Below are 271,318 nucleotides of genomic sequence, written 5' to 3'. Positions count from 1 at the left end.
TATTATTATTAAAGGGAAAATCAGATGCCCATTTTCCACAAGTTAGTATGATCCTTTATGGTCCTCATGAAATGTCTATAACATGCTAAAAAAATTCCTTAAAATTCCTCAATGGTCATGTAAAACAACATTTTTACCCTGTCAAAAACAGCTCTGATCAAAAAAGCTTTTTTGGTGCATGTCTCTTTAAATGATAATGAGCTACTGCTTACTCCACCCTCTCTGCTGTTTTTTGTGTATTCGGTGGCACATTACCGAAGCCACTAGAAGGCAAGCCTGCAGCCATTAGCTGAAAAAGAATAACAGCTAAAGCTAACACTTCTGTCTGGTAGTACTTGGGAAAGGAAACCAGAGGCTTTTTTTTCTTAATGGATGTCAGTGGAAGAGGGGCTTTACTACGCTGAATAAACAGCTTTTTAGAGGAAACGGCTTATCATTTAATGAATCCACAGCTTATCTGGTAATCTTTAACGTGTTTTACACTAAACAATACTTTTGGATTGAACTATTTTTAGAGTTTACCACAAAAAATGCTGTTTTAAAAGAGAAGTCACTGACTTTTTGCGACAGGTGGGATTCAGCTTATGACATTTCTCATTCATTCCTATGGTATCCGTAAATGGTGACTGAGTGTTGCACAACTCTGACTGAAATTCAGTGACATCAAGGCTTTAATGTGACTGGTTATTAAGGGACAAGTTAGCTGTTACGCTAAGTAATACAGATGCTCTCATCTCCCTATAGTAAGACAATCTCTGGCATTACCATCAAAAACAAAACTAATCCACTGCGTCCATAGTGACTTTGATGTCAGGCGGAAATTAAATCTTATGTTCATTTTTACATCTGACTACAAAACACCTGCATTGTTTACAAGACGTTGTTGTCACTATAGCTGCTTGAGAAAATGACGAACAGTGAACTGGCTGAGGGCATACGGAACAGTGCCGTCAGCCGTCGTGGGCGGGGCTTGAGCAATATGACATCACACTTCTCAGAAAATCAAAACAGCTTGATAATTATGACTGTTTAGGTTTTTTGTGGATTTAAAAAAAAAGGAGTGAATAGATTTTTATAATTGTAGAGTTGTTGTGTTCACATACTGCTAAGACACATTTATATGCAAACGCCTTGTAAAACTAAATTATGTATCCGATGTCTCCTTTAATTATTAGAAGAATATCAATGAATACATAACTTTTTTAATTAAAAAAAACAAAAACAAAAAAAAAAACAAAAACAAATCTTATCCTACCTCCAGCAGAAAACACATTTGTTGGCACAGGCCAGGCTTGGCGTAGTCTCCATACAGCGGTGTGATTCAATCCCGTAGAAGGTGTGTTTATAGCAGCCTCCTCTCCCTCTCAGCATTGACTAACAAAAGAAAGGCAACATAAGTTCCGTTTAAACAAAGACAAACTGTTCCTGTCTGAAAACATTGTGCTGTTGTAAAAACAGAAGCTTGCTAAAGACCCTTGACAGCAAGATCAATTAATGGAAACAACCTACCTTGGTCCAACGACACAGTTTTACCCCAGAGTGACTTCCTATTAGTTTGTACCCTGCAGACCACAAAGAAAAAAGAAAGTTTTCAGAATACTGATCGAGCTACACTACCAGTCCAAAGTTTTTGAACAGTAAGATTTTTAATTTTTATTTGATCCAAAGTACAGCAAAAAAAAATTCTATCTGAATATACAGTATTTTGTGATTTCAAAGTTGAATTTTTAGCATCATTACTCCAGTCACATGATCCTTCAGAAATCATTGTAATATTCTCATTTGGTGCTCAAAAAACATTTATTATTATTAGCATTAATATGTTGAAAACAGCTGAGTAGTTTTCTTTATTAAACGCCTTTATCATCATTTAAAGCATCCTTGCTAAATAAAAGTATTCATTTCAACAATTTATTTCCTAAATAAATAAATAAATAAAATAATAATAATAATAATAATAATAATAATAATAATAATAATAATAATAATAATATTATATATATATATATAGAGAGAGAGAGAGAGAGAGAGAGAGAGTATGTATAGTGTATAATGTTACAAAAGCTTTGTATGTCAAATTAATGATCTTTGGATCTTTCTATTCAAAGAATAGAGAAAGGAAAAAAAAAGTGTACTCAACCATTTTAAATATTGATAATAATAATAAAAATAAAAATGCAAATCAGCACATTAGAATGATTTCTGAAGGATCCTGTGACACTGTAGACTGAAGAAATGATGCTGAAAATTTAGCTTTGATAACAGGAATAAATTACATTTTAAAATATATTCAAATAGAAAGCAATTACTTTAAATGGTAAAATATGATTTCACAATTTTACTGCTTTTGCTGTGTTTTGGATCAAATAAATGCAGGCTTGGTGAGCGGAAGAGACTTAAAAAAAAAAAAAAAAATCTTACTGTTAAAAATTTTTTACTGACAGTGTACATAACCTCAAAAGACAATCATACCCTGCCTCTAGTTATGGAAATCAAATCTAAACACACTTGTTGAATGCCAATATCTAAAATGCTAAAACTGATACAGTACAAAAGCTTAAAAAAGGACACATTTAACACGTTCAGTGTCAGAGAGAGTGTAAAAGGTGATGCACTGTACTTCAATGAAATAAACAGGCTAAAAAATAGTGCATTTATGATGTACACCATGTACTAGCACAGAGACAGGCCTCTATTTTCCATTTCACAGTCTGCTCAGGATCTTTAACACCTAGCAGGAGAAATGATGCAGATTTTCCTACAAAGCTCCTCAATACATCTAAACAGGCTGGAAGGCCAAATATGCTTGAGTCTGAGCATTTCCTGTTAAGCACTTGAAGTCTACCCATTTCTAAGGTCCATAGCTTTGTTCTCCCACAACTGTGCTGCGTTCCCTTGGGGAATCCGACTCAATTTAGACTTTAATCCACACATAAGGGCCATCACTGGGGCAGCCATCACTCCTACAGCAGTCTTAATAAAACTGCAGAATATAAAGGCACAGCTCTGTGCTGAAAAGGCTGGTAGAGTTCAAAACACAGCTTGTATGTTGGTTAGAAGCAATCTCAATTTTCATTTTTGGTGAATTATTCCTCACTTTTTCTCTTCCACAGTTTATCTCCTCATGCATGAAAGAGTGTCGCTTAAGTCTAACGGGAAAAAAAAACAAAAAAACAAAAGCAGTAGGAGTGAAGCTCCATACTAATGATCCCAATTCTAGAGCCGCTCTCCCATGTTCATTAGCTAAACTCCACATCAAACATTTTCTTGTCTTTTATGTCCGCAAATAGCTCACTGGGGCTGAGAAGGTAGGGGAGGTGTTCGCTCATCTCTGTTTGAGGAACAGCATTTATTTGGATTGAGTCTGGGTCAGAGAGCAGGTCTGGTTTCAACTGAGTGAAGGCTCAATATTTGGGAAGCAGAAAGTCGAGACAGAGGATTCCCTGCGGTGGTTCATACTGACTGTTCACATCATGGGGATTCAAGAGCATGAAAATAAAAAATGAACTTGTCAGTGAGCTTTAACAAAAAAAAAAAAACTCACTTCATAGTTCAGTTATGTAAGTGAGAATAGCAAAATAGTGTCCTGCACTAGTTAAAAAAATAAAAATAAAAATAAAAATAATAATAATATATATTATATAATTATAACCAATTAGTATGGAGTATGAAAGACCGTTTCCACCACTGAATAAAAAATAAAGGTAATGAGTTGTGAGTTATCATCTCACAATTCTGACACAAATGTATAATACAAACTCGCAAATCTGACTTTTTCTCTTAATTGTGAGATGTAAATTCGCAACTGCAAGTATAAAGTCCAGTTGTGAGGGGGAAAAAAAGACTGATGTTCTCAGAATTGCAAGTTTATATCTCACAATTCTGACTTAACTCGCAGCATTCTGAGAAAAAGTCACAACTGACCATATGCACAGAGCGCATAATGATAAGCCAGCTCGTAAACTTCCAGTGAAGCTCATTTTATATGTGCCATATATAAGTGGAGACTCTTGAGACTCCTCTCCTGCCTCGTTCTTATCAGAAAAATAATAACTACAACATCGTAAATAATGATAGTGGCATGAACGTTCAGTTTTATCTTATTTAACAACATATAAAGAGCCTGGAAATCCCAGAAGGATACCTAGACACATAGTTGTACATTTAAATGCTGACAGCTAAACACTATCACAACTGTTCAGGCTAATGTTACATAAATAACAATGCTTGTCTTCAACGACATCTTGATAGCGTTGTTGATAATCAACTTGCCTTCATAGTCATGAACACATTTTTAAAATCTTGTAATATTTTAAAGCCTTTATTATTTTTCAACTCTACAGCTGTGCAGTGAAACTCACTTCAAAGATTCACTTTTCATTCATGCAGAGGAGATGAAAAATGTCTTATGGAAAACAACGACTTTTTAAGACGAAAATGATATGAAATTACCCTTATAACCAGAAGATGGTAGTAGAAGATCACTCATTGGCTGCAACTGCCATTTTTAACCCTCTAGCTCTGCTTTTCGATTTATTATTAAAATTACTAGTATAACAAATTTTAGTACCTTTACCGCACTTAAGTATATTGTATAGCAAGTGCAGAAAGTCAATAAAATAAATAAATAAATAAGCTCAGACACAAACGGCCTATAAGGGTGAATTAATTAAATACTTATATACAGTTCACTACAAATGAAACAAGTTAAATATTAATGGTTTAAGAATTAAATAACGCATTCAATAATCAATATAAATTTGAAATATTTTATATTTAATTTAATAACTAGATCTTTTAAGTTTTATCTTGAACTGTAAAAGCTATTAAATAGCCTATATTCAACCAGCACAAACGTGTTACTGCTGTAGTTTTCTTACTCTGAATTTAGACATCGGCTTGTAAGATGTTTCATTCGGTTATTACTGTCAATCATATTAATGACTTGCGCATATTTAGTGGATTTACTCGCATAATTTTTTACACTTGCGTTTGTCATTCTTGAAACGGTATACATGGACATTTGGTCCTCTTAGACAAACAAAACTTTTCTTTGAATTGTGAATAGATTATGTAGTGAAAACGAGCAAAGGACACGCCTGTTACGACACAGTACAGTTGACCGGAAATTACTGAGCTGGCTTGTCCAAAACACGGAAGTAATCCGTGCATCTGGTCAATTGCGAGAAATAAACTCAGGGAAAAAAAAACTCTGAATTGCGAGGAACATCCAACTGCAAGAAAAAGTCAGAACTGTGGCATAAAAACTTGCAATTACCTCTATTTTTTATTCAGTGGAGGAAACAGGCTTCCATAAATTAGATGTAAAAATTTGAATGCAAAAAAGTAAAATGCTGAATGAAATATTGGTAAAATAGTCACACAGCATGTTTCCCAAATAATTTTTCCCTACTAAAACAATAAAGAACAATATTTGATTTTCACTTAAATGCACTAACATAAAACACATTAACAACCAGTGATATTTAGTTATATGTATTTTTACCAGATCATTTGAATGGGCTTGTACGAATGCTGTTTCTGGGTCCAAACCCCAACTCATTTCACTTGATAATACCATCTCAGTAGCCGTTTATGAGGACTGTTTATTCATATTAAACATTTAAAGGGGTCATCGGATGCCCATTTTCCACAAGTTGATATGATTCTTTAGGGTCTTAATGAAAAGTCTCTAATATACTTTGATTAAAAATTCTCAATGGTTGTGTAAAACAACACCCTTTTGCCTTCCCAAAATCAGCTCTGCAAAAATCATCTCATTCTGGTCAAGGCTGCTTTAAATGCAAATGAGCTTGTTTACTTTAGCCGCATTTAGCCGCATTTAGCTGCGTTTAGCTGCTAAACTTGCTAACTAGCACATTATTAAGAAAAGGCGATCGCAAAGATTCATAAAAAAACCCTTATACTCACTTCTGCTGTAAGTGAAGCTGAATCACGAATGATTCATGCAAGCGTTTGACCTGGAAGTCACGGAAGAGGTGACGCTTGACGTTAGACTTAAGCGAATAGAGTCACAGAAATTAAACTCAACAAATCTAAAAATTTCTCTAAAGCTTACTCAAGTTTAGTCATTTTTTTCACGTTTTGTTATTTTGCTGCCTTATGTTGAACTGCTTTAAATTACTTTTTCCCCCCACATCAATCTACACTCCATACACCATAATGACAAAGCACATAATGACAAAGTTTTTAACATCTTTGCAAATTTAAAAAAAAAAAAATACCTTAAATGATTCCACTGCATAAGTATTCATACCCTTATCTGCGACAGTTGAAATTGATCTCAGGAGCATTCATATCACTTGTAGATGTTACTACATTTTGAGTGGAGTTAAACTGTGGCAAATTCAATTGAATTAGTATGACTTGGAAAGGCACATGTCTAATAAAAGGTCTAACCGCTGAAAATGCATATCAGAGCAAAAACCAAGCCCTGAGATCAAAATAACAGCCTGTAGAGCTCAGAGACAGGATTGCATCAAGCCATATATCTAGGGAAGAGTTCAGAAAAAAAAAAGTCTGCTGCATTGAAGGATCACAGAAGCATGTAGTCTCTATTACCCTTAATGGAAGAAGTCTGAAAGAACCAGGACTCCTGGCCAAACTGAGCAACTGATGAAGAAGGGCTTTGATTAGAGTTGTGACCAAGAACCTGATAGTCTCTCTAGTTGAGCTCCATGATCATATATGGAGATAAGAGAAACCTACAGAAGGACAAACATCACCGCAACACACCGACATTCTGGTCTTTATGTATGGCGATGTGGCCAGACTCAATCCTCCTTAGTGAAGATACATGAAAACACACTTGGAATTTGCAACAGCACCTTAAGAACCCTCAGACTGCGAAAAACAAGATTCTCTGGTCTGATAAACCTCAATTCCAAGCATCATGTATGAAAGAAACCAGGCACTGCTCATCACCTGCAAAGTAGCATCCCAAAAGTAAAGTGTGCTGGTAGCAGCCTCATGCTGTGGGGGTGTTTTTCAGTGGCAGGGACTGAGAAAAGATCAACATTCAAATTCAAAATACTGAGACAGACTTTATGAAAACCTAGTCCAGAGCATTCAAAACCTCAGACTGGACAGAAGTTCACCTTCCAACAGGACAATGAGCCTATAAACACAGTGAGAGTAGCTTAAAGACAACTCAGTGAATGTCCTTTAGTGGCCCAGCCAGAGCCTTGGCTTGAACGCCATCAAATATTTCTGGAAAAACCTAAAAATGTGTACCAGCCCCCCATCCAAGTTGACAGAGCTTGAGAGGTGAAATGGTGAGGCGAAGAATGGCAGATTATTGCCAAATACAGATGTGTAAAGCTTGTTGCATCATACCCAAACAGACTTAAGGCTGTAAAGGTGCTTCAGCTAAGAGTTAAGGGAATGAATACTTATGTAATGTACTTATTTCATTTATTTTTTATTATTTTTTAATAAATTTACAAAGGTTGTGACGATTCTGTTTTTGCTTTGTCATTATGGTGAGTGCAGACTGATGTGGGGAAAAAGTAATGTAAAGCAGTTTAACACACGGCAGCAACATAAAACGTGAAAAAAAAATGAAGGGGTATGAATACTTTCGCAAGGCACTGTATATCACAATCTTAATGCTCTTATGCTTGCAAGTCACGAAAATCAACATGAAGCGTTCTTGAGAAGTCATTTTTAATTAGAAATTTAATTATACCTAAACGTGAACTAAGAGTGTGGAGAAAAAGATAATTTTACCCCAGCAATACATGGTTGAAACAGAAGTGCTGATGTAAAGATGAGTTTGAAGTTCCTAATAAAGTTACTCAAATTATCCCAATTTTTTTTTTTTTTTTTCCGAAACACATTGGCATAACCATTACATAAATTTTAGGCTGCATTAAATTGCTAATTAAACTACTGGCCCAGTTTTAAAAAGACTACATTAACTGCAACAAGTAGCCTAAAACAATGACTTGACAGCTTCTCGGCTAAATGAATAACGTTATTTACTGCATTATTGCATTAGCACAGTTGAAAACTTAAGTTGTTTTAGAGATAAGTAGCCTACATTTTGATAGAATAAAATGCATAGTGAGACCAAGAGTGTGTTATACAGTAAATGGGATAACAGGTTACTATGCTGAACAACATCTTGCTGAATAGTTGTGAAAATATCCATTAAGATGAGTTCTGTCCATTCTAAATGCGTTTCATCAATCAAGGTTAACCAGACATAAACAAGGGCACAGTGCATGGAGAGTCTGCTAGTCACTGGCTATGCAGCATTTCCTCACAGTTCAGTTCTCTCAGGACCGTAGGAAGTTGACGGGAACAAAAATTGGCATCACGTTGATGACGAACAGCACCAAAACAGAACTTCACAAGATCAACGACGCACTGCTATGGGATGATTTTAGTTTCATTACTCCAGGTTTCTATTTCAAGCTATTATTTATGGCATGAGGTAGGTGCCTGAAAAGAAATTTCAGGGCTTTAAAAAAAAAAAAAACTTCTCCAGACTCAATCCACTCTGACCAAACACATTTGCCCTTTTTTTTAGCTCTAGCTGCTGCACATCCTCTGAAAGGAAGTGACTTGTTTCAGAGTTCTTCAGCTCTCCCTCATTCATCTTTAAATCATTGCTAATAATGCCGGAGGGAATCATTTCAGTTTATCATTAAAAGAGCAAAAATAACAGCGAGTGAGAGGAGGTTACCAGTCGGTCCCTCAGGAAATGGAGTGTTATATAATGTCACATCAGAACCTTCTCTAGACTGCAGGCGAGATCAGCTAAATTACACACATTTGTGCGTTCACAGTTCACAACTCAACCTGCAAAACAAACCACAGAGAGAATACTCCAGTGAGGGCGAATCTTACGAAGAAATTTCTAGGCTGTATTTCACTCAAAAATAAAATGAAAATTGTTTGGTTGTTCATTTATAGCTTCTACTCCATGCTAACTAACACTGCTATATTCATGGCAGGAATAGGCCAAGGCTGTACAGTGCCTTGCAAAAGTATTCACGTTTTGTCATGTTGCAGCCTGTTAAATTGCTTTAAATACGTTTTTTTTTTTTTTTTTTTTTTTTTTTTTCACACATTTACACTCCATACACCATAATGACAAAGCAAAAACAGATTTGTGACAACTTTGCAAACTTATTAAAAACAAAATACTGAAATAAGTACACTGCATAAGTATTCATACCCTTAACTCAGTACTGAAGCACCTTTACAGCCTCAAGTCTTTTTGAGCATGATGTGACAAGCTTTGCACATCTGCATTTGGCAATAATCTGCCATTCTTCCAAATCATACTCAATCAAATGAAATTGCCACAGGTTAACTTAATTCGAAGTGTAGCAACATTTACTAGCGATATGAGTGCTCCAGAGCTCAATTTAAAGTGTCTCAGAAAAGGGTATGAATACTTATGCAATGGAATCATCGTTATAAATTAATAAGTTGTTACAAACCTGTTTTGTGCTTTGTCATTATGGTGCATGGAGTGAAGACTGATGTGGGAAAAAAGTAATTTAAAGCAGTTTAACATAAGGCTGAAACATAAAACGTGAAAAAAATGAAGAGGTTTGAATAATTTCACAAGGCACTGTAATATGTAAATAAACACTTATACTAAAAAGAACAACTTTAAAACAATTTTCACCCAAAAATAACTAATAAACAGAAATATCAAGCAAAACACTGAGGTAAATGTGAAATTTTGTATATTCTTGTAAAATGTACTCTAACAATCTTTGCTTTATTTACAACTTTGAAAAACATTTTTATGTAATATAATGTGATTCATAATCATCCTGACAGGGTTAATTTTGTGAGAAGGACAAGCAAACTCTGGATTTATCATCTTCTGTAAGAAACAATAATAAGTATTGAACATGCCACCATTTTTCTCTGTAAATATGGTGCTGTTGACAATTTTCACCAGATGTCGATAACAACCCAAACAAACATACACACACACACACACAAAAAAAAAACTAAACAAATAATTTCAGAAATTGTGTGTAATAAAATGGAATGACACAGGGAAAAAGTATTGAAGTACTGAAATTTATTTAATACTTTGTACAAAAGCCTTTGTTGGTAATGACAGCTTTAAGACATCTCCTATATGGAGAAACTAGTCACATGCATTGCTTAGGTGTGATTTTGACCCATTCTTCCACAGAGTCTTCAAATCTTGAAGGTTCTGCGTGCCTCTTCTATGAACTCTTATCTTTAGTCAGGTGATTGGCTGAGCTATTCTAGCAACTTTATTTTCTTTTTCTGAAACCAATCGAGCTTCCTTGGCTGTGTTTGGGATGACTGTCTTACTGAAATGTCCACCCTTGTTTCATCTTCATCATCCTGACCTTGTAGGTGTTGGGACTGAACCAGCTAATATTAATTTCCACTGACAAGGGGCAGGATTGCTTTCTAATTACTGATAGATTTCAGCTGGTGTCTTGGCTTTCCATGCCTTTTTGCACATCCCTTTCTAAATGTGTTCAATACTTTTTCCATTCACTTTGTCATTCCATTTTATTACACATAACTTAATTTCGTATGTTGTTTTGTTTTCTTTTTATGTATGGATTTCTTGGCTTGTTACTGACATCTGGTGATCAACTGCACCTTTATTTACTGAGGAAAAATGGTGACATGTTCAATACTTATTTTACCTGCTGTATATGTTTTAGCGGATAACTTTTAAATGGACTATATCAAATTTATGCAACCGTTTCAAAATGAATTAAAAATAAATTGCAAGTTGCTGGTTTTTTTTTTCTCCGCAATTGTGACTATTTCTCACATTTGAGAGTTTATATTTCACAATTCTGATATATATCTCTATATATAAAATATTATATTATACTATACTACATTATATTATATTATATTATATTATATTATATTATATTATATTATATTATATTATATTATATTATATTATATTATATATATATATATATATATATATATATATATAGATAGATAGATAGATAGATAGATATGAAATTCTGCTCGTTCTGCTCATGTTTCATGAATGAGGCCCATTTCAACAGTGTTATTAAATTATTGATGTTTTTAAAGATGAATTTAAACTAGGTGAGCATTACATTTCATAGCATTACTGTCATCTAAATGTGAAAGTACGGGAAATTAAATTCTAATACTGATTGATACCGATCATTAAAAATAATGATACTGACATCCCTCGTTGAAGTGATGAAGTGTTGAGAGAGAATTAAACTAGCAAAAAAAAATTGTCTGCAGAATGCTGAGACTGACCAAATTGAACGAAATAAGCTATAATGAAATTTGTTCTTTGTTTCTTATAAATTTGGGGTAAAATACAACATTCCAGACTGGTTTGTTTATGATCCCATGACAAACAGCACATTACTGGCTCAATGCATGCCTCACACTGCGGATCTCTTAGTCTCTATTGACTGCAAGTTTGCTGTATCAAGCATGTTAAACTAACAACATGCTCAGAGGTGTTGCCGGTTGCCACAAGCACAGAGGACACTGATTGGTAGTATACACAACCTCTGTGGAAATGTGAGAACGGGCCAGCCTCTGTCGTGCACTGTGTGTATGCGGCTAGAGGCTGGCTGGGCTAATGAAAGGTGTGGAGTGAGAAACTCAAGGGAACTCCAGCAGCAGGAGAGGAGTAATTGGGCTTTGCTGCATCATTAAGCTCCGTTAGGCACAGTCACATCATCAGAGGCTCCATCAGAAACCAGACAACGAGGGTGAAATTTGTAGCAAACAAAAGGAGAAGAGTTGCAGCTCCGCAGCCGGTTTATTAATAACGAAGGTGAGACACTGCTTATGGAAAGAAAAAACTGTCAAAAGCGTGAGAAGTAATCATAATTGAAAACTAGGTTTACTATAACGCGGCTGACGCTGCCAGCGCCGAAGACATAATTACCATCAGGGCCTTGGCATCCGGTTTTTGAGAGATGAAAAAACACTGAGGCATATTCAATTAAAGCAGCTGAGAGAGCAGGAAATGACTGTCCATCATCAGGGAAATGGGACATAAAAGTAATCAGTGAGGGGTTTGTGTAACTAGTGTGCTTCAACTAATACAGAAGCTTACTTAAAGATAGCTGTCGAACTTTGCAAAGCTAATTTCGGGTTTTCTAACTGGTGCATCACTATGACAATTACTTAAGGTTAAGGTTTAAAAGTTTGGGGTTGGTAAGATTTCTTTGAAACGTCTCTTTCGCTCAAGGCAGCATTTATTTGATCAAAAATAAAGACATTTAAAATGTTCTACTGAAAAATATACACTGCTATAAGCATTTAATGGGTTATCACTTTTGACCAATTGGTCAAATCAGTTATCAAAACAAAGTGGTGTGTTCAGTGTGAAGTGACAATGACACACACAAAGTTTGGTGTCAATATGTCAAAGCTTTGCAGAGATAAAACTTTAGAATCATTTTGGCATCATTGCTTAAATTTGTTGTGTTGCTATACAAAAACGATCTCGTCTATCGACACAATTGTTAACCAATTGTTGTGGCGTGGTCAGTGTGAGGTGCCAATGGCACATACAAAATTTTGTGTAAATATGTCAAAGCTTTGCAGAGATACAGCCTCAGACGCACTTTTGCATCTTTCCAGCAAATTCGTTAAGTTAAAATGAAAACCGCTTCGTATATCAATTCGAAATCCATAACTTTTCACCAGCATGGTCTAAAGTTGATCCGAATTTTGGAAAAATCGGACCAATGGTCTAGGAGGAGTTCAAAAAAGTAGGTTTTCAATATTAATTGAAATGGTGGACAGGAAGTTCGGTCAATTTTGGTATAATTGGATCTATGTTCTCAGCATGACCCAAAGAATACATTGAGACCAGCTTTATTACAATAGCCCAATTAATTCAAACGTTATTAGCATTTTTGAAAATTCATTATAACCTTTGGCCACAAGGTGGCGCTGACCCAAAACTTTGAGTACTGTCAAAAACATAGCATTTTACGACAAAATTCAAAACGTCCGATACCCAAAATGACTGAAATGGGAAAATCAACCTGAATTCCATAACTTTTTGCCAGCACAGTCTAAAGATGATCTGAGCTAATTTTGGTAGAAATCAGACAAACCGTCTAGGACGAGTTTGAAAAAGTACCTTTACGTTTTTTACATTTTGGTGTCCATTTGACTCGGCATGAGCCAAAGAATCAGAGGAACAAAAAATTTCCTTATAGACCTTATGGTTCGAAAGTTATTAGCATAAAATGATTGAAACTTTGGACAAGTGGTGGCGCTAGAGAGTTCCTTAACCTCACACTTGTTATGGTTAATGTTGAGACTGTTCTCTATCTGTGTGCCAAATTACACAACTTTCCTGCAAGCGGTTCTACGGGCTGCCATAGACTCAAGAGCGGAAGAAGAATAAGAACGCCAAAGGATACAATAGGTGCTTTCGCACATTCGGTGCTTGGCCCCTAATAACTATTTTCTATATTAATATATTGTAAAATGTAATTTATTCCTGCGATGCAAAGCTGAATTTTCAGCATCATTACTCTAGTTTTCAGTGTCACATGATCCTTCATTCTAATATGCTGATTTGCTGCTCAAACATTTCTTATTATTATTATCAAATGTTGAAAACAGTTGTGCTGCTTAATATTTTTTTTATTCAGGATTTGATAAATGGAAAGCATTTATTTGAAAAATAAACCTTTTGTATCATTCAAGCGCCTTTATTGACTTAGATATCAACTCAATTTAATGAATCTCTGCTGAATAAAAACAAAATTGTAAAAAAAAAAAAAAAAAAATTATAATAACGATAGTGTAATACATGATAAAATGTTCATAATCTTTATATTGTAAATATGTGGTTTAAATCAGCAGTAGGAGCAATTAAATTTTATGAAAGGAGTTTTGCAAGCTAAAAGCTACAAACACAAATTTAGGCTAGGTGCCAAATGACAAACAAGAAGAGGAAATGACAGCACAGCAGTGTTAATTTTGACAGCGAATTCTGATTTAGTCTTAATCATAGTCTTTTGGCTAAAACGCCTTTTAGTTTTAGTCATATTTTAGTCATCTTAATTGTTTTAGTTTTAGCTGACTAAATAACATAAAATTTTAGTCGACTAAAGCTTCAGTAGATTTAGTCGGCTGAAATCTAATTGGTTTAGTTACAGTGTACAGTGCCAAACTTACTGTATAGGTTTGATTTTAAGGTTTTATCGTGATCGACACATTTATCTGCTGTGACAAGTCACATGCCTAAATACTAAAATTAAATGAAACCACTTCCCATAAAGAAACAAGAACTTGGTCTTCTCTTCAACGAAATACCAATGGTTATATAGGCTAATTATGCATTCTTTATAGCAACTCGTTTACGACACTCTTCATTCTTTTAAGCAGACATGTTTATTTCTATGAATAAATTTAGATTAAACTTTATTACTAAAGTGATTCAATCAAGAGCAGTGAGTGATTTTCTGTCTTTGTTTTGTTGCTTGATTAACATCAATGCCACAAACAATAGCAACTAAATTAGGCTGCTGTCCCTTTAAAACTGAAAACGCGGATGCAATGTACTTATGGCCGATATTCTCCCAACCGTTTACGTTCACCTAATATGTAACCGAATGTTTACATGAATACTCATCAAAATGGACAATTCGACATCATTTTGTGTGTATTTTTCCATTCATGAGATGCAAAAGAGTATTCATGCACTGTGCGAGAGGCCAAACTGAGTTTTTTTTTGCGTCGTTAAATTTATCCATATGTCTGCTCTTCTCTTATTCACAGATATTGACATTTTTTTAACATTTTAAGAGACGTGCAGCAAATGTACACTAGCTTATGTCCTGCCAGATAGATCAAAAGGCTATGATACAGTTCAAATGTACGTCTCAAACCTCCCAACCACGCAGCAGATTTGTTCTGAATGAATCTCTTCCCATATCGTCCCTCTCTAACATTTTTATTCGTCAACAAAATTGTCAATAGATTTTCGTCATAGCTTTTTTCATTCAAAACATTTTTGTTTAGTTATCGCATCATTCTCGGTGTAAAAAAATATTGTTGACAAAAATTATTCAGCAATAAAATTAAAACTGTGGCACAGCAGCCACCCACAACAGCCTAAACATTATAGGAGCGAGTATTGCATAGAAATATTACATGAAAAGCACTCACACTTTCTTCACAAAAATTAGTCATAAATATAACAGGAACTGGGAATGTACAAGGACATTCTAATTTAATAAAAGTGAATCAAAAATTAAAAAGAAAATGAAAAACTGTATTCATTTGCACAGATACCCTTGTACAGAAACTTTCATTTCTGTCACAGACATCTCTTTTTTTTTTGCGTGAGTGAATAACACGGGCGGGTTGAGGCCGTGCTGTACCTTGTTTAGTCAGAGCGTCTCTCAAGGCTGGAGTGATCATCTCTCTCCGCTCCTCCTCTGACTCGCTCTTCCTCACTCCATTCTGCTTTGACAGCTTCACCCTCTGGGAGTCCTCTTCATCTCCCTCCATCTTCTGCAGCACATACAGCCACAAAAAAAAAAGAGAGAGACATGAAAAAACTCATTCATTCATACAACCTAGCCACAGTTACACAACCAGTGGCAGTGCGTCAGAGGAACCAATAGATGCTAAACCTTCAACGCATTATTCAAAAAGTATAGAACTAAAGTGATTAAATTTGAGGGAAAAAAAATGTATTAAAGATGCAATATTTAGGGGGGGATGAAGGATACCATTTATCATACATCACATCACAAATTTAAAAACTCCACAGAGTTTAATTTCATTTTGAACGGTAATTGATTTCAGAAATCGAAGGCTAGGAAACAGATGTGGCTTTGAAAATGATGGCACCAATGGGAGGGTTTAAACAGAAATGACACTCACAGCCATATGGATCTGATGAAACACTGATGATGGTCTTGGACTACCATCACTGACCTTCAAAGCTCAAGCGCTCTTATGTGAACAGACTGCATTAAACTTTATTGGGATTCCATGCTGCACAGGTTCCAGAATATACAATCAGCTGGAAATCAAGTCTGACTTATAGTTCCTGCTCTTTTTCCTTAAATGTCCTTTAGGGAAAATGTCCTTTCCCTAAATTCCATATTTCTTCCCAAGTACATATGGCAGTATTAGCAATTTTTTCCACACTAAAAGGTCAGAGACAGTCTGGCTTCAGATTCAGACACAGTGCTGTATATGGCAGATGAAAGGAATCATCAGGCAAGCTGGACACCATAGGTCACATTAGATGCTCTACATAGGATACTCAAAGGATGTGTAAGAAATGCGCAGTATCTAAAACCAAAGCGTGTCACAAAAAAAAAAAAAAAAAAAATTATAAAAAAGAAATAAATAACATATGACAAATGTCATGTTCTTACTATACATGAACAGATTTCACTTAAAATAATTTTTTAGGCATAAAAAAAGACCCCATCCCCATCAAAAAAACACATAAAAAAGCAAAACAAAAACAAATCCAGACAACAAAACAAAATCAAGTAAAACACACAACTCCAAACATAAACACAAAAAAACCAACAAAAAACACACACAAAAAAAAATCCAAAGACCAAAAAAGAAAAACCAGCAACACAAAACAAAAACGAATCCAAACAAAGAAATCAAGTAAACCTCAAACATCACAACCCCCTAAAAAAAAAAATGAATTAATAAAAACAAAAAAAAAACAAAAAAAACGTAATCAAAACAACGAAAAAACAAACAAAAAAAAAACAACACAAAAACATCCAAACAAAACAAGTAAAACACACACACAAAAACACACACACAAAAAAACCCCCAAAAAAACTAAAACAAACTTACAACTTAAAAAACCCTAAAACTCAAAAATAAATAAAAATCCCAAACAAAGACAAAGAAAACAAAATAAAAAAAAAACAAACCAACAATACAAAAAACTAATTCCAAGTAAAACACAAAACCTAACCTAACAAAACTTAACAAACAAAAAAAACAAACAAACAAAAAAAAAGAACCAAACCAACAACAAAAAAGCAAATCCAAATCCAAAAAATTAAAAATAAATAAATAAAAGTTAAAAACCCAAAGACAAAAAAAGAACCAAACCAACAACACAAAAAAACAAATCCAAACAAAACAAAATCAAGTAAAATACAAACAATAAAAACAGACAACCCCAATAAAAATCAAGAAAAAAAACCCCCAAACAAACAAAGACAAAAAGTAACAAAACCAAATGCAAACAACAAAAATAAAAATAAACACCAGTCCCCCACCCCCTCACCCCCAACAAAAAAAAAAAAAAAAAACTAACACAAACCAACAACACCCAACACCAAAAAAGCAAACTTTTCAGGCTGGTCTAATTAATCTGCATGCAAACTGGAATTTATTCCAAAAACGAACATCTCTGTAGGGCTTCTATTCCTACAGCTATTTTCTATATTTTATTTTATGAGTGTAACATCTCTGCCCCATCAAACTGTCTCTGCTTTGTTTTGCTTTCCAGGACAAAACTTTGGGGTCCCTTAACATCCGGGCTGAGAGACAGGTGCTAAACCAGTCGCCGTTTCAGTGTTTGTTTTTCTGTGACTTTGTTCATTTGTTCCAGAGTACACAATGTCTCTTGAGCAAAATCCAACAACAAGAGCGGGTGGAAGGCACCAGGTGGGGTTTGGATTGGCAAGCGGACATTATGCCCTTTCACAGCGAGATCTGTCGTGGAACTGCCACGCACAACGTAGAGTTGACTAGGCTGCAATCTGTCACCCAAGATTCATCTCGTCGTCGCTGCGCTTTCGTCCCTGCTGCAGCGCGGCGGCTCTCCGCACCCCTCCTCCTTCAGACTGACAGAACCAGAGCAGCTCTCTTCAGCTGGAAACGCTCCATTTCCCACAAACCACCCATGCAAGTGACAGCGGTGATGCAGGCAGTGGCCCTGCAGAGTTCAGCCTGAACAGATGACACACTGAGACTGACAGCCAGCCAAAATGACGACAAGCCGCTCCGGCTGCTGCCCGTCCCACACGGGCCGATGTGGCCGAGGGACAATGCCTGTCCATGAGCTGTTATCTCAATTTCCACCTTGCTAATACTAAGCAGTGAAAACATGGCCTCAATCCACACCTGCACTAAATCTATGAATGAGATTAAAACATGTCTACACACTCCATTCCAAAACACTTTGAAAGCACGTTTCTGCCACTGAATATAAGTCAGAAATGAGAGATATAAACCAGCAATTGTCAGGAAAAACACCAGAACTGGGACTTTATATCTCGCAATTCTGACTTTATTTCTCAGAAGTGCAAGTTTATATCACGGAAATGCAAAAAAAAAAAAATTTCGTATAAATAAATTTGTAACTTTATATGTTACAGCTCTGACTTTTTCTTGCACTTGCTAGATATAAACTCGTAATTGTGAGAAACAGTCAGAACTGCAAGATATAAAGTCCTAATTCTGACTTTTTTTTTCATAAAATAAAAATCAGGATTGCAATATATAAACTCGCAATTGCAAGAAAAAAAAAGTTAGAACTGCGACTTTATATCTTGCAATTCTAACTTTATTTTTGTTCCACAGAACAAATTAATTTGTACAGATTTGAAACAACATGAGGGTGAAGGGTGACTTCATTTTTGGGTGAACTATTCCTTATTTGGAGAAGGTAAGAGGTTCTTAGGAAGTGGCTCTTGGTTTTGGGATGGGGACTGATCGGTTCTCAGATTATTACCAAACTGGGTTTTCGTAAGAAGTCAACAGTCACTTATTTGGTTTTAAGAGGTAAGGATAGATTATCATCTGTAGAGGATATTCACTTGTAAAGAAATCTCTATAGTGCAGGATATAATCACCTACAATTTGAAAATTCAGCTTTGCATCACAAGAATAAATTAACACATTAAAATAGAAAGTAGTTATTTTAAATTGTAAAAATATTTCACAACATTACTATATTTACTGAATATTTGATAAAATAAATGCAGCCTTGGTGAGCATAAGAAAATTCTTTCAAAAACATCAAAGGAAAAAAAAAAAAAAAAAAAAAAAAAAACCCCCATACTTTTGAATAGTTGTTAATAATAGTCAAAAATAAATCTGTGCCAATAAGGGGCTTTTTACAAGAACAATGTGCAAATTTTACACCGCCAGCAGCACCATACAAAACTGCAAAAATAAAAATTAAAACGTTTTCAAAAACATCTGCTATTGCAAAAACCTTCTTTAAACTCACACCAGTGGTCAAGACAATGTAACAAAAGTAGAGCCACTCCAAAAATGCAGAAACTGCCACAGAGCCATACATACATCAAATGAACCTATTACGCACCGTATCTGCACATCAAGCTGGGATAGAACCAATTATTTTAAATTACACTCATTATGTTTAAGGTCAGAAACACATAGGGGTAGGAATCATTATTGAGTTCAAAAATAAGAAATGCACATCTATTTATAAATCACAACTAAAGCAGTGCAGATCACACAGTAATGCAAGGTCAGGTGTCTGCATCAGTAAAGCCAAGATACAATATGTCTCTGATGCCATCTGGAGCCAAAGCGGAGTATTTCTACATACGCAAGACCCAGATCTACACTAACTTGACACTTTCCATTTTACAACAGTTGATATTCCAGTGTGATTAATAAATTATTATACTCCACTAAGAATATGAATAATGCATGCATCTAATAATGTCTGTATTACATATATAAATAAATAATACGCTGAGCAACTCAAACAAGAAACTCTTTTAAAATGCATTGACTGTTCTTACGTGATAAAAATGAGAAACTACAGCAAAAATCGCAGAGCAACTAAATATGTGAGTGACTGACAGACAGAATCTAAGTGATGTAATGTTTCCCCTCCAGGACCTTTGCTCCTGACCTTGTTGAACATGAAACAAATTCTGAGCCAAATGAACCAGTTTAGCTGGATCAACAAAAGCAACAACAGTTTGCTGACACCGTGTTCTTACATGTTTGTCATTTTGGCTGGGCGTCGAAAAAAGTGACTTGAACTTAAAAGTAGAAGTCAGACAAACGACACTTTAGTCAATAAATCAAAAAAAAGTTTAAGTGTCTAAGTTGAAGTACCATCTTATCACAGCTAATTGTGCAGAAACAAATATAAGTGGCAAACTGTGGCATTTAAAAAAAAATGATTGGTTGGCTTAACCAACAGTGTGAGTGTGGGGGTGGGACTATCTGATTGGCTAACCAATGGCAGATGGGGTGAGCGTTCAAGAAACCTGTCTGGATATTCTTCTAATCTGTTTGGTGATGTTGACAGGACAGTTCCCCAAAAATTTAAATTCTGTCATTAATTACTTTGTTTCGTGCCAAACCCAAAAGACCTTTGTTCATCTTTGGAATATAAATTACGATATTTTTGATGAAATCTGAGAGCTTTCGGACCCTGCATAAACGGCACCACAACTGACACATTCAACACCCAAAAAGGTAGTAAGAACATCAATAAAATAACTACTGTATGCATTGTGGTACTGTCATTAACGTGTCGAAGACTGACATGGAAAATAAATTGTTGAATACAGTCATTCGTTTAGTTTTCTTTGCGTTATTTTAGTAGCTTCATAACATTACGGTTAGACCAGTGATGTCTCATGGATTATTTTAACAATGTCCTTACTACCTTTCTGGGCCTTGAATGTGATATAGCTGCATTTCTGTCGATGCAGGGTCAGAAAGCTCTCGGATTTCATCAAAAATATCTTAATTTATGTTCTGAAGATGAACGAAGGTCTTACTGATTTGGAACGACATGAGGAGTAATAATGATAGAATTTCTCTCCTTAACAATACTAATGACACACTTCATCTATAAATTATGGTTGCACATTCATAAAAGGCATGAAATGGATAACATTTAATCTGTGAAACATGATGGTTAGAGTAAAACAATATATTCAGCAAAAGTTCGGGATTCAAACTCGGGATGCTCGTTGCGCAACACAGCTGTATGTCAGTGCAATGCCCACAAGGCTATCGGCGCCAAACAATTTATTCACTTTTTAAATGTCAAACGCTTGTCTTTTCTTACTCTGCTTCACTTGTTTACTCTAACTCTACTTTGTTTTTTTTCCCAGTTCATGACAGTTAGGGTATGTCTAAAAACTCCCATTTCATGTTCTCCCTCAACTTCAAAATTGCCCTATATCGCCATTTTACCTTTTTTGTTAAGGGTGTTTGATCTTCTTTGCATGTTCACTTCTGCAGCAATGTAGGAAGATTTTGAAATGATTTTTGAAGTTGAGGGAGAAAATATGATCAGTTTTTTTTCGACATACCCTAACTGTCTTGAACCACAATACACAGAGTTCAGGCAGAGCAAGAAAAGACGAGCGTTTGAGAATAAGAAGTATATTTATGAAAATAACCGATCATTTTGCTATCCTCGGCTGTGATCGTTTACAACCGCATTTTGGATCGTTTGAAGCCGCATTTAAACTGCATTTTGGAAGTTCAAAATCAGGGCACCATATCAGTCCATTATATGGAGAAAAGCGCAGAAATGTTTTCCTCAAAAAAAAAAAAAAAAAAAAAAATTTCTTTACAACTGAAGACAGACATGAACATCTTGGATGACAAGGCAGTGAGTACATTATCTGTGAATCTTTTTTTTTGGAAGTGGACTTCTTTAATTACACTGCCCTTAATAATCAAGGTAACAGCACGTTCAGCAGATGGGCCAAATGTTTGGCCACTGCATCCCATCTTATGTTTTCTTCATCTTGCTGGTTTATTCTCAGTGTTTTTGGGGGGTTTTTTTTAGATTTTATTTTTGCTGTTTTTGCCTTTACTATTAAAGGACAGTATAGAGATGACAGGAAGCTAAGTGAGACAGGATCGGATAAAGTCCTTGAGCTGGGATTTGAACTTGGGACACCCATAGCGCAACGGCGCTATATGACACCACGCTGGCCACAAGGTTATTGGCACCGACTTGCTTAGTGTTTTTAAAGGGGTTTTACATATAACACTTTAAATGAACCAAACGTAAACCAGCTACAAGTGACTTTTTTATGGCTCAATCGAACCTCAAAAGGACTCAAAATGAACCGTACTTTCTGTGATAAAAAAGTACAGTTTGTTTGATCATTTGGGGTGTTCACATATGGGTGCTCAGATGAACAAGGTGTGAAAACATCCTAAAACAATGCATCAAAGGATCGAAGTAGTTAAGCTTCGTAAAATGTATCTTAAGATCGCTGCATTCCCGGTAGCCTTGCCGTTTCTGAACACTAATGCTTTTATTTTTGATAACTAATTATACTACATTAACACATTAAACTGCCAGCCCTAGAAAATAGATCAATAATGCTATTAAATCCATCGTGCTTTTACAAAACCCCATTTGCTCTCTCTCTTCTAATTATCTGCCAGCTGATACACACTCACAGCTTCAGAGATATCGTTTGATCTGCGTATCGGGAACATCACAATCAACTGATTGCTTGAGCTGCAAGCCACATTTCTAAAAACATCTTCTGAAGCCATTTAAACATGCATCCAATCCTGATGGCATCCACAAAGGGCTCTTACTGGATTAAAGGGGGCTGGGATCCTCTCGGCTCTAGCGCTAGCAGCCTCTCTGTTTCGAATAGGATGCGAGAGAGCATGTATGCGTGTATATGGGGAGATTTGTCTGCGCTTCTGTCTCATGAATCACTCCTGCGCACAGGCCTGTAGAGTGGGCGTCAGTGATCACAGTTCACGGTTACGTAAGTCCTCCCAGCGCCTGCTGGAGCTGCTGTCTGCTGTGGCAAACCATCTGCCACTCAGTGTCCTTCAATGGAGCCATTGCTGGTGTCTCTCCAGCGCTCTGTCCTTTTAAAGGAATAGTTTGCCCAACTCTGTCATTATTTACTCACCCTCATGTCAGTACAAAACCGTTTGGTGTCATTTCTTATGTTTTCATGCCACACAACGACAACTCTGAGATCACAACATGCTCTAAAATAGCAAAATGGTCCATACTAGGCAAACGCTACATTCGACCCTGAAGTCAAACGATAGCTTTGTGTGAGGAAAATATCAAATTTAAAGGAACAATTTAACCAAAAATGAAATTCTCATTCAAGACTTTGGTTAATCTTCACTTGTGTTTCGAAGATCGAAGAAAGCCTTAACTTTTAGAAACATGAGGGTGCAAGTACACGATGACTAGGGCTGGGTAAAGAATATTAATTTCTTGATTTTAATAATTTCTCATTTTTACAAAATGATATAAATTCTTAAATTCCAAGAATCGATTAGTCTAGCCCATTGTAAGTTAATAAACGTAATGTGTTAGCGCACATCCCATCCAATAAATGCACAATAAGCTTTATGCTTTGTTACTTCTGATATGAAACAATGTCTCATATTTCAAATTCTGTCCATTTTATTACAAGAGTCAAACAATAAATGCTGATTTGGTGCTGTTTAATGTGGATTGACAGATTGCTGTAGCCCCTCAATTCAACAGAAGCAGCACGTGAACTGATAATTTCCTCCACTTTAATACCGGTTCTAGCATGAAATAAACACGAATAAACATCCGAAGGTATGTTAAAAGAAAGAGTACAACTTACCAAAATCCAAAACATAACATCAATATAACAGCTTGTAAACAATGTCACGTAACAACATATTTACTTTATTTAAAAAAAAAAAAAAAAACATATTCGGCGTCCAGAAACTCATTAGTCAGCTAGAAAAAAACTCTAGAGAGGAGCATTTCACGTTTTAATCACGGTTTAATTTGTTTAAATAATTCTGTTTTAAATATTTATACCCAGCCCTAACGATGATCATTTTTATTTCTGAGTGAACTATCCTTCAAGCTGATTTCCCTAATGATCTTGTCCGTTGTCAAAGCTTATGCCTAGATTTGAAAATACTATGTGGACACTGACTATTAAAAATGAAAATTCTGTCATCATTTGCTCATTCATGTTCCGAACATACACAAACTTCTTTTGCCAAGCACAAAAGATGAAATTTTGAAGAAAGTGGGAAACCAAACAGTTGACAGTTCCTACAGTATTTTTTCCATACTATGGACTTCAGCGGAAGAAAGAAATTTGTATGGGTGTGGAACAACATGACGGTAAGTAAATTAAATTACCGAGTGAGTGTAAACAGTGGAGATGGTTTTGTTTTTACCTTAGCTTTCTTCATACGATTCATCACATTCCCAAGGTCTTCCATGTCGATGACGGAGCCATGAGACTTCTCTTCCTCAGCGGAGGACTCTGCATCACTGCTGGACTCCATCAGCTCCTCCTAAAAAAAAAAATAAATAAATAAATTAAAAAATAAATAAATAAATCAAACAGATCTGTAAGCTTTGTGGGGGGAACGACTATATTATATCCAATCCATGAAAAGATCCATACGCATGGGATAAAAGAGCATGGGATAAAGTAGATAATCATCTTCAACTGAAACAAAAGTGTACTTTTTGAGAGGTAACTTTGAAAAAATTCACACAAGTAGTTTAGTGTTCTCCCACTCCATTTTTCAGTTTTTCATCATTTTCCTATGTGAAAATGCACTACAAACCCTCACCTATCATTCATCAACCTCAAATATGGCTTTTCATTTGAAAGATGTATGTAGTAGCAACTTTAACATGGCAACTCAATCTGATGTTAACCTAGAAAAATCTGCGCTATTCATGTGTCTGTGCGGAGTGTGGGAGCTGAATAATAGCAGGCTCCCTGCATGACAGATGGAGGCACCGGTGCGATCACTTGCATTTAAAATCCTTCTTCATTTTTGATCATACAGATAAAAGTAATTCATCCTTCAAATCTGTAAAGACATTTATTTGCGTGCACTCATAATAACAATGAAACGTGCTTTTGTAAAATAATGAAAGCAAACAGGATGCGCTTTCTGTTGTCTCAGTCTCTGTGAACTTGAGCGCAAAACTTTGAAACTCTGTGTATACTTGTCTTACAACAATTAAAAATATAGAATATCTATAGAGAGAGAAATGTCTATTTTTAAATTAACCAATTCAAAAAAAAATATTCTTAGATATATAATCCGTATGAAACATGCATACAGGCACATACACTACGGCGGAAATGAGTCAGTGCAGCCGACTTGATCTCTTATGTCAAAAATAAAGAAAGCGCTAGTTTATCCATAAATTCTTAAAACGTTAACAGCAAGGAGACTGCATTTTTACCTGAAACATTCAGAATTATTATCTCCCGGTGTGCCGTGGCAAGCTTTTTGCATGCACTTGAGCGCTTATTAGGGTAATTAAAAGCTCATTATTATCATTTATATGGTTCATTAAATGTGCAATAGTTGACTAATGCTTAAAATTAACGACTACTAGTCGAACAGAAAAATCGTTAATTGAAGGCAGCCCTATTAAATATAAACCTAAAATCATTGCATGAGTCATTCATTGAACAGATTCATTCAAAATGCTGATTGATTCAGTAACAAAACACTCTTGTGTGCTGCTAAGCGATGCAAAACAGTTCTGCGACTTTGTTTGAAACTATTTTCACTGACGAAATACAGCAAAAACAGGAATTTGTCCTTAAAATTGAAGTCAATTAATATTAACTTCTTGTTTTTTTAAAAATTCAAAATTTCATTTTCAATCATGCTGATATTTGGAGGAAAACATCACTCTGCATTTGATATTAACTATGTCAGATGATATACAAAGTATTATGGGGGCATATTTGCCACGTATCGTGAATTTGGGGGAAATTCTAAATGCACTTTAATAGACTAAATCATGCAATGAAAGCCTTAACTCTAAACGTGTTTGTGCACTCTCTAGGAATGCATTTGTTTGTTTTTTGTGATATACTGGACACATCGTACATCATTTAAACAACAATTATGATATTATTGTAGACGATTTATATCGCACACCCCTACACTATGCTATGTTTATTTGTGTGCAAGTTAGGCATCAGCAACCATTAGTTTCATTTCGTTTGGCTCTCCAGCAAGTTCTAGAAGCATTCGAGTTATCCCTTTTTGGAATAAAACTTGGAGCCAGTTCAGTGGGAAAGGGGGAAAATGGGGTCAGTATTAATTTAATGTGCCTTTAGGATTATTAAATGTTATTATTTAAAGACTCAAATGAGCTAAACTGCATGAGAACAAGGTTTCCTAAAAGAGTTCGTGTAAAGAACATAAGAGGGACATCTAAGAGAATAAAATTTCCTCCGAAGTCAGTAATGTCACCCCTGCTGTTCAGATCCCATTTACATGAGTGCAGCACAGACTGCAGGGGAACAATCTGCTCTCGGGATGTGCAGCGCGAGAACCGTTACCATGACTACATGTGTTCAAAGACATCAGAGAGGAGGGCTGGCTTGCCTCAGAGTTGTTCTTCTCAGCGAGCGAGTGGCTGTCCTCTGCCTCCTCCTTATGTTTCTTCTTATTCTTGCAGCTGCCATTCTTGCACTTGCCAGAACAGGCTTTCTTCTCACCCTTGGCTAGAGCCTGCAGTCGGTTCAAGAATTTCGTTTTCCAGGCCTGGAAATCAGCCTGCACGCTGCCGTGTCGGCTCTTCACCACATTGCAGTCGCCTTCTCCTCTGGTCATGATTCGTGCAGCGCTCAGCATCCACAACCACTTATCTATGTTCTTACTGACCTGGATACATAAAATACAGTTAGTGAAAGATTCAACACAATCCCATCAAAAAAGGAGTGAAAAATGCAGGTGTGTCTCACAGTGTTGTAATGGCCAACATAAACAGAGTTCCCCAGCCCAAAGACGGCGTATCTCATTCCCTTCAGGTAAGTTTTCCCATATCGAAAGTCTGTGGAGGCTTCCTCAAGCCATTTACAGAACCATTCGGCACTCTCAGTGGGCTGCCCGTCTGTGTATGTGGCCACCAGGAAAACACAGATCATCTTGCTTGTGCACTAGAGAAAAATTATACAAAAATATTAAGAAATATTTAACATGGTGCTCATGGAAGCAGGTCTCTACTAAAAGCACTGAACACTAAAAATGTCTGGATCTTATTTCCATAAAATCAAAAGAAAAAACTTGTGATCCAGACTTTTCTAAAAACCATTATAAATAAATAAAACTATTACTTAAACTAAAATAAATAAAATAAAATAAATAAAACTAATAAATAATAATTCAACTTTACTGAAATATTAAATATTAAAATATATTAAATAAAGTGAGATTTTTTTTTTTAATTCTAATTCTAAAGTATTTTTAAAAAAACAATAGTATTTTAATACGATACTGAAATAATACTGATTTTAACACTGTATAACTGCTGAAAGGACTAAAACTCTGGTATTTAAGACTGTGCACTGTCCTGTGACAATAGATTTGTCTCAGCTTTGCTTTGGTTCAGAAAGTAAAAACAGACAAATAAAAAAAATGTCTATTCAAAAACTCATTTATTCAATGCATTTTTCTCAGTTTTAGAGTTCTCCCTTCATCTGGTACAGAAGTCATTTAAGGAAAACATTATGTCACCTTGCTCTTAATACTCTGCTCTGGTGAAATAAAAGGCTGGTAAATCATTTTACATTCTGCTCAGGGAGAAGTGTTGCGATTAACTGCCAGCCAGAAGATCTATATTTCCTGTAAAGTTATCGTGGTAAGTGGTAATTGAAAGATAGGAAGCTTATAGTAATTCCTGAGATATTCCTAATGCTAAAAGTGAAATACTTATTCAAGCATGACAAATCCTAAAGTTTAAATCATCCATTTCTACTTCCTCGACTACATGCGACTACAAGATGGAAAAAAAAAAATTCTAAAGAAGTTGAAATTGATCAGCCTGTATGGGGTGACTGAAAGGAGAAGTCCACTTCCAGAACAACAATTCACAAATAATTTACTCACCCCCTTGTCATCCAAGATGTTCATGTATTTCAGTCATAAAGCAGTTATGGTTTTTGAGGAAAACATTTCAAGATTTTTCTTCATATAATGGACTTGATTGGTGCCCCGATTTTGAACTTCCAAAATGTAGTTTAAATGCAGCTTCAAAGGGCTCTAAACGATCCCAGCTGAGGAAGAAGGGTCTTATCTAGCAAAACGATCTGTCATTTTTTTCGGAAAATAAAAATTTGTATACTTCAAGCAAAAAGCTCATGAAGCACAGGTTCTGGGATGCACGTTCACGTACTAATCATGAATCATGTCAAAAGGTCACGCCAAACGTAGGCGGAACTACAGACCCAGTGTTTACAAAGCAAACGCGCAAAGACTAAGAAAGTGCAAGTAAGTCAAACGCTGTTTGCAAACAAAAAGGTACAACGATGTCAGACAATTCTGAAGTTATAGGAGAACATAAGATGGAGTATTTCTCCATACTCTACCTTTTTTAGCCGGAGTACACAGACAGTGAACTTAGACGTGATTCGTAGTAGTGATGGGAAGTTCGGATCATTTTACAGACTCTGACCTTTGAGTCTCATTCAGCAAAATGAACGAATCTTTTTGAGTCATTTCGTTCATTGTAGCAAAATATAATTAAAATGTTACGTGTTACTTCCCTAACACATCTACTGCTTACACAAACGTTAATCACACTACAAACAAGACAAAACTGTAATGCTATAAGAAACAGAAAAGATTAATTCATTGTTTACCTGGGTCTTTAGTCTATAATTAGCTCACCTCACCTCTTATTTCATAAGTTTTCAGGTTTGAGTCGTTTTTTCATCACGTGACAGCCCCATAAGATGAACGAACGACTCAAAAAACCTGAAGACTCAAAACAGGTGAACTAATTACAGCACAGAACCTGACAGGATGTTGCGCATGTGCGACTGAACGAATCACTCCCAGAAACGACTCGTTCTTCCCGAGTATAATTAAAGATAGGGCTGCACGATTAATCACATGATATTGTGAGGCGCGCTTAGTCAATGAAGCCGGTACTTTGATTAGTAGTAAAGCTCCATCACGTGCGTTCAGCGAATGCAAATTTTGAGCGCGATTTGGCGTAGCTTGTCAGTGATTTACGGCTCTGTGTATTAATTGCCGCTCCAGCTGAACGCACGTGATGGAGCTTTACTACTAATCAAAGTACCGACTTCATTGACTAAGCGCACCTCACAATATTGTGCGATTAATCGTGCAGCCCTAATTAAAGATTCGTTCAAAATGAATGAATTGTTCAAGAACGACTCATCACTAACTCATAGCAGCGTGAACGCGCATCCCAGAGCCTGTGCTACACAAGCTTTTGTGCTTAAAAAGTATACAAATTTTTATTTTCAAAAAACGACCTGTCATTTTCGCTAGATAAGACCCTTCTGAAGTCCATTATATGAAGAAAATCCTGAAACGCTTTCCTCAAAAACCATAATTTCTTTACGACTGAACACAGAAAGACATGAACATCTTGGATGACAAGGGGGTGAGTAAATTATTTGTAAATTGTTGTTCTGGAAGTGAACTTCTCCTTGAAGCACATGATATGCTCACCTCCTCAGCCAGTCTGTCCTCCGGGTCGTACTCTTTCATATCTATAACCTCACACTGGATCCCCTGAGCGGTGATGTCTCCAGCAAGCTCTTTTGCAAAACCCTAAGCAGAATTTAAAAATAGCAGTTTACAACCACATCACAAAGTTGCACGCAATTCCTACAAATAAATAAATAAATAATAATTACATTTAGAACTAAAAACGTAGAAAAAAAACTAATTTAACATTTTTAAACGTTATACATTTTTCAGGACTCTTTGATGAAACAGAAATCTTTCTGTTCACATTATAACATTTAACATTATTAATGCTTTCCTGTCACTTTTTATTAATTTAATGCATCCTGACTATTATATATAAACTCATATATAATAAAAAAAAATCCTACTCCAAAGTCTTGAATGGTAGCATATTATGGTTTCCACTAAAATATTAAGCAGCAAAGTTGTTTTCAGCATTAATAATGATAATAATGTTGCATGAGGAATAAATGACTTTTTAAAGTATAAAAAAACTGTTTTTTTCAAATATTCCACAATATCACTGTTTTACTGTATTTTTAATCAAATAAATGCAGAATTTGTGAGCACAAGGTATTTCTTTCAAAAACGTCCTAATTATTCCAATCTTTTGACCACCAGTGTCTACAAACCTTTGCTGTTCCTGTCTGTGATCCATAGAACACTTTGACCCCAGAAACATGAATGACTTTTTCTGTTTCAGGTGAAACTTCCTGCTTTTTCACAGATTTGTGAAGCAACGGACTTACAGGGTCAACCACTTTTTTCTATGAAGGAAAAACACAATCTATTAAGTTGTGTATTTATTAGCAACCAAGAAACTAGCTAACAAATACTTAAACAGCAGAGAGGCTTTATGAGCAAACACACTTCATTACCTTCTTGAAAAGCATGTTCACAGTAAACCAGACTCCTATGAGAACAGCAGCAGTAGTGTACACATATAACCTGTTCTGCCACACAGTCAGCAGGTAGCTCTCAGTGAAACTTAAAGCACCTGTGAATGCAAGGGAATATAGTTTGCACACTTGACGTGTCGGGAATTATGTAAACAAACAAGTGACATTGGTTACTGAAGAGAAAGACAATCGATTTAATGTCTTTTAACTTAGTGAGCTGCCTATCTAGTCAGCATTTTTACTACTGCATCAGCGTTTAAAAACACTGGAACTGCGAAGGTTCTCTAGGTAGGAAGCTCACAAGGTTTTGAAACACAACCTAACCGCGAAACTCCAATCCAGAACACTGATAGTACCGTGCAAAAATGACTGCATGTGCATTTAAAGCATTGCCGTACTATCAACCTATGATCTATAATTAGCATTCGCATTTAATTTAACTCGTTGTCTATTAGTTCTGCTTGTTATCAGCCATGCGTTGCAATATAAACCCACCTGACATCTCAGCGCCGACTGCAGAATACAGCAAACACGATAACAACACCGCTAAAAACATCTTCCGTGCTTTATCAAACAGACGGCACTGTTTACAAATTTATAACAGTAGTCAGTAAAGGATCTAACTTCATATGTCGCACATAAATAACTGGCTAACTTTAAGGCTGCATGTTGAAGGACGCCGCCATATTGTTATGACAGGAATGCTGGGAAAATGAGGTCATCTTCGGTTATTTAACCCTATCTCTTTTTAAAGAGATGTGTTTATTTTTTCGGGAAAATTTTATATTCATAAATGTACATTTTCTTCAACATTACCCACATTACATAATTTTCTTTGTGACTTACGACACTTTTGTTTTGTTGATCTTTTGTTGTCTTCCTGTATTATTTATTTTATTTATACTGTAATCCAATGTTGTATTTAATTGCTGTAGTTATTTTTGTTTACACTTGCACTAAAAAAGCGAGTCTTTAAAATACGTACATAATTTATTTAAATAATGTAATAAACAATATTAATACGACATAAGTAAACATTATTATTATTAGTGAAATAAGTTAATTCATGTGTTAATGTTCAATCTTACTGTTACTAAATTAATTTCGCATAAAACAAATAAAAAAGGTCATTCTTATAGTTTATTCAAGTTTAGAAATTCCACTTAAATAGAAACAACTTTATTTCAGATTGTTCAACATCCCACTTTGTACTTCTTTATAAAAAAAAAATGCATTCTGCATTGAAAAATAATAAACAAATTAAAGATGGATTGCCACATGTTAACCTGAATCTGCATATTTGTGACCGTGGACCACAAAACCAGTTATAAGGGTTAATTTTTTGAAACTGTCATATCTGAAAGCTGAATAAATAAGCTTTCCATTGATGCATGGTTTGTTGACTAGAATAATATTTGGCCGAGATACAACTATTTAAAAATCTGGAATCTGAGGGTGAAAAAATCTAAATATTGAGAAAATCGCCAAATTAAGTTCTTAACAATGCATATTACTAATCAAAAGTTATGTTTTGATATATTTACGGTACAAAATTTACAAAATATCTTCATGGAACATGATCTTTACTTAATATCCTAATGATCTTTGGCATAAAAGAAAGATTGATCATTTTGACGAATACAATGTATTTTTGGCTACAAATAGCTACAAAAATACCTTTGTTACTTAAGACTGGTTTTGTGGTCCAGGGTCACATTTTGTAAAAATATCCCTGTTGACTTCATTGACATTTTTACACAAAAGTTCTTGAAAATCACAGACTCTTGTTTTTTTGCTGGCTTTTGCGCTTGTGACGGACGACCGCAAGTGTAGTGAAAAAGTTTCCCGCAAACAGAACCAGAAAGCAGAAGCCACACATGGACACCTGCAGCAAAAAGAGGACAAGAGGTAATCGCAGCTTCAAGATCACTGTCTTAATTTATTCAGAATCTTACGTAAGTGAGTGGACTCAACTTAAAGATTTTTATTCTGATGTTGTGGAAAGGTCTACAAAACAACACTGACCTGCCATTCTTTACTTTCAGGCATCTGAGTCATTCTGAAGAGAGAAATACTGTTCCAGAGCTGCCAGAACTGTGTCACATTGACCAAAGCATACAGCAAATCATTAAAATATGACAAATTGGGATTTGATTGATTTTATTTGAAAGACATATACTTACATGACCCAGGAAGAGAAAGGGAAGAAGAAATGTCAGTCCCCGCCACATCCACGACTGAAATCCCTCTGTGCAAACAAAAAGCCATTTGATATAAAGCATTACACTGTCAGAATTTCTTCATATGGTAAACTTAGAAATCCTTACCAACAGTCAGATCTAAGTTGTGTCTTTCCCCCAGTGCTTTTAGTCTGTAGAGACACCCGCTCTGATAGTAGTACTGAAGATACTGCACAAAGCCTGCATGAGAAAGTCATACGTTTGCCTTCAGAATCTCTCAGTATTGCAGTGTTGGTATTTTTCCCACAACAGATGTTTTACAAGGTGGTGTATCCATGAAGAGTTTGTAACTTACTTTGATACAAACAATAGGCCAGAAATTGGTTCCTGAAAGACTGGTATGTTTCACCATCTGGCCTACATAAATAGCAGAAGTGCTGTTTGAGGGCAAACCAATTGCAGCAATTCACTGATTCATAACTTTCTTTTTTCTTTAATTATTTATTTTAGCTATTTTAGTATCACTGAGATACTAGACTTTTTTATATGAAGAGTTCATTTGCAAAAACTGATTCTCCGTTTTTAATTTTCAGAAATCATGTTTTTTCATTGTGCATTCCAATTCATCTTAATCAAACTGCAGTTGGAATATTTTGATTAAGTAAAATAACTAAAAGAAAATACAGCTAACACAATAAAAAAAAAAAAAAAACATGATAACATAATAAAAAACAAGATTGTAAAACAATTTTAAAAAAATGAGTTAATCGTTTTTGCAAATAAACTCTTCATATAGGTTTTAAAAAACATTATTTTAATATAAAATAATATAAAAAATTATATTTCCTGTTTTCATTTTAATTAAATTTTATTTATTTATTTATTTATTAAACTAAATGAAAATGGGAAATGTTGCCTTGGCAACATTTAAGTTTTTTTCTTTAAATGGTATTTTATTTCTGTTTTATTTTATTTCAAGTAAAAAAACATGTTTTATGTTTTTTTTAATGTTAATAACACATTCTAATAACTCTTGTCCTGATGGATTTAAAATCTACATAAATTTGTGCCTATTTAAATTGTATTTCCTAAATGATTTACATGTTAACGTTATTCTAATTATACAAACAACTGCAGTGTTATTTTAGCATTATTTTTATACTATTATTGTATTTATTATTTTATTAAATTTGATGATTTTAATTTAAGTTTGTTATGTACTTTTGTCAATTTTATTAGTTTTTGTTTTTTAATATTTCTATTTAGCTTTATTTTATAACTAATTGTTTGTTGCTATGTTTATCTAATATTTATATTTTATTTTATTTTTCAACTTAATATTACAAATCTTGCAAATCTTTTGGTAACACTTTACAATGTGTCATTTGTTAACATTAGTTAATGTATTAACTAACATGAACAAACAATGAACAAATGTATTTATTAATCTTTGTTAATGTTGTAAAAGTATTGTTCATTCTCAGTTCATGTTAACTAATTGTAACCTTTTATGTAAAGTGCTACCCAAAATTTAAGTAGTTCTATTTTTTGTTGTAGTTAACAGCAACAAAACTGATGTTTTTCCTTTGTAATATTTAATTAAGATGTAATAACTTGCTCTTGCACTTAATATCTGTCCTTTTCCATTGGTGTCACTTAGGCTATTGGATAGTATGGGAACGTCACTTTACACCAATATACACATTTTAAAATTTACAACCCAGTTTCACTGAAAAGTACATCACACTACAAAAACAACACAATATTTGTTGACTTAACTTGAGTAGGTACAGTAGGTCTGAAATGAATAGTGTGAAATGACTCACCAGGTTAGCATGACTCCAGACAGAAAGGTGGAAATGTAATGGTGGACAACCCACCAGCCTTTAATCCTAAAAAATCCAAGGTTGTAGAAATGGCACAAGCCAGAAAGAGAAGGGCCTTCAGACAGCGTATTAAACCCATTACTGCTCAAACATTTCTAGCACACATATCATATCTTCAAGCCTGAAAGTCTCTTATATGTTTTTATCTCTGACAGTTTCTGACCTGGATCCATTGCTGATGAGGATGCTTTCACGAATCGTCAGCGTGCAATAGTACCAAACCAACATGAAGTTAAGAAGGGCATCCACAACTCTACAGACACACAACAAAGGCAGGCATGAAATGTGATGTGAGGGAAAACTTGTCAGTCTTTGAACTCAGTGAACTCAGTCTTACCTGTAGCTGATGAAGAAGCGACAAGCGAAAGTCAGCAGGAACATAGTGACAGTCACGTACAGCTTGAACCTTTCATACTCATCTTTGTATTCAGCCCTACAATAAAACGATTATATGTATAAGATGAGCTGAAAGAAATAAACTGTGAAGCAAAATTAATTTAAAAGTTTAAATGAATGTAAATGAGCTATTATTCTATTTAGTTGTAAATCTTTGTTTAAATAAATATAATGTTATTATTGTTTTAAAAAATTATAAATGTACAGTGCCTTGCAAAAGTATTCATACCCCTTAATTTTTTTTCATGTTTTGTTATGTTTCTGCCTTAGTTTTTTCCCCACATCAAACTGTTTGATCATTAATTTTGAGATGTCCTTAATGAAAACCTAGTCAAGAGCATTCAGAACCTCAGACTGGGCAGAAGGTTCACCTTCCAGCAGGACAATGACCCTAAGCACACTGCAAGAGTGGCTTACAGACAACTCTGTGATTGTCCCAATCAAGCTTTTCTGGAGAAACCTGAAAATGTGTCTGCCCCCATCCAACCTGACATAGCTTGATGAACAAATGGCAAATAATTGCCAAATGCAGATGTGCAAAGCTTGTCACATCATACCCAAAAAAGAAAGGGTATGAATACTTATGCAATGTACTTATTTCAGGTTTTTTTTTGTTTTGAATACATTTACGAAGTTGAGACAGTTGTGTTTTTGTTTTCTCAATACGGAAAAAGTCATTTAAAACTGTTTAATATAAGGCAGCAACATAACAAACTGTGAAAAAATTAAGGGGTATGAATACTTTTGCAAGGAACTGAGAACCAGAGAACCTATTTGCCAATGGGTCAATAGTGTGCATAAAGTTAACATAAAGTTACAAATCTATTGATATACACAGCATTTAAATATATTTTAAGTATATTTCAATGTATCTTTTTGGTGCTTACTTAGCCTCTTTGCTTGGAAGGTTGACATTCATACTCCCGAGGACAAGACTGAGATAAATCCTTGAAAAGATAAGCAAAAATAACGCTCAACATGTATCCACAACTTCTGATAACTAAGCTTAGTTGAAACAACCTTCCATTTGAATAATCTTTCAGTACCCGTTTTTCTTTGGAAGAAATGCTTCCATTTGAAAGATTTGGCTTGGCATATTTTGGATGTGATCTTTAGCCTCCTTAACCCCATTCTTCTCTTCTTCTGTCAGTCCTTTATTAAACCTTTGATTGGGAACAGAAAATGCACATTAATGAGCATCTATCAGTCAGTAGGGATTTAGCATACCAAAAACACTTTGTATTTACTTATTCAAAGTCTTTAAATTCTCCTTTAAATTCTTTTTTTGCCGAGCTATGGAGGCAGCAAAGCTCTTCTGAAGTTTGGAGACCTCCTCTAACTTCTGCAGGTAAAGCCGATGGGTCTCCTGAACACAGAAATGCTTTATTTAGTGAAGGTCTATTGTGTGGACATTCAGAACAAATTGAGAAAGATCATTTACTACCTGAAGGTGCTGAAGGTCTTTCTCCTGAATCTTCCATTCTTGAAGGGCCGATGCAAGTGCTGTCGACATGTAGAACTTTATCAGTCACTACTACTACTCAGTTTAATTATCCAGGTTCCTTGTTCTTAGATTACTATTACTGTGATGGAAACACAGCAATGTTTCTAAATGCCAATTTCTATGCCGTGTTTAAAGAGAGCGCCAGTTTACAAGCAATTCAACTGACAATCTTTGTCGTATATCTGATTTCTTAGTGATTGCAATGCAAGCTTGAACTTTGTAGTGAACTTTGACAGACCAACTTGACTGACCTTTGACACACTTGGTTGCTTGCACTTTAGGAAGGGCTACATATTTAGAGCAACACCGTGAATTCTGACTTGTGGGGTTGGAAATGTGTTTATTACTGGCATTACTTCAGAGAACATAAAGTCTAGTCATTCATTCTGAAGTCTTATGCTTTAGTTGCATAATCTATTAATCCCTCATAAATGCCACTGATGTAGAAGAACGCTTGCGGCGTAAAAAAACAGCTGAAAGAATGAGATCTTGAACTTTAGTCGAGAGATAACAACACCTTTCATACATTACATCACGCCAGCATTCAGTTGAAATATAGAGAATTAGGTTTTAACCTCTTTAACTGCCTGCTCATTTCAATTAATACAGTAAGGTCCTGTTTATTTAGTTCCCATACTTCCATAAATGGCTACAAACTTCTTTTGTGTTCAGCAGAAGAAAGAAACTCGTACGGCTTGAGGGTGACTAAATGATGACAGAATTCAAAACAGTTTTTCACTGACCACTTGTAAAAGAAAGCAGGTTTGTATTTGTTTGTTTAAAGCGGAATTAAGACACGAAGGACTTTATTTGTCCATGAGCATCCTCTTGCGTTCACTCGCGTCATTCGACGCTTGTACTGAGCATGCGCGTTTCTGCGACTGTAGTATTATTATTGAGCCGAGCAATATGTAAACTGCGCAGGGGGATGGCCTGTCATGAAATATTGGACTGCAAGCCCATGGGTGGGTTTACAGAGAAATGCATGACGGTGCAAATTAAGAAGGAACTTATCTGACTGACACTATATGCTCTGCCTTAAAAGCTTCACTCGGCTTTCTTCTGATCGCTGTTGAAGCGCGACAGCAGCAGCGGCGGCGGCTGGCCAGCGGTGCTGGAAGATACCGGCCGGTGTGTTGACTTCTGCAGAGACTGTCGCGTTTCACGTCACCTTCTAAATGAATTGTATTGTAGTTATGTAAGTGGCTTTACAAGACTGACTGATAAAAGTGAAAATGAGCGCCGCGGTTTATGTTTTATCCACGGTTACCGGATACGTGCTTACCTCGGCGTTACTGCTCAAGTGTCCGTCACTGCTGCATCGGCGAAAGAAAGAAACCTTCCGGAGCAGACACATCTCACACCGCGGTGGTGAGTGACAACGCTGCTTTCATAAGTTACATCAGCTGTGTAGCAGTGTGAGGCTGTTCATTTTCGTTTATACATGCACTCTTTTTCTTTGTAGTCTAATAAAACCTAGTGAGCTGTGATGCTGACTAGGTAGGACGCTCACTAGGTGTTAAGACACAGTCAATGAATGCATCTGGGTTACATTCATAAGATATGTAATATATGTACAGTCTTCATAAGACTGTAGCCTGAAGCCTGTTTTTTTTACATAATGAAAATCTTGTTTTTAGTCATATTTCATAATACCTTAATGTTGGGCCAGTGTTGGTTCAGAGAGGCCATCATTGACTTTATTGACTACACACAGGAGTGTGGACTGTGAACTCAGGAATACTGTAGAAACTACATACAGTCAACATAAACATTAGCTATTTATTTGACTACCAAAAGCAAATACCAAGCACTGCTATAAAATGCATTTTTGGTTTGGTTAGGGCCCAAGCACAGATTGTGCGAAGACCCTATTGAAATTGCTCAGATACTTATTCTTCTTCTTCTCCAAAATAAATCATTTTTGAGGGCATAAACATTCTTGAAAACTCATGAAACTCTGCGCACACACCAAAAATTTACATCTGATATGGGTTTCAGAAGTGGGTGTGGCAAAATGGCTCATCAGCGCCACCTATAAAATTTCAACGAAGTGCTACTCGAGCTATGTTTCACGTACATGTACGAAATTCAGTAGACACATGTAACACACCAATACCTACAAAAAAGTCCCCCGGTATGAAGTCCAAAACCCAACAGGAAGTCTGTTATTTTGATTTTTCTTAGGAAGTTTTGTGCCGTTTCTGCCATTTTCGGGTGTTGATTTAAACAAACTCCTAGAGATTTAAACAGATCATTGTAATCTAAAGCCCTTTGTGACGTAAAATTTTGAAGATCTTGAGTTTTCGTTGAACAGCGTGTCCGTGGCGGCCTGACAAACTTCGATGTTTCGCCATCTGTACTAAAATTAACATTTGATAAGAGTCCTGTCCTGAACACATGCCTATGACCATATTCAGTTATAGTCATAGCGCCACCTGCTGGCAACAGGATGTGGCATGTTTTATGCTTTAACGAACTCCTCATAGAGATTTAATGACATCAACATTATATTTAATCAGTCTAATCTAAAGGCCTTTGCCAATGTTAAATTGTAAAGATCTTGAGTTTTCGTTAAAGGGCGTGTCCGGGGCGGCCTGACAAAGCTTGATGTTTCACCATGTAAAAGGAAGTTGTTGTAACTCAGCCATACAGTGTCCGATCTGCCTCAAACTTCACCCTTTCGATAAGAGTCCTCACATGAACACATCTAACTTCCACCTGCTGGAAACAGGAAATGGCTTGTTTTACACTAACTTAAACATGCAGTGTCCAATGTGCACTAGACTTCACATGTTTGGTAAGAGTCCTGGCCATCTACATGACAATATTCAGTTATAGTCATAGTGCCACTAGCTGGCAGTAGGAAGTTTGCCATATATAAATGACTTTGAAATATTCCTCCAATATTTACCACTTTAAATGCATATTGCTCACCGTTTGCTGTTTACCAAAAGCCACTGGGTGGTGGTGAGCCCAGGTGTGAGGGCCATTTCAAGGCTGCTTGCAGCTTTAATTCTTACTGTTTTTTTATTCATCTCCAGGAGCTGGCGAGAACTTGGAGAACACAATGGCAGCCTTCAAGCAGTGAGTTTCTCAATAGGTCGCTGTTTATTCCTTGGATTTGCATTGATGAGTGTGACTGTACTAAAACCTAATATGCTTAGTTAATTTTGTATACTTGACCTTGAAGAATTCAGAAGCATCTGAAGTGTTTCTTCAACATTCATTCAAAGTGGCATTGACAGTTGATGATAAAATTGTGTATTTTGTAAGGATCTGGATGAAAATCTTCACAGACAGATGCTTCCTTAACCCATCTGTTGTGCATTTTCTTCTTCCACAGTGCTGTTCAACTGGGCACTGATATGTTGGAGCTGGACTGTCACTTGACCAGTGATGAGCAGGTGGTGGTGCTGCACGATTCCAACCTAAAGCGGTCGACTGGCATTAACACATACGTTTCGGATGTGGCTTATGCTGTGAGTGGAGAAACTTCAAACATTCTGTTTTCGAACTTGCAGTCCAAATGCTGTATTGTAAAAGTGTTTGTCTTCTTAGGATCTTCCACCATATCTTTGTAAGCTTGGGGTGACTTTCAAACGAGGTGAGTGTTCAGTCCAGGTAATGTTCAAAAAGTTTGATTTAAAGGGATATTTTACCCAAAAATGACAATTACCCTTTTATTTACTCATCCTCAAGCCATCCTAGGTGTATATGACATTCTTCTTTCAGATGAATACACACTGAGTTATTTAAAAAAAACCCTCCTGGCTCTTCCAAGCTTTATAATGGCAGTGAATAGATATTTTGAAGTCCAGTAAAGTGCATCCATCCATCACAAAAAGTACTCCACACAGCTTCAGGGGGTTAATAAAGGCCTTCTGAAGTGAATCGCTGCTTGTGTGAGAAAATTAGCCATATTTAACAACGTTATAAATCTAAATCTCCAGCTTCTGCGAAATGTCGTTCATGTATTCACGAAAGAGTGGCGTTATAGCATGTACTTCCATTATGAAAACTGAATTTCAGTTCATCTTTTCACACAATTGAAATCCAAAACCAATGCACACGTGGTCTTGGATTTTAAGCCACTGATCTGATATTTCAAATGTTTTGTATACATTGAATGGTTACTTATACATGGATGTTCAACTATTACATTATTCCTGTTTGTATCAGAGTGCTACTGTGAAGGAGGAGATGACAAACGCATCCCTCTGCTGAGAGACGTGTTTGAAGCCTTCCCAAACACCCCGGTAAACATCGATATCAAGGTCAACAATGACATTCTAATCAAGAAGGTTTGTGGCGCCCTGCTGTCCTGCTCATATTTCAGTTCCTCGAATCCTCTGTCTGTGCAGCTGCTTGTCACCACTAAAATTAATCAGGTTGGTGAGACGAGTTCAACAGGAGCCAACTAGAGTTTTACCTTTTTTTCTATCAGGTGTCCGAGCTGGTTGTGCAATACAACAGGGAGCATCTGACCGTCTGGGGAAACTCCAGCAACGAAATTGTTAAGAAATGTAACAAAGAGGTGATACACTGGTTGTAATCAACATAAGTAAACTATTAACTGTCTGAAGTATGCAAAATGTCAATATCTGGTGTTTTTCTGTTTGTTTTGTAGAACCCACAAATCCCAATCCTGTTCAGTTTGCACAGAGTCCTGCTGTTACTCGGTCTTTTCTATACAGGCCTTCTGCCCTTCGTCCCGCTTAAGGAACAATTCCTAGAGATTCCCATGCCTTCAATAATTTCCAAGTGATTAACATAAGCATTTCAATCATACCTACATGCTCCTATAGTTCTTTAAAAAATCTTTAGATTTGGCTTTTTGTAGATTCAGGCTCAGCACATGAACTTTGTATGCTCACATAATTAGTGCTGTGCTAGACATTTTCTATAATAGATTTTAATGGAAACCTGAAAAGTGATAAAGATTTTGTCTCTTGTAGACTCCGAGATCCTGAGCATCAGACACGGAGTCAGCGTTTCATAACATGGCTGGCAGACACGTAAGTTTATGTGGCCTTAATAAACATTTTATGTAAATATTTAGTTAACACAGTTTATGTGTTTCTTATGGGAAAGTAGTTAACTGATTGCTTCAGAGTTTTGGCACGCTCTGGTCTTAGTGATAAAGTAATTACAAGCATAAAGAAATGCTTAAGCTTGGCCCATGTTATTCTAATACTTAAAGGGACAGTTCACCCAAAAATGAAAATTACCACATGATTTACTCACCATCAAACCATCCCAGGTATATATGACTTTTTTCTTTCAGACAAGTACAATCTTAATTATGTTAATAATGTCCTGACTCTTCCAAGCTTTACAATGGCAGTGAATGGTCTAATATAGTGCATCCATCCATCATAAAAAGTACTCCAGAGGGTTAATAAAGACCTTCTGAAGTGAATTGACACATTTTTGTAAGAAAAATATCCATATTTGAAACTTTAAAAACTTTAAACTCTAGCTTCTGCTACAAGCAGATGACATGGGATGTAGACACAGCATAAGCTCCGGTGAGAATATGCTAGCCTCGTGAGAACTAAGTTTTGTTTGCAGCAAAAGAAAACCTCCTTATGGCTTATATTGAAATCCACATTTTGTACTTCTATTTTGTGACCAGTGTTTCGTTTTGCTCTCTCCACTGCGCTTCCATGTTCGTCACTTTTGATTTTTTTTACACAAACTAGGGCTGCCTGCTAACAGTCAACTTACCATTAGTTGATGAGAAGAGGCTTGGTTGACCAAAATTTTATTAGTCGCAGAGAAAAAACCCACAGGAAGTGGCGAAGTCAAGCAGTCCATGACGGACACATCGTAAACAGCTGGTCTATGTGGTTATATAGTACAGTATCAGGCAGGACATCCAAATGCTCACCTATCATTCATGGACCTCAAATATGGCTTTTCATCTGAAATATGTAAGTTTTACATGGCCACTCAATCTAATGTTAATGTAGAAAAATGTGCGCTATTGAAGTGTCTGTCCGGAGTGTGGAAGCTGAATTGTACCTCGCTCACTGCATGACAGGTGGAGGCGCCAGTGCAAACACTTGCACTTAAAATACTCCGTCATTTTTGGTCATACAGATAAAAGTAACGCATCTTTCGAATCTGTAAAGACTTGTTTATTTGTGTTAGGGCTGCACGATTAATCGCACGATATTGTGAGGTGCGCTTAGTCAATGATCCGGTACTTTGATTAGTAGTAAAGCTCCATCACGTGCGTTCAGCTGGAGCGGCAATTAATACACAGAGCCGTAAATCACTGACAAGCTACGCCAAATCACGCTCAAAATCGCATTCGACTCTGTGTATTAATTGCCGCTCCAGCTGAACGTGCCTCACAATATCGTGCGATTAATCGTGCAGCCCTAATTTGTGTGCACTCACAATAACAACGAAATGTTACACTTTTGTAAGACAATAAAAGCAAACAGGATGCACTGTCTGCCATTTCGGTCTCTGCAAACTTAAAGGAGAAGTCCACTTCCAGAACAAAAATTGACAGATAATGTACTCATTCCTTGTCATCCAAGATGTTCATCTCTTTCTTTCTTCAGGCATAAAGAAATTGTTTTTTGAGGGAAACATTTCAGGATTTTTCTCCATATAATAGACTGATATGGTGCCCCGATTTTGAACTTTCAAAATGCATTTTAAATGCGGCTAAAAATGCGGTTGTAAACAATCCCAGCTGAGGAAGAGGGGTCTAATCTAGCGAAACGATCGGTTGGGATTGTTTACAACTGCATCTGGGATCGTTTGAAGCCACATTTAAACTGCATTTTGGAAGTTCAAAATCGGGGCACCATACCAGTCCATTATATGGAGAAAAATGTTTATGAAACTGAAATGTTTAACGCAAAAAAACAATGGATGACAAGGGGGTGAGTACATTATCTGTAAATATTTGTTCTGGAAGGGGACTTATCCTTTAAGCATGAATACTTGTCTTACAGACATGAAAAATATATCTGTAGAGAGTGGAAACTCTACTTTCAAATGAACCAATTCAAATAGAAAACATTCTCAGATTGTGTAATCCGTGTGAAACATGCATACACGCACATTACTAATAAATCTTTTTATGGTGGATGGATGCACTTTATTGGACTTCAAAATCTCAACAGCCATTATAAAGTCTGGAAGAGCCAGGACATTTTTCAATATGACTCCGATTCTGAAAGCAGGAAGTCATATAAACCTAGGATGGTTTGAGGGTGAGTAAATCATGGTGTAATTTTTCATTTTGGGGTGAACTATCCCTTTAAGTTCGGAAATATGCTGGACTAATAATATGATTGTATTTTTCAGGCTTCTCATGAGAAAAGCATTATTCGATCATCTGACGAGCAGAGGAATACAGGTGAGTGCTAATCTCCAAATGAGATTTAGATCATACACCACATGTACTTTATGCGTAAGCATGGCTTTGAGTGCTATGATGTGCATGAGCAGATGGCAGGAGCTTTGAATGGAATTTCACTCTTGACTGGAACGTCATCATGGGACGTTGTTTTTTCCTTTCCAACCGCAGGTGTATATCTGGGTGTTGAACGACGAGGAAGACTTTAAACGTGCCTTTGACCTTGGGGCTACAGGGATTATGACAGACTATCCCACCAAGCTAAAGGAGTTCATGGAGAAAAACAACTACACTACCACTCTTAAATAAGACTTATCGGCCAAAGTAAACGATCAATATGCTTTTTCACTGATCTTTGGCTTTTGAACGGGCCTTTTAATTACTCAACATTTTTTGATGTTAATACCTGTGAGTGTAGAAGTGGCAGCTATCAGTTCTGCATTCACATACAATCAGCATCAGAGCCATTTTAAACCAAACAAGAAGTCATGAAATCGTTCTGTAGCTTTAAGTTCATAGCAATACACATTATCCATAAAAAGCTGGAGGATTCATAATGAATTATCAGTCATGTGGGGGTGATGTCATGAACATTTGACCATGACATTTCTGTGACGTTTACTCTACAGGCACTTTCATTATATTGTTATTACAGTGTGAGGATGTAAATCCCACAAGTACTTGCTGTGCATCAGTTTCTGCAATAACATTGAACTCACTAGAGTTAATCGTCTAAATGATGAGACCGAAGCTTCTGAAGTTTTTTCAAGGCACTAAAAATAAATACTAGTTCCAGGGGTGATCTATGGGATTTTTGAGAGACCAATAATCAGAAGGCATTAGATATTTTCATGTTTACTGTCTGGTTTGATTTGTCATGTGTATATTTTGTTTTTGTAAATTTGTTTCTTTTGACAATAAGAGATTATGTCAGTTTTGAGATGAGCTGTGGCTTGCTTGAACTGTTAAGTGTAGTTTAATATATGGCCAGTCAGAAGATTTGACACACCAAGTCAAAGTTCATTATTACTATGTCAACCTGACGACGCCATAATATTAAAGTAATCAAGAATTATTGAGGTATGGAAATTATGTACCATTAAAACATGCAAAACAAGTCAAAACTCATATTTGAGCTTTCTCAAAACCTACTTCTGCTTTTCCTTTAATATCTATTCCAACTCATCCATATATAATAATGAAATAAATATAAAATTTACCAAACAATTTCATGTATAAGGTAAGCTTATATTTGTCTTTTCAGGTTTTCAAGTTGTAGCCTTTAGTTCAAAAGGTTTTGTAATCATGAGAAACAATGTCAGTCAAGTGTGTCCAAGCTTTTGACTGGTTGTGTATATTATACGCTCATGACAGACGTTGTATTGGTGTAACTGGGTCACACAGTATAGTGGTCATGTGACATTTGAATGTACTTTTGGTAGGACAGGAAAAGATTTTAACTTAAACATGATGGCGGTTTTATGTTTTACTTTACTGTAAGGAACTGGTAAAGAAACCCCCCCCCCCTTTTGTGAAGTGTATATGGATACAGTAACTCTTATCTTTGTGCTGTGTTTGTTTTTCAGGTTAATATTTTCTCCAAGCCACTATCATTAGTTGTGTATAAATTCACTGTTTTAATTGTAAATGATAGTACTGTAATTCAAAGATTAGTTGTTACAGAGGGTATTTGTTATCAGCAGCACAGTTCTGTGTGGAGTTGTGAATATACTGCCATTAAATATATTTTATACATGAATTTAAACTTTGTCTTGCCTTTGTGTCTTTATGCACTCAAAGCAAATAAATACCTCCATAACACTATTTTGGGCCTGTGGGTTTTTACAGTATATCTGGTCCCACTTTTTTTTATTAAGTGGCCTTACTTACATCAAAAAATAAGTACAAAGTACTTAATGTGGTCATATTGTATTGCAAAACACTTTTGCTGCTATTGAGGTGGGATACAGGTAAGGTTAGGGAGAAGTTTGGTGGTATGGGTAGGTTTAAGGCTGGGTAAAGGTGTAAGGGATGGGTCAACAGTGTAATTATAAGTGTAATTACAGAAATTAATTACTGATGTAATTACATGCGGGTATTTTTAAAATCTAAGTACAATGTAAATGCATGTATGAACACAATAAGTGCACTGTATCAAATGATTAATTTCAGTGCAAGTACATAGTAGTTAGGGCCACTTAATATAAAGTGGGACTGTATATCTTAAAGCACACTTTCCAAATTGTTACTAGTTAAATTTTTTCTACAAAGTTCAACATTGGAGTGAGTAGTAACTGATTACATGTCATCTAGGTTCCAAAAATTAAGTACTTGCAATTAGATTAAATAACATTTTAAAATACTCGTTAGACTACAGTTACTTTTATATTTATTACATATTATTCACACAATAGCAATAAATGTTTCTTTCTAAAATAGCCTAATGCTTATATACACTCAGAAAGTCAGTTTTCTGGACATTTACACTCGTCATTATTAGCCAGATGGTGAGACAGCATTTGACCCCTGGATTTACAACAGTCATTTCAGGTTTTAAAAGTGTTTCAACATTGCATCAACTACTGATGAACATCTAACTAACCAATGAATTATCACTCAGTAGGTTATTTAACCATATATTATGGTCCTTTGAAGGCTTTGTCTTTCAAACTCATTAAAATTCACGTTATTTCTTATTTACATAAAATACAGACATTCCCAAACCTCTTGTCATATGGACCTCATTCTCCTAATATATTTATTATAAGTACCCCTTAAAAGTAGATTTTAAAATAAATATTAATAATTAATTTGAATAAAATAAAAGTATCACATTTGCATGTTCATGGTTCTCTGTAAACATTTATATTTACAAACAAAATATTTATCTTTTTGGTAAGTGTTTTGGTAAGTGTTTTTGATTGCTATTTTAAAATGATTTATTTTAATTTTACATTTTTATGATTTAATTATTAGCTTTTCGTTAAACTCATAAACCCCCTGCAGTTCCTTTACAAACCCCAGTTTGGGAAACCTCGATTTAATATATTTAATGCACTTCATGTGCAATGAATGGAACATACTTTCTTACTCTTTGTATTTTTATATCATTATGGTACAAGATTATCCTATTTAAATCAATGTGATAAAGTAATCTAAAAGTAATCAAAAAGTAGTCTGGTTATTACCTAAAATGTGTTAGTAATGGATTACGTTACTGACTACAATTTGGAATTTGGAATCAGTAATGAATTACAAATTGTAAGTAATTTACCCAACTCTGTGTTTCTTTACAAAAAAAAAAAATAATAATAATAATAATAAAAAAAAATAAATAAATAAAAACTTGTACATGTACAAGTGACTGTACCTGGAAAGAAACGCATTTTAGCCAGAAGGGGTCGCTCTATGATAACTGAAACTTGCTAACCAATCAAACATGTATGAAATATAAGCACTTGTTGTGAACGTATCACATCACTTTACAAATATACTTCAACGTAACATTCTATAAATAATATATGGAGCATGAAAACGTCTTCAACCATACATTTAACTGCTCCACTCACGAAAATTAACTATGGTTTTACTGTAGTAAAAGTGTAGTAACCTTATTTTTTGGCGTATTGATTACCATTGTTTATCCACAGTTTGGTCATACTATGGTTAGTGTAGCAAAACCATGCTTAATTTGTGGTTATTACCAAGGTTTTAACTGTAGTAACCGTTTTTTTTAAATAGTTAATTGTCGTAAGTGTCGTCATCGATTATATACGCCTTCCTGCACTTTCCTAATAAGTTTGGTGTTGTTACGTCAAGATGTTGTTTAAAAAGTTTGAAATGAAGAATATACTTACATAGTTGTATTTGATATGATCTTTAAATAGTTTCAGTAGCTTAAACCTCCAAGCAACGGATAAACCTAACGAACAAATTAGGTTTTGACCATAAATTCTGCCTAAACTCAGTTAGCTCTGCAGGTAGATACCAGCCTAAATTATGATTGGTTGTTTTTTCACGTTCTGACCAATCAGCGTAGTGTTGCTATGCCTCTGCGCATCAGCGATTGGTGGAAACAGTCGTCATTCGCGTTGTAGGTGATGTACAGTGTGATCGTGCTCAGACAAAACTTGGTTTACATGCACCACGTCCACACTGACCGCGAGAGAAGCGGGAGAGGGGATTTGTCGTGATAGGAATGCACGCGCAAAGTTTACTGTGAATCCTGATTTACTTTAACGGAAGAGGAGGACGTGCCACTATCTCACAACCTCGATTTCTTCTTTTCAAAGGTAAGCGAGTCATTTTAACAAGTAGTCATATATTAAAGTTTGCTGTAGTCAGTAAATAATGTCAACAGATATTGACAGTGGGATGTGTAGGAGCATCAGGTCGTGATGACAGTGTTGCATTATAGTTGTGTTGGAGATGCTGGATGGTGTGAGGTGCTGCAGGTCCGCAGTGGTACTGCTGATGCTTGTTTATCTAACACCTCCACTATCACATCCACCAGCAGCATCAGCATCACTGCAGCAACAGCAGTGCACATGTATCATCTCTGACAGTCATCTCCTTAATCGTTGTGGCTGCATGACATGTAAGTGCTATCAGTCATAAATTAAGACATTTCTGCATTTAGAACAGCAGTAGTGTGCACTTTATACAGCCTGCGTCACGTCTGAGTTGTCCAGGAGATAAACACTGCAGTATATATACATATATATATATATAAAGACTTAAGAAATTAAACATTAAAAAAAATAGAATATTCAGCATAAAAAATATTTCATAGAATATTTTACAGAATATGTAATTATGAATTATCAGCATTTACTAACATTCTAAACTTAGAAGATTTCGTGAAGTATTTAATATTTACATAGATATTTAATCATATGAGAATATTAGAATATGTAATAAAATATTAGAATATTTAGAATAAATACAATTTGTAGACACACATTTTATATATTTAGAACAACAATTTAGAGCAGAATTGATTATTTAATAGAATAGAATATTAGAATTTTAGATTGAAAGTTATCTAATATTTGATATTAAGAAAAATAAAAGAACATTTAATAGAATATTTAATATAACTGACCCACACATTTGCACTTTTCATAGTTTTTTTGACTTATAAAGGACTTATATTGGCTGTGTTTTCAAAACCTAGTAAGCTCCCTAACTGGATAGCATCGATGGGTTTGAATTAATAAAGCTTGATGATAGTTATACTGCAACATGTTTAGGTGTGACATTGTGATGAAATGATATCATTTCAACAGGTCTCACATTTTACTGCCATTTTTAGTGTGAATTTGCTCTGGTATGTTTTATTAGGCTCAAAAATTCATTTTAAATGTTGTTTATGACTGTGTTGTCAGAGGTCAAATTTGAAAGCATGCTTGGGCTGCCATGAGGAAACAGTGCCAGTAGTGCAGTGTGGCTGATATCCAGTCCCACATACCGTCTGCTGTCAGTACGTTTAGTACAGCACAGCACATAGAGCATAGAGTTATTACATAAAACAATAAAAAAGAATTGATTAATTTTTTATTTTCAACAAGCTCTCACGCGCTTACACATCAAATTTCGGAGCTTAAATGCTGACAAGTAATTTCTGAAACGCTGTCAAATTCAATCCGGTCTGCAGAGATTACGTTTTTCAATAGTATTTCCTGCACGTCTTAAGCTATGGTATTATACCGTGACACTCCGTGCATAATAAACTGCATTTATGAATGCAAATACAAGCCATCAGAAAATGGATAATCACAAAAAGCAGAACATTTTAATTTTCATGACCCTCTCAGGAAATTACAGGGACTGTATAATCATTTTGCTATGACGTAACGTCGTATTACACCATTTTCCAAAATGATAAAAGTACGGTTGTGGGGGACGATTGCGAAAATCATGTCAGAGATGCAGATTAGAAATCCTGACTCAAAGTAATTACAGTTAATGCATCACCAAAAAGACTGCTGTTAAATAAGACGCTAGAGGCTGGACAGTCAGTGAAGGATGGGGCGCAGCACAAGGACACACATTTTCCCCTCTTTTGTGTTGTTGCTGTTATCCCCATCAGCGCTGCTTCGGTTACATAAGGAAGGTCCTTGTGTTGCACAGGCCTTGAAGTGGAGAGTGCTATAGCCCCTGTTTCACAACAAATGCATCAGAGCACTTAGCAGGAGACATTAAGCTGGAAATGAACAAAATTAAAGTTTCTGTTCACCAGAAAAGGTCTTTCCAGGCCTGTATTCTGACTTTTGTTCCATGGAACACAAAAGTAAACATCTTCATGAAGCTCTTTCCATAGAACAAAGAGTATTACTTCAGAAGACTTGGAATATAGAGTACATGTCATTGGGACAACTTTGTGGTACTTTTTGTCATTTTTGAAGCAGATGCATAAACATAGATATTATGTTAAGACTGTTGTTGCATTTAATGGGATAGTTCGGCCAAAATCAAAATTCTGTCATTTATTACTCACCATCATGTTGTTCCAAACCCATAAGACCTTTGTTATTTTTTGAAACACAAATTAAGATATTTTTGATGAAATTCAAAAGCTTTCTGACCCTGCATAGACAGCAATGCAAGTGACACATTCAAGGCCCAGAAAGGTAGTAAGGACATTGTTAAAATAGTCCATGTGGCAACCATAATTTTATGAAGCTATGAGAATACTTTTTATGAGCAAAGGAAACAAAAATAACAACTAACTTTTTCACTGTGCATTCATGAGACTACCACAATGCAAGGTCATACAGGTTTGGAATGACATGTGGGTGAGTGATTAATGACACTTTTTATTTTTGGGTGAACTATCAATTTAAATATGCCTACTTCCATACTTTAGTATGCTAAAATAATGAAAAGAGTTTTTCCAAATACATTCAAAGTCTAGGTGAAAAGTACTTGTATGACTTGCTACTTCTGCTGAGATTCTGGAATATGCATTCAACACTTTGCTATCCCATGAGGCCATAGGAGAGGAGTTGTGAATGATAGCTTTTAGGTCATGTGACAGTGATAACATGGCGGAAAATGTATTTCTGGATTTTAATAATACTACTCATATTCATACTATATGGGACGTGTTTTTTTAATGGATGTGAAGTACGTTTTAAACCAAATGTAGTACCTGTTAGACAACATGTGACTTTGGACTCAGCTTGTGTCTTAAATAGAACCCCAGGTATTAAGACCTATAAATTATGTCTCTTATTAAAATATGTAGTAGAAAACCGATGATAGTTTTACATTATTTAAAAAAATCCACATTATGTGACACATTATGTTTTATAAATATGGGGGGCACCGTTATTTCGATGATGTGAAATGGCTGCACTCGCTTTTCAGTCAAAGGGCAATAAGAGAAGCGATTAAGTCTTCACTGCTCTCCTAGCAGTAAAAAGAGGAGAAAAGAATGGGAAGATACCTGTAAAAGAATAAAACTTCCAAAAGACCTGCGTCTTTGTTCTCTCCACTTCAGCCCTGATGCCTTTGGGGCTTTTAGTAGACCACAGCTACTGAAAGAGCTTACAAATGGCAGAGACAAGAAACGCTAGATGCCATCCTGGCACGATGTACTCATGCAACGCTTGTCATGACGCCACAGGTGCTGAAGGAATTTCTTAGTATGGATTTCACTCAATATATTCAACCCTATGGTTATATCTATCGCAACCTGTAAGCTCTTTCAGTAGCTGTGGTCATCATATCAGTATTTTATTTTCTGAATTGTGTTGTGGTAAAAACAGCAACAGGTAACACCTGTAGCTCATCGAGTGCAACCATTTCATGTCATTGAAATAATGTTGCCCCACATAGTCCAAAATCTGTATTAAACACTGTGGATTTTTTTTAAATAATGTAAATCTTTCATGGGTTTTCTACTACATGTTTTCGTAAGAGACATTATTTAAATTATATTAAGCCATACAAGTCTTAATACCCGGGGTTCCCTTTAAGAGCTAGTTTGACCCAGGGTTGCTAAGTTTGTGAAACAAAACCAGCTCAAGTGCTATGCAATACTAGCCCAATTGTGTTGTTTTCCACAGGGGGTTTTCTTCGTCAAAATCACATTCTGGGGTGCATTTCCCCTACAACAACGTAACTCGCTGATTAACCTCCATAGTACAATGCATTGTTGTGGAAACTAACTAACTAGTCATGACAGTTTCCTGAACACGGTCACATCTCTGTCGTTTGAACCACATTAGTTCAACAATGTAGGGCCGTTGTTAATGACGTCACAAGCTGTGGTGAAGTAATAATTTCTGCTATATAACTGATTAGAGATCTGTAAAATCCAGCTATATTGAACATGGCACTTGATGACTGATTTACTTTTTTTGTTCCCTGTCATTTCACTTTATTTGATGTTTCATTAATCGCGGTTTACCTCTACTAACTACTGTATTCACTTATGGTACCAGGAGTGTTTTTTAAAGTGCATAAACTCGCGCTAGGCTAGGCTAGTCAGTGATGATGTTCTTTGACAACCCAAATGTTCTTTGCTCGTTTTCTGTAGCTGCTTTTAGAATAACTAAGAAAATCTAAGCATTAGTAACTTGTTATCATGTTAAACACAAATTAAGGCATATTGAAAACAGGCTGCTTTTAGCCTTATGCTGGTGTTGGTTCATTTGCCAGCAATGAAACTAAGTAAGTAAATAATTAAATAAATTAGCACGATAATATTGTGTATCTGCGATCTCACAGGCTGATGATAGGACGATATGAAAATTGAGCATATCGCCCAACACTAATGCCCATATGTGACGCTGTTTCCGAATCGTTGAACTATGCTGGTAACGACGAAACTTGCGACCATAGTTGTTTTTGCGATGTGATGCTTTTGGGAAATGCATCCCCTTCTCCCTCTTTCAACATAGCGTTCCGAAGGGGTGGGGGAATAATTAAAAAAAAAATCTAAAAAACTTGTGGCAAAAAAGTAATAGTAGCCCAATTCCATGGTAAAACTGCAGACATGGCAATCCTGGTTTGACCATCTAGCCGTTCATCAAGGAGTAATCAGTCTTACTTTTAGGATTCGAAATAGACCAAACTATGTTTTTATGTAACTGACATTTCTTAAAGAAAAATGGTGGATGACTAACTTGTCTAAGCAGTTCATGCAACAGCCACTGGTCAATGCGAACTGTCTTAAGGAAACAGCTGTGTAAAATTTCTTTACAAATTTTGTTCCATGGAAAAATAACAGCATGGGTTTGAAATGACATGAGGGTTATAAATGACGACAAATTTCTTTTCATTTATGGATGAATTATTCCTTAAATGCTAGTGTTTATGTTCTTTAGTAGTGTTTATACTATGTTAAGCATTGCATATCTGATGAATTTTTTGTTTAAATGATAGTTTATGGAAAAATGATGTCATAATTTACTGCTCTTATGTTTTTCATTCTAAACCTGTATTGACTTTCTTTATTCTGTGGAACTGAAATAACTTCAGAATATCTTATTTCATGTTCCACAGAAGAAATAAAGTCATACAGGTTTGGAATGACATGAGGGTGGGCAAATTCTAACAGAACTTTCATTTCACTATCCTTCTAAACATTTGATAAAATGATTAGAAAGCATCTTATAAGATGGCTTTTCATCCAGCTTGTGTCCAGCTTTGTGGTCCGTAGCATAGTTTACATGTTGGTTCACTGATTAGTATTTGAACTGGTTGTGCCTGAAGGTTCATCAGCGCTCACGGATCAGAACTCATCTGATGTGTTTTTGTATGCATGATGAAACCATACCGAGACTCTCTCCCTTTGCTTTTATCGATCTGCCTGATATGGCAATACAAAACCTGGATTCAATTCATAGCTGCATGAGTAAGGAGAAATACAAACACAAAACCCCAAGCAAAGACATAAACAGGTTGGAAAAATCATTCCGAGCACTAACAATTGGATTTGATCATCAGTTCAGAGAGGAGGGTTTACATCTTCCTGAAATGCTGATAACCTGATCCACTTTTACTATAATTTATTGATGTTTTCATACAAAACAGCTTACATTTCAGATTAAATATAATAATGAGAAGGAACCAGTATTAACCTTGAACAAATAATAGCCACTTAGTCTTTCCCAAACCTTGTATGAGAGAAAGAGAAATCCATTATCTCATCTATTATGCAGTTATCATAACAGTGTCACAAAATGTATCGTTTAGTTCACAGTAAACTGTAAGAACACACCACGGGGTCTTTGAGCATCGTGTCCTGAGCAAACTCGCGGAGTCCTAAAATACCCGCACTGGTCAGGGTGTGGAACTGGGGCGAGAGCGGGTCACCAGAATGCTAGAGGGTTTATTTGTGGACATGATGCAGTACAAGTGTGAGTTTGCCCCAGCCAACGGTTGTGTGTTTGTGTGGGAAAGCGCTTCGATCTGTCAGTAGACTCTTTATTCTCCGACCCCACGCTTTGGCGGGGAAACAATGGACAGAACATAAGAGATGCTTTTTGCACCAGACTCTTAAGATGGGCTCACCCCTGCTTCAACAAAACCTTCTGACTGAAGGAGTAACATGACAATAAAGCATCAGACTGTTGCACACAAACACACTTGCTAAGCACTGGACATTCTTAAAGGTGAAGTGTGCAGTATCTGCACCACTGGTAAACAAAATGGAAAAAGGGATTGATCATGCAGGACTAGCCACCATGATGTTAGGGAGTAGGGGATCGTTGCCAGAGCATTGGCCATATCTGACTCAAGCTTCAAAGAGCGTATCTAGATAACTATAGTAAATATTTTTCTGTATCTATGTTTTTTTCTTTTTTTATTATTAAAAGTAATAGCACTCTTTTCTTCAACAAGCCACATGATTAAGCAGTATTATTTAAATACTGGTATAGTATTTGGTTACACTTTACAGTAAGGTGTCATTTGTTTACTTCAGGTTGTGTATTAACTAACATGAACAGACAATGAACAATACATTTATTACACTTTTTATTAATCTTTTAATGTTTTAGTATTTTTGTTGAGTGCTGTTGTCGTTTTTATTAGCTTTTGTTTTTTAATATTTCTATTAAGGTTAATGTTTCAGTTTTAGTCATTTTAGTACTTCAACTTTATTTAACATAGTTGCCAATGCAACTTATCTAATTTTCTGTTTTCTGCTCTCTTAGTTCCCTATGAAATCTGTTTTATTTTTTCCCAAATTCAGTTTTAATTTTTCTGGATTTTTTTAATGGTTAAATTGCATTTTATTAATCACAAAGCAAGTCTAATTAATTAAAATGATTAAACTTATACAATTTAACATCAACTTATTAAAGTTTAACATTTGACCAAATTCTATTTAAGCATGCCAATTTTTTAAATTAATTAAAGTTTATTTTTACAATATTAAAATATCAATATTAAAATATTAATTATATTTATCTTTTAATCAAATTAAAACATGAAAGAAATATTGTGTGATTATTTTTTAATAAAATTAAGTTTTAACAATTTTAGTAATAATAGTAGTTGTAGTATTACGTACATTCTACTATACAATAGTAATATATGTCTTCAAGTTAAACCAAATTTTGATGGGTTGCCATGAATACCTTTTTACATTTCTGTGTATATGATATGGCGATAGTATCTCTCAAAAGAAACAGTAAACTGCTTATGAAGAAACTTCAGAGCAGTCCTGGAAATGTTGTTCATGTATTTATGTCCTCATTTGGCGAGACAGCAGACATAGAAATCACCATGAACTCCATGCGCACTTCGGCCTGTGTGTAGTAAACGAATCAGTGCGTCTGCACCATTCACACACACAGAGACACGCAGAACATTAACGATTCATATTGAAATACTCTTTTTGCATAATATTTAGAGATACTAGTCCATATCGTGATTTGATTTAAGTGTAATGATTTTGACTGATTCATCCAAACTTTGACAAATTCCATGACATTCTGCATTTTAGAATAAATTCCGTTTTTATGACTGGATTCTGAGAATCCATCCACGTTTTCTGCACCATGCAAATCATAGGGCCCTGCTCTCTGACAGTGCTCGCTGCTGATTGCATTTTAACAGCTTAAAATCACTTGTTTTTTAACTGCAATGCTTAAAACGCATGCAAACGATACGTTATTGTGAGTGTGTAACTGCGATAGAGACGATAGCCCTAGTGGTTAATCGTATCTACCAGTATATCGCCCACCTCTACAGTATGTTGTCATATGAGCAATCACTCAGTAACTACACTGATTTAAGCCTTGTGAGCCAAAAAGTGGTTGTAAGCTGTATGTGTTTGAGAAGTCATTTGTTCTGTAATCATTTGTCTGCACTGTATGTTTACATTTTAACTAAAAAGCTCTTTCTTATAAGATTAATTCTTTCAGGACTCGTAGTTTCAGTAGCATTATAGTTTCTGATTATGAACTGTTCCTTGATTCCAAAGTATTACGTTTGAGCAATAATAATCCAACCTTGCTCAACAAATAGTCCCGTCCCAAACTCGCACCACTAGTAGACTCAAAGGTCGCTCAAACAAACAGTGCAACGCAGCAGCTGTGATACTTACCCCAGGACATCCCTGTGTGTGTGTGCAGGTGTATACCTCCCACCCCGCCCCACCACGGCCCTCACCTGTGTGTTGCGGTGCTTCCCTTGTGAGCCGACCTGGGCCGGCAGCCCCTTCTTGCACCGCCCGCCGACCCGGCCCATGGTCACCATGACGCGCTCCAAAACTTTCCAGGCGTACCTGCCCAGCTGCCACCGTACCTACAGCTGCATCCACTGCAGAGCACACCTCGCCAACCATGACGAGCTCATCTCCAAGGTGATTAATGAGCCGAGAATTAACGACCTAACAACAGGTGCAGGAACAGGACACGAACAAACATGTTTGTTAAGCATACAAAGCTCACAGATTAGAAGATCAACACATGCTGTTTAATGTCACATCAGTTCTGCTCGGGTAAAAAAGCAGATACTGTAGTTCCAGATTAACATCTGAATGTGATATTATATGCAGTTCTCTAAGGAATGTGTCTCTTTTTTCTTTTAGTCCTTTCAAGGAAGTCAGGGCAGAGCATATCTGTTCAATTCGGTGTAAGTTTTTCTGTGTTTTTACACAGGCATTTGATTGTACATTTATGGTATTTGAAGGAGTCTGACATAAAAATGATGTGTGCATATACTACCTTTCAAATGTTTGGGGTTGGTAGGATTTTTCATTTTTTTTGAAAGTCTCATATCTTCATTTATTTGCTCAAAAATACAGCGGAAACAGTAATACAGTGGAATATTATTACAATAATATGGCAAAGCTGAATTACTCTAGTCTTCCGTGTCACATGATCCTTCAGAAACCATTCTAAGATGCTGATTTTCTGCTTTAAAGGGGTCATCGGATGCACAGTTCACTTTTACATGATGTTTGAACATAAATGTGTGTTGGCAGTGTGTGTACACAACCACCCTATAATGATAAAAATCCACCCAGTGGTATTTATGTAATCTGTTGATTTATCAAATCGAGCCATTCTCAGCATCTTGTCTGTGTGACGACACACCGACAGAGGCCGCTCCCACGATAGTTGATTGACACTGCCGTCTTACTTAGATCCGCCTTAAATGAGCTGTAACAGTCCGATCACCATTGTTTCGATGCCGGAGCAGGGATGTAGACAAGAATGGCTCCTAAGCGACTGAGGTATTGTGTTGTTGGATGTAATAATGAACATAGCAGTCGTCATTTACTCCCGACATCTGAGCCGCTGAAGATGCAGTGGATTACGTTTGTTTGTGAAGGGAATGCGCCTCCCGATCTAAACAAATGCGTCTATGTTCGCACAAATCATTCGTGATCCAGCTTCACTTACAGCAGAAGTGAATATAATAACAAGTTTATGAATCTTTGCAATCGCCTTTCCTAATAACGTGCTAGTTAGCAAGTTTTGTGGCTAAACGCGGCTAAATGCAGCTAAAGTAAACAGGCTCGTCACTCCACAGAGAGAAGAGAGGGGCGGGGCGAGCTGAGCTAATTAACATTTAAAGCAACATCGACCAGAACAGGATGATTTTTGCAGAGCTGATTTTGGCAAGGTAAAAAAGGTGTTTTTTACACTACCATTGAGAAATTTTAACCAAAGCATGTTATAGACTTTTTATTAAGACCCTAAAGAATCATATCCACTTGTGGAAAATGGGCATCCGATGACCCCTTTAAGAAACATTTCCTATTATTTTTCATGTTGGAAACTGTTGTGCTGGTTAAAATTTTTGTGGAAACTTTTTGATAAATAGAAACCTTTGATGAATAGAAATTTCAAAAGAACAGCATTTATTTAAAATAAAACTTTTTTTGACAATAGCTATGTTTCCATTCGCCTATTTGTATGTCAGTTTTAGGATATCACATAAAAAAACGAATGGAATGCTAATTCCATTGCTCTTAATTGAGTCGGATCATTTTTTAAATCCGAGACATATGCATAAACTATGACGGAAACACATTTACCAAAGAAATTCCTTGATGCACATCAAGAAAGCCATATGACTTTGCTTCAACATGTCATGTGATTGGATATCTGGACTAACCAGTGCACCGATCTCATCGCACCACATCTGAAAAGTTATTGTAAAGATTTGAAGAAGCAAAAGTTTGTCATCTAAATGATTTGGTATAGTCACCTTCCATAACTGGCTCACATTACGTTCCCAAAACGTAAGCATCTGAACACAAGATAACATGACAGTGTTATTGCATTTTGTTATTATGTAGGAAAAAAAGAGCCACAGGCTTCCTCGGTTGCAGCAAATTATTTTTTGAATGGAAACATTCCTATTGTAAAAGTCTTAATCAATTTAAAGGGATAGTTCACCCAAAAATGAAAATTACCCCATGATTTACTCACCCTCAAGCCATCCTAGGTGTATATGACTTTCTTCTTTTAGACGAATACAATCAGAGTTATATTAAAAAATATCCTGGCATTTCCAAGCTTTATAATGGCAGTGAATGGCTGTTAAGATTTTTAAGTCCAATAAATTGCATCTATCCATCATAAAAAGTGCTCCACATGGCTCCGGGAGTTAATAAAGGCCTCCTGAATCAATGCGTTTGCGTAAGAAAAATATCCATATTTAAAAACGTATACTTAAAAACTTTATAAACCGTTATAGCTTCCGTCGTACGTGTGTTCACAAAACAGACGTTCCAGCGGATGACGTAGGATGTACGCATAGCATAAGAAGCCCCAGTGAAAATATGCTAGTCTTGTTTGGTTTATAGCAAAGGAAAACCAGTGTCCACTTGGCTGATATCAAAATCCTCAACTGTGACTGAGGTTTTCTTTGATCTCTCCACTGCGCTCTTTAATGTATAACATTTATTGTCTTTCATTAATTATTTTTAGTGTGCCAGCCACCCAGTAATCACAATCATTTTATGCTTTGTTGCTTTTAATATAACACAGCTCAGCTTTCAAATTCTGTCAGTTTTATCACAAAATACAAATTATAAATGTGTATATTTCAAGTTTATAGCAAGATAAAAAAGTGAAGGAACATCAGAAGGCATGAAAAAAAAACAGTATAAATGAAACAAATGTCTCATTATTGAACTGATGCGAATACAGCGATCTGTCTAGTAACATTAAAGAGCGTGAAAAACACATTATTGTAATAGACATATTGTTTGCATTTTGCTATAAAACAGACAGATTTTGAAAGATGAGACTCAATCTGGGCCATTTGCAAGCGCAATAGGCTAGAATATACTCTCAAAATATTATAACTTTAATCTCATAATTGCTACAAATTAATTATTGTAATTTTGACTTCTCACAATATTTCAACTTAATTCTCAAAACATTTAGACTTACTCTTGTAATTTTTAATTTTATTCTTGAAATATTCCGACTTTATTCTTGAAACATTTCAGACTTTATTCTCGTAATTTCGACTTTATTCTCAAAATATTACGACTTTAATGTTGTAATCTTTTTTTTTTTTGTACATTTTTTAACATAGCACTAAAATGCCGTCGTATATTATGAAGCTTGGAAGACCCAGAACATTTTTTATAATAACTCTGATTGTATGATTGTAGTTTAAGGGTAATTAAATCACAGAGTAAATGTCATTTTTGGGTGAACTACAGTATCCCTTTAATGCATCCTTAGTGAATAAAAGTATTATTTTATTTTAAAGAAAAGAAAAACTTACCAGCCACAAGCTTTTGAATGTTAGTGTATAAGCTCTGGTCATGTCTACTGCACTTTCATGAACCTAACTGGAGCTTCCTGTGCATGACTGTGTCTCACTGGTTTTGTCAGGGTGAACGTGGGATGTGGCCCTGCAGAGGAGAGGGTTCTGCTCACGGGCCTTCACGCAGTGGCAGACATCTACTGCGAAAACTGCAAAACCACACTGGGGTGGAAATATGTAAGAAAACACTCACAACACATGAGAAATTAAAGTACATAAAAGAGAGATAACATTATAACAGGTCATTTACATATAGTAGCAAAAACAGCGTTAATTAGAGTGGTGGTGGAAGATGGGTCAAAAGTTTGGATCCCCCTTTCAGAATCATTAAAAATGTTAATTATTTGACCAAAATAAGAGGGATCATACAAAATACATGTTACTGTTTATTTAGTACTGACCAGAATAAGATATTTCACATAAAAGACATTTACATATAGTCCACAACAGTTGAATTTATAAAAATGACCCCATTCTCAAAAGTTTATGTACACTTTATTCTTAATACTATGTTGTTACCTGAATGATCCACAGCCATGTTTTTTTTGTTTAGTGATACTTGTTCATGAGTCCCTTGTTTGTCCTGAACAGTTAAATTGTCTGCTGTTCTTCAGAAAAATCCTTCAGGTCCCACAAATTCTTTGGTTTTTCAGCATTTTTGTGTATTTGAACCCTTTCCAACAATGATTATATTATTTTGAGATCCATCTTTTCACACTGAGGACAACTGAGGGACTCGTATGCAACTATTACAGAAGGTTCAAACGCTCACTGATGCTCAAGAAGAAAAAACAATGCATTAAGAGCCGGGGGGTGAAAACTTTTTGAATTTGAAGAACAGGGTAAATTTAACTTATTTTGTCTGCTGGGAAACATGTAACCATCTTCTTTCGCCTCTGAAGGGCAGTACTAAATGGAAGAAATGTGATATTTAGGAAAAATTAGAAAAATGTACACATCTCCATTGTGTTCAAAAGTTTTCACCCCCAGCTCTTAATGCATTGTGTTTCCTTCTGGAGCACCAGTGAGCGTTTGAACCTTCTGTAATAGTTGCATATGAGTCCTTCAGTTGTCCTCAGTTTGAAAAGATGGATCTCAAAATCATACAGTCATTGTTGGAAAGGGTTCAAACACATAAAAATGCTGGAAAACCAAAGAATTTATGGAAGATATGTGGAGGACAAAACCAAGGATATTTCTGAAGAACAGCAGGCAGTTTAACTGTTCAGGACAAACCAGGTGACTTATGAACAACTATCACTAAACAAAAAAACACAGCTGTGGATCATTTAGGTAACAACACAGTATTAAGACTCAATGGTGTGTACACTTTTTGAACCAGGTCACCTAAAAATGAAAATATTGACTTAGAACAAAAAATAGATGTTTTGAAGAATGATTTAACTGTTTTTGTCCATATAAATGAAGAAAGTAAGTCGTGTACACACGAGGACAAATAAATGAAGACAGAATTTTCATTTTTGGGTGAACTATCCTTTCAGGTTTTCCATAGACACTCATGAGACCTGTGCTAACAAATAACCTACTTGGAGCCTCATTTACCTGAAGAAGCTGAACGTGCTTGCATTGATCGAACAAGTCATGGACACTTTGAGATAATAGCACGTTGTTAATATGCACGGCTTTGCGAGTTTGAGCTTGCACATAAAGGCTTGTCTAAGCAGGACACATTCCTCACATGGCGTCCATTTTTAATCAGCAGCTGCGCCGCATGCCGATTGTTTTTTTTCAGCACTAGTGGATTTCCGGTTGCCCTTGACATGGAGCCTTGACCGATGCAAACACCAGTAAGCACACAAACAAATATACGTTCCCATAGTGGCCTGGTTATTTATAAGCATGTCAGATATTTATGTCAATATAAATGCAGACGTTTCAGAGTCGCAGAGAAGTTTGACCCAGTGCCCTTCTCCAGAAATATGATGAGTGCTCCCTGCTGCCTGCATCCATCAGCTATAAAAAGAAAAGACAAACAGGATATGAAATGCATTAGTGAAACTTTATTTTGTCCTACCTATTAATTTATTCAAAAATACATTTAATTCAATTTAAAATACAGTGACTTGAACACACCACTTCTGTGATAAGCATCTTTTTTATTTTTGAATTAAAACTTTGATAGTCAATTTTTTTTTAAATAATGATTAACATACTCAAATATAAGGTGGAATGAAAATATGTTATTACGCTTACTTAATGGTTATACCACATGACATTTTTTGAGTTATTAAAGGGGTTCACCCAAAAATGAAAACAGGGTTCGTACAAAGTGCTTGAAGTACTTGAATTTGACTCTTTGAAATTTAAGGCCTGAAAAATATTAATATTCCTGAAGAGGTACTTGAAAAGTGCTTGAATGATTGAAAGACAATGTATCTAAGAAATAAGTGTTTGATTTTGTCAATAAGTACATATCTTTTCACACAATAAAAAAATGTCAGAAAAAAATTGAGCCAAAGTAGTAGTAGTACGAAAAGAGGAACTGACAAACCAAATCAATTGAATCATTTCAAGCGATGTACTAGCAAAGGCCATGTCAAATTAAAAGAGCCATTCATATTCGTATTTCGACATTGCTTGTAATGATTTTAAAAAGCATGTAGTGATGGGTGAAATGGAGCTTTTCGAAACTCTGAATCAGTTAAACCATTGCGTCGGAATATGATTCACCGTTTAGAAGCGTTCTATTCAGATCCTGTATCACGAATCATTTGATTCAAATTTGGACTTTAAATTGCGTATCACAAATCATTTGATTTAGATTGGAACGGGTTTGTGAATCATTTTGTGAATTGAATGATTCAAATCAAATGATTCATTCAAGTGATTTGAAGTCCCGATCTAAATCAAATGATTCACATGTTGCGCTCCGGGTCCTGATTTGAAAATATATGGTTCTTCAGAGCATGGATCGCGATTTGTTAAATTTAGATCGGAACTTTGGAGTGGGTTTGCAAATCTTTTGCTTCGGATCAGAACTATGGACTGCGGATCGTGAATCATTTGATTCAGATCAGGACTTCAGTGCGGGTTCACAAACCATATGTTTCAGATCAGGATTTTAAAGCGAATTTGCAAATCTTTTTTTTTTTTCTGATTTTTTTTTTTAACAATAGAAACAATAGAATAGAAAAACCATTAAGGCAGTACAATTATAAAAAGAAAAAGAAAGTATAAACAAATACAAAAATAAATGCCTTTTTTATTAGTATATTTTTATTTATTTCTCTTTTTTAGAATTTGAAATAGAAAACATTGTTCGATAATTGAGATCTCTGATTGAAGTCCTTGAAGGACCTGGAATTTCATTTTACAGTATTTGTACGAACCCTGTGAAAATTACCCCATTATTTACTCACCCTCAAGCCATCCTAGGTGTGTATGACTTTCTTCTTTCAGACAAATACAATCGGAGTTATATTAATAAATGTCCTGGCTCTTCCAAGCTTTATAATGGCAGTGAATGGCTGTTGAGATTATGAAGTCCAATAAAGTGCATCCATCCATCATAAAAAGTGCTCCACATTGCTCCGGGGGTTAATAAAGGTTTGCATTTGAATCAATGCATTTGTGTATGAAAAAATCTATATTTAAAACTTTATAAACCGTAATCTCTAGCTTCAGCTAACTTTCGTGCGCATTCATGACAGTGGCGTTCCAACATTTAGGACGTAGGCGTAGTGTAATCTCCAGTGAGAATATGCTAGTCTCGAGAGAACCAAGTTTTGTTTACAGCAAAGGAAAACCAGTCTACTCTTGGCTTATATTGAAATCCTCGTTTTGTACTTCTATTTCGTGACCGTTGTTTTGTCTTGCTCTCTTCAATGAGCTTGTCACCACGTTCGCCTATGTTTCACGTCACTCTCTAGTGAACACAAGTATGACATTTAGCGAAAGCTAGAGATTACGGTTTATAACGTTTTAAATTAACGTTTTATTTCTTAAACAAACATCAAATCGATTTAGAAGGCTTTTTTAACCCCCTGGAGCCGTGTGGAGCACTTTTTATGATGGATGGATGCACTTTATTGGACTTCAAAAAGTCAACAGCCATTCACTGCCATTATAAAGCTTGAAGATCCAGGACATTTTTTATACAACTCTGACTGCATTCGTCTTAAAGAAAAAAGCCATATACATCTACTATGACTTGAGGGTAAGTAAATCATGGGGTAATTTTCATTTTTGGACGAACTATCCCTTTAAATTGTAACTTTTCTTGAAAATCTTGCAAAAGTCTATTACTGAGCTATAAATGATGACAAGTTTCACATCCAAGTTAGTCCGGCGGTCAATATCGTTTCTCGCTTTCCTCCTGCCCCCAGGAACATGCCTTTGAGAGCAGTCAGAAGTACAAGGAAGGCAAGTTCATTATCGAGCTCGCCCACATGATCAAGGACAACGGCTGGGACTGAGCGAGCGTCCTGGAGAGAGCAACGGGTGGATGGTGAATGTGTGGGTGAATGACTGACTTTGGTTTGCCATTACCCTCTTAAACCCTCTTCTACCCTCCATCTCCTGCTGACACACACGCCCCTCGCCGGACCGGAATCAGGGGAACGGGCCGCCCCGGGGGGCTTTGTGTGTCTGGAGGAGAGCGCGCGCATGTGTGTGTGTGTGTCCGCCCCGGCACATGGGAGCACACTGAGATACATGAATGCATACACAAGGTGTACAGACATACGTGTGTAAAAACAACAGCATACCGCATGTCACGCTCATCTCAGCCCGATGGTTTATACTACAAGCGGCTCTATTCATAAGCGTATGTGACATAAGGCAGGGCTCAGAGGGCACGTTGTGCTTGGCAGAATCAGGGTCACGAGTTCGCCGAGCTGATGGGGCTTTCTCCGATTCGTGTCAGTGAGAAACTACCAGGCTGACCTTTCCGAATTCAGCTGAGGTTTGCACCATCTGCGACAGTGAGGAGGACTGGCATGGAGAAATCTCTGAATGGAGCTCTGACGGACCATAAGCAGGGCTTAAAGAAATAGTCCACCCAAAAATCAAGATTGCAGATGAGTTTGTTTCTTCATCGTAAAAGATTTGGAGAAGTTTAGCATTACATGCTCACTAATGGATCCTCTGCAGCGAATGGGTGCCGTCAGAATGAGAGTCTAAACAGCTGATAAAAACATTACAACAATCCACAAGTAATCCACACCACTTAAAAGCTGTGTGTTTGTATGCAACTAATTCATCATTACATAAAATATAAGTCATCTTGTCTGAATCAGGAGAGAAATATGCACAGATCAAGCAGTATTTACAAGCAAAAACAGTGCAAAATGTTTCTAAACTAATTTTGATTTTGATGTAAGAGGACAACGGGTTGGATTTTTTTATTTTGTTGTTATGAATTATGGATTTGTATTTTGTATTAAGCAACAGTTTAATGCTGAATGCCATTATTTATGGATGTTTTTATCAGTTGTTTGGATTCTCATTCTGGTGCAGAGCTATGGTGAGCAAGTAATTTAATGCAAAATTTCTCCAAATCTGTTCAGATGACGAAACAAGCTCAAATACATCTTGAATGGCCTGAGGTTGAGTGTATTTTCAGGAAGCTTTCATTTTGAGTGGACTGTTGCTTTAAAGAAGTAATTCACCCCCAAAATTGAGAACTGTTCCTTTAAATCATCTACGAAAGGAAAAGTGAAGTTTACCGTCATGCTTAACGCATTAAACTACCATCTTACTGATTTTGGATGAAACATGCGCATTACTAAGTGAATGTAAACCTTTGTGTATAGCAGTTTACAAGGTGTTGTATCTGAACATCTTTGTGTCTGTATTCCATGTTCCAACAGTTCGTGCTGTTCCCGGTCTCACGGTGTTCATTTGTACTGACTGCTCTTGCTTTTTAGTGGAGTCTTTGGGGAAAAAGGACGTAAGACGAGACTGTACACTGCCTATCTGTTAGGTTCTTTAAATTAAAAACATAATTCATCATAGCTCCTCTGTACCCAAGACAACAAAAAGACACTTCAGTGTCTCCAAAAAAAAAAATAAATCACCAAAGACCCAACTGTAAATTAACAAAAAAAGGCTTTTGTGCTTGGGTGCAGAGAATGGTAGCATGTGGGATTGTGTTGTATAGTGGAAAAATAAGCTGTTTGACATGTTTAACTGACACATCATTTAAATGACATGTGGTAATATATATGTGCATAAACATATTTATTCACCATTACTGATTTTCATCTGTGTCAGGGATTAAATGGTCGCATTTGTTATCTGAGCATTATCGCGCTTTATGTCTGGACACCAAACTTTACTACTTTTGTATTCCAGTAAGAACTGTAGTGTATTTTATAAATGGATGAGGAGAGGATAATGCTATTGGAACTCCCATCAACATTGATATAAAATGTCAATAAAACTGAAATACTGATTCGCCTGATGGTTTTATTTTTGTAAACACTTCTCATCATAACTACATGCTGTTTTTAAAGAGATAGTTTGCTTATAAAAATTGAATTCTGTCATCGTTTACTTCAAATATGACACTTTGGAGATATTTAGCCTGTCCAAGACGCTCTTTTAAATGCAACGAAAGTGGAGGAGGGCTAAAATGTACAGTACACCAAAATATTTTCTGTTAAATTCCACAGAAGAAAGTTGTACAGGTTTGGAAAGACATGAAGGTGAGTAAATGATAACGGAATTTTTGCTTTTGCGTAAAATGTCCCGTTAATTGCACAATATGTAGGATTTTTTTATTAAATTATCTACAAAACACTAGAAACGTGTTATATATTTTGCTGGCTTGTGTACGTACATTATCCCGAATGTTTTAAAGAACGTCTAATAAAAAACATACACTTATGATTTCATGATTTCACGATTTAGTGTAAAACATATCAGGCTTTAATGTTATCCATTTCATTAGACAGATGACAAACGCACCGAGCAGCATTATAAAAAACTTTAAACACACTCACATGTACCTAGTATGATAAAACAGGGGTGCTTTACCCCATGTACGCATGTCCGAAAAGAGCAGAAGCTTTCGACTGTGGTATAATAAAAGCTCCGCTGCCTTGTGTCGCACTTGTCTCTCACTAGCAATCGCTTCAGCGGCCTCGTTTTGCCTCCACGGCTTTCAGCCGCACCCTGGTTCATATTACAGTTACATTAATAAATCTTGAATACATTAGCTCATCCATGAAAACGATTTCTGACGAAATCCTATCAGATTGCATCGGCTGTGGGGATGAAGACTACAACTCCCATGATTCCACATTCAATCACAGCGTCATCAAATGTCATCCCCTTTGTTTCTTTGTTTGTTTTGAATATGCGCCTTCAAGCGGTGAAAATTATATACTGTGCTTTTAGAAAGACTTATAAAACATAGTATAAGTCTTATACGTGACCATGGACCACAAAAGGGGCCTATGGGGTCATGAGGGCCTATTTTGTAAAATTTTAACTGAATAAATAAGCTTTCTATTGATGTGTGGCTTGTTAGGATAGGACAATATTTGGCCGAGATACAACTATTTGAATATCTGGAATCTGAGGGTGCAAAATACTGAGACTGAACGCCTTTAAGGTTGTCCAAATAAAGTTCTTAGCCATGCATATTACTAATCAAATATTACGTCTTAATATATTTACAGTAGGTAATTTACTAAATATCTTCATCTTTACTAAATGTCCTAATGATTTTTGGCATAAAAGAAAAATCCATAATTTTGACCCATAGAATGTATTTTTGGCTACTGCTACGAATATACCCATGCTACTTCAGGCTGGTTTTGCGGTCCTGGTTTTGCATTCACATACAGTTTGGAGCAGCGTGGACATTCTACTAAACTTCTTCTTTCATGTTCTACAGAAGACAGAACATCTAAGTTTGGGACAAGACTGGTGTAAATAATGTAGGTAAATAACTTTCATTTTGTGTGAAATATCACTTGAAGGCCTTGTCTTTAAACTTACGGTAAAGTTTAACATTTTAAATCCTGACGCAACAGGATACAGATACACTCCAGTCCTACCTTCAACACTGCAAGTGAGGTAAAAATCCAGATGTGGGCTCACACTAACAAACAGAGCATTATTTCAATATGGACGAGCTTAAAACACAAGATGGTGGCTGCTCTCCACTCCTCTGTTGTTCCAGGGAGTGTGCCAGCCTTTCAGTTGCCCTACGTCTCCTCTTTACACAGACAGATGGCTCTGTGTTTGCACTGGGGGCCGCGTCTCCTAGCAACTGGCTCTCTCTCTCTCCTCAAGTTGCGGAGGAGGCAGTGCAAGTGTGTGTCTGTGAAGAACTGGTGTCATTCAGTGTCTGGGCCCTGCGTTTATCTCACACAGCTCGATGCCTGAGGTTGTTTAAGGTCTGTCAGGGGTTGGGTGGTGCTCTGGTGAGTGTGTGGGCGAATAATATCCTCTACGGTTGATTACCCAGCTCTCAGAGTGGTTGATGGATGAGTATGTAGACGGTAAATACCAAGAAGAGCACACAGAGTGTGTATATACACTGGTTTATAACTGCATCCTCTGTTCCGAGTCCTCTGATGACCTTTAGCGAGAGTAGTCTTAATGCTGTACGTCTTGTCTTGCTGTTCCCTCAGAACAGTGATTAAACATAGTAAGGAGTTTAAACCTTCGCAAATGATGTCAGTGTTAGTCAGAGAGCTGAAAGGGTTAGTTTACGCAAAAATGAAAATTCTGTCATTAATTACTCACCCTCATGTTGTTCCAAACCCGTAAGACCTTCGTTTATCTTCAGAGCACAAATTAAGATATTTTAGATGAAATTCGACAGGTCTCTGGCTCTCCCATAGACAGCAAGGGTACTACCACGTTCAAGGCTCAGAAAAGTACCAAGATGATCGACAAGGTAGTCCATGCGACATCAGTGGTTCAATTGAGTAATTAATGACAGAATTCAGGGTGAGTAATTAATGACAGAATTTTGATTTCTAGGTGAACTATCCCTTTAAATGGTGAATGTTTTGTTTGTTTTTACTCACTTTCACTCTATGGAAAAGAGCAACTGAGACATTCTGTTTAATATCTTCTTCTGTGTTCCACAGACAAGAGAAAGTCACAGGTATGAACAATATGGAATAAATGATGACAGATATTCATTTTTAAGTGAATAAATGCAGGAATATGAGCAGCACACAGAAGCAGAGGTGCTGTTTCCAGCTTTAGGATGAAGTGTCTGGGGAAGTAATGACTCAGCAGAAAATCAAACAAAGAACATCAAGTGCTCATGTTCCTGAAACACCAGACTGCAGTAAGAAATGATGGCGCTCCGAGCGGATCAGGTTCTGTTTATTGGCTGGTGAAAGTGCAGTCCTGAGGGAGAACCGCCTTTTTTTGGCCAATGACCTCACATCTGCATCTGCCTCCTCGTCTAGCAGCAGCATTTTTATGTGACGTTTACTCTGAACATATGACTGTGAGCAAAAGCAAAGCAAACCCTTAAAGGTATAGTTCACCCAAAAATATAAATGCTATTCTACAGTGGAAAACAAAAGGAGAAGTTCCAAGCTTTCAATGTGTTTCATATAGCTTAGAAAGACTTGAAAGGCATATGGGTCAAATGGACCATTGTTATTATAATGCCCACAGTGTATTTTTGTCTATTTTAAAGTTGCCAGCCCCAGTTCCTATCCACTTTTATGATATGGAACTGAGCAGCATGAACATTTCTTAAAACTTTTTGTTCTGTCTCTTTTGTTTTTCAATATGAGGGTGCATGAATAATTACAGAATATCCTTCTGGGGTAAACTATCCCTTTAAAATGCCAGAACTTGGCATAGTCTGATATTTCTACGGTATGTTTAGTGTTTTGAGTGTCCACCCATCCCCACCCTTCCTATTTAACAGAGACGACATTCACAAGCATCTTTCCATAAGCAATCCTTTCTTCTCGGTTTGGTGTTCAGCCCTCGTGGTTAAAGCAAGGCTTGCTGTAACCTGATGGAGTGTGAGCTGCAGAAGCTAAAAATAGCAGAGCTGTTCAGTGAGTCAAAACTCTGCAGCAGAGACTGACTCAGACAGACTCACACAGACTGGTGCATTGACACAGTGAACAGAAAAAGCACAAGAGATTCAAAGAGTGACATGAAATGAGGATGTGGCATATTGCAGCTATATACTAATGCACTGTGATCTGATTGTGGGCATTCAGCAGAATTTAATCTTGAACCTAACAGATAAGATAATGTTACATTTCATTTCAATAACATAGATTAGTGAATCTCAAATTTCACTTAAAGTAAAATCTAGGTCCTGAAGCAAAACTAGTGTTAACTGTTAACAACACCATATACTTTAAGTCTGTTGTAAACAAGCTCACTGGGAGGCATAGAATAAAACAGGGCCGTACTATATTTTCCCTGTGGATTAGGGATTGTGGTAATCTCTGCATTTGTTTAAGATTATACAGATTGATTTATTCCTGTGGTCTACATTGAGGGCTGTGGAGAGTGTATGTGAACTGTGCTGTGATAATGTGGAGTCAGAAGATAGATAGATAGATAGATAGATAGATGGGTGGACACAGATGGACAGACAGATAGATAGATAGATAGATAGATAGATAGATAGATAGAAACAGAGATAGATGGGCAGAGATAGACAGATGGACAGACAGACAGATACACAGATAGAGACAGACAGGCAGACAGACAGACAGACAGATAGAGAGACAGATAGATGGACAGAGACAGATACATAGATAGATAGATAGATAGATATAGAGAGACAGACAGATAGATAGACGGACGATAGATGGACAGAGACAGAGAGATGGATAGATAGATAGATAGATAGATAGATAGATAGATAGATAGATAGATAGATAGATAGATAGATAGATAGCGGACAGAGAGAGACAGAGATAGATGGGCAGAGATAGACAGATGGACAGACAGACAGATACATAGATAGAGACAGACGGGCAGACAGAGACAGACGGACAGACAGATAGAGAGACAGATAGATAGACGGATGATAGATGGACAGAGACAGATAGATAGATAGATAGATAGATAGAAATAGAGAGACAGACAGACAGATAGACAGACGGACGATAGATGGACAGAGAGAGACAGATAGATAGATAGATAGATAGATAGATAGATAGAAATAGAGAGACAGAGACAGACAGATAGATAGACGGACGATAGATGGACAGAGAGATAGATAAACAGACAGACAGATAGATAGATAGATAGATAGATAGATAGATAGATAGATAGATAGATAGATAGGCGGACAGAGAGAGACAAACAGAGATAGATGGGCAGAGATAGATGGACGGACAGATAGATAGAGACAGACAGGCAGACAGAGACAGGCGGACAGACAGATAGAGAGACAGATAGATAGACGGACAATAGATGGACAGAGACAAACAGAGAGATAGACAGACAGACAGATAGATAGATAGATAGATAGATAGATAGATAGATAGATAGACAGAGAGAGACACAGATAGATGGGCAGAGATAGACAGATGGACAGACAGACAGATACATAGATAGAGACAGACGGGCAGACAGAGACAGACGGACAGACAGATAGAGAGACAGATAGATAGACGTATGATAGTTGGACAGAGACAGATAGATAGATAGAAATAGAGAGACAGAGACAGAGACAGATAGATAGACGGACGATAGATGGACAGAGAGAGACAGAGAGATAGAGAGATAGAGATAGATAGATAGATAGATAGATAGATAGATAGATAGATAGATAGAAATAGAGAGACAGAGACAGACAGATAGACAGACGGACGATAGATGGACAGAGACAGACAGAGAGACAGAGAGATAGATAAACAGACAGACAGATAGATAGATAGATAGATAGATAGATAGATAGATAGATAGATAGATGGACGGACAGATAGAGACAGACAGGCAGACAGAGACAGATAGATAGACGGACGATAGATGGACAGAGACAGACAGAGAGATAGATAGACAGACAGACAGATAGATAGATAGATAGATGGACGGACAGATAGAGACAGACAGGCAGACAGAGACAGATAGATAGACGGACGATAGATGGACAGAGACAGACAGAGAGATAGATAGACAGACAGACAGATAGATAGATAGATAGATAGATAGATAGATAGGCGGACAGAGAGAGACAAACAGAGATAGATGGGCAGAGATAGACAGGTGGACGGACAGACAGATAGATAGAGACAGACAGGCAGACAGAGACAGATGGACAGACAGAGAGACAGATAAATAGACGGACGATTAACTGTGCACTGTGAGTTTACCAACCTATCATCCTTCTTTGATGAACTGATCACAACCTTCCAGAAGATGAGTTTTAGTAATAGGACTCAAAAAGTTGGAGAAGCATCACCTTCATACTCTGAATGCCAGGGTCAAACGCTAGCTTTTGGGCAGAACCTTATTTACAGTCAGACACAATCCTTCCAGCAGACCCCTGGTCGAGGTCAAACCTGCACTTATGGTCGAACCCAAACCTTCTGGAAGACCCCTGCTTCCAGTCAGGCCCTGGCTTCTGGACAGGCCCCTGTTTACAGTCAGACCCCATAGAGAGACAGAGACAGAGATAGACAGATAGATAGATAGATAGATAGAGATAGATAGATAAATAGATAGATAAATAGATCTAGTAAAAGTGCTCAGAACAGTTTACAATAATATTTGTGACCCTGGACCACAAAACCAGTCATAAGTAGCACAAGTATATTTGTAGCAATAGCCAAAAATACACTGTATGGGTCAAAAAGATCAATTTTTCTTCTATGGCAAAAATCATTAGGATAAGTAACGATCATGTTCCATGAAGATATTTTGTAAATTTCCTACCATAAATATATAAAAACGTATTTTTTGATTAATAATATGCATTGCTAGGACCTTCATTTGGACAACTTTAAAGGTGATTTTCTCAATATTTTGTTTTTTTTGCACCCTCAGATTCCAAATTCTCGGCAATATATTGTCCTATCCTAACAAACCATACATCAGTGGAAAGCTTATTTATTCAGCTTTCAGATGTATGAATCTCTATTTCAAAAAATTGACCCTTATGACTGGTTTTGTGGTCCAGGGTCACATTTAAAGACATAAGCATAGCAGGATCTTGTTTTTGTAACCCTTCAGTTCTTGGGTCTCAGCGTTCTCACAGATGCTGGATTCTTCACTATTGGCATAAATGGTAAGTGTGCCAAACTGAGACTGTAAGGAGCCAGCACACCATTATTACTAAACCATCTCTTGTTCTTATCAGCAATAATGGCATTCTAGAGAAGAAACACTTGAACACTTAGTAAAAAGATAAAAAATGTTAAACACTTTCCATATTTTATTAAAATGTTTCAAACAATGCACTACCAACACTGTCCAATAGATGGCATAATTTCCTCACAATGTGTCATTATGTCTCAGTATATGTACAACAAATGCATATACCTGAGAGGAAACGCATCATCTTGAAAGAGGTCAATTATTTTTCTGATTTTCATTCAAAAAAACTTATCAAAAGGCAGTGATTATTTAGGTGAGACAGCATGTTTCAGTAATTTTGTAGACAGCAACGTAAATAAACCACTTCAAGACAAAATCAGACGTCTCTTTTGTTTTGCTGTCTACAGTGTATTGCTGTTTCACAGCCCATTAGGACAGCAATTACAGCAGTCATTATACTTTGTGGAGATGCAAGAACATAAAATCCCTTTTACTTTTAAGAGCATCTGCCAAATGTCTTGAATGCAAAGACCATTATGCTTGAATGCTTTATATTGTAAACATGTACAGGAAATAATTAATCAAAAAAAAAAAAAAAGACAGGTGACTACAACACTGACATTATTATTATAGAAGAGACCAGGCCTAGTTGTTACAAATTGTGTGTGTGTATATCTCTCTCTCTCTCTCTTTCTCTCTCTATATATATATATATTTCCTTATACTTTAGCACAGAAGGTACATGCTTAGAAACTGTGGTAATTAAATGAACATGAATCCATGAAATGGATGTCACATATGAATATTGTGCTCATTCTTTTATTAAACATTAACACAGAAGTGGTAATGAACTAGAAGCATCTGGGTCTTTTGCAAGGTCTTGACATCTTCACAGTGTCATCTGTATCCATTCCCTTTAAAAGAACACAAATAGTGATTCAGTGGGTTAGATTGAACACTATATTTTAAAAAGTAGTTAATCCTCAGGACTGTAACGTAACTGTACCTACCAGTCTGCATAAGGCAGTAGCAGGGCGCTTGCGAGAACTGGTCTTGACACTCAAACATACTCTCTGGAAAGCTGCTGTCAGTTCATCTATGGAGGATGATGGTTGCCCAATCTTGGCATCTTTAAAGGCGAGAGACTGCCAGAAAGCTGGGGTCTGACTGTAAACAGGGGCCTGTCCAGAAGCCAGGGCCTGACTGGAAGCAGGGGTCTTCCAGAAGGTTTGGGTTCGACCATAAGTGCAGGTCTGACCTCGACCAGGGGTCTGCTGGAAGGATCGTGTCCGACTGTAAATAAGGGTCTGCCCAAAAGCTAGCGTTTGACCCTGGCATTCAGAGTATGAAGGTGATGCTTCTCCAACTTTTCGAGTCCCATTACTAAAACTCATCTTCTGGAAGGTTGCGATCAGTTCATCAATGAAGGATGATAGGTTGGTAAACTCACAGTGCACAGTTAACCCACCACCCTGACCAAAAGCAGCAGTTAGGCCAAAGAAAACCTGCCCTGAGTGCTGGCTGAAGGCAAGCTGACTGAAATCAGGCAGTCCTCTGAAGTTTACAAACTGCATTAGCACTTTGATGGAAAATTAACTGCAGTTCTAAAAAAAAAAATGCACTGGGCGATTTTTAAATACTCAGTAGTTACATAAACACTCAATTTACTCAATAGTTGCTGGTACTCAGTATTCAACTCTCTCCTCCTTTTCCTTTTTCCTATTCCACACGTTAAAGCACAAACATTCCTTTTTACTATAATCTGCATAAGCGAACATTCTATTTTAGAACAGTATGTATTGCTTGTAGCTTAATGTTAAGACGTCAAAAGTAAAGGAAGTTTGATTGACAGGTGATCTGACCAGTCATAACGAAGAATTTGACATTTTTTGTCCGACAAACAAACCTGACAGGAAAGTAGATTAACGTTGGTGGACAAGGACTTAAACTTAAAAAATGGTGTTTTGGGTCTTTCCGCGATAGACACAAGATATTCTGGTGTTCATTCATCTTTATTTTATGCTATAACTAGTAAAAAGCTAGAGATAATAGGTTAAAAGCTGCTTGAGCTGAGGCGCTATCTGTCACGACACATTAAAAAGCCACAGAACGGTATTTATTGTTTGAAATTCTTAAAAAATCACATTTTAAAGCTAAGACTTTGTTTCATACCTTAAGTTACCGTGTTGTCGGTTTTCTCTTTGCTCCGCGATGTTTTTTTCACTGTGTGAGAACATGATGAGCGCCATGTCCGACGTGTGTCTTGTCCGACGTAGCAACAATAACAAAGGGGGCGGATCTTTGGAATTCTCCACCCTTCTGTCACGATTTGGTCAGTTAGGATGCGCGGCCATATCGCCATTCTCCGATGTAAACTTTTACATGGATTGCACGGTAAATGCACTACTGAATATGTTGTTCTGCTAATTTATGCTGTCTAAATCACGGGAAAACCGGGTGGAAGCTGCTAAATCATATAGAGAAGGACTTAGTAAGCAGGAAAGGGTGCAATATTTTGACAAACGAAGGTTAATAGGTGGTAATACGTACAAGCAGTATTAATTAACGCTGCGTTCCAGACAACTCGAAATTCGGATTTTTCGTCTGGAACACCACTTGAAAATGGATATCTGTCCATTTAACCTGTGAACTCGGTGCAGATCAATCGATTTGACGTCACTTATTCTAACGAGCATAGTATGAAGCTGCATGTCAAACTTAAAAACATTAGACATTAAGTTTATAAAATTACATCTTCACTGTAAAAAATTACCGTTAATTTAACGGTAAAAATACTGTAAAAATGCTCCAGTAAAAACCTGTTAAATGGTTAACGGTAAAAGGTCGTAAAATTTACAGTGAACCGTGAAATTTACCGTAAACTGACATTCCCAGAATTCCCTGTGTTACATTTTTTTTTTTAAATTTGATGGGTTTTTTTGTTGAAATAACCCTTTCTTCTTAGTTTTTTCTTAGCTGTTTTGTACATTAGGGTTCTATGTTACATCTAATGTTTTAAAATTAATATTTATGCATTATTTCAGTTTCATGTGTGTTACCATGATGGTGTTTAGTGTTTGTGTGAATGACACCGTGCACCTTCTATATGTTAATATTTAAAAGATGTTTGTAATGAGCTTTGGTTCATCATTTGACTTTCTTATCACCACCTGCTTTTGGTGGTTATCAGTGTATTACTAAGGTACAAAACAGATTTCAGTACTTCAGTAGGTTGGTACATTAACATTATATCAGTTAATGAAATTACGGTATTTACCTGTAAAGCTAAGTGAAAACTGTAAAACATAAAATGTTGCTACCGTATTTTTTACAGTAAAATTCCGGCAACCACAGCTCCCGTTTTTTTTACCGTAAATTTTACGGGATATTTTTTACAGTGTTAGTTTTATCGTTTTGACAACTGTTTTCAAAACGAAATTAAGCATTTGGTTTTTTTTTGTCATAATTAACCCAGCAGGCACACAACGTCATAAGACGCTGATATTTGGTTAAATTTCGGTTGCGACATCGGCTGACCAAAATTCAATGTAAATTCAACATTTAATGTCAACGTTAAATTGATGTCCAATACCAATGTCAGCTGACGTTGATATTTTGTTGTTTTTAGGTTGTGTAACCAAAATCCAACATTATGTCATCGTCAAATTGACGTCAAATACTGACGTCAACGCGATTTTCATTCTCAACCAAAATGCAACGTCTGTCCGACATCATGTCCAACGTCAACCTGACGTTATATAGACGTCCAGTGCCTGCTGGGAACAGATATGTTAACGTGAAGTGTGGTCTGGAACACACTGAAGTTGGAAGTGGGATATTTTAACTTGGATGTTCCCACTTCCGACCTTTTCTGGAAGGCGGCAAAAGTGTTTAACCTACCTGGCCGGAAATGATAAGAACAAACACAAATGTAGATTCCTGCCCTGGAAATCTTGGTTCAGTTTGGCCAACCTCAAACGTATTTTGTTCCTCAGACATGTTATTTATTTGCACTCTTCTCCTTGGTTTGTTATAACTTTTGGCAGTCTAGTACTCTGAATGTTGGACCGGGAAAAACATTTAGAGTACAAGACTGCCAAAAGTTATAAACAAAGAAGAGTGCAAATAAATAAAATGTACAGACCAAAACATGACAATAATTGACCATTTTCAGCAGCAATAATCAGCAAAACATGCGAGTTTCGTTCGGTTCAGTGGCGTTGTTTACATTCAGTGCCGCCAATATGACCGATTGATGACGCGTCCTGAAAACACTATTGATTAGGTATTGTTTAATCTGACGATTTCCTAACCAATCAGACATTTACAGGCATATCTTAAGGTATATCCTTGTACATTCTTACAACGCAAACTTAAGCATGTGAAGGGTTATTTAAAGTCGGCATTTTCCCTGCTTATTAAAAGTGAGAGGGAGTTCTTTTATGTTAATCTTTTAAGTTAATTTTTATTACAATAGTGAACATCAAGACACTTCAACGCATAGGTATTACAAATGTTAATGTTTTTCACTAACAATTAATTCCTATGTAAACTGTCATGCTATTCAGAAAATAAAGATAGGCCATTTAGGGGGAAATAGGGTAAAAAGATGTACTTTTTAAAGACGTACGTTTTTAAGTTGCTAGTAGAAATGGAACGCGCGAATACATTTGTATCTATATTCTTTTCATATTAACACTGTGTTCTACTGCTACTCTGATTTACTTTGTTTATTATATGATACTGGAAACCTTAAATCCGGTTAAAGACAGTGTTATGTAGTTTCAGACTAAACAACACAAGATGAGCTTATCTGACCTGTATGTAATATTTAGTGACACCTGGTGGGATAATCTTCAACATGTCAACAGATCCAGTCATTTCTTTTTATCGCTGGAACAAATCATTTTATGTAACCGAATAACTCACCGGTGGCTTTATCTTAATAATTACACAATGTTGCGTGGAGATTTTTCCCTCTGGCCTCTAAAAACCTCAACAACGCAGACTGTAATATCAATTATTATGACATATACAAATAAAGACAAACCATTGATTATATCAATGAGTGAAATATTTATTTAAAAACTGAAAAATAAAACAAACCCACACACATAGTTTTAGTATATATCATACAAAGATATTCTCCAAAATGTTACTGAGCGGTCTTGTTTTTATTTTTTTTTCCATTAACAAAAGTGAGAGGCAGTTTAAAGGCTGGCTGAGCTGGTAAGACTAGACAACCGAATCTAAACGGTGAAATAAACCATTACCGGAGGTGATGATGACACTCCGAAAAAACAGAAATTAAATACCCAGTGTCGCAACTTAACAAAACAGCCAAAGCAGTGCAACGAGTGAAACAATATGAGGATATTAAGACATAACAACATAAGGGATATACAGTATATCATATCTCAGTCACACAGCATCCACCCAAACACACGTTATATTAGTATTAAAGAACACACACGCACACACGCACTCATGGTTTAGCCAACGCATGTTCATATTGAGTCTACAGGAGCCGAAACTCAATCATTTTCTCTTTTGTAGTTACTGACTGGTAGTTTGTGGAGAAGTTGAGGTAACCCTGGTTTGTAGATGACTACAAGACTGCAAGTCCCTGTGAGCCCTGGTGAGAGCTGTGCTGCTGGCAGACAGTGGTGGTCTACAAGGCTATGTGGTCTAACATTGCTTTGACAGAAGTGGACAGACCTCTTCAACCCAAAACAGTTTACTTACATTCTTCATGTATCTCCATTTTGTGTGAATCTCATGAAAATGGTCAAGAAATGACTAAACATCCCCCCAAAAATGAATATTGTATTTTGCGTAAAGAAAATTAAGCCTATTTATATATGTATGTATGTGTGTGAGTAAATATTTCTGTTAAATTCATTTGAAATTAAGATATTACTATAAATAAAACGACAATTTAAATTGTAAAGTACAACTGAAAGTATGTATACGTCATGGTAATATTTGTACTGTATATAATGAGAAATATATATAACTATAAAACAGACTTAATTTTTTTAAGCAAAATGTGTTTAAAATTAATTTTTGCCCATTTTACGGCGCTTATAAAAAGAGATGGTGATGGAAAAGTTGGGAGAAATTTTTTATATATATTAACGTTCGCTCTGGAAACTTCTGCGTTCCCCAATAAACTTTGTTTGAGTTTTTCTCAAGAAACTGCGTTTGCTCACAAATTTTTTGAGTTGCCTCAATATATTTGCGTTTGATCACAAAACCGGCATTCTCCAAGAAATTCTGTGTTCGCTTGCAAAACATCTCTTGCAAAATTTATTTCCTAGAAAACTTTGCTCTTCCTTGCAAAACTTTTGCGTTTTTCTCAAGAAACTTTGCATTCGCTCACAATTTTTTTACGGTCCCTCAATATTTGCATTTGATTGCGAAACCTGCATTCCTCAAGAAACTCTGTGTTAGCTTGCAAAACTTCTCTTGCAAAATTATTTTCCTAGAGAAACTTTGCACTATCGCAAAACTGTTGCGTTTTTCTCAAGAAATGTTGCATTCACTCAAAATTTTTCCATTCCCTCAATAAATATGCATTCAATTGTAAACTTATTGTTATCCCAGAAGTTTCTAGTGTTATCTCAGAAAACGGTGCATGTTGCATCAAGAAAAACTTTTTGCATTGCCTCAAAATATTTGCGTTCAATTGCAAAACCTGTTCTCCCAGAAATCTTTGTTTGCTTGCAAAACTTGCAAAATTTTTGTGTTTTTCTCACATTTTTGCATTCCCTAAATATATTTGCGTTCAACTGCAAAACTTGTTCTCTCATGAAACGGTGTTCGCTTCCAAAACGTACAAAATGTTTGCGTTTTTCACAAGAAAATTTGCGCTTTCTCGCAAAATGTTGCTTTTTTCTCAAGAAACTTTGTACTTACAAAATTGTGTTCCCTTAATATATTTGTGTTCAAATATATAAAATTTGTGTTTGCATTCGCTCACAAATTTAACTTCCCTCAATATTTGCGTTTGATTGCAAACCTGCATTCCTCAAGAAACTTTGGATTCGCTTGCAAAACTTGCACAATTTTTGCGTTTCCTAGAGAAACTTTGCGTTTCCTAGCAAAACTTTTACATTTTTTCTTCAACTGCAAAACCTGTTCTTCCAGGAAACGCTTGCAAAACATGCTAAATAATTTTGTTTTTCTAAAGAAACTTTGCGCTTCCTCACAAAATGTTTTTCTCAAGAAACTTTGTACTTGCTCAAAATTTTTGCATTCCCTCAATATATTTGCGTTCCCCAAGAAACTTTGTGTTCGCTTGCAAAATGTGCTAAATTTTTGCATTTTCTAGAGAAACTTTGCGTTTTCTTGCAAAACTTTAGTTTTTCTCGAAGAAACTTTACATCCGCTCAAAAAATGTTTGTGTTCCTTCAATATATTTGCATTCAATTCAAAAACACGCGTTTCCCAAGAAACTGTTCCTTCCAAATTTTAAAAAAAATGTTTGCATTTCCTAAAGAAATTCATTTTCTCACAAAACATGTGCGTTTTTAAGAAACTTTACATTCACTCACAAAATTTTTGTGTTCCCTCAGTATATTAGCAATCAATTGCAAAACCTGCATTTCCCCAAGAAACTTTGTGTTCTCTTGCAAGATTTTTGCGCTTCCTAAAGAAACTTTGCGCTTTTTCGCAAAACCTTTGGATTTCCTTCGAGAAGCTTTGCATTCTCTCTCAAAGCTTTTGCGTTTCCTAGAGAATCTTTTGTGTTTGTGCTGTGATGAAAATATGAGGTGGAAATAAAAATGATATTTCTGTGCTTTTGTGAGTGAACGCAAAAGATTTGTGAACGAAGGCAGTTTTCCAAGAGAATTCAACAGTAAAATTTTCTCTCATTTTTTCCATCACCATGTCACCTTAAGAGCTCCATACCATTTCTTCTTTGTTTCATACATCCAGTTGGAAAACGGAATCTTGAAAATCCAAACAAAACACACCAGAGTTGAACACAGGGATGGCTATCTGTTCTCACCCCACACTCTACTAATTTCATGATCTCAGTTCGCAAAATACCAAACTACATTTTTAAAAATACTGTCCTAATGCTACCCAGATCACGATTTTAAAGGTCTTTTTGAGGGAATGTGACCCTTTTTCCCTTTTGGAAGGCACGGATGTCTCTCCTCGCCTCCGTGTGAAGGGGTACGCGTATGCGGAGCTGGAAGAAGACAACAGGAATTAACAGGTACTGTCATTTTAACAGCGTGTAAACCGCACGGGACCGTTTTATGGACCGTTACTAATACAATATGGTGCCGTATCTACCTGTGCTGACGAAATTATGACCTAAACAAAGCTATTAAAACAAAAACAATGAGCTCTAGCCCAACGTGAGGTCTCACAAAAACAGTCAGTTCATATTCAGTCATGGACTTGAAACTGGTGAAACGCATCAAGACACAGTTTTGCTGAAATATCATACGTTAGATGAGCTATTTAGCAGTTCGTCCCTAAAAGCCAACATGGTGGAACAGTAAAAAGCCAGTGGATTAAATCTATTAAGGTTTTCTTATAAAATTAATGCCTCGGGAACATAATCAAAGGAAAGCTTAACATGGTACAGAAAAAGTGAGTCTTGGTTGAGTTTGCTAGTGTTTTCAGGTGTTAGTCCACAGTAGGTCATCATCTATTCCTCTTTTTAGTCCAGTGACCACTGCTAGGGGCGACTAGGGAAGGACGGACCCAGACGAGGGCGATCCTACGCGACCTTAAGGAATGCGTTTGAGAGGCGGAAGTCGCACACTGCTGCTGTTCGTAAAACTTGAGTCCGGAAGGGTCACAGCAGAGTGTCATTTCCTGCAAAATGGGGTGACTCACCCTTGTGCAATGCATCGTGGGATGTCTGACGGGGAGACGGGACTGCTCTACATGGGGAAGGTTCTCCGTTCCGTATAAGGAGGAAGAGGACATGAAATACTCAGACAGTTCAGCGAGCCTGCACTTCCCTCTCTGTCCACTAGGTGGTGTGCCATCCACTTCCTTCCTCTCCCTCCCCGTTCGTCACGATATCGGCACACTCCTCACGCCTCCAGACTCCATGGGCAGGGGAGGGAGCAGGTTAGAAAAAAAAGCACCTTTTATTTGGCTTTAATGTACAATAGAGAAATCAAAAGAGTTAAAAAGTACAATAAAAAGGGAGAAGGGAAAGATAGTGTGTATATAAAGACGTCAAGCTCCCCGTCTGTAGGGCTGCTGCACCAAACACGACGAGTCTCAACCCGTTCCTGCGGACAAACACAAAAGAAAGAGCGAATTATGTACGAGCAAACACGACACACCCTTTGCACCTCTAATTAGCTTGATACTCTATCATCAGCCTAAAAAAAACCTCTATTTTAGGATGAGTTTTGGCCAATGGTCAGACTGCATTTGTGTTGCTGACAGACAGCCGTTTGTGATTTTGGGGGGGTCTTACCCTCTTCCTCCCCTCCCCAGCCCTCTGCGACGCCAGCGAGCTCGTAATGCTTCTTCCTCAGTTCACCCAGTCGCTCTCTCTCTTTCTGCAGCCGGGTCTCCAGCTCCAGCACCAGCACCTGAGACATGTTAAACAGTCAGATTTATTCACATACTTGCACAAATAGATGGGAAACAGGTTAACACACGCTCACCTGTGCGTCCATCTCTTGCCTCTTGATCTGAGTGAGTGTCATTGTGGAAAAGTCCATAGTTTCTGAAACAAGAGAGAGAATTCAGCTTTAAATACTTATCAAAACTGAAATTTTATGGTTTTTAATTTGTGCATAACAGGTTTTAGACTACTGAGACAATTTTCTTGTTTGCAGGTGTTCTTGTTCAATACGTCTGCAAGAGGTCTGTTAAAGATCACTTGATCTGGAAAGCATCTGTTGTTTACAAACATCTGACAGACGTCTGCAAGATGTCAGTTTTACATACATTCTAAATCGTGAACATCTTAAAGACATCTAATAGACGTCTATTTGACGTCTGATAGGAAACGTCCTATAGACGTATTGCAGATGAGCAAACACTCTAAAAAATACATCTTCCAGATGTAAATGCAGACATCAAATAGACGTCTCTGTGATGTATGTGTGCTATCAGGGAAGTGAATTACAGGCTACCTAAAAAATATAATTGCAACTTTCTCAAAGTTCAAACTTTTTTCTCAGAATTGTGATACAAACTTGCAATTCTGACTTAATTTCTCAGAATTACGAGTTTATAACTTGCAATTGCAAGTTTATATCTATCAAGTCTGAATTCTACGTCAGATTTGCATGAAAAAAGTCTGAATTGCAAGATATAAACTCGTAATTCTGAGAAAGGAAGTTGTAATTCTAACAAAATAGTCAGAATTACGATAAACTCACAATTTTGACTTTTTTCTCAGAATTGTGAGTTTATATCTTGCAATTCTGACTTTATAACTCGCAAGTCTGAATTCTGAAGTCAGAATTTTGAGATTATATTTCGCAATTCTAAATTTAGAACTCGCAACTGCAAGTTTATATCTGGCAACTCTAAATTCTGAAGTCAGAAAAGAAAAAATATTTTAAAAAAAAAAAAGATATAAACTCGCAATTCTGAGAAAGTCAGTCTGAAGATTCTGTATTTTTCTCAGAATTGCAAGCTTGTATCGCAATTCTCAAAAAGAATATCTCAGAATTGTAAGATATAAACTCACAATTGCGTGTAATAAAGTCAGAAATGCCAGAAATAAATTCGCAATTCTGAGAAAAAAAAAGAATTGTAATTTTTAGAATTGCGACTTTTTTTTCTCAAAATTGCGAGTTTAACTATTATCTAACTATTTATTTAACTATTAACTTTATTTAACTATTTAACTATAAACAATTATTACTTTATGACAGGCAATTGCGAGTTTGTACCTTGCAATTCTGACTTTTTCAGAATTGCGAGACATAAACTGGCAATTGTGAGAAAAAATTCTGCATTGCAAGAGACAAACTTGCAACTCTGAGAAAGTCGCAATTCTGAGAAAAATCCAGAACCGTGAGAAACTCGCAATTCTGACTTTTTTTTCTAAGAATTGTGAGATATAAACTGGCATTTGTGAGAAAAAGTCAGAATTTTGAGTTAGTTAAAAAGTTAGAATTCTGACAAAACTTGCAAGTACCTTTTCTATTTTTATTCAGTGGTGAAAATGGGCTTCCATAAAAAGAAAAGCATTTTTATGAAATAATCTTTTGTACCACCATATGCTTTTACTGTCACTTTGTATCAATTTAATGAAAAAAGTATCACTTTCTTTTAAAAAAAATCATAATGACCCCAAAATTTTGAAGTCTAGTATAAATTATATATACAGAAAATTTGCTAGCTGTTTCTAAAGCATCCACAATGTCCTCCTGCTGGTCTGGAAATAAAAGGACACACAATGTCACTGACTCCATGTGACTGGTCAATGTTGTTTAAATGCCTTTGCCTCCAGAGAAGAGCATCAGCACGAGAGCTTGTGTGGAGGAGAGCCTGACTTGCTCATTCCTGTATCTCTGGAGGGCACCGTAAACCAGTTTTCACAGCTATAGTTAAATGTGAAATGGGGCAATGAGACTGTGGAGGTCAGTGGGAAATAAAATGAGGCTGCTGCCACTGTCACTACTTTCTTATGGCTCCTATTTAATGAATAATGGAAAAATGACAAGAAATTATAAGGGGAACATTGCAAGCCTGATTCGAACCTCAATTTCCCAAATGAGCAGCACAGCTAAACGTGTCTGAGAATGTTGAGTCGGGAGGATGTGTTGTATATGTCAAACAAAACCTCACCTGTGTCCTCGATCTGAGACTTGCCGGACTTGGTTGATGCCACGACCCCTGCGGTGGCCTGGGTGACCCCCTTGGAGGCCTGCTGGAGACGGGACAGGTTTGAACTGCCCTTGTCTGCTTTTACCTGAAGAGATTAAATAGATTATTGTCATTATACTGCTTTAACGTTCATTCAAGTGCCAGTGTTGCTGGCATTTTGTTGTACCTTAGACGCTGCGACCAGCTGAGCCGTGCTGGCGGCGATCTCATGCGAACACACCATCAGCTCCTCAAACTTGCCCTTGCCTTGCACCACCTGATCAGCTGCATCACTGCAAGAAGAACAAAAAACCTTTACTGGAGGTAGCACAATGGTGATAGTTCATAGATCAATTAATGTAGAATTGAAAGCGCAGGGCAATGCGGAAAATGCAAAATTTAGTCATTACAAGGGAATTAACGGTATAATGCGAAATGTCACAGAATTGGTGATTTTTGGATTTGTAAGTCAGTTTGGATAAAAGCATCTGCTAAATGTAAATGTAATCAAAAGACGAGCTGCACACAATCAACTTTAAATTGCAATACATACTAATATTTTTGATTATTACACCGCAAAAAATAAATATAAAAGTCTACATGTTCTGTGTTTCAGAGTAAATGAGCAGCTGTTTTTGTTTCTATTTTAAGATGTACTTCTCAAAATAATATTATTATTAATAATACAATATATTAAAACTTTTTAAAACCATTTAAAAAATGTAAAAAAAGGAATGTCACAATCAAGAGTTTTTCATCCTTATATTAATTTATACAGTAAAAAAAACTGTTGTGCAGCATTTCATTTGACAAAAAATAATAATGCAATGTTTTGCTGTATATTAATTGTTGTATTTTTATTTGATTATGTTTTATGAATTAATTTGATTGCCACAGTTTTTAATGTCAAATTTGCACAAAATCCTAAAACATATATATATATATATATATATATACATATATATATATATATATATATATATATATATATATATATATATATATATATATATATATATATATATAAAAATTAAAAAAAAAATCTGAAATTCAAAATCAAATAAAAAAGGGCATGTGAAAAAATAAAATCAATTTAATAGGGCCTTATTAATATTAAAATGAAGTTTTATGAATTAAATTTATTAGCTAATAATTTTTAATTATTACACTTTCAGTAAACCATTAAAATAGAAAACACAGAATTTGGAAATAAATAAATGCATAAATAAATAGATGGATAAATAAAAGGGCATGTGAAAAAATAAAACCAATTTAATAGGGCTTTATTATTTGAAGTTTTATGAATTAAATTCATTGGACAGTTAATAATTTTTAATGATTACAATTTAAGTAAACCATTAAAACAAAACACAGAATTTATAAATAAAATAAAAGGGCACGTGAAAAATAAAACCAATTTAATAGGGCCTTATAATTGTTACAATTGTAATACATTTATTTAATTGGTAAAGTTTGATTAATTAAATTTACTGGACAATTTAAGCAAACAATTAAAATGAAGAACAGAATTTGGAAGAAATTAAATAAATAATAAATGAAAAGGGCATGTGAAAAAATAAAACCCATTTAATAGGTCCTCATTATTGTTAATTTTTTTTTAAAGCTTTATGAATTAAATTTATAAGACAACAATTTTTAATAATTAGAATTTAAGTAAACCATTAAAATGGTTAACCACTGAAATTTTAAATCACAGAATCTCCCCAAAAATGACAAACATTTTCATTTTCTTACTGTCTAACATACTTACACCAGCATGGTGGCGCCCCAGCCCACAGCCTTAGAGGCGGAAATGAGACCTTCCGTCCATCGGGAATTCTTGGCGTAGAACTCCTTCATAGATGCAGCCCCCTGTGAACACAGCAGCAACTTCATTAACGCTGTTTGTGTCATTTAAAGCTCAAGTTTCCTAAACGTGTCAGATGCATTGACTCACCCTTCCGCTCTCCACGATATCCCTCTGCAGGTCTTTGGAGGACAGCACCAGCACTTTGATGGCCTGCATGAGATCCGTGCAGGACGCCAAGATCCTGCAGGGGGTGACAGAGAGCAACGTTTAAACACTCACGGGCCTGTTTCGTATGCACCAGGGTGGGTCTGCTAATGCGTCCGGGTGAATGTAAACGTGCAGCGCTATCCAAGTGAAACAAGCTCAGCATGGAGACATTTTGATCGCTGAGGAACGTCAACCAAATCAAATCTGTAAAAATGCTTTTGTAACTGTAACTGTAATCATAAAAACATTATTTAGATGAATAACACATGTGGCTCGGTCAGCCTGACCTTTCGTTGACTTCCATTTTGATTCCAGTGTCAACCGCCCTGGACTTATTGAGCATTTCCTGTTTGAGAGCAAAGTGGAAAAACATTAAAGGAGCAGATTAGAGCGCTTCATGTTTTATTAAGCATCTGTTTGTAGGACAGGGAGAGCAGGGAGCCGTCTGATTACCTCAATCCTGGCGGCCGCCGACTCCACAGCTGCCGATGTGGCTGCCATCTCTTGCTCCACCATATCTCCCAGCTCCCCCTGCTGCAACTCCAGACCCCGAGGACGCAACTTCTGCTCAGAGAAAACAGAACAGCATATTAGTACATCTACTTCTGCATTATGTAATATGCATAGTCACTGAATACCTGGATGATACACACTGACTGCAAAAATGTGCAGCATATAGCCACAGCACACTGTGTGGATCACAGTATCCCAGAATGCAATATGCGTGATACTAATATCTCTTTTTTGACTCTCAGTTGAAAGGAGTGCCAAATGGTAAGACATATTAGAGCTGACCTTCTATTTGCAATGTGAAAAATAAATCTAAATATCAACTGCGTATTTTTAGAAGCCCTTCCTTCTTCACTCATCTGATCAGTCACTTGGTGAATTATGCAATGTAGCAAACTACTCTCAGGGTTGTTTATTGTTGTATAAAGTTAATCGCTAACTGAAACTGTTACAAATTGTTTTCGTTAAATAAATTAAAATAAAATAAAAATATTAAATAAATATTAAATGAAAATTTGATATGTTGCACTGTCGAATAATTGAAATAAAATAAGTTGAAGTACCAAGTAAAAAAATAAGTAGAAAATCCAAGTAAAAAAAAAAAAGTTCAAAATCCAGTCATTAAAATCGAATTTACTGTAAAATGTAAATGAAAAAAAAAAACAAAAGTAGAGCTGTACATAATCAACTTCAAATTGTGATATGGACTAATGTCTATTATGATTATTAAATAGCAAAATAAATATAAAGTCTACCTGAATGAGCAGCTCTGTTTTTATTTTTACTGTAAAATTTACAGTAAAAATACTTCTCAAAGTAATAATAATAACAATAATACCATTTATTAAAACATTTTTAAGGAATTTCACACAATCAAAAGATTTCTTTTTTATCCCCATTTTAATTTATACAGTAAACATCTGTTGTGTCACTTCATTTGGCAAAAAATACAATTTTGTTGTATATGTACAAAAGTTGCAAAACACCCCTGGCAAAGTGTGGTTTTGGATGATATCAGCATAAATCCTTATAATTTTTTGGTGTAAATACATTAAAGTAACTTGACATTATCATTGAAGACCAGCAATAATAATTTATATTTTGATCACATAATAATGGCAATATATACATGTCAAAATCAGACATGCCCCTTTGCTAGCTGTGATGCCTGGTTACTGGTTTAAACTTGGCCCAGGTTTTTAAAAGATTTTTGGGTCAGCACACCTTAATATCTTCAACAATTGATTGGCAATTAAGTTTAGAATACAATTAATTTAGGCCCAGATTATGCAGAGCTGTAATAGCTGCTAATGGTGGATATTTTGATGAATCGAAAAATTTAAGTATAAACTGTGTATGTAATAAAATATATTTTCATAGTTTGTGTTGTCCCTTATCAGTGTAAAATGATCACAAATTAAAAAGGATTCATGCCAATATTGTCCGAAAAAACCCCACTTTTCTAGGGTGTTTCTAAACTTTTGGAGGGCGGTGTATTTTTGTACTTTCTTTTGATTACAAGTTTTATGGATTAATTTGATTATTGCTATCATTTTGATGACAGATTTGCTTAAAACTTCTTAAAATGCATCTATAAAACACATAAAAAGTAAAGCAGAATTTATTTTAAAATAATTAAACAGAAAATAACCGATCGTTTCGCTAGATAAGACCCTTCTTCCTCGGCTGGGATCGTTTAGCGCCTTTTGAAGCTACATTTTAACTATATTTTGGAAGTTCAAACTCAAAAGCACCATAGAAGTCACCATAGAATGTTTTCCTCAAAAAAAAAACAATTTCTTTATGACTGAAGAAAGAAAGACAAACATCTTGGATGACAAGGGGGTGAGTAAATTATCTGTAAATATTCGTTCTGAAAGTAAACTTCTCCTTTAAATGTACTTACACTGCGACAAGGACATTAACATAGTGTACTAAAAGCGAATTCAAAATATGAACAAATGCTATAATAATACTAAAATCCCTCAGTGGTTCGCTCACCTCGCCCAAGACCATCACGGTATCCAGTGCCGCCCTCAGCCGGCTGCAGTCTGCCGTCCCCATAGACTCCTGCTCCTTGAGTTGGCAGAGCAACGCCAGGGCCTCCGCGCCACACGCCTTCACGTTGTCTGCCAATGCTGCCCACAGACAGACAAAGACAAAGACAGAAAGCAGAGAGCAGTCAGACAAGCCATCTGTCACCTGCAGACACTCCACATACGCTCAGGCAGACACATTTCCTGCCACGTACGGCTGTGACCCGATCGCTCGTGCGTGTGGGAACCGCACATTAGCTGGTTCATGTCATGTTCCTTTAAAGCAGCTCTACCGAAACCACCAGACCTCCGGCGATGGAGTTAACAGAACAGCAGTGACACTAATGACCTTCATGATGTATGGAAACCAACTTAGAAAGTCATATTCTTGGACGTCTCTCTATATGTGGATACGGTGGTGCTGTAAAACATTTAGCAGTTTAATAATAGAACTGACATGTATGCTGCCTATATCAAACGGATAGTTCTGGTTCTGGATGCTGATTGGTCCATACAGTGTTTGTGTTAATGAATGTGTCTTTAAGGGAGTATTTAGATTGAGGTGAATCAGCTGTGCTGAAATGATTATATAAGCTCTTTTGAATGACGTTCAGGTGATTGATGTCTCATGCTCACCGTCAGCTTGCTCCACCGGCACCATGTGGGAGGTGGCGCTGCCCTGCACGATGACATCGCCCACCAGGTGAGCGAACTGAGTCACTGCCCGCACCAGTCCAGACACATCTATCACACACATACAAGAAAATCAGTGAGAAACAGTTACAACATGATCATATGAGTGACTGAGTGTCAACAAAAATGATGAAATTATGCATTCATCGTGAATCATTTTTGGTAATGGTAATTTGGTATATCATTAGTTGAATAGTGTGTGTGTGTGTGTGTGTGTGTGTGGGGGGCTGAGCTTGTGCATTTTGAGTGATCGAGTTACAAAAGTGTTCGATGATAGTAGCTGAGCTGGCTTTAAAATGCTGGAGTAATAATGCGTCATGGTACTATCGTAAATGCACGTCAAAGACTGATACAGAAGAGAAGACATTGTTAAATGAAGCCATTATTCTTGTTTTCTTTGCGTACAAAAAGTATTCTTATAGTTTCATAAAATTACTGTTAAACCACTGATACATGGACTATTTTAACTATGACCTTACTACCTTTCTGGGCCTTGAACATGTCAGTTGCGTTGCTGTCTATGTCAGAAAGCTCTCTGATTTCATCAGAAATATCTTAATTTGTGTTCTGAAGATCAACGATGATCTAACAGGTTTGAAACAACATGAGGTTGAGTAATTAACAGAATTTTCATTTTTCATTATGTTTTCAAGAGAGTAACTTTACTGTTCTTTAACTACTTTAAATGATGTGTAACCTGCAACCTGTAAAGCTACAGTTTCAAATTAACTTTCGCAACTGCTAGAGTGAATGGTACATTGATGAATGCTGTTAAACTAGGGAAATGAGAGTGTGTGTACATGTAATTCACCTGTGTTATCTGATACAAAGCCGTCTCTGGCCGACCGCAGCCTCTCCACGCAATCCACGGCCACCTGGCACCTGGACACCAGGTAATCTACACACACAAAAAGGTCTTTTAATATTTATTACGCTCTCGTAGGGCAGTGTAATCAGTGGGAGGGTTTAGGGTAATTTGAGCTGGTCACTGACCAGCTGAACTGGTGCAGCTGATGTGCGCGGGGTCCTCTAGCTGATTCAGGCTGTCCTGTACGATCCTCCCCGCCTCTTCAAGTGCTGCCCGCAGAGCCGCCCAGCGCAGAGTGACCAACTCGCTCTCTAGAGCCTGCTCACGACTCTCCTACAAAATGAAAACGGGCATTTAAACTCCATGTCTGTCATATATTTACAGCATTTATAATGAATATAAACTTATACAAAGCCACTATTGCAACAAGACAAATTAAAAAAAAAAAAAAAAAAAACTGTGAACAGAATATTCCACCTTCTCGTTGAGTTGGTTTTGCAAGGACTCAGCAGCTTTCACACCACTTTCCCTTTCATTGGTCAGACTGCTCTGTACACGCTCTAACTCCACCCCCAAATTGGCCAGCTCCGCCTCCTTCTTAGATACAGTCTCCATAAGCCCCACCTTCTCAGCCTCTAGCGCAGACAGCTGAGTACTGAGCTGGTCGTTTGACTACACAAGAGTGAATAAAGTTATGTCATTACAAGATTTAATGTGAAATCATTTGAAACAGTGATGTTATTGTTTACTAATACTACTAAAAATCATTAAGTTAATTAAGTTTATTAACTGAAAAAGCTAAAATAAAAGAACAAAACTACTAAAAATACACAATTAAAAGCCATGGTGTTGGCATAATTTTGTAGGCCAGCACACCCAATAAGCATCTTGAATTACTGCAAAAAAAATAAGCTCTGTGACCAATAGAAGTTTATGAAACGTACATGTTTTGTTCATTAAGATAAAGATTTGTTTGGCATGATTACATTTAGTGTCTCCGACAACCTCTGTAGTCGCATTTAGCCACTTTATATCAACCACCTATTTCATGACAAGTCAAACGATTCCGGATGATAGAACTGGAGGTGCTAAAATGCTACTTCGTTTCCGGATTTTGACCTACAAAACAACACTCTATACAGATTATTTAAAGTGATACTGATACTGTCATGCTATAGATGTTAACTGTGTCAGTGTTTTGAGGACAGTTGTCTTGAGTTGAGTCAGCTGCTGAAGGCAGCAGTGAAAGCGCTGCAGCAGGTGTGCAGGTGACAGAAGGAAGTGGGATGGAGGGGGAGGCGGGGTGAAATATCAACTCCCACATGCAGTCTGGACAAATTAACTCAGGTAATTCAGCACCCAACACAGAATCACCATCCACCTGCACTAGACTAACCACAGAGACAGTGATACATGGAACCTGTGTTGGGCTGAGAGCAGAAAAGGGATGTATGGAAGAGCGTGAAGATTCGTCTACAACAGTTGAACGTTTTTCTTAAAGGTATAGTTTACCCAAAAATCAAAATGACTTTTTTCCTTTCAGATGAATATAATCAGAATCATTTTAATAAATGTTCTGGCTCTTCCACGCTTTAAGTGAATGGGTGTAGAGATTTTGAAGTCCAATAAAGTGCATCCATCCATCATAAAAAGTACTTCACATGACTCCAAGAGGAAGGAAGATGTAGGACATGGGCTAACGTGGTGACGAATGTGGAAGAGCAGTGGAGAGAGCTTAAAACACCGTTCACAAATTAGAAGAACAAAACAAGGATTTGTGAAGAAAAGTGTCGGAGAATTTCGATATAAGCCAAGAGGAGACTGGTTTTCCTTTGCTGCAAACAAATGCATGTATGACAGTTAGCGAAAGCTAGAGATTACCGTTCATAAAGTTGTAAATATGGATATTTTTCTAACAAAAACGCATCAGATTGCTTTAGAAGGACTTTATTAGCCACTTGGGGCTGTGTGGAGCACTTTTTATGATGGATGGATGGACTTTATTGGACTTCATAAAAAATCAACAGCCATTCACTGTCATTATAAAACTTGGAAGAGCCAGGACATTTTTTAATGTGACTCCAATTGTATTCATCTGAAAGAAGAAAGTTATATACACCTCGGATGGATGGCTTGAGGGTGAGTAAATCATGGGGTGGTTTTCATTTTTGGATGAATTATCCCTTTAAAGGGGTCATGAACTGAGAAATCAAATTTTCCTTCATCTTTTGATTTTCAGGTTTCAGAACTCAAAACTTCCATGTTAGTCCATAAACAGATTTTACTGAAACCAAGCTGCCAGAATGGCAGTTTGTTTCATGTTTCATCTCAATGTGACAATGCGACAAAACACCACCTCTGCAGAAGATCAACGCCTACTTCTACATCATTGCCTCTTTAGCCAGGCCAACGATTTATGCATGTAGAAGGAGCTGAGTAAATATGAGAGACGCAAACACAGGATTACTTAAAGAGGAAAATGATAGAGATTCATCCACGGATTACAAGACTCTGAATAACAAGTTGGCTAATAAGAAGTCTGTCTATTGCATAAGGTGTTGTGTTTGAAATGGTTTCTTGGCATTGCTCAAGGATCTGGTAATGTCTCAACACACAATTGTAAGTAACAATATTTTTATCATGTGTCACTATTGCTCTGTCTGTTACAGATTGCTTGATATGTACAGAAATTTTATAGTTTTATAGTTTTAGTACAGCATCTATTTTAATATGCAAAATGCCTATCATAGCCATGCCTATCAAAACTGTGTATTTCAAAGTGAAAACAGCCTATTAGTTTTAAATGATGGTGTTTTTTGATTTACAATTCTTGCTTAAAATTATAAGTCATAAAGAACAGGACTTTCAAGGACTTTTCAAGCACTAATTTTTTTTCCAAAGACTTCAATCAGAGATCTCACTTATGTCTTCTATTTCAAATTCTGAAAAAAGAGAAATTGATAAATAAAAATATACTAATTAAAAAGGGCAAAAAACTAAAGTATTATAACAGATTGACGAAATCGCTCCGAAATCCTGATATGAATCAAATGATTCTTGATCTGCACTACAGAGATCCGATGTAAAGCAAAAGATTCGCAAACCTGCTCCGAATTCCCAAAATGAATTAATTGTTTTATGCTTCATGCTACAAAGTTCCGATCTACAGCAAAAGATTCGTGAACCCGCACCGTAGACCCGGTCTGAATCAAATGATTCATGATCCACGCCACGAAGATCCGATCTAAAGCAAAAGATTCACAAACCCACTCCGAAGTACTGATCTAAACAAAGATTTGCGAACCCACACCAAAGTCCTGATCTGAATCAAATTATTCACACTATGAAGTTCCAACCTAATGTAAATAATTCACGAACCCACACTGAAGTCTGATCTGAATCAAATGATTTGTGATCCGCACTATGAAGATCCGATCTAAAGCAAAAGATTCGCAAACCCACTCCGAAGTTCCGATCTAAATCAAATGATTTGCAATCCGTGCTCCAAAGTTCTGATCTAAAGCAAAAGATTTGTGAACCCACACCGAAGTCCTGATCTGAATCAAATGATTTGTGATTCACACTACAAAGTTTCAAACTAATGCGAATGATTCGCGAACCCACACCGAAGTCCAGATCTGAATCAAATGATTTCCGATCCACGCTATGAAGATCCGATCTAAAGCAAAAGATTTGTGAACCCCCTCCAAATTTTCCTATCCAAGTCAAATGATTTGCGATACGTTTTGAAACTGTGAATCATATTGCGTCACAATGGTTTAACTGATTCAGAGTTACGAAAAGCTCTGTTTCAGATTCAAAACTAAATGGCTCTTTTAATTTGATCTGGTTTTTGCTAGTGAATCGCTTGAAATGGATCGAAGTCACGAGTTGGAATCAATCAGAGCGGTTCCAGCGTAAATGACTCACTTGATTTGGTTCATCTGTTCCTCTTTTTTTCCTTCTTCAGCCATGTTTACACGACACTGTCAGTACTACTACTGGCTTAGCACTGCAGTTTTATGATATTGAATAAAATAAATAAAAAAAAAAATATGATGCTTTTTGAACTGCGTGAATTTTGCTTGAAAAGATATGTGCTTATTGACAAAAATACACATTTATTTAGATACACTCTTTCAATTATTCAAGCACTTTTCAAGTACCTCTTCAAGGGATTTCCAGGCCTTAAATTTCAAAAAGTCAAATTCAAGTACTTGAAGTACTTTAAGCACCTTGTACGAACCCTGATAAGTGGGCCTCAAAGAACATTATGAATTTAAAAAATGCAGTTCATGACCCCTTTATACAGTATTAGAACAAGGAATGGAGATGGATTCAAGACAAAGGTGAAGAGGAAGAAAATGATGGGTAGAGGGTGAGGTCCCACCTGTTGGGAGGAGGTGACGGTACTCTTCAGGGTCTCTAGTTCAGATCTGCTGGACATGAGCTCAGCTTGTAGAGCTTGAAGCTGCTCTAACTGAGCCTTCTCCTACTCGTGCACATACATGAGGATAGGGAAGTGTAAGACAAGCATACTACGGATACATCAGGCAGAGGGAGTGTGCAAGTGTGTGTGTGCATGCATGTGGTTTTTGTCCAACCTGATGACTGGCAGTATCCTGAGCGGCTTTCAATTTGTCCTGCATCTCTTTTTTTACATTCTCCACCTCGTCCTGGGCAGCACGGGCCACCGTCATCTGACGCGTCACCTCAGCATTCTGTGAAACACACAGACATGTACAGTTTAGCACAGAGCCAAGACTCTTGGCTGACCCAGTTCTTTTCCCAAGGACGTGGCACCCACTGTCGGATGTCTCTGTGGTGGGATCAGAGCGTGCGGCTGTATGGGAGCGAGTGTGATGACAGCCTCCAAGCGTGGCAGAGGAACACAGTGCCAAGTTTCATCTGTGCAAGAAATAGAGCAGAGTCTGCAGGAACAGAAGTCTGGTGGGGGAGCCAAACCACCTGCAGGTTTACTGTCAGGCCTGACACTGGAGCTCAGCTGAGCAACACGTAGTGCGCACACTGTGTCTATGCAGTATGCAAATTCTCCATCTACTATCTACATGGAAACAAAAAATACCGACTATATTTGCCAAAACAAGCATGCTAAGCGAGATACTGTATCCTGCAACCCAATGTGCTTGACCTTTCATCTTTCATTTCCAGTTTGAAAGAAATGTGAAATAAATAAAATGACATATATATATACATACATATATATATATATATATATATATATATATATATATATATATATATATATATATATATATATATATATATATATATATATATATATATATATATATATACAGGCCTTTATTAACCCCAGAAGCCAAGTGGAGTACTTTTTATGATGGATGGATGCACTGATTGGACTTCAAAATCTCAACACCCATTCACTGCCATTATAAAGCTTGGAAGAGCTAAGAAGTTGTTTTTTTTTTAAAATAGCTCCAATTGCATTGATCTGAAAGAAGAAAGTCATATACACCCAGGATGCCTTTAGCGTGAATAAATCATAGTGTAATTTTCATTTTTGGGTGAACTATCCTTTTAATGTGTTAATTGAATGTATTAGCATGATCATTTGCCCTATAAAAATATACATATATTTATAAACAGTCAATGTATAAACTAAATGTAGTTGTAAGAACATCAATTCACCTTTCTTAGCAGGTCAGCGTGGCTCTGGACCAGCTCTGTGTATTTCTCCTTTAACTTGGTGTAGCGTTGCTCATTAGCTTGTGCTTTTCCTACAAAAAAACACACAACCAAAATATCGACAAGTATCAAAAACACAAGCCTTAACATGCCTCAGATCCTTTTAATATTCTGTAACACTGTATTTAGATCACAATATATGCTGGTATATGAACGCAGAACTGATGTTCCAAAAAAGCAACAGGTTGGGGTTAACCACTAAGTGTAAACAAACCAAAAAGGAAGGAAAGCCTGTTTTTTTTTTAATATCGAAAGAGGAACAGAGCAATGGCTTGTCTTAAGGCCCTAACAACAGTCAGTCCTAATTCTCTAAATATTAACATGAAAATTTAAAGGGCTCATGAATTGCCATTTTTATTATTTTGTACTGTGAGATTTTTACATCAAAAAACATCATAATTTATAAGTAAAAGGTTATTTTCTGTCCTGTTTTCATCAGAACGCTCTGTTTGAATAGGCGTGGTGGATTGTAGACTCTGAAGTAAAGGCCCACTGCTATGATTGGCTAACAGTTATGCATGTTTGACAGCCTACATCCTTCATAGATGGGAGCTGCTGTGATTTAGGTTAGAAATGCATAAATACTGTTTATACTACAGTTGCAATCTTTCTGAAAATCCTGCATTGAACTGCCCCTTGTTTGTAAACAAATTTGTGGTAAAATAAAGTGAATAAAGGACCGAGCTCTCACTGACATGATCTGGAACTTAAAATCTTGAACATTAAAAAAGTTAATTCTAATGAAGGGATTAGAAGGAAGGCAATGCACAGACTCTTTTTCCACAACTTGGAACTGCACTGAACTTTTTTGTCTTCAGAGTCATCTTTATCTTTTGGTTTCTGCGTAGACCTGCGTTCGCCTCTCGTTACTTACACTAAAAGCATGAATCGGTGGGTGGGGCTAAACAGGCAGCGATGTAGAGGCAGGTGTTGATCTTCTACTGTGGAGGCGGGGTTTAGCTACACCCATTATGTCATAAAGTGGCACATTCCAGAACCTGTCGTTTTGGCAGACTGGCTTTAATAGAAGTTGTTTGTAGACTAGCAAGAAAGTTTTAAGCTCTGAAATGACCTCTTATATATGACTCTGGACAACAAAATCAGGCATTTTTTTGAAACAGATTTATAGATCTTCTAAACGCTGAATAATAGCTTTCCATAAGCTTTCCACTGATGTATGGTTTGTTAGGATAGGACAATATTTGGCCGAGATACAACTATTTGAAAATCAGGAATCTGAGGGTGCAAAAAAAAACAAAACAAAAAAAAAATATTGAGAAAATCACCTTTCAAGTTGTCCAGATGAAGTTCTTAGCAATGCATATTACTAATCAATCATTAAGTCTGGATATATTTACATAGAACATAAATATCTTCATAGAACATGATCTTTACTTAATATCCTAATGATTTTTGACATAAAAGAAAAAAACGATAATTTTGACCCATACAATGTATTTTTGGCTATTGCTACAAATACACCTGTGCTACTTAAGATTGGTTTTGTGGTCCAGGTTCACATATGTCAAAAGGTCATGGGAATTTAGATTTTTCAGTTCACGACCGCTTTAATATAATATCTGAAATAAAAGAAATCCAGTGTACACTCAAAATATTATATACTGGAACAAAATCAAACTCTTACTCTCGATTTCGCTCAGGCTGCGCTGCTCTTTCTCTGTGTCCTCTTTGACCCGGCGCAGGTCGTCTAGCTCCGCCCTCAGGAACTCGCTCTCACCCAACGCCTGCTGCTTCAGGTGGGTCTGCTCCGCAAGCTCCGCCTCCAGCTCGTTCACACGCCCCCGTAGTGCTTGACAAAGACGCCCACTCTGTGGAAGACGCAAAAAATAATCAGTGACATATCACTTTCATCTTCCACAGTACACTGCACTTCAAAAAGTTGGGGTCAGTGAAATATTTATAAAAAATTCTCTTATGCTCACCAATGCTGCATGTATTTGATCAAAACTACAGTAAAAACAGTACTATTGTTAAATGTTATTACAATTTAAAATAATTATTTTCTATCTTAATGTATTTTAAAATGTAATTTATTCCTGTGATGCAAAGCTGAATTTTCAGCTGAATCATTACTCCAGTCTTCTGTCACATGACCCTACAGAAATCATTCTAATGTGTACATTTGCTGCTCAAGAAACATTTCCGATAATTATCAACGTTGTAAACAGTTGTGCATGTAAAATTTTTGTGGAAACTATGATACTTTCTTAACAGCTTTATTTGAAAAAGGATTCCTTTGTAACATAACAAATGTATTTACAATTATTTTTGATTAATTTAATGCATCCTTACTGAATAAAACACACATTTCTTTATATTTTCAAGCAGTAGCTTATCAGATTTGACCTCCTCTCATCTCCTACTCTTTACCTCCAATCTGAAGGACTCCAGCTCCTCTTTCAGGGCCTGTAGCTCCGCTGTGAGCTGCTCAATCAAACGGTCTCTGAGATGAGAGATACATATTCAAGAGTACTGTGTTATAAATCGTTTTTATGAACTCAAAGAGCTTTGTATAACTTATTTATTATATTCTCCAACAGTATCTCCAAGACTTACTTCTCATCTTTGCGCATGCCGTTCTGACTGTTGAAGTTGAAGGGGTCTGTAGCGGCTGAGGTGCCAAAGAGGTCGTCAAATTTGCTGTCCACAGCGCTCTAGTTAAGAAAAATCATTGTCTTTAGAAACTCAAGTTAAATAGAAACCATACAGAGTTCTGGATAGTGAGATTGTGTGTGGTACCGGTAAAGGTGGGATGTCCGTGTCCACCAGGTCTTCTGTTTCTACAACATGTTCGCTCTCAGGGGACGAAGACTCCACTGGAATCACCACCACTGGACTGATGTGCTCGGAGAGGGCTGACGCCCGCAGGAAGTTTGGTGGATTCTGAAGAGAGATGTGAAGAAAGCAAACTACTGGGATGCGTTTTCAAACAGGTTTTTCCAAAACACTTCCCTATTTGTTGAGAAAACAGAAAGCCCCGCCCTAGTCTCACGGCATTGGTTGAGTTGAAGTCACTATGTTGTGACTATGCTGCTCAAACGAATGAAAAAATAGCTCACTTAGCCTTTAATCTGAATTCAAATGTCATGCAAATTAAATGAAAATATGTTGTTTGTTGTTGCAGCCTGCAGTATCTTCATGAAGTACAGCTGAAAATCCTGACGGTAGAAAACTAAGCTGTAGATATGTAAATGAGTTACATAATTTCTTTCCACTAGCTGTATTTTTGGACTCAGGTCAGGCAGGAATCTGTTTGGTATGCAGGAGTCTCACCTCAGGAAGCTGTGGGATCTGAATCAGTCTCTTGAAATACTGCAGGTTACTGGAGCGATAGAACAGACTCTTCAGTCTGGAAAGAGAGAGAAACGGAGCGAAAGGAAAGAGTGAGAGAGTGAGAAATGACAAAAGAATAAAATAGTGGCAGTCTGTGTGACTCATGGCAGCTGATCTGACTGGATAGTGACTGACAGACTCACTTCTTAAACTGCTCCTGGAAGCGATCCCTGTGGCCCTGCAGAGTATCTGCTGGCAGACCTGGAATACACGAGAATGAGAGGACTGAGAGAGTGCACTATTTTCAGTTCTATTTTTATTGCATTTTATTATAATAACCGAAGGAACAGTGCCAAATGCAGAGCAATTACAACTTTCCTATTAGAATACATAATTTAAATAATAAAAGTGAATAAAAATGAATACTGATATTCACATTGCATCTGACCTGACCTGATTTAGTATCACGTATGTTAGTGCCACAAATCAGAAATTTAAAAAAAAAAAAAAACACATTCCATGCGAGTTGTGCTGCTCATACTGTTAAAAGATTAGTTCACTCCTGAATTAAAATTTCCTGATCATTTGCTCACCCCCATATCATGTAAGATGTTCACGTCTTTCTTTTGTCAGCCGAAAAGAAATTAAGGTTTTTCAGGAAAAAATTCCAGGATTTTTTACCATATAATGGACTTCAATGGGGATCATCGGGTTGAAGGTCCAAATTGCAGTTTCAATGCAGCTTCAAAGGGCTCCACATGATCCCAGCCAAGGAGTAAGGATCTTATCTAGCGAAACGATTGGTCATTTTCTTATAATACATTATAAACCATTTACTTATAACCACAAATGCTCATCCTGCACTAGCTCTGCGATGCGCATCCATGACTTCACACATTACGTACTCAAGTTGAAAAGGTCACGTGTGGTTAGTTCCTCGTCTGTGTACTCCTATTCAAGAAGGTAGGGTAGGTTGAAAAACTCCATCTCAATTTCTCCTCTAACCTCAAAATCGTCCGACATAGTTGTTTTACCTTTCTTTGTAAAGGGAGTTTGACTTTCTTTGCTCATTCCAGGTCTCTACACTTACTTTACTTTTCAGAAGCACAGTCAAAAATTTTAGGAGCACCTTCTAATCAATAATTAAAAAGTTTGATCAAAAATTTGCCTTTCCATTACAAGGTGATATTTGACTCCTTAAAGTGATTTACAGGGGAACTTTGTTTTTACATTTGCAATGGCATTTTTCTAACTTTATTAAAAGTAGGCTATGTCTTCTTTTATGTCAAATTAAAAAAAAAAAATATATATATATATATATATATATATATATATATATATATATATATTTGGTGGCATATATATATATATATAAGCTTTTTAACAATGGAATAAGAACAAGTAGAATAAGAAGACTAAATTACAAATCAAATGAAATCAGTTTAAACAAAATGAATTTGTACTACAGAGGTGGCACAGAAGAACACAAAAGTGGCTTGTAGGTGTATTTTGAGATGTTTAATGAAACTCAGAGGTGATGTTTAATGAAACTCAGTGGTGACATTTAAATTCATAAATTCATGTTGAGATTAATGTTTAAAATCTACAATTTTGAATCTAGAAATATTAAATGATTTAAATGACTGAAAAGATACTATAAAAATAAAACTGCCAGGAGGTGGCGGCAAGTCACTGATTTAATTACGGAATCATTCATTCATTTGATTCGTTCGAACGGCTAACTCATTCATGAATGAAGCTAGTGACTGTCTGTATGAATGGGTAATTGAATCATTGATTCACTAAATTAGTTTAAAAGTGCACATTCACAAATGAAACGCCGCTGTGTTTGAATGGAGATGCGCAGTGGCTTAGCTGCGGCTATTCGACGAAATAGAGCAAAACTTAGACAAAAGTGTTCTATTCAAACAATGTAAGTCACTTAATATTACCTTCTTGTTTATTGAACCGTTGTATTAAATCAATATTACATTTACAAACTCCCTTAAAAATCATTAAAAGCTGTCACTCATCTTAGTTCACTGCAATCTCACAAAGTTCTATCTACACTTTGTTTGTTTATGAAAAGATTTGGGAGATATGTCTGTAAAACTTTACTCAACCCTGCAAAACACACAGAATTTTGAAGCTCCCCTAAGTGCAAACACAAATATGCTGATCAGGTCACACTTGTGCTCATATATATTTTTTCATAGTCGCATGCAATATTTTTCAGTCGCAAATGACCTTCAACCTGTTGTTCCCCATTGAAGTCCACTATATGGAGAAAATCATGGAATGTTTTCCTCAAAAATTTCTTTTCAACTAAAGAAAGACAGGAACATCTTGGATGACACAGGGGTGAGCAAATTATCCAAAAAATTTAATTCTGGAGTGAACTAATCCACTAAAGAAAAAAAAAAAAAACAGATTTGGTTCTCTTTTGTCTGCAGTCTGTTCCTTTGCATGTGTGTGAAGAGAGAGATGTGATACATGGACTCACAGGAGTGGAGTTTGAAGAGCAGTTTGACAGTGTAGTCATACAAATGACTAGAGTCCAATATGACCTGGATAAGAGGGGCCAGACGACACTGACCCGCTGCCGTCACCGACACGGAGCGAGACATATCCAACGAGCTGAACACTGCGAACAAAGAAACATAAAAAAAAAAAGCCATCACTCCACAGATACTAAAACCCCTTATAGGATCAGTATCTTTGTCTTACGCACTAACACAAAATTATAAACTAATATTATAAATTCTAAAATAAATTGTGCATGCAAATAATTTATATTCACAATTTATAATAATTATTTTTAAATATTAATTTATAAATATTATTTTGATTGTGTGAATATGCATATATTAATTTACAATAAAGTTTATCTTATTTATAGACATTTTGTCTCACATATATATATAGTGTTGGGGGTAACGAAACCTCTACTGTCCCCATGTTGAGAGAAATCGTGAGTAAGATGTTTCTTTAGTTCTAGAATAAATGTGAAGCAATATTGCAATGCATTACTCTTAAAAGTAACTTTCCCCAAATCATGAATAAGTAAACATATATATATATATATATATATATATATATATATATATATATATATATATATAATAAAATAAATTGTGCATTGCAAATAATTTATATTCACGATTTATAATAATTATTATGAAATATTTTGATTGTGTAAAAGTTATAATATGCATATATTAATATATATATTAATTTACAATAAAGTTTACCACTAAATAAATATCACTAATAAATAAATAAATAAATCAATATCACTATACATATATACATACATATATACATATTATATATATATATATATATATATATATATATATAACTTAATTGATTGTTTTTGACTTTGTTTATACATGATTATATGATAAATTGAATAAATCATGAATAAATCAAATCGCATCATAATACGCATAATATATTAATTTGCAACGATTTACAATAAGGTTCATTAGTTAACATTAGTTATCTACATTAGTTAACATGATCTAAGAATAAACAATACTTCTACAGCATTTATTAATGCTAGTTCATGTTAATTTCAGCATTTACTAATGCATTATTAAAATCACAAGTTAGTTAATGCACTGTGAACTAACATGAACAATGAACGACTGTATTTTTATTACCCAACATTAACAAAGATTAATAAACAATGTAATAAATCTATTGTTCATTGTTCATTCATTTTGGGTAATACATTAACTAATGTTAACAAACGACACCTTATTGTAAGGTGTTACCTATTCATTTATACTAAAATATATATTTGTATTTCTTTGTAATATCTTTGTAATATGCAGTTATTAGAAATACCATTTCCCTACTACCTAAAAATATGTTTAAAATACTCTAAAAGGCCCAACTCTCAACTGCCAAGTTGTATTCTTTTGTCTTATGAATTTCTCTTTCACTCTACTCCCTTCTACATGCTGTTTTTCTCAATCGATCCCTCTCATTGCCCATTTCCTCATTCACATTCATGCCCACACTCCCTCCCTCCCTCAGTCCGTCCGTCTCTCTGGTGATCAGTGATGCAGGCTCCTGTGAGACCCCGTCTTCTCAGCACACAGAGAGGTGTGGTTTCCTGTGCCAGGGAACTGCTGTTCAGCCAACAGCACTCACATTAACTTCTCCCTAATGCTTCCAGCACAAGCACACTGAGATCTATCAATGTTCCTGCCTGATTTTACTGCCATTTTCAGCACAAATAACTATCCCAATAGAGATGTCACCTGTTTTTTTCACTATAAAATGCACATTTGCTGTTCTTAACTATGACCTAAGGTAAAAAAACAGGTTTTAAAAAACAGTCTTGAAAAAGAGATTTCATTCTTTCTCTATTCAATGCTGAATCTGCATTTGTCTGCCTACTAACTATGTAGAAAACAGCTGCCTGGTGGCACAACCAAGATGACTGGCAATTTAAAGGGATTTTTCAAACACCTGTATTCCACTTTAAACTTACCGCCCAAGAAAAGGTTCAGCTCACATTCCAAGTAATCAAACATCTCCACTGTCAACTGGAAGCTACATGTGTTGAAAGAAGAGAACACATGTTTAAGTCCCATCCCACAAACACACAGAGCAATTCTGGAGCTTTATTTAATAAAACAGACTGGGGGAAAAAAAAAAAAAAAACACAAAGCTTTTGAGAAACAAAGCAATACTCACAAATTATTGACGTCGTTCTCACCCGCCTCATCGAGCTGTCTGTTTGACATCTGAAGGTTGCCTGGGAAACGAGGATTCTGGGAAAGCAAGTGGGGTAAATGTTATTTTTGTGAGAATCTGACAGAATAGCCTTTAAATTACCAATAAAATGGCTTGACAAATCCTGTACTGACGCATTTCATATTGACACAGGAAGCAGGGGAAAAACATATCAAAAAGCTTGTCTGGGTTAAAAAAAAAAAAACATTCTAGGCAATAGGCAATATTGCAAGACATTCTGCCAAACTATGATTATTCACAAAAAAAAAGTTTTTAAAATTATTATTTATATTTATTTGTTTGTTTATCTATAAATCTACATATCAGTCCATCAAGATAAATATATATATATATATATACACACTTTAACTTCTTATACATTTTTATATATTACATATTATATTATTAAAAATAAAATAATGAATGCATTTTTAATCGATAAATACATACAATTTTTTTTCATATCATTATTATTATTATTATTATTATTATTATTATTATCAAATAACTTTACAATACATATACAATTATACATAAATTATATATATATATATATATATATAATAAAAATATTTTATTAATAACAACAAATATTAAAATAATATTATTGAAATTTATATTTATATATGCACACACAAACAATAAATCTATATTATTTATATATGAATATTACTTGCATATAAATATATATAAATTGTTATTATTTTACTATTTATTATTAAATCAAATATTTATTAAATTACTTTAAAAATATATAAAAGGGTATTTTAATATTATATTATATAAAATTATATAATTTTTATATAAACTATATATATATATATATATATATATATATAAATAAATAAATAAATAAATAAATAAATAAATAAATGTTACATTTCACTAAATTACTTTAAAATACATATATATTTTAAGTAATTTAATAAAATTATATTATTTTATATAATAATTATATGCATAAACACACACAATATATATATATATATATATATAAAAAATTGCAATTTCAGAATAATAAATCTTTTTTTATTTATATAAATTTAATTACTTGTATATATTTGAATATTTCTTGTGTATTTGTTAATATATGTATATTTGTGTACAGTACATTTATATATATATATATACACACATACATATATACATATATACATATATATATATATATATATATATATATATATATATATATATATATATTAGGGGTGTGCAAAGCAGCCGGTATTTGTATCTGTATTTGTATTTGTTGAGGGGGAAAAGTATTTGTATTTGTATTTGTATTCGAGTAAAATTCAAAATATATAGGCGTAAAAATCCATTTTTTTTGCGTTACACTTCTACACACTTTTTTTGGCTGGTGGAGGACCAAGAGATGGCTCAGCAGCAGCCACACTCTTTTCTATTTGGTTGCCCAAATCCATGTGAGGAGTTTCAACTAAGTTAATGAGTGACGGGAAGCTATGCTAAGGTGAACTGGGGAGTCGCTCTCTAAACGTGGGGTATTAAAATTGCTTTTGAATGCGCGCGCGCGTTTTACTTTCGGTTTCGTTTTAACGATGGCGCTAAACTCTCTGCGGTGCTGAGCGTCCATTCCACAATACAAGACATTAATTTAACAAAACTATTTAAAAGTGGTGGGACACAAACGGGATTTTGAAAAGTGTGTCCCCAGTGGAAATTACGCCCCTGCGTGAGTGGAGTTATCATTTGATGTGAATGTATGCCAGAACGTGCGCTGTAGCACAAAATATAGTATATTTCTTCAAAAGCAGATTGTGGAGACATTTTAATTCTCCACAATCAAAAATCGTCATATCACACACCCCTAATTGCAATGTAGTTTGTGCAAATCTGGAACAGAGGTTGGTTAAGAGAGAAAAAACGGCTCCGGTTCCGAGTTTCAGCGGAGCGCAGTATCAGTGACAGGGAGTGATTGACGACTAATATCTAAATTCTGCATTAAAGTTAAGAATGTAAAGATCAAGTTTAGTTAGTTATGTAATGTTGGAGAGAACGGCGAAACTGTCACTGTATCAGCTCACAGCATTCTGGGCAGTATTAGGCTAGCGAAAGTTTTGTAAAGAAATAAAAACAAGTCGCACCACAATACTTTCTTGCACTCGCACAAATGCTTCCGAATATATTTTGAGGTCGCGCAGATTAAATTTTGGGAGCATATGCGACCAATACGGTCGCAATTTCGAGCCCTGCCCCCAACCCCTCCGACTCCTGATTGTCACTCACTCACTCATGTGGGCATGCACTGCGGTCTCATGAGGAAACGCAGCTTTTTGATATAAAGTTTTTCTTGTTCCCGAATACAAATATTTTTTTTTTTAAGTATTTGTTCGAAATAAGTATTTGTAAAAAGCACGCTATTTGTGCCTTTCCGAATACCGTATTCGGGTTCGGCTCCAACCCTAATATATATATATATATATATATACACACATATAGAATTTAATAGTAATAATAATAAGTAATTAAATAATAAACAATACAACTTATACATATATATAGAAATTTTAGATATATATTTGAATATTTCTTGCATATATTTGTTATTATATGTATTTTTTTTGGGGGGGCTTTTTGTAATTTCTAATTAGTTGTAATTAGTTGTCATAGGATCACAAAATAACTAAAAGAAGACTGGAAATAAACATCTGAGAAGGACAGTCAGAAGATGGATGTTCTTCTGAAATCTCCTTCAAGGCCTCAATCACTCACTTTGATGTGAAACTCCATTTTGGTGATGAGCAGTTTGAGGTAGATGCTGCACAACTTGCCATAGCCTTCACTCAGATGACCCTGAGAAGAGAAGGAGCGTAAGTGCAAGAAAAACACTGAATGCTTCAAAAGGAAATGATGTCAATGTCCTTCCAAAACAGCAGAAGCAGCTAATGAGTCCCCATCTCATTCTCAGCTCATCAGCTCACTTCACAGTCTAAAGTATGAGTCACTGTGGGCAGATTAAGGTCATGTTTGGTGTTTGTTAACATGTTTGGTGTACACGTATAATAGGACCAGCTGCAAGTCAAGTTAATGAGCTCATTCTTTCACTTCCTGTTCCCTTCACCACTTACTGTGACATCATAACAGGAAGGGGACAGAGTTGCTCAAAGGAAATGTTTCTCAAGAGTCTAACCCTGCAGCGCATTATCAGCAAATACTCAACTAAAGATTTTTCTAGTAAAACAAAGTTGCAACTCAGCATGCTCCATTTGACCCCTCCTGTTGACAAGTGATACACAGCTGATCGTAAACTGCATTAGAAACACTTACATTGCTGAAAATGATGCTAAAGTAAACTAAATATCTTAAAAAACCCTCTTTTGTGCAGAACTACTTCCTTCCGCCACAGATTCAAATCTCAGTTTGACAGTGGAGCCCAAGCTCCGTTACTAATTTGAAAACGTCATTTTAAAAACTAGTAATGAAAGAAAGTTAATTTGCCTCATTGAAAGCTTATTGTATTACTGTATCATAAGCTCACTGTATTACGTCAAGTATTATGAGAGAGAGATGGACTGAGCGAGTGTGATTACCTGCATCTGATACAGCATTCATTCTTCAGCTCAATCTCATATTCACAATAAAAAAAATCAGGTTTAATATGTGGCGAAAAAAGCGATATCTATGTAGTACTATTATTTCATTCGTATTTTATATTGTATTTAATAAAGAAAAAAAAATTACCTGGAATATGTTATCTTTACTATTAGATATGTCGATATATAGGGCTGTCACTAACAATTATTTTAGTAATCGAGTAATCTGTCGATTATTCTGACAATTAATCGAGTAATCGGATTACTTTACGTTATTATGTTAAAATACATAATATAGTATAAACAACAGAGCTAATGTATATTACACAACAAATGCCTGCAGATGGCGCCAACGGTCTGACGACCGTTTTTACACTTTACTGTGCAATCTAATCTGTTTAATATTGACTAAACAACATTTAATTAAAATACCCACTTAATCTCTACTATTTGGCCATTTATTTATGATAGAAATGCTACAACCACTGTAATTTCTTGAATATGTGGACATCAAAACGTGTGAGGGTTTAAACGTTTGTTTTGAAATAGCGATGAACAGTTAGCATAACTGAGAAAGATAATGATGTATTCTCCTGTGTTTGCGTAGGTTTATAAATGATTTACCTTACAAATCAGATGAAATAGCACACGTTGCGATGCCAGATGAACGTTATAATAAATCCAAACTCACAACAACATGCAAAGACGGAGTTCGAGATGCTCCACACACATAAATGATAACGGTTATATAGAAAACGTTTCAGTGCAAACGGAAATTAGAATCTGTCATTGTGGCACTCATAGGTTACTCAAGAAAAAGGGGGATTTAAAAGACCAAAAAGAATACAAACATCCAACAACACATACTTGGTAAAAGCGTTTCATAAGCTATGAGGGATGTTTGAGTGGCACAGTCATAACAAGCAAAGCTCTGTAAGCGTTCCTCCAGAGTGACAAACACACACTCACGTCATCGTTTGCTAATTACAGATCATCTCTGTGCTGAGTTAGTGCGTCTGACTCATACACAGAATGCCAAGCTATTCAGCTGTCAATCAGCAGTGGCGAAATGGCTTGCTGACTGACACACTGACAGTTTCCACAATGAGATGAAAACTCAAGGGAACTCGACAGGGCCTCATTCAATACGACAGAGTTATATTGAGCGGGCCTCCGTTTTAGTGGAAAATCATTAAAACCCAGCACCCACAACTTGTGTTCACACGCTTACCCACATCCTGCTCATGTCATTCAGGTCAGCCTTGTGCCGCATGGAGTCCTTAATAACCTGAGGTGACAGAGAGAGACAGAGAAAGAGTTGAGACAGCATTCTAAAAATAAAATAAAACAGACTCTAATTACCCTCGAATAAGATCTCAATAAAACAAGATTTTTCAAAATAAAATACCTCATATTAACATCAAATTCAATACCTCAAAATAATAAAAATACCTCATATTATCATCAAATAAGACACCTGAAAATAAAATACCCTAAAAAAAGATACCTCAAAAAGTACCTCATTTTACCCTCAAAAAATACCTCAAATTAAAATAAAAAAATACCTCATATCAACCTCAAATAAAATATCTCAAAATAAAATTAAAAATACCTCATTTCACCCTCAAATAAGACACCTTAAAATAAAATAAAAACACCTAATTTTACCCTCAAATAAGATACAGCTAAATAAAATAAAAATCAAATTAGATGCCTCAGGCGCAAAATAAAAATACATAATTTTACCCTCGAACAACATACCTCAAAATAAAATAAATATACCTCTTATCACCTCAAAAAAAAACAACTCTAAATAAAATAAAAATACCTCATATCAAATAAAATACCTCAAAATAAAATAAAAATACATAATTTCACCCTCAAATAAGATACCACAAAATAATGAATAAAAAAAATGATATTACCATCAAATAAGATACCTCAAAATAAAATAAAAATACCTAATTGTACCCTCAAATAAGATACCTCAAAATAAAATACAATTAAAAGCTATTATAAAATTACTTCATTGTTTAAATAAAAGTTACATAATACCATCCTCCAATAATAAAATAAAATAAAATAAAATAAATACATTTTTTGGCAAATAGTACAATAATTATCATTATCATTATTATCATAATCAATTCAGCAGTTCAAGTTTGACTAATGAAATTAAAGGAGGTATCCAAAGTGCGGGGTGTTTTATGTCCAACATATGATACAGTGTAAGCATAGCAAACACAAACATTGGGTGAAACATTCTTCTAACTAAGAGCAGTCTTAATTAGACAATTTTTATTGACAGTTTTCAGTATGGAATGTAATATTACAATGTATTTTGGGTCTAAATACTCTACAAAGGTTATATGCAGCACTGCTTTGCTGTCTTAGATGGCTGCAGCCTGCCTTTTTGAACAGATTTTGTGTCAGGAGTGTACCTACGACGCCTTAAATGCTAAGTAGACACATGATTAGGTTTCTGGAAAAGGGGTTGTGAGAGTTGATGTGGAATTGCTCAATATGGATTACACACACATCATGTGTCACTGATGCATGCTGCATTACTATGGGGAGTTGATTTGAGTGTGTGAGTAAAAAAAATAATCAAAGGGAGAAGCAGATATTCAGATATCAAGAAGTGACTAAGGGACAGTTAGAGGTGGGAATGGAATGAGGTGGAATTAGGTGTGTAAGAGATAATACGGCTGTATGTACTCACGTTTGGATGGCCGTCCCTCAGCAGTTTATGGAAGACGTGGCAAAATTTCCAGCAGAGCACTGCATTGCTGGAGAGGGGCAGGCGGTTGACAGCAAGCCAGAATGTGTGAGCCCCCTTCTCATGATGCGTGCCCAATATGCACGGTGAAGACACCAGTCAAGGACAAAAATGAGGAGTGTGGGATTATAAAGTCTGCATCTTTGTTTTATCTTCTAATCCAGATACTCCAGATACCTGAATAAGCCTTCTGAAGGACTAACCAAACCATATTAGTTAAATGATTATTAAGAATTTACTAAGTATTGGAGCAAAGAAACAATTATGTGCAGCCACAGTTACAAAGCATATTTGTATAAAAATAAACTGGGAAAAAAACAGTATGTTTAAAAGCAAAATAAAATAAAATAAAATAAAATAAAAGGTTTAAATGCTCACATTTATAAAATACCTCATATTACAATAAAATTAATTAATTAATAAAACAAGATGTTGAAGTTTATAAAATAAAATACCTCTTGAATTTGACTTCTCAAAAAAAAAAAAAAATAATAATAAGATTAATACAATTAATAACATTAAAAAAGACAAGTTTAAAAGCTTTTCAAGTATAAAATTTGGCTGTTACTGGGCAGTTATATATATTGAATTGGTCTGTCTGGATATATTAAGTAGGCTATTCATTATAAAATAAAATAAAATAAAATAAAATAAAATAAAAAAATAAGAGCATGTTTAAAATGCTCAATTTTAGAAAATACAATACCTCATATTACTTTCAAATTATATACCTCAAAAATAAAATAAAATAAAATAAAATAAGATAAAAGCAAGCCTAAAAGCTCTTCAAGTTTATAAAATAAAATACCCCTCAATTCTAATTACTTAAAAAAATAAATAAATAGAAGTACATTTAAAAGCTTTTCAAGTATAAAACATTGGCAGATATGCATTAAGTAGGCTGTTCATTGTAAAATAAATAAAATAAAATAAAATGGCACATTTAAATGCTCAAATTTTGAAAAAAATTTAATTAATTAAATAATAAAACAAGATAAAAGCAAGTCTAAAAACTCTTCAGGTTTAAAAAAATAAAATAACCCTCAATTTTGATTACTTAATAAAACAAAATAAAATAAAATAAAATAAAAAGCATGTTTAAATTCTCAATTTTATAAAACACAATACCTCATATTACCTTCTAATTATATACCTCAAAAAATGAAACAATTAATTAATTAATTAATAAAACAAGATAAAAGCAAGTCCAAAAGCTCTTCAAGATTACAATACAAAATACAAAATACAAAAAAAAAAAAAAAAAATAATAATAATTAAAAAGCAAGTTTAAAACTTTAAAATAATTTTAAAATAAAAATTTGTCTGCCTGGGTATATGGATAACTAGTATCTTAGCTTGAATTGTCTAAAAAAATAAATAAATAAATAAATTCAAAGGCTGTTCATTGGAAAGCAAAATGATAAAATAAATTAAATGTTTGTAAAGTTTGTAAAGTAAAATAATTGGCCACTTAGGTTTGTCTGATGTATAGATACCTAGTATCTTATCTTGAGGTATTCATGAGGTATTCAAAAAGTATGTCATTCAATGGCCAGAATAAAATAAAAATCACAGTTATTTTATCCGGTAGATAGCAAGTTTGGGGTTGATGCCATATGCTTATTCATCATAAAATAAGCATCATAATTCTCACACACTCCTTCATATTTCTCTTTGAGGTTGACACAAAAGGATATTCCTGGCATGCTTCTCTTTGACAGCAACCTCCTGTGTGTTGATGGCTTTGTTTATGCTCACAGCCTGTGGAAGAGAAGGACAGAAAGAAAATTAATTTGTTGGGCCCTTCGTTCAGCCTTTCTAGAGAGGTTACAGTTTAAAAACCAGCTCATGGCAGACATGTCTTCCTGTGTGCTGAGGGAAACAGTGAGTTTTAGTGTTTCACTAGAGCCTTACTGTGCAACTTTAACCACCGCTGCGCAACCACCACTGAATACTAATGAAGCTGAGCTCAAGGAGTGTTTGACAGACAGCATGACCTAAATGATGCAGAACAAACTTGTGAGAGATATTGAAAAAGCCATATGTTTTCCTTACTGTTCCTGTCACAAATACCAAACCGTCTTCAGTTCTAGGTACCTTCACAATGTAAACAGTCTTCCTGTTTAAACAAGCATCACATTTTCGGCATGGTCAGCTGAAAGTAATGAACCCTTATCGGCCCATCAGATAAAGCACATGGATGCATGAGCCAATTAAGGTGTGGCGGCGCAATCGAGTCTCTCAGCCTTGCTTCCTGTAGATGTCCGAAACGCTTTTTATGTGCAGAAACAAACACATTAGTTCTAAAACCTCATTATGCAACACCAGTGCACAGTGCAGCTGTCCAAAAAGACACATTTGGACAAATTCTACAAGTATGTCAGTAAGCATATTTTTCTTGAAAGAAATTAAAGCAATACTTCACCCAAAAAGAACAATTACTCCATGATTTACTCACCCTCAAGCCATCAAGTGTATGTGACCTTTTTCTTTCAGACGGATACAACTGGAGTAACATTAAAAAAAAATCCTGGCTCTTTCAAGCTGTATAAATGGCAGTGAATGGCTGTTGAGATTTTAAAGTCCAATAAAGTGCATCCATCCATCATAAAAAGTGTCCACACAGCTCTGGGCGGTTAATAAAGTCCTTCTGAAGTTAATCGATGCATTTGTGTATGAAAAATATCCTTATTTCAAACTTTATAAACTGTAATCTCTAGCTTTCACTAACTGTCATACGCACACTCATGAGAAAGTTTTGTTCCAGCAGATGACAGGACGTAGGATAAAAGGTATTTTTTCCATGTTAATCTGAGTTTTTGTCCAAACTAGTTTATTTTAGAAACGGTTTCTATTTCTGTGATGTCACGGCTGGAACAACAACAACAACAACATACAGACTATGACAATTATAATCTCAGGTACTGATTGCATGCTTTATTCAGTGTTAAAAGTAGGGATGGGCCTAATGGCAAAAAAATTATCACAATTTTTTTTCATATCAGTCGATATCTAATCTATTTTTATTTCTTTCACGTTTAAGGCATATTTTTCTACAATGTGAAAGTTGTAAAAACCAGACGGTTAATTGTGGCTTCAAACTATTCTTTATAGTCAGAACACTTCATGTTTTTTGAATTCTTCACACTTTTTCCAGTCATTTTTCCTTAACAAAATAAATATCTTAAAAGAAAAAAAAAATAATTTCTTAGTTCTGCATGTTTTAATAAGTAACATTGTTTCAAATCAAGAAACAGGTTTGTGTTGCCTGATAATATTAATAATAATAATATATATTAAAAAAATTGTCTCTTTGAAATACACATTTGATAGTAGCTTCAGATGTATTTTCATTATCAAAATCAGTAATATCTTTTTTAAATGAACCATTGCTCTTCTATAGTATCATCCATAGATCATGATAACAGATAAAACCAGAAACATGGCACCTCAATACCACGGTAAAAATGTAATATGGTTCCTAGGTATTTGTATGAAAAACAGTCTAAATTCATTTAGTATAAATGCATAAACGATATAGCCTAATCACAAAAAATACTGTAATTATATTCCATTACTCCTCCTTCAACACATTTAAAGGAGAAGTCAAAAATTAGCAGATAATGTACTCACCCCCTTGTCATCCAAGATGTTCATGTCTTTTTTTCTTCAGCCATAAAGAAATTTTGTTTTTTGAGGAAAACATTTCAGCATTTTTCTCCATATAATGGACTGATATGGTGCCCCAATTTTGAACTTCCAAAATGCAGTTTAAATGCGGCTTCAAACGATCCCAAATGCGGTTGTAAACGATACCAGCCGAGGAATAAGGGTCTTATCTAGCAAAACGATCGGTTATTTTCATAAAAATAAAACAGTTTATATACTTTTTTTCTTAAACGCTCATCTTGTCTTGCTCTCCCTGAACTCTGTGTATTCTGGTTCAAGACAGTTAGGGTATGTCGAAAAACTCAGATCGTATTTTCTTCCTCTTCTTCAAAAATAATTTCAAAATCATCCTACATCGCTGCAGAAGTACCGACCCAGTGCTTGCAAAGTGAACATGCAAAGAAGATCAAACACCCTTAACAAAAAAGGTAAAACAGCAATATAAGACTATTTTGAAGTTGAGGGAGAACATGAGATGGGAATTTTTCTGTCATGAACCGGGACAAACACAGTTCAGGGAGAGCGAGACAAGACTTGACATTGAAAAGTATATAAATTGTATTATTTTTATGAAAATAACTGATCGTTTCGCTAGATAAGACCCTTCTTCCTCGGCTGGGATCATTTACAACGGCATCTGGGATCGTTGGAAGCCACATTTAAACTGCATTTTGGAAGTTCAAACTTGGGGCACCATCCTGAAAAAAAATGCTGAAATGTTTTCCTCAAAAAACACAATTTCTTTACGACTGAAGAAAGAAAGACATGAACATCTTGAATGACAAGGGGGTACATTATCTGTCAATTTTTGTTCTGGAAGTGGACGTCTCCTTTAATACATGACTTCATTAATTACATAATAAAATCTGACACAAATGTACCCACATTTCCACATAATACCATTGTGCAGTGCTACAACAGTAAATCTTTGGTTACTGATGGTGATTTGTAGATTAAAAAGCCTTCTGACTGTAAAGTTGCACACAGTCCTGTTTTTCAGAGCCGTTTCATCTGGTTTTAAACAGAGTCATTTGTGTTCTTCGCTGAACGCACTTCACACTGGATCTCACAGCGCTGTTTAGTGACCGAGACCGATCAGTGACTGAACGCATCTGTTCTAGTAAGATTATGGTTTACAAAGTTTCAAATATGGATATTTTTCTTACACAAACACAGTAATTCACTGCAGAAGACCTTTATTAACCTCCCACAGCAGTGTGGAGTACTTTTTATGATGGATGGACACACTTTATTGGACTTCAAAATCTCAACACCCATTCACTGCCATTATAAAGCATGGAAGAGCCAGAACATTTTTTATAACTCCAATTGTATTCATCTGAAAGAAGAAAGTCAAATACACCTACGATGGCTTGAGGGTGAGTAAATCATGGGGTAATTTTCATTTTTGGGTGAACTATCCCTTTAATACTTCTATTGACCAATGACACATTAAATTGATGAAAACTGACAGTAAAGACAGCATGGCTGTTTTCAACATTGATAATTGTTTCTTGAGCAGCAAATCAGCATATTAGAAAGATTTCTGAAGGATCATGTGACACTGAAAACTGGAGTATTGATGCTGAAAATTCAGTTTCACAATATCACTGTTTTTACTGGTAGTTTAGGTTTTACAACAGCTGCATATTACCCTTTAAACCAAAAATAAGAAACCAGGGATCATCCTGACAAGAAATTCTGTCAAGGATGCTCAGAAAATGTTGTTATAGTATGTATAAAGTTAGCGTCGTATGCACACACAGTTCAGTCTTCATCCCTGTGCCGGCTTCTGCTGCCAGACACACTGTTAAAGGTGACAAGGCATGGCTTTGTGTAGACAAGATGGATCTGTGGGATGAGCGTCTCATTAAGTCGCAGCTGTGATCTCAAACATGAGGACAAGGATGTAGAAAGGACAGCAGACTGGAAAAATCCATCCAGGTTTCTTACGGACCAACCCAACAGTAGCCAAAGCTCTTATGCTAAAAATGGTTCTATCCTTAAGAAGTCGGTTTCTTCCATCCCTCTCCAACAACTAATGATGCATTCAGAACAGCTAAACATATGACTAAAACCATCCATGAGCCATCGAGTCTATAAAAAGGCAATCAGAATAAACTGCGTCAACAAATTTCCATTAAAACAGAGAAAATAAAGACCTTTAGAAATAGAGGAGTAGATAAACATAACAGCCAAAGAGATTGTGACGCTGCTGTGAGGAGAGGTGTGACCTAATTTGTCCACACTAAGACTTTGTTGTCTGTGTGAATGAGCTGTGCCAGCTGCCCAGGCCTTTTGGCAATGCGAGTGCATTTACTGGCATCCCGGCCCATTATCTCTCTCACAGGCACTGGCAAATGATAAGATGAAGTGATAAACACTTATTAAAATAAGAAAAGTCAAATAAACTGAGAAAGATTACAAGCAGAGATATTTAAAGGGATAGTTCACGAAAAAATAAAAATGCTGCATTAATTACTCACCCTCATGTCGTTCCAAACCCGTAAGACCTTCGTTCATCTTCAGAACACAAATTATTAAATTATTAAACACAGATATTTTTGATGACGTTTTTTGACACTGCATAGACAGCAGCACAACTACCACGTTCAAGGCCCCGAAAGGTAGTAAGGACAATGTTAAAATAGTCCATGTGACATCAGTGGTTCAACCGTAATGTTATAAAGCTACAAGAATACTTTTTGTGTGCAAAGTAAACAAAAATAATGACTGTCCAACAATTTTCTCTCGTTTGTGTCAGTGTTCGCCACATGTTCACGAACGAAACCTGGACGTGCTGCGTCTTGTTTAGAATCTGCAAAATGATTTCAAAATTTTACCAAAATAAAAGGGATCATACAAATGCATGTTACCTTTTATATAGTACTGACCTCAATAAGATATTTCACATAAAAGATGTTTAAAGATAGTCCACAAGTGAAAATAGTTAAATTTATAAAAATGACCCCATTCAAAATTTTACATCTCCTTGATTCTTAACACTGTGTTGTTACCTGAATGAGCCACAGCTGTGTTTTTTTGGTTTAGTGATAGTTGTTCACTAGTCTCTTGTTTGTCCTGAACAGTTAAACTGCCTGCTGTTCTTCAGGAAAGTCCTTCAGGTGCCACAAATTCTTTGGTTTTCCAGCATTTGAGTGTATTTGAACCCTTCCCAACAATGACCGTAGGATTTTGAGATCCATCTTTTTTTTTTAGGAGTGAGGACAACTAAGGGACTCATATGCAACTAATACAGAAGGTTCAAACACTCACTGATGCATTAAGCCGAGGGGTGAAAACTTTTTGAATTTGAAGATCAGGGTAAATTTAACTTCTGTCTTCTGAGAAACATGCATCTTCTGTAGATTTTGAAGAGCAGTACTAAATGGAAAAAATATTATTTAGGCAAAATAAGAAAAATGTACACATCACCATTCTGTTCAAAAGTTTTCACTCTTAATGGCTCTTAATGCATGGCTTTTCCTTCTGGAGCATCAGTGAGTGTTTGAACCTTCTGTAATAGTTGCATACGAGTCAATCAGTTGTCCTCAGTGTGAAAAGATGGATCTCAAAAATCATACATTCATTTTTGGAAAGGGTTCAAAAACACAAAAATGCTGAAAAACCAAATAATTTGTGGGACCTGAAGGATTTTTTCTTGAAGAACAGCAGGCAGTTTAACAGTTCAGGACAAACAAGGGACTCATGAACAACTATCACTAAACAATAAAAAACACAGTTGTGGATCATTCAGGTAACAACACAGTATAAAGAATCAAGTGTATGTAAACTTTTAAACAGGGTCATTTTTATAAATTCAACTATTATTTTCTCTTGTGGACTATATGTAAATATCTTTTATGTGAAATATCTTATTCAGGTCTGTATTATATAAAAAAATAACATGGGTTTTGTATGATCCCTCTTATTTTGGTAAAATAATTAACATTTTGCAGATTCTGCAAGGTGTATGTAAACTTTTGACTTGAACTGTAAAAGTCTTTGTAAGCACGTCTGAAGATTTTGACAGAGAGGATGACTTGCAATTTTTTGCCCAGCCTTACTTATTCGAACCAGAATACACAGACGATGAACTAAGAAAGATGGACGTTGTGTAATTAAAGAGTGAGTACCTAAATTTCCTGTTTTGCATTTCAAAGAAAGCTCTCCAAACAGGCTGTTACACCACAAGTAGTTTATTCAATCCTTTGCCTACAGCAATATAAACCCATTAGACACTTAATTACTGTGGCACTTTTTCTATATGCAGCTGACGCAAGCTTGTTAAGCAAAGTATATGTGACGGATGATCAGTAAACATCTGCGTTGTGAACCATTCTGACAGTCATGTTTTATGGAACCGCCAAATGCACAGTATCAATCAAATCAATGGGATTTTAGACAGGAGTAATGCACTACAGGGATATTAAGGCCAGCTGTCCTCATGTGACCCATCTGCCTGGAGAGGAGACTGTAAGGAAATAGCTCTCCTCATATTGAGGTTTATGCTTTAACCCATGATGCCCCACAGTTACACAGGCTGGGATGCTATTAGACATAAGTAGTACGTAAATAGTTGCAACTGAAATCTGTGTTATTCAGGGGTGGCTGAGTGTACGCTTGAATATGGATTAATAGAAAATAAGAGCATCCAAAATAAAGAACAACTGCATTTGACAGTGTATGACAGCCCCAATCTCATCCATATCGCTATAACATTCATCCTGTGTAGGATTCAAAATGGGTCTGATACATTTTGTGGTCTGCGCCAATGACCTGCTCCGGAGCAGACTGTGTGTGTGCTGTGGCAGTTCGTGTTACACAGCGTGAAACCAAACTTCTATCGCCCCAATAGAAAGCATACACCGACTGAATTGTCCCCTATCCCCTATATAGTGCACTACGTGCCATTTAGCATACCGAAAATCTCTATGAACAAGTGACCAATTTTAGCTGCAGCTTCAGCATGTATTTATTAAGGGGGCGGGACGCTTCGGATTCTAGAGAGCATTTCATTGGACAGAAAGTTTAATGAGAAACTGAAATGTAGAGTGATGTCATCAAAACCAATGATTCAAATTGGCGGAAGTCACAGACTGTAAGTTTTGAAAGCTTATATCTTGTAAACGCAATTTTTTGTAATTGTTTTGGAGCACACTAGCTTACAGATAACTGTAAGGCTAACATTTTCATAATAAAATCCAAAAAAACTTTAAATTTACACTACATTTTGAAAGTCTGGGGTCAAAATGTTTTTGTTTTGTTACAAATTTACATTTTTTATATGCAAGAATGCATAAAAATGTATCTAAAGTGACAGTAAATACATTTACAATGTTACAAAAGATTTGCATTTCAAATAAATGATTAATCAAAGAATCCTGAAAAAAAAAATCCACAAAAATAGTGAGTAGCACAACAGTTTTTAACATTGATGATAAGCAAATCTATTAGAATGATTTCTGAAGGATCATGTGACACTGGAGTCATTGGAGTAATGATGCTGAAAACTCAGCTTTCCCATCAGAGGAATAAATTAAAATATATTAAAATATAAAAAAGTTATTTTAAATTGAAATAATATTTCACACTGTTATTGCCGTTACTGAATTTTTAATAAAGCTACTTTAAAATTTCTTACCGACCTTAAACGTTTAAATGATATTGTATTTTGCAAGGTAAAAAGTATGTTTTTCACATATCATGAATTATTAATTCATAAATTTTACACTTTTGGGCAGTCTAACCACATTATATTTACTACTAACCTTGCCTTATCATAAAATATCAAATTCTGTTATTTTTTTTTTTAAAAAACATTAATTTGGTCAGCAGGGATTTCCAGTTTTGTTTTAATTTTGCAGACAAAAGTTTTTTAAATACCACTGATGTTTTAAAGAATCTGCTTTACTGCTTATTAAGAAATAAAAAAAAAAAAAAAAAAACTCTGATTTAATAAAAAAAAATATCTAAATTTGTGTTTTGAAAATGAACAAAGGTCTTACGGGTTTGGAACAACATGAGGGTGAGTAATTAATAACAGAATTTAAATTTTTGAGTGAAGTACTCTTTTAATGAAGCTTATTTCTCATCCTGACATTTGTGACTTTCTACCGCAAGAAATATCAAAATGAATTTGAATTCAGAAATGACCTAATGTTAAAAAAAAAAAATGACATCATTGACCCATCCAGTCAAATTCGCATGGTCCCTTTTCTCAGAGGTAGTTTCAGTGGGGTCTTCTGATGTCTCTTCTTGATCTTACTATCTTGGATCACCCTGCCTTTCCCATATCCGGTTGAGTGAAGAATGCAGACTCTACCCACAGTCCTCGACAGGGCACTGCAGCCAACCCAAACAAATTTCCCAGCTACCCATTTTGGGTAATCTTACTACTTTGAGGTGGTTTAGAGAATAGGCTGCCAGTTTAAAGCACACAATCGCTTGCAGAAGCCCTGCTGATAGCGAGCCATGAATGAGGCATTGGTCTGTGGCTTCTTTCAGCATTTTCTGAGGTGTGGGTGTAAAACTAAAGTTGAAACTACTAAAAATACCTCCTGACTTCCTGAGGTGGCTCTCTGTTCACAAGAGTAATTCTGAACAACCTGAAAATACAAAAACTCTCTCACACCCTACAAGAACATACACAGACTTCTCCTTTCTTGCCGTGTTGATGAGTGGGGGGGATTGACGCACACACTTAGCCACTTGTGTTTTTTCAGCTAACACAGTCTATGGCAAACCACTCCACCTCTTTTAAAGGTCATAGCAGTGAAAGGCAACTGTGTACTGGGTTACGAAATTACTTTTTCTTCCCTTTTAAAGACAGTTTTTATATTTTACTCACACATGACTCAAACTTCCTCTTTCACGGAACATTCAGTCAACACCTAATTAGTGCTCTGGAGTGGAAAAAAATAAAATAAAAAAGAAATCACACTGAACAACCATACCAACAACATGACCTCAGTCAGAGTTTTAATTAAACAGCAATACTAGGCCAGTGGAATATTTTATTAGGGGTTCAAGCACATAGCTCTGAAACCCTATTGTAATTGTTAGAATGGTCACAGAGCAGCAATCTCCATGTAAACCTGATTGTGCAGACCAAATCGTAAGTTGTAGAGACTTGAAACTTGGCGGAATGGTAGTACTCACACCGCCGACAAGGTCACCAAGGCTCACCCCAATCGGCCTGTTGGGGGCACTACAGCAATCTAAAGTATGAAAACTCCTAAACCGTCAGTCGCAGGGTCAAGTGTCTTATGTCACTGGAATCCTTGGCTCACGCCGGACAAAACGCATGCTTTTAATGTGACTGTGAGTGAAATTATTGGATTTTTTTTGAAAAAACTATTTTTGCAAACTAGCCTTAGGTTTTTCACCCGATCGGAACCAAACCAGTGCAGAAAGTTTCTCTAAAGAGTGAATATCAATAATTATCAAAAAAGTTGAACTTTCGGGGACGCCAAAGGGACAAAGGGACGGCAAAACGTTCAAAAGGGGCAGGGCCACTTTTAGTAAAATGTGTAGAACTCCTGAACAGAATTAGATATCTTCACCAAACTCAAAACACTTATGTAGGAGCTCAATCTGAGGTCACAGGACAAAAATCGTGGAGCGTCTCCACTTGGTGGTGCTATAAGAGGTAAAACACATAAAATTGGCTATACCTACGCAACCATTTGTCCTATCAACATAAAAATCTCTGTGCACGGTCTTGGCCCAAAGCGCCACAAGTGTCTGTATAAGAAAATTAATTTGTATCATATGATAGAACTCCTCATTCCCGACAAATACGCCTCTAGAAGCACTGCTGTCGATCAAATTCTTTGTTAAATAATTAAAAAGATGTAAAACAAAAAGAAACAAACACAACAAAAAAAAACCTACTTTTGCTAACTAGTCCTAGGTTTTTTTGCTCAATCTGGGAAAAAAAAAAAACTGAAGTACAATTCTCTGGAATCTCTAGGTCAATAATTATCAAAAAAAAAATGCTGGAATTTACCCTTTGGGAAGCTATAACAGGGTCATTTAGAAAACAGGCCTGTCCAAATTTACCTAAAATCCTATAAAGCCTAAAGGAAAACTCAAAACTTCACAAACACTGGTAAGCTCATGCAACGTGATTCTAAACAAGCATGCAAAGTTTTAAGGAAATCGGACAACATCTGGCACTATAACAGTCAGAACCTTTAAAGAACACAATATCTCTATGGTAAATTACCTGGATTTGCCAAAAATGCTTTTTAAATCATTGATTTAGTTGGGTACAGGCTTGCTACATAATGTCTTTTTTTCATATGTGCTTAAAGCTATATTTCTATTTCTTTCAAAGTTTTCACTCTGACCAAATACTGCTTCTACTTCTAAAAGCAAATCAACATCAAATGCAAATATATCCTCCATTAATGCAATTTATATTTAGAGGGCTGCTGAATGCTTGAATCTGATTGGCTGATGAACGTTCTAAGGCATGCAAATAGTTTCAGGGAAATGTTCCAGCAGGTCCTGACTGCATTACATGTCCATATCATTTTGCAAAATTATTTCAGTTATTTTAAAGGCCCTTACAGTCTAAAACAGCAAAAGAACCAAACCAGTTACGCGGCTGAAAACCTACATGACGCTTCTTCTTAGTAGTGAAGTGGTAACATCACTATTCTTGAAGCAGTTAAACTATCAGTTTTGCTATCAGTAGTGATGCTGCTAATCCACACACTCTTAATATCTCTCTCATTAATAACTGCATTTGTCTGCTTTAATAACTGCATTATGATTGGCTCAAGCCCCCATTACTCAAGCCCCCATTGGCTCAAGCCCCCATTATTAGCTGTAGAACGGCATTTTGGAATTTACAAAAGGCTTGAGATGGGATGCGTAATAAATTAGTCCTACGCGCAAAAGTGTTCTAAGGGCAAAAACCTTACAAACATCTTGAACTACAACATCTGAACAATGTCTCAAGGTGTAATAACTATAGTACAAGCAGAAAAACTGCTTCCAGAATTCATAACACAATAAATGCAATGCAACAATTTAACAACACTCATCTTTGAGACAGCATTTAGGTGCACAAACCTTTTACTAAATCCAAAAATCAAACTTGATTAAGGGCCATAGGCCGAAAGTAAACGTTGCATTAAATCCAACTGTTCTGTTAAAATTAAAAAAAAAAAAAATAAAAAAAAAAATTAAGAGGTTATAAAAGTTTTTAAAAGTGGTTTTTAACCACTTTTATAAGATGTTTGAACACAGTTGTGTGGCCACAGTGTGTGAAAACAACAGCATATAATGGTAAAAATCCACCCACTATTTTTTTTAAATCCCAAAAAATTATAAACACTCTTTACACAGGCCATTCCAGATTTCTCCCCATGTTGATGTCATCGTAAGGAAATAGTCCCAACCATTTGTGACAATCTATGCCCTGTTAGCATAGACATAAACAAATTAGTTATTTTATAAGTAATATTTATTTGTTTTATGCTTGTTGTTGTTATAATATTAAAATGTGTGCTTTTAATTTATCTGTCGAACAGTAGAGAATGACGCTAGCAAAGCCATGGTCATAGGTTCGATTCTAAGGGAATGCATGAACTGGTAAAATGCATTAATGCAATGTAAGAAGCTTTGGATATAATCAGCCAAAAATGCATAAAAAATTAAAAGTAAATAAAGCAAACTAAATAGTTAGATGATGTTTAAAATTGATTAAACTCAAATAAATAGTAACCAAACACAACACCTAAAATATACAGTTTGTCTTATAAATTGTAACCTAAAATCTGGTTAAATCTTGTTAGAAGAAACAAGGCTTGTGTTCTTATTTCTCACAGGCAAAACACATCCGAGATGAAGAAGTGGACCAGGTTCCTGAAAGGGCCTCACAGGCCTTTTGGTTTCAGCAAAGGAACTGAATATCTGTAACAACAGCACAATTGAAAAAAACCCTGAGTTTTATAGGCTTGCTAACAAGAGGTTTCCGAGGCCACATCAAAACCTCTCAATCAAACCCAGAAGACACAGATCAAAACCAAGCACTGCTCCTGCTTCAGTGCAAATTACATCAATCATTGACTTTCCATAAAGCTTGATTTAGCCTTGTGGTCTGCACTACCAAAATCTCCGGTGGGGATCCCAGATCCCTACTCAAGTAAAGACATGTTTTCATGCCATTGTCAAGCAGAGCATGACATAAGGGACTTGAGAACAAGCAGATATCACACACACAATGTTGATAGTGCACTGGGAGTCAAAGCAGAAAGAAGGATGCAGTGATTCAAGTCAAAACAGTGAATCATGTGTCCAAAAATGGTACAGACAAAGTCTCAGATCTCACAAGAACCTAAGGAGCCACTCAAGATTCAAAATCCAACATTTAAGTCCACACTTAATCAAAGATTGCACATTTAAAGCGACAGGACACCCCTAACAAATAATAATGATGTAATTGCTTAATGTACACTACCAGTCAAAAGTTTTTGAACAGTAAGATTTTTAAGTTTTTTTAAAGAAGTCTCTTCTGCTCAGCAAGCCTGCATTTATTTGATCCAAAATACAGCAAAAATAGTATTTTTTGCATCAACAGTCCAGTCACATGATCCTTTAGAAATCATTCTAATAATCTGATTTTATGCTGGAAAACATTATTATTATTATTATTGTTATATTGAAACCAGCTGAGTAGAATTTTATTCCAGGTTTCTTTGATGAATAGAAAGTTTAGAAGAACAGCATTATCTTCTGTAACATTATAAATGTCTTTATCACTTCTGATCAATTTAAAGTATTATATGGTATAGTGTATAATGGTACAAAAGCTTTTTATTTCAGATAAATGCCGATATTTGGATCTTCCATTTATCAAAGAATCCTAAAATAAAAATGACTCAACTGCTTTAAATATTGATAATAATAAAAAAATGTTTCTTAAACAGCAAATCCGCATATTAGAATGGTTTCTGAAGGATCATGTGACACTGAGAGACTGGAGTAATGATGCTAAAAATTTAGCTTTGATCACAAGAATAAACTACAGTGCAAAATATATTCAAACAGAAGCCAGTTATTTTAAATAGTAAAAAATACTTCACAATATTGCTGATTTTGCTGTATTTTGGATTAAATAAATGCAGGCTTGGTGAGCAGAAAAAGAGAATTCTTAAAAAAAAAAAAAAAAACATTACAAATTTTACTCTTCAAAAACTTTTAACAGGTAGTGTATGACTTGCTTTATTCTGCCAAACAAAAGGTGATGTCAGGAATGATATTAAGAACTGGATCTCAATCTCAGAGTCTCAGTCACCATTCACATTCACAGAGTATTTTAATACAATGAAAGTGAATAGTGACCCATTCTGGCTAGCATCTGCTTTTGTATTGCAAAGAAGAAACAGTGGTACAGACTCATGAGGGCGAGTATTTGTATTTGTGGGTATCCATTAAGTTAATAAAAAGAGTTCACGCGTTCCTGTTGTTTGAACGTTACCGGTCCATTTAAACGCAAGGCATTTGTTTATATTAGCACACTGACTGTGACTTCCTAAAATCCGGGAATGTTTTGGGAAAAGCCTAACGTTACTTGAGCCCAAACAATCTGATACTTGCTAAAATACGCTTTCAAATACTTGGCGACATCGCTGCAACTCGTTTAAACGTAACGGTCCGCGGAGTAAACGACGGTTTAAATCTGAGGCAAATAAATACACGAGACTGTTACTCAATTTCACACAATCCTCGATACAAAACAACCCCGCGAACAGGCAAGCGCGAATCCATCCCCACCCCCCAAAACGTGCAAGTAGATGCCCTAACACCCTCCAAACATCAACATTTCGTCGAGCACCTACCATTTTATTCGAGTCCATAGTTCAAACGGGGTTATGGAAGCGAAGGTGAACCGGTTCCCCGCTCGGGAATCAAAAGCAGACTGCGAATCCGCTGAGGGAGGCGGAGGGAGCTGGAACGGTCCGTTAACTCAACATGTGTCCGGTTCAGTATCGAATAGTCCCTCTCTCCTTCTCTTTCCCGTTCCGTTCTCTTATTTCCCCCTCGTCCTCCGATTGGCAGATGGCTGGACGCTCTAGAAAAGCCACTGCCTGAAGAACGCGAGTCATAAACACGAGTCATAAACGTTTTTCCTGAACATTATGTGACAGGTACGGAGCACAAAACACAGAGCAATGCTAGAAGGAGGAGTCTCTCATGCATTGATGTCATTTGCCACAGCTTTTGACTTAAAAGGACAAAAAGGAGAACGAGAGCGAAATTCTGTCAAATGTTACATCACTAAAAAAAGAAACAGAAGTGGAAATGTTTGTATTGCCAGGTTGACGCAACGTCTTACACATAGTGAGGCAAATAGCATTTGAAGGCTTGAGGAAAATCAAACTGCACTCAAACTAAACTGCACATGAGACACTGCAACGCATAATGCGTTATGGCACGTACAGATGCATTATCTGGAACTGTTAGCCCACTATAGGAGTTGATGCATATGTGTAGGTAACCATCCATATGCAGAATATAGACGTGACTGATGACATTCCAGTTAAACACTCATGCTTGCACACGATCACGTGTGTAATATTGGTGAATGCCGCCCTCATCTGGTTGTTTTTGAACTTGAGGTAAAGCAGCATGAGAATGAGCAGCTCCATACATTATTAATCCAACAGGTGCTGGTGTGTAACAGGAGATCTAAAGACAGGCTTTTAATTAAGAATAGTAAGGAGAGAAATAAGTGAGAACATAAAACGTCCCACCTAGTAGTAATATGTGACCCAGGACCAGGGGCGTCGGTAGGGCTAATCATTAGGGACTCGAGCCTCGAAAGTTTTTACTCCAGCCCCGAATGTTTTTTGTATGACCCTGAGAGTTGCTGCATGAGCATTTCACTGTTTCAGTGAAGGGTCAAATATATACACAGAAATTTAAAGGTATTCACGGCAACCCGTCAAAGTAAAAGTTCGGTTTAACTTTATTAATCGTTCAGTATAATGTACGTGCCTACTACTACGACTACTACTACTATTAATTAATAAAAATGTATAATTTTTTTTTTCACACAATATTTCCTCCATGTTTTTACATTTTAATAGTAAATCCTCTTTATTTTCCAAAAATAAAATATAATTTTCATTAAAAGATCAATAAAATCAATATTTTATACCTTCATCTGATAACCAGAAAAATGCACAACACAGAATTCCATGAAGCTATTGTAAAAAAAATAAATAAAAATAGTTTTTATGCATTCAAATAAACAGACATGCTAAAACATATTTGGTAACAATAAAACGTAAAGTGGGAAAAAAAAAAAAACATTTCATAGGGTCCTAAACATGTAATTTTTCTTAACTTTTGATAAATTGACAGTAAATTGTATAAGATTCATGGTTTTAATTAATTACACATGATTAAATACATTTTGATTAATAAAATTAAATTTAACCATTAAAAAGAAGACCTGAAAACAGAAAACAGAATTTGAAAAAAAATAAATAAATAAATAAAATAAAATAAAACGGAATTTGGGGGAAAAAAAATAGGGCCCTATTTTTGCATGCAACTATATATTTGTTACAGTTATAAATACATTTTCAAATGTATTATTTTATTTGTCTAAAATATTTTTGTAATGTTATAATTTTGTTATAATACTTTGATATGTTTGCTATTTGCAGTGATTACTATTTACTATTGTTAATAGTGTGACAAGGTCTTTAACACCCAGTTTAATGCCCCCCGGACCCACCTAGAAGGATCCAGGTTCAACCACTTGTGTCTAACAAAATCTTATGTGAGCATGATGTGAGCTCCCACCAACTACCACTAGCCCCTGATGTTTTGGCACCAGCCCCGGATGTTTTAAAATTCTAGAAACGCCCCTGCCCAGGACCATAAAAAAATCAGTTATAAGGGTAGTTTTTTGAAATTGAGATTTATACATCATTTGAAAGTTGAATAAATAAGTTAGGATATTAGGATTTGTTAGGATAGGACAATATTTGGCTGAAAATCTGCAATCTGAGGGTGCAAAAAACTAAATATTGAGAAAATCACCTTTCAAGTTGTCCAGATGAAGGCAATGCATATTACTAATAAGAAATTAAGTTTGGATATATTTACGGTAGGAAATTTACAAAATATCTTCATGGAACATGATCTTTATTTAATATCCTAATGATTTTTGGCATAAAAGATACATCAGTCATTTGACCCATACAATGTTGTTGGCTATTGCTACAAATATACCCGTGCAACTTATAAGCAGTTTTTGGTTTTGTGGTCCGGGGTCACGTATTATAGGATCTAAACGTATTATGGCTCTTGAATATTAAACCTAATTAAATTCAATTAATTATAATTTTATGTTTAGAAAATATACATGTAAAACAATACAAACAATAACAAAAATTCTGTCCACTACACTGTAAAAAATAAAAAACACAATTTGTTGAGTCAGCTTAAAATAATTTGTTACCCTGCTGCCTTAAAATTTTAAGTTCAGTCAACTAAGTTTAGTCAACGTGAAATGTTAAGTTGTACTAAGTACAACTACAAAGATATTTGCTAAACTTAACAGATGGGTAAGTAACCCAGCTGCCTTTAAATTTTAAGTTGATTCAACTCAAATATCTAAGTTGTCACTTAGTATAATTTAACATTTCAAGTTGAATAAACTTTTTTTTGAGTTGACTGAACTTAAAATTTTAAGGCAGCCGGGTTACGAATTATTTTAAGTTGACTCAACAAATTGTTTTTTTACAGTGTATAATACACTAGCATTTAAAAGCTTCATGTCAGTAATATTTTTTTTAAAGATATTAATACTTATATTCAAGGATGTATTAGATTGTATTGCATTAGATAAATCTTGTAAAATGTTCCCGCAAAAATATTAAGCAGCACAACTGTTTTCAATATAATCATAAGAAATATTTCCTGAGCAGCAATGTATGCAAGTATGTAGAATCAGCATGATTTCTGAAGGGTCATGTGGCACTGAAGATTAGAGTATTGCTGAAAATTTAACTTTGCATCACAAGGATAAACTACATTTTAAAATATATTAAAACAGAAAACAGGAACAAAGAGTTTTTGAAATTGTAATAATATTTCACAATAGGGCCCAATAAAATCTGTTCTTTTTTTCCCAAATTACATTTAACTATTTTCCAAATTCTGTTTTTTCCATTTTTGTTTTTCTGGAATCCAATTCAATTTTTCCTCAACTCAATTTTAATATTCATGTTAAAAAATATTATTTAAAAAGCATGTCTAATTAATTGAAATCATGAAACGTACATAATTTAACAGCAACTTTATTCTTACATTTAGTTTTATTTTTACCAAATTCTGTGATTCCATTAATTTTCTGGATACCGATTTAAATGAAATTTTAATAATCCAAAGCATCACTAACTAATTGGTTTTATATTAAAAAAAAAAAAAAAAAAAAAAAAAAAACTTTTTTTATTTTTTATTATTATTTAATTTATTTATTTATTTTCAGAAATACTGTGTTGTGTATTTACATTTTTCTGGTAAATAAATTCCGGTGAGTCATTTTTCTGGCAAATAGTCCTTAAAAATGTTTTAAAAATAATTTTATGAGTAGTAGTAGTAGTAGTACTATCATTAAGTAAAGTAGTATATTTCTGTCACAATTTCTTCAAGTTAAACTGAACTTTTATTTTGACACGTTTCTGTGAAGACCTTGAAGTTTCTGTTTGTGTATGATATGACCGTAGTTTTTTTCTCAAAAGAAGCAGTAAAATGCTCATAAAGTGACTCTCAGAGCAGTTCTAGAAATTGCAACTTAATATTCACAGACACTAGTCCATATTGTTTTGATTTAAGTGTACTGACCTACTTTTAATTTCATCCAAAATTTGGTAAATTCCGTGACATTCTGCGTTATACAGTAAATTCCATTTTTATGACTAGATTCTGCAATTCCGTCCGCATTTTTTTTGCATCGTGGAAATGATAGGGCTCTAGATGACTGTTTTTACTGTATTCTCTATTGAATAAATGCAGCCTTGGTGTCCAAAAGGGACTCATTTCAAAAATATTCAAAAATCTTACCAACCCCAAACTTTTGAACGGCAGTGTATATCCATAATTTATGTTTAAATACATTTATATCATATTCTCAGAGATGCTGTTCGCTTGCATAAATCTCAGATATAAAATCTACTGCAAAAAGGCAACAGTTTAGACAGACGTCCAAAAAAGTTCACAAGATCAGTTGATCTGGACATGATATTAGTCAATGTTTACGTAAACTATGCCACCCAAATCACTCATAGAGGAAAAATGTGGCAGCAGGAAGGGCGGAGGGTTCTCCAAACAAAGCCAGCTCTTTAAAGGGCAATCACTTCCTGGTACCGTGTGGTAGGCCCATCGGGACAGTTTACACTGGTGTGCTTCATTGGCCAAGCATATTCCACCCAGAGAGACGCTACGGCAGAGTAATGTGACTGCCAATGAGTCACTGCCCACACACTGTCTATGTCTGTCCAGCTCACACTGACCACAAGCCTGGAAAACTGCAGGCTTACACTTCCCAGTTAATGTCAAACAAGTTAACTGCCCACTTTAGATAATGAACAAAAATGATAACATTACATTGGATCTGAGTGCGCTCCATCAACCGTCACTGAATAACTGTGACCTTTGCTACTACCCACAGGATTCCCACATTTTTTGACCAAAGATTTTACACAAAAAAGCAATTTCTAGTTGCTGAATTATTTTAGAGCTAAGGATAGCAATTAAAATGCACTTGAAATTTCAGTACCTTTTTAAGAGCTTTATAATTTGAAGAAATTGCTGAATAAAGTTGTTATTTTTGTTTTCTTTGCACACAAAAAGTATTTTTGTAGCTTCATAACACTACGGTTGAACCACTGATGTCACATGGACTATTTTAATGATGTCCTTATTACCTTTCTGGGCCTGAAAAAAATAAATGAAGGTCTTACTGGTTTGGAACAACATGAGGGTGAGTAATTAATGACAGAATTTTCATTTTTAAGTGAAATATCGCTTTAAGGATCACAAAGTAAAATGTAAAATTTAATGTAATTTTATCCTTCAGACTACTAGGTTTTACCCATTTGTCAGCAAGAAGTTTTTAATAATTTAAAATATAATAAAATTTTGAATGATCACTTAAGTACAGGTTATTGCTACAATATTGCTACAAATACACCTGTGGTTTTGTGGTCCAGGGTCACATATTAAAATATATAATTGCCTTTATTCTAAGGGGGTTGGTTCTTCATTAAGTGGTCAGATTTAATCGTAATTTGCATTTAAACTTAAGCTATGTAAAAAAAAAAAGAAAAAGAAACTGTATACACAATGTCACAAACCTCCAATAATATCCAACAATCTGCATCAAATATGACCATATTCCCTGCAGTAATGCATTAATGGTCTGTTTGATAGCAGTATGACCCGAACACTGTTTCTGGCACAGGCATCTGGCGTCCCGCCAACCTGCATAGGATTTTTAATCCACAGCGAGCGATCGGAGGCCACAGGCCAGGGCCCATGTGTTCTGCTGTCTCAGGGCTTTTCATACATGCCCTCCTGCTGTCAATGACCCCAACAAACTCTCCTCGCCCTCTGGACCACAAGAGGAGCTACAGTAAATGTGAACATTTGAGATGCAAAGAGAGTAAAAGAAAGATACTAAAAGATGGTAGGATACCGAAACTACTACAGACAGAGAAAGTGAAATGCTGAAAGTAGAGACTGGCTGCTTAGAGGGAGGCGAGATTACAACTGTCTGGCTCTGTGCGGGCGAGTCCTGGAAAAACAGAGGGGGGCAAGATTAGGCTCCTCCCGAGAATTCCTTTACGGGCACAGTACCAACACAAGAAGGAAGACAAGCACAAGAGATGCAGGGTCATAAACTTAAATGCTTTAACGTAGGATAGTTGATATAACAAGAGGAGGATGAGGAAATATGGGACGAATGGAGACAAAATGACCTAAATTAACTCTCAAAAAACAATTACATTTGCTCATAATTTACTCACCTTTAGGCCATCCAAAATGTAGATGAGCTTGTTTGTTCATCAGAACAGATTTGGAGAAATTCAATTACATCACTTGCTCTTCAATGGATCCTTTGCAGTGAATGGGTGCCGTCAGAATGAGAGCCCAAACAGCTGATAAAAACATCAGAGTAATCCACAAGTAATCCATATGACTCTATTTCATCAATTAATGTCTTGTGATGTGAAAAGCTGTGTATTTGTAACAAAATCATTAAGGCGTTGTTAACGTCAAACTGTTGCTTTCAGCTAAAATATGAGTCATCATTGCTTTCTTGATGAAAAAGTCATCTTGTCTGAATCAGGAGAGAAATATGCACAGAACAATCAACATTTACAAGTTTATGGACTTTTTCCATTAAAAGAAGCGTTATTATGGATTATTTGGCCAGAATAGACTTAATGATGGATTAACACACAACTTTTCAGTACACAAGATGTTATTTGATGGACTGGAGTCGTATAGATTACTTGTATACTATAGTTACGTTTTTATCAGCTGTTTGAACTCTCATTCTGACGGCACCCATTCACTGCAGAGGATCCCTTGGTGAGCAAGTGATGTAACTGAATTTCTCCAAATCTGTTCCGAAGAAGAAAAAAAGTCATCTTGAAGTAGATTTTCAGCAAAAAGTTAATGAAAAATGCAAATGATGCTGAAATCATTTGAAATGATGCAAATGATGATGAATTACTCCATGATTTACTGATTTACTGATTTATTTGACTTCAAAATTTCAACAGCCATTCACTGCCATTATAAAGCTTGGCAAAGCCAGAACATTTTTAATATAACTCCGATTGTATTTATCACCTTTATCTAGGTGTCATATACACCCACGATGGCTCGAGGGTAAGTGAATCATGGGGTAATTTGCATTTTTGGGTGAACTGTCCCTTTAAAAGTTAATGTGAAACCTTTTTCGCAAATCATTTGACCCGATGTGACACATTTCCAGTGAAACAGGATATTTGTCTTTTAAAGACATGAGATGGAAACTGTGAATTATTTGGATTAGCACTGCATGATTTGAGGAAAAGATTTAGATTAGCTAATTATATCTTATCTCTCACTTTATGAACATAAATTTCATAATGTTGCCCTGGAATTTGTTCTCATCAGCCTCTGTGAACAGTAAAGTCATAGATGTGTCAAAGTGACATAGATGGGCACTATAAGGCCGCTGACCAGCTCATGAGAAAGTCGTTATATTGGCATTGTGCAATATCCTTACAGCACCAAAGTCAAGTTAACATGAGGCAAGTATTTTTATACAGCTCAGAAAAAATACAGGGGTCCAAACTTCAAGGATCTTAATGGTGGGTACAGTCATAATTATACATTTATATGACTATAAAACACCAATAATAGTAATGAATTTATTATAATCATATTGTTGTTATTATTATTATGTATTACTAAATAAAAATATTAAACAAAATAATAAATATTAGTATTGTAATATTTCACAGCTAAATAAAAATAGTATTTAAGAAAAGTATTTAACAAAATTAATTTTATTTTACAGTACATCTGAAAAATCTGAAAAAGCTTTCATTTAGACAGAAAAATACAAAAAAAAAAAAAGAATGTTACATTTAAGAATGCCGGCAAACCTTTGGAAGCCTGTTTCCTCCACTGAATAAAAAAAGATAATTGCTATTTATCTCGCAATTCTGACTTTTTTTCTCAGAATTGCGTGACATAAAATAGTGCTGTCAAACAATTAATCGCGACTAAACACATTCCAAAATAAAAGTACACAATAAAAGTACACACACATGAATGTATATATTTAAGAAAAATGTTATGTTTATATATAATGTATATTTATATATAAATTTATATTTATATTTATATATACACAGTAGACACATATAATGTAAACAAAAACTTATTTTGGATGCGACTAATCGCGATTAATCGTATGACAGCACTACGATATAACCTCGCAATTCTGAGAAATAAAGTTATAATTGCATGATATAAACTCGCAGTTGCAAGAAAAAAAAAACACACAATTGCGAGATTTAAACTCGGAATTGCGAGAAAAAAGTCATAATTGCGAGATACAAACAATACTCGCAATAGTTGCGTTTGTGAGAATTTTTATACCAATTGCGAGTTTTTCTCATGCAATTCTGACTTAATTTCTCTGAATTGCGAGTTCATGTAAAATGTAAATTCACAACTGTGAGAAAAAACCCTTTTACTTCTCCATACAAACGAAGGAATGAAAAGGGATAAAAATGCGTAACCACCTTATTGGCTATTGGTTAACAATATCCAATGGCGCGCGTGGCCTTAGTGACATCAGCAGAAAAGTAAAGTCGTTTCAGAAGAGAAGCATTCTCGATTTAACCATTTAGAAAAAAATAAACAAAGTGAATGGGCTCAGTTTTGCTTTCACACTGACTATCTTGAACTGTGTCTGATACAAAATGTTCTGCGGGATGTTTACGACGCTCGAGACTGATTCGCAGATGACTTATTTTGGCAACACTCTCTTAACATGTTATTTCATCCGTGTGGATTCCGAGGCTGGCCGGATGTCCCTCCGCTAGACTCCGACCACAACAAAGGTTCCCTGCTTAGATTTCCTCCATATAAAACTCCAGTTAAGTAGATGCTAGTCTTCTAACACCCAGCCACAAGGCAAACCATGCTCATGTCATTACAGAGCACCACACTTACATCCTCTCATCTAAAACAGGCTGAACTCACACCACAGAAGGCCTATTAATCTAAACATAGCGTTCCAAGGCCAGAAAAGAGACGGGATATTATGGGATCAGACTTCCTCCAGGCAAACTACCTGATAAGGACTGCTCACAATAGCATTTCCTACTCAGACCTGATCAGTTTGAAGTGTTATTTTTAGACACAAGTGTTCAGTTTAGGCTTTATAGTTCAACTTTTGCACTTTGGGCCTGTTTTTGGTTAAATTAAGAAACAGAAAAACTCAAGTTTAGGTCTGACCCAGTGATCGCTCCTAAAGGAGTTCAAGAGCGCATGCGTCACACGAGTCTCGCTAATCCATGTCACTGTCCTAGTTGTAAACAGGACTGAATATTGCACGCTCGAGTCAAACGTGATGCTGCAGCTTGCTGACATTGTTATCAAACCAGAAATTACGCGAATTTAAGTTGCCGCCACTATGTCTACCTCGACAAATCTCAGCAAGAACGAGGTCATGCTGATTTCAAACGCTCTGAAACCCACCAGTAGGGCAGTCGGCTGCAGCTTCATTCATGTGACCTACTTTTCCTGATGGCCGTGTCTGGATGGGGAGGGGAAAGACCCCCAGAGAAGTGAGAAGAGCGCATGAACAATGAGAATGCATTTCTCTATACTTCACAACACTCTTTCAGGCTCAAGCACCCAGATACTGGCTGCATAATTCAATGCATGTACGCTGTAAAAAGGTCACGATAAACAAGATACTGTTTATTCGTCTCTCAAAGACTGAAGACACATGGAAATCCACCAAGAAGCAGAATGCATGACCGTCAAACTCAGTCCTCTGAGCCGCTAAAAGCTTTTAGGTCGGCTCGATACATGGCCATCAGTTTGGAAACTGAAGACTCAGTCACAGATAATGAGTTAAACCTTTTATAATGCACATTAATGTCATATTATGAAAAACGTGTGCATGTAATGAACTTTGTTCCCATCCTGAATCAATGACCCTAGAATGTGGACTGATAAAATGTAGGTGCGATGTGGTCTAAGGTTCACTGAACTGAAGGTTGAATTGAACAGCCCATCAATTATCGTTTTGTAAACATGACGGCTTTTACGGTGGAAATAAAAATTTATTTTATGGTTTGGCAAAGCACACATTAGTAGGCTGCTTTGGGCACCAAATGAAGATCTTGAGAAAATCTGATGGCAAAAATTGTGCACCCTTACAAGTAAGAACTATGGGGATTTGTGAACTCAAAGTGAGAAAACAGACAACGATTTGTTTTAAAACATGTACGTTAGCTTGATTTAGTAATACATTAAATTAAAAACAAATAATGCTCTTTGACTACCTACTCTGTTCCATAGTTCAAAAGGGTTTTTTTTAAAGATATGGCAAGCTATTTACCATGTATTCCTTTAATGATTAATTTTGTGTTGTTAATATTTGCTCTTAAAAAATGAAAAAATACAAAAAATTGTTGCTAATACAAAAATTAACAGTAACAGTCCACTAGTGACTAGTTTTTCCTAGTATTTATTAGATACAATTACACTGACAACAAAAACAGTGTAGAATTTACTACATGAATTATGAAACAATTTTTACTCAGAAATTGATAGACACAAAAACAATGGCAAGTAACATTAAATTAAACATACAATTTTGAAGCAGAAACAATTAGAATTTTAATTTTCCTTCAAAAAGCTTAAAAAATATTTTTTTTACAATACTTATTACAAAATTGTCAAGTATCTATAGAGTGTTTTCACAACGCATCATCAATCGGCCATACTGGCGACACTGAACATAAGCCACTGAGCCGAACAAAGCTTGCATATTTTGCTGATTATTGCTACTGAAAATGGTCAATACTGTCATGTTTTGAGATGTACTAATCAGTCAGGACCAGGAAAAACATTTGGAGTACTAAAGACGGCCAAAAGTTATAACAAATCAAGGAGAAGAGTACAAAAAACTGCCTGAGGAGCAAAAGGCATTTGTGGTTGACCAGACTGAATCAGGATTTCCAGGACAAGAATCTTGACAACATTCATGTTTGTTCATATAATTTTCGGTCAAGTAGGTGAAATATTATGCTAATATCTTACTTAATACTACTCATAACTATCTTCACCACCTATTAACTTAAGTTTGTCTCAATATCAACCCTTTCCTCCTTATTAAGTCCTTCTCTATATGATTTAGCAGCTTCCATGCATTTTCTCCATGTTTTAGACAGCATAAATTAGCAGAACAACGTATTCAGTAGTACATTAATCGTGCAGTCAATGCTGTTGTTTGCAGCCAAGAATCGCCAATATGTCCGCGCATCCAGGTACTTGACCAAACCGTGACGCAAGTGCAAACCCTGTATTCAGTTTATACTCCTAACAAACAGAAAATTTTCTTAACTGAATTCAATCAAGATTTGTGAGATTTGAGTTGCTCACTTTCGACTGATACGTATTCTGGTACCTAATTCATATATCAATCAGACACCTATAAGAATACATCACAAAATATTTTTGAATTTATTAGTGAATTTATAAGTTTAAAATAGCTTACTTGTACAGTTTTAATTGAACTATTAAGCTTTAACTACTAAAACGCATTTGCAACGGAGATAAGAAATGTTAGGTAAATGTAAAATGTTGACTTAGGGATAAGTACTAATATCAATGATTACTGTAATAGACATCCTACTACTAAACTCCATCGGAATGCTAGTAATTTTAAAACAAGAACTTGCAACATAAAAACTAGATAGGATACAAGTTAGTTTTAAGCAATAAATCAAAAAAGGGCTTGCCATACAAAGAGCTCGTTGGTGATATATTGGCTGCATGAAAAAACTTGCCCTGTGGTGTTTACAGTTCCTTACCTGATTACGCTCGAAGTTTTCCTTTTCAACTTCCAAACTGTTGGCACCGCCAGTGCGACGGCTGAGCACTTTGGGAATCGGGTTGGGGACTTGCTGCATGGAACTCTTGACGCGGTCCATTCTGGAATGAAAATCCAAACTGCGCGAACGACGGAGAGTTCCTAAATCAACATAAATAGAGTGTAATAAAAAGAGATTAACTCCAGCGATGAGCACGAAAAATCCAAGCCCTCGTCGTTATTACAAAAGGTCATTTTATACGTCCACCGCCCATGAATATCATTCCAGCGCTCTCCGCTGTCCGCTAGCGAGCGTCCAAAACATGCGTCCGTGCGCAGATCTGTAAGCGGAACACAGCAGCGTCAGTTCGTGCGATATACTATAGAAATCAACTCAACCCCAAAGCGGCGACTGTCAAAGGCTCCTCCCAGCGCTTAAACACACTGACGGGAGGAAAATCATTAGCTCCCGCCCTTCTAAACAGTTATTCTGATTCACACGGTTTACTACAGTGAATATTTCTCAGGGCAAATTAATTTTTTTTTTGTACCAATTTTATTTAGCATTGAATAACATATTTTCTGCAAATTCTAAACAAACGTATAATGAAATTAATGATGAAAAACAAAAAAGTAAATAAAAACTGAAAAATAAAGTACAAAAAATAAGTACAGTAAAAATAAAGTCACTCTGGCGACACATGAAAGTACACAAAAAGTATTGTCGTAGCTTCGAGAAATTATGGTTGAACCACTCATGTCACATGGACTATTTTAACGATGTTCTTACTACCTTTCGGGCCTGGGACATTTTAGTTGCGTTGCTGTCTGTTGGGGGTAAGACAGCTCTCGGATTTCATCAAAAATATCTTAATTTGTGTTCTGAAGATGAACGAAGGTCTTACAGGTTTGGAACAACATGAGGGTGAGTAATTCATGACAGAATTTTCATTTTTGAGTGAACTATTCCAACAGTTATTTACATACATGTAAACTTTTAGAGAACTGAAACAGAACAACGGCCTTGTGTTAACCCTACTAATAATAATATAAAAACCTTTACACTTGACCTTCTGAAACCTTAAGTCTGAGGCCTATATCTATCTTTAACTTGTTTTTGTTCCATTTTGAAGTTAAAGGGATAGTTCACACAATTTTTTTATTTTTATTTTATCAATTTAATTAACCTCAAATTGTTCCAAACATGTATGAGTGTCTTTTTTGATTTCCGTACTATAAAAGTCAGTGGCTACCGGCTGTTTACTCAAGATTCTTAACAATCAAAATATCTTCTTTTGTGTTCAATAGAAGAAAAAAAAATTCATACCTTCAATACATAACCCAACTTGAGGGTGAGTACATGATGACAAAATGTAATTTTTAGGTGAACTATCCCTTTAAAAGTGTGTCACGACATGAGAAATGAAATTTGCCTTGATCTTTTGGCATATTAGAAGTCTTTGTACCATTAAAACTTCCTGCAAGTTTCATAACTTAAAACGTTCTCCTTATAAGAAATAAAGCTTTTATTAAATCAAGCTCCAAAAATGTCTTGTTTGGATCCGAGGTGCAAAATGACGTCACCCGGGCACAAAAAGTTTGCATGAACACTGCCTCCAGAGCAAGATATCGACGAATAGTTGTCTTCTCACCATAGGCCCCACCCACTGGCGTTCAAACGGCTGACACACTGAATGCGAGTGTCGCGTTGCATCAAAAGCAAATGTGACCCTGGACCACAAAACTAGTCTTATGTTGCACAGGTATATTTGTAGCAATAGCCAAAAATACATCGGATGGGTCAAATTTTTCTATTTTTCTTTTATGCCAAAAATCATTAGGATATTGAGTAAAGATCATGTTCCATGAAGATATTTTGTAAATTTCCCACCACAAATATATCAAAACTTAATTTTTAATTAGTAATATGCATTGCTATGAACTTAATTTGGACAACTTTAAAGGCGATTTTCTCAGTATTTTGATTTTTTCGCACCATCAGATTCCAGATTTTCAAATAGTTGATGTTGGCCAAATATTGTCTATTCCTAACAAACCACACATAAACGGAAAGCTAAATCTCAATTTTAAGAAATGTACACTTATGACTGGTTTTGTGGTCCAGGGTCACAAATAGAAATTACAGTCACTGCTGCTATCTTGTCTACACTGGATACAGTATACAGATGCACATTCGCTTTCTAACACAGTCCACACGCTTGAGTCTGTCGTCAATAGGACAAATATAGAGAAACAGTTTGGTTTAAACAGCTTGTTCGCATCTTTGTACAGATATCAGAAGGATCTTAATGTAAGGAACAAGTGGATAGTTTACATTTAATGGCATCCTGGATCATGTCTGAGGATTGATCAGGGCATTTTGTTTTGTAAACGAGGCACAGTGTGTTGGAGAGTTCACAAAGAAACATTTGATGAAAGATGAAGCGGTACTAGATCTGATTGCAGCTGCATCACAAACAGTAAGTAAATGATCTCATAATGCTTTGTCTGGAAATTGCCGTTTTTTTAAATTATGTTGTCAAAACACTCACATGCAATAACAGGGGGCGTTGATACTGTTTCCTATGGAATGACATTAGCCAATCATAACAGTGGCCGATTCGTGAAAAGCCTTAAAGGGCCCGCACCGTAAAACAGGTCGTTTCAGACAGGAGGTGAGAATGAGGGTTAAAAATGTTCATTTTTCCAAATATTTGTTGTTGTTTTTTGTGCAAAAAAACTTTATTAACATTATAAGGAAACCCAGAAGAACATATTAAAACAAAAATAAATAGATGTGATGACCCCTTTAAGCAGATTTTGTGATCTTTCAGATGCATTTATGTTATCGCTTGTGATGCAAATTGCAAATGCTTAACTGTTACATTAGTATATGCTCTCTCTTGACTGTTTGACTTATGCGATTTCACAAGTATTCTCTTTGTATTTGCTGCATCTATTAATCACATTATTCCTTTATCAATAAATGTCACTGTCTGTTTACTTTCTGCTGATCCCACTTGCATAACTATATTTGATAGCATGGGCACCTGTGATCTCTAACTGTGTCCTGTCTCTAATGGGCAGATGCCAGATTCAATTTCCCTGCAAAGCAAATTCTATCAGATGGCCGAGTCAGAGTTTTGTTTCAATGATTCAGTAGAATGACAGTGTGAAGTCATTTTGCTCTTTGTCCTGAGTGATCATTATCTTTTGGTCTTGTCAGCACAAGATGCCAACCGCAGTCAACACCACTATGATGTCAGCACAGAACCTTGAATTCCAAGACACCAAAAGATCTAAATGTGATTGCTTTAGGCTACTATATATATGTATGCTGTCCTAAATAGTGCTAATGTGTCAGTTAAGAAAATAGTTCACCCAAAAAGTCCATCAGGTTAAGATGTAGATGAGTTTGTTTCCCTTTAGCATTACATCACTCACCAGCAGATCCTCTGCAGTGAATGGGTGCCGTCAGAATGAAAGTCCAAACAGCAGATTAAAAATATCACAAGTACCCCTAAATAATCTTTATTTTCTTTCAATCAGTCAGTGTCACTGTACTCTTCCAATGACAGCATATCATATCTTATTTTGTGCTGAGTTATAAAATAGACCCTTCTAAATGTGTCAGTTGCCATGTTTTGAATGAATGAGGTCTAATTTAATATGTTTAAAAATTTCTGATAATTTTATCTGTACAAATTCCTATGATTTTGAGACATGGGGTTGGTTGGCACAGGGTTAATTACTGGTTCACTGGATGTTGTTACTAAAATAAAACATCTGAATGTTTTCCCTCTTTTTAATTTCCAACCCGTCAAGAATCTATAAAATACAGCCTTTTTATCATTAAAGAAAAATAACAACACTGGTTGGTTTGTTATTCAAAAAGTATTTTGGTCTGTATTACCTATATGTATTACTGTTTTTTTCCACCAGAGATATTCTTCAAAGAAAAAAAATGTGGCAACCAACCTCAGAGCAGGATACCTAAAGAAAAGCGACTAAAACGCTATTTTATTTCTTTTAATTTAGCTACATCTAGTGGTTATACAACGCTACAACACTTTCATGATACATATATTTCTTGATATATTATATGTAGGCCTATTTACAGTATTTACAAACCATAACAATAAGTTACAGGTACGACCTTTTTGTTGAAGTGTACAAAACAATTATCCCTTCTTGAACACAGTATATCAAAAAGTCTAATTCAAGAGAGGAAAAATATGTATTCTGTTGTAGTCTTTAATAGTTAACTCGTAGGATAAAATAAATTAAATATATATCACAGCAGCATGTGTATGTTTTTTTACTGAAACAGAAAATCACATCACTGAACCGCATTCATCTCAGTAGTGTTCATTTTGTGCGAATCATTCTTTTGAGTCGGTTCTTTCCAATGAATCGATTCACAAAACCTTTCTAAACGGTACGTTTAGGAATCACACGATATCGTTTCGAGTGTTTTTGACTCAACTAAAAAAGTCTTAAAAGTCTTTTGGAGACATAACGATTAGGCAACGGTAAGAAAGTGAACAGAAGAGCATATGAAACGAACAGAGGATTTCACTAATGAGGCGAAAAAATAGTTTAATAGCCGAACAGCTGAGTTAAAAATGAATAAATGACATGTATGACATTATTGTCTGAAAGATGATATACTGAAACAGATGTGGTTTTAATAAATAACGCCTTTTTAAACCAAACGAGTAATTTTAGTGTCGTTTAATGAAAATTAACGATTAATGAAACATTCAAGTTTTCTGTATAGGTAATTTTTATTCTCCATATGTTTTTACCTGTTCTTATTTGTCTATGAAGTGCTTAATAACATGCAGTGAGATGCTGAAGCTAATCACGTCCACTGTGGTGGTGATGATGATGATGTCAGACAGATGACAACATTTTTAGAATTACAAAGTCCTTTGTGACGATGAACTATGATAAGTATTACTTGCCCTACTTCGCCTGAACTGACTCCATGTGTGAACTTTCACCTACATAACTCAATTAGTAAGTCAGTGAAACGGGAAGTTGGTGCCATCAGATGCTAGTTTTCAGTAATTCTTAAGTCACAAGTTACAGGCGTGAAGCGGCTGCACAAGCGCGAAACTGAGAATGTTTTAAACTTCGCAGAAGTAAAAATTGTGCTTGACCGTTGAATGTTTTTGTAAGCACTGTTATGTCATACAGTGAAATCCACGACCTTTGGTCTACATCAGTCGTCGTGACGTCATTTACATTTTATCACCGGAGATCCTGCCTATAAAAACCGGAACGGTCGCTCAATCCTCAATTAGACTGAGAGTCAGTTCGTGCATTTTGTCAATTGCAACCTCAAACAGCAAAACAGGTAACGAATTTATTTTCTTATTCTGATATTTAAACCTCCTTAAGTTTTTCTGAGATAGATTAAATACTATCTTTAATACTCTTTTGACAGTTTGACTGATCTTTTGCAGATTTTCTGCCAGTTGTAGTGACATGGGTTCTGTAGACATTGTGAATAACCAGGTGTGCCATTCTCATTTATACAGTTTAATTATTAATACAATGAAAAATAAATACATATATATGTTTGTTGGTTAGAATGTCAGTTAATGTGTTCATTCCTATCTGTTCCTTTCTAGAATGTGGTTGAACGCATAGTTCACCTTCCTTTGGTGATTTCCACCTACGACTTGGTGTCAAATGTTTACTGTAACACCAAGAACAACCATCCGTATTTGAAGTCTGTGTGTGAGGTGGCTGAGAATGGTGTTAAATCCATAACCTCAGCTGCTTTTCACAGTGCTTTACCCATCATTGGCAAGCTCGAGCCTCAAAGTAAGTCTTTTGTTTGCAGGTTAAGATCAAGGCTGATTACAGTGCGAAAATGTATTTACCAAACATTACTGTGTCTCTCTAGTCTCAATGGCCAATGACCTGGCATGCAAAGGACTGGATAAGATAGAGAAGACTCTGCAGATCCTACACAAGCCGTCTGATCAGGTATTACGTAAACTCCACTTTAGTATTGTCTAAATGTCAAAGTCGGGATGAAACGGAAACTACGACTGTTTTGTCTTCCCTATTTGACGTATATCCAAGTGAAACAGCTTCTAAGACAAGAACAAATGTGTTGAGACTTGATTTTGTCCATCAGGAATTGACTGGACCATTGTCGTTAACTACTGCAGAGATCTCATATGAGTGCATGCACAAAATTCTGCTATAAAGCAGCTGTAGCAAGACAATAGTGTCATTATTCAGCTCCAGTCAGTTCATTTAAGTTCAGTAAATGTGTAAAGTTCATTTGTTATGAAACAAGTTCAAATCAGTGATTAGCAGCTCAACTGTAGAGGTGTTGTTAATTAGCTTGACTCAGCTGAATGTTGATTTAATCCAAAAATAGTGTCAATGTTGCAATATACATGAATCACTGATAGTTTACCCAAAAATGAAAATTCTTTCATTAATTACTCGCCCTCATTTCCAAACCTGTAAGACCTTCGTCCATCTCTGGACCACAAATTAAGATATTTTTGATTAAATCTGTGAGCTTTCTGACCCTGCATAGACAGCAACGCAACTACCAAGTTCAAGGCCTAGAAAGGTAGTAAGAACATCCTTAAAATAGTTCACGTGACATCAGTGGTTCAACCATAATTTTATGAAGCTATGAAAATACTTTTTGTGCGCAAAAAAACAAAAATAATGACTTTATTCAACTTTAGTTATAACACTCTTTAAGCACTGCTCTGATGGTGTTCTTCTCTCTCAGATTGTCGCCAGTGCCAAAGAGGCAGTGACAGGGGCCAAGGATGCTGTCAGCGGGACCATGAATGGTGCCAAGGAGTCAGTCTCCTTCACCTTCAGTGAAGTGACGGACAGGACACGTGGAGCAGTGCAGGACGGCATGGAAAAGACCAAGACGGTGGTCAGTGGTGGAGTCCAAACGGTGATGGAGAGCAGGGTGGTCAAACTGATGAGCAGCGGCGTGGACACTGCATTGAGCACATCTGAGACGCTCCTGGAGCAGTACTTACCTGAAACGGAGGACGAAAGAGGTGAGGATGACGGATGGACCGTGTTTACTAGCACTAGGATATTTTGCAGATATTTAGATTGTGATTTAAAAATTGCTCAGATTAAACTTTTACAGACTTTGTAATTCAGATTAAAGTTCTCTTCCAGAATAAAAATTTCTTGATGATGTACTCACCCCTATGTCATCCAAGATTTTCATGTCTTTCTGTTTTCATTCGAAAAGAAATTGTTTTTGAGGAAAAAATTCCAGGGATTTTTCTCCATATAGTGGACTTCAATGGTGGCCAATGGGTTGAAGGTCCAAATTGCAGTTTCAATACAGCTTCAAAGGGCTCTACACGAACCCAGATGTGGAATAAGGGTCTTATCTAGCAAAACAATTGGTCATTTTCTTAAAAACAAATTTAATTTATATACTTTTTAACCACGAAAGCTCACCTTGCTTTCACACATTACATAGTCATGTTGTCAAATGTTGCACGTGGTTAGTTCTTCGTCTGTGTACTCCGGTTCAAAAAGGTAGGGTAGGGCGAAAAAATCCATCCCATTTTCTCCAACTTCAAAGTTGTTGTTCGCTTTGTAAACACTGGGTCGGTACTGCCGCCTACATCACATGTGCGTGATTACGTAATGCATGAAGCCAAGCTAGTGCAAAATGAGCATTCGTGGTTAAAAAGTATATACGTTTTTATTTTTTTTAGAAAATGACCAATCGTTTTGCTTGATAAGACCCTTATTCCTCATCTGAGATCGTGTAGAGCCCTTTGAAGCTGTGTTGAAATTGCAATTTGGACTTTCTCATGTTGGCTCCCATTGAAGTCCGCTATATGGAGAAAAATCCTTAAATGTTTTCCTCAAAAACTTTAATTTTTTTGTGACTTAAGAAAGGCATTTTGGATCACATGAGGGTGAGTAAATTATCAGAAAATCTTAATTATGGAAGTAAACATATCCTTTAAAGCTGTGATAGACTTTTCGTCCCTGTTGTGACAAGTATATGAGGGAAATGGCTCTTCAAATGAGAAAAAACATGCATAAAATGCATAAATATACTTTTTGAGACTCTCACGTAAGCGCTCTGAGAACTGCATATCTTGTGATGTTCTTGTGATATGCTTCTTATGAGGTATGTCATTTACTGTATGCTCTGTTATGAGCATCAGACAGTACTGGGAATGTTTCTGTTTTCCTGGAAAAGAAATATTAATCCCATTTATGTGTGGAACATTAGACCTAAGCATATCTCAAAGAGATTGTTGACTAGCAATCTGAAATTGATTTTTGTCCTCATTTGAGCCTCATTAATCTTTCTCAAATCTAACAGTTGCTTCTTTGTCCTGTTTTTCTGCTTGTCCTTTTGTAATCTCTCTCAGAAAGTGAAGTGAACTCCGGAGGATTGGAGAATAACAGTGATGCGCTCAGTTACTATGTACGTCTGGGGTCTTTGTCCAGCAAAGTCCGGGACAGGGCTTACCAGAGGGCTGTAGATAAAGTTCGTAATGCCATTCAGCGCAGCCAGGAGTCCATATCTCAGCTGAACCACACCATGGATCTAGTAGGTTGATCTGAGAGGAATTCAGAGATCTATAATATCTGTCAAAATGCTGTCTTCTAATGTCTTTTGTTTTGTTATTAGATTGAATATACCCGCAAGAATTTGGATGTGTCTAACCAGAAGCTACATGAGAAACTGAGTTACCTGATGGGGTGGAAAACTGTCTCTCAGAGTCAAGAAGAGAACGGGATGGTCACAGACAATGAAGCTGAGGTATCTGAGATATCGTATGACTAGAAATTTGTGAAATTTTGTTATTCTGCGATATATAATTTGTGTGATATATAAAAAAAATCACTAGATGACTTCAATACTAATATATTATAGAGGGGTGATTTTGTTGGTGAATGCAAAATAAAAATAATTTTTTAAATGCTTAAATTAATTAATGGCAAAATCCTAAAAATTGTTTGTTAAAAAAATGCAGGAATTCATAGGCCACATTCCCACTGTTTTCGACTAATTTAATATATTTTTTTTAGATTTTATTGTGAAAATATTAAACATAATAAGAAATATATTGTAATAACAACACAATTCTACTGTAAAATAAAGATTTTTTACTGTAATTACATTATTTCCATCTTATTATGATTTTTTAATGTGTTTTTTTTTATTTTGTTGTTAAATCGCAGACTGGGTGTTTTAACAATTGCACTATATATTGTACGATCTGAATTTTGTGTTTTTAGTGACATGGAGTTTAGTTACATGATTGAGTATTTCTCAATTTCTCATTCTCATGTTCTCTTTTGCGAATGTTTTTCAGCAAATTGAGTCGCGTACATTGACCATTGCCCACAACCTCAGCCAGCAACTTCAGAGCACATGCTTGGTCTTGGTGTCCAGCCTCAAAGGTCTCCCTCAGCACATCCAGGTCCAGGCCGTCTCCGTCAGTCACTCCGCCATGGAGATCTACAGCAGCTTCAATAAGGCTGCGGCTCTAGGTGATCTGTCCGACAGCGTCCTCTCCAGCAGTCAATCCCAGTTGAACAGAATAAGAGATTCCATGGATCACGTCATGGACTACCTGGTCAACAACACACCTCTCAATTGGTTGGTAGGTCCATTTTACCCACGTGCGGAACGCGAGACTGAAAACGGCCCCGAATGTGACAAACCAAGAACCCTTCGAGTCACTGAATGTAGAACGATGGAATTTCAGAATATTAACCATTTATACATATAATCACACATTCCTGCCAGTAAAATCCTTCTCTACTTTGAAAGCAGTGATATCTTCTCAAATAACAATTGTAACAAATAATATACAGCATTTTACTAAATAATATTTCTTAAGTATATTAACTTCACAGTTTTAAGGTCTTCAACCTGCATATACCTTATCCTTTTAGGTATAAGTAGTTCCTTTTTACAAACTGTTTAATTTGCTGTCTTTTTATTGTTTTTGTACATTTGTAATAAAATAATACACTTACAATATTCTTCTTGTTGTGTGTGTTGTTCCGAGGGTGGAAACTTCACATTGATAGTTTATTTTTATTTAATCTTTCACAGTAACTTCTTTTCTGGTAATACAATATTGTACATAAATGGGATTACAACACATATTAAATACAGTAGACATCTCTGAGATGTATGTGTGCTATGATTTTTATGTCAGCAATTTTAATAGCCTGAATCGGAATGTCTATTTAAACAGCCTGTCTTGTTGGCAGAGGCTATTTACACTAACTCCGCCCACCAACGTGTGATTGGGCTAGTCAGCATTACAAAACACAAAAGCAAAACGCCAGCTCCAGTGTTTTCACTTAGTGTAAATAGCATCTATCGCTAAGAAATGTTCAAATATCTTAAAAATTAAACTGTAAAAAATAAATTTGGCTGTATTTGTTTATTTATAATTGTTACATTTATTAAATATTAATACTATTATTTAAAACTATTTTAACAATTCAGTGTACAGTAAAATAACTACTACAAAACTATCCACAGGTTTCAGGTATTCACACATTGCTTTCATATCTCCCAAGACAGAAAACAACAGACATAAAATACATTATGTAAAACATGGTTTGCACAATTGTTTCTTTCAAACTTGTCCCACATTGTAGTCTAAAATTGTTCAGTTAAAAGCTAAATGAAAAATACAATAAAAAGCAGAACAATCTCAGTTTATTTGAAGCATTAGAATAAATGTGAGGAAAAGAGTAATGAGGCTTAATGGTGGCATACTCATTGTAGCTTTACCTAAAGTGAAAAAAGTGTTGGAAAACAAACAAAAAACAATAAAGATCAAAGGGAAAGAGTCATTTCTTACTTTACAGTCAGGATATGTTTAATGTAAATATTTTTTATTAGGTTGTCAAGTAACAATTACTCTACTTGTGTACAGCTTACCTGATGCAGACTGTATCTGCAGAGTTTCTGTCTCTTTTGGTAGCACAGGTTCTGCAATCAAGAAAAAGACTGGGATTAACAAGGTCATTACAACTGGCCCCTGTAAAAAGTCAGAAAAAAAATGTTTGCCTCTTCGGTCAAAAATGACTGAAAAATGTTATGTTTTTAAACTTCAGAATAGGAAAAGTCACTTGGTAACTTTTGTCGCATTATCTATGTGAACACACACACACACACACACACACACACACACACACACACATACAAAAATCATGGACATGATTTGGATATGTTAAAGGGTCAAAAAAGTATAAAAACTCAGAAAATCTTTTGTTCATACAATTTACAAATCAACATGAACTGGTGTGATTGTAACACAAAGTTTTTGCAAAAGTATGAGATATGAAAAAAACAATGCATTGCAAGAAAAATGGCAGCAAGGAAGTGGTTACACTCTAAAACATCAAGTGTACAAAACAGACACACCCACTCAGAGACACACAAATATATACACACATACACAGATGAACTAGTGTGACTGTAACATTATGACACTGAAGACTCAAATGAGATTTGAGATTCAATCAGACCCAGACTGTTAAAACTCTAATAAAGCATTCCTGATCATTTTTGATACATTTTTATTGAATTCTGATCTGTTGTGTGTAACAAAATGTCCTCCTCTGTTTTTAGGTTTGACTGTATTAATGTAAAACCTCACACTTCAAATAACAAAAAATAAATAAATCTAAACCTTGACAAAAAAGTAGTCTTTGAGAATGTCTAAATATATATCCAAATGCAATTATACCTTAATAAAAAAACAAGAATTTATGTAAAAAAAAATTGAGAATATTGAGCCTCTTCATATAGAGTTATATCCACCTTAATTCTCCTGTAAGAATGGGCTTGGCCATTTGTAAATTTTATGACTTCCAGTCTCATCCACGTCCAGCTATTTTTAGCTGTACCAAACAGCTCGTTTTGCTGCTTGATGTTGAAAAGTGGTGTGTTTCACCATATTATTTTAATGTATAATCTTAATTATGAACACAATGATTGGTAGTGCACAGAGTTTACTACCATTTACTGCATGTTGTTATTCTTTTTGTTATTTCCCTGTAGTGGCTAATTAACCAGAAGTCTCACCCATAGGCTTACTTCTGCATTGAAGAATAAGATGTATAGGAATCACCATGGTATTACATATGCTTTTCTTGTTTCACTCCCACTAGATGGCACTAATCTGCCTTTATGAAATAGGCTACTGCTTTCATTGAAAAATATTTTTTACAAGGCTTCGATCACTTTTGAACATGAAGGAGCCAAGTGTGACCTCTAAATAATGAGGGCCAGAGGGTTAAACCTGAGGCAACTGGCTTTATGCATTTTTTTGGGTTTACTCAACTTAAAGAAATTTAGTTTCATCACTGTTCAATCAGCTTGCATTTTAAGTGAATATGAGCATAGATATTACATAATAGTGATTTTTAGTTTGTCTAACTTGTGTATCGATTTGTTGAGCAAACTGTAAGCATTATATAAAATGACTTTCATTCACTAAAGAACAGTTTTTATTTACTGAAATGGATGAGATTTACAGAAGAACACTAATCACCATAATGGTGATTAGAACTAAAAACTACATGGAGATATAACCGTTAAAGCAAAATATACTCCAAAGCACTACATAGAGCTAAACCGCATATGATTTCTGAATAACAAATATTTGTGTCATTATATCTCCCCATGCTTTGAGCATAAATACACTTTAAGTCAGTCAAGTTCATCAACACTGATCAAATTGATCATGTTCAGCAGCCTGTAAGTTGGGCCTTCACCTCCAAACATGACATTGTAAGTTCTTGCTGTTTAATATTTTTAGTTTCTCAAACTAAATAGACAAATAATTGACTTTAATTCATATTTTAAGAATGTCAACATTTTTCTACATTGGATAGTTCAGTCCACCTTAAAAAGTAGAGTTTGTCTGACAAAACAAAGTTAGATTTTTTTTTTACAGTACATAACTGGTAAATAATATACTCAGCAAAAGTTGCCTACCTGTAACTGTGACCTTCACTGTGCTGAGAGCCAAACCCTCTGAGTCAAGCACTTTGTATGTTCCGGCACTGCGGGCCGAAACCTTCCTGAGAGTCAACTTGTTGCCTCTCTCTTTCAGATAACCTTTCTTGACACCTCTTTCCCAAAGGACTGTCCAGTCGCTTTCATTACAGTTTTGAAAAATCACTTGCTCAGCTTGATCCGTATACAGATCCAGGATCAGGTCTGCCCCAGTCTCCACAGATCTGATGGCTTTGTGATCTACCACAAGAACAGGAACAAAGGTTTAGATTTAGTTATTATAGTTAACTAAAAGACAGTTATTATAGAGAGTAAAAATACTAGTAAAAATACAATTACATTAAAAGATAATTTAGCTTGCCGTACAAAACACTAGTAGAAGGACACAAACGTTTTTTTTTTTTTAATCTTTCTTTGTTTTTTCCAAACATACATATGAAAGTTTTGCCTTTGATATAATTTGTACATTGAGAAGTGTTTTTTAAAGTGCCCTCACCTATAACTGCAAGTTGGACGCTCTGAATAAAAATTTGTTTCTTGACACTTGATTTCCCAACCACCAAGTAACACTCATAAATGCCTGCATCGCTGAATCTTACATCCTGCAGGTACAGAGAGCAGTTTCCCCTCACAAGTTGTTGCTCTGGGACATCCACCCGGTTCTATAAGCCTCCCCTTGAAACAGCTCCTCTCCCATTCGCTCAAGCACTGAATCGCTTATGGTCTGCCACTGAATGTGAGGTGTGTGATCAGACGCCATGTGTGATGCTACAGAACACGGCAGGACAGCCGGCAGACCAACCTTTGATGACGCTTGGACAATCACTGAGAGGGGAGAGGAGCCTATAGGGGCAAGTTCAATAAAATACACATTATTATTTGATATAATGTTCATAAACAATAAAGTTTGCATACTTATATCATTGTCTACTTACCGACACAAATGAGAAGCCATAGCATCAAAAAGGCTGAAATCCTGAGAAGAAATGTTATAAATTATAATTACTGAGACCAGAACTGTAAAGAACAAAATGGCTAAAAAAGCATAATAATAACCACTTTTCTCTTAATAATAAACACAATGAGTGCTATCTTTGTTTTCAGAGATGTGGAAGACTAAACAACTAAAGAAATGAATTTTAGGGTTTCAGATACAGCTGCACTGACGCTCTTGGGCAAAATGAAACTTAAACTCAATCCAGATCTCAGCCTAGACCCAAACCAACGAGACATGAATATATTTACTAACAGTCCATTTAAATACCCTTTAAATCCACACTCCTAAAAAATACAGGTTCCAGAAGGATTTTTTCTACAAAACCATTTTTTGTGTGAACATTTTAATATTTATTATTTATTTATTATTAAATTTCTTATTATTTTCAGTCCAGATAGTTCCAAACTCTCCGGACTACAGCACTGTGTTCTATTCAGTAGTGCTCCCTATGGCAAGCCAAATTAGCTTTTAATGTAATTACATTTTTACTAGTAACAAATCAGTTTGAGTGCTCTTCAGTTGTTACTAGTAACAATTACCATTAGTAATTACAACTACCTCTATAATGAAATTCCTACTGGTAACAATTGCATTAGAGAGATCTGTAATTTAATTAGAGATCTCTGCTGTTGCATTTTTAGCAACAGTTAAATTAGAGAACTCTACAATGCAGTTTGTAGTAACAATCAGTTTGTACAATCAAGTCAGTTGTTACTAGAAAAAAATCCAATTGTAATTTTCTCCAGTTCAGTTACTAACTCTTGCAGTTGTTGCGACATGACGCGACAAAAAGACAATAGAACCCATTATAATTAGTGATGTTGTCTACACTACATGTGGCATGAAGTGACTGGACACAGCAAATCTCTGACAGTAAACTGATGCCACGTTTTATTTATGATAATGACACAAAGTACAGATGATTTGCAGTGGTCACTTTGTCGCGTCCAGTGTAGACAGACTTTAGCTGTTGCAGCGCAACATGGCGCAACACAATAACTGTTGCATCCAGTGTAGACACGGTGTGAGAATGCAATTGCAGAGTTTTCTAATACAATACAGAGCTCTCTAACTCAGTTGTTACTAGCTGGAATTCCAATTAGAGAGCTCTTTAATTGAACTTGTAACTTTAATTTAAATTTAATACATTCAGTTGTAATTACAGCTTTGCAATTAAACATATCTTTAATGTTTTTTTACTTTTAAAAATGTAATTAAATCCTTTGATTGTAATTAAATTTAGAATTGATTTATAGAGCTCTCAAACTTAGGGAAGAGCGGGGCACAACCTTACACTTTTTGACCTTCTCAGTTTGTGTAAATCCATGTGGGGTTCAGAGTATAATTTTCACACACGTCTATTACAAATATGTCATGTTGTTTCACAATAACAGTATATACGTGTTTCGTTATTTACCTCAAAAAAATGGAAGTGATGTGACAACATGCGCCGTAGGTGGGGTACATTGTAACATGTGAGACGCAAAAGTAAAGGGTGTAAATTACATCGCTAATGTCATAGAATAGCATAGTTTAATAATAGCGGGGCACATTGTTACACAGTGTTAACATTCCTCAACTGGAATTTAAAACTGGTTAGTGTTTTCTGCTAGTTAGCAAAACATTAAAAAACTATCTAAACTGATAAATAACAGATTGGACATTAAAATAATAGCAGATTTGCCTAATTTTAAAAGAATACTAAAAACTGAGATAAAACATTAACTTAAGTAATATACTTTAATATACTTTTACTATGGTAAAATAAATATTCAGCGATAGATTTTTTTATTTTGGCACACTTTTTTCTCTATATAGTGTTGATATGGCAACTAGTAAATACCGTAAATTTGGTTATGCTAGCACGTGTGGAAATATTTAAACCACGTGGGTTACAACTAACCCTGGGTTAGTTTGTGCCCTGTGCTCCCCTACTAGTAAAAATTCAGTTGTAGAGCTCTGTAATTAAAAACAAATGGAAGTCAATAGAGACATAGGACTATTAAAAAAAAATTGCAGAGCTCTTGAATACTACCATACTAGTAACAATTGAATTATTGAGCTCTCTAATTAGTAAGACTAGTAAAAATTGGAATAGAGAGATCTCACGATGATTAATAGTAAAAACTGAATTAGAGAGCTATATTAGTTCTAACTTGTCAAAATGCAATTACGATGAGTGATTGCATAATTTAAAGCTACTTCGACATTTAGAAATAAAGTGTATTTAAAGCTACTTCGGCTTGCCATAAGCCACATTTTCGTTTTCACGCGGTTTGCGCCCTCAGTTTCAGATTCCTGAAAGCTTCCTGACGCTTGCAGCAGCTGCGATGACGCAGTTCGGCGAAACGAAACTTAATCTCTGTCCAGATCTAGAGTACTAGAGTCGAGACCCAAACCAACAAGACATGAAAATATTTGATAACAGTCCGTTAGCATGCATATTTGAAGGACAAGCAGCAAATGAACTGTTGGTTATAATGATTATATATCCATTATCCTCGACATTTATATTGATAAAACGCTTTGATTCCTAAAAGAATGCAACCCAAATTTCCTCAGAATATCATTTAGTCTTCTACTGTGTTGCTGTTAAAGAAGTTTCTTACCAGTTACTTTTGTCCATCTCGCATTTGTGTCGGCTCCTGTTCCTGCCAGAGATGTTCAATGAGCGTAACCAGCTCTGCAGCGAATATATACTCTACTATTTCTCTCTATTTCCTAAAAACGAAACTTAACGTTATCACAGAGGTCTGCCCAGACCATTAGTATTTCATCTGTACAGCAACATTTGTGAGATTTAGTCAGTCAGTCAGTCAGTAAAAAATAAATAAATAAATTAATTAATAATAATAATAATAATAAAATAAAAAAATCTCAATATAGATCTAAATTCGACTCAGTTAATGAAAGATTTGATTTTAGAAATCTGTTTAGTCTTTGATTTTAGTGAAAAGATAAGAGTAGCCTAGATAAGTAAGAATTGGCACAAAATGAATATGTTTTTGCTGGTGTCATTTTTTATAATAGTTAAGTGTTGGGCAGTAACTATGTTCTTTTCCTAGGCATTGTTAGATGCCAGTGTTTCCTAAAATTAAATAAATGAATAAAATGAAATTAATATTATCTTAATTCAAGTGATGACAGATTTGTGAAGTCTGACAGTAATCAGTGTTGAGTAGTTACTGTAAGCCAACCCAGCCTGGTTTAAACGTTTAAATGATTAACAGTTTAGCAAAATTTAGAAAAAAAAATTGAAGTTTAAATTTAGAAAAGTAATCAAATGTAATCAGTTACATTACTTTAAAAAAGTAATTGAAATACACTACTTATTACATTTTAAATAGGGTAACTTGTAATCTGTAATTACATTTCCAAAGTAACCTTCCCAAAACTGATTGTAATTATGGCTTCATCAAATATTATATCTCTACTATTTAAGGTTATTGTTATTATTATTATTAAAGCCAGCTATTTCATGCAAGTGTTGTTTCAGTGTTTCGCGAAAAATGTTTGTTCAATCACATCGCTTTTCAAACATAAAGGGATGAAAATAATTTCTTAAAACAAGTCTAAGATAAATGATTTAAAAAATAAACAAAAAATTAAAATCCCCAACTATAATAATCTTGCTGTGTGTTTTAATGATAAGAGCTGAATTATGAAATCAACAAACTGAACGGGTACATATGAAAACTAGATAAAAAAGTTTGTCAAGACAAACTGTAAGTTGGCTTGAGAAAGCCGGAACAGAAAGTTTTAAAGAGTTTGAAAAGTTTATGAAGTTTTAAAAAGTTTTAACTTTGATGGTTTTCAGGGTGAAATAGTTTGAATTCTAAAGTAGTTTTAAAAGGTTAAAGTTTGGATGTTTTGAAGGCAATACAGTCTGTCAGAGATAGATAGATAGATAGATAGATAGATAGATAGAATGTTGTTAGCATGTTATTAACATGATTAACATGTGACTAGCATGATGTTATAATGATTAGCAAGGTACTACCATGTTGTTAGCATGCTTATAGGATTATTAGCAAGTTACTAGCATTTTACTAGCATGGTGCTAACATAATTAGCAAGTTACTAGCATGTTGTTTGCATGACTAGCAAGTTACTAACATGATTAGCAAGTTGCTAGCATGTTTCTAGCATGATTAGCAAGTTGCTAGCATGTTTCTAGCAAGATTAACAAGTTAGTAGCATGTTGCTAGCATGATTGTAGCATGATTAGAATGTTGTTAACATGTTATTAGCATGATTAGCAAGTTACTAGCATGTTACTAGCATGATTAGCAAGTTGGTAGCATGTTTCTAGCATGACTAGCAAGTTACTAGCATGTTGTTAGCATGATTAGCAAGTTACTAACATTTTACTAACATGGTGCTAACATAATTAACAAGCTACTAGCATGTTGTTAACATGATTAGCAAGTTACTAGCATGATTAGCAAGTTGCTAGCATGTTTCTAGCATGATTAGCAAGTTGCTATCATGTTTCTAGCAAGATTAGCAAGTTAGTAGTAGCATGTTACTAGCATGATTCACAAGTTACTAACATGTTGGTAGCATGTTTCTAGCATGACTAGCAAGTTACTAGCATGTTGTTAGCATGATTACCAAGTTACTAGCATTTTACTATCATGGTGCTAACATTAACAAGCTGCTAGCATGTTGTTAACATGATTAGCAAGTTACTAGCATAATTAGCAAGTTGCTAGCATGTTTCTAGCAAGATTAGCAAGTTACTAACATGTTGGTAGCATGTTTCTAGCATGACTAGCAAGTTACTAGCATGTTGTTAGCATGATTAGCAAGTTACTAGCATGTTACTAGCATGATTCGCAAGTTACTAACATGTTGGTAGCATGTTTCTAGCATGACTAGCAAGTTACTAGCATGTTGTTAGCATGATTAGCAAGTTACTAGCATTTTACTATCATGGTGCTAACATTAACAAGCTACTAGCATGTTGTTAACATGATTAGCAAGTTACTAGCAGATTAGCAAGTTAGTAGCATGATGCTAGCATGATTCTAGCATGATTATCATGTAGTCAGCATGTTATTAGCATGATTAGCACGTTACTAGCGTGATTAGCAAGTTACTAGCATGTTACTAGCATGATTAACAAGTTACTAGCATGTTGTTAGCATGATTAGCAAGTTACTAGCATTTTACTATCATGGTGCTAACATAATTAACAAGCTACTAGCATGTTGTTAGCATAATAAGCAAGTTACTAGCATGATTAGCAAGTTGCTAGCATGGTTCTAGCATGATTAGCAAGTTGCTAACATGTTTCTACCAAGATTAGCAAGTTAGTAGCATGTTGCTAGCATGATTGTAGCATAATTAACATGTCGTTAGCATGTTATTAGCATGATTAGCGAGTTACTAGCATGTTACTAGCATGTTTCTAGCATGTTACTAGCATGTTTCTAGCATGATTAGTTACTAGCATGATTCTGGTTGCTAGGCATAGCTAGATAGATAGATCGATAGATAGTAATGGTTAGATGATAGATAGATTAGAAATAGTAGATACATGAGTTTGAATGAGTTTAAATTGATTAGAAATACAGTACATAGAAGGGAAGTTTGATTGAGTCTCAAAGGATTCTGGGAGTTTTGACAGTTGGAATTTGAAAAGTGTTGGCTCATTTGAACATTCCGTCAATGTAAATCTATGGGATTTTTCCCAATTTTAATCGTCATTTTTAGGAAAATCCTAAATCCGATCAGTTAGATTACAGCTATTTAATCACAGCTATTTAATTACAAATTACAGCTATTTAAAAACAAAAACTAAACAACAAAAACAAACCAAACCAAAACAACTTAATAAAATACATGACGTTTTTGAACCGGTTCTTTAAAACGAACTGTTCGAAAGAGCCGATTCGCTGAAATTAGCAGTTCCCGTACAGAAAATCTCGCGATACATCAGATTACATACCACCACATTACAGTGTGCGATAGAGACAGGTAAGATGGCGGCGCAGGAGACTCAAGCAACACAGCAGTCGTCCGTAAGCAACGGAGAGGTAAGAATAGCCGAAATGATAAAGTGTTGCCGTCAAATGGACGTGTCAGCGAACAGCTTTAATACAGTCCGCGCGTTCACGAAAGAAAATACTTGTTTCGTGTCAGTTTTAAAGAAGAAAACCAGGTTGCCGGTCTGAATCAGCGACCCCTTTAATTCAGCATGCACTGGGACAGAAATGCTGTCTGAGTCACGAAGGGTCTGTCCGATTGTGTGGCTCATTTTTACCGGCACATCTCATTTTAACAAAACAGAATAAATCCTAGTTTATACCATTTGTGTATTTCACAGGCTGTATTTCAAAGCCTAGTGAACTGCTGCTTCCCATGACAGCATTTTTGGGCATCATCATGTTTGATCATGTTTACACGCCGTCTAGGTAGACAGCTGATTGGGCTTTGAGAAACAACCTCTATTACAGACAGCTGTTCAGATATTGTTCTGCGTAGTGTTATGAGCTTATGTCTACGAGTTGATCAGTGTTAGCATGCTGGCTAACTAGCTGCCTAGATCTTCTGTTAGCTTCACATGTCAAAGGCAGTGTTGTGCAATCCTAGTCATTAATCTAACAGTTAGACCTTATAGTGACCAAATAGCACGTGTCTTGGTGTAGATAGAGGAACTGTGATGGTGGTGAGACGTTTTGTAATGATTATAGCATACTGTGTGCAGTCAGCTACTTGAGTAATTGGGTTAAGTCAGAGATGACCAGTCCTGCTACTAGAGATCTGCTTTCATACAGAGATTTATTTTTTTTGAAGCCATGTTCCTGCTGTTATTTTGTAGTGAGCATGAAGACTTTGTTTATATATATATTTTTGGGTGGAGTTGAACCTAAACTCTTAGGATAGCAGATCCAGAGCTAGAACTTGCTATTGGCCTGCTATTGGATTGAGTAGCTTTGATAGCAAGGTTAGCTTCACTTATCTAGATGAATAACTTTGTGGTTACTGATTTACACAGGTTATAAAGGTCATATAGGTGATATCAATCATAAACATTACTCAGGTGTACTGAGCTTTTTCCAAAACAATGTGGGCGGCCAAATGTAAACAAGTGGATAACCAATTTCTCAGCATTTATTTTAGCTTCACACGCATTTTATGGGGAACCCAGAAAACTGGTCTGACGTCCTTTATCTGTCATTTTGTTTTGAAGTCATCTTGCTTGCTTTGATTTGCATTTGAAATGTGTATTTTGCAGTGCACCCATGTCTAGGCGTAATCAAGCTATAGGTGGGGTCTGTGTTGATAGTGAGGGGGTGTAATTACTTCTCTTGACAAAAATTAGCATGACAACAAAGCATCAGGTTCTCCCACTTTTCCAGATAGGCCTTTCCATCATCTGTGATTGGGCAACCTCAACCATATCATCAGAAAACTACAATAGACTTTTATTTGGGTGCATATGGTGAACAAAAGAGGTCTCAGGACAGAGCCCTGGGGTACTTCGCATTTAAAATGAGGTTTGGCAATGATTGGCTGCCCACATTTACTGCTCGAGGTTTGAACCGTAAGTTCAAGATCCACTAAGGCTGAAAACTCAATTCAATTCAATTTAGAGATTCTAAAAGTCAATTTCACATGTTGTTGCATTCATATCTCATTTTTTTTTTTTAAAGGAGAAGTTCACTTCCAAAACAAAAATTTACAGATAATTTGCTCACCCCCTTGTCATTCAAGATGTTCATGCCTTTCTTTCTTCAGTCCATAAGAAATTTTGTTTCTTAGGGAAAACATTTTAGGAATTATCTCCATATAGTGGACTTCAATGGTGCCCCCAAGTTTGAACTTCCAAAATGCAGTTTAAATGCAGTTTTAAATGGCTCTAAACAATCCCAGCCGACGAAGAAGGGTCGTATCTGTCATTTTTGAAACAAATTGACAATTTATATACTTTTTAACCTCAAACGCTTATCTTGTGTAAGTCTGTGTGAGCTCACGGTTCAATACGGTCAATACAGGTAGAGTATGTTGAAAAACTCCCATTTCATTTTCTTCCCTAACTTCAAAATCATCCCACATCGCTGCAGAAATACTGACCCAGTGTTTACAAAGTGAACATGCAAATAAGATCAAACACCCTTTAGAAAAAAAGGTAAAACAGCGATGTAGGGCGATTTTTGACGTTGAAATAGAAAACGAGATGGGAGTTTTTCGACAGACCTTAATTGTATTGATCCAGATTGCATAGACAACGCATGCGCATCGCAGAGAGAAGACAAGATGAGCATTTGAGGTTAAAAAGTATATAAATTGTTAATTTGTTTTGAAAATTACTGATTTTTTTCGCTAGATAAGACCCTTCTTTCTCTGATTGTATAGAGCCATTTGAAGCTGCATTTAAACTGCATTTTGGAAGTACAAACTTGGGGGCACCATTGAAGTCCACTATATGGAGAACATTCCTGAAATGCTTTCCTCAAGAAATATAATTTCTTATCGACTGAAGAAAGAAAGACACAAACATCTTGGATGACGAAGGGGTGAGTAAATTATTTGTAAATTTTTGTTCTGGAAATGAACTTCTCTTTTAAGTTTGTTGGTATGTTTCTGTATTCAATATGTTTTTGGCCTTATGTTTGGATCCTGTCCCTGAACTTCATGACAGGCCTTTTTGGACCTATTGTTGTCTCAGAGCTGTTATCTCTATCTTTAGACATCTGGATTGCAAGCAGAATCATTGTAAATCAGATCGCTGTCGTCTGCTTCAATTTAGTTGACCTAAATCCAGTCAGAAGTAATTCCATGCTCAGCCTGGCATTGAAAAGGTTTAAGTTTAATATTTACCCTGTTCAGTAGCGTGTCAAATCTACATTATTTTCCCAGGCAAAATGCTTTTAGCAGATCACCAATTAAAAGTACAGGAACGAGTTAGAATGAATTAAAACTCCAGTATTTTATGAGCTTATGAAAATAAATGTATGTAATTATTTCTAGGTTGTAGCTGAAACTGGTCACTTTTTGTTAATGGCAGGCTTCTGTCTGAAATTCTCATCTGCCTCTCTTCTCAGACTTGAACTGATGTTTTCCTGTCCAAGTTGGTAGTTTTGAGCTGGTTTTGTAAATATGACATCTAGCGATTAAAATGTCTGTGTTTTTGTGTACAGTTTATTTCCTGTTTTGTCAGTACAGGTTTTTAGTTGGCATCCTTCCAAGACCTGTCAAACTGGGTCAAAAATAATTGTGATTATTTAAAGATGTAGTTATGTTTGGCTTTGTTTTTTGTTTTTGTTTTTTTGCTTACAACTATTTGAAAATCTGGAATCTGAGAGTGCAAAAAAATCTAAATATTGAGAAAATTGCCTTTATAGTTTTCCAAATGAAGGTCTTGGTAATGCATATTACTAGTCAAAATTTAAGTTTTAATATATTTACGATAGGAAATTTACAAAATATCTTCATGGAAAATAATCTTTACTTAATATCCTAATGATTTTTTGGCATAAAAGAAAAATTGATCATTTTGACCTATACAATGTATTGTTGGCTATTGCTACAAATATACCCGTACTACTTAAGGTTTTGTGGTCTAGGGTCACAATGTAATTGAAAATCTAAATCTAAAGCAAAAAGATCAACCTGTGGTTAAATAAAATAAGGATCAGACCTCTGATCTGTTTCATCTTCTTATCTCAATAAATATACTAAATCTTTATATATAGTAATTTTTTATCACAAATTTTCTGTGCAGGTGAGCAGTAATGGGGCAGCTGCCTCAGGTCAGGTAGCTCAGACAGGTGCGACTGCACAAGACCCCCAACAACAACAGCAGCAGCAACAGCAGCCCAATGCCTGGCAGGTGATTAAAGGTGTCCTCTTCAGGTGAGTCCTTAATGTTGTGCATCTAAATTATTGTTTAACAAAATAATTGTTGTACTTTAAGAACTTCCTGCACTTTGGTCTTTATTTGACGGAGGTGGTTTGTATTTGACCATTGTAAAATGCAGTAATGTGGTTGGTGACTTATTATAGATCGTATGGTAGTGTTTGAGTAGTTTATTTGGAAGTGCTTATTAATGACGACTCCGGGGTTTCTGTAGTATCAAAATATGTTTAAGAATTGGCAACTTTCACTGGAATTGCCTACTGAAGTTTTGATATTGTAACCAGTATGAGCCCTGAGGAGCTGTATTACTCAACAGACATCTCGTGAGAGGAAAGCAACTGAACTTCTGAGCTGTTCTGGGTGCTCTAATTGATGTCAGGGGGCTTTAATGTTAACTTGTGTTAGCATTTCATACTTATGCAACATATAAAATTTATTGTCACAATTACAGTAATTACCTTCTCCAGTAATGTTTCTATAAATTCACTTTACTTAAATATCATCTAGGCTGCCAGAGGCTGTTTTTCATTTAAACCAAACTAATTTTTGTTTTATTCCATCTCACATCATAGATGATAGTGTAAGGCAACATTATTGCATCATGTGATTTGGGATTACTCTTTTTTAGAACATCTTAGGGCTAAAGTCTAATGTGAGTCTGCTCTTGTGTTTGTGTATCACCCAGGATTTTTATCATCTGGGCTATAAGCAGCTGGTTCCGCAGAGGTCCATCAACTCCAGATCCCAACACTCCCGCTGGAGCTCCACGAGTGCCCAGCCGAAACCTCTTCCCCAAGGACACCCTTATGGTATTCATAATCAAGGCCTTTCCCATCTGCCTTTTACTGATATAGTTGAGATCAAAATTAGAGAATTTCTAAATTCCAGGACACTGCTTAGTCCAGATGTTAGAAGATTTTTTTTTTTCAAGCATATTTTTGACACTGATCAAAATTAGAGAACACTTACAAATACCTCCAATTTATTGGTGTTAATTTGGCACCTGGTGCTAATTTCCTTAATTATATGACAAACCCTATTTAAGTGGCAGCATTTCTCTAATTTTCACTGAGATTGAAACTCTGCAACAGGAGGTTGTCCAGATGAAGGCCAAAGGGTTGACCCTTTCAGCCACCCCAAGAGAAATTTGTTCCAAATCTGTGATTTCACAAATATCACAGGTTAACAATGACGCTTATTCAAGTCCCCCAAAAAGGCTGGTTGTCCATGTAAGACAAATGCACAAGAAGACAGAATAATGCAGAGACTCTCAATGGGGAATGGGTTCAACACTGCAGCTGGAATTGCTTGCTGAACGAAGTTGGACCAAGATCACCAAGCTTCTCATCAGCAGAAAAAATCAAAAGGCTTAGCTCAACTTTGTTGAGGAGCATGTTGTGTGGAGAGAGGAGAACTGGTCCAAAGTTCCCTTTAGTAATGAGAGCAAGTTTAACTTATTTGGGTCTGATGGGAAACGTTTTGTTCGGCATCAAACTGATGAAAGGCTGAAACCCAAATGCGTAAAGAAGTCAGTGAAAGGTGGAGGAGAAAGTGTCAAGGTTTGGGGGATGTTTTCTGCAGCAGGAGTTGGGCCCCTTATACAGCTACATGTCAGGGTGAATGCAGATGCTTATCAGAACCTACTTCAGCAAAATGCAGTTCCTTCCCTGCAAGCATCTCCCAATCAGCCTGCAATTTTCATGCAAGACAATGCCCCCGTCACACTGCAGAACAGGTAAAGCAGCTCCTTGAAGCTAAGAACATTGAAATAATGAAATGGCCGGACCATAGTTCTGATCTAAACTGACTGAAAATCAGTTATGACCAAAAAACCCACTACAGTCACCAAACTGTGGAAGAAGAGTGGACCAAGATCACAAAAGCGCAGTGTAAGAGACTAGTGATGTCCTGCGGCCACAGATGTGCTGAAATCATTCAAAGCAAGAGCCTCTAGACTTCCTACTAATTTAAAACCCTCCAAATTTTAGTTGTAATCTTCTTTTGTGCTACAGTGGTTACTGTACTCTAATTTGATCAGTGTGTTTTCCACAAAATAAAGGTTTTTTTTTTTTTTTTTTTTTTTTTTTATAAATGCTGTGGATATTTTGTCAAACTTTAGAACAGTGGCATACCTGCAGCTGATATTCCTTCAAATTTTGAGTGAAGATTAACAATATTTCAGAGAAAATCATGTATTTATGGATTGTTCTCGGATTTTCTGTAAGATCTGGTTTGTAGCTGCTTTGATAATTCTCTGTTATCTGTCCTGTTTACAGGATTTATATGTATATATCTCTGAGAATGAGATATTTACAGATTTTAACAATACAGAAGCCCTATTCTGGTACCAGCAAGATTTGGTTTATGGAGATTGGACCACAGGGGAGTCGGGGGATGGCTGCTATGAGCATTACCAAGAGCTGGACCTCTCTGAGGTGGGATGCAAAAACATTCTGTAAATGTGAATGGAATAGATCTGAGACTTGCATGGTTTTGATTTTTAATTGTCATCTGTCGGCACTGTTGAAATCTGAGAATACACTTTCTTGCATGACTTGCTGATAGTCCGCCTCTGTTTGTTCGTACAGAGTGTGAAGCAGAACGGCTCTATATACATCCACATTTACTTCACCAAGAGTGGCTTCCACCCAGACCCCAAACGCAAGGGCCAGTACCGCAGGCTATCTACGGTTCATGCCACTCGAAGTGAGTGTGTCCAGTTTTTGCTTGCCTTTCTTGTTCACGTTTTTTGCATTTTGCTGCTCACATGTTTGACTGTGTCAGCAGGCCTAAAATAACACATTATCAGTGCATGGGTGAACCCTCTTTAAAGCCTAGAGCCCGTTTTTACATACCTCCTTTTTAACAGTGCTCAACAAGTATAAGAGGAGGAAGTTCCTCAAGACCAAAAACCTGTTGACAGGAGAAACCGAAGCTGATCCAGAAATGATCAAGGTAAGTTGAGAGATTTGCCTCATTGAAATAAGTTAATCGATATTGCACTTGGCTTGTCCGCCATCTTGTTGTCATGCCGTTCATCGCTGTGCCTTCTCGATAAAGGACACGCGTGTTGTGAAGTTCCTAAAGTTGTGCTGTTTGTGCATTTTCAGCGGGCTGAGAGTCATGGGCCTGTGGAGATCATATCCCACTGGCATCCCAACCTCACTATCAACATGGTGGATGATCACACAGCTTGGGTGAAAGGGTCTGTTCCCCCACCTCTTGATCAGCGTAGGTTTTTTCGTGCTAAACTGCCTCATATTATTGAAGCAGTTCATTGAGCTGTAGGTGAATCCAGAATCATCTCTGGTTAACCTGAGCACTTTTCCTTTCAGATGTCAAGTTCGATGCAGTGAGTGGAGACTACTATCCCATTGTTTATTTCAATGACTACTGGAACCTGCAGAAGGACTATTACCCCATAAACGAGACCCTGGAGAATCTGCCCCTCAGACTCACCTACTGCCCCCTCTCCTTGTGGCGCTGGCAGTTATATGCCGCCCAGAGCGCCCGCTCCCCCTGGAACTTCCTGGGAGAGGACACTTACGAGCAGTCAGATGAGGACCAGGATTCTGTTAAGGTCTGTACTACACTCGAGAAAATTTTATTGGTTTCGAGATCTAATTGAGAGATTGGATCTATCGGTAGGCATCGTTAACCAGTAGAGATTTCGGGCTATTGTTTCTACCACATATTGTTTCTGTCAGAGAGGTGTGTGCATGTGAAGGTGGTGCCATAGAGCGTGAGAGTATTGAAAAGTTATTTCTGCCACTTCATAGGCCTTGAATGGTTAAATACACACACTTGTATGTGTCAAAATGCGTTTTGCAAATATCCTCGTAAATACAGTAATTTAGGTCTTAGGTGGAAAGCAAACGCTGATAAACAAAACACGTGTAACAGTATTGGATCCGGGCAGCTCTTAAAGTGACAGCAGTCTAATATTCCTGCTGTCTGTCATTCATGTTAATCAAACAAAAGAGAGAACACCTCTCACTGTTCTCAAATTAATCACTTAACTACAACTTTAATAAGAATAAATATATATTTGTTTTACACAGTGATGAATATGCAGTATTTTTATACATATGATTACTGTATACAATGCATGTAGCCTTTCTTATTTGTTCTACTGTAGGTTTATTTTTCATGTTGCTTGTAATTAGTTCTTTTTCTTATTTAATCTAATTTAATTTCTAATTTAATTTTCTTTTTACTTGTCTTCAGTGAGTGTGTGTGTGTTTGTTTTTTGTTTTTTTTTGAGGCTAGAATTATTTTTAGTGATATTGATACTAGTGACAAGAATTATGAAATTTCTATGGCATCAAAAATTGGTACCATAAAGACCTTATTTAAAGCAAAAATTACTATATTGTGATGGATATCGTTACTGTGAAATGAAATTACTCATATTTTGATATAAGATTTTGGTCATATCGCCCACCCCTACCAAAGCTTATGTAATTTATTTTTTGCATATGAAAAAATTACAGATAATGTACTCACCCTCTTGTCATCCAAGATGTTCATGTCTTTTTTTTTTTTTTTTTTTTTTTTTTTCAGTTGTAAAGAAATAGTTTTTTTTTAAGGAAAACATTTCAGGATTTCTCTCCATATAGTGGACTTCAATGGTGCCCCTGAGTTTGAACTTACAAAATGTAGTTTAAATGCAGCTTCAAAGGGCTCTAAACAATCCCAGCAGTGGAAGAATTGTCTTATCTAGCGAAAATGATCTGTCATTTTCTAAAAAAAAAAAAAAAAAAAAAAAAAAAGTATATTCTTTTTAACCTTAAATGCTTGTCTTGTCTAGCTCTGCATGCACACAGTGTATTCCGGTTTATGACAGTTAGGGTATGTCAAAAACTTCAAAATTGTCCTACAGTACATCGCTGTTTTACTGTTTTTTTTCTTTGCATGTTGACTTTGTAAACACTGGGTCAGTGCTTCTGCAGCGATGTAGGACAATTTTGAAGTTGGAGGAGAAACTGAGATGGGAGGGTTTTTTTTTTACTTGTACTGTCATTAACCAGACATGCAAAACGTGTGAACCAGAAGTGACGAGACGTGTTTAACAGAATACGGAAATCTGTTATGCATAACCCCTATTCAAATGAGTAGACGCTTAGACACAAAACAGTCACAACTTAACAAGCACACATTCTTCTCAGTCTGAATCATGACTATTAATTAGTGATGTAATGTTAAAATGACAAGCAGAGTAACTACTTTGAAAAATGGCATACAAATATCTTGTTGCATAATCTACTTATTGTCTCAACAGGTGGCTCTACTTGAGACCAATCCCTACCTCCTGGGACTGACCATTGTTGTTTCCATCGTCCACAGCATTTTTGAGTTCTTGGCCTTCAAGAATGGTAAATAAATACTGATTTATGTGTGTGGTAATCGATTGAGACTTGTGGGTTGTGGTGTCTCTCATTTCACTTTCTCTGCAGATATCCAATTCTGGAACAGCCGTCAGTCTCTGGAGGGGCTGTCTGTGCGCTCCATCATATTCGGGGTGTTCCAGTCTCTGGTAGTGCTGCTGTATATCCTGGACAACGAAACCAACTTTGTCGTCCAGGTCAGCGTATTCATCGGCCTGCTCATCGACTTCTGGAAGATTACCAAAGTCATGGACGTCAGGGTGAGATGATGCCACCGCCAGGCATTTTGGATGACTTCAGGCTTAAAATCTTGGATGTCAGTGTTGATTCTTGTTTTTCTTTTCCTAGTTGGACCGAGAGAACAGGATTGCTGGAATTTTCCCACGATTGATATTCAAAGACAAGTCCACATACGTGGAGTCTTCAACCAAAATCTATGATGACGTAAGAGATCTTTCAGCTGCGATTTAGAGGTGATTCATCACATAATTTATACAAGCTACATGAGTAATGTCTGTTTTGTTTTTGTTTCGTTTTCCCCAGATGGCCTTTAAGTACCTGTCCTGGCTGTTGTACCCTCTCTTTGGGTGCTATGCAGTTTATAGCTTATTATATGTGGAACACAAAGGCTGGTACTCTTGGGTGCTCAGTATGCTTTATGGGTTCTTGTTAACCTTCGGTAAGTGTAAATTCAGTTCATGTTTGTAATAGCTGCATTCAACTCCTTTTCCGATAACCATAAAAATGCTCAGAATGTGTGGCAACTTAAAATCAGTGGCTAGATGCTTAAAGAAACTCACAAAGGGGAATTCCTTTTTAACCTTCAAAGCTCAAAGGATTTTCTACAGTTCTGTAAATAGAATAAAAGAGAGCGCTGTCCGCAAGGACATACCGTCACGTGTGAAATCCAGGCGTTAGCCTGAAGGGCATGAATGCGTGTTGACACATTTATATTTAATGGATTTTAAAGTGAAAGTAACTGGGAAACTTTTTAATACTCCGATGTAGCTTTTTGCCATGATCTGAGTTAGTTTCTACCTTGCAGTATGCCCTTTTATTAGGGTTTCTGCATGTCTTACACCTTAATTTACTCTTTTCAAATTAAAATAATAGTTCACCCAAAAAATTAAAATACTCTCATTAATTACTCACCCTCATGTCGTTTCAAATCCATAAGACCTGTTCATCTTCAGAAAACAAATTAAGATATTTTTGATGAAATCCGAGAGCTTTCTGACCTTCCGTAGACAGCAACGCAACTGACACATTCAAGACCCAGAAAGGTAGTAAGGACATTGTAAAATAGTCCACGTGACAGCAGTGGTTCAACCTTAATTTTATGAAGCTACAAGAATACTTTTTGTGTGCAAAGAAAGCAAAAATAACAACTTTATTCAGCAGTTTTTTCTCTTCTGTATCAGCGGGTGTTCTTTTTGCATTTATTTACAACATTTCATAAAAGTCTGAAGATTTTGACAGAAGATAACTTGTAATTTTTTGGCCAGCCTTACTTATTTGAACCAGAATATACAGACGATAAGCTAAAAGAGATTGATTGTTCTACATCAGAATGCCGGCTCCTGCGTCAGCAGCACCACATGAATGCGTCATTGTCCTTTCGTGAACGCACATCGAAGACTAATACAGAAGAGAAGAGATTGTTAAATAAAGTCGTTGTTTTTGTTTCCTTGCGCATAAAAAGTATTCTTGTAGCTTCATAAAATTAAGGTTGAATTTATACGTTTTCACGCTGCCTCCGAAACTTTCGTCTGTCGTTTAAAAAAAAAATATGATCAGATTTGATTTTCTGTGTATTTCCATCTGTAGCAAGCATTTTGATAGGAAAGGATGACAAATATTAAAAAAAAAAAAAAAAAAAAAAAAAACAACACATAGGAAAATTTCTGACTCACTGTGCACTGACCTTTAGACATTTGCACTAGAAAACAAGACAAAAATGCTGTGGGGAAAAAAGTTCCCCCCTTTTTTTTTTTAAGTCTTTAAAGTATTACATTTACTCAATCCCATGACCTTAGTGTCACTAATGCCATGCTTAACCGTTTGAACTACAGGAACTTAGTGTAATTTTTTTCTGTTTGTTGACGCTATTAGTGTTGAAATCACACATTCCAGCTTTAAGAAATTACAAAACGTCTGTCATTTAAAAATATTTTGTCATTTAAAAATCACTGTCTACCACTCAATCACATGTTTCATAGATGCTTCACAGTGGCTAACAGCATGTTTTGCTTGAACTTTTTAGACCATTATAGGTATAGTTCACCCAAAAATGAAAATTCTGTTATTAATTACTCACCCTCATGTTGTTCCAAACCAGTAAGACCTTCGTTCATCTTTGGAACACAAATTAAGATACTTTTAATGAAATCTGAGAGCTTTCCTGCATAGACAGCAACACAACTGACACTTTCAAGGCCCAGAAAGGTCTCTCAGCTCTCGGATTTCATCAGAAATATTTTAATTTGTGTTCCGAAGATGATCTTACAGGTTTGGAACGACGTGAGGGTGAGTAATTCATGACAGAGTTTAAATTTTTGAGTGAACTATCCATTAAAGATGCTAAAAAACAGTTTAGGGTAAATTTGTTTATGTTTATTTCAGTACAGCTGTTAAAGCTATACACATTTTAGTTTTCCACCAGGAGCATTGCATTTTTCCACTGGCAACAGATTCCTCAAGACTGACCAGTTGTTCAGGCGTCCCACTGATTTTAAATTGTTTCACACATCCTTATTCCTTTTCATTAGTTTGTATGACATGTCCAACTGTAAATATTCCATCCAGTTATGTTTTGAATTACAAATGTTTTGTTTTTCCTAAAGGGTTCATCACCATGACACCGCAGCTCTTCATCAACTACAAGATGAAGTCAGTAGCCCATCTTCCCTGGAGGATGCTCACCTACAAGGCCCTGAATACCTTTATAGATGACTTGTTTGCCTTCGTCATCAGGATGCCAATGATGTACAGAATAGGTTGTCTCAGAGACGGTACGTGCTTATGCGTTTCCCTCCGACGCTTGGAATTTCCCTATATGACAGCTTCTTAAGGAGAACTCCACTTCCAGAACAACAATTTCCAAATAATTTACTCACCCCCTTGTCATCTAAGATGTTCATGTCTTTCTGTCTTCAGTCGTGAAGAAATTGTTTTTTGAGAAAAGCGTTTCAGGATTTTTCTCCATATAATGGTCTTCATTGGTGCCCTGATTTTGAACTTCCAAAATGCAATTTAAATGCAGCTTCAGATTCAGTAGTACTTGAACACGCATCCCAGAGCTTGTGCTACACAAGCTTTTGTGCTTAAAAACTAAACATTTTTATTTTCCGAAACAAATGACAGATCGTTTCGCTAGATAAGACCCTTCGTCCTCAGCTGGGATCATTTATTGCCCTTTGAAGCTGCATTTAAATTACATTTTGGAAGTTCAAAATTGGGGAACCAGCAAAGTCCATTATATGGAGAAAAATCCTGAAATGTTTTCTTCAAAAAACATAATTTCTTCATGACTGAAAACAGAAAGACATGAACATCTTGGATGACAAGGGGGTGTGTAAATTATTCGTGAATTGTTGTTCTAGAAGAGAAGTTCTCCTATAAGGTTGCAAGCATTAATTGGACGTGCCACCATTTCTCCACAGACGTGGTCTTCTTCATCTATCTGTATCAGCGCTGGATTTACAGAGTGGATCCCAACCGTGTGAATGAGTTCGGGACCAGCGGAGTGGACCAAAGCAAGGACAGCTCAGCCCAGCCAGCAGCTGCCGACACAACCGCTGCCATCACAGATAAATCAGAGGGGGAGAAGAAAAATGATTAACCCCTTTTAACCCCCCTCCCTTGCCCTTTGGTCTTGTGAAGGTGTCATAAAGCATCTTCAAGGCTGAGTTTATGTTTAATTGTCAGGAAAGGGAACTGGATTAATGGTATTACGTAAAAGACTGCAGGAAAAAAAAAAGTTCAGTTCAGCGTTCCTTCTTTGTGTGGGATCCACAGGAAAAAATATATATATTTAATGTAGACTTCCTAAAATCATTCTTTTTCAATCTCCCATATTTTTGCAGTCAAAGTGAAGTAAAATGTGATGTACTGTATTGTATATTTTTGGGTTGGTAACACTAATAATTTGAAGGGTTAGGTGGCCCGTGATTAAATCCTATTGGCTGGAGTGAATAGGGCGATTGCAGTACATATCATTTTGTTTTTTGAAGTACAAGAAGAAGGAAAAAGAGGCTAAACCCAGCCTCGCTGGTCTCCTGATTCTGTGTACTTATTTTCTGTTCATTCCATGTGTGAAGGGGTACCAGGAAGCGGTTGTGTAGTGTAGGACGGAGGTGGCCAAGAAAAAAAAAAAAAAAAAAAAAAAGCCAATTCTGTTCAAACACTACCCCTGTGCGAGAAAGAGACTTTTCACATTTTTAAAACAAGAATTGATGTTGCAAACTTGAACAAAAAATAAATAACAGCCTTGTAGGTATTAATATATAATTATATTAATATTATTAATAACTATGATCATCATTTTTTTTTTTTTTTTCTCTTAAGCCTCTGAATTTTCTTTTGTTTGTCCTAAAACTGTACAGCATCTCAGCTTGTAAGACTTATTCATGCTGACGTCAACTTGTCTAGCAATAGCTGAATTGCCAGTCCTCTCACTGAGAACTAGTTTCATTACATTCACACTCCACGGCTGAACCACCATGTGTCACCATGTGTTCGGCTCAACACGTCAACTGTCCCAAGAATGCGTGAGATGAAATGCCTGGTTTGTCCTAATTTTTTTTTTTGGTGCCGTACTTCTGAATTGATTGGGCTTTTTTTGGTACGTTCCAAAATTTGATCACTCATGTTTATAGTAAAGCATAAGTTCAGTTTAAATCAGACACTGTATTATTCATGTCTCAAGAGTTGTGCATTTGATTACTTGGCTTTTTAAGATGTGATATTGGGCTCATAAAATATATATATCAAAGGAAAATGGTACATTTTGCAAAGATTTGAAACTGAAACTGCTTGATGAACTTTGGGAAAGTTAAAAATTTAACTACACCATATTTGCTCTTCTGGTTTGGCACAAATCTCTGCCTTAAAAATGTTTTGAGGTTTCCAATGTTAAGACTTTTGCTACCATAACTACATAAATAATATTAAATATAAAACATTAAACTAGTAATACTTAAATTGCTTGAACAGGTTTGTTTTGGCATAAACTAATATTATAAACTAGCATATTTGCGTTGGGCAAAAACAAAGCTCACTTTTTAATTAACAGGTTGTAAATTATTTACCTATTTGTATAGAGCTGTTATCATATTCTCAAATGTAGTCGGGTTAAAAAATGCACTGCACTACAAATGATGGTTTTATATGTTGTGCTGACACCTAGCGGCGTACTTGAAGCATTGCGCAAATGTTTTTAGTCACTAATGTCATTAGAAATGCTCTGTTTGCGCACTATTAGTCTTTATTAATTTAAGTTGTCCGATAACAAAGCAGTTTCCGAAATAAAGTGAGTAGAATTCAACTGTTCAAAATGGCGGCCACTATATAAGGCGACCCGCTCCATTTAAAATGAGTCGTCTTGTAATTGTCAAACATTATGCTCGCTACGTGGGTAAAACGTGCTTAATTATGTACAAAAAAACTTTAACAACGTTAATTTACTAAGAAATAAAATGTAGAAGTAAAACGAATTTAGGAATTTTGTGAAACTTATAAAAAACTCTCATTTGTGAATAAATGATCACCTCACATCAACTCATACATTTATTCAGAAATATTACAAATCGCACAAAAGGCCCACTTTAAACGGAAGAACACGTTTAATTAAAGCTCTTTTGATATTTAAAATTAATTTTGCTTCAAAATAACAAGGTTACAAAATTCAATTTCGTTTTTCTTCTTAATCGCGATTTGTACACACATAATTCACTAAAATGTAGTGAATGAGTAACAACCACATTCGACAACCGCATTAACTCTCGAAAAAAACAGGCAGTGATAACCGCATTTACAGAAATTCTATGCAGTGCGCCTGGAATTGAACTGAACATATTTGTTAATGACGTGTCTTCCTCTGGATGTGAGATGAAAGAAAATAACAGTGAAAGAAGTCTTAACCTTAGCACATTTTGACACGGGGCTAGTTGCGCTCACAAGCCCTGTGGTAAAGTGTTGCCAGATTTTCATAGAAAACAAAAAAACACTAAAACACCCATATGCTTATAACTCCAAAAAACAAACAAACAAAAAAAACCATATATCTCATATCCGCAGTAGACCACTTTATTAAGCTAAGACCAAACAACATGCCTAAGCACTCCTAAATATGAGAACATGGCAACACTGCAAGACAGCGCTCTCCAACGCAGCCTCCCGAGCATAAACAAAGTAAATAAAGAGTCTTTAGCCAAAAAAAAAAAAAAAAAAAAAAAAAAAAGGCAGATATCAACGGCTAAATTCTTATTCATTCCTGCAAGATGCAAAATGTTGCTATGGTTACAAGTGTGGGAGTGACTTCTGTTCCATACACACATGGAACGATAATTTACGGGACTCACTCCTGCATTTAAATGTGGTTGTCACTCCTGAAACTTGCAGTGTACGTGGCCTTCCCACCCAAATATATATATATATATATATATAAATAAAATTACCATATTTTGAGTCATATATATATATATATATATATATATATATAAATTACCATATTTTATGAGTCTAGAGCAGTGTTGCCAAGTCCACCGTTTTCCTGTGGAATTGGGCTACTACACTGTTGCCGCGGGTTGAAGTGACCCCAATAACCTAATATTTACCCCCCTGGAATGCGATTTTTAACTGGGGATCCCCCTCAAAACGCAATTGGGCTACTTTGGGGCTAGTTTTGAGTATCAGTTGGGTGGGTTTTGTTGTGAAAACCTGGCAACCCTGGTCTAGAGAATCCATGTGGTGCAAATTTAAAATAAAATATAAAGGTCATTAACTACCTGGTCTGTGGTAGGTTGGATGTTGGGATTGACGTCCCAGAACAGGCTGATCAGTTTTTGACACTTAAAAATGGGCAAATTATTTTGTATAGAGCTGTAATCATATTCGTAATCAAACAAGGTTTGTTTCTCACTGCCGTTCAAGTTGAATATGGATATTTTTATGTTGTGCTGACGCCTAGCGCAAACATGCAGCATCTCGCAAAAGCATAAAAGAAATGCTCTGTTTACACCCTATTCATCATGCTTCATTTATTCTGCGATCAAAGTTGTTAAATACAGCCGTTTCTGAAATAAAGCGAATAAAATTCAAATTTTCAAAATGGTGGCCATTATAAGGCGACCCCAGGGTTGCCAGGTTTTGCAACAGTTGCATTTTGAGGGGAGTCCCCCATTAAAAATAACATTCCTGGGAGGGTAAAATAAAGGTTTTTTGTAAGGGTTCCCTTGGTAAAATTAGCATTCCAGGGGCTATATTAAGCATTGGGGTCGCTTCAACCCACGGACATGAAAAACAGCCCACGGCAACAGTGTTAAAGTAGGTCAAAACCACGGACTTGGCAACACTAGGCGACCCACTCTATGTAAAATAAGCAGTCTTACATCATAACTGCCAAACAATTTGTTCATGGACAAATTCTTTAACTAGGAACAAAATAACTTTTAAAACATTTATTATAAAGAAATATAAAAGTAAAATGAATTTACGAATTTTCTAAACTCTCCTAAATCAGTGTTCACCTCACATTTATTAGTAAACATTAACTCATATATTTATTCAGACATACTACAAATCACAAAAGGCCTGCTGTAAACACAAGAAAACGTTTAATTAAAGTTCTTTCGATATTTAAAATTATTTTTTCTTAACAATAAAAAGGTTACAAAATTTAACTTACAAAACAACATTACAAAAAAATCTAATTAAGATATTTTATGAGTCTGAAGGGTCCACGTGGTGCAAATTTACAATAAAACATTAAGTTCACTGACAAGCTGATCTGCGGTCAGTCGGAGGCTGGGATTGCCGTCCCAACACAGGGTGATCAGTTTCTGACACTTCTGTCCAAGAGCAGATTGAATAAAAACATCCTTAGTGATGGAAGGACGCAGATTATACGCCACAACAGCATAGAGAATATACTGTCTGTCTCCTTCATATGGCGGCTCTCGGGTGAGGAGCTGCCACATTGTGATGCCAAACGAATAAACGTCCACGCAGGGAGAAACCTCCTCACCTTTGAGGAGCTCGGGGGCTCGGTGAGTAAACGTGCCACCGATTTCACTCAGGTGCGTCACGGTGTCGCTTTTACTCGAAAGCTTGAAGGAGCACCCAAAATCTGCGAGCTTACAAACATCCTGTTCTGATACTAAAACATTGGCAGGTTTTAAATCCAAGTGCACTATACCGTGCGCGTGCAAGTGCTGAAGCGCGCACGCAATGTCCATTGAATATTTCACGCACTTGTCCATAGGCAACGGGTCTGTGAGTCCGTAAATGACCTGCTGGAGGTTAAGTGCGCCGGCGAACTCCATTACAATCGTCCCGATGTTATCTTTAGCGCTGAGGTGCTCGGGGGTGCACGTGGTGGCCGCGATGACGCGCACGATGTTTTGATGGTGCAGGTGCGCCGCATTGAGTTCCGCCCAAAAACTTTGCCTCGAAGCCAGTTTGTTTTTCACACATCTCACTTTCTTCACAGCAACAGTCTCGTCGAAGTATGTGCCTTTGAACACCGTCCCGAATCCACCGCTGCCGATGGGCTCCAGAGCCTGTAGTTCTCGCCAGTGGATCACAGACGACCACAGTCTGTGGGCGATTTTACCGTGAAACGTGTTTGTGGGCACACGCAGCGTAGATCCACTCACGGTTTTGGATAGTGGGCTGCTGCATGCGCCAAACTCCAGCCCAAAATCCTTTGGTAGCAGTCGGGTGATAGGGATTGGTGACGGCATAGTGCATGGTAACCATGAACCCAAGTGCTGTTGACTAAATTTGGGTCTCTGCTTCGCGTGGGAGAATTCACGTGATCATTATATGCACGTCTGTCATATGACCATCACGGGCTAAGGGAAAATGTCATGATATTTTAATTTGAATGTTATCTGAAACCGTGTTATTTTCGGTGTTGTAGGTGGTACATTTACATATGCCTACATTTTAAATAAAATAATGGGTAAGACAAGGCAGTTTAACCACTTGTATGAAATTAAATCTTCTGCGTTATTTGCGGTTTAGATTTCAATCTGTTTTCTACCTAACAAAGGCTGACGCAATGATGAAAACGACAGGCGCAATGTGCTTTATGCTCTATGTGCTCAATGCGCCCCCATTATTCAATATTTACACTAGTATATTTACTCAAAGCATGTGACTATAATCCTTTCACTTTGAGCTGATACTTGGAAAAAGCTGTTTATTAATGTTTAATACATTTTATATATATATATATATATATATATATATATATATATATATATATATATATATATATATATATATATATATATATATATATATATATATACACACACACACACACACACACACACACATATATATATATATATATATATATATATATATATATCGTTCAAAAGTCTGGGATCAGTAAGACTAATGATTTTAAAGAAGTTGCTTCTGCTCATCAAGGCTGCATTTATTTGATCAAAAATACAGAAAAAAAACAGTAATATTTTTACAATATAAAATAATGTTTTTTTATTTTAATTATAGTTTAAAACATAATTTATTCCTGCAATGCAAAGCTGAATTTTCAGCATCATTACTCCAGTCTTCATTGTCACTTGATCCTTCAGAAATCATTCTAATATGCTGATTTGTTATTAGAAAGATCTATGTTAGCAACAGTTGTGCTGCCAAATTTTTTTTTGGAACCTGTGATACTGTTTTTCAGGATTCTTTGATGAATAAAACAGTAAAAAAAAAACAGCATTTATTCAAAATATAAATCTTTCCTAATAATACAAGTCTTTGCTATCACCTTTTATCAATTTAACAGATCTTTGCTGAATAAAAGTATTAATTTCTTTAAATATAAAAAAAGGAAGAATAAAAAATGACTGACCCTAAACTTTCTACAGTAATGTATATTGTTAGAAAAAATATTTGTATTTTGAATAACTGCTGTTCTTTTTTTATTAATCAAGGAGTCATGAAAAAAAAGTATCACGTTGCAAAAAAAAAAAAAAAAAAAAAAAAAAAATTAAGCAGCAGAACTGTTTTCAACATTGATAATAAATCAGAATTTTAGAATGATTTCTGAAGGATCATGTGATACTTAAGACTGTAATGATGCTGAAAATTCAGCTTTGCATCAAAGGAATAAAACATTATTTTGCATCGTAATAATATTTCACAATAATATTTTTTTCTGTATTTTTAATCAAATAAATGCAGCCTTGATGAGCATAAGAGTCTTCTTTAAAAACATCAGGCTACAAATTTTACAGATCCCAAACTTGTGAACGTCAATGTATAGTAATATGTTATGTAGGCAATTTAATACGTTCAGTCGCACATTTAATTCAATTTTCAATTTAATATCATTTATATATTACTTGATGTGTTGGTTATTTTAGGACGATGTTCTGTGTACCTGTTAACGATTCGCTTTCTTGAAACTCACCTGTTGTTAGTCGTTGCCATAGTGACGAATCTTGGGGTTTCCCCAGATGTGACGTAGGGGGATTTCCACCCACCAGTCCGGACCTCTCGTAGCTCACAGAGAGAAAAAGTGAAAGAAAATACGGAGCGAAGGTGTTTGTCATGTCACAGTCGTGTGGACGAGACACAGATAAAGCGGTCTCTCATTTTCTCTCGAGATTTCTTTCCCAAAAAGGCTTCCGTTTACTTCAAGCTTCCAAAAAACAGGCGAAGCACCCGGAAATGAGTCCTTAACGCGGGACTGATGATCTGATCGCTGTTTCGGAGGATTACGATTCAACAAAATAACGACCTACGGGAGAGTGTAGGAACAAACGAGACTAATTTTTCTTCTACTTTGAGCCTGCAATGAGAAACATGAGTGTTCGGAACGGCACAGCGGGAGGTCAGCCAGGTCAGTTTGTCATTTTTTCACTTCGGCCCTGTTGTCACTCTGATTCAGCATGTTTTAGGAATATTTGCGTTACTTTACGTTTAAGCAATGAATCATGTAACGTTACGCATTATGTATCGCTGTATCACGTTATGTTACGTTTTATGACAATGAAGTTCACGGTATCATCGAAACTAAGTTGTTTTCTTCAAGAAGTGGGTGTTTCCAAAGTTGCAGGCCTGTATTGAAACAATAATACAGGCCCGCGAATGTCTTTCCTGTTTTATTTTTGCAAAAATAACGTTTTAGCTTGTTTATAATATGTCGAGGAGTATGTTTATCATTCGATACGTTTAATAACTCATTTGTTTATTAGCTGATAATGAAGTCAAGCGGCTGCAGACACGTTTATCAAAAGGTTTTGTCATTAACTGCTCCTTTTATTATATAAATAAATAAAAAATTGCTTTCAGTTTCGTTTTCCGTAAATGCGCATGTTTAACTGTTTTTCTTGTCTTTTTTTCCCCCCCATCATGCCTCCCTGTGCAGACCTAGATCTAGGTGAGTGCAGATGTGACGTCATTGTGAGGTGACCTTGGTTGCCCGCTTTGTTTGTTCTTTAATATATATTGTTTTGTGATGGTAAAGGGATAGTTCAACACACATTCTGTTATTATTTATTCACCTGTATGCAGTTCCAACTCAATGACTTTCCATGGAACACAAAAGGAGATGTTATGCAGCCTGACAGCCCTGGTCACCATGTTTTTCCATGCAGTGAAAGTACATGAGAGTGTCAGTTTGCCTAACATCTGCTTTTGTGTTACATGGGAGAAATTATTAAAGGATTAGTTCACTTCCAGAATAAGAATTTCCTGATAATTTCCTTACTTCCAGTGTCATCCAAAATGTTCATGCCTTTCTTTCTTCGGTCGCAAAGAAAGTAAGGTTTTTGAGGAAAACATTGCAGGACTTTTCTCCATATACACTGTAAAAAAACAATTTGTTGAGTCAACTTAAAATAATTTGTTACCTGGCTGCCTTTTAATTGTAAGTTCAGTCAATTCCAAAAAAGTTTATTTAACTTGAAATGTTAAGTTATGCTAAGTGACAACTTAGATATTTGAGTTGATTCAACTTAAAATTGTAAGGCAGCTGGGTTACCCAGCTTTTAAGTTTAACAAACACAAATATCTAAGTTTTTAATTAGTACAACTTAACATTTCAAGTTTACTAAACTTATTTGCGTTTAAAATTTTAAGGCAGCAGGGTAACAAATTATTTTAAGTCGACTCAACAAATTGTGTTTTTTGTTTTTTTACAGTGTAGTGGACTTTAATGGAGACCGACGGGTTGAAGGTCCAATTTGCAGTTTCAATGCAGATTCAAAGGGTTCTACACGATCTAAGGGTCTTATGTAGCGAAACTATTGGTTACTGCAAAATATTGGTGCATCTACGACTTTACGCATTACATAATCATGTTGGAAAGTTCACGCATGGTTAGTTCTTCGTCTGTGTACTTTGGTTAAAAAGGTTGGGTAGGGCAGAATCGTCCCACATCATTGTTTTACCTTTTTTTGAAAAGTGCGTTTGACTTTCTTTGCACATTCGATTTGTAAACACTGGGTCGGTACTTCTGTCTACATCACGCGTGACCTTTCCAACGTGATTACGTAATTCTTGAAGTCAAGCTAGTGCAAGACAAGCATTTGTGGTTAAAAAGTAAAGAAAACGACTGATTGTTTCGCTAGATAAGACCCTTATTCCACAGCTGGGATCGCGTAGAGCCCTTTGAAGCTGCATTGAAACTGCAATTTGGACCTTTAACCCATTGATTCTCATTGAAGTCCATTACATGTAGAAAATTCCTGGAATGTTTTCCTCAAAAACCTTAATTTCTTTGCGGCTGAAGAAAGACATGAACAAGATAGCTTCTCCTTTAACTAATCTTTTTGACTAGAGCTTGTGTTAACATTTATCAAACCTGTGCCTCAGATATTATAGACGAGTACCTTACGGAGAAAACAATCAAAGAACGGGCACTCCCTGGTCCTCCTCCTCCACCTGTGGACCAAGACATCCAGGCAGTTGATCCGCCACCGAGAAGCAGGCGAAGCGCACCAGTGTTGGTCTCCAGAGGAGCAGCGCCACATGTGAGTCTTTCTGCTGGTACACTAAAATGAACCAAAAGAGCAGTGGTTGTATTTGTTCAGTTTTCTGAAAGGATGGTTCACCTAACTGACCTTTGACTTCCAAAGGCAGATATTTCTCAAAATATCTTCTTTTATGTTCCAAAAAGTCATGCAGGTTTAACAAATTTTCAACTGAATTTGTAACTCATCCTGCATTGTTTGTGAATGATGCCTCAAATTCTGTGGCTTATCGATTACGTTCTCTCTAATAGCTCACAATACAAAATGCTTGTTTTTTGGTTGTTATCGAAACTTCTTATTCATGACATCAGGCTTTTTTGCTTCAGCAGAGTGATTGTAATTCGATGCCTACTTTCAGTTAGCGTTTTCTCAGCTCATGCTTCTCTCCCCCCATACAAAAGACACTCAGGCGCATACCCTCCTCTCTCTCACTTTCTCATTGGCTGGTTTTCAGTCCAGCTATGTGAGCTTCCTGTTTCTTCACCATGCTTCTTCTGGCTCTTCTCAGCGGCTCTTTGTGTAAGCGATCTGAGTCCGTACTCAGGCATGTCCAGACTTGATGTTTGTCTGTTGTTTTCTCAGTAATACTTTTATCCCTCTGTTATTGTACGTGTGTTCTTTGTGTTCAGTATCTGCATGTGTCAAACAAACTGTTACTCTCTTGTCTCTCTTTTTCACACACTCACTTTCTCTTTCTCTCTTGCTGTTTTTTTGTGGTGGCTTTGGTTTTCAAATGCAGATAGTGAGCTAAAGGTGAATTGTTTGTTTTTCCATTAATGATTTAAAGTATTGGAAAGTCAAATAAGGTACTCGTGATTCCAGCGTAGTAATAAAACAAGCTAATGTGGTTTTTCTGAAGGCTTGGTGTTGCAGAGTCATTGTGTGGGGGTTTGGAAATAAATTATTCAGTGATTGTTAAGCCATTTTTTAAACTTGTAAACCCGTTTGGCAATTTTATTTATCTGTTTGTTTAAATGTTTTGTATCTTGCTCTATTCAGTTGTTTGTTCACATATTTGTTATCTGGAAATCCAGCTGTTAAAGCCACACCATAAAGTTTTAACATTTATTCTAATTCTGTGAAAACAGGGAAACACATAGGTGATGTTCAAAACATTATTTTCAAGCTGATATACAATTAAAACATTAAAATTAATCAGAATTCACCCGATCTTTGGAGTGACAGATCATTGTAGCTCCTCAGTTCAAGAGAAGCTGCAGCGCCAAGCGCACATGAACTGATAATTTCCTCCACTTTAATACCAGTTTCAGTATGAAATAAACATGAATGAATATCCGAAGGCATGTTAAAAGAAAGTTTACAGCTTACTGAAATCTGCATCCTGTCTCATATGATCACTCAATCAGTGTTTTGACCATGGAAAGATGTCAATATAACAGTTTGTAAACAATATGTCATGTAATGTCACATTTACCTCAGAAAAAGAAGCTCATTAGTCAGCTAGAAAAATAAACTCTAGAATATAAATATGTGACCATATAACATTTCATTATAATTTTTACTGTTCTTCAATGTTTATGTTGAATTTATGAATAAATCTGTCAGGTTTTAATGTTAGCCATTATTTAAATGTTTATATTTTTAAAACAAATTGGAGTAGAAATATAATTATGTAATTGTAAATTTATTATGATGAAAACACTGTGTAATTACAGTGTTTGTATACAAATCAGTTAATTTTAAACTTTAATATTATAGAAATGTAGTACCAACTGACCTTGATAAAATTTGGCATGTACTGTACCTTTCTAAATTGAAATTTGTCAAAACCCATCCCTATTAGCAACTGTATGGCAACACCCTGGCAACGTTCAAGACACTATAAATACTGAACTTGATAAAAGCGATTCAGAAACCTTTTAAACTCTATAGTAATGAATGCTTTTACAGAGAAGCACCATTCATTTTCTTCATATTTTAAAATTTATCTTCCATCTCTGTTTTCACAGAATCCATACAGATTTGACCAGACCCCAACGGCACACACTGATGGTATGGCACCGATGCATTCCATGCGAAGCCACAAAGTGGCATCTCAGCGACGTGGACAGTCATCTGTAGTGCCCCAGGTTATTCCGACTGGAACAGAACATCTGGAGCGCTTTCTGGAGGATCCAGAGATGGTGGTGGTGGAGCAGCCGAAGGAGCGTGGCATGCGATTTCGCTACGAGTGCGAGGGACGGTCTGCGGGCAGCATCCTTGGAGCTTCCAGCACTGATGCCAGCAAGACCCTGCCTGCCATTGAAGTGAGTCAGAGGAAGAACGTTTGGGATGGATGCTAATGAATGAGGCAACAACTGTATTTGGAGAAGTTAAAGAGATAGTTCACCCAAAAATGAAAATTCTGTCATTAATTACTCATTTGCATGTCGTTCCAAACTTCTGAGAGTTTTCTGACCCTGCATAGAAAGCAATATAACTGACACGTTCAAGGCCCAGAAAGGTAGTAAGGACATCGTTAAAATAGTCTGTGTGCTATAAGTGGTTCAACCGTAAAGTTATGAAGTTACAAGAATACTTTCTGTGTGCAGAGAAAACAAAAATAGTGACTTTATTCAACAGTTTCTTGTACTGTTGTATAAAGTTGTTATTTTTGTTCACTTGTTACTTTACTGATAAAAATCATTAAAGATTTCACACTGTAAAAAATAAAAAATTTGTTGAGTCAGCTTAAAATAATTTGTTACCCTGCTGCCTTAAAATTTTAAGTTCAGTCAACTAAAATAAGTTTAGTCAACTTGAAATGTTAAGTTGTACTAAGTAACAACTTAGATATTTGTGTTTGCTAAACTTAACAGATGGGTAAGTAATCTAGCTGCCTTAATTTGAAGTTGAATCAACTCAAATATCTAAGTTGTCACTTAGTATAATTTAACATTTTAAGTTGAATAAACTTTTTTTGAGTTGACTGAACTTAAAATTTTAGGCAGCCAGGTTACAAATTATTTTAAGTTGACTCAACAAATTGTTTTTTACAGTGTTGATGACATCTTTAATATGAACAGTTGGACATTTTTGACCCTGGACCACAAAACCAGTCATAAGCGTCAGTTTTTTTTAAACTGAAACTGAATGTTCCATTGATGAATGGTTTGTTCGGATGGGACCATATTTGGCTGAGATGCAACTATTTGAAAATCTGGAATCTGAGGGTGCAAAAAAATCTAAATATTGAGAAAATCGCATTTAATGTTCTCCAAATGAAGTTCTTAGCAATGCATATTATTAATCAAAAATTAATTTCTGATATATTCACAGAAGGAAATATACAAAATATCTTCATGGAACAAGACCTTTACTTACTATCTCAGTGATTTTTGGCATAAAAGAAAAATCAATAATTTTGACCCATACAATATATTTTTGGCTATTGCTGCAAATATACCCATGTTACTTAAGGTTTTGTGGTCCAGGGTCACATTTTTAAAATTATACTAAAGAGGCTTTAACTTGCTAAAAAGTATAAACAAACTTTTTTTTCAGCAACTTTTGATTATGTGGCTGATTAGATTAGAGGCCATAGAAATTAGTGTACAAAACAGTAGGCTACGTAGGGTTAAACAAAAATTTCATCAGTTAGACCTTGTAAAACTTATTTCATTTCCGTTGTGCATTTTCCATTTACATGAATTCGAAATTGATTTGCACTCCTTATTTGATTCAGTGGGCGTGTCTGGAATCCACCGACTATCCCATAACAGTGGGGCTTCCCCCTATTGGTTTGTGGTTATTTATATATGAAATCATGTTAAACATGTAAATGCAGTTAAAAATGAAAGTGCCCTGGGGAGGTGTGCGACGCGTGGGCTCTGTCAAAGGGAATTACCTTTAAACCACACAAACAAAACACTATCGCCAGTCATTTTTGCCGTTGTGAAATATCCATAAATGGGTACTTTCAACACAGGAGCCTTTGCCAACAATGCAACCACGAAACCAATTTCAACATCGTTAATAAAACAAAAGTAAAACTGTATTTTATCTCTTCACCTGTTATAGATCCAAGGCCCCATTGATAATATCAAGAAAGTGATGGTCACAGTGTCTCTTGTGACAAAGGACATCCCGTACCGCCCACACCCACACTGCTTGGTTGGGAAAGACTGTGCTGATGGAATCTGTGTCATTCACATCAATCCCCACAACGCTCGCCGACACAGGTATATTTCTGTTAACGTCAATGTTTTGGTACAGCATGGTCAGCAGAACGTGATCTGAGAGTAAAAATATTATTTCCTGCCTGAGTATGTTGGTGTTTTCCAGCTTTGCAAATCTGGGCATCCAGTGTGTGCGGAGGAAGGAACTTGATGCCTCACTGCAGAAGAGGAGGAATAAGAATATTGATCCGTTTAACAGTGAGTCGTTGAATGATATTACACACAAAGCCAAAAAGTGCAGCCCCCATTAGGTTTTGTAACAGAAAGGTTTCTGCAGTAGAGTCTGAGCATCTGTTGTATGTTTTTGTCTTGTTCTTCACCAGCGGGCCACTCTAAGAGCATTGAGGACATGGACATGAACGTGGTGAGACTCTGTTTCCAATGTGAGCTCGAACGAAAGGATGGAGAGAGAACTCACCTCGCCCCTGTGGTTTCCAATCCCATCTATGACAAGAGTAAGCAAGATAAATCTTGGGCCAAAAATATACTGTACTCAAGCATGTCAACTCTCTGTAGTTTCCTGGTCGATGACATTTGGCTTGTTTCCTTTTGTCTGATTAGAGGCGACCACAACGGCAGAGCTGAAAATCAATCGGCTTAATGTTGTCAGAGGCCCCTGCACGGGAAAGACTGAAATTTACATGCTTTGTGACAAAGTGCAGAAAGGTAACTGGAGTTTAAATACTTCACAACATCTCATTTTGCCAATAGAGTTGGACCAAAATGGCTCATTTATATATCTGGAAACCTTCATAGATGACATTGAGATAATCTTCAGCAAGGATGAGTGGGAAGCCAAGGCGGAGTTTGCGCAGACTGATGTCCATCGACAAATCGCCATCGTCTTCAAGTCCCCACCCTTCAGGGAGCAGAATATAACCGAGGAGGTGGACGTTAGCGTGTGTCTACGCCGCATGTCTGATCGGATGGACAGCGAGCCAGTCAAGTTCACCTACATTCCAGACAATGCAGGTGAGTAATCAGACGCCATATAAAGACAGGATGAGCAGATAACTTAGGGGTCATGAAAGATTTTTACATAAAAAAACATGATTTTGAAGTAATAGGCTATTTTTTGTCCTGTTTTGTCCTCCCTCATCGGATTGTAGGTTTGAAAATAAACGCCCACTGCTATGATTGGCTAACAGTAGGGATGTTACGATATTATCAGTATCGTGATATTGCGATAGCAAAACTGTCTTGATATTATTGTTGTCACATGATGATGTGAAACAACAGGTCTTCCGGGGAAAAAGTGTAGTTTTAAAAAATATTTCAACTTCTTATTCTAACATAAAAGGTCTTTAAAGTTGTGTTTTGGACACAGTATCTCTTAAACAAACTAAAACCGAAATATGGCTCAATCCCTTTATCAAGTCTGTTTTCACTGCGTGTTTGAACATGAAGAGTGCACTTCGTTCAGGCAATCAGCACGTAACCGGGTGTTTTCCGTGCCTTAGAACGGCTCCGTTCACAGTGAACAAATGCAGTGAACTCATTTACTGTATGTACTGTGAGTTTAGTGTGCGTTTGGGAACGCAACGGCCACCAGTTATGCTTTATTTTCATGGCAGATGATTACAGATTGTAGTGAGGCGTGCTTTTGTAAACCTGTTTTTCTCTAAAGCTGGTGTTTTCCTTCAATATAAAAGCTCTATGGCTGTTTCAGTCAAAATAAAAGCTTAAAAGTGCAGTATGAATTGCTGACAGCTAGCTGTTTAAATGGGTAATGTTATTGCAGTCCAAATTCAAATCATCTCTTTCAAATGTATAAATTAGGATAGAAGTATTGTAATTTCCCTACTGTACTGTAAAGCAAAATATACCTATGAAATATTCATTTTCATTTTTTGCAGTGCAATTGTTTTACAATATATGGCTATTGCTGTCATTGTTGTTATTATTATTATATATCAAATTAGTTTTGCTTCCTAAAAAAACAATGTAATTTAGATAAAAAATACAAAGAGGGTTGAGTCCCCTCTAAAGTTTTTTCTGACTTAAGTTTTCTTAGTTAAGAACATGGGTTGGAGCTCTTAATTTTGGTGCATTAGATAGAGTAATTTTAATGTACAAAATTTACATTTTTTCTAATTCTTTCTTTTTTTAATATCACAATAAATATCGTATTGTGGACTTCATATTGCGATATTATCTTGTTGTGAGATTTTGATATCGTTACATCCCTAGCTAACAGTTGTGTATGTTTGACAGCCTACATCCTTCACAGATGGACACTGCTTGTATTTTAGGTTAAAAACACATAAATACTCGGTACATATCAAATGATCTGTAATGACAGACAAAGCAGTAGTGACCACGTAATAAAACAGTTGTGTGGGCTAAACAGGCAGTGATGTAGGTGGGGTTTAGCCACACTATTATGTCACTGATTATGACATTCCGCAAGCTGTTGTTTTAGCAGATTGGCTCCGATACAAGTTGTTTTTAGACTAACAAGAAAGTTTTGAGTTCTGAAACTTACAGGATGTTTTTATATTACAATGACCTTTTATGGTGGAAGGTCAAGGGAATTTTGATTTCTCAGTTCATGACCCCTTTAATGAAACAAATTTCAAAAGAACACTTTTTTTTTTTAAAATAGACATTGAAATAGTCTTGATTATTTATTATCATTTTAGATTAATTTAGTGCATCCCTCCTGAATGAAATTGTAAATAAATTAATAAATAAAAAAAATTAGAATGGTAGAGTGTAATTTTTCCTTAAGGTGTAATTCTGCCACTCTCAGGTTTCTTGTGTTCAAAAGTAATAGCACACAACAGTTAACTGAAGCAAAGACGCCTCTCATCCAAAAATGAATCAGCTTTTCTCTTACCAGTTTCTAAACTATTGCAAAAAGAGGGTGTGTCAACGTGTCAGTTATTCATTATAAACAGCAGCATTATAATGACTTAAACTGAAAGTATGCATGAGGAAACTGTGATACTTCATAAAATATGTCTTCTGTTGTCTACAGAACAAATGATTCTGTTATACTCAGTGGCATTTTAGTCAGCACCATCACATGCTTCTGTCACCCTATAACACTAAAGGAAGGTTAATCTGATTTGCACTTTTGATCTGCAGATCCTTACGGAGTGAACCGAAAGAGGAAAATGAAATCGGATGTGAAGTTCAGTGAGCCATGCAGCGCTTCTCAAAGTAAGGATGTTTCTGAAAGAAACATATTGTAATATCATTCTCTTAAACTTTGTTGACTACATCAGTGTTTTTATCCATCCTTTTTCAGATCAAGACATTGTGCCCGAAGTCAGCATGCCACAGCATTTTGACAACCCGTTCTACGCCTCTCCCGAGTGTAACGTTCCCAATGCTTCCATGGCAGTCCCTGTTATAGATGGAGGAATCCACATGCCATCCCAGGTCATGGATGAAATTCATTATAATGAAGACTTTAAACAAGAGGACGGCTGTATTAGCTTGGACCCAGAGACTTTAGACACCGTTCTCCAAGGCATTTCCCAGTGCTTGGGTCAGCCAGGTTCAGACCAGTTCCTTAACCAGTTATTTTTTCCTGGAGATCTCAACTTCGGTTTAGACGGCACAGATACAAAATCGAACATCAGTCAACCAATGATGAACATGTCGTCTATTAACGACGCACACTTCAGTCAGATGGTGAACGAGAATCAGGCCTATCCGCCTGACCTGGAGAACATCGACGGCCTCATTTACTCTACCGTGAAGAGCGAGAACGACCTGGACCACTGAATCCCACTGTGGACTCTTTTGTTTTGACTATTGGACATACAGTCGCTTCTGACTATAAAATCATTTTTGACTAGGAATGGACACAGACTAAGTCAAACTTGTTGTTGACTGCCAAACCTGTCCAGCGGGCACTATTTGACTTCCTGTTTGGTAGTATGAACATACTTATGAAGTAAATCACCTGCCCAGCCGCTGTTCTTGTGAATAAGGCTAATGATAGCCAACGAAAGGCGAGAGAAGCATGTAGCCATTGCGTTTCTAGTAAAAAGGGAGCTGCTCAACTGCTTGTAATGTGCCAGTTGTGAAACGTGTCTGTCATTTGCTAATTTATTGTGTGGGTTTCATAGCAGAACCTATTAGTAACATATAGATGGTCCCAGACCCAAATTCGTATTTAAATGTTATATGTAATGTGATATTTGTTTTAAACATTTCACAACAGTTCATCCACAAAGGAATTTCAGTTAACAGCATTAAGGGGACAAAATTAGACATTAAAACAATTCTGAAGTAGAAGTTGGATTAATTCATGAAATTTATACTCTGTCACTATGATCAAGCCAGGTGTGACACGACAACATGATAAAAGCCATTACACTGAAGCCTCTGCCCATTGGTGGCCGTTTGTAACTCCTGATTAAAAATATTGTGTTACTGTTAGCACTATGTTAGGTTGTTAAGGGCTCTTCACACAGAACACATTTTTCCACTTCACTGCTATGCTTTTCCATTGTTTTTCTATGTAAGCATGCACAAGACAGATGTATCACCATTGCATTTGTCTATTACAGCATGACACCGTGTTTTAAAATTGCGGCACTTAAGTTTTAAAAGTTTGACTTTTTAAAAATGTTTCTAGCATTTTTAATTACATTGCCTGTTCTGTGTGGGTTGCTTTGTGGGTTGCCCCGCCCACAAAGAAATCTCATTGATCTAAAATGTCAAATTTCTGATTGGCTACTTTGCACTAGATTTTATTTTTCACCGAGAATTACTCAGCCCTGGAAACTTGTTTTTGTCTGGTTATGTCATGATGTGAAGTTACATAGGAAACTGAAATGAATGTAGTCTGAGTCAGTGGCAAAAAGATTTTCAATGTTGAAGGAAGCTGGATTTACCGTCATAGCCATTGTAAAGCATTTTTCATATAACGCCTGTAATACTGCTGTGATTTTTATTGTGCTGTGTAAAAATCCTTTGGCTTCAAATATTGTCACATTCTGCTTTTTGTGTGTGTTGTTGCTGTCAATATTAAAATCATGTGTTCTGGAAAATGACTTCATTTTGCTGTCCCGTAGTGTACTTGCTTTATTAGTCACTGGTTAAATCATAATTTCTTCCTGTCTCGAGAGTAGGCGGCACTAAGGCCAAAGTCCAACCAAATATACCTCATGGCATTAACATTAGCTACATTTACTTGCATCCAAATAGTAGTTAGTAACTGAATTAAACAAAACCTTCATGAAAACAACTCAATTGATCTGAGATCAATCTAGAAATAACTTTCCACCAATCTGAAAGGAACCTGTAAGGAGACCTTCCAAACCCTTGATTTCATGCCATTTAGGTTCTTGTATTTACGAGTTACGAGGGAATGAGAAAAAAAGAAGTTCAGTCACTTCCTTATTCACTACAGCTATTGTTGTGCTTTGTTGCACTTCTCTGATACTATATATAGAGTTCAGAACAATAGCTACACACACTCAACACCACAATCTCTGTCTAAATCAACTCCCAGTCTTTCATCCAACTTTAAGAGCTGATGCTTAAATTGAAGCTTTGAGATATTTTATTTAAGCTTTCATTGTGACCTAATAGCCTAATGTCAGTGTCTTTAAACAACAGGTGTTAGTGTTTGTTTGTGGGTGGGTGGGTGTGTGTGTGTGTGTGTTGTGGCTCCCGTGAGAAGTGATTTCACACCCTGGGCCACGTGATTCATGATGACCTTTAACAACTATTAATGTGAACAACAAAGTTTGCCTCTCTCTCTTACTCTCTCTCTCTCTGTGTGTGTGTGTCGCAACTTCAGACAAACCGAGTTTAACTACTGACTCTGCGGAAACTATGTTGTAATGCCTCATAGAAAATCCAGTATTGGGCAATAGGAATGTATACAACGCACGGCGCCAAAAGGAAACACATTTGCACTCCTAAAATAACTAATTGCTTTAAGTATTTTGTAATGTTAATTTATTTTTGACCGAAATGTCAAGCACTGTGTTCGGAATCGAACAATAAGTGCGTTTTTCTGACGAAAATGTGATATTACTTTTATACAACTGCTTTTAAAAAAGATTAAGTTGAGTAACTTACATCTTAGACCCAGTATTGTCACTTACTTGTGTCTATTTTGTTGTTTTATCGACAGCAGCTCCAGACGAAGTCGAAGCAGAATCAACCGTCTAGTCTTTGAGCAACACATAGCGACCGCATTTCGTTCCTGTCTTTCAACATCGTGTTAGTGAATGAATCAATGATTCATTCATAAATAGTCAACTGTCGTCCCCTACTGGCGTAAACATGTAGATTATGACTGAAAAATGCTCACCCAACAGATTTATGAACGTCCAAACACAGTCAGACAAGACACGCGGAGTGATACAAACACATTAGGTGACCGGAACTAGTTTGTCTATAACGTTTTTGCCGTAATGTGGCGCGGTCTTTGTAAATTTTATGGATCTGGCTCCCGTCTCATCCACGTCCAGCTACATTTTGCATTCAGCATCAAATTGGTGCGTCTTACCATTTTAATGTATTGTATTAATTATGAACACACTGCTTGTAGCGCAAACAGTTTTACCGTTTACTTCACCTTGTTATTCTTCTCATAATTTCTCTGTCCACCTTAATTATTCCTACGCCCAATGAGGCTTTGCGCGAATTCTGGGTGTGTAACTTCCATAAAGCTGTAATAATACGTTTTTTTAAAAACTGGGTATAATGAAATTACATTATTCTACTCACCCTTCAATCATCGAACATTAAAATAACATTTAAAAGTGTATAACAAGGAGCTTTTAACAATAACCCCAAAAGTGCAATTCTTTTCATAGCAATAACGGACTGGTGAAACTGTGTAACTGTATTTATTAGTATACATTACCCTAATCATAAATGTTCATTAATTGAAGCATATTTCAAAGGGATTTCCGTTGTTTTGACAAGTAATAAATAGTATTTACCTGTAAAAGAGATCAGAGGATTTGAGAAGAAAACGAGAGATTTGTCATGCATTCCAGGGAATTCATTGTATTGTAAATTAAATCGGGAGAATATTGTCCTTTTTCATACTGTAGCGACTGCAAAAAGTTCTTGCCATAGATTTTCTTGTTATATCATGTCACCTTAAACTACGAAGTGTTACGTTATTCTCATGATGTCTAAAAAATAAAACAAAATTTGACTTTTTCAGTCAAAGAGATAAGTAAGCTTTATTTGTAGGGCAACCATGATATGAAATGATTCGTTTCAGTCTTTTTGAATGAAAGTTCCCCAAACCGGAAGTGCCACCCATAATTCAAAAAACGTAGTAGTCTTTTCAGGAATAAGGTGGATAACTTCCGGTCCGGAAGTCTTGCCCATAGGCTTACTTCCGCGCTGAAGGTGGATATATAGTTTACTGTTAAAGGCACAATATATAAGTATTCACAGCTAGAGGAAGTATATTCAAAACAAACAAAGAACCAAAGGCGCAGTGATTGTGTGTGGAATCATGGGAGTTGTAGTCTTCATACCCACAGCCGACAATCCATCGGCACAAATTATGTCCATGGATGTGCTAATGTATTAAACACTTATTAAAGTCACTGTAGTATGAAGCAGGGTGGGGCTGAAAGTCATGGACGAGGATGTTGGAGCGATTGCTAATAGAGGATGAGCGCGATAAAATCGCTTATTTCTCTGGATTTAAATATTCTTGGAAACATTTGGGATAATGTAAGTACACAAGTCAGCAAAGTATATATCTGTTCTAGTGGTTTTTGGATATTTTCTACATTGTATTAATAAACTTCCTCATTATGTGTTGCATCAAGCTAATAATTTTGGTTCCCAGAACCTTATGGGAGTTCTGTTTTTTTTTTAAATACATAAAACCTGAAAATAACTATTAGAAAAAACTGTATAAATTCTCTTAGATCACAAGAATAGAACCTAAAAGAAACATTCCTAGAACATTAGGATTTGGTTTCCAAAAAAATAACCAAATGGGAACCATTGTTAGTAGGACATTCCAGTTTCCAAAGACAGCTAGAAAATAAGGTATTCCAGTACATCTCTGATTCAATTTATTATTAAGTAAAAATTATATATTTACAAGATGCAAGCACATTGGTGATGTTGGTACAAAATAAATACATTATTGTTTATTCTTCAGACTGTATGACAGACATAGAGGATGGCAGAGAAGAGAACAGTCATTATTTTTTTCTCCACAATCTGAGGCTCTAAGAGTTTCTTAATGGCGAGCTCATCCACAAGCTTCTTCACCAAAGTGTTATGAAGAGGCTCTGGATCCTGAGAAAAAGAAAAGAAAAAACAGAGTAATATTTATCTGATGATAGCGATTGGATGTAAAGTAGCCATCCTTTATATTCCCGTTAATTTCATTACCTTCTTTTCCAGTAGTCTCTGTTTCTCTACTGCTTCCTCTAGACTCAAGCCCACCCATTCAGCCTCCTCCTCTGGGATCTCAAACTGCTGCTTGTAAAAAGCGAGAGAAAGGAAGTGGAAGAAAACACACAGGTTGATTATCAACACCCTATGCTTCAAATATACATAAGCACATAATAAAGTCATCTCACCTTGTAGCGGTTGTAAATTTTCTCCCTGCGAGACGGATCATCGGGATACAAATCTCTGTCTTTCCGGGCCAGACGTAAAAGCATGGCACGTTTTAGATCCATCCCAAACTTGGAGTTCAAATCTTGGTTTGGGGTCTGATTTAAAAGAGATACAAGATCAACCACATTTTGCTGTAAGTTTTTCTCGTATAATAGATTAAAAATTTGATTCTTATGTAAATTGTTACAATACACTGAACCTGATGACCTTTTACAAACTTACATATATTCTGTTTAAAAAACAACATATTTTACAGTAAACATAAAATACAGTAAACATTAATAAATACAACTTTATATAATATATATTACTATATAAACATTATTATATTAAACTACTTAAATTCTTCCAAAATAATAAAACATACTAAATGCCACAGACTTGTGAGGACTTGCAATAGTTAAAATCATTTTATACAATACACATTAATATTTAAAAAATATATTAGATAACACTATCATCATTTTATGAAATAAAACAAACTAAATGTCACAGATTGTGTACTTCATTTTTTATATAATAATATTATATACAATAATAAATAAAACAATTTTATACTATACAGTACTGTGCAAAAGCTTTAGGCCACTAGTATTTTTACCAGCTAAAAAATGGTTTAAAGTAAGTTATTTCTATCTTTTGCTGTAGTGTGTCAGTAAAAAATATCAGATTACATTTCCAAACATTCTGTTTGCCATTAATTGTAATAATCTAGTGAGATTTTTGTTTGCACAAGGAGTCTGACGACAGCCAGTGCTCCACACAGAGATCTGATCTCACCATCATCCAGTCTTCCTGGAATGACATGAAGAAACAGAACAAACTGAAAAAAACTGAGTAAATCCAGAAGAACTGTGGCAACGTCTCCAAGATGCTTCAAGACACCTACCTGCAAAGCTACCTGAAAAAATTTGCGCAAGTGCACCTAGGGCAAAAGCTGCTGTAAACGCAAAGAATAATCGCACCAAATGTTGATTTCATTTAGTTAATAGAAGGTAATTGATTAAGAAAATTTATTTATGACAGAATCCTCATTTTACAGCATTTTTACACAATGCTGCAGCTTTGCAGGTCGGTTTCTTGAAGCATCCTGGAGACTTTGTCACAGTTCTTCTGGATTTAGTCTGTTTGAGTTTGTTCTGTTTCTTCATGTCATTCCAGACAGACTGGATGATGATGAGATCAGATCTCTGTGCAGAGCACTTGCTGTTGTCAGACTCCTTGTGCAGACAAAAATCTCACTGGCTTATTATGATTAATGGCAAAATGAATGTTTGGAAATGTAATTTGATATTTCCTACTGACACACTACAGCAAAAAAACCGACTTTAACTGACTTTAAACCATTTTTTAGCTGATGAAAATACTAATACTAGAAAATACTAAGACTTTTGCACAGTACTGTATATTCCATAAACACTTATTATATAATGTTTTTGTAATCTTTGTAAAATAAAAAAGCCCTTTGGAGGACTCTCTCATTTTTTTAAATATATTATGTAAAATTATTTTAATTTTGTAAAATTATAAAACATAATAAATGTTATAGACTTTTGAGGACTTTTAATAATTTAAGATAATGATAAATATACAATCATAAATAAAACATTTGTTTATATTAAATATTGTATATATACATACATATATATATATATATATATATATATATATATATATATATATATATATATATATATATATATATATATATATATATATATATATATATATATATATATATATATATATATATATATATGTATACAATTATTTACATTTTTGTAAAATGATAGAAATACCTAACACTATAGACTTTTGAGGACTTCATAATTTTAAAGATAATAAAAAGTATACAATAAAAGACATTTTTATAAATTAAATATTACTATATAAGTATGTATTACTATATAAAATTTGCTTTTGTGTGTATATATATACATATATATATATATATATATATATATATATATATATATATATAAATATACAATAATAGATAAAACATTTTAAACAATATTACTATATAAACATTATTATGTAAAATTATTCTAATTTTTGTAAAATGATAAAAAGGCTTAATTTTTTATGATAATAATAAATATAAAATAAGAAAGAAAACATTTTTATACATTAAATATTACTATATATATAAAATATAATATATAAAATATATTAACACTATAGACTTTTAAGGACATCATCATTTTTAAAGATAATAATAAATATACAATAATAAAACATTTTATACATTAAATATTACTATATATAAATACATTATTATATAAAATTAGCTTTCGTGAAATAATAAAGCCCACCAGATGCCACAGACTCTTGAGGACTTCATAATTTTAAAATATAAAAATATATAAACAATAATAGATAATATTTCTAACAATAAATATTTCTATATAAACATATATTATGTACAATTATTTTAATTTTTGTAAATAGCTAAAACATACTAAATATTCATTTTAAGAAAATAATAAATATACAATAATAAATGAAACATTTTTATACATTAAATATTACTATATCAATAAATATCTATTTTTATACACACACACACACACACATATATATATATATATATATATATATACACTAACTGCCAGACTTTTGACAAATTACTTTTTTTGTAAAATGATAAACATCCCAGAGACTTTAGAGGACTCACCTTAAGAATGTAGAAGTCAAAGCCAAACGCAGCATCAATAAGGTCCAGTGTGCGAGTTGTGACTGTTACAGTGAACTTCTGGTCGAGGATCTCACTGTACAGCTCTCTGTTAAACAGCTGCGGCTTCCAGGTTTTGCGAAGTCTTGTCGAAAGCTGGTGTAACAGATTCATATGACATATTACAGGATAAGTCTTCAGGAAACATTCTCATTCATCCACTATTCACACAAAAGAACCCAAATCAATATTCAGTGTTGTTGTACTGTTCTCTCTTCGGTCTTACCTTGTCATCTTTAGCATATCTAAAGCCAGATACCCAGCCTTCTCCACCCCAGAGTCCATCCTGTGATTCTGGCGGATAATAAACAGGGACAGGCACATCCTGGACTCGCTCCTTGTGTCCAGTTTTAGGATTGAGTCTGTATTTGACACCCAGAGGTTTCCAGTGCACAGGAGTAGGAGGGCTGGTGTCCTGCAGAGAGCGCAGGTAGTGCTGGGGTAAACGGGCGTAGATGCCCTTCTGCAGCTTCAGGGCTTCCCAGATTTTTGGGGGATACTTGTGTAGAGGCATTTTACTGGAAAAACCTTAGAAAGAAGGATGCATCAACACACATACAATTCTATAATAATTGTAGTAATAATCCTTTCATATATATATATATATATATATATATATATACATATACATATACACATATATACATATATATGTATATAAATTTATATATATATATATATATATATATATATATACACACATATATACATATATATGTATATAAATTTATATATATATATATATAAACATATATATATAGTAGAGCAAAACTGCAAAACTGTAAACTAACTGATAAGCTACAGCCACTGATGCAAATATACGCTTTATAATAAAAAAATATAGGAACGCAAAAATAATACGGCGTGTAAACAGTAAACAGTTCAGCATTCTTACCGGGGAATGACGCAAACGGAGAAGGTTTAATTTAATTTTACATGATCAGTATTAGCCTGCTAGCTTTACAGTCCAGCACACGCTGTAAAGCAAACCAAGGGCACCTCACGTCATTTCCTATGACAGATACTAGTGTGAGTACTGCGATTGGTCCAGTGAAGTGTTTACTCCGCTGATTGGTTGTTTGCACAGCTGAGCTTCCGGGGGTTTAACAGTTAAAATATTCTTGTGGGGGATCTAAAGTAGTTTAGCACTTTCCACAAAAAGTTATTAAAAGGACATTTGTATCACATACTTCCTAATCTGCACGTTCCGTTTGCGCCCGAAAGGTGGAATTGAACCACTCTGCCGCTAAGCAGCTACAGGTTTGAAGCCTGCACCCCGGACCACCGAGGTTCATCCGGGCATTTGTAGAGGGTGAGGCTGCGTCAATATATAGGTCTCTTCTGCACTATGTGTTACATCTATGGTGAGTGTAATATGCGAATCTGTTTTTAATAATATATCATGATTACATAATGATGTACTGTTGCTTCCTGTAATATGAAGTTTGAGGAATTACGAAATTTGCAGAAATTCTGCATTAAAGCCAACGTTGGACCACATGCAAATTAATTACTTGCTATTGGTCCAAACGTAGGGAGGGGATTTACATACTTCCCTTGTTTTGTTAATCATTGTTTGCTGTGACTTAAAACCAATGCAGGAATGCTTGAGTTTTCATTGTATTTTGCTATTTCTAGATGTAAGAAAGGATAAAATTATAGTCTTTCAGCATTTACAGATGTTTTACACATATACTTTTTGATCAAACAATAAATATGCTGAGAGAAACGTTTAAGATTCAAGAATAATTCAATTACGTAAGATTAAAGCTGTTAACTCATTTGTAGCCAGTTTGTTGTTGTTTCTAAATGTACTATATTTCTTTTTGTCAGGTTTTAATACGCATATCAGACTCATTAAACAACTAAAACATCCTAACGTTATTTACAAATTGCAGTGTGTTACTAATTCCAAATTACATGACAAAAATTGTAGTTAATAACGTAATCCATTACACATTTTAGGTAATGTAATCTGACTACTTTTAGATTACTTTTGACCTAACCTACAGGATACTCTTACACCATATTGACTTGAAGAAAATAACACTTATGCACATATGCATCTCGGAGACGTCTATTTGATGTTTGCATTTACATCTGCAAGATGTATTTTTTAGAGTGTTTGCTCATCTGCAATACGTTTCCTATCTGATGTCAAATTGACATCTATTAGATGTCTTTAAGATGTTTATGATTTAGAATGTATGTAAAACTGACATCTTACAGACGTCTGTCAGATGTTTGTACACAGCAGATGCTTTCCAGATCAAGTGATCTTTAACAGACATCTTACAGACGTATGTCTGGTATCATTGTTATTAACAACATGAATTGCATTAAATATTATATTACGTCAAGGTTTCCCAAACTGGGGTTTTTGAAGGAACTGCAATAGGTTTATGAGTTAAATGAAAAGCTCAAAATTCATAAAAATGTTAAATCACTTACTACAAAAATTAAATATTTTATGTTTACCCACGTCATTTGACCATTAACCAATGTCAGAGAACCAACAAACATGCAAATGTGATACTTAATTATTAAAATACTTTTTTTTTTAAACTTATTTTTAAAACATATTACCTAAAAGAGGATCAGATGAAAAAAAAAAGTTTGTAAATTCATGAATTTTTGCATTTTAATGTGTTTGAAAGACTAAAGCTTTCTGAAGACATAGAAATGCATGGTTAAATAATCTACAGAGTGATAATTCAAACAAAAAGTGTTCATCAGTAGTTGATGCAATATTGAAACACTTCTTAAACCTGAAAAGATCTTTGCAAATCCAGTGGTCAAATGCTGTGTCGCCACCTGACTAGTGACTGAACTGTAAAAAAACAATTTGTTGAGTCAACTTAAAGTAACAAATTATTTTAAGATGTCTAAACAAATTATGTTTTTTATTTTTTACAGTGTGGTCTTTGTGTGAATGTCCACAAAACTGGAAAACTTTCTGATTGTGTATGCAGTAGGCTATTGTGTAAAAATATGTAATTATGTAATCCATAAAAAAAAAACTGTAATCCGATTATGTGTATTTTAAAATGTAATTTCAGTCAGTTACTACTCTGAACGTGTTTTACATTATAATAGCTCTGATATTCATATTGTTAAAGAAACCCCTCATTTTATTGCACAGGGTTGTGATATTACCTGTTATTTGTTTAGGGTGTTGTGGAAACGGGAGAAAAAAAATCAACCCACATAAGCCTCATTCAAATAGGTTTTTTTTTTTTTTATTTCACCAGTAAATAAATTATGCAACATTAAAAAAAAAAAAAAAAATCCAGTACATGAAAATGATTCACACTCACACTGCAAGAACAGCATCCGCTCCAGATCTTCTCTGTACAATGGCACACATTCACCTCATACTTCTCTTTAATTCTCAAATATTCTTGAAGCTGTTAAAGCTCCAGGCTAAAAACTTGAAAACAGACTGTCATAGGCAGAACATGTGAACTACTCTTACAACTTTTTGTAACAGCAGTGTGTCACACTGCAGGGAACTTGTGTGTTCAGTTTTTCACTGAACCGTTTACCAGAATGTATATGTGGGGAATAATTGCAGAACTGAATTCATGTGTCATTCAAATTAATACTAATAACTGTCCAGTTCATTAATAAAACCATGTATCCATATATGTAAGTGAGCTGATTAAGAGATGAAGCTTCAATAAACACAAACCTTTAGTCAGTGTCACTCTTAGACTGTGACAATAATGAACAAAACTAGAGAGGGATAAATAAGACACAAACACCTCTCCTTCTGATATGTGATATGGAGAAGTGTCGTGTCACTCACGAAATCAAATTATCACCCATTTCAGTGCAATATAATCAACTTAATAGTGTTTATATGTGTAGGCAACTTTATTAGAGAAAATTCCATTAACAGATTTCAAAACGTCTCGTTTCACGCTCACTTATTGCATTATACCACCGAATGATGTGCACAATGACGTTATTACTGAAACATACCATGTGCATCAGAAAAACTGTATAAATTTGCAAACAATAAAGTATAGTTCATAATTTCATGTCGCATTTCCGCGTAAGGTCACTCACACCGTTTTTATTCAGTTTCATCATCTTCCACTTACAATGAACTGAAATTTCAGCTTTTTGGGACTGCATTTCATTCAAAGAAAACCCCAATTGGCTTCAGAATAACACAAGCACACAAAAAACTCCAACTGTGATTGATAAATATGAAAATCATAGTGCTTGTCCTAATAAAATTGTATGTATTTACCTAGAATAAATTGATAGAGGAAAACATACAGTCAGCAGAAACATCGATTTTAAAGTCCAAAAATGAAAATGCATAAACGTAACAGGATATGACAGCACCCTGTTGTAAAAGGCTCCTAAGCGTGCACACACACAAACACGCACGCACGCACCCACACACTCGTTCTCTCAAACATGCTTAAGTTATCAATAAATAAAGTGGACAATCAAATAACACAATGTTCTCAAACACTGTTGTACATCTGGATCTTACAAAGAACGCTTTTCAGTACAATCAAAGGGAACCTTTTCACTATTTTGAGTGTGAAAGCAAACACTGGGGATACAAATGAGCGACTGCGTTGCTTTAAAAAGACAAAAACAAACAGAAAATGCCATAGCGGAGATGGGCAGCTGAACTGCAGCAAGTCATTGGGACGTCATCGTGTTTGGATATGAGCGTACAATCAAATCTAAACATCATCAGCCTGTAAAAATGATATTTTTGTTGTCATTATTTTATTGAGGACACACTGGCAGGCTGATATATCGTAAACACATTGGCGCTTGATTCGACCGTCACTCCAAACCCCACTGAAAAACGACATCCTATACTGACCACACACATCACTATTTGAAAAATAAGAGTTAATACTTTTTTTTTTGCACTTAAATGCTAATAATCATGAGACAGTTCATTTGATTATAATAAACAGCTGATCAGTAATTGCACAAGCTTTTGTTCATAGATACTCGGTCATAACAAGTCAAAAAAAAAAAAAGCCCCCAGACTTCCTGTTTTCCACTAAATGTGGTGACGATCTTAGAAATGGAGGGAAAACAATAACTGGAATAGATCTGACATTATTTGATTTTGAGATCAGCACTCTTGTGCTTTGCTTTGGCAATGTGTGATTAGCAAGAACCGCGAGGCGCTAATTAAAGTTAGCACAACTCTGCCCTACTTTACCTGAGGTTGGAGCAGTGCTTGCTTTATTCGAACTCCTGTAACTGTGCTTTACCGCTTGTTTACGCTAGACGCGACAACAATAAATCAACAGTTCTGATGATGTGTTACAGGACCTTAGTGGGGCCACCGCATCAGGAGCAAATCGGTTGGCATCTCAGTCGTAATTTGGGAGCGATAACGGAAAATTCTGTTTCAGCGTAGTAAATACAAAAAAAGTGCAACTACGTTACACTGACCTTCTGACTTGGTGCACAATAACGCGTGTACACTGAAAAAAAAATACAAATATCGCAAACATCTTGACCCTGTGACATCTGAATGCTCTTTTCCTAGCATTTCGAAGAGTAACGTGTCATCTAAATCTTTCGTTTGTGATATTTTGATGGAGAAAAAGTCTAAACGAAACCCGAAGACGTGAAAACAACCCAAATAAAGCCATGCTGACTTGTGGCAAGAGTGTGAAAAGTGCTAATGCTAGTCCTCCGTCCCAGCCTGCGCTCATGCAAGTCTTGGTGTTTTTGACAGTCGGGCGGCTCCCGCCCCAGGTTGAGCACTGAGGATGGTACACGGCGAGGTCCAGACGAAGGATGTGGGAGGGGAAATAAACACTCGTAACACGGCACACACAAACAAGTCCTGGGATGAATGTGACATTCCCACTGACCGCATGCTGCTGGAGATGTACACATACAAAAGGCAAACCGCCCACCATGCATACTGACTACCAATGGCAAAAATAGAATCCTTTGTCTGTTTTCCTATTTTTTTTTTAATATCTCCTATCCTCATCCCATGTGTCTTCACTTTAAGGTAAGGCAGGGATTTATTTTTTTTTAAATACATTTTTTAATCTGATGTGTGACTGTCTGTTGTTTAAAACAAGCTCATGACTACGCCGTTAGACCAGCAGCCTAAGCAGTATCTTCGAGACATCACCATCCCTCCCCCGCTGCTGATCCTCGACAAGTACGTCGTTCCTCCAGAACGGTCACGGACTATCTCCGGAGTTGTTTCCGTGTTACGCCATGTATATGAAGGTGTTAATGTCCGTCTCGTCTCTCTTGATGTATTTGTGCTCAATGAGCCACTCGATCTGTTCCTTGATCATTTTCTTCTGAGGGAGGAACATGTTCTTGAGGATCTCCACCAGCTCGGTTTGCAGCTGAGCGTTTGTGATCTTCTTACGCATCTTCATGATCTGAATGATGGCCTCCTGAAAAGTTGCAGCAGAGGAAACAAACACATTCAGTCCAGTATTTTACTGTAAAATTACTTAAGCATTCTGTTTTTCACAATATAAATTAAAGGAGAAATCCACTTTCAGAATAACAGTTTACAAATAATTTTCACACCCCCTTGTCATCCAAGATGTTCTTGTCCTTCTGTCTTCAGTCGTGAAGAAATTATGGTTTTGAGGAAAGCATTTCAGGATTTTTCTCCATATAATGGACTGCATTGGTGCCCCGATTTTGAACTTCCGAAATGTAGTTTAAACGCAGCTTCAAAGGGCTCTAAACGATCCCAGCCCAGGAAGAAGGGTCTTATCTAGCGAAACAATCGTCATTTTTTTCAGAAAATAAAAATTTGTATACTTTAAGCACAAAAGCTCATGTAGCACAGGCTCTGGGATGCGCGTCCACAACACTACGTATTTGTGAATCATGTCAAAAGGTCACTCGGAACCAGTGGCGGCTACTGGTCTGTCAAATAGGGGGAAGCTCATTTTCGGCCTACATCGTAAAATTGTCTATTTATTTATTCACAAGAATGTGCCTTATTGTCATAAGTAAGTGACAATGCAAAAAAAAAGCTTTAGTTTTATTATGCAAAATATGATGTATTTTTTCTTTTAGTCAGATGCTACTATATAGTATAAATATTTTGCAATTTAAATAAGGTTATTATGGAGATTTATTTATTTATTTATTTCTAAAGTATTTTAATAGAAATATAAGGTTTCATTATGTTATGTTAAAATTTTTCAAGATTACTATATATATATATATATATATATATATATATATATATATATATATTAATTTATAGTCATCCTCCATGTTAATATTTAATGTAGTAATCTATATATATATATTGATTACTACATTAAATATTAACATGAATGAATGAATGAACGATCTAAAAAAAATATTAAACTCTGTAAAAGTGAAACAAGGAATGTGGTGTATAATTGTGTGAAATGTATGATGAAAATCAAGCAATTTCGCCAAGCAAATATAAAGAAATAGGTTGCAGCAGTTTTATTTCGACTGAACTTGAGAAATCCGCGATGGGACTGAGCGCGAATAGCTTCAGCGATTCCTTATAGTACAAAATCGCTGTCAGTCAAAAGGAGATGCAATCTTTCGACAGACCCTCCAATCATCACGCAGAAGCTCGGCGTCCAGGCCAGCCCACTCCTCATTTGCTCCTCATTCACCCCCAGAGACGCTGAGCGTCCGTGGGCGGGACATAATCGCAGCGTTTATCCAATGACCGTCTAGTTTCAAAGCACTGAAAAAAAAACGTTCAAAGCAGCCCCATTGAAGTCAATGGACGCTGGGCTTCAACGGGGAAATGCACTGTGACGCTACGGGAATGTATGAGAAGAAAATCAAGTCAGCCGACCTGCTATATCTAACTGATTCTGAACGAACTCGTCTTTGAGATGAACGTTTTCTAACGCATTTTTAGTCAATAAAATGTTAATACAATAGTACATAATTTGACCATTAATTTTGTGACATTATAGGGGAAGCTGAGCTTCCCTTGCAGTCTTAAAGAAATCGCCACTGCTCGGAACGTAGGTGGAACTACAGACCCAGTGTTTACAAAGCGAACGGGCAAAGACTAAGAAAGTGCAAGTAAGTCAAACGCTGTTTACAAACAAAAATCTACAACGATGTCGGACGATTCTGACGTTGTAGGAGAAAATAAGATGGAGTTTTTCACCATACTCTACCTTTTTGAGCCGGAGTACACAGATGATGAACTTAGACGCGATTTGTAGCGTCGTGGACGCGCATCCCAGAGCCTGTGCTACATAACTTTTGTGCTTAAAAAGTATGCAAATTTTTTATTTTAGAGCCCTTTGAAGCTGCATTTAAACTGCATTTCGGAAGTTCAAAATCGGGGCACCAATGAAATCCATTATATGGAAAAAAAAATCCTGAAATGTTTTCCTCAAAAACCATAATTCTTTACGACTGAAGACAGAAAGACATGAACATCTTGGATGACAAGGGGGTGAGTAAATTATTTGTAAATTGTTGTTCTGGAAGTGGACTTCTCCTTTAAGGGAATTTAGTGTTAACCACAGGTTTATAAAGTAGCAATTTTTACAGCCTTTTCTGTGGTAATTTTAGGGGTGTGCAAAAAAGACAAAAAAAAATCTTGATACTTTCTGGAATTTTGTTGATAATTAGACAAGATTTTACTGAGCGTGTTATTGTGCTGGTACTTTGGCAGGTTTAGGACTGCCGTGGACAGCTGACTCCCAAATTTTTTTCTACTTCATATTCTGTGCGGTGGTTCACTTGCAGCAGTAACAGAAATGAACTTTTCCTGTAAGTTGATTTTTACCTTTTATGGCCATTTTTACCTTTATAAGGCCAATTTTATTAAAGGAGAAGTTCACTTACAGAACAAAAATTTACAGATAGTTCACTATACGTTAACTTTGATACGATATATGTTCATGTGTTTCTTTCTTCAGTTGTAAAGAAATTCAGTTTTTTGAGGAAATAATTTCAGTAATGTTTTCCATATAATGGACTTCTATGGTGCCCGTGACTTTTAACTTCCAAAATGCAGTTTAAATACAGCTTCAAAAGGCTTTAAACAATCCCAGCTAAGAAAGAGGAGTTCTATCATTCCTCTGTGCATTCTCGCATCTCATTTTCTCCTCCAACTTCGGAATCACTGTTTTACCTTTTTTTTAAAGGTAAATTACCCTCCTTGCACGTTCACTTTGTAAACACTGTGTCGGTACTTCTGCAGCATTGTAGGACGATTTTGAAGTTGGAGGAGAAAATGAGATGGGAGTTTTTTGACACCTTAACTGTCTTGACCCGGAATTAAACAGAGTTCACGCAGAGCTAGACAAGACGAGCATTTGAGGTTAAAAAAGCATATAAATTGTACCTTTTTAGAAAATAACCGATTGTTTTACTAGACAAGACCCTTCTTCCTCGGCTGGGATGGTTTAGAGCCCTTTGAAGCTGCATTTAAACTACATTTTGGAAGTTCAAACTTGCAGGCACCGTAGAAGTCCAATATATGGAGAGAAATCCTGAAATGTTTGCTTCAAAAAACATATCTCCTTTACGACTGAAGACAAAAAAGACACAAGGGGGTGAGTAAATTATCTGTGAACTTTTGTTCTGGAAGTGAACTACTACTTTAACCCTAATTAAAATTATGAATCATCTTTTGTGTTAAATTCTTAAATGTAATCAATGAAATCAAACAGTAAGACACTATCGGGCTGTTACCAATTAAATAAAATCGGTATCAATAAAATCTGTGCTTGCAATTAAGAGGTGGCACAGAATCTGTGTCTGAAGTGGCATTTAGATGCATCTACACAGACTGTTCAATGCAGGACATGAATGCATTTAAACTGCATTTACAAATGCATTAATAATGTTTTGATGTTTTAAAAAAACGTTACATACTGATTTTTGCAATGATTTGGGCAAAAAAGGGAAAATATACTTTAAATATAAACCTAAAATCACCAGTAGGTGGCACTAGTGGCAAATCAATGCATGAGAGAGTCACTGAGTCATTCATTCAACTGATTCTTTCAAACTGTTGATTGATTCAGTAACAAAACATCATTGTGTTGCTTAGAGGCACTTCTATTATCTAATGAAACCCACAATAACATCTAAAATATTAGTAAAATATTAGTAAGCTTAAATAACCTTTTTTTCTGTAATTAAGCACACTTTGTTTTAAGAGTTATTCCATAAAGATTAGTTTTTATATGTGTGCAACTATTTAGAACTGTGCTAGCTAACCATGTGCTAATTAGCATCTTTGAGCTAGGTTCAAAAGTATCTGAAATTGTCATTAAAAAACCCCAAAAAACAAAGATGTTGCTACCGAAACTCCACCACATGTTTCAGGTACAATGACGACATGGTTTGGTAGTGATGAAAGGGAAAGCATAATCCTCATATTTTGGGGAAATAAACAAAACTTTAGTACAGTTATGCATTTGTTTGTATTTTAGTGTGTTTTAGTAGTGTTTTATCAAAAATAAAGTTTACTGAATTATCAACTAAGATGTTATGAAAGTGTCTGGTTCAATGTATATTCAAACTAATCAATCCTTAACTTTAAAATCAGTATAATTAACTTGAAAAATTGTATTCAAAATACAACAAATCTCACAAATTACACTTGAAATACTGTTAAAAATGTAATTGTTATGGATTTACCTCTAATAAAAATTGTAATAAAATACAAAAAAAAAAATATTTACAAGCAATATGCAAACAAAATCATAAAAGGTCAATATAACTCTTAAATAAGTAATAATAATAATAATAATGATAATAAGTTATTATTACTGTTTTGGTAGTGACAAATTTGGGGAGAGGACAAATATACCAAAACTTTCTGAAAATAAAATATGAGAATTAACTGCACAATTACTAGAAATGTATACCTTGGACATTATACAATTTGCATACATACAAATTTTTGGAAAAAAGACTCATTTTTTCCCAGACGTTTCCAACTCTGACTTTGAACCAATTCTGTAGAATGGCCCAAATATAAAAGACATACAGAAGTCATACGGGGGGGAATTTTTGCCCCCTTATCTCACATTTTGAGGAACTGTAAATGTGTTTTAATGGACTAAGTCAGCCAGTAAAACTAGCTGTAAAATTTTAAATGTACATGTGTAGTTGTCTAACCTACACCTTAGTTAATTTGTGCACTCTCTGGATGTGTTTTTGTCATGTTTTTTTTTTGTGATCTACTCAATGTCAAATTGCATATCGTTTAAACAACAATTACGATATTATCATAGACAATATATATTGCACACCCCTAGTAATGCTTTTTTGACGTTTCGTACCTGCGTTCTTAATATTCTAAGCTGGACGATGCCTTCGTTCTCCTCTTCTCTCATTCGCTCCGTCGTCAACTGCAATCGGCCAATTAGGTTTATCTTCCCCCTCTTTTGAACCTTGGCGTTTTTTTCTGAGGAGAAACAAAAACATTAGTATTACTATTTCCATATAAAAGGACCAATTGTAAGTAAATAAAAAAAACAAGCAGGACACGTTCTTACATCAAGGAGAATTCCTGGTTAACGAAAAACAATGTACTGTCTGTGAAGTCTTTGGGAGAGCTCACTTGAGGTTCATATAACAGCACTTGGCGTTTGAGCTTTGGGAAGGCAACAAGAGACTACAAAAAGAGAAAGCAAGTAAGCAAGGTAAGTACAAGATGATGGTACAACATCTATAAACAAAGATATTTTAATTGATCATAATCAGTCAATAATAGATTTTTCTAACTGATCTTTAAAAACCCAAAAATGAAAATTATGTAATTACTTGTAATTAAATTCGTTCATCTTCTAAACAGAAATTAGGATTTTTTTTTATTAAACCCGAGAGCTTTCTGACCCTGCATACAGAGCAAGGCAACTGAGACGTTCAAGGCCCAGAAAGGTTGTAAGGACATTGATAAAATAGTCCATGTGACATTAAATTACATCTGTTTTCACATGGACTATTTTAACGATGATCTTACTACCTTTCTGGGCCTTGAACATCTGTGCAGGGTCAGAAAGCTCTCGGATTTCATCAAAAATATCTTAATTTGTGCTACGAAGACGAACTAAGGTCTTACGGGTTTGGAACAGCATGACAACGAGAAATGTTTGGGTGAACTATCCCTTTAACAACACTGTTAAATGTAATCATATTAAAAAAGAATATACATTTTTCATACTGTACATCATAATGTTGTGATAACTAAATTCACGTGTAGCACCATAATTAATTTGAGTTCTTAGTGTTTTATTTTTAATCTATTCACATGATCATTTATCAGTTATCAATCATAACAAAAATATATTATCAGCTTATCAGTATCTGCCAGAATTTTAATACTGATGCATCCTTATTTTAAATTAAACCAGTGGGCTTCAGCAAAATATTCTAAGGGCTTGCAGGATGACTTCAAGTATTTCAAAATTACGGTTAATATATTGACATGGTGTTAGTAATCAAATCTAAATTAAAATACTAAAAATACAAAATCAAGATGACTACTGTTTTTACTTAAGAACAGGCAGTTCTTGAAACTTATGGACTGGAATTTCTTCACAAAATGAACTGTGGTGAATTTGTTTATTATATCAACGCATCAAGTTCCTGTTTAAAGTTTAAAAGGAACTAGCTTTGTCATAAGTACAGCACAAATATGGTAAACATCTAACAGAATAAATTGTGACATATCCTGTCACGATCTCACCCAGAGAGTTCGTCTCAGTTCAGCATCAGGCAGCTCAGTGGCAAGTTTCAGATTCTCAAAACTGATCTTCTCTCGTGGTCTTTGGTTCCAGGCAAAAAGTACAGCCAGCTGAAATGTCGTGACCTCCAGGTCATACTGCCCTACTTCATTCTTGAAAGTGATCTAACGGAGAGCACACAGACTGATTAGCTACAAGTTGCAATTTACAGTTACTGCAAGTCTAAACTTAGTGCATAAACCCACAATGCCATTAGACATGAGGTGGTGCCAGTGGAGTTTGCGTCCGCTGTGGTTCTTCTTGTAGAAGTCCTCCACCTCGGGAATGAGGTCTTCCAGCTCGGTGGGCAGAGATACAAACACTTTCTCTGAGCTGCGTGACCACGCTCCAGCATTCAAGATCTTTATGTTCACAGAGTCCGCTGGGAAACAGAAAGGGTGTGAAAGAGACCACTTTTGATATATTTAATGCATCCTTGCTAAATATAAATATTAATTTCTTTCCAACTCAGTTAAAAGGTAGTGTAATGCATATATAGAGACTTGTATGTCACCTGGTAATGCCAGCTTGTTGTGTTTGTGCATTTCCTTGAAAACCTGGTTAAGATCTTCAGACACTTTGATGTCCTGGAACATTCTAGCTAGCTTGTTCACATAGTCAGCAGGCATCCCGACTTCCTGAAACATGCCAGATCCAAGCAAACATTGAGCCATTAGAGTATAAACACTTAAATTGAATTTCAGCCACTCTTATTTGTGCCCCTTTTGTGTGAGGGTCAATTTTTTGAAATGGAGAGTTATACATCATCCAAAAGCTGAGTTTTACATTGATGGATGTTTGTTAAGATAGGACAATATGTGGCTGAGATACAACTATCGTATCAAGAAAATCGTTTTTAAAGTTGTTTTTGGCATAAAAGAAAAATCGATCATTTTGACTCATACAATGTATTGTTGGCTATTGCTACAAATATACCAGTGCTACTTAATGGCTGGTTTTGTGCTCCAGGGTCACATTTGTCTTTTATTCTTACCCTGAGCCACTCAACCATGTTCTCCTCGATCTCACTGTCCGCTGAGATGTCCAAGATCAAACGTCGGGTCAGGTGGGCTTTGTGGTACCTCATGAACACATCCTTATTCTGGACGTATTTTAGCACAAGTAGCTACAGGGGTTAAAAAAAGAAGTAGTATTTACATTTCAAAACACTTTTGGACAACAACACAAGCAGTGAGTCAACAACATGTGACTTTTTACAACAACTCCTCACCACTTCCTTCAGTTTGAGCTCGATCTCCTCTGAGGTCAGCTTTTTGCTGAGTGGTGTCTTTCTTAGCAGCATGTCACAATAATTAGCGAGCAGCTCTGGACACTTTGACTCTGGTTGTGTTTTTAGACCCACTCTGAAACACCAAACAAACACAATATAAAAAAAAAGTACACTTATTTTATTTCAGCTAGCTGCCACAGCATTATTTCTCCTTTTTATTTAGTGTATTGTGATATAAACTATACAGACCACATAGAAAAAAAAACAATGACAATACTGTAACTGTTTCAGTTGCTTTGCTGTCTATGCAGGATCAGAAAGCTCTCAGATTTCCTCAAAAATATCTTAATTTGCAGGTCTTACAGGTTTGGAACGACATGAGGGTGAGTAATTAATGACAGAATTTTCATTTTTGGTTGAACTATCCCTTTAAGTTGCAAGAAGGTTATTTTGTGCATCTCACTTAAATGGACTCTAAACAGAAGACCAGAAGGCAGTCGTTACTCACCCCTTCTGTTTCATTGGCAGCTCCAACTTAAATATTGTGGCATCATTCACAACTGCTTTGTATGCCTGTTGGGAAATTACATTCCTGATGTTAAGCATCATTAAAAAGGTATGTGAGATATTCCTTATTCATTTTAAATAGTAAACAACTCAATTCATTTTCAAATGGAGTTACTGTTATATAACCTTCCATTGTATTCCTGTGTCATCACAGATCTCTCGTAACCATCTGCGGTGTGATCTAGTCATGCAGGCTACTTGTTACCAACTGTAAGACAGTGAGAATGAATACGGATGGGGCGGCATGCTTACTTTGTCTCTGGCTGTCAGGAACCGAGGATCATCCTGGAACGCTTCCTTCACTAATTTACTAAATCGATTAAACAGAGTCAGGAGCTGCTCCACATACTTTTCTGAGTCCTGAGAAGAAACAAAAACACAAACATCAACACAAGTACAACACCGTGGTTGCCTAATATTTGAGGATCTTTTCTAAGACAAAGGTCAAGGTTCAAACCCAGACAACGAAGATAGAGAAATCAACAGTACTAGACCAAAATTAAACATGAAATATGTTTAACATGAAAGGATTAGTTCACTCCATAATTAACATTTCCTGATAATTTACTCATCCCTGTCATCTAAGATGTTCATGTCTTTCTTTCTTCAGTTGAAGGTTTTTGAGGAAAACATTCCAGGATTTTTTTCCATATAGTGGACTTTAATGGGGAACAGTTGAAGGTCCAAACTGCAGTTTCAGTGCAGTTTCAAAGAGCTCCACATGATCCCTGCTGAGGAATAAGGGTCTTACCTAGTGAAACAATCAGTCATTTTCTAAAAAAAAAAAAAAAATAAAATAATATGTATACTTTTTTTTTTACCACAAATGCTCATCTTGCACTAGCTCGACTTTACATATTCATGGTGGAAAGGTCACGTGTGACATAGGCAGAAGTACCGACCCAGTGTTTACAAAGTGAACGTGAGTCAAACGCCTTTTACAAAAAAAGGTAAAACAACAATGTCAGACGATTATGAAGTTGGAGGAGAAAATGAGATTGAATTGTTCACCCTACCCTACCTTTTTAAACCAAAGTACACAGACGAAGAACTAACCATTTCCAATGTGATTTCGCAATGTGTGAGGTCAGGCTGGTGCAAGATTTGCATTTGTGGTTAAAAAGTATATACATTTTTATATATATATATATATATATTTTTTTTTTTTAGAAAATGACCAATTGTTTCACTAGATTAGACCTCTATTCCTCAGATGAGTTTGTGTAGAGCCCTTTGAAGCTGCACTGAAACTGATATTGGACGTTCAACCCACTGGCCACCATTGAAGTCCACTATATGGAGAAAACCCTGGAATGTTTTCCTCAAAAACCTTTATTTCTTTTCGACTGAAGACAGAAAGACATGAACATCTTGGATGACAAGGGGGTAAGTAAATTATCAGAAAATTTTAATTCAGGGGTGAACTAATCCTTTAATCAGTTATCTTTTATTTGTACTGTGAATAACAAAAGTCAGCTGATGCTTTAAAATTCATAAAGGTAACAAAGTAGGCAATAATTCTGTAAATGTTGTACTTACAGTTGTGATGGTCTCAGCAGCAGCCACCATGTCTGCCAGTCCAGCACTGATGATGTGCTCTTCCAGGTCTTTCAACATGGGTTCAATTCCATTGGGCACTTTATCCATGAGAGAGAACATGAGGTGCAGCTCTGTGGAAGAAGAGGTCAGAGGTTTAAAAGCTTATATTTAGAGATATTACACAGCTGCACAGTATGCAAAGTATGTATGGAAAGTCCATCTTTGTGGAAAATAAACTACTGTTTAAAAGTTTGGGGTAATTAAAAGATTAGTTCACTACTGAATTAAAATTTCCTGGTCATTTAGTCATCTTTATGTCATCCAAGATGTTCATGTCTTTCTTTCTTCAGCTAAAAAGAAATGAAGGTTTCTGAGGAAAACATTCCAGGATTTTTTTCCTTATAGTGGACTTCAATGGGGATCAAGGGGTTGAAGGTCCAAATTGCAGTTTCAATGCAGCTTCAAAGGGCTCTACACGATCCCAGACAAGGAATAAGGGTCTTGCAAAACAATCAGTCATTTTCTCAAAAAAAAAAAAATTTATATACTTCTATCCACAAATGTTCATCTTGCACTAGCTCTGTGAGGCGCCATCCACTACTAATCACGCGGTTAGTTCTTCGTCTATGTACTTCAGTTCAAAAAGGTAGGGTAGGCTGAAAAACTCTAATATTCTCCTCCAACTTAGGCCGACGTCATTGTTTTTTTTACCATTTTTTGTAAAGGGCATTTGCCTTTTTTTGTATGTTCGCTTTGTAAACACTGGGGTGGTACTTCCATCTACGTCACACGTGAGTGGTTATGTAACACGTGAGGTCGAACAAGTGCAAGACGAGCAACTGAGGGAAAAATAGTCCTTTGAAGCTGCACTGAAATTAAAGTCCACTATATGGAGAAAAATCCTGGAATGTTTTCCTCAAGGACCTTAAATTATTTTCGACTGAAGAAAGAGAGACATGAACATCTTGCATGATATGGAGGTGAGTAAATTTTACTCTGGAGTGAACTAAACCTTTAAGTTTTTGTGATTTTGAGAAATTAATGCTTTTTTTCAGCAAGGATGCATTAAATTTATCAAGAGTGACCCTTGACCACAAAACCAACTAGCACAGGGGTATATTTGTAACAATAGCCAACAATACATTTTATGGGTCAAAATTATAGATTTTTCTTTTATGCCAAAAATCATCAGGATATAGTAAAGATCATGTTCCATGAAGATATTCTGTACTTTCCTTCTGTAAATATATCAAAACTTAACTTTTGATTAGTAATATGCATTGCTAAGAACTTTATTTGGACAACTATAAATGTGATTTTCTCAATATTGTGTTTTTTATTTGCACCAGATTCCAGATTTTCAAATCTTAACAAAACCATACTTCACTGGAAAAATTATTATTATTATTATTATTAAATTTATTCAGATTTTAAAATGATGTATAAATCTCAATTTCAAAAAACTGACCCTTATGACTGGTCTTGTGGTCCAGGGTCACATTTATAATGTTACAAAAGATTTCTATTTGAAATAGACAAACTTTCCATTAATCAAAAAATCCAGAAAAAAGCATCACATCCACAAAAATATTAAATTGCAAATGTTTTCAAATTACTCTTGAGCAGCAAATCAGAATACTAAAATGATTTCTGAAGGATCATATGACTCTGAAAACTGGAGTAATGATGATTAAAATTCAGCTTTGACATCACAGGAATTAATTACATTTGAAATTATATTCAAATACAAAACAGCTATTTTAATCTGTAATAATACCACAATATTAGTGTTTTCCTGTATTTTTTTATAAAAATAAATGCAGCCTTGTTGAGCATAAGAGATTTCTTAAAAAAAAAAAAAAGTAAAAGGCCTAACAACCCCAAAATTTGGAACAGTACTGTATATAAAACCTAAAAGGGTAATTATAAAAATCTATCTGATATAAAATTTCAAAGTCTCACACTCACTGTCAGTCTCATTCCGTTTGATCATGCCTGGACATTCAGCCAAGATCGTTTCTTTAAATGACGTTACCAGTGCATTCACACAACATTCCATAAGCTGAGGAAAAAACAAATCCACAATATCAGACTTCTATATCTGGTTATATCAATTTATTTTAAATTAAATATTAAATATTGTATAACTTAAAAAGCAGTAACACTTTAATGTAAAAATACTAAAATATTTAGACTAATGACCTATTTCACGCAAAATTGTTCAATTCAATCTTAGCCTCATTTCTCCACAAAACGTATTATTATTAAAAATCCAATCATATACTCACTGCTTGTACAGAGTTACATTCACGTCTTGTCTCTAAATATCGTAGTGCACGTTTCTCCTCTTCTCTTAATTTAGCGTCTGCCTGTAAACAGAGACATGAGAATATATGACTGCAATCACAAATGCAGAGTCTTAGCGGAAGTCATAACTCTCCTCTCGACTGTACAATCTGATCAGCGGAAAAATATGCAGTCTAAAATCTGATGTCTGGTAGGCCGTACATATTTCATGTAGTTTTGTACTCCATTCTGCTGGAGGTAGGACGGTGCCTGGGTCCTGTAGAACCTCTCAGTGGAGTCTAGGTAGGCTTTCTCAAAGTTATCCCTGTAGATCTGCAGTTTATCTTCAGGATTGGAGCACAGGTTCACTGAGAAAGACATCGTAAGAGACTTTCAGTTTTTTAGGAATAAAAAGATTGAATCAATCCAATGAAAAACCTAGAGTGAATCTTACCATATGACTCTCTGACCCCGATGACTAGCTGCGAGTCGAACGCTTCTCCCAACCGTTCAGCATGGACCAACTTCATCGCACTATCCTGCAATCTATTCTTGATGTTGGAGAATATAGATTCGTTCCAAGTGTCCAGCATCAGCTGTGAAAACAGAAACCAATGAATCCCATTCTATTAAAAAAAAACAAAAAAACAACACTTCTAAAACTCACTTTTGTCCCGCTCACCTTTCTAACAATGCTGTCCTCCACATTGGACTTCTTGTTGCTGCCTTGTTTGCCCATCAGGGTGATTTCTAGCTGGCAGAAGGGCTTGGGCAGAATGTCACACTGCGTGAAGAACTTCCTCCACTCCACGATGTAAGCCTTGAGGAGCGCTGTGTCATCTTGGTGACTGAGCACTCGCTAAAAACCAACGGCCAAGAATGAGACACGATTCTACTGAAGAACATCAATGGGTGGCTGAACTTCTCTTACCGCTTGAGCTTGTTTAATAAAATCTAAGATGTCCTCTTTGAGAGCCTGGTGGATCTTTGCTGGTCCTTTGTCATCCCATAGACAAACTGCATGAACATCTCTGGGAGAACAGAAGAGAACAGGAAGATAGATTGAACATTTCAGACTGTAGTTAATGTGTAGGATATAAAAAGATCTGAATTCAGGGGCCTTACGAGAAAAGATCGAACCACTGCTGCTTAGTTACGGACTCTTGGCGAAGCAACTTAAGGACAATGGGGCGCATAAGATCCCACTTGTCCTCAAACTGGAGGGAACCCTTATTCTAAGCAAAAGGACACAGATGGTTAGAGAACAAGAGCATGAATGCATTCACAGTGAAACAGACATTATGGAAGACCCCTCTTGGTCTAAACATGCCCAGAAAATCCGAAGCCTTATTGTAAATGCCTTGAGAAGCATTTTGAGAAGGCAAGCAGCTGTCTGTTTCTTTTATGTCTAAATTTTCCAAGAACTATATATGTCCTTTTTAATCATTATTATTAATAATATTATTTTAAATAAATCTATTAAAAATAAAATATGTTATTATAACTATTTGTACTTTTTCGTATTACTTTTAATTATTTATTTATTTTATTATTTTTTTCTTTTTGTTATATAAGCTTTCAACATCTTTTTCAAATGTATTTTGTGTATAGATTTCCTTGTTTTATCCTTGAACCAGACTTTCAATCATAAAATAAAATTACATTTTAAAACCATAATAATTTTAAAATAAATATACCAATGTTGTTACTGTGTGAAAATTTTACATTTTTAATTATATAATCACAAATTACAACAACACTTTAATTGTAGTGTAATTTCCCAAATACTGACACTTCCATTTTATTTATTTATTTATTTATTTTAAATGTTGTACTTGTTTACCAAGGAGACAATGAAGAGCTTGAAAGGAAATATGAGATGTGAAGAAAACAAAAAAGTAAAAAGCAAGCTAAAAATCACTTGTGAACAGAATATCACAATCAAGTCTACCACAGACAGATAACAGCAAATTCTCAAAAGATAGACAGGTTTTAATCAAACTGACTCAGTATTTACCATTTTGGACATCACCGGTGCTTTTGAACACATCTATGAACTCCAAAATGTTATCTAAGTAGGCAGCTCACTAGGTTTTTAAGACAAAGCCACTGCATTTAACTTAACTGTATACAATCAAACATCATGTACACAAATGGAACATCTCTGCTCTTTAACTCATATTCCCTTAATGATTTATTCACATTTTTCAAGTACATATAATATCTGACATTAGTGACATGTCAGGTGAATCTTTTCGTGGCTTTCTACAACACGAAACTCTTAGCGATAGCGACACACATTCACACTATATTTCATTAGCTCAGTCATTACACTTAATGTCATTTTATCATTGGCCAAGCTAGCAACATGCGTGCTAACTGTCATTAGGAACACGTCCCTCTATGATATATATTTATAAACAACATAATACTAAAGGTCAACACCCAGTGGAGTGAATTATGACTTCAACTCGTCTGCACGCAGCCCAGTATTATTGTGATTATTGGCTTTATTAATCTCAGCTAGCTCACAGCCTGCTAGCTAAACACAGGCTGCAAGACTCTCTTATAAACTCACTGGACATGCATGTAAGAGTCCGGGCAAGCCGCTAAATCACAATGGTACAACATAGTCGTTTGAAGGTTATAGGCGTCTACATGGGTTTTTGAATGTTTGTGGAGAATTTGAAGGCAATGAGCTTAAGTGTCTCTTACCTTTAACAAATTAGACATCGCCATGTTTCCTTAACTTATCCCCTCGTCCGTTCTCGCGAGATTTGGTTCGATATTAGAACTGGTGATGGGATCTCCGATTCATTTCTGCCAGTGGTGGACTCTCTCAAACAGTTTGTTTCAAAGAACTTAAAATCGATTGTATATATATATATATATATATATAACTCAAGTTCATTTGCATAATCATATAATTCAAGTTCATTTGCATAATCAGATAATTCCGTTTTTAAAAAGTAATATCATACATATATATATATATATATACACTGTGTGCAGAATTATTAGGCATGTTGATATTCTGGTCATATTTTTTCCCAAACACATTTTACCAATTCCAAACCACATCAGTCTTAATAACTACTGTTAATTTTGTGTTTAATCATTTATATGTGATATATAATTGTCCGTGAAGGCTGGAAGTGAAAAACTCCTTATATTCAGGTGTGCAGAATTATTAGGCATGTTTTCGTTTACAGCTAAAATGAGCCAAAAAAGAGATTTAACCCAGACTGAAAAGTCCAAATTATTAAATGCCCATGAGAAGAATGCAATACTAATGCATTACAAGAATTTGCAAAGTTAAGGCTTGACCATTGGACAGTGAAATGCTTGTTGAGTCTGCATGGTCAGAAAAAACAGGTGGAGAAGAAAAGATGCATGTTAACTGCAAAAGAATTAGGAATTAAGGTGAAGAATTAGGTGTGACACCATCAGGAACCGTTTCCAGTTCTCCAGCGCCACCATTTTCCAGAACTGCAACCTACCTGGAGTCTTCAGAAGTACAATGTGTCAGGTTCTCAGAGACTTTGCTTGGTAAAAAATCCTAAAAAATGCCCCTGACTTAATAAGAATAACAAGCTGACGTCTTGTGAAATACATGAAGACAGTTTTTTTATATGCTTTAGAGACAGATAAGTTGAGAGTGACTCTTGAAGGACAAGCATCACATCCTCTTGTACCTCTGATTCAAGAATTTATCTTCTAAAATCTGGCAGTAAGTTTTGGGAGTTCATGTTTAGTCTCTTATCCTGAAAAGTCTGACTTGCAGAGATGGACTAAAATGAACTCCCAAAACTTACTGCCAGATTTTAGAAGATAAATTCTTGAATCAGAGGTACAAGAGGATGTGATGCTTGTCCTTCAAGAGTTTTTTCTGACCATGCAGACTCAACAAGCATTTCACTGTCCAATGGTCAAGCCTTAACTTTGCAAATTCTTGTAATGCATTAGTATTGCATTCTTCTCATGGGCATTTAATAATTTGGACTTTTCAGTCTGGGTTAAATCTCTTTTTTGGCTCATTTTAGCTGTAAACGAAAACATGCCTAATAATTCTGCACACCTGAATATAAGGAGTTTTTCACTTCCAGCCTTCACGGACAATTATATATCACATATAAATGATTAAACACAAAATTAACAGTAGTTATTAAGACTGATGTGGTTTGGAATTGGTAAAATGTGTTTGGAAAAAAAATATGACCAGAATATCAACATGCCTAATAATTCTGCACACAGTGTATATATATATATATATATATATATATATATATATATGATATTATTTGGAATGCAGAATAAAAAAACATGATTTTTGAACATTTTTAAAAACGGAATTATCTGTTTATGTAAATGAACTTGAGTAATATATATATATATATATATATATATATATATATATATATATACACACACTACCGTTCAAAAGTTTGGGGTCAGTACATTTTTATTGTTTCTTTCTTTTTTTTTCTTTTTTTTAAGAAATTAATACTTTTATTCACCAAGGATGTATTAAGTTAATAATTAAAAGTTTATTAAAAGTTCATAATAAATAATTTACATTGTTATAAAATATTTATATTTTGAATAAACACTGTACTTTTTAAACTTGTTATTCATGAAAGAATCCTGAAAAAAAAAAATCACAGGTTCCAAAAAATATTTGGCAGCACAACTGTTGATATTATCCAACATTGATCATTCTAATAATAAATCCGCATATTAGAATGATTTCTGAAGGATCATGTGACACTTAAGACTGGAGTAACAGCTGATAAAAATTTAGCTTTTCATCACAGGAATAAATTCTATTTTAAAGTATGTTAAAATAAAAAACATTATTTTATATTGTAAAAACATTTTGCAATATTACTGTTTTTTTCCTATATTTTTAATCAAATAAATGCAGCCTTGATGAGCATAAGAGACTTCTTTAAAGACTATTACAAGTCTTACTGACCCCAAACTTTTGAACGGTAGTCATATATATATATATATATATATATATATATATATATATATATATAGATGTCTGATATTACTTGGAATGCAGAATAAAAAAACATGATTTTTGAACATTTTTAAAAACGGAATGTAAGTGTAAATGGAATGTTTATGTAAATGAACTTGAGTAATATATATATATATACATATACATATATATATATATATATATATATATATATATACATAGGTGTTAATAAAGAAAGGTAAAATATTTATACTTCATTTGTAGCATTCCATTCATTTAGTTTGTAAATGAATTAACTCCTTGGTTCACTCAAAGAAAAATTGAGTTTCCCTCAAAATTTGATTACAAAATGTGGTAACACTTTACAATACGGGTGCACAAATATGCATTAATTTATGCTTAACTAATGCAGACATAATCAGTTAATATGTAACTCATGAAGAAACCATTTATTAATAATTATTTCATCATCAACAAATGAACATTCTATATGATTCATAGATTAAGTAATCAATAAACTGTTTTTAGTTAAATGTGTCATAATGTATTAATTACCTAATAACTTATTTTATTAACTAATAGTGTACATTCATATCTTAGTTACCACAGTGGGTTGAAGCCATGCATTTCATATTCCAGTTGTCTGCTTTAATTAATCATTAGCTAATGATTTGCTAAGATATCATTATGTTGTGACTTTACTTGTTGAGGCACAGAACTATTAATTAATTGTTAAGTAATACATCATTGTGGTTACGGATTTAGAATTAGTTTGTGTGCCTCAACAAGTAAAGTCATAACATAATAATATCTTTGCAATTCATTTGGTAATGATTAATTAAAGCAGACAACTGGAAGTTGTAAAAACGGAATTGTCTGTTTATGTAAATGAACTTGAGTAATATATATATATATATATATATATATATATATATATATATTTTTTTTCGTAATAGGTGTTAATAAAGAAAGGTAAAATATTTATACTTCATTTGTAGCATTCCATTCATTTAGTTTGTAAATGAATTAACTCCTTGGTTCACTCAAAGAAAAAAATTGAGTTTACCTCAAAATTTAATTACAAAATGTGGTAACACTTTACAATACGGGTGCACAAATATGCATTAATTTATGCTTAACTAATGCAGACATAATCATGAGTCAATATATAACTCATGAAGAACTAAACCATTTATTAATAATCATTTCATTAGCAACAAATGAACATTCTATAGATTCATAGAGTAAGTAATCAATAAATTGTTTTTAGTTAAATGTGTTATAATGTATTAATTTCCTAATAACTTATTTTATTAACTAATAGTGTACATTCATATGTTAATTACCACAGTGGGTTGAAGCCATGCATTTCATCTTCCAGTTGTCTGCTTTAATTAATCATTAGCTAATGATTTGCTAAGATATCATTATGTTGTGACTTTACTTGTTGAGGCACAGAACTATTAATTAATTGTTAAGTAATACGTCATTGTGGTTACGGATTTAGAATTAGTTTGTCACGAATCTGGTCGGTGTCCCGTTGTCCGCTCACCACCAGATGTCACTCTCACCTCACCTACACACTCTGACTGTTGCACCACACTCCGGACTGCATCTCCCATCCTCCACCGCACTGATTGCGTCAGCCCCCGTGACCAATCAGGCGTTCTATAAAAGCGCCGGTCCTTCCCAGTGCACTTCACGGATTGTTATATTGTTGTATTCTCTTTGTTATCGCTTCCTAGTTTCTAGTTCCCTGTGTTTTTGTTTCTCCCCCCTGGTTATCTCGTTTGGACTGTCTAGCCGCCTGCCTTTCAGATTATCGCTCGTCTTAAAGGACTATTCTCTCGTCTCGCCTCTGACATTCCTGTTTACTGTTGTTTGACCCTGCCTGCACGACCTTGTATCTGTCTTGTCCTTATAATAAAGCTCGCAAATGGATCCACTCGCCTCTCGTCTCGTTCATCCGGTTACATAGTTAGTGTGCCTCAACAAGTAAAGTCATAACATAATAATATCTTTGCAAATCATTTGTTAATGCTTAATTAAAGCAGACAACTGGAAGTTGAAATGAATGGCTTCGACCTATTAAAATGCATGGCTCCAACTCACTGAGGCACATGACTAACTATTCTATATCCATAACCACAATTACATATTACTTAACAATTAGTTAATAGTTCTGTGCCCCAACAAGTAAAGTCACAACATAATGATATCTTTGCAAATCATTAGCTAATGAGTAATTAAAGCAGACCACTGGAAGTTGAAGCACGTAGCTTTGACCACTGTGGTAATTAACATATGAATTTCATTAGTTAATAAAATAAGTTATTAGGGAATTAATACATTATGACACATTTATCTAATAACAATGTATTGATTACTTAATCTATGAATCATATAGAATGATCATTAGTTGCTGATGTACTAATAATTAATAAATGTTTTAGTTCTTCATGAATTATACATTAACTCGTGATTATCTGTGCATTAATTAAGCATGAATTAATGCATATTTGTGCACACGTATTGTAAAGTGTTACCCAAAATGTAGACATAAAAACAATACTACAGAAGTCAGTACATAAAAATCACATAAGAAAACGTGAACACATAAATAAAACTGAGAAAACATGAACACATAAATAAAACTGAGAAAACATGAACGCATAAATAAAAGAGTGGGCGCGGCTATTTGTAAATATTATGGGTCTGGCTTCTGGTCTGCATCCAGCTATTTCATTTTGCTGAGTAATATTGCAAATTGGTGTGCCTTACCATATTAATGTATTATCTTAATTATGAACACACAGGATTGTAGTGCAAACAGTTTTACTGTTTACTGCAGATTGCTATTCTTCTCGTTATTTTCTGCGTTGTAGAATAAGGTGAATACATAAAACTCATAATGACATCATCATCATTTCAGGAATTAAATGTGGTGACTTTAACATTTAATTATTATTTTTTTTTTTACATGGAATTTAGATGTATCATCGTTAAGTGTATTATGATTTGACACAGTTGTAGAGAAAAAAAATTGCTGCTGGGTGGCCATTTATTCCCACACATTAAGCTGTGACATTCAGTAGTCAGATGCAGGACTAAACATAGACAGACATGTGAGAGCTCCGTGCATGAGCATATCACATGACCACGTGTATGTGTGACTGTATATGCGTGTGTACACCATGTGGCATGATTGAGCACTAGTTAAAAGACTTTATTTCCTGTTTCAAAAGAGTAATGATGTCTCTTCTGGTCTCACAGCCTGGGCAAGTATGTTTCTTGGTTTTATAAAGGAATTGAGAAGTTTTCAGTTGATCAAAATTGCCAGTCAACTAGTTAAACATGACCAGGCTGTGAAATCACCTGGTAAGAACTAACCACAAAAATATCTTTATTTTTCATGCAATTGAATTGGTTTACAAATGTGTCTTGCTATATATGTCATAAATTATGGATCATAAAATCAACAATGTTTTGGATGTTTCTCTTAAAATTCATCTTAAAATGATCTTTGGTATCTCATTAAATCTTGAACAAATGACTTCCATGCAGGGATATGGCTGCAAGTCCTTTGATTGTCGGATATTTAGGATTTAAATTTATTTAGAAAAAGATTTTATATTTCATTCTTTCTGTATATACAATATTAAATAATACCAAGCATTAAAAAGCTTCTTCTTAATACAACATTGAAAAAAACAAGATTATAACGTCACTTTACAATCATTTTTGACACTTTGAAATTTAAGCAAGATATTTTGTAATATATGGTCCCTCCTGGGCTGTGCCTTTCTTCAGTTTGGACTCTGTACTTGGTCCAACTTACGGCGACGACGGAAGAAGCCACACTGAAAATGAGATCACAGAGTGAGTGCATGCATAGATACAGTGCCTTGCAAAACTATTCATACTCCATACACCATAATAATAAAGCAAAAAACAGGTTTGTAACACCTGCAAATTTATTAGAAATTGAAAAATGAAATATTCCATTGCATAAATTTATTCTGGGACATTTAAAATATAGCTCAGGCGCATTCATATCACTTTGAGTGAAATTAACCTGTGGCAAATTCATCTGAATATAATTTGGAAAGGTACATACATCTCAGTAAAAGGTCTAACAGCTGAAAATGCTTATCAGTAGCAAAAACCAAGCCCTGAGGTCAAAATAACAGCCTGTAGAGCTCAGAGACAGGATTGCGTCAAGGCACACATCTGGGAAAGAGTTCAGAAAAAATTCTGCTGCATTGAAGGTTCACAGAAGCATGTAGTCTGTGTTACCCTTAATGGAAGAAGTCTGGAACAACTAGGACTCTTCCTAAAGCTGGCCTCCTGGCCAAACTGAGCAACTGATGGAGAAAGGCTTTGGTTAGAGTGGTGACCAAGAACCTGGCGGTCACTCTAGTTGAGCTCCATAATCATATATGCAGATGGGAGAAACGTACAGAAGGAGAAACTTCTCTGCAAAACTCCACCAATCCGGTCTTTATGAAGGTGTGGCCAAACTCAATCCTCTCCTCAGTGAAGACACATGAAAACCCACTTGAAATTTGCAGCAAAGCACCTAAAGAACTCTGCTCTGATGAACCTCAATTTCAAACATGTTTAAAACAAACAAACCAGGCACTGGCACAGTAGCTGCCCAAAAGTAAAGTGTGCTGGTAGCAGCCCCATGCTGCGGGGCTGTTTTTCAGCAGCATTTCAGAAGGACACGTCAGAGTAGAAGGAAAGCTCAACACAGGAAAATATAGAGATAGCCTTACTGAAAGCCTAGTCCAGAGCATTCAAAACCTCTGGGCAGAAGGTTCACCTTCCAAAAGGACAATGACCCTAAGCACACAGCAAGTGTGGCTTATTCACAACTCTGTGAATGTCCTTGAGAGCCGCAGCCAGAGCCTTGGCTTGAACCCAATCAAACATCTCTGGAGAAACCTGAAAATGTCTGCCAGCGCCCATCCAAGTTGACAGAGCTTGAGAGGTGAAGAGGTGAGGCCAAGAATGGCACATGCAGATGTGCAAAGCTTGTCGCATCATACCCAAAAAGACTCAAGGCTATAAAGTTGCTTCAACTAAGTACTAAGTTAGGGGTATGAATACTTATGCAATGTACGTATTTCAGTGTTTTAATTTTAATAAACTGCAAAGTTGTCACAAATCTGTTTTTTTGCTTTGTCATTATGGTGTACGAGTGCAGACTAATGTGGAAAAACAGTTATTTAAAGCAGTTTAACAAGGGGTATGAATACTTTCGCAAGGCATTGTATGTTTAAAATAGCATAGAACCTTTTATTTTAAGCATGAAATACTCAAATGACCACCTATATTCACCAAAATATACAGGTTCCTGCAAGAAATACAATATGAGAGAAGAGAAGAAGTATTTCTTTTACCTTAATGAGAACGATAATGATGATGAAAAGGAGCAGAAATCCTCCTATGGATCCTCCAATGATGGGACCTGTAGATGTCGTCACTTGCAGCTTTGAAATGATAACCTCCACCTGCATGGCATGATTAAACCAGTAATCAGTAACTTAATACATGATAACATGTTTGCATGCTTGAAAGTACTGCCACTCACCGGAATGGTCCTCGAAGTGTTCTTTGCAGCATAGACCTTCTCATCAAAGCTGTATGTTCCTACGGCAGTGATCTTGTCTGATTTGCCCTATCAGTTTGAAAAGATTTATTGGATAAACAGTTCATTGATGCAAATGATTATCAGTATGTTGGAACTATATAACTATACCTGAACATCATGTATCGAAACTTTGGTAATAATGAGGATTTCCTGCAGCTTTGTCATGGTACAATTGATGGTATTGGATCCCTACGTGCACAAATATATAAAATATATTTTGTTTAAACTACATTTGTTTAACGTTTTTTGAAAGGATGGTCATTGTTTCAGGGTAATATCTTACCTCTTTAGTATTTTCTTGAAAATCACACTCCTATGAAAGGAGTAATAAATGTTAGTTTGAAAGCTTTCATGCTGTCATTCTGTGAACTAAATATTGTAATTCATGTGGTACCTCTTTTGGTTCGACACTAATGATCTTCAAATCAGTTTTCAAGGTGTTCTTTGTTATGTTTACAACTACATTGATTGCAGCGCCATACTTATTTTCACCTGCAAACTAAATCAGAATACAATATTTAATGTATAATATAAATATAAAAAACATATTTAGTTGATTATTTTGTGTGATTAGATCTTTATATCATGTACCTGAAACGAAAAATTCAACGGTGGAGTCGCTCCTTTTTCCCCTTCTTCAATACGAAGTCTGTTTGGGGAGGCTGTACTGTTTTTGAGAAACAAATAATGATAATAATAATCATAAATATGCTTAAATATTACAAAATACAGATGTAAAATACTTATCAGGTTGTTTGTGCACCTACCCAGTTAGCTGGATTGGCAGCGAATACATCACATCAAACGCATATTCTTTAAAGTCCAGAATTTCAGAGCCAGAATTCTGACTAAAACCAAAGAAAATGTTTTAAAAATACATGATTTTTATACACTGTAAAAATGATTTGTAAAGAAAACGATTATAGGAGCACATTTTTATAAGAAAGTACTATTTACTTCAAAATTTCACATTTAATTAAATGTGTCACTTGACATTTCTCTGTAATTAATTGAGAACTTTACTAGCAATTTCTAAATAAAATTAGTTTATAGTGCTGTTAATTAAAAAGATAAGTAATTATTCACACATTTTTCCCCAAAATTAATTGTGATTAATCCCACTTAACATTAAAAGTTTTTAAACAGACTTTTATATTGCAAAAATTTCACATTCAATCTTCAAATTGATGTAGAAATAACATAAAGGCATTATATTTTAAATATTTGTTAATTTTTTTATGACTGAAGGTGAGTATCACTGATACCAACACTGATATCTCTAGGAAATTATGCTTTTTTTTCTAATATTTAACCATTGACTATAGCCATTCAACATCACAGTATAATTTAACATTTATTAGACTTTAAAAATAACTTCTAATTTAACTTAAAACAATCTTCAGGTATACCCATTATTTACCTCTACCATTCAACAAGTTGGAAATATACAGAAATTGAATAAAGTTATCAAACACTAAATAATAAATCAAATATAGATGAATCCCTACAGCTACAAAAGTTTGATTGATTGATTTCCTCTTTTTTCTTCTGTTCTCTTTGATTAACAGACATCACAGCAGCTGGGTTATTCGTTTATTTGGCTGCTATTACTTTAAGAGTTACCACTGCTAAACGTGATCTGACACACATGCTCATTTGCGGAGACAGAAGCAGCAGTTGTGAGTGGGGTGGCCAAACATTTACAAATAATGTACTCACCCCCTTGTCATCCAAGATGTTCATGTCTTTCTTTCTTCAGTCGTAAAGAAATTGTGTTTTTTGAGGAAAACATTTCAGCATTTTTCTCCATATAATGGACTTCTATGGTGCCCCGATTTTGAACTTCCAAAATGCAGTTTAAATGCGGCTTCAAACAATCCCAAATGCGGTTGTAAACAGTTTAAATACTTTTTAATCTCAAACGCTTGTCTTGTCTTGCTCTTCCTGTATTGTGGTTTAAGACAGTCAAGGTATGTCAAAAAACTTCAATTGTATTTTCTCTCTCAACTTCAAAAATAATTTTAAAATCCTCCTACATCACTGCAGAAGTACAGACCCAGTCTTTGCAAAGTGAACATGCAAAGAAGATCAAACACCCTTAACGAAAAAGATAAAACAATGATATAGGAAAATTCTGAAGTTGAGGGAGAACATGCAATGGGAGTTTTCCGACATACACTAACTGTCATGAACCAGAACAAAAACAGAGTTCAGGCAGAGCAAGACTAGACGAGCGTTTGACATTAAAAAGTATATAAATTTTATACATTGTTTTTATGAAAATAACAGATCGTTTTGCTAGACAAGACCCTTCCTTCTCGGCTGGGATCATTTACAACCGCATTTGGGATCATTTGAAGCTGCATTTAAACTGCATTTTGGAAGTTCAAACTCGGGGCACCATATCAGGCCATTATATGGAGAAAAATCCTGAAATGTTTTCTTCAAAAAACATAATTTCTTTATGACTGAAGAATGAAAGACATGAACATCTTGGATGACAAGGGGGCGAGTACATTATCTGTCAGTTTTTGTTATAGAAGTGGACTTCTCCTTTAACGCACTAATTTTGACAGCACTAATTGTTTCTACACCAGATTCTTTTCGCTGTGTAAAAAGTTTGGAGCTCTCAAACCTGGTTAGATTAGCAATAATCTCAGAATTCTTCAACTCAGATTTTACATTGTTGATCTGCCATGAGATGAAAAGGTTGGTCTGGAAGAAAAAAATATATATTTTTCATTACTGAAAAATGATGTGCAAATGAGATCAGAGTTCTATTGTTTCAAAGATGTGTGATGTATTCGTACCTGTGCGCCTCTTTTGAAAATGGGGTGTTGAAGATTACACTCTATCTGATTGTCGTTCTTCACGGGACAGGTGGCACCTTCTATTTTCTGTAAATGAGACAGTAAACCAGGTTGTCATGTATCTACTAAATGTATCAACTGTGGATGTAATAGGCTTTTGAAGATGAGGTCATGTTTTTTACCCTCTGACTGAGTATGCTGGGGAAGGTCAAAGTCAGGGTGGTCATATAGGAAGGGTCTTGAGTGTTTACAAGATTGATGTTGAGATTCAAGCTTTGAGTTTCTCCGATTATGATCAAAGTTTCACTGGAATATAAATTATTTTAGTTACAAAAACACAGAACTAAATTTTTACATTTCTTTCAAAAATGATGTAGCTGGGGACCAATGGGTCCCTTTTAAAATTGAGTTTCATTAGTACATACCTAATTTTTGAATCAGATAATGTAATTTCTGGTTTACAATCTGTGCAATCCTTTTTAAAGGAAATCTAAAAAAGACAAAAAGATGATCATTTTAAATGTTATTACAGAAAGTCAGTTAATAAAACATTTCACAATATGTATAATGACTAGATGCTGGATAAGATTTTTAAAAATTACATTTTATTTAGCAAAGATGCATTAAATTGATCAAAAGTGACAGTGAAGACATTTATAATGTTACAAATGTTTGCTATTTCAAGTAAACGCTCTTCTTTTTTAAATTTCTTTTCATTAAAGTATTCTGAGGAAAAATTTGTCCACAAATCAGCATATTAGAATGATTTCTGAATGTGAAGACTAGAGTAATGATGCTGAAAATTCAGCTTTGCATCACAGGAATACATTTTATTTTACAATATATTCAAACAGAAAATTATTTTTTTTTATTTGAAATTTTATTTCATAATATTAGTGTTTTTACTGTCAAACAAATGCAGCCTTGACAAGCACAAGAAACTTATTTAAAAACATTTTTCAAAATCTCCATTTTTCTAACTGTAGTGAACAAAAGGTAATAAATGACTTTGTTTACTGTAAAGTCTTTTTATTCTGAATATGCTTAAAAATATTTTACCTTCTCTACCACCTCTGTTGGAGTAAATGCATCAAGAATTCGTGTAGGGGCTTTTTTGGGTTGAGGTTCAAGGAAAAATTCAGCTTGATTTTAATAGATGAAAAACAGTCAAAACAGCCCTGAAAGGAAGACAGAGTTCTTCTCAGTCAGTATCATAAAGAAAGTGACATTTTTACAATAAATCATTTGCTGTTCACTTGTATTGTTTTATCTTCTAAAACACAGGACAAGCAGGGTCGGAAAAAGAACCAAACAAAAAAATCAATGTACCAAATATTTTAGGTTGACAGAAGTGCACTCTGTATCTGGTTTCAAGATGAAGGTTTCTGTTAAGGGATCTTTGCTATCAGCAGTGAGACGCTTTTTGTTTGCACCAGAATCCAAGTCAATTTGGTACAGAATAGGAAGTTCATCTAAAACTGACAGAAAGTGAAATGTGGTTAATCATAAGGATTGTTTTGAATCATAAAACCCCACTGAACGCCGAACACTTACTTTCAAGTTTTCCTTTAATCACATTGAAGCATATACCAAACTTTATTTCAAACTTGCTGGATATTTCATGCACCTGTTGATCGAGAGGAATGACGTCCGGTGTAATAGTTATAGCTGGTTTGATAACCATGACAGGGATAGTCCTGTAAAAAACAGTATAGACTTTAAACAACATTCAAGAAATCAGAAAGTACACTGAATTATAACATTCCACAAAATCGGTGCCTTTTGCGTCCCTAAAAAAATAATCAGTTAAATAAAGGCAAAATGATATAAAAATCACATTTGCCTGTTGTTCTAAATATAGTCTCATTGTTAAGCAATGTTTTTGGCATAAGTATAGTTTTTTTCTACAAAATACAGATAATTTTATTGGTGTCTCCTGATTTTATGTCAGCCCTGTTTCCCTAACCAAAAAACCCTTGTAAAAAATGTACATTCAACTGACATCATTTCTAGGAGGTTACATCATCTGTCAACTCAATTCCAACACTTAAAATGCAAGCTCGCTCTCCTCTATAATGTTCTATTTTTGATGATTTATGAGGCATCATGCAATGTCAATCCTGTTACCATTTTTAAAATGTAAATTTAAACAACTATTTCTTACATTTAATATAATCAATATCTACAAGTAAAATCCTTTCAAAGTGTACATGTGCTTTTGTGAACTTGACTAGTAGCTAGCAATTAGCAAATTTGTTTGAAATCGTCAAACTTGTTCCTGTCAACCTGTTACTTTTTAGGGTAACAGGTTTTGACATGAGGGTAACAGGGATGACATTGACTAAGTTTGACTGTGTTTTTTAACATTGTCTATAAAATTAAAATTTTAAAGCCGGGTCACCCTCAGTATATTATTGAGCTAATGCCTATATCATTCAGTGGCATACGAGTTCTAATTAAGCCACAGTATCTAGTAACACTTGTGTTGGTAACAGGGTTGACAAAAATACCAAAACATGAGGCAGAAAAATAGTCTGAGATGGCACAATACAAATTTCTTGTCATTTTAAGGTGTCCATTTCATGGATATTTAAAAACTTATTTTAGTTTTACAATTTTGTGGAATGACCCACATCAAATTTTAAAAACGTTTGTCACTTTGAACAATCTAACAAAATCTTTTTTACTCACTCAAAAACAAACACTCCCCCTTGACTACCAACGGCGATGGAGGCTTTATTTGATGTTGTAGCAGGTACACCACTAACTGACTGACCAAAGTGCACAAGTTTCATTCCAAAATCTGAGGGTGAAATTTTCTAGGGAGGAAACAGCAAATTACATTAAAACACTTCAATCAAACAGAGAGGGAAAGGCTTTTAAACAACCATCTTTGGGTCTATTTTTAAAAAATAGCCATTTAATTTTTAAAATAAATGCAACAATGAGCTATATTTTGTGTCTACGCAAAAAAGGTCATAACTGCTCATGATTTTGGGCAGAAACATGTAAACATCCCAACGAAAGTGCGTTCAAAAGAATATATCCAAATATAGTTCAGATATAATTAATAAAGTTCAAAATGTGAAGAATATATGCTGCAACCCACTTGTGAAAACCGAAGCCCCTCTTTGAATCCATTGTAAATGTAAATACTTCCAGAGGAATCTGTTTCCAGAGGAGCACCGACTGCTACATCATTGAAGCTGTTCCCATCAATATCTCCTATCGAGGCAATGGCTGCACCAAACCTGGCAAAGGTCTGTCCTGCATCACCCTGCAGCTCCATGGCCACACTCTCAAACCTGTCCTGCTTTCGGATAATTTAAAAATAACCCCATGAGATACAAATCACTTTAAACCACTGTCCACCAGGGGTGTTTCCTCCAAGGAGGCAAGGGAGGCACTGTCTCCTCAAAATGTTTATTTTTTGTAGTGCAAAAATAAACAACGCCAGTATTATAACAGTATTAAAAAGTGTATAAATCATTAAACATTAATGCTGCACACTGCTGTCCACATATATCCAGGAGCTGAAAGGAGAGTATGATCTTACCTGATTAAATCTGTACACTAGCACTTTGCCTTCTTCTCCATTTCGATGGAAATGTGGTGCTCCAACTAATAGATAATCTGTGTATTTATCCCTATCAATGTCCAAGGCACAAAGAACTGATCCAAAGTAAGATCCAACCTATGACAATTATACATTACTTCATTATTTTTATATGTCATATCATATAATTCATTAACAAATGCATAATGGGGCTTGTAACTGACTGAGTGTCAAATAAACAATCAGCAATAAATGGTTTAAATTAGTTTCTTTAAAAATATGATTTAAAAAGTACATTTTAAATGTATTGAACTGTAATGTTTAAAAACTTTGTTTAAGTGGTTTTAAAAGTTCATGCTGACATTTTATTTTAATCAAATATTTCACATTTACTATGAACGCACATGTATATGTATAGCATATTACAATTAATTTGGTACTCTTTTTTTTTTTTTTTTTTTTTGGAGTGCCCAAAACTTAAAACAGTCCGCTGTGATAATCTCAGTAGTATTAACATATACCTGATCTCCGTGAAGCACATACTTGTGTTCTGAGTCATCAAAAATAAATACTCCACCAGTCAAGTTATACCGTGGTGCACCAGATATGTAGAGTGTTTTACCCTGGTTTACACTAGCAGAAGTGACACTGTAACCTGTGATCAGGAAGGAGATTCAACAAACATGAAACTGATATAACTACATGTAAAGAAAATGTTCTATATATATATGTGTGTGGTTACCTGCATGATCTACGACTGTTTTTTTGTTTTGTGATGGTTGTTCATGAGTCCTTTGTTTACTCTGAACAGTTACACTGAGCACTGTTCTTCAGACAAATCCTCCAGGTCCTGCAGATTCTTCCGTTTTCCATATTTTTGCATATTTTAACCCTTTCCAGCAGTGACTGTATGATTTTGGGATCCATCTTTTTACTCAAGCACAACTATTAAAAAATGTTCAAACATTCACTGATGCTCCAGAAGGAGAAACAATGCATTAAGAGCCCGGGGGTGAAAACTTTTGAACAGGATGAAGATGTCCAAATTTTTCTTATTTTGTTGAAATATCATATTTCCATTTAGTACTGATCTTCAGAAGTAACAGAAGATACTTGTATGTTTCCCAGAAGAAAAATAAGTACATTTACCTTGATCTTCAAATTCAAAAAGTTTTCATCCCTTAGTGCATTGTGTTTCCTTCTGGAGCATTAGTGAGTGTTTGAACCTTTTTTAATAGTTGTGTTTGAGTCCCTCAATTGTCCTCAGAGTGAAAAGATAGATCTCAAAATCATACAGTCACTGCTGGAAAGGGTTGAAATATGCAAAAGATGCTGGAAAATTTAAGAATCTGCAGGACCTGGAGGATTTTTCTGAAGAACAGTGCTCAATTTAACTGTTCAGAACAAACAAGGGACTCATGAACAACCATGACAAAACAAAAAAAACAGTCGTAAATCATCCAGGTAACCACACACAGTATTAGGAACCAAGCATTCCAAACTTTTGATAATAATTTTAGCTATTTTTTTGTCTTGTGGACAATATGCTGTTTTTTATGTAAAATATCTTACTTAGGACAGTACTTAAAAAACAGCATGCACATGTATGATCTCTTGTATTTTGTTAAGATTATTCACATTTTCACAGATTTTGCAAGGGGTTCCCAAAATTTTGCATGCCACTATATATTTATACATACATATCATAAACATTTCCTTTAAAGATGTTTAAATTCTCACCCAAATAAATGTGAAAACTTCTCAAAAACCCCTTCAAAAATCCATTTTCTTTGACTTACTCTTTGTTTTCCATTTATCACTCACCTAAATAGGAAAATTTGGGTCCATTATTAGAGTCATTTAAGAATTTCACGGTTTTATCAGATTGCAAAATGACTCCACCACTCCAGTCATAGGCTCCAACTGCTCCAAAAAGATAAGAATTCTACACAGAAAACAAAAAGAAATGAATCTTATTAGTATATCAATTAATCATCTTGGGAAAGGTAGTTGCAAACATCCACACATTCTTAATAGTGTTTGATCCAAAGGTACGTTTCTCAAATAAAAGCTATGAGAAACTAAAAATCCTACTTACGTCCTGCATGAAATGGGAGCTGAATCCAGCTTCGGAAAGCTGGAAATGAAATCCCGCACCTTGCTGAGTGCCTAAGACACAAAGTGGTCAGATAATTACATGAAAAACCATTAGATGGTTTAGAAAGTGTTTGTCTTCATGAGTAAAGCATTATTCATCCACTTAACAATTCATTAAAACACTGACTCATTTGGGAACTAAAGAATTGGCTCTGAAACATTTGCTTAACCGATTCCTTTATAATTTATGCAAGTGATTGAATGCTTGATTCTACATTGGCTTTGTTTATAACAATGTTCAATAGCGAAGCAGACAAAGACAAAGTAACTACTGTGTTATACTCAATTATTTACTTCTAGTTCGCTAAACTGTTGTATAAAAGCAATATCGTTCTGATTATTAGAAAGGCTTCATTTTACAATGGCTGTTTGTCTAGGCTACAGCAGCTCATCCAGTCAGATATTAGCATGGGAACTATCCACAAAACTGCCTTTCTCTATTACAACGTAATGTTTAATGAAAACCTTCTTACCTTCAATTCCAACTAAACTTTGTTGCAGTGATGACAGAATGTCATCTAATGCAGCATAACTGGAAACATTGTAAAATTTGCCACGATCTGCTATGTCTTTCATCTCTTGTATTGCTTTAGGTTTTGTCAGAATGCCGTCACCAACCTAAAGGTAACAGTGGTTATTGCAAGTGTATGGGTTTTATGATTTATTCAGTTAAATCATGATAAAATCATTAACTTTAGAATTTTATGTAGATGATATGAGTCTTTTAGTAGAACCGTGAACCTAGATATATCTACAAGACAAATTAAAATAAAACTGTAATTTGTAACCTCAAAAATTGATGCACCTTTTAAAAAACTTTATTGATTTATTATGTAAAATGCTGATGAAATAAACAGTAAACAGGACACTTACTCCTATTGAATAGCGAGTGACACCTTTCATTTGTGGCATGTTCAAAACATCAGTAAGATTCATTGGGTCTCCCAAAATTTCTCCGTCAGACATTACAATAATAATTTTTTTGGAGTTAATTTTTGATCCATTCTCAGGGAGGAAAGTATCTGTACTGTAAACAACCAATGAAACCAGTAAGATCATGATGTAGGGGAGCGCGGGGGACAACCTAACACTTTTTGAATTTCTCAGTTTGTGTAAATCCATGTGGGGATCAGAGTATGATTTTTTTTATCCATGTTGATTTCACACTTGACTAGTACAAATATGTCTCTTTGTTTACTAAGCGGTATATTTTACTAAACTATATATGACAAACTAAATATTTTGTCAATAAAACAAAATGATTAACTTTTTCAAATAAATTAATCACGTTTTTTTAATGATTAAAAATAATCTAATTTTTAAGTTTCACAATAATTGCAATTCGGCCCTGATCGCAACACACAGCTATACAGTATAGTTCAAAACAATTTGAGCAAATAAATGAATCACTTTCAGACATTCAGAAAAACACTCTCCTCCCTCTAAACACAGCTCTCATAGAACACGAGACACATAAACGAGCCAAAATGCTTTACATTTCGTGAAATAATAATTTCTGAATATTAAGTAGCTAAATAGTGAAAATTACTTTGCCAATTTCATAGAATAGCATAGTTTATTACTAGCAGGGCAGATTGTAACGCAGTGTTACAATGTTCCCCATTTGCGCAAATGGAATGTAAATCTGGTTAGTGTCTTCTGCTGGTTTGCGAATCATTGATAAACTATCTAAACTGATAAATAACAGATTGGAGATTAAAATAATAGCAGGTTTGCCTCAATTTAAATGAATACTAAAAACTGAGATGAAAAATTAATTTTTACTATGAAATGTACTTTTACTATGGTAAAATAAATATTCAGCGATATCTTCAAAAGGCTTTTGGCACACATTTCTCTCTGTATAGTGTTGCTATGGTAACTAGTAAATACCGTAAATTTGGTTATGCTAGCATGTATGGAAATATTTAAACCACCTGTGTTACACCTAACCCAGTGTTAGTTTGTGCTCCACGCTCCCTAATCACCAACAAAAGTGCTGTATGCTAATCAAACACTTAAGTTGTAAAATGTCTAGTATTTCACATCATAATCTGTAAACTTACAGGACATGATGGATAGCTGAGGCGGTCTTTGTGAGATTGAAAATTTGTTGTATTTCTTTGACTTTTTGCAACGATCTGGCACCATTCTCATTGTCCAGTAGTGAGAGCTCTGTCCTGATCCTACTGCCATATTGCACTATTGCAAAGTTACACTGAAGAGAAAAGTGTTTTTTTTAGATAAAATACCTTTTAAATTAAGCTTAAAAATGTGTCATAATGTCAAAATGTGTGTTTAGTTTATACTTGCATCAAAACATGTGTTCCAAACATTGGACATGACATTGTACATGAAGTCTTTGGCTCTCTGAAAGTCGTCAGCATGAATGCTACCAGAGCCGTCCAGCACAAAAGCAATCTCTGTTCCAGCATCTACAAAATATGTTCTGAAACATCAGTATCATTTTTTTTAAGACAACGATCTATGCATCTGTAGTACAACACCATCAGCATTACATAATAAATGCTGATTTATTTCAAAGGCTGAACAAAGATTAGTACCATCATCCTCATCTTCATCCGTGTCACTATCAAGCTGGGCGTCTCTTCTCCTCCTCCGTTTAACTTGTGGATATTGACAGAGATGCAAATTATCAATCAGATTCCTTAAATGAGTCACACTAATAAGTTAATGTCAGTTTCAGATGTGCTCTCCAATATCACTGAAGGATATTTTATGCTATAAAATATGAGGCCATATTTAGTTTTAGAATTTTAATAATTAACATAATAATTTTAATAATATTAATAAATAATAATTGATTCAACTTTTTCTACTTTCTCTTGTCTCTCACCATCAAGGTAGCTTGCATGACATTAAATTATGACACAAACCAACCTTTATCGATCCTTCCACCTTGATAGTAATGGTTGTTGTTGTTGCTGTTGAGTTTTTCCTTTTCCATTTGGTTTGTAACAGGTGCAGATCTTGATGGTAGTGGTACATTCACTGTGACAGAAGTACATTTTCATTCAATCCTTATTCAGTACTTTAGTAGTTGTAATATGCTCCCGAGTAAAATAGCCTAGAGTATAAATGTTTAACTCAAGTGTTAACTGCACCTATAGGATGCACATTTTGTATAAAGGAATGTTGCTGTATTCTACTTAAAACACTGTTTATTTCATCTTTGTCTACTTGTTTTATTGTATTTGTCCTGTTGTTTGTCATTTGTGTCTTTGTTCGGGCCATTACTTGTGACTTTAGAGTTGATGTTGAGCTAACAATGGTCACTTGGATGGATTCTTTAATAGTGCAAAAGTAAATACATAAAATAAATACACTTTAATATGTAACATTAGCTCTGTGACAGCATTCATTTTCAATAATTCAGTGCAACCTTGACAACAATCCCTTACTGAATCCATATACTTTATTTTTTCTTTCTGATCTTACATCAGAGGAACATCCTTAAAGGAACACTCCACTTTTTTGAAAATAAGCTCATTGTCCAACTCCCTCTAGAGAGAAACAGTTGAGTTTTACCCAAGCGGCAACCTCCAGTCTCCCTCTTGAAGCCAACACGGAAGTGATTAAAACTGCAATTCATCGACTGGCCACTAGAGACTGGCTGCAAAAGGGAGTCAATCCCATAGACTCCCTATTTTAAAATGCCCAACTTTACAGCAGAAAAAGATATGTTTACAGCCTGGTACAAAAAGTGGCTTTGGTCTATATAGCTAATTTAGCCCTTCATGTCAACTGTGAGGGTGTGAATTTTTTTATAACTCTTCCGTTTAAATTATATTAGGCCTTAAAGTTCTGCTTAATTTAGGGCGTGGCCACATGAGTGACAGGTGGATTGCCGTTGCTGTCACCATCGTCGGGCTAGGCGGGTGTGGTTTCAGCAACCAGCTCCACCCATGTCCCGCCAGTGCTACCGCCAGACCCGGTGTTGTGCCCAGTTCTGACCCCTGCCAGATTACTACCCCCTCTAGTATTGCTAGGTTTAGGGTTAGGTGTGGGGGAGGGGTTAGGATTAGGCAATCAGGTAGCGATTTCAATGAGAGGGGGTAATAATTTGGCGGGGGTCGAAAATAGGCACGACACCAGAAATCGGCTGAATGGATTCGAAAACGGTAAAACTCAACTGTTTAACTCTAGGGGAGTTGGAAAATGAGCGTATTTTCAAAAAAAGTGGAGTGTTCCTTTAAACACTAGGCAATGACTAGTTTAAAAAATGCCACTACTTTTTAAAAAATGCCAAAAAATATCCTTGCACATTCTTTTGCCTTTTTTAAGAGTGCGAAACTGACAAAAGCTCGTATGACTTTACACGTGTATGACTTTATGCATTTTTAGCTAGCCTGTAACCACCTGAATCATTGATTTACAAAAGCATTTTTGGCAAATCCTTAGAAACTTAGAAATATTATTGTTTTTTAACATTTATGACTGTTCTAGTGCCAGTTGTGGTCTGATCCTCTTAAAACTTTGCGTGCTTGTTTAGAATCACCTGTCGCATGCGCTCTGCAGGTTTTGTGAAGGTTTTAAGATTTTCTTTAGGCTTTTTAGGATTTTGGGTGAATTTGGACAGGCCCCTTTTCAGAATGACCCTGTTATAGCTTCCCAAAGGGTAAATTTCAACATTTCTTTTTGATAATTATTGATCTAGAGAGTCCAGAGAACTGCACTGCAGTGATGTTTTTCCAGATTGAGCAAAAAACCAAGGACTAGTTTGCAAAAGTAGTCAATTTTTTTTACATCTTTTTTTTACATACTTATTTTTCCCGTAAGAGCGGGTGCAGCCATTTGTAAATTTTATGGGCCTGGTTAATTTGCTTCCAGCTATTTTTAGCTGCATGAAACAACTTATTTTGCTGCTTGATATTGCAAACTTGTGTGTCTTACCATATTATTTTAATGTAATATGTTAATTATGAACACACTATTACACTGCAGTGCAAACAGTTTTACCATTTACTGCACTTTAATTATACTTCTCGTTATTTCCCAACAGTGACTAATGAACTGGAAGTCTCCTACACTAACATAAAACAGCCCACTTCCATGTTGAAAAATAATAATCACTCTCTCTCTCTTATATACATGTGCTCATCTTCTATAACAATAACTTCACTGTAGCAGCTAGTTGCACAAAAGACAAAAGATACGGCAACATATGATCACATGTTGCCTTGTGTCTACAGTCGAATCACGGCCATGTTGATTTACAGCAATATCACACTCCTTTGAACCTAGAGTCAAGAGTATACAGTATGCTGGTTGTGTTGTTAGTTTTTTGATTGGATTTTAGAATGGGACCTCTCCAGTGTATAACAGAAAATAATAGCTTTTCTCTGTTATATAGTGTAAAGTTTGATGAAATCCTTCTTACCTTCAGCTCCAATTAAACCTTGTTCCGGTGAGGCCCGAATGTCATCTAATGTGGCATAATTAGAGACACTGAAAAACTTCCCAGGATCTATTATTTGTGTCATCTCTTGTATTGCTTCAGGAATAGACAGAATGTCTCTTCTCATCCTCAGTTGATCTTGTAGATATTGACAGAAATGTATATTAGCCATCAGATTCTTTAAAACAACTAAGACAACAGTTTGTTTAATTTTCTCTCAGGTGGGCTCACCTTGACCAATCCATCTACCTTGATAACGATTGTTGTTGTTGTTGTTGTTGTTTTTACTGAGATGAAAGAAATTTAGAAAATGAAGGGTTAGGAATTTACAATCTGAAATACTAGTTTAAAATCATCCAGTCTTACCTAATGCAACAAGATTTGGCTTTTCAATAACTTTTCCAGCATCATTCATCAGTTTGCAATCTCCATTCAAATCCTCAGTTACTGACTTCTTTACGCGAACTTGATTGCACATCTTAAGAGAAAAAAAATACACAAATCTAAATATTTCATTTTTATCTTTCGCCAAAATCAACTATCATTTTCATTCCAACAAAACAAATTTTAAAGTCCTATTTTAATGAGAAATACCGCAATTATCGGGGTTCGAGCACATAAGGCCTTTAAGGTTCTATAGTTTTAGGGTGTAGTCCAACCCAAAATATATGGCTAACACTAAAACACATTCATGATGGAGAATACACACAGCAATGAAATGGTTAAACTCGTATATTAATGTTCATTAAGCATTGTTACACACACAGACACATACACACACATTTTGTTGCACATAAGAGATTTGTGTAATAAATGATATATTATGATGTTTATAACTATTTTAGTGCCATTTTTTGTCCAGTCTCCATAAAATGTTGCATGCTTGTTTACATGATGCATCAGTTTTCACAGTTTTGTCAAGTTTTGAGCTTTCTTTAAGGATTCATAGGCACTTAGGTACGTTACATAAGGGCCACATTTTAAATGGCCCTATAATAACTGCCCAAATGCCAGTGTTCAACATTTTTTTTGAGAATTATTGATCTGGAGAGTCCAGATAATTGTACTGCAGTGGTTTTATTGATTTTGAGTTAAAAACCTAGGACTAGTTTACAAAAGTAGTTTTTTAAAATAATATCAAATATTTAAAGAACAGTTGATTGACAATGGTCCTAAAAGGCAAAGTTGTTCAAAATGAGGAGATATTTCATATGATATGAAGGTGTAGTGTTTTTTAAAGCATTTTAGGCCATTTACCATAGAACACTTGTGTTTTTGAAGCCTTTTTAACTGTTATAGTGCCAACTATGATCTGATCTCCATGAAACTTTGCATGCTTGTTAAGAGTCATCTGACACATAATTTCACACAAAGTTTAGGTTTCGTATTAGGTTTTATAGGCTTTTGGGTATATGTGGCCACACCCCTTTTCTAAATGACCCCATTATAGCTAACCAAAGGACAAAATTCTATTTTTTTTTTTTTTTATAGTTGTTGATCAAAAGAGTCCAGTGAATTGTGCTGCAGTGGTTTGATCAAGACTGAGCGAAAAACCTGGGACTAGTGCAAAAGTAGGTTTTTAACATAATTGAGAATATTTAATAAACAATTTGATTGACAGCAATGATTTTTGAGGTAAAATTGCTGATTATGAGGACATCAAATGACATGAAGATTGAGTGTATGTGTGAAAAATCATGCCATATAGAATCATTTATTCTTTCAAAATTGCCCCAAGGGCCAATTTATTTCAAAATTTTACCAGACCTTTAGGGCCATGAGTCTAACATGCCCAGTGAGCTTCAATCAGCCTCCCTTGTCTAATAGGTGCTCAAACTTTATTGGTCAATGGCAGCTATGTTTTTTGGGATAAGCAAATGTCCTCATAGACACTTGTAGCACATTGGACAGAGACACTGCATACCAGGTCAATTGGACTAACAGTTTTGTAGTTATATTTATGTTTTTTTTTTTTTTTTACGAACGAAACTTGTCTTATAGCGACCACCAAGTGGTCAAGCTCTGATTTTTTTTAAAATTTGACCAAAGATTAAGCTCTTACACATGTGTACCGAGTTTGGTGAAGATATCTCATTCCGTTCATGAGTTACTGTAATTTTAGTAAAAGTGGCCCCGCCTCTTTCAAAAGTTTTGGCACCTCTTTGCGACCATGAGTTGAAAGTTCAATTTTTAACTAATTTTTTGGGGCTTTTTGTGCCTTTTTATTGCGATAGGACAGTAGAGAGATGACAGGAAAGAGCTGGGAGGAAAGAGGGGAGTGGGATCAGCAAAGGACCTCAAGACGGGAATCAAACTCGGGTCGTTGTGAGCACGGTTGTGCTATATGTTGACGCACTAACCACAAGGCTTTTTGATAATTATTAATATTCACTGTCCAGGGAATATTTTTTTGCACTGGTTTGGTTCCGATCGGGGAAAAACCTAGGACTTGTTCGCAAAAGTAGGTTTTGAATTTACTTCCAAATGGCGGAAAAAAACGGACCTCGTAGTGCAAATCTGATTTTTATCATTTTGACCCAAGGATTTTGAGTTTACGACAAATGGTCTAGGAGTTATGAGCATTTTTCGAGTGTTTGTGTCTGAGTAGCACTAGAGTAATCATCTCAGCACTACGTGCTTGAACCCCTAATTTGTGGCAGTTTTTTTTTTAAACAAGTTTTCAATGGAGAAGTACTGTGACTAAGGTTTTGAGAGGCGTCACAGATATGACTCACAATGCCGATGACTTCCTCCTGATAGTCACATCATCTTGAACAATTTCCAAATGTCCCAATAAATAAAACAAATACAACTCCCTAACTGTGGTGTTCTGACATTTTTTGTCCTGTTTTACTTTTCACAAACTATTTTCCAGCTCTCTAAAAGATTCTCTAAATTTCCTGTTCTCTAAGGGAGAACTGATACGTTTCTGTCTGTCACGTATGTTAAGGGGAAACCACACTGTGTGGTTTTGCTGTGAAAATGCTATGCGACAGACTCAAAGCCTTGTGCGAACTGTATCTGATTATGAACAGTTTACTTCTTGTTTGGCACAGCTTTCACTAGCTCAAGCTTATGTAAATGTAATCAGGTTGAGGATAAAACAACTGTCTGCCGTACTTGACATCCCTGTATTAAAGGATCTTTATACCTACCATAACAAGTTGTTCCTTTTTTGATGATGTCAGGCTAGATACTGATGCTACTGGTCTCAGGCCTGTAGGTTTTTTATCTTTAAAAAAATATTGATTTTATAAGACTTTTACAGTGTTATTGTGTAAATCAGCGAAGACATTATTATGAAGTTTACAGAAAAATCTTCATTATGAAAAAAACAGACAAACTTACCATCAGAATTCACTTCGTTGCATTCATTCTCTAAAGTACATCTAAAAAGTTTTCCAGTTTTTGGGGAAGGAACAAAAACTCTATAATAGGACAAATTAAGACAGTTTTACTAAAATATAAATATAATATAAAAGAATATTTAGAATTATCTAAAACTCTTATAAATAACCAACCCATCTTTTGATTGAATAATGATTTGACCAAACAGTGGATCATCATTTGTGAAATTCTTCACGGGAGTTATATGAATGTTGAAGCCGGTCACACTCCATATGACTGTAAATAATTAAAACCACATGATTTTACATCATATTCTACTTTTCCCCAGACATTTTCAGATTCATATACAAGTCTAAAACATGCCCAAACTCAAATAAACGTTATCATTAATTCTAAACATTAACATCAACATTGTAAATAATTACGTACCAATCATAAATAGCAGTCCTCTGTACATTTTGTGAATTTGATAATCTCCAAGCTTTAAAAAAACATTATCGGCACACTAACAGAAAACTGTTCGTTGTGGTCTTGAAAAAAGTAGAACAGAGTCAGTGCTGACTGTTAAACCCGCCCACTCCATTCACTTCAAACACAGCACTTTTTCTCCAGCGTGAAGATGAATTTTAAATTATTAGCTTGTTATACAAAATGCTACAAGTATTTTTATTTTGTAAATGTTAAAAAATGTTAAGTACATACTTGTTTGCCAACACTGTCAGAACATAAGTAGAAGCTAGAAACCTGGACAGGATCAAAATAAGTGCTGGCAAGGCAATGATAGATGTCTAAATGAAGCCAGTTGTCTGCACTTACAGTTAATATGGATCTTACTGTCCTAAAACATGACACTGACAAGAAAAAATCAGAATTATAAAGTATGAACTCAATGTTCCCTTTGTAAGCTGTTTGACATTGTCCACTCTAAGGAAACTGTGGTTGACTGGTTCTCATTGTTAGTTTTCATACAGATCTGAAAATAAAGTAGTTGACGAAGCCTACTGGCTAAATATATTCTAGTACATTCTTAAAAATAAAGGTTCCAAAAAGGTGTTTTTGCAGTGATGCCATAGAAGAGCCAGATTTGGTTTTCCGAAGAACCTTTCTGTGAACAGTTCCTAAAAGAACCATTTTGAAGAACATTTGAAAAGAATCTTTTTCAACTGTAAAGAACCTTTTCTGCATCTGAAAGTTTCCATGGATGTTCAAGGTTCTTCATAGAACCACTGATGCCACTAATGCTCTTTATAGAACCACTAAAATAAAATCAATTTGAAATTCTGTTTTTAAACAAAACAACGTATTAAACAAATCTGGCAATCTTAAGTTGAGATGATTATTATCATCACTGGCACTACAGATATACTACAGGGCTTGGTTTCTAACCAGCTGAGACAATCTCACGCCAGCTTTGTCACAGGATGTGGTGAACACGGAAACCTGCAACAGTTAACTGAAAAGTAAACCAATCTACCCTCAGTTCTCGTTCATTTTTCAAACAGACATGAAATTATAATTTTTTTATCACCTGTCTTGAATACTTGATTCTAGTTAAGAGAGCTGATATAACAGTCTGAAAACACTGTCTGTGACTTTTCACTATTTATGTCACTCCACTTGTTTGTGTTTACATCATTGTGTTTACATTGTGTTCACGAACACTGCGATTAAGTAAGGGGTAATGTACATGCACATGTCAAAACAATACTGTATGTGACCCTGGACCACAAAACCAGTCTTATGTTGCATGGGTATAATTGTAGCAATAGCCAAAAATACATTGGATGGGTCAAATTAATCGATTTTCCTTTTATGCCAAAAATCATTAGGATATTATATAAAGATCATGTTCCATGAAGATATTTTGTAAATTTCCCACCATAAATATATCAAAACTTAATTTTTGATTAGTAATATGCATTGCTGTTAACTTCATTTGGACAACTTTAAAGGCGATTTTCTCAGTATTTTGATTTTTTCGCACCCTCAGATTCCAAATAGTTGTATCTCTGCCAAATATTGTCCTTTTCTAACAAACCATACATCAATGGAAAGCTTATTTATTCAACTTTCAGATGATACATAAATCTCAATTTCGAAAATTTACACTTACGACTGGTTTTGTGGTTAATGATGATTTGATGGATGAATTCGCGGCTAAATTTCAACCGTATTCTGCTGCTGTGTGAACGTGGCCATATTATAACTAAATTCTAATTAAAAACAACAACAACAAAAAACACACATTAGAAATGTTGTGACTAACCAGTCAGAATCAAGTATTCCAGAGAGCCATGTAACGAGTCTGGTGTATCGTCCCTCTAAACTACTGTTAACCCTAGTTAAAGATATGTTTCACACAATTTACACTGACCAAAATTATAAACGCAACACTTTTTTTTCGTCCCCATTTTTCATGAGCTGAACTGAAAGATGTAAGACTTTTTCTATGTCCCGTTCACACAGCAGCTTACAGTCGCTTTTTTCGAACATGTCTGTATGAACATGCAACAAGGGTCAAGCCCGTATTCCTTACAAGTAATCATATCAAATATCAAAGATGGCGACGTCCGTAAAACTGAAAGTAATACCATTTTCTGACACAACATAAATCCAATCTATAACTGACTTGGGTGGGAAAATGCTCACATTCGATGGCATCTGGCACTTTGGAGAGTTGTTCTCTTCAAGGATGAATCACGGTTTTCACTGCACAGGGCAGATGGCAGACAGCGTGTATGGCATTGTGTGGGTGAGCGGTTTGCTGATGTCAATGTTGTGGATCGAGTGGCCCATGGTGGCGGTGGGGTTATGGTATGGGACAACGAACACAGGTGCATTTTATTGATGGCATTTTGAATGCACAGAGATCATACCGTGACGAGATCCTGAAGCCCATTGTTGTGCCATTCATCCACGACCATCACCTCATGTTGCAGCATGATAATGCACAGCCCCATGTTGCAAGGATCTGTACACAATTCCTGGAAGCTGAAAACATTTCAAATTCAAATTCAAATCTGGATCGGCGTATACGACAGCGTGTTCCAGTTCCTGCCAATATCCAGCAACTTCGCACAGCCATTGAAGAGGAGTGGTCCAAAATTTCACAGGCCACAATCAACAACCTGATCAACTCACTGTGTGAGGCACATGGTGGTCACACCAGATACTGACTGATTTTCGGATGCAGTGGATTACGTTTGTTTGTCAAGGGAATGCGCCTCCCAATCTATGTTCGTGATCCAGCTTCTCCTACAGCAGAAGTGAGTATAAGGTTTTTTTTATGAATCTCTGCAATCACCTTTTATAATAACGTGCTAGTTAGCAAGTTCCACAGCTAAATGTGCTAAATGCGGCTAAAGTAAACCTTTAGAAGAAGAGAGGGGCGGGGCGAGCAGAGCTCATCTGCATTTAAAGGAACAGTATATAAGAATAGGATGATTATTGCAGAGCTCATTTTGACAAGGTGAAAAGGTGTTGTTTTACTACCATTGAGAATTTTTAACCAAAGTATATTACAGACTTTTCATTAAGACCCTAAAGAAACACATCAACTTGGAATGCCATGGAAAATGGGCATTTCAAAGGGACTTTTCAATTTTTTGAATTTGAACTGATCAAAACTCTTTAAACTGAATAATTTGATTCACAAACTTTGATCAAATGAGTTGTTTGTTCAACTGAATCAGTTCATTGGTTCTTGAATTTTCAGTTCATATGGTTGAACATGCTGTTGAATTTAGAAAGGAAAAAGGGCTAAGAGAAAGACACAGACAGTGGGTCTCTTGAGGGTTTATTTTGTATGTCTGCCATTTTCGATAGAGGGTTTACACTTATGTCACCGTTTGGTCAGTTACCCAAATGCATGGCCATATTTGCAGATACTTAAATGTAAACAAGAACACGGATTGCACGGTTAATGTACTTCTGAATATGTTGTTCTGCTAATTTACGCTGTCTAAACCACGGAAAAAATGTGTGGAAGCTGCTACATCATATATATAAGTACTTAGTAAGCAGGAAAGGGTGCGATATTTTGACAAACTAAAGTTAATTGGTGGTAAAGAAACATACGAGCAGTATTAATTAAGATATTAGCCTAATATTTCACCTACCTGACTGGAAATGATAAGAACAAACATGAATGTTGTCAAGATTCTTGCCCTGGAAATCCTGGTTTAGTTTGTTTGACAAATAGGTCCTCTTTTTACCTATTTTTTTATGTAGTTTAAGTCAATTACAGGTTGAATAAGTAACCAAGGTGGTATCAGAGGTAATGCAATTATTGTGTAGCATTTGGCCAATCAAAAACACAATTGTTCATTAGATTCACCAAATCAATTGTTCATTAGATTAACGAATAGTCACCGACCCCCTCACCCAATCCACAACACTGGCTGCTGGGACGTCTACGATGGCCCACCAGGCCCCTAATTACCATGGGGGTGCTCTACATGCCTCTACTGCGCGAGCTTTCATGAGTGCGGTTGCCAGGTATCAAGAGTTCAATTCCCCGAACTTCGCTGTTACAAGGATACATTTTCTACCCTGTGTTATTTTAAGCAATCTGGCAACCATGCACACAAGCTCGCTCTTCATTTCGGAAGCACTGACGAAAATCCGAAAACACAGACAAACAAGCTGGAGTTTAGCAATCAAAACTAAAATGTGTCACTCAACCAGTCTATGTTCTGTCATGAGATCTCGACTGCATTGTTTGCGTCTGTGTTTGCTGAATAAAAGCGTTTACTCAACTGCTGTTGTTTGAATAGAGAAACATAGGCTATTGCAATTTGGGATTATTTTTAGGAATTTCACTGTTATAATATTTTTCATTTGTACTTCCGTTACATATACATGTTTTCATTTAATAAAAGCAATAAGTGATTACTATTTTTTTTAACTGCTTTAATTTGCACTAAACATTGTGAATTTACTTTTTAACAATAGTTGTTATATCTAAATAGTTTTTGTTGTTTTTTTAATAGGGGGAAAAAGAAAATCATGTTTTTTTTATTATTTAAAAGCAACTGCAACATATCGTGATATATATATTGAATATCATAAAAATTGTGACAATATCGAGATATCACATTTTTTAATAAATCGCCCAGCCCTATTTACGACCTGCAAGTATGTAGACAGAATCTTCCCCTACTTAATTATCTCTAAAACAGACACATACTGCTATAGGAAATGACTTTTATTCATTCACATACAAACCTTTCTTTGACCTTCCTATCACACATAGCCCCAGGTCGTTGTGTATAGTATTACTGCCTTGTATTCTTGTCTTTTGTATTGTATACTGTTTTATGCATGTGTTACAATGGATCACTAGTTAGTATAACCCCACATATACCATGTTTGGTATATATGGGGTTGGTGTATATTATATGTTGATACCTATACAACATTATTAGTGTTTTAAGAATTCTTAGTAGTTTTTGCATGAACACCCAACCCTGCACACATGCAAAATACCCTGCTCACAGTCGTAAACTTTCCCTCCAAAAGGGAAACACCCTAGAGGTGTGAGTCAAATAAGAGATAAGCTCCCACATCAGTGACCTGCCTCAGTCAGTCTGTGGTTCCCTTAAAGCCTAAAAGGATGAGGAGGATGAGCTAGAACTCTTTGGGACCCCAAAGCTTGAGCCAAGCCTTTCGGCCTTTTCTTTCCATTCACCAAAGACCTCTGGATTTCAGTTGGGTTTTTCTCTCAGCTCTTCACTCTGATAGGTGCTGATGGTTTCACTCAGGTGGTTAACTGACTCTTTTCATAGCTACATTTTCTAGTCTCTCTAATGGCTTCTCACTTCCCCTGTCCCCATGTATGAGTGATTGTATGTTTGTTTGTTTAGATTAGTTATGTGTTAGTCCTTAGTTAATAAAACTCTTGTGCACAAAATACATGAGTTTTGATTCTGATTTTGCCTTGTAAATGAATGTCCCTTTACGGTTCCAATTCAAGCTACATGCTCTAATGCAATAAGAAAGTTATTTTCTGTGGCCAAGAAAATAACAAAATATCATTTCTTAGAGTTGATATGAAATTATACTGAATGTTCGCTGGACGAACAGGTTAGTTGATGGAAATTTAATTCTGCTACAGTTACTACTGGCAGCTAATATAAATAATTGTAATTAATCATAATTGATTGTAATTATTTATATATTTTTCGCTTTTGAGCTAATTTGCTGCAGTTGGAGCAAATGACTTTGAATCTAGCCTGATTTTGTTAACCCATCTCTTCATTTTCCATGCAAAGCCTTCACCTGGTGTATTTAATGTTTCACTATTTTTATCAAGTACGCCACTTACAGGATGATCGTTGCTTTGGCCTTGAAGATTAATCCAGTATGCCATGGCTAGTTTCTCTCTGACAGTGGCATTTCTGATATTTCCACCTGTAGTGCCGCAATTGATGTTTTAACCGCTCCTAAAATGAGTCTTAAAGTCTGCATAAATTTAAAATGTACACTTTTACTTTAAAAAACGTTACTTTGTTAGCGCACATTGCTATTCTTGAGGTGAACAATTAACCGGTGCAAGTTGATCCACATAAAAAATAAAATATTTGTCTTGGTAATCTTTAATCGAAATCTGAAAATTTGCTTCTGCTTTGGAAAGGCATTCCTTCTCTGATGACACCAGTTGACACCAGAAAAATATCCTTAAAACCAATAAATAAATATGGTAAATATCTGACACCATGTTACATCACAGTTACAACTGGTTAAATCACAGCCACGTGTGATATTGTTTTAATATCAGTAATATGGCAGTAGGAAATTACAGGCCTATATATTACATGATCAAAGACAAAAACAAAGGAACTGCAGAGAATTTAAAAAATATATATAATCATCACAACTGTTCCTGTTTTTTGCTAACATGCAATCTATCAGGTGATGGCATTTTTCACACTGAGCCATTTAAATGTACACTGTGTACCTTTAAGCCCTCTGATGGTTAATTCTAAAACTGCATGCATCCTGTGGAATAATGCTGTGTCCAAAAATCAAATACTTACCTACTTTATCCATGGTTGCTTCTAAACTTCACTCTTAAATAATAAATAATAAAGGTGCTTCACAATGCCTTTTTTGTTTAAAAAAAGGAACCTTTAACATCTGAAGAACCTTTCTGTTTCACATAAGGTTCTTCGTGGCGAAAGAAGGTTCTTCAGATTACAAAAAGGTAAGAAAGAGATGGTTCTTTAAAGGAGAGGTCCACTTCCAGAACAAAAATTGACAGATAATGTACTCACCCCTTGTCATCCAAGATGTTCATGTCTTTCTTTCTTTAGCCGTAAAGACATTATGTTGAGGGAAACATTTCAGGATTTTTGGACTGCTATGGTGCCCCGATTTTGAACGTCCAAAATGCAGTTTAAATGCGGCTTCAAACGATCCCACATGCGGTTGTAAACGATCCCAGCCGAGGAAGAAGAGTCTTATCTAGTGAAACGATTGGTTATTTTCATAAAAATAATACAAATTTTTAATGTCAAATACTCATCTTGTCTTACTCTGCCTGAACTGTTTTTTTCCGGATCATGACAGTTAAGAGTATGTCGAAAAATTCCCATCTCATTTTCTCCCTCAACTTCAAAATCGTCTTATATCACTGTTTTGCCTTTTTTGTTAAGGGTGTTTGATCTCCTTTGTATGTTCACTTTGTAAAGACTGGGTCGGTACTTCTGCAGCGATGTAGGATGATTTTGAAATGATTTTTGAAGTTGAGGGAGAAAATGTTTGTAAAGTTTGTAAATCGGCTGAAAATCAGGGCAAAAATCAAAGAGCTTAAAAAGAGCTTTGTTATATCATGTCACATTAAAATATCGAGCATTACGTTATTCTGCTGCTCTGAAATTAAAACGTGAAGGAAAAATGTACAGCTCATTCAGTTAAATTGATGGATAAGGATTATTTGCAGCATTATGATTTGAAATGTTTTGTTTCTGTCTTTTTGAGTGAAACTTCCCCAAACCAGAAATGCCTCCCATACTATAAAATGAAGTAGGATTGATGGAAAAAGATGTGTAAAGAACAGTATGCGAGGTGAGTAGTATGTCCAAATTCATAATATTCAAAAAAACTGTAGACAAAAAGTACACGAATGACCAACTACTTTGAGTGAGATTCTGAAGTGAGCATTTGATGTACACTTTACTGTTTCATGAGGCCATGGGACAGGATTTGAAGAGATGCAACTGACGCCTGTAGATCACATGACAATGGCAACATGGCGAATGTAGTATATCCGTATTTCATTCATACTATTCATAATCATACTGGTTTTGAAAATACTATGAATTTGGATATACTACTCTTTTGGTGTACTAGACAGGAAATATTTGATCTTTAGACAAAGTATTTTAATAGTTTTTATTGATAATGAACAAATTAAGCTGAATAAAAAATGACTAATATACCCAAAAAGCTAGCACGGCAGTATGTATAATTAACAAAATTAAATAATTACGAAAATAAATTATTATTATTAATATTATTTTTTAAAGGGGTCATCGGGTGCAAAACTAACTTTTACATGTTGTTTGAACATAAATGTGTGTTGGCAGCGTGTGTACACAACCACCCTGCAATAAAAAACAAAAAAAAAAAAAAAACAACCCAGTGGTATTTTTAAAATTTCATATAAGAAATATCCCCTCGTGACCTATCTTCACCTACAGCAGATATGAGTTTTTTATGCATCTAAAGTAGATGTGAGTATAAAGGTTTTTTGCAGCTAAAGTAAACATTACGGCTCATTACCCCACAGAAGAGAGGGATGGGGTGAGCAGAGCTCATTACGTAAAAAGGTAAAAAGGGTGTTTTTTACATTACCACTGAGAATTTTTAACCAAAGTATGTTATAGACTTCTCATTAAGACTTTAAAGAACCATACCAACTTGTGGAAAATGGGCATCGGATGACCTCTTTAAAGTAAGCTACATCTAAATACAAAGATGTTTCTGCGACAGCTTCAGCTTCCAATGCGTAGATACATTTTGGTGCACAGTTGTCTTAAAATGGTAAGTTATAGATAGAAATGTGTCTTCAATTTTCATATCTACCTGTGAGAGAATCAGTCACGTTTTTATGCGTTTTCCAGTGCATATAGTGCAATTGCACCTCTGGTGACCTGAGTTTGAGTCCCAACTTGTAGTCCTTTGCCATTTCTGTTCCCAACTCTACACCCCACAATTTTTTGTCATTCTCTACTATCCTGTCCATTAAAAAGCATAAAAAAGGCCAAAAAAAAAACAACAACAACAACTTAACCAGACAATTAGAAAGGTGGTTCTAATGACATCTAAAGACATTTTACTATTATTATCAATCATGACTAAATCTACTTTGATAATCATAAAAAAGATGAGTAAACGGTTTTCCACTTCTGTTTGAAGAAGGAATCTTATCCATCTTCATCCATGATCTGGAGCCTTCAGACCTTGACACATATTTTTGTGAACTGAGCAGGAGGGTGAAAATCAGTCCCTGCATGAGAAAGACTTTCAAATTAAACTTAGAAAAAGAAATTTACTATAGACAAATAGCAAATTATGATGAAAACATCAGCTGTAACATTTAAGATTTATTACAGTTTTTTTTTGACATTGTTTAACATATAATTTGTCTTAATTGCACAGAAACTGCTAAGCTGAGTCACAAGTTAAATCAAACGTTCATACCTGTTTGGTCCATTAAGGAAAGAATGTCTTCTAATGCACTATGATTGTAAACGGTGTAAAACTTATCAGGATCTGCTATTTCCCTCATCTCTTGTACTGCTTGTGGATTAGACAGAATGCCTTCACCAACCTAAAGATAACAGGATGTTATTGCAAGTTTGTGGGTTTTATGATTCATTTTGATAAACCATAATAAAATCATGAACTATACAGTAACAAACCATGAGTAATATAGCTGTTATGAATGTTTTAGTAGGACAAGTGAACACCTTCAGGGACAACATTAAATGAATTAATCTATAGTTGTAGCTCCACAATATGATGTACTTTTAAAAGTACCTTTAAAATCTGATTTATTATCTTAAATGCTACTGCAGTAAACAAGACACGTACCCCAATGGAAAAGCGAATGACACCTTTCATTTGTGGCATGTTCAAAACATCAGCAAGATTCATTGGGTCTCCCGACATTTGTCCGTCAGACAATACAATTATTATTTTTTTGGAGTTCATTTTTGATCCGTTCTGAGGGATGAAAATATCTGTGCTGTAAACAACAATTAAACCAGTGAGACATTAACGTATCACCAACAAAAATGCTGCATGCTAACACTTGAGGTGTAAAAAGTCTAGTATTTCACATCATAATCTGTGAACTCACAGGACATGATGGATGGCTGAGGCAGTCCTTGCGATACTGAAAATTTGTTGTATTTCCTTGACCTTTTGAAAAGCTCTGGCATGATTCTTACTGTCCAGTAGTGAGAGCTCTGTCCTGATCTCCTTACCATATTGCACTATCACAAAGTCACACTTAAGACAGAGAGTTATACCTTTTTAACTGTACTCAAAAATGAAAATGGCTATAAATGTGTCTCATTAAAATGCCTTGGTTTATACTTGCATTGAAACATGCTTTCCAAACATTGGACATGACATTGTAGATGAAGTCTTTGGATCTCTTAAAGTCGTTATGTTGAATGCTGTCAGAGCCATCAAGCACAAAAGCAATCTCTGTTCCAGCATCTACAAAAGACACAACAACTTGATTCTGATGTGGCATTGTTTTTTTTGTGACTGAGCAAAATGCACATTAACTCGTGGTTCCTGCTTTCACCAGCCCAACCATGTTTCTGTTATAAGTCTTGTTTTTATTTCATCACACTGTCTCTGTGTTGCAGTTTCCTTCGTTTTAGTTCCTGGTTTAATAGTTGCCTTGCTTTTTGTTTTGTCATGGTTAATGTTTGTTCACCACATGTTTCTTGTTTTCACTGAGTTCAGGATAAGCCTTTAGGTATTTCTTCTCAGTCATATAACTGAAAATGTCCAAAAGACTGCTAAAACCTTGCTCTTCTCGTTGTAATCTGTGGATGGACATCCTGTTCTCAGTTTCATCTATTTCCATATGTGGAAGATTTTCAAATGAAGGGTTTTGTTAGACAGACGGTACATTTGAGGAGAGGCAAAATTTCGCTGCTGAATCTGTCAGTGATACTTTGTATTCTGAGATCCATAGTTGCAAAATAAAAACTGACTTTCATCTTATCTTTCTGACTAGAAATAATTGGCTTTGTCAACTGTTATCTACTCTACTCACCCCTTTGTCTTCCAAGATGTTCATGTCTTTCTTTCTTCAGTCGATAAGAAATTGATTGATGAAAACATTTCAGGAATCATCCCCAAGTTTAAACTTTCAAAATGCAGTTTAAATGCAGCTTCAAATGGCTCTAAATGATCCCAGCTGAGGAACAAGCGACTTATCTAGTGAAACGATCATTCATTTTCGAAACAAATTGACAATTTATATAATTTTTAATCTCAAACGCTTGTCTTCTCTATGTCTGTGTGAACTTTTTTCTGGGTCAATACAGTTAGGGTATGTCGAAAAACTCCCATCAACTTCAAAATCTTCCTACATCGTTGCAGAAGTACCGACCCAGTGTTTAAAAAGTGAACATGCAAAGATGATCAAACACCCTTTACAAAACAAAGGTAAAATAGCAAAGTAGGAATGATTTTGAAGTTGAAGAAGAAAGCGAGATGGGAGTTTTTCAACCTACCCTAACTGTATTGACCCGGATTACACAGACTACACATGCGCATTGCAGAGACGAGACAAGATGAGCATTTGAGGTTAAAAAGTATATAAATTTTCAATTTGTTTCGAAAATGACTGATCGTTTCCCTAGATAAGACCCTTCTTCCTCTGATTGTATAGAGCCATTTGGAGCTGCATTTTAACTGCATTTTGGAAGTTCAAACTTGGGGGCACCATTGAAGTTCATTATATGAAGATGATTCCTGAAATGTTTTCCTCAAGAAACATAGTTACTTTACGACTGAAGAAAGAAAGACATGCAGATCTTTAATGACAAAGGGGTGAATAAATTATCTGTAAATTTTTGTTCTGGAAGTGAACTAATCCTTTAACCAGCAGAGCAGCTGTACTAATGTCCATGTCTTCTTTTTGGAGATATCGTTAGAGAACTCCTGTTACTGATAGAATTCCGCTCAGTGCACTCAGAGATCCTTGCATGAATGAGTAGGGTTGTTGAACTAACTCAAAAAAAGTTATGTTATGGCTGCGTTCTTGCAGCATGTCAAGCAGTTTTAGGTGATAAGCATACCAATGTACAAAGTATCCTTTTCACTTCTCTCATTCATGAGTACACTTAGACAAATCTAAAATGGCAGCACAACCATTATAGCCTTGTCCTCTTATATTCTTCACACCAAAACCGATCTTCTCTAATGTTTCCAGCAGATCGCCAGCAACAGATGTGCCTTTTGCATGAACGACATCAATCAAGCACTCATGAATCTTTCTCATCAACAAACCGGAGCGGGTTCTGTTTAGGATTCAGGAGTTGCATCAACACAGATAGTATAAAATGTAGCTGCTTTCAAACCATCTGTGACTGTACTCCTGACTTAATTTCCTAAGCAACTGATCATCACTGTCTTGTTGGGCTGTCTTGATGATTTATGATGAGTTTAAAGCTCATGTCCTTTTAAAGGTCTAAATCAAATCAGGTTAAATTTTTCCACTTATAATTTCCAAACCAGCTTTTATTGAAGTCTTCCTTTCCTTTCCTTTAATTAAAAGTTGTGGATAACTTTCAAGTTCTTTCTGAATGGGACCTCTCTTAGTGTAAATCCTCAGTCTTCTTCTAAAAAGCCAATAAATGTATTATTGTAATCGAACATCAATAAACTCCTTCCTTATCTATGAATATCCAAGTAACACCTTCCTACCTTGTAGCGTGACATTCTCCGCTTTCTCATCTACACCATCATCCTCCTGCCCTCCTTCTATGTGACTGCTAACATCTACAAGTAACACAAGAAGATAAAAGAATTATTAGAACAGACATAATGGTAATGCTTTACAAAAGTCATAATTATTGACATGAGTAAATGCTTTTGAATTGTAAACAATCAATAAAATATATTTTAGGAACCACATTTATTACTCTTGTTTAATGTTAATTTACAATTTTTATAGTTTTTCATTGTTGTTGTTGTTTTATTAGTGTGTAATGCTTTCTGGTCCTGTCACCAAAATACTTTTTTATAACATTTTTTATTATTATTATTACTATTATTTATTTATTTTTTTTAAAATTTACTTATTTTTACAACTCTTTTCTGTGCTTAGTAAGGCTTTGATTACCTACTTTTACAATGGCTTCAGAAGCAAGTCATAATGTTGTATTGTAGAATGTGAACTATCCAATATATATCCAATAACACAAAACTGCCTTTCTCTGTTATATAGTGCAGTGTTTGATGAAAACCTTCTTACCTTTAATTCCAATTAAACTTTGTCCCAGTGATGACAGAATGTCATCTAATGCAGCATAGTTGGAAACATTGAAAAATTTGTCATGATCTGCTATGTCCATCATCTCTTTTATTGCTGTCGGTTTTTTCAGAATCCCGTCACCAACCTAAACATAAGATGATATTATTGAAAGTGGGATCTATGATTTATTTTGTTAAACCATAATAAAATCATTATAACTATATAGTAACAAACTGTGCATAATGTAGATGATATGAATGTTTTAGTAGGGCTGGTGAACCCAGAAGTATCTTAAAGAACATATTAAAATAAATTACAGTAATGTGCAATTGAAATTCTAACAGATGATGTACCTTTAAAAAATAAATAAATAAATGTGATTTATTATCTAAAATGCTGCTGAAATAAGCAGTAAACAGGACACTTACTCCTATTGAATAGCGAGTGACGCCTTTCATTTGTGGCATGTTCAAAACATCAGTAAGTTTCATTGGGTCTCCCAAAATTTCTCCGTCAGACAATACAATGATCATTTTTTTAGACTTCTTTTTTGATCCATTCTCAGGGATGAAAGTATCTGTGCTGTAAACAACAAACAAAACCAGTGAGACATTAACGTATCACCAACAAAAGTCCTGCATGCCAAAAAAACACTTAAGGTGTAAAATGTCTAGTAGTTCACATCATGATCTGTAAACTCACAGGACATGATGGATGGCTGAGGCGGTCTTTGTGATCATGCCAAGTTGCTGTATTTCTTTGACCTTTTGCAAGGCTGTGGAATGATTCTTACTGTCTAGCAGTGACAGCTCTGTCCTGATCCTACTGCCATACTGCACTATCGCAAAGTCACACTGAAGAGAGAGTGAGAGTTTTTAAAATATATAATTATACATTTTAAATTTTACTATATTACTATAAATGTGTCTCATTAAAATGCTTTAGTTTATACTTGCATTGAAACACGCTTTCCAAACATTGGAGATGACATTGTAGATGAAGTCTTTGGCTCTCTGAAAGTCGTCGGGTTGAATGCTACCAGAGCCGTCCAGCACAAAAGCAATCTCTCTCGCAGCATCTACAAAAGAAGATCTGAAACATCAGTATAGAAATAATGCCTTCTTTTGCGACATTGTTCTATGCATCTGTAGTACAACTACCACAAGCATGTTGTGTGGAAATGCAACACTTGATTCTTGATTCTTTGTTTGCAACTGACAGAGCAAAAATAGACCAAGTAACTGGCAATATTGTGATTAAAATGTTATATTCAACATTAAAGGGTGCCTACCCCATCCCCCAACGATTTCACTAAATATTTTTAGTAAATTTAGTAGTAAAGACGACAAAATACAAATAATTTAAAGAAGTTCACTTCCAGAAAAAAAAAATTACAGATAATTTACTCACCCCCTTGTCATCCAACATGTTTGTGTCTTTCTTTCTTCAGTCGTGAAGAATTCTGTTTCTTGAGGAAAACTTTCCAGAATTTCTCTCCATATAGTGAACTTCAGTGGTGCCCCAAGTTTGAACTTCCAAAATGTAGTTTAAATGCAACTTCAAAGGGCTCTAAACAATCCCAGCCGAGGAAGAAGGGTCTTATCTAGTGAAACGATCGGTCATTTTCAAAACGAACTGACAATATATATACTTTTTAACCTCAATTGCTCATCTTGTCTCGTCTCTGCGATGTGCACGCGCACTCTGTGTAAACCGGGTCAATACAGTTAGGGTATGTCAAAAAAATCTTTTTTTTTTTTTTTCTCAATGCCAAAATCGTCCTACATTGCTGTTTTACCCTTTTTTTGTAAAGGACATTAGATGTTATTTGCATGTCCACTTTGTAAACACTGGGTCGGTACTTCTGCAGCGATGTGGGATGATTTTGAAGTTGGGGAAGAAAACAAGATGGGAGTTTGTCGACATACCCTAACTGTATTGACCTTACTGACCCGGAAAAAAAACAGAGTTCATGCAGACCTAGCCTAGATGAGCGTTTAAGGTTTAAAATTATATAAATTGTCAATTTGTTTAGAAAACGACTGATCGTTTTGCTAGATAATTCCCTTCTTTCTCGGCTGGGATCGTTTAGAGCCATTTGAGCCTGCATTTAAACTACATTTTGGAAGTTCAAACTTGGGGGCACCATTGGACCACTATATTCCTGAAATTTTTTCCTCAAGAAGCATAATTTACCATTTTCCTCTTTGTATTATACATAATTATTAAAATTCATAAAATTAATAAAAAATGACCCAAGATCAGTTAAAACCATTAGACACTCATTCATTGGTTAACAAGATCAATGCAATATAGCAATGAACCTTCACAATTTTTTAATGTTTTGAAATGTGATGTAGCTAGAAGATGTAGCTTTTTTTGCTGAAATCACATGACTTAAAAAACAAGCTCTAAAAGACTGATTTGAAACAAAAGATTCACAAATGTTTCAAAGAGTCATGAAGAAGCATTTCAAAAGTGCCCATCAAATCCTATTTGTGTCTGTACATTTTTGTTTTTGTTGTTGATCAATGACGTTCCTCTGACTTTTCTGTGCTTGGTAAGACTGTGATTACCGAATTTTACTTTTAATTTAAAGCAAGTCATAATGTCAGATTTTAGAATGGCAACTGTCGAATATAACTACACAATACTGCCCCTTTCTCTATTATAAAATGTAATGTCTGATGAAAACCTTCTTACCTTCAATTAAATTTTGTTCCAGTGAGGACCGAATGTCATCTAATGAGGCATAATCAGAAACACTGACAAACTGATCAGGATCTGCTATTTCCTTCATTTCTTGTACTGCTCGAGGTTTTTTCAGAATACCGTCACCAACCTAAAGATAACATGATTTTATTGTGTTTTATTTATTTCCAAGTGTTTGGGTTTTATGGTTTATTTTGTTAAACCACATTAAAATCATTAACTATAGAATAACAAACTGTGAGTAACACAGCTGATATGACTGTTTTAGTTGGACTGGTGAACTTAGAAGTGTTTTCAAGATTAAAATAAATTACAGTAATGTGCATCTGTAATTCTAACAGGTCATGTACCATTAAAAACTAATTAAATGTCATTTATTATCTAAAATGCTGTTGAAATCAGAAGTAAACAGGACACTTACTCCTACGGAATAGCGAACGACACTTTTCATTTGTGGCATGTTCAAAACATCAGTAAGTTTCATTGCGTCTCCCAAAATTTCTCCGTCAGACAATACAATGATAATTTTTTTAGAGTTATTTTTTGATCCATTCTCAGGGATGAAAATATCTGTGCTGTAAACAACAAACAAATCCAATGAGACCATGACATTAACATATCACGAACAAAAGTGCTGCATGCCAATAAAACACTTAAGGTGTAAAATGTGTAGTATTTCACATCATAATCTTTAAACTCACAGGACATGATGGATGGCTGAGGCGGTCTTTGTGAGATTGCCAAGTTGCTGTATTTCTTTGATCTTTTGCAAGGCTGTGGCATGATTCTTACTGTCTAGCAGTGACAGCTCTGTCCTGATCCTACTGCCATACTGCACTATCGCAAAGTCACACTGAAGAGAGAGTGAGAGTTTTTAAAATATATAATTATACATTTTAAATTTTACTTAAAAACAATAATTGGCTATACATGTGTCTCATTGAAATGCTTAAGTTTATACTTGCGTTAAAACATGCTTTCCAAACATTGGACATGACATTGTAGATGAAGTCTTTGGCTCTCTGAAAGTCGTCAGGTTCAATGCTACCAGAGCCGTCCAGCACAAAAGCAATCTCTGTCCCAGCATCTACAAAAGATGCATAGAAACTGTTTCTTGTATTCTCTTTCTCTTGTACAAAGCCACCAGCATGACATAATGAAGTGTAATATTAATTTATTTTAATAGCTAAACAGTACCATCATAATCCTTATCTGCATCTTTTGTGTCACTGTCTGTCAGATTCTTTGAAAGAGTCAGACTAATATAAGAGTTCATTTCACTTTCTCTCAGGTGGGCTCACCTTGATGAATCCACCCACCTTGATAATGATTGTTGTTGTTGTTGTTGCTGTTGTAGTTGTCTAAGACGAAAAAGTTTAGGAAAATCAAAACAGGATTTTATCTGTTTGAAATTCCATGTGAAATAACATTATAAACCATCAAATCTTACCTAATGCAGCAGGATTCAATACGACTTTCCTAGTGGGATTTCTCATCAGTTTGCAATCTCCATTCACATTCTCAGTAAATGACTTTTTTATGTGAACTTGATCACACGTCTTGAGAGAAAAAGAGAGAAAAAACAAATCTAAATATTAAGTAATCTTTCATATTTTTCCAATTTTTCCAATAATTTTCTGCTATTAAATTCAGATAAGACAGAGATATTACTTATTGGACCTAAAAACAATACACAGAATCTTTTGACTTACAATTCACAACTAGACGGATATACTGTTACTTCCACTACAGTCAAAAGCCTGGGTGTTATATTAGACAGTAAATAGTCTTTTGAAAATCATATTTCTCATGTTACAAAAACAGCATTCTTCCATCTTAGAAACATTGCCAAGCTGCGAAACATGTTACCTGTTTCTGACGCAGAAAAGCTAGTTCATGCATTCATGACCTCTAGACTGGACTATTGTAATGCACTACTAGGTGGTTGTCCTGCATCTTCAATAAACAGATACAGATAGTCCAAAATGCAGCTGCTAGAGTCCTTACCAGGTCAAGAAAATATGATCATATTACCCCAATTATAAAGTCTCTGCACTGGCTACCTATTAGGTTCCACATCAGCTATAAATTAGTACTTCTTACCTATAAGGCACTTAACGGTTTAGCTCCTGCGTACCTAACTAGTCTTCTACCACGCTACAATCCATCAACCGCTCCCTAAGGTCACAAAACTCTGGACTGTTGGTAGTACCTAGGATAGCAAAGTCCACTAAAGGAGGTAGAGCTTTTTCACATTTGGCACCCAAACTCTGGAACAGCCTTCCTGACAACATTCGGGGTTCAGACACACTCTCTCTGTTTAAATCTAGATTAAAGACATCTTTTTAGCCAATCATTCGAATAATGCATCTCATAAACTTTTCCTGCAGTTATATCTGATCAAATGTTCATTATTAATCTTTTAGCTCTGGTTTAACAAATCTTTCTTTTCTTAGTTTGAACAGCAGCTACGCTAATTATGTTCCTATTTGTTCTCTGTTTCTGCCATGGGATTGACATCCCGAGGTAACTAGGAATTCACAAGCTCCAGTCTGGATCCAGAACACTTAAGAAGAGATGATGCCAACCCCTCAGAGGACTTCAGATGATACCAACCCTGGAACAACATACAGCACTACCGAATTCTGCTACTAATTTACGGTGTTCTTTGTCTGTTTGATTACATCATTAATTGATCTTTACCACACATCTCTACCATATGTACATCAAGCTACTACTACATATATTGTAAAAATGTCAATTTGCCAATATGTCAATATGTATCGTGAAAAGCGCTATACAAATAAATTTGAATTGAATTGAATTGAATATATTCAACTATCATTTTTACTAAACAAACAAATGTTAATGTCTTATTTTAATGATAATTTGTGGCAGATTGTATTAAATGAGAGACAAAATCACTCTGACTGAGCCTAAGAGTAAGCACATGGTTTAATTTTAAAAACGTTAATGGTACTGTTACTGTAGCAGGGGTAACCAGTGTCAACAGTTCCAACCTTTGAGTTGATTTGTGCAGTACTGTGGTGTCTTAAACCATAGTGGATGTTCTCAAGTGCACTCATTCAATTCCACAATGCACCGCCAGAACGAGAATACCCTTAAGAGTTGCATGCCTAATGAATTCCTGCATCTCGCAAGAAGATGGCGCCCTCAGCTAAAACATACATCCATTCATTTTACAACATGCTCCTCCACGACGTACAAGTGTAACACAACACAGTTATAAATTGATTGTAAATTGTAAGGTTTACAGAACCTCAGACACTTTGATTTTCTGGGACGGGCAACACACACAGTGTATTAACATCTATTTTCACATCTTGATGAGAGAACATGCGCACAAAGTCACTCACCCATCTCCTCTTACTCAGAATGGTCAATATAGCATAATATAATGTTCTACAGGTCAATATCACCATAGAGTAAATTTCACCAAAATATTATTTTAAAATGACAGGGTGGACCAGCACATGACGAGGTGGACACATAAAGCAGAGCACACAAAGCATGACAAAATATGACAATGATTTTCACAGTCATGTTTGGTATCATTTAAATTGTCTCTGTGTGTTTGGTACAATGGTCTTATTCTTGCAAGAAGTAAACTAAAAGGTAATACAGATCATGAGATATACAGAGATATTTTGCTCAGTGTAGATGGTGTGGCAATCCCAGTGTCTTTCATGCAAATTACCATCTGTCCCCAAAAGGTGCAAACAATCACGTCTAGGACTTGATTAAAGCAAATTCCAACTGTTAGTTCCTGTCTGAGATGTTTACCTTGGTCTGAGGTATTATATATATTATACAAGTAAAATGCTCCTATCTAGAGTTTATTTCTTGTGGACTAATTAGTCCTTCAGGACTTATGGATAATGTATACTTTCTTGGGGTCCGTGATTTATTGAAGAATCACACAAGGCATGATACATTTCAATAATATGTACTATATCATTCAACATCTTCTGAAGTTTATTCACGGTGCTACTGTACTCGTGCCTCATGCTTCCGCTTAAACTAGGGCGACTAAAGTTTTAAGCTTTCGGATAACTTTTTGTATTCCATTTATTCTTCTTACAGTGTGTTCTATTTCATTTTTGGCTTCCCATGAATATACAAGTCATTGTTGTTTCTTTTTACTTATCCAGACTGGTAATAAATGAGGCAGGAAGTGGGGAGGGGGTTATATATTACACCACTACTGATTTAGATTAGATTAGATAAACCTTTATTTGTCCCACAAAGAGGAAATTTCTTAAAGTAGTGTTTATGAGTGCAGCTGCTTTATGTACAGCGGTAAACAGCTGCTTTATGAACGCTATATTGCTGCCGTTCTGTAAGTGCCACCTACTGGCTGAAGGTGAATTTGCATTTTAGCATAATTTGACAATGCTACAGTCAGATCCCTCTGTTTTGCTTTAAATTCCTAAAATTATAAGATCAATTTTTAATAAAAAAAAAAAAAAAAAAATACGCAATGCCATCTTTTTGCTTAAAGAAAAAAGGCAATCAGTAATCAGTTCATTACACTGTACAAAAAAAAGGCAATCGTGCATCTCCAGTTTTAAGTGACATCACAGTTATTGACATCACAGTGTTGCTGACTTAATCCTGATAGTTACATTATCACTTTTCACATGCTATTTTCCCACCATTTTCCCACTGAAGGGGAACCGATACATATCTGTTTGTCACTTATGTAAAAAAAGACAAACTGATTTTACTGTGAAGATTTACCGTGCCAATCTATACATTTTTATACATACCACAACACGCTGTTCCTCCTCTGATGTCAGGCTAGATACTGACACTGATAGTCTCAGACCTGTAGATTTTTCATCTTTTAAAAAGACATTGATGTCATAAGATTTTTACAGTGGAAAAGTAATTCTGTAAATCAGTGAAATTAACAAAGAAATGTTTTAAAAGTTATGAAAAGACAAAGACAAACTTACCATCAGAATTTAGTTTGACGCAGTCATTCTTCTGAGTGCAGCTGAGAAGTTTTCCATTTGTTTGGGAAGGAACAGAAACATGATAATTAGGATATTATTATTATTATGGAGTAATGATCAGAAATAAATTATATTTCAAAGTATATTAACATAGAAAACTGTTATTTTATATTGCAATCATTTTTCACAATTTTACAGTTTTTTCTGTATTTTTGATCAAATAAATGCAACCTTGATGAGCATAAGAATCTGCTTAAAGAAAAAACAAACATAAAAAGCTTACTGATCCCAAATGTTTTAAATGGCAGCATATATATATTCCCCAGGAATAACTGTGGACATTTCTAGTCCTATCTTACTTCTTACAAACTATTTTCCCAACATTTTTCTGCTCTCTGAACAACTATTTCCTGTATTTCCTGTAATTCATGTAAAAAGGTAAATCAAACCTTTTAAATCATTTCATAACAACAGAACAGTTGTTTGTGTGTGTGTGTATTATATATATAAACGACCAACCTATCTGTTGACTGAATAGTGTTTTGCCCAAAGAGCGGATCGTCATTTGTGAAATTCTTCACGGAACTTAGTTGAATGTTGAACCCGGTCACACTCCATATGACTGTAACATACAAATTAATTCAGACCACATTTATTTCATAAGAACAAATATGATTACTTGTTTTAATAATGTTGTTTCCTCAGAATTCAAAAACATAAGAGTTTAATGCCCAAACTCAAATGTATGTTATAAAATAATTAATTGAAAACATAAATTGTAAATGATCACGTTAATTATGTTAGTTGTAAATAAACACATACCAATCATAGATAGCAGTCCTCTGTACATTTCGTGAATTTGATAAACTCCACACTTAAAAAAAAACATACTGGCACACTGAGAGAGAAAGCTGCTTGTTGTGGTCTTGAAAAAGTAGAAGAGCACTCACACAGAACAGCTGACTGTTAAACCTGCCCCCTTCCTCTAGAAGGAAGTTCAATTTAAATTGATTAGCTTGTTCACTTCCAGAACAAAAATTTACAGATAATGTACTCACTTCCTTGTCATCAAAATTAAAATTAAAATTTTATTTGTCACATACACAGTCATACACAGTATGATTTGAAGTGAAATGCTTATACGACCTGCTGATGACCTAACAATTCAAAAGAAAAATTTCAGTATAAAGTAAGAAAAATATAATTTTACAAATTAGAAACAAAGAAAAATTTAGCAAAAAAAACTTTAGCTATAAAAAGACTTTTAAATTACATTACATACAAATAATAAAATTGAATAAAAATAAAAATAGAAATATAATAAAATATAAAGAATTGAAGTGGAATGCAGAACCATGTCCAGTTATGAGCAAGACAATAAACAAAATGTGCAGAATAATGTGCAAAGTCACACTTCAAAATTCACAGATCTGTGGTGTGCAAATGTGCCATCTGAATATGTGAATGTGTGTAATGTGCATGTCACAACTCAAAGTTCACAGTTCACTAGTGTGCAAAATGTGCAAATGTGCTATATGAGCAACATGGTGAATAGTGAGATTGTTTATGAGAAGATTAGAGTGTTAAGTCCTATGTGGCGTTGTGACTGAGAGTCCGTATAGCCTGCGGGAAAAAGCTCTTCCTTAGTCTCTCTGTGTTGGTCTTCAGATAGCGGAAGTGTTTTCCTAACTGCAACAGAGAGAACAGTCCACATGGCTGAGGTCCTTCACGATCTTGCTGGCCTTGGTCCAGCACCGCTTGTTGTAAATCGAGTGTGTGGTGGTTCCTGCCCGTTCTGCCTAAGAACCACACTCAGAGTCTTTGGTCTTGATTTCAGATGATAGACTTTATTTACAAAGAGAATAAAGCTGAGAAGTCCTCTGCAGAGCAAATCTATCTAAGTTCCTTGTGTTGCCCCTTTTATACAGTTTCTTTCAGGCGTGTTCTATACCTTATGTATATATATATAATACATTTCTCCCTAGGGTGAAAGAGAGAGAGACCACCCAGACTTGTTTTGGTACAGAACGAGACCCTTGACAGGTCCATCTGTTTCTTATATCTGAGGGTCCATACCGTTTCACCATGCAGGCCTCTGTCTCCCACCAAGGTTTCTAGGCATCTAGGATTATAATGGTGGAATAACTTGATATATAAATGGCTACATTAACATTAATTATAATTGATTAATTTCATAGCTTGCCCAATAAAATCTACTACAAGTGTAGGTCAGGGAGCTTGGTATGGATGGTGTGCTCAGCTGATCGCACCACCCTCTGTAGAGCTTGTCTGTCCTGCATGGTGCTGTTCCCAAACCAGGTTGTGATATTTCCTGTCAGGATACTCTCTATTGTGCAGGAATAAAAGTTCCTAAACACCTTAGAGGGCAGTCTAAAGTCTCTCAAGCATCTGAGGTGGTAGTGACGCTGCCAGATATCTGAAGCTATCCACTCTCTCCACTGGGCTCTTGTTGATGTCCGGGGTCTGATAGTTCCTCTCCTGCTTATTGCTAAAGTCCACTATCAGCCCCTTGTCTGGAGGAGGAGGTTGTTCCTCTGGCACCAACTCTCCAGATTCCTAATCTCCTCCAGGTAGGCCGTCTCGTCGTTATCAGAGATCAGGCCCACTACGACGGTATCGTCAGTAAACTTAATGTTGGTGGTGGAGTTGGTAGTAGCTACGCAGTCGTAGGTGTACAGTGAGTACAGCAGGGGGCTCAGAACACAATCCTGAGGGGCTCCAGTGCTGAGGGTGAGGGAGGCTGCCCATATCTGCCCATCCTTACTGCCTGTGGTCTGCCAGTTAGAAAGTTGGAGATCCACTGACACATGGATGAGCTAAGTCCTAAGTGCTCCATCTTAATGGTGAGTGTGGAGGGAATTATAGTGTTAAACGCCGAACTATAGTCGACAAAGAGCATTTTAACATAATTTCCCTTCCTAGTGTCCAGGTGAGTGAGTGACGTATGAAAGAGATGAGAGATGACATCATCTGTAGAGCGGTTCGGGCGATATGCAAACTGCAGTGGATCCAAGATGTTCATGTCTTTGTTTCTTCCGTCGATAAGAAATTGATTGATGAAAACATTTTTAGGAAATTTCTCCATATAGTGCCTGTGAGTTTGACCTTCCAAAATGTAGTTTAAATGCAGCCTCAAGGTGCTCTAAACGATCCCAGCCAAGAAAGAAGGGTCTTATCTAGCAAAACGTTTGGTTATTTTTTAAAAGAACTGACAATTTATATACTCTTTAACCTCAAATGCTTATCTTGTCTCCTCTCTGCATGTACATGTTAGGGTATGTCGAAAAACTCCAATTTCATTTTCTCCTCCAACTTCAAAATCGTCCTACATTGCTGCAGAAGTACCAACCCAGTGTTTACAATGTGAACATGGAAAGATCAAACGCCCTTTACGAAAAAAGGTAAAACAGTGATGTAGACAATTTTAGTCTAAAACAGATGATTTTGAAGTTGGAGAAGAAAATGAGATAGGAGTTTTTTGACCTACCCTAACTGTCTTGACCTGGAAAACAAAGAATTAATGCAGAGCTAGACAAGACGAGCATTTGAGGTTAAAAAGTAAATAAATTGTCTTTTTTTGGGGAAAATGACCGATCGTTTCACTAGATAAGACCCTTCTTCCTCACCTGGGATCGTTTAGAGTCCTTTGAAGCTGCATTTAAACTACATTTTGGAGGTTCAAACTCACGGGCACCATTGAAGTCCACTATATGGAGAGAAATCCTGATATGCTTTCCTCAAAAAACATAATTTCTTTACGACTGAAGAAAGAAAGACACGAACATCTTGGATGACAAGTGGGTGAGTAAATTATCTGTAAATTTTTGTTCTGGAAGTGAACTTCTCCTTTAAGTCAAAGCTGATGTGTCAACACTAATTGCATTTAATAATTAACGTTTGCGCAAGGTCATGTTGGCTCAATGTTAAAACAAGATTCAAATTTGAAACAAGATTAAGAAAGATTAAGAAAAAAAAAAAAAAAAAAAAAACTACACACGGCTCCAGGGGTTAATAAAGGCTTTCTGAAGTGAGTAAGTTTATTAACCCCCTGGAGCTGTGTGGAGTACTTTTTATGATGGAATGAAGGGCTGTTTTTGGGCTTCAAAATCTCTTCATTTGTCTGAAAAAAAAAATCATATACAGCTAGGATGGCTTGAGGGTGAGTAAATCATGGGGTAATTTTCATTTCTGGGTGAACTATCCCTTTAAATATCTGTTATGATGCGAGTGGTACAACATCACTTTTGCACCTACAGTTAATGTTAAAACAATGGTGATGTTGATTCTTTGTCACTGTTGTAGAACCAGTAATGAAATTAACAAAAGGAATCATTGGTAATATGTGAAAATACAAGTGGAATGAAATATTTGTTTTTTTAGTTTTTATTAAGTATGTTTAATACATTTTAATTTTGTCATCTCTCCATGAAATGTATAAATGATCGTTAAGAAAATATATCTTTATATTTATTCTGAGTTTATCCTGCAATTTTTGAATTTCAAGAAACACAGTTCCATGTTTTTTAAGCTATTTAGTTTACTGGGACACAGGAAGTGTTCTCATAAACCGTGTTTACGTTGAAGTACACATTATACACATTTATGTCCTCATAAACCATATATACCAGAACACACACACATTAATAAATAAGAGATATATAAATGTAATGTAATGGAAAACATGGTGGCAAATATATTTTAAATATTGTCAGCTGAGGCAAGGGAAGAACTCAAGGATGCAGAGGTTAATGGGCTTTTTAATAGACTTCAAAAATCAAACAAAAATGACCTAAAGGGAAAAAAACACAGTCCAAGCAGGCAGTGGCAGAACTGGAACTCAGACACCAAAGGGTGAGCTAATGCTCATCTGATTGCTTACAATGGAAGAAAACATGGAAAATGAACGTCTGAAGCCTGACTCTAAACCCAAAACCAAACTAGATCAAAGCACCAGTTTTCGAACATCAAGCTCTTAAACTTGGTAAAACAACTGTTGTAATTTAAAAGGTTTCACGTTGTAATATTTTTCATTTTGTTATACTGGGATAAATCATACCAGGATGTATGCTAAAATTGTTGGATGTTGCGTCCTACCTAGAAAAATTTTCCACCAGTCGCCACTGAATTATGCTATAAATTATTATGTTTTTCTAACTCTGTGTAGTTTGTTGGCTGAACATAATTTCAATAGAAGTTGAAATTATGTTATAACCCAGCATTCAGCATTTATTTTTCTGTTTTTTTGAGCCAACACATTTTTTTAAGAGTGACTAGTTTTGCAAGGGGGCTCGTTTCTGACTTTCTCACAGGATGTGGTGAACATGGGAACCTGCTCCCCTTATCTGAACAGTAAACCAATCTGCTAATATAATCTACTGATATAACAGTCAGACAGCACTGTCTGGGACTTTTCTCTGTTTATGTCACTCTGCTTGTGTGTGTTTGAGTGTTCACGATAGACTGTCAGTCGCTTCTGAAAGTTAGCCTACGAAAAATAACAAAACCTAAGCTTTGGCATACCCTTACCATCATCAAACACACTGAACAAGGTAATAATGGTCTTACACCCAACACAGGCAGAGAGTCAATACAAACTCTAAAAAGATGCCCCTGGCCTGCACTTTTATAACCAGCAGGTGACAACAAGAGAATACAAGCAATATTTTGTGCCAACAGTTAAATCACGTCTGAGTGTGCTGTAAAAAAGTTTTTTTACTTTTAGTATGAATATGTATAAGTTAGCATGTTCTGAAACAAAACATTTAGAAGATAGAAGGTAGAAAAATAACAAAACCTAAGCTTTGGCATACCCTTACACATCATTATACACACAGGCACCATGAGAAACGAACAGGAGAGAGTTGGGCAGCACTCTTGTACCCCACAGAGACATTCACCCAGACACCATCCAGAGAGTCAATACACTCTAAAAAATGCTGGGTTATTTTATAACCTAAATGCAGGGTTCAGCCCGTTGGGTCATTTCATTGGTTTATTTAATATATTTGCCCAGGTTCTGGGTTATTTTTTTAACTCAAATGCTGGGTTCAACTTGTTTGGTCATTTTATTGGGTTATTTCCAACATTTTTTACCCAGGTGCTGGGTAGTTTTTCTGTAACAAGTTGCTGGGTCATTTAACGCTGGGTTATTTTTTTCTACCCAACCGCCGGGTTGAGCCTGTCTCTGACGAAACAACCCAACTGCTGAGTTACAGTCAGGGCTCTTGCTTTTTTATGTCCTCTACAGGAGAGAGCGATTCTCAGTGCAACCGATTTGCACTTCTTCAGCAGAATGAATGTTTGCATACGTTTTATTTCATTTATAATTTCTTTATTGTGCTGTAAATTATATTATTTTATGCAACACAACATAAGGACGAGATGTCAGTCAGCTGTGTCAGCAGCAGTTGTTTCACAGAATGGAAATGCCTTTTGCCCTGCATAAAAAAAAGGATTTTATTCGTTATTATACTGAGTTTAATCTTAAAATATGTTCTCTAATGTCAGTACTGTTTGTTTATAGACAGTTTTTGGAGTTAGTCAGGGCATCTTTCAGCTACAAGTGAAACACGGGGCTGCGGTCTGAAGTTTGCAGTCAACCCGGCAAACAGCAGCCCATCACTGTCTCAGATTTCGGTGACACACTGGCATGAGAATTAGCGTTTGGTAAAAAAAAAAGTGGTAACAGACAAAGGTTGAATACACTAAAATTAAAATTCTACTTTTATATATTACATTTTTATGTCTAATGAAAGTATTGCATGGAGTAAACTATGCAACCGCAACACCTTAAAAAACAAGACAGCTGTCAGTCAAACAAAATTAACAAGTTCATCTTTTGATTTTTGCTGTTGCCTAAGTAATTCAAACTTATTCCATACCAGTTCCAGTCCATTTTTGAACTCTAAATAGAATGTATTTTTCTAAACAATAGTTATTAATACTGACATTATCTCTTTAGATATGAGAAGGCTTTTGGTTGGGTTCAACACCTTTACATTACAAGCTTTCAGTCTTGGTTTTAGATAATATTAGAGTAGCTAATGTATTGTGAGATTTAGATCCAGATTGTGAACATTTTCCCCGTATATATTGCAGCTGATTTTATTTAATCAAAGTATATTAATCCTGTGTTGACAGATGAGCAACTTAAAAGAGAAGTCCACTTCCAAAACAAAGATTCACATATAATGTACTCACCCCCTTGTCATCCAAGATGTTCATGTCTTTCTGTCTTCAGC

The 271,318-nt window shown here is 35.5% G+C and overlaps 14 protein-coding genes, 1 long non-coding RNA gene and 1 other non-coding gene across 17 annotated transcripts in view; 6 read left to right on the top strand and 10 right to left on the bottom strand.

Annotated features, from left to right (window-relative positions):
- tyw1 (tRNA-yW synthesizing protein 1 homolog (S. cerevisiae)) overlaps positions 1-31,099 on the bottom strand; it is an 81,785-nt gene extending 50,686 nt beyond the window's left edge. Inside the window, exons 1-10 of the mRNA XM_051129568.1 lie at positions 30,903-31,099; positions 30,387-30,505; positions 30,141-30,275; positions 29,488-29,589; positions 26,751-26,945; positions 26,392-26,670; positions 24,196-24,315; positions 15,405-15,537; positions 1,510-1,562; positions 1,256-1,374 (exon numbers count right to left, since the gene is read on the bottom strand). Of these exons, the coding sequence (XP_050985525.1) occupies positions 1,256-1,374; positions 1,510-1,562; positions 15,405-15,537; positions 24,196-24,315; positions 26,392-26,670; positions 26,751-26,945; positions 29,488-29,589; positions 30,141-30,275; positions 30,387-30,505; positions 30,903-30,963 (1,316 nt within the window). The 5' untranslated portion in view covers positions 30,964-31,099. The remainder of the gene's footprint in view (positions 1-1,255; positions 1,375-1,509; positions 1,563-15,404; positions 15,538-24,195; positions 24,316-26,391; positions 26,671-26,750; positions 26,946-29,487; positions 29,590-30,140; positions 30,276-30,386; positions 30,506-30,902) is intronic.
- Positions 31,100-31,570: 471 nt separating this feature from the next.
- On the bottom strand, positions 31,571-36,382 carry tmem120ab (transmembrane protein 120Ab). Its single transcript, XM_051129569.1, has 12 exons — positions 36,314-36,382; positions 36,117-36,235; positions 35,916-36,032; positions 35,757-35,816; positions 34,811-34,906; positions 34,637-34,726; positions 34,414-34,479; positions 32,943-33,004; positions 32,735-32,827; positions 32,591-32,655; positions 32,433-32,501; positions 31,571-32,292 (listed from the first exon to the last, which is right to left on the bottom strand). The coding sequence occupies exons 1-12, from the start codon at positions 36,380-36,382 to the stop codon at positions 32,182-32,184; spliced, it is 1,017 nt and encodes a 338-aa protein (XP_050985526.1). The 3' UTR covers positions 31,571-32,181.
- An 852-nt stretch (positions 36,383-37,234) lies between these two features.
- On the top strand, positions 37,235-45,306 carry gdpd1 (glycerophosphodiester phosphodiesterase domain containing 1). The gene is made up of 10 exons (XM_051129570.1): positions 37,235-37,744; positions 39,418-39,460; positions 39,720-39,855; positions 39,935-39,980; positions 40,556-40,677; positions 40,821-40,910; positions 41,004-41,137; positions 41,332-41,391; positions 43,706-43,757; positions 43,929-45,306. The coding sequence occupies exons 1-10, from the start codon at positions 37,609-37,611 to the stop codon at positions 44,064-44,066; spliced, it is 957 nt and encodes a 318-aa protein (XP_050985527.1). The 5' UTR covers positions 37,235-37,608; the 3' UTR covers positions 44,067-45,306.
- Positions 45,307-47,878: 2,572 nt separating this feature from the next.
- ypel2b (yippee-like 2b) lies at positions 47,879-66,429 on the top strand. Its single transcript, XM_051129574.1, has 5 exons — positions 47,879-48,049; positions 56,351-56,580; positions 56,809-56,852; positions 60,083-60,191; positions 64,361-66,429. The coding sequence occupies exons 2-5, from the start codon at positions 56,464-56,466 to the stop codon at positions 64,448-64,450; spliced, it is 360 nt and encodes a 119-aa protein (XP_050985531.1). The 5' UTR covers positions 47,879-48,049; positions 56,351-56,463; the 3' UTR covers positions 64,451-66,429.
- An 11,873-nt stretch (positions 66,430-78,302) lies between these two features.
- hip1 (huntingtin interacting protein 1) lies at positions 78,303-138,932 on the bottom strand. Of its 2 annotated transcripts, none has more exons than XM_051129566.1 (31): positions 138,552-138,932; positions 112,929-112,992; positions 111,175-111,317; positions 109,684-109,740; positions 107,632-107,712; positions 104,860-104,936; positions 104,654-104,715; positions 102,653-102,793; positions 100,353-100,410; positions 100,150-100,225; positions 99,616-99,759; positions 99,433-99,530; positions 99,247-99,319; positions 98,501-98,684; positions 96,799-96,887; positions 95,730-95,846; positions 95,516-95,617; positions 91,603-91,797; positions 91,311-91,458; positions 91,129-91,215; positions 90,261-90,368; positions 89,590-89,726; positions 87,532-87,642; positions 87,366-87,424; positions 87,019-87,112; positions 86,833-86,933; positions 85,249-85,354; positions 85,044-85,167; positions 82,901-82,962; positions 82,708-82,825; positions 78,303-82,516 (listed from the first exon to the last, which is right to left on the bottom strand). In XM_051129566.1, the coding sequence occupies exons 1-31, from the start codon at positions 138,669-138,671 to the stop codon at positions 82,506-82,508; spliced, it is 3,147 nt and encodes a 1,048-aa protein (XP_050985523.1). In that variant the 5' UTR covers positions 138,672-138,932; the 3' UTR covers positions 78,303-82,505. The 2 variants fall into 2 exon arrangements, with proteins under 2 accessions (XP_050985523.1, XP_050985524.1); XM_051129567.1 differs by lacking the exon at positions 138,552-138,932 and adding an exon at positions 126,756-127,111.
- Positions 138,933-143,666: 4,734 nt separating this feature from the next.
- Positions 143,667-148,472, top strand: plin2 (perilipin 2). Its single transcript, XM_051130034.1, has 8 exons — positions 143,667-143,912; positions 144,022-144,073; positions 144,190-144,385; positions 144,468-144,550; positions 145,323-145,608; positions 146,962-147,143; positions 147,225-147,356; positions 147,913-148,472. The coding sequence occupies exons 2-8, from the start codon at positions 144,044-144,046 to the stop codon at positions 148,330-148,332; spliced, it is 1,329 nt and encodes a 442-aa protein (XP_050985991.1). The 5' UTR covers positions 143,667-143,912; positions 144,022-144,043; the 3' UTR covers positions 148,333-148,472.
- Positions 148,473-148,563: 91 nt separating this feature from the next.
- On the bottom strand, positions 148,564-155,325 carry lgals17 (galectin 17). The gene is given in 7 exon segments (XM_051130035.1): positions 148,564-149,354; positions 149,505-149,555; positions 151,569-151,829; positions 152,086-152,253; positions 152,256-152,432; positions 152,525-152,565; positions 155,196-155,325. Coding segments are annotated over 7 exon segments (795 nt in total). The 5' UTR covers positions 155,213-155,325; the 3' UTR covers positions 148,564-149,274.
- Positions 155,326-158,515: 3,190 nt separating this feature from the next.
- On the top strand, positions 158,516-172,743 carry clptm1 (CLPTM1 regulator of GABA type A receptor forward trafficking). The gene is made up of 14 exons (XM_051129108.1): positions 158,516-158,627; positions 162,320-162,450; positions 163,140-163,263; positions 164,731-164,889; positions 165,043-165,160; positions 165,324-165,409; positions 165,565-165,685; positions 165,790-166,034; positions 167,736-167,829; positions 167,911-168,101; positions 168,190-168,285; positions 168,385-168,520; positions 170,685-170,852; positions 171,504-172,743. The coding sequence occupies exons 1-14, from the start codon at positions 158,574-158,576 to the stop codon at positions 171,680-171,682; spliced, it is 1,902 nt and encodes a 633-aa protein (XP_050985065.1). The 5' UTR covers positions 158,516-158,573; the 3' UTR covers positions 171,683-172,743.
- Positions 172,744-174,790: 2,047 nt separating this feature from the next.
- On the bottom strand, positions 174,791-177,245 carry mos (v-mos Moloney murine sarcoma viral oncogene homolog). The gene has a single exon (XM_051129110.1). The coding sequence runs from the start codon at positions 176,802-176,804 to the stop codon at positions 175,815-175,817; it is 990 nt and encodes a 329-aa protein (XP_050985067.1). The 5' UTR covers positions 176,805-177,245; the 3' UTR covers positions 174,791-175,814.
- A 1,297-nt stretch (positions 177,246-178,542) lies between these two features.
- Positions 178,543-190,259, top strand: relb (v-rel avian reticuloendotheliosis viral oncogene homolog B). Its single transcript, XM_051129109.1, has 11 exons — positions 178,543-178,930; positions 179,459-179,470; positions 180,907-181,064; positions 183,035-183,331; positions 185,085-185,245; positions 185,349-185,440; positions 185,566-185,697; positions 185,804-185,908; positions 185,999-186,214; positions 188,333-188,407; positions 188,496-190,259. Exons 1-11 carry the CDS (start codon positions 178,885-178,887, stop codon positions 188,975-188,977), a joined length of 1,776 nt encoding a protein of 591 aa, XP_050985066.1. The 5' UTR covers positions 178,543-178,884; the 3' UTR covers positions 188,978-190,259.
- A 2,974-nt stretch (positions 190,260-193,233) lies between these two features.
- mrpl28 (mitochondrial ribosomal protein L28) lies at positions 193,234-197,599 on the bottom strand. Its single transcript, XM_051128607.1, has 6 exons — positions 197,452-197,599; positions 196,783-197,084; positions 196,500-196,652; positions 193,783-193,917; positions 193,592-193,678; positions 193,234-193,495 (listed from the first exon to the last, which is right to left on the bottom strand). The coding sequence occupies exons 2-6, from the start codon at positions 197,068-197,070 to the stop codon at positions 193,352-193,354; spliced, it is 807 nt and encodes a 268-aa protein (XP_050984564.1). The 5' UTR covers positions 197,071-197,084; positions 197,452-197,599; the 3' UTR covers positions 193,234-193,351.
- A 171-nt stretch (positions 197,600-197,770) lies between these two features.
- Positions 197,771-197,857, bottom strand: trnastop-uca (transfer RNA opal suppressor (anticodon UCA)). Its single transcript has one exon. It is a non-coding gene; the product is annotated as a tRNA-Sec (tRNA).
- Positions 197,858-200,618: 2,761 nt separating this feature from the next.
- cul5a (cullin 5a) lies at positions 200,619-217,697 on the bottom strand. The gene is made up of 19 exons (XM_051128913.1): positions 217,638-217,697; positions 216,048-216,157; positions 215,854-215,953; positions 215,605-215,781; positions 215,377-215,518; positions 215,145-215,290; positions 214,925-215,005; positions 214,605-214,698; positions 212,637-212,767; positions 211,350-211,457; positions 211,039-211,103; positions 210,531-210,663; positions 210,294-210,425; positions 209,814-209,937; positions 209,506-209,681; positions 209,263-209,424; positions 208,070-208,188; positions 207,854-207,977; positions 200,619-202,975 (listed from the first exon to the last, which is right to left on the bottom strand). The coding sequence occupies exons 1-19, from the start codon at positions 217,659-217,661 to the stop codon at positions 202,781-202,783; spliced, it is 2,343 nt and encodes a 780-aa protein (XP_050984870.1). The 5' UTR covers positions 217,662-217,697; the 3' UTR covers positions 200,619-202,780.
- A 5,431-nt stretch (positions 217,698-223,128) lies between these two features.
- Positions 223,129-225,413, top strand: LOC127176996 (uncharacterized). The gene is made up of 3 exons (XR_007829174.1): positions 223,129-223,191; positions 223,720-223,788; positions 225,265-225,413. It is a non-coding gene; the product is annotated as an uncharacterized LOC127176996 (long non-coding RNA).
- On the bottom strand, positions 223,296-243,427 carry itgae.2 (integrin, alpha E, tandem duplicate 2). The gene is given in 33 exon segments (XM_051128917.1): positions 223,296-223,769; positions 225,315-225,425; positions 225,506-225,592; positions 225,674-225,754; positions 225,849-225,878; positions 225,960-226,064; positions 226,157-226,232; positions 226,333-226,413; positions 228,201-228,280; positions 228,376-228,462; positions 228,558-228,681; positions 228,801-228,865; positions 229,435-229,493; positions 229,496-229,553; positions 229,705-229,853; positions 229,930-230,072; positions 231,067-231,194; positions 231,485-231,685; positions 231,932-232,069; positions 232,453-232,586; positions 233,756-233,876; positions 234,030-234,100; positions 234,562-234,706; positions 234,962-235,115; positions 236,155-236,306; positions 236,402-236,523; positions 236,653-236,715; positions 236,990-237,047; positions 239,884-239,985; positions 242,663-242,739; positions 242,856-242,935; positions 243,029-243,131; positions 243,285-243,427. Coding segments are annotated over 33 exon segments (3,267 nt in total). The 5' UTR covers positions 243,313-243,427; the 3' UTR covers positions 223,296-223,715.
- A 7,901-nt stretch (positions 243,428-251,328) lies between these two features.
- On the bottom strand, positions 251,329-264,980 carry itgae.1 (integrin, alpha E, tandem duplicate 1). The gene is made up of 20 exons (XM_051128768.1): positions 264,879-264,980; positions 264,576-264,678; positions 264,057-264,097; positions 263,868-263,926; positions 260,528-260,636; positions 260,397-260,438; positions 260,043-260,164; positions 259,779-259,930; positions 259,499-259,652; positions 259,069-259,207; positions 257,322-257,443; positions 257,068-257,219; positions 256,794-256,947; positions 256,366-256,510; positions 255,816-255,890; positions 253,465-253,586; positions 253,222-253,373; positions 252,954-253,107; positions 252,561-252,690; positions 251,329-252,366 (listed from the first exon to the last, which is right to left on the bottom strand). The coding sequence occupies exons 1-20, from the start codon at positions 264,943-264,945 to the stop codon at positions 252,314-252,316; spliced, it is 2,247 nt and encodes a 748-aa protein (XP_050984725.1). The 5' UTR covers positions 264,946-264,980; the 3' UTR covers positions 251,329-252,313.
- Between the last annotated feature and the right edge of the window lie 6,338 nt (positions 264,981-271,318).

This window comes from Labeo rohita, chromosome 15 (assembly GCF_022985175.1).
Source record: "Labeo rohita strain BAU-BD-2019 chromosome 15, IGBB_LRoh.1.0, whole genome shotgun sequence".
NCBI classification, from domain to species: domain Eukaryota; kingdom Metazoa; phylum Chordata; class Actinopteri; order Cypriniformes; family Cyprinidae; genus Labeo; species Labeo rohita.
This window is presented reverse-complemented; position numbering and strand designations above follow the sequence as displayed.

Bases quoted from the DNA above. Each gene is read 5' to 3' on its own strand.
- tmem120ab (XM_051129569.1), bottom strand. From the start codon at position 36,382: ATGTCGACAGCACTTGCATCGGCCCTTCAAGAATGGAAGATTCAGGAG. The intron at 36,033-36,116 runs GTAAATACAAAG...TCCCAATCAAAG, and splicing joins AATTTAAAGACTTTGAATAA to GTTTAATAAAGGACTGACAG. The intron at 34,480-34,636 runs GTCAGAAACTGT...TGGATTTTTTAG, and splicing joins CTCATCAGCAATGGATCCAG to GATTAAAGGCTGGTGGGTTG.
- gdpd1 (XM_051129570.1), top strand. From the start codon at position 37,609: ATGAGCGCCGCGGTTTATGTTTTATCCACGGTTACCGGATACGTGCTT. The intron at 40,911-41,003 runs GTGATACACTGG...TTTGTTTTGTAG, and splicing joins TTAAGAAATGTAACAAAGAG to AACCCACAAATCCCAATCCT. The intron at 41,138-41,331 runs GTGATTAACATA...TGTCTCTTGTAG, and splicing joins ATGCCTTCAATAATTTCCAA to ACTCCGAGATCCTGAGCATC.
- ypel2b (XM_051129574.1), top strand. From the start codon at position 56,464: ATGGTCACCATGACGCGCTCCAAAACTTTCCAGGCGTACCTGCCCAGC. The intron at 56,581-56,808 runs GTGATTAATGAG...TTTTTCTTTTAG, and splicing joins ATGACGAGCTCATCTCCAAG to TCCTTTCAAGGAAGTCAGGG. The intron at 60,192-64,360 runs GTAAGAAAACAC...TCCTGCCCCCAG, and splicing joins CCACACTGGGGTGGAAATAT to GAACATGCCTTTGAGAGCAG.
- hip1 (XM_051129566.1), bottom strand. From the start codon at position 138,671: ATGGACCGCGTCAAGAGTTCCATGCAGCAAGTCCCCAACCCGATTCCC. The intron at 107,713-109,683 runs GTAAGCGTGTGA...TTCTCTTCTCAG, and splicing joins ATGACATGAGCAGGATGTGG to GGTCATCTGAGTGAAGGCTA. The intron at 89,727-90,260 runs GTGAGCATGAGA...GTCTGTGGGCAG, and splicing joins GCCGGTGGAGCAAGCTGACG to CATTGGCAGACAACGTGAAG.
- plin2 (XM_051130034.1), top strand. From the start codon at position 144,044: ATGGGTTCTGTAGACATTGTGAATAACCAG. The intron at 144,551-145,322 runs GTATTACGTAAA...CTTCTCTCTCAG, and splicing joins TACACAAGCCGTCTGATCAG to ATTGTCGCCAGTGCCAAAGA. The intron at 147,357-147,912 runs GTATCTGAGATA...AATGTTTTTCAG, and splicing joins TCACAGACAATGAAGCTGAG to CAAATTGAGTCGCGTACATT.
- clptm1 (XM_051129108.1), top strand. From the start codon at position 158,574: ATGGCGGCGCAGGAGACTCAAGCAACACAGCAGTCGTCCGTAAGCAAC. The intron at 162,451-163,139 runs GTGAGTCCTTAA...TGTATCACCCAG, and splicing joins ATTAAAGGTGTCCTCTTCAG to GATTTTTATCATCTGGGCTA. The intron at 164,890-165,042 runs GTGGGATGCAAA...TTGTTCGTACAG, and splicing joins AAGAGCTGGACCTCTCTGAG to AGTGTGAAGCAGAACGGCTC.
- mos (XM_051129110.1), bottom strand. From the start codon at position 176,804: ATGCCGTCACCAATCCCTATCACCCGACTGCTACCAAAGGATTTTGGG.
- relb (XM_051129109.1), top strand. From the start codon at position 178,885: ATGAGAAACATGAGTGTTCGGAACGGCACAGCGGGAGGTCAGCCAG. The intron at 185,441-185,565 runs GTGAGTCGTTGA...GTTCTTCACCAG, and splicing joins GAATATTGATCCGTTTAACA to CGGGCCACTCTAAGAGCATT. The intron at 185,698-185,803 runs GTAAGCAAGATA...TTGTCTGATTAG, and splicing joins CAATCCCATCTATGACAAGA to AGGCGACCACAACGGCAGAG.
- mrpl28 (XM_051128607.1), bottom strand. From the start codon at position 197,070: ATGCCTCTACACAAGTATCCCCCAAAAATCTGGGAAGCCCTGAAGCTG. The intron at 196,653-196,782 runs GTAAGACCGAAG...CTGTTACACCAG, and splicing joins GATATGCTAAAGATGACAAG to CTTTCGACAAGACTTCGCAA. The intron at 193,679-193,782 runs GTGAGATGACTT...TTTTACAAGCAG, and splicing joins AAATTTACAACCGCTACAAG to CAGTTTGAGATCCCAGAGGA.
- cul5a (XM_051128913.1), bottom strand. From the start codon at position 217,661: ATGGCGATGTCTAATTTGTTAAAG. The intron at 211,458-212,636 runs GTAAGTACAACA...GTTTCTTCTCAG, and splicing joins CTGCTGAGACCATCACAACT to GACTCAGAAAAGTATGTGGA. The intron at 207,978-208,069 runs GTAAGAACGTGT...TTTCTCCTCAGA, and splicing joins AACCAGGAATTCTCCTTGAT to AAAAAACGCCAAGGTTCAAA.
- itgae.1 (XM_051128768.1), bottom strand. From the start codon at position 264,945: ATGTTTTTTTTTAAGTGTGGAGTTTATCAAATTCACGAAATGTACAGA. The intron at 253,587-255,815 runs GTAGGAAGGTGT...TGTCTTTTGTAG, and splicing joins GGAGAATGTCACGCTACAAG to ATGCTGGAACAGAGATTGCT. The intron at 253,108-253,221 runs GTGAGTTCACAG...TGTTGTTTACAG, and splicing joins TCAGCCATCCATCATGTCCT to CACAGATATTTTCATCCCTC.